Consider the following 240,023-nt stretch of genomic DNA (forward strand, 5'->3'; position numbering starts at 1 on the left):
GCGACTACGTCGCGAAAAAATCTTGTTTGAAAGAACTGTATAGAAGCACACCGAGTCCGATCGAGACGCACGTTTTGATGTATTTTGTGTCTGTGTGCGACGAACGGTATTTGAGTTGAAAGGTTTCGAAAATGCGTAGGAAAAAGTTTAATAATAATAATAATAATAATAATAATAAGAAGAAAAACGTAGTGAAGAACAATAGTTTGCAGTGCTTCGCACTGCAAACTATTGACCCCCATAGCTTTGCTATGAGGGGGGTCAATAGTTTGCATTGCGTAGCACTGCATCACTAATAATAAGAAGAAAAACGTAGTGAAGAACAATAGTTTGCAGTGCTTCGCACTGCAAACTATTGACTCCCATAGCTTTGCTATGAGGGTCAATAGTTTGCATTGCGTAGCACTGCATCACTAATAACTAGACAATTCCCCTGCGGGAAATCGCGAGAGTGATGCAGTGGCCGCAGCAGTCTGCGATACCATGCTATATTGCTGCGACAGTACGATGCTATGATGATGCTACTATGCCGAGATGCTACTACAATGCTATGATGCTAAGATACTAAGATGCTATGATACTAAGATGCTACAAAGCTAAGATACTATGTTGCATGTCTTTACTACCATGAGCAGCAGCTATAACAAAAAGCACAACTCAAATAGTCATTTAAGGCCTGGTTCCTTCTGACTGGATGGGTGTGAGTTTGATGTCATGCAGGGTACAACAAACCAAACAGGATGAGGAGGATGCAGTAGGCCTGGCTGAGAGAGAGAGACACTGAGAAGGGTCGTCCTTTACGCCCTTCTACAAACTGAAGGGCAGGTACAGGCAGCAGACCCCTCCCAGCTCCACCTGAAAGCCAGCATCAAATAAGGAAGAGAGTGGGACGGATCGTCACACCCCCACCAGGATTATATTATGACTATATGAACAGGTGAATTATTATGATTAACGATCAATTATTACAATTTGCTCGTTAATCATAATAATTTTAACAATAAAACTCATTACTCCTACCTGAGCAATAGTTTAACAGTTTACGGCACAGTCTTACAGTTAGAAAAACAATAATATTAAACTTAACACATCCAGGCTGTAACAAGGAATCAGCGATGAAGTGAAGACCTTCAAATTGTCCTGCAAGTCCAGCTCTTTGTCTCATGTTGGACGTCACTGCAGTCTGTCTGGATCAGCTGGAGGAAAACTATAGGCAGACAAATAGACATGTCAAATAATGTTATGTAACATACTTAATATAATTCTTATGAGTGTTCAACAGCTCATTATTTATTTAATTAAAAACATATTATATTAAATTACTCCAATTATATATATACTGTCATTAATGTTGTTGCAAGCCATAAATGTTTCCTACTTTATGTGGTGGAATAATATATTTTTCAGTTTGACACAGTTTAATTTAAAAATATCTTCCCTTTAAATTGTAAAACTTCAACATTATTACTGTGATAAGCACCCGCTAGCAAGGCGGCGAATTAGCCGGCGGCTAACCCCACTAGCCTCCGCGTTAGCTCACGGCTAACTGCCGCGGCTAATTCGTGTTTAACTCCCGCGGGTCCGCGGTTAAATCCAGGTTAGCTAGCGGTTAGCTAGCGGTTAGCTCGAGGCTAACTCCGCGGTTGAGTCCGCGGCGTTAAGGTAGCGGCTAGCTAGCTCCGTTAGCTCCGCTAGCTTGCTAACATACATGCGCTATGCTGGAAGGCTAGTCGTCGGCTAAATCACTGGGCGGCTAGTCGTTAGCGTCTGTTAGCAGTTAAGCTATTCACTGACCTAATAAGATGAAGGAAACGGGTCAGGGATGTTGTGTCAGGAGTTTCAGCAAAGCAGCCAGATATAATTTGTGTTTAAAATAAAGGAAAAGGTCAAACATGACTGAGAAATTGTCATTCAGTCAATGAGAAGAGCTATAGCTAAGAGGCCCAGCAGCTGTGTGAAAGCACCAAGGGAGACAGCGATGGTTTGGGGGGTTTTAATGTTTTGGCAGATCATGTTTTCCACTGAGAGCTCTTTTCCCGCCTCTCGTCCCCAGCAGCTGCGTGTGTGAACGTGTGTAAGCTGGTTGGGGTCTGGTTGTCATGGCTACCAGGGTCAACTGCTCCTGTTCGAATGTCAGTTGGAAGACGGGGAGAGAGAGAGAAAATGCTGAAAAATCGCCTCGAACAGGAAGGACTTGTGGCCAAACCGTATTTCCAATCATTGAACCGACTTAACTTTGGGCATCTTGAGGCTTTCCTGAACGTCTACATATGCAGTTTGTGGGTAAAATGAAGAAATGTGACCTATTAAAGCGATTCAAAGAAAGGTTACGTCTGCTTTCCTCCAGAAATTTCCCTGCCTTTTTAACATGGCAGTCTATGGAGCTGTGGGTGGGTGTTGCTGGCGCATCTTTGTGTCTGACGCCAAAACTATAAGACTTACAGCTTTAGCAGACGAATTTGAGTGAGAAGACACATTTTCCTACGTTTCTATGTATAAATTATGTCTGTCGTGTGAAATTTGTGGCCACGGGAGCAGTTTCTGTGCAGTTTTTTGACTAACTTTCTTCTCCCCTCCTCACTCTAGCTGATGATGTCATCCACTCTAGCACAAACATTCCGCGCAATACACACCCATTATAAACCCTGAAATTTGAGTAAAAACCTACACAACTCTGAGGCTTCATAGTTTAAAAACGGTAAAAGTTGTCGACAAGTGAAGTGAATCTCTGAAGAGAAGGCAAGAGTACCTACGTTTTAAAGTTTAAATGAAGTCTCTCGGTTAAAGTATGCCAGAGCAGTTCATTGTTGAAAATGTCTGTTGAATTTTTATTTTTTTCGGGCTTCTCCATTCATTTCAATTGGGAAATTTGTCGCAGTTTTTTCGCGACTACGTCGCGAAAAAATCTTGTTTGAAAGAACTGTATAGAAGCACACCGAGTCCGATCGAGACGCACGTTTTGATGTATTTTGACCTGTGTGCGACGAACGGTATTTGAGTTGAAAGGTTTCGAAAATGCGTAGGAAAAAGTTTAATAATAATAACTAGACAATTCCCCTGCGGGAAATCGCGAGAGTGATGCAGTGGCCGCAGCAGTCTGCGATACCATGCTATATTGCTGTGATAGTACGATGCTACGATGCTATGATGATGCTACTATGCCAAGATGCTACAATGCTATGATGCTAAGATACTAAGATGCTATGATACTAAGATGCTACAAAGCTAAGATGCTATGTTGCTACGATGCTAAGATGCTACAATGCAATTATACTAAGATGCTATGATGCTAAGATACTACAATGCATCATAGCATTGTAGCATCATTAAAGCATTATAGCATGGTAGCATCATTAAAGCATCTTAGCATCATAGCATTGTAGCATCTTAGCATCATAGCATTCAAATAGTCATTTAAGGCCTGGTTCCTACTGACTGGATGGGTGTGAGTTTGATGTCATGCAGGGTACAACAAACCAAACAGGATGAGGAGGATGCAGTAGGCCTGGCTGAGAGAGAGAGACACTGAGAAGGGTCGTCCTTTACGCCCTTCTACAAACTGAAGGGCAGGTACAGGCGGCAGACCCCTCCCAGCTCCACCTGAAAGCCAGCATCAAATAAGGAAGAGAGTGGGAGGGATCTCACTAGGATCCCCAGACAAAGAACGAGCAAATCGTAACAATTGATCGTTAATCATAATAATTTTAACAATAAAACTCATTACTCCTACCTGAGCAATAGTTTAACAGTTTACGGCACAGTCTTACAGTTAGATAAACAATAATATTAAACTTAACACATCCAGGCTGTAACAAGGAATCAGCGATGAAGTGAAGACCTTCAAATTGTCCTGCGAGTCCAGCTCTTTGTCTCATGTTGGACGTCACTGCAGTCTGTCTGGATCAGCTGGAGGAAAACTATAGGCAGACAAATAGACATGTCAAATAATGTTATGTAACATACTTAATATAACTCTTATGAGTGTTCAACAGCTCATTATTTATTTAATTAAAAACATCATATTATATTAAATTACTCCAATGATATAGATATACTGTCATTAATGTTGTTGCAAGCCATAAATGTTTCCTACTTTATGTGGTGGAATAATATATTTTTCAGTTTGACACAGTTTAATTTAAAAATATCTTCCCTTTAAATTGTAAAACTTCAACATTATTACTGTGATAAGCCCCCGGCTTGCAACGCGGCGAATTAGCCGGCGGCTAACCCCACTAGCCTCCGCGTTAGCTCACGGCTAACTGCCGCGGCTAATTCGTGTTTAACTCCCGCGGGTCCGCGGTTAAATCCCGGTTAGCTAGCGGTTAGCTAGCGGTTAGCTCGAGGCTAACTCCGCGGTTGAGTCCGCGGCGTTAAGGTAGCGGCTAGCTAGCTCCGTTAGCTCCGCTAGCTTGCTAACATACATGCGCTATGCTGGAAGGCTAGTCGTCGGCTAAATCACTGGGCGGCTAGTCGTTAGCGTCTGTTAGCAGTTGAGCTATTCACTGACCTAATAAGATGAAGGAAACGGGTCCGGGATGTTGTGTCAGGAGTTTCAGCAAAGCAGCCAGATATAATTTGTGTTTAAAATAAAGGAAAAGGTCATAATGTCAGGTTCTGGCCCCCTACAGTACTGCAGTAATGGTTTGGGGGTTTTTAATGTTTTGGCAGATCATGTTTTCCACTGAGAGCTCTTTTCCCGCCTCTCGTCCCCTGCAGCTGCGTGTGTGAACGTGTGTAAGCTGGTTGGGGTCTGGTTGTCATGGCTACCAGGGTCAACTGCTCCTGTTCGAATGTCAGTTGGAAGATGGGGAGAGAGAGAGAAAATGCTGAAAAATCGCCTCGAACAGGAAGGACTTGTGGCCAAACCGTATTTCCAATCATTGAACCGACTTAACTTTGGGCATCTTGAGGCTTTCCTGAACGTCTACATATGCAGTTTGTGGGTAAAATGAAGAAATGTGACCTATTAAAGCGATTCAAAGAAAGGTTACGTCTGCTTTCCTCCAGAAATTTCCCTGCCTTTTTAACATGGCAGTCTATGGAGCTGTGGGTGGGTGTTGCTGGCGCATCTTTGTGTCTGACGCCAAAACTATAAGACTTACAGCTTTAGCAGACGAATTTGAGTGAGAAGACACATTTTCCTACGTTTCTATGTATAAATTATGTCTGTCGTGTGAAATTTGTGGCCACGGGAGCAGTTTCTGTGCAGTTTTTTGACTAACTTTCTTCTCCCCTCCTCACTCTAGCTGATGATGTCATCCACTCTAGCACAAACATTCCGCGCAATACACACCCATTATAAACCCTGAAATTTGAGTAAAAACCTACACAACTCTGAGGCTTCATAGTTTAAAAACGGTAAAAGTTGTCGACAAGTGAAGTGAATCTCTGAAGAGAAGGCAAGAGTACCTACGTTTTAAAGTTTAAATGAAGTCTCTCGGTTAAAGTATGCCAGAGCAGTTCATTGTTGAAAATGTCTGTTGAAATATTTTTTTTTTCGGGCTTCTCCATTCATTTCAATTGGGAAATTTGTCGCAGTTTTTTCGCGACTACGTCGCGAAAAAATCTTGTTTGAAAGAACTGTATAGAAGCACACCGAGTCCGATCGAGACGCACGTTTTGACGTATTTTGTGTCTGTGTGCGACGAACGGTATTTGAGTTGAAAGGTTTCGAAAATCGGCCGTAGGAAAAAGTTTAATAATAATAACTAGACAATTCCCCTGCGGGAAATCGCGAGAGTGATGCAGTGGCCGCAGCAGTCTGCGATACCATGCTATATTGCTGCGACAGTACGATGCTACGATGCTATGATGATGCTACTATGCCAAGATGCTACTATGATGCTAAGATACTAAGATGCTATGATACTAAGATGCTACAAAGCTAAGATACTATGTTGCTACGATGCTAAGATGCTACAATGCAATTATACTAAGATGCTATGATGCTTTAATGATCACCTGTTCATATAGTCATAATATAATCCTGGTGAAAATATTTGCGACTTACGTTGCAAATAATTTCATGTTTGACTACAAAAAGTAATGGTCAGGTCAAGACAGGTATGAAAGTATTCGCGACTTACGTCGCGAATGTCTTTACTAAGTAGCATGTCTTTACTACCATGAGCAGCAGCTATAACAAAAAGCACAACTCAAATAGTCATTTAAGGCCTGGTTCCTTCTGACTGGATGGGTGTGAGTTTGATGTCATGCAGGGTACAACAAACCAAACAGGATGAGGAGGATGCAGTAGGCCTGGCTGAGAGAGAGAGACACTGAGAAGGGTCGTCCTTTATGCTTCGCCTTCTACAAACTGAAGGGCAGGTACAGGCAGCAGACCCCTCCCAGCTCCACCTGAAAGCCAGCATCAAATAAGGAAGAGAGTGGGAGGGATCTCACTAGGATCCCCAGACAAAGAACGAGCAAATCGTAACAATTGATCGTTAATCATAATAATTTTAACAATAAAACTCATTACTCCTACCTGAGCAATAGTTTAACAGTTTACGGCACAGTCTTACAGTTAGATAAACAATAATATTAAACTTAACACATCCAGGCTGTAACAAGGAATCAGCGATGAAGTGAAGACCTTCAAATTGTCCTGCGAGTCCAGCTCTTTGTCTCATGTTGGACGTCACTGCAGTCTGTCTGGATCAGCTGGAGGAAAACTATAGGCAGACAAATAGACATGTCAAATAATGTTATGTAACATACTTAATATAACTCTTATGAGTGTTCAACAGCTCATTATTTATTTAATTAAAAACATCATATTATATTAAATTACTCCAATTATATATATATACTGTCATTAATGTTGTTGCAAGCCATAAATGTTTCCTACTTTATGTGGTGGAATAATATATTTTTCAGTTTGACACAGTTTAATTTAAAAATATCTTCCCTTTAAATTGTAAAACTTCAACATTATTACTGTGATAAGCACCCGCTAGCAAGGCGGCGAATTAGCCGGCGGCTAACCCCACTAGCCTCCGCGTTAGCTCACGGCGAACTGCCGCGGCTAATTCGTGTTTAACTCCCGCGGATCCGCGGTTAAATCCCGGTTAGCTAGCGGTTAGTTAGCGGTTAGCTCGAGGCTAACTCCGCGGTTGAGTCCGCGGCGTTAAGCTAGCGGCTAGCTAGCTCCGTTAGCTCCGCTAGCTTGCTAACATACATGAGCTATGCTGGAAGGCTAGTCGTCGGCTAAATCACTGGGCGGCTAGTCGTTAGCGTCTGTTAGCAGTTTAGCTATTCACTGACCTAATAAGATGAAGGAAACGGGTCAGGGATGTTGTGTCAGGAGTTTCAGCAAAGCAGCCAGATATAATTTGTGTTTAAAATAAAGGAAAAGGTCATAATGTCAGGTTCTGGCCCCCTACAGTACTGCAGTAATGGTTTGGGGGGTTTTAATGTTTTGGCAGATCATGTTTTCCACTGAGAGCTCTTTTCCCGCCTCTCGTCCCCAGCAGCTGCGTGTGTGAACGTGTGTAAGCTGGTTGGGGTCTGGTTGTCATGGCTACCAGGGTCAACTGCTCCTGTTAGAATGTCAGTTGGAAGACGGGGAAAGAGAGAGAAAATGCTGAAAAATCGCCTCGAACAGGAAGGACTTGTGGCCAAACCGTATTTCCAATCATTGAACCGACTTAACTTTGGGCATCTTGAGGCTTTCCTGAACGTCTAGATGTGTAATTTGTGGGTAAAATGAAGAAATGTGACCTATTCTAAGCGATTCAAAGAAAGGTTACGTCTGCTTTCCTCCAGAAATTTCCCTGCCTTTTTAACATGGCAGTCTATGGAGCTGTGGGTGGGTGTTGCTGGCGCATCTTTGTGTCTGACGCCAAAACTATAAGACTTACAGCTTTAGCAGACGAATTTGAGTGAGAAGACACATTTTCCTACGTTTCTATGTATAAATTATGTCTGTCGTGTGAAATTTGTGGCCACGGGAGCAGTTTCTGTGCAGTTTTTTGACTAACTTTCTTCTCCCCTCCTCACTCTAGCTGATGATGTCATCCACTCTAGCACAAACATTCCGCGCAATACACACCCATTATAAACCCTGAAATTTGAGTAAAAACCTACACAACTCTGAGGCTTCATAGTTTAAAAACGGTAAAAGTTGTCGATAAGTGAAGTGAATCTCTGAAGAGAAGGCAAGAGTACCTACGTTTTAAAGTTTAAATGAAGTCTCTCGGTTAAAGTATGCCAGAGCAGTTCATTGTTGAAAATGTCTGTTGAATTTTTTTTTTTTTCGGGCTTCTCCATTCATTTCAATTGGGAAATTTGTCGCAGTTTTTTCGCGACTACGTCGCGAAAAAATCTTGTTTGAAAGAACTGTATAGAAGCACACCGAGTCCGATCGAGACGCACGTTTTGATGTATTTTGTGTCTGTGTGCGACGAACGGTATTTGAGTTGAAAGGTTTCGAAAATGCGTAGGAAAAAGTTTAATAATAATAATAACTAGACAATTCCCCTGCGGGAAATCGCGAGAGTGATGCAGTGGCCGCAGCAGTCTGCGATACCATGCTATATTGCTGTGATAGTACGATGCTACGATGATGCTACTATGCCAAGATGCTACTACAATGCTATGATGCTAAGATACTAAGATGCTATGATACTAAGATGCTACAAAGCTAAGATACTATGTTGCTACGATGCTAAGATGTTACAATGCAATTATACTAAGATGCTATGATGCTTTAATGATCACCTATTCATATAGTCATAATATAATCCTGGTGAAAATATTTGCGACTTACGTTGCAAATAATTTCATGTTTGACTACAAAAAGTAATGGTCAGGTCAAGACAGGTATGAAAGTATTCGTATACTTAAGTCGCGAATGTCTTTACTAAGTAGCATGTCTTTACTACCATGAGCAGCAGCTATAACAAAAAGTACAACTCAAATAGTCATTTAAGGCCTGGTTCCTTCTGACTGGATGGGTGTGAGTTTGATGTCATGCAGGGTACAACAAACCAAACAGGATGAGGAGGATGCAGTAGGCCTGGCTGAGAGAGAGAGACACTGAGAAGGGTCGTCCTTTACGCCCTTCTACAAACTGAAGGGCAGGTACAGGCAGCAGACCCCTCCCAGCTCCACCTGAAAGCCAGCATCAAATAAGGAAGAGAGTGGGAGGGATCTCACTAGGATCCCCAGACAAAGAACGAGCAAATCGTAACAATTGATCGTTAATCATAATAATTTTAACAATAAAACTCATTACTCCTACCTGAGCAATAGTTGAACAGTTGACGGCACAGTCTTACAGTTAGATAAACAATAATATTAAACTTAACACATCCAGGCTGTAACAAGGAATCAGCGATGAAGTGAAGACCTTCAAATTGTCCTGCGAGTCCAGCTCTTTGTCTCATGTTGGACGTCACTGCAGTCTGTCTGGATCAGCTGGAGGAAAACTATAGGCAGACAAATAGACATGTCAAATAATGTTATGTAACATACTGAATATAACTCTTATGAGTGTTCAACAGCTCATTATTTATTTAATTAAAAACATCATATTATATTAAATTACTCCAATTATATATATATACTGTCATTAATGTTGTTGCAAGCCATAAATGTTTCCTACTTTATGTGGTGGAATAATATATTTTTCAGTTTGACACAGTTTCATTTAAAAATATCTTCCCTTTAAATTGTAAAACTTCAACATTATTACTGTGATAAGCACCCGCTAGCAAGGCGGCGAATTAGCCGGCGGCTAACCCCACTAGCCTCCGCGTTAGCTCACGGCGAACTGCCGCGGCTAATTCGTGTTTAACTCCCGCGGGTCCGCGGTTAAATCCCGGTTAGCTAGCGGTTAGTTAGCGGTTAGCTCGAGGCTAACTCCGCGGTTGAGTCCGCGGCGTTAAGCTAGCGGCTAGCTAGCTCCGTTAGCTCCGCTAGCTTGCTAACATACATGAGCTATGCTGGAAGGCTAGTCGTCGGCTAAATCACTGGGCGGCTAGTCGTTAGCGTCTGTTAGCAGTTTAGCTATTCACTGACCTAATAAGATGAAGGAAACGGGTCAGGGATGTTGTGTCAGGAGTTTCAGCAAAGCAGCCAGATATAATTTGTGTTTAAAATAAAGGAAAAGGTCATAATGTCAGGTTCTGGCCCCCTACAGTACTGCAGTAATGGTTTGGGGGGTTTTAATGTTTTGGCAGATCATGTTTTCCACTGAGAGCTCTTTTCCCGCCTCTCGTCCCCAGCAGCTGCGTGTGTGAACGTGTGTAAGCTGGTTGGGGTCTGGTTGTCATGGCTACCAGGGTCAACTGCTCCTGTTAGAATGTCAGTTGGAAGACGGGGAAAGAGAGAGAAAATGCTGAAAAATCGCCTCGAACAGGAAGGACTTGTGGCCAAACCGTATTTCCAATCATTGAACCGACTTAACTTTGGGCATCTTGAGGCTTTCCTGAACGTCTAGATGTGTAATTTGTAGGTAAAATGAAGAAATGTGACCTATTCAAAGCGATTCAAAGAAAGGTTACGTCTGCTTTCCTCCAGAAATTTCCCTGCCTTTTTAACATGGCAGTCTATGGAGCTGTGGGTGGGTGTTGCTGGCGCATCTTTGTGTCTGACGCCAAAACTATAAGACTTACAGCTTTAGCAGACGAATTTGAGTGAGAAGACACATTTTCCTACGTTTCTATGTATAAATTATGTCTGTCGTGTGAAATTTGTGGCCACGGGAGCAGTTTCTGTGCAGTTTTTTGACTAACTTTCTTCTCCCCTCCTCACTCTAGCTGATGATGTCATCCACTCTAGCACAAACATTCCGCGCAATACACACCCATTATAAACCCTGAAATTTGAGTAAAAACCTACACAACTCTGAGGCTTCATAGTTTAAAAACGGTAAAAGTTGTCGCTAAGTGAAGTGAATCTCTGAAGAGAAGGCAAGAGTACCTACGTTTTAAAGTTTAAATGAAGTCTCTCGGTTAAAGTATGCCAGAGCAGTTCATTGTTGAAAATGTCTGTTGAATTTTATTTTTTTTCGGGCTTCTCCATTCATTTCAATAGGGAAATTTGTCGCAGTTTTTTCGCGACTACGTCGCGAAAAAATCTTGTTTGAAAGAACTGTATAGAAGCACACCGAGTCCGATCGAGACGCACGTTTTGATGTATTTTGTGTCTGTGTGCGACGAACGGTATTTGAGTTGAAAGGTTTCGAAAATGCGTAGGAAAAAGTTTAATAATAATAATAATAATAATAATAATAAGAAGAAAAACGTAGTGAAGAACAATAGTTTGCAGTGCTTCGCACTGCAAACTATTGACCCCCATAGCTTTGCTATGAGGGGGGTCAATAGTTTGCATTGCGTAGCACTGCATCACTAATAAGAAGAAAAACGTAGTGAAGAACAATAGTTTGCAGTGCTTCGCACTGCAAACTATTGACTCCCATAGCTTTGCTATGAGGGTCAATAGTTTGCATTGCGTAGCACTGCATCACTAATAATAAAAAGAAAAAACGTAGTGAAGAACAATAGTTTGCAGTGCTTCGCACTGCAAACTATTGGCCCCCATAGCTTTGCTATGAGGGGGTCAATAGTTTGCATTGCGTAGCACTGCATCACTAATAATAATAACTAGACAATTCCCCTGCGGGAAATCGCGAGAGTGATGCAGTGGCCGCAGCAGTCTGCGATACCATGCTATATTGCTGTGATAGTACGATGCTACGATGCTATGATGATGCTACTATGCCAAGATGCTACTACAATGCTATGATGCTAAGATACTAAGATGCTATGATACTAAGATGCTACAAAGCTAAGATACTATGTTGCTACGATGCTAAGATGCTACAATGCAATTATACTAAGATGCTATGATGCTTTAATGATCACCTGTTCATATAGTCATAATATAATCCTGGTGAAAATATTTGCGACTTACGTTGCAAATAATTTCATGTTTGACTACAAAAAGTAATGGTCAGGTCAAGACAGGTATGAAAGTATTCGCGACTTACGTCGCGAATGTCTTTACTAAGTAGCATGTCTTTACTACCATGAGCAGCAGCTATAACAAAAAGCACAACTCAAATAGTCATTTAAGGCCTGGTTCCTTCTGACTGGATGGGTGTGAGTTTGATGTCATGCAGGGTACAACAAACCAAACAGGATGAGGAGGATGCAGTAGGCCTGGCTGAGAGAGAGAGACACTGAGAAGGGTCGTCCTTTACGCCCTTCTACAAACTGAAGGGCAGGTACAGGCGGCAGACCCCTCCCAGCTCCACCTGAAAGCCAGCATCAAATAAGGAAGAGAGTGGGAGGGATCTCACTAGGATCCCCAGACAAAGAACGAGCAAATCGTAACAATTGATCGTTAATCATAATAATTTTAACAATAAAACTCATTACTCCTACCTGAGCAATAGTTTAACAGTTTACCGCACAGTTTTACAGTTAGAAAAACAATAATATTAAACTTAACACATCCAGGCTGTAACAAGGAATCAGCGATGAAGTGAAGACCTTCAAATTGTCCTGCGAGTCCAGCTCTTTGTCTCATGTTGGACGTCACTGCAGTCTGTCTGGATCAGCTGGAGGAAAACTATAGGCAGACAAATAGACATGTCAAATAATGTTATGTAACATACTTAATATAACTCTTATGAGTGTTCAACAGCTCATTATTTATTTAATTAAAAACATCATATTATATTAAATTACTCCAATTATATATATATATACTGTCATTAATGTTGTTGCAAGCCATAAATGTTTCCTACTTTATGTGGTGGAATAATATATTTTTCAGTTTGACACAGTTTAATTTAAAAATATCTTCCCTTTAAATTGTAAAACTTTAACATTATTACTGTGATAAGCTCCCGCTAGCAACGGGGCGAATTAGCCGGCGGCTAACCCCACTAGCCTCCGCGTTAGCTATCGGCTAACTGCCGCGGCTAATTCGTGTTTAACTCCCGCGGGTCCGCGGTTAAATCCCGGTTAGCTAGCGGTTAGCTCGAGGCTAACTCCGCGGTTGAGTCCGCGGCGTTAAGGTAGCGGCTAGCTAGCTCCGTTAGCTCCGCTAGCTTGCTAACATACATGAGCTATGCTGGAAGGCTAGTCGTCGGCTAAATCACTGGGCGGCTAGTCGTTAGCGTCTGTTAGCAGTTAAGCTATTCACTGACCTAATAAGATGAAGGAAACGGGTCAGGGATGTTGTGTCAGGAGTTTCAGCAAAGCAGCCAGATATAATTTGTGTTTAAAATAAAGGAAAAGGTCAAACATGAAGTTGTCATTCAGTCAATGACAAGAGCTATAGCTAAGAGGCCCAGCAGCTGTGTGAAAGCACCATGGCAGACAGGGATGGTTTGGGGGGTTTTAATGTTTTGGCAGATCATGTTTTCCACTGAGAGCTCTTTTCCCGCCTCTCGTCCCCTGCAGCTGCGTGTGAACGTGTGTAAGCTGGTTGGGGTCTGGTTGTCATGGCTACCAGGGTCAACTGCTCCTGTTCGAATGTCAGTTGGAAGACGGGGAGAGAGAGAGAAAATGCTGAAAAATCGCCTCGAACAGGAAGGACTTGTGGCCAAACCGTATTTCCAATCATTGAACCGACTTAACTTTGGGCATCTTGAGGCTTTCCTGAACGTCTACATATGCAGTTTGTGGGTAAAATGAAGAAATGTGACCTATTAAAGCGATTCAAAGAAAGGTTACGTCTGCTTTCCTCCAGAAATTTCCCTGCCTTTTTAACATGGCAGTCTATGGAGCTGTGGGTGGGTGTTGCTGGCGCATCTTTGTGTCTGACGCCAAAACTATAAGACTTACAGCTTTAGCAGACGAATTTGAGTGAGAAGACACATTTTCCTACGTTTCTATGTATAAATTATGTCTGTCGTGTGAAATTTGTGGCCACGAGAGCAGTTTCTGTGCAGTTTTTTGACTAACTTTCTTCTCCCCTCCTCACTCTAGCTGATGATGTCATCCACTCTAGCACAAACATTCCGCGCAATACACACCCATTATAAACCCTGAAATTTGAGTAAAAACCTACACAACTCTGAGGCTTCATAGTTTAAAAACGGTAAAAGTTGTCGACAAGTGAAGTGAATCTCTGAAGAGAAGGCAAGAGTACCTACGTTTTAAAGTTTAAATGAAGTCTCTCGGTTAAAGTATGCCAGAGCAGTTCATTGTTGAAAATGTCTGTTGAAATATTTTTTTTTTCGGGCTTCTCCATTCATTTCAATTGGGAAATTTGTCGCAGTTTTTTCGCGACTACGTCGCGAAAAAATCTTGTTTGAAAGAACTGTATAGAAGCACACCGAGTCCGATCGAGACGCACGTTTTGACGTATTTTGTGTCTGTGTGCGACAAACGGTATTTGAGTTGAAAGGTTTCGAAAATCGGCCGTAGGAAAAAGTTTAATAATAATAATAAGAAGAAAAACGTAGTGAAGAACAATAGTTTGCAGTGCTTCGCACTGCAAACTATTGACTCCCATAGCTTTGCTATGAGGGTCAATAGTTTGCATTGCGTAGCACTGCATCACTAATAAGAAGAAAAAACGTAGTGAAGAACAATAGTTTGCAGTGCTTCGCACTGCAAACTATTGACTCCCATAGCTTTGCTATGAGGGTCAATAGTTTGCATTGCGTAGCACTGCATCACTAACTAGACAATTCCCCTGCGGGAAATCGCGAGAGTGATGCAGTGGCCGCAGCAGTCTGCGATACCATGCTATATTGCTGCGACAGTACGATGCTACGATGCTACGATGATGCTACTATGCCGAGATGCTACTACAATGCTATGATGCTAAGATACTAAGATGCTATGATACTAAGATGCTACAAAGCTAAGATACTATGTTGCTACGATGCTAAGATGCTACAATGCAATTATACTAAGATGCTATGATGCTTTAATGATCACCTGTTCATATAGTCATAATATAATCCTGGTGAAAATATTTGCGACTTACGTTGCAAATAATTTCATGTTTGACTACAAAAAGTAATGGTCAGGTCAAGACAGGTATGAAAGTATTCGCGACTTACGTCGCGAATGTCTTTACTAAGTAGCATGTCTTTACTACCATGAGCAGCAGCTATAACAAAAAGCACAACTCAAATAGTCATTTAAGGCCTGGTTCCTTCTGACTGGATGGGTGTGAGTTTGATGTCATGCAGGGTACAACAAACCAAACAGGATGAGGAGGATGCAGTAGGCCTGGCTGAGAGAGAGAGACACTGAGAAGGGTCGTCCTTTATGCTTCGCCTTCTACAAACTGAAGGGCAGGTACAGGCAGCAGACCCCTCCCAGCTCCACCTGAAAGCCAGCATCAAATAAGGAAGAGAGTGGGAGGGATCTCACTAGGATCCCCAGACAAAGAACGAGCAAATCGTAACAATTGATCGTTAATCATAATAATTTTAACAATAAAACTCATCACTCCTACCTGAGCAATAGTTTAACAGTTTACGGCACAGTCTTACAGTTCAAAAACATCAATATTAAACTTAACACATCCAGGCTGTAACAAGGAATCAGCGATGAAGTGAAGACCTTCAAACTGTCCTGTTAGTCCAGCTCTTTGTCTCATGTTGGACGTCACTGCAGTCTGTCTGGATCAGCTGGAGGAAAACTATAGGCAGACAAATAGACATGTCAAATAATGTTATGTAACATACTGAATATAACTCTTATGAGTGTTCAACAGCTCATTATTTATTTAATTAAAAACATCATATTATATTAAATTACTCCAATTATATATATATACTGTCATTAATGTTGTTACAAGCCATAAACGTTTCCTACTTTATGTGATGGAATAATATATTTTTCAGTTTGACACAGTTTTAGTGGCTAACCCCACTAGCCTCCGCGTTAGCTCGCGGCTAACTCCCGCGGCTAACTCGCGGTTAAGTCCCGCGGGTCCGCAGTTAAATCCCGGTTAGCTCGCGGTTAAGTCCCGGTTAGCTCGTGGTTAAATCCCGGTTAGCTTGCGGTTAAATCCCGGTTAGCTTGCGGTTAGCTCGAGGCTAGCTCGCGGTTAGCTCGAGGCTAGCTCGCGGTTAGCTCGAGGCTAACTCCGCGATTTAGTCCGCGGCGGTTAGGTAGCTGCTAGCTCCGCTAGCTCGCTAACATACATGAGCTATGCTGGAAGGCTAGCCTAAGGCTAAAACATTGGGCGGCGAGTAGTTAACTTCTATTAACAGTTCAGCTATGTTGGGCACAAACACTTAACATATAAATAATTCTAGAAATTTACTTACCTAATAAAGTGATAGCACCAACAGAGGAGGGAGGGAGAGAGAGAGGGGGGGGGGGGGGTCATGGAGTGTTCTGTCTCCCCATTGTAACAGTCTGAGAGTCCCTAATGTTTTGTCAGTCTGTGTCTGTAATGGTATAGTGGGAGGGGAGGTGGGGGGGTTGGAGTGGGGGGGTCATAGTGTCAGGTTCTGGCTCCCTACTATAGTCCTGTAATGGGTTGAGGGGGTCATAATGTTTTGGCAGTCTGTGTCTGTAATGCTTAAATGGAGTGGAGGGGGGGGGTCATAGTGTCAGATTCTGGCTCCCTACTATAGTCCTGTAATGGGTTGAGGGGTCATTATGTTTTGGCAGTCTGTGTCTGTAATGCTATAGTGGGAGGGGGGTGGGGGGGTTGGAGTGGGGGGGTCATAATGTCAGGTTCTGGCCCCCTACAGTACTGCAGTAATGGTTTGGGGGGTTTTAATGTTTTGGCAGATACTGTTATCCACTGAGAACTGTTTTCCCGCCTCGGGTCTGGTTGTCATGGCTACCAGGGTCAACTGCTGCTCCTTCGCCTTCTCCCTCTCACCTCTGCCTGAGTCAGAGGGAAAGTGCAAACTAGGATTTGCCCTCCGAACAAATGCTCATAAATCAAAAACTACAAGTCCTATCGGGAAAACGAACACATCGTGAGCGTCAGCCGAGGGTTTTCTACAATTTAGTGTTGTTCCCACGCGCCTACTGCGAAAATTGTGGCCGTAGTCGTTTTAGGAAAAAAGTATGCGACGTGAAAAATCGTCGAAAAATCGCTCTCGCTTTCCACATACACACACATGGGGAAAAATTCGAAAACTGGTCGCCGCACTCCTCGCTCAGAGGAGCCTCCAGTCCAAACCGTACGTCCCACACAAATCAAACCAACACCATCTTAAAGCCAACAAAAATCCCTACGTTTTTATGTATTTTTTATCTCTGTACCTCAAAAACTGTGGCCACCACATGAGATTGAACCTTTTTTTTTCAGAATATCACCGAAACTCTGAAGTTAGAGTGAGGCTCAGAGGGAGGGATTTTTAATTTTTTTCCCCAAATTTCACCAAACGTAAACTGCGACCCTGACCAAACCGTAAAAGGTATCGAAACGCCGTTTTCAGGAAGAGAAAGCTACACTTCCCGTGCCTCGTACAAACTTCCAAGCAAGTTTCTACTACAAAGCATGGCCGAGTAATCGCTCGACAAAGCCAAGCTGTAAATTTTGGAATGTTGCCGCTTTTTTCGGGCTTCTCCATTCATTTCAATGGGAAATTGATCGCGATTTTTTCGCGACTATGTCGCGAAAAAATCTTGTTTGAAAGAACTGTATAGAAGCACACCGAGTCCGATCGAGACGCACGTTTTGATGTATTTTGTGTCTGTGTGCGACGAACGGTATTTGAGTTGAAAGGTTTCGAAAATCGGCCGTAGGAAAAAGTTTAATAATAATAAGAAGAAAAACGTAGTGAAGAACAATAGTTTGCAGTGCTTCGCACTGCAAACTATTGACTCCCATAGCTTTGCTATGAGGGTCAATAGTTTGCATTGCGTAGCACTGCATCACTAATAAGAAGAAAAACGTAGTGAAGAACAATAGTTTGCATTGCGTAGCACTGCATCACTAACTAGACAATTCCCCTGCGGGAAATCGCGAGAGTGATGCAGTGGCCGCAGCAGTCTGCGATACCATGCTATATTGCTGTGATAGTACGATGCTATGATGATGCTACTATGCCAAGATGCTACAATGCTATGATGCTAAGATACTAAGATGCTATGATACTAAGATGCTACAAAGCTAAGATACTATGTTGCTACGATGCTAAGATGCTACAATGCAATTATACTAAGATGCTATGATGCTTTAATGATCACCTGTTCATATAGTCATAATATAATCCTGGTGAAAATATTTGCGACTTACGTTGCAAATAATTTCATGTTTGACTACAAAAAGTAATGGTCAGGTCAAGACAGGTATGAAAGTATTCGCGACTTACGTCGCGAATGTCTTTACTAAGTAGCATGTCTTTACTACCATGAGCAGCAGCTATAACAAAAAGCACAACTCAAATAGTCATTTAAGGCCTGGTTCCTTCTGACTGGATGGGTGTGAGTTTGATGTCATGCAGGGTACAACAAACCAAACAGGATGAGGAGGATGCAGTAGGCCTGGCTGAGAGAGAGAGACACTGAGAAGGGTCGTCCTTTATGCTTCGCCTTCTACAAACTGAAGGGCAGGTACAGGCGGCAGACCCCTCCCAGCTCCACCTGAAAGCCAGCATCAAATAAGGAAGAGAGTGGGAGGGATCTCACTAGGATCCCCAGACAAAGAACGAGCAAATCGTAACAATTGATCGTTAATCATAATAATTTTAACAATAAAACTCATTACTCCTACCTGAGCAATAGTTTAACAGTTTACGGCACAGTCTTACAGTTAGATAAACAATAATATTAAACTTAACACATCCAGGCTGTAACAAGGAATCAGCGATGAAGTGAAGACCTTCAAATTGTCCTGCCATTCCAGCTCTTTGTCTCATGTTGGACGTCACTGCAGTCTGTCTGGATCAGCTGGAGGAAAACTATAGGCAGACAAATAGACATGTCAAATAATGTTATGTAACATACTTAATATAACTCTTATGAGTGTTCAACAGCTCATTATTTATTTAATTAAAAACATCATATTATATTAAATTACTCCAATTATATATATATACTGTCATTAATGTTGTTGCAAGCCATAAATGTTTCCTACTTTATGTGGTGGAATAATATATTTTTCAGTTTGACACAGTTTAATTTAAAAATATCTTCCCTTTAAATTGTAAAACTTCAACATTATTACTGTGATAAGCACCCGCTAGCAAGGCGGCGAATTAGCCGGCGGCTAACCCCACTAGCCTCCGCGTTAGCTCACGGCTAACTGCCGGGACTAATTCGTGTTTAACTCCCGCGGGTCCGCGGTTAAATCCCGGTTAGCTAGCGGTTAGCTAGCGGTTAGCTCGAGGCTAACTCCGCGGTTGAGTCCGCGGCGTTAAGGTAGCGGCTAGCTAGCTCCGTTAGCTCCGCTAGCTTGCTAACATACATGAGCTATGCTGGAAGGCTAGTCGTCGGCTAAATCACCGGGCGGCTAGTCGTTAGCGTCTGTTAGCAGTTAAGCTATTCACTGACCTAATAAGATGAAGGAAACGGGTCAGGGATGTTGTGTCAGGAGTTTCAGCAAAGCAGCCAGATATAATTTGTGTTTAAAATAAAGGAAAAGGTCATAATGTCAGGTTCTGGCCCCCTACAGTACTGCAGTAATGGTTTGGGGGGTTTTAATGTTTTGGCAGATACTGTTTTCCACTGAGAGCTCTTTTCCCGCCTCTGGTCCCCAACAGCTGCGTGTGTGAACGTGTGTAAGCTGGTTGGGGTCTGGTTGTCATGGCTACCAGGGTCAACTGCTCCTGTTAGAATGTCAGTTGGAAGACGGGGAAAGAGAGAGAAAATGCTGAAAAATCGCCTCGAACAGGAAGGACTTGTGGCCAAACCGTATTTCCAATCATTGAACCGACTTAACTTTGGGCATCTTGAGGCTTTCCTGAACGTCTAGATGTGTAATTTGTAGGTAAAATGAAGAAATGTGACCTATTCAAAGCGATTCAAAGAAAGGTTACGTCTGCTTTCCTCCAGAAATTTCCCTGCCTTTTTAACATGGCAGTCTATGGAGCTGTGGGTGGGTGTTGCTGGCGCATCTTTGTGTCTGACGCCAAAACTATAAGACTTACAGCTTTAGCAGACGAATTTGAGTGAGAAGACACATTTTCCTACGTTTCTATGTATAAATTATGTCTGTCGTGTGAAATTTGTGGCCACGGGAGCAGTTTCTGTGCAGTTTTTTGACTAACTTTCTTCTCCCCTCCTCACTCTAGCTGATGATGTCATCCACTCTAGCACAAACATTCCGCGCAATACACACCCATTATAAACCCTGAAATTTGAGTAAAAACCTACACAACTCTGAGGCTTCATAGTTTAAAAACGGTAAAAGTTGTCGCTAAGTGAAGTGAATCTCTGAAGAGAAGGCAAGAGTACCTACGTTTTAAAGTTTAAATGAAGTCTCTCGGTTAAAGTATGCCAGAGCAGTTCATTGTTGAAAATGTCTGTTGATTTATTTTTTTTTTCGGGCTTCTCCATTCATTTCAATAGGGAAATTTGTCGCAGTTTTTTCGCAACTACGTCGCGAAAAAATCTTGTTTGAAAGAACTGTATAGAAGCACACCGAGTCCGATCGAGACGCACGTTTTGATGTATTTTGTGTCTGTGTGCGACGAACGGTATTTGAGTTGAAAGGTTTCGAAAATGCGTAGGAAAAAGTTTAATAATAATAATAATAATAATAAGAAGAAAAACGTAGTGAAGAACAATAGTTTGCAGTGCTTCGCACTGCAAACTATTGACTCCCATAGCTTTGCTATGAGGGTCAATAGTTTGCATTGCGTAGCACTGCATCACTAACTAGACAATTCCCCTGCGGGAAATCGCGAGAGTGATGCAGTGGCCGCAGCAGTCTGCGATACCATGCTATATTGCTGTGATAGTACAATGCTACGATGCTACGATGATGCTGCTATGCCAAGATGCTACAATGCTGAATGAATGAATGAATTTATTGATCATTGAGAGATACTCACGAGCACGAACGGGGGGACGAGCTTGAGAGCAGGGTCAGTGGGAAGGCTCCTCTCCGGCCGGGGGGGACGTCTGATGAAACATTAAGACCAAACACATACAGAACTCAGCAGTTAAGGAGAAAACAATAGATTTCTAGAGCCATTTTCACGCAGACAGATGTCATTGTGGCACAGAAGCTTATCTACTGTGTAAATACCTCCAGGGGGGAAGGGGTGGACCTCAGCTCCTCCAGGTCGAGCCTCCTCCAGCGCTGCTTCACCGCCATGGAACGTCTGGACTTCCTAGGCATCCTGCTGACAAAAAATAGACAGAAAAAAAAAACAAGACAAAATACTTTTCAAAGCTTAACAGGCTATCAAACCTATCAAACTAACCTAAACCCTAACCTTTACCTAAACTCTAACTACCTAATGTAAAATAATCTAATCTAAGACAAATTAATGTAATATGTTATACTTAAATTAAATCTGTGTAGATGAAGGTGTGGTGAATGTATGTGTGTGGGTGAGGTGGCGATACTGCTCTGCGATGGATGAGGGCGATGAATCAACGATGATCACTCTCAGCTGTCGAAGCACAGGAACCCTTTAATCATATCAAAGACAATGCAAAAAAATTGAAATGTCTTTCAAATGTTATAAGTAAATGTAAGCAACAAGCTAATAACAAAGCAGACACATGTTAAACATCTGTAGTTGTCATAAAGTGTGTGTTTTCCTTATACTAAGATGCTATGATGCTAAGATACTACAATGCTAAGATGCTTTAATGATGCTACAATGCTATGATGCTAAGATGCTTTAATGATGCTACCATGCTATGATGCTTTAATGATCACCTGTTCATATAGTCATAATATAATCCTGGTGAAATTATTTGCGACTTACGTTGCAAATAATTTCATGTTTGACTACAAAAAGTAATGGTCAGGTCAAGACAGGTATGAAAGTATTCGCGACTTACGTCGCGAATGTCTTTACTAAGTAGCATGTCTTTACTACCATGAGCAGCAGCTATAACAAAAAGCACAACTCAAATAGTCATTTAAGGCCTGGTTCCTTCTGACTGGATGGGTGTGAGTTTGATGTCATGCAGGGTACAACAAACCAAACAGGATGAGGAGGATGCAGTAGGCCTGGCTGAGAGAGAGAGACACTGAGAAGGGTCGTCCTTTACGCCCTTCTACAAACTGAAGGGCAGGTACAGGCAGCAGACCCCTCCCAGCTCCACCTGAAAGCCAGCATCAAATAAGGAAGAGAGTGGGAGGGATCTCACTAGGATCCCCAGACAAAGAACGAGCAAATCGTAACAATTGATCGTTAATCATAATAATTTTAACAATAAAACTCATTACTCCTACCTGAGCAATAGTTTAACAGTTTACGGCACAGTCTTACAGTTAGAAAAACAATAATATTAAACTTAACACATCCAGGCTGTAACAAGGAATCAGCGATGAAGTGAAGACCTTCAAATTGTCCTGCGAGTCCAGCTCTTTGTCTCATGTTGGACGTCACTGCAGTCTGTCTGGATCAGCTGGAGGAAAACTATAGGCAGACAAATAGACATGTCAAATAATGTTATGTAACATACTTAATATAACTCTTATGAGTGTTCAACAGCTCATTATTTATTTAATTAAAAACATATTATATTAAATTACTCCAATTATATATATACTGTCATTAATGTTGTTGCAAGCCATAAATGTTTCCTACTTTATGTGGTGGAATAATATATTTTTCAGTTTGACACAGTTTAATTTAAAAATATCTTCCCTTTAAATTGTAAAACTTCAACATTATTACTGTGATAAGCACCCGCTAGCAAGGGGGCGAATTAGCCGGCGGCTAACCCCACTAGCCTCCGCGTTAGCTCACGGCTAACTGCCGCGGCTAATTCGTGTTTAACTCCCGCGGGTCCGCGGTTAAATCCCGGTTAGCTAGCGGTTAGCTAGCGGTTAGCTCGAGGCTAACTCCGCGGTTGAGTCCGCGGCGTTAAGGTAGCGGCTAGCTAGCTCCGTTAGCTCCGCTAGCTTGCTAACATACATGCGCTATGCTGGAAGGCTAGTCGTCGGCTAAATCACTGGGCGGCTAGTCGTTAGCGTCTGTTAGCAGTTAAGCTATTCACTGACCTTATAAGATGAAGGAAACGGGTCAGGGATGTTGTGTCAGGAGTTTCAGCAAAGCAGCCAGATATAATTTGTGTTTAAAATAAAGGAAAAGGTCAAACATGACTGAGAAATTGTCAGTCAGTCAATGAGAAGAGCTACAGCTAAGAGGCCCAGCAGCTGTGTGAAAGCACCAAGGGAGACAGGGGTGGTTTGGGGGGTTTTAATGTTTTGGCAGATCATGTTTTCCACTGAGAGCTCTTTTCCCGCCTCTCGTCCCCTCCTGCTGCGTGTGTAAGCTGGTTGGGGTCTGGTTGTCATGGCTACCAGGGTCAACTGACGCTGAAGTCTCCTTCTCTCTCTCACCTCTGCCTGAGTCAGAGGGAAAGTGCAAACTAGGATTTGCCCTCCGAACAAATGCTCATAAATCAAAAACTACAAGTCCTATCGGGAAAACGAACACATCGTGAGCGTCAGCCGAGGGTTTTCTACAATTTAGTGTTGTTCCCACGCGCCTACTGCGAAAATTGTGGCCGTAGTCGTTTTAGAAAAAAAGTATGCGACGTGAAAAATCGTCGAAAAATCGCTCTCGCTTTCCACATACACACACATGGGGAAAAATTCGAAAACTGGTCGGCGCACTCCTCGCTCGGAGGAGCCTGCAGCCCAAACCGTACGTCCAACACAAATAAAACCCACACCATCTGAAAGCCAACAAAAATCCCTACGTTTTTACGTATTTTTTATCTCTGTACCTCAAAATCTGTGGCCACCACGTGAGATTGAACCTTTTTTTTTCAGAATATCACCGAAACTCTGAAGTTAGAGTGTCGGTCAGAGTGGGCCCATAGAGCCCCATTATAAACGCTGATTTTTAATTTTTTTCCCCAAATTTCACCAAAACGTAAACTGCGACCCTGACCAAACCGTAAAAGGTATCGAAACGCCGTTTTCAGGAAGAGAAAGATACACTTCCCGTGCCTCGTACAAACTTCCAAGCAAGTTTCTACTACAAAGCATGGCCGAGTAATCACTCGACAAAGCCAAGCTGTAAATTTTGGAATGTTGCCGCTTTTTTCGGGCTTCTCCATTCATTTCAATGGGAAATTTATCGCGTTTTTTTCGCGACTACGTCGCGAAAAAATCTTGTTTGGAAGAACTGTATAGAAGCACACCGAGTCCGATCGAGACGCACGTTTTGATGTATTTTGTGTCTGTGTGCGACGAACGGTATTTGAGTTGAAAAGTTTCGAAAATCCGTAGGAAAAAGTTTAATAATAACTAGACAATTCCCCTGCGGGAAATCGCGAGAGTGATGCAGTGGCCGCAGCAGTCTGCGATACCACGCTATATTGCTGTGATAGTACGATGCTACGATGCTATGATGATGCTACTATGCCAAGATGCTCCAATGCTATGATGCTAAGATACTAAGATGCTATGATACTAAGATGCTACAAAGCTAAGATACTATGTTGCTACGATGCTAAGATGCTACAATGCAATTATACTAAGATGCTATGATGCTTTAATGATCACCTGTTCATATAGTCATAATATAATCCTGGTGAAAATATTTGCGACTTACGTTGCAAATAATTTCATGTTTGACTACAAAAAGTAATGGTCACGTCAAGACAGGTATGAAAGTATTCGTGACTTACGTCGCGAATGTCTTTACTAAGTAGCATGTCTTTACTACCATGAGCAGCAGCTATAACAAAAAGCACAACTCAAATAGTCATTTAAGGCCTGGTTCCTTCTGACTGGATGGGTGTGAGTTTGATGTCATGCAGGGTACAACAAACCAAACAGGATGAGGAGGATGCAGTAGGCCTGGCTGAGAGAGAGAGACACTGAGAAGGGTCGTCCTTTATGCTTCGCCTTCTACAAACTGAAGGGCAGGTACAGGCAGCAGACCCCTCCCAGCTCCACCTGAAAGCCAGCATCAAATAAGGAAGAGAGTGGGAGGGATCTCACTAGGATCCCCAGACAAAGAACGAGCAAATCGTAACAATTGATCGTTAATCATAGTAATTTTAACAATAAAACTCATTACTCCTACCTGAGCAATAGTTTAACAGTTTACGGCACAGTCTTACAGTTAGATAAACAATAATATTAAACTTAACACATCCAGGCTGTAACAAGGAATCAGCGATGAAGTGAAGACCTTCAAATTGTCCTGCGAGTCCAGCTCTTTGTCTCATGTTGGACGTCACTGCAGTCTGTCTGGATCAGCTGGAGGAAAACTATAGGCAGACAAACAGACATGTCAAATAATGTTATGTAACATACTTAATATAACTCTTATGAGTGTTCAACAGCTCATTATTTATTTAATTAAAAACATCATATTATATTAAATTACTCCAATTATATATATACTGTCATTAATGTTGTTGCAAGCCATAAATGTTTCCTACTTTATGTGGTGGAATAATATATTTTTCAGTTTGACACAGTTTCATTTAAAAATATCTTCCCTTTAAATTGTAAAACTTCAACATTATTACTGTGATAAGCACCCGCTAGCAAGGCGGCGAATTAGCCGGCGGCTAACCCCACTAGCCTCCGCGTTAGCTCACGGCGAACTGCCGCGGCTAATTCGTGTTTAACTCCCGCGGGTCCGCGGTTAAATCCCGGTTAGCTAGCGGTTAGTTAGCGGTTAGCTCGAGGCTAACTCCGCGGTTGAGTCCGCGGCGTTAAGGTAGCGGCTAGCTAGCTCCGTTAGCTCCGCTAGCTTGCTAACATACATGAGCTATGCTGGAAGGCTAGTCGTCGGCTAAATCACTGGGCGGCTAGTCGTTAGCGTCTGTTAGCAGTTTAGCTATTCACTGACCTAATAAGATGAAGGAAACGGGTCAGGGATGTTGTGTCAGGAGTTTCAGCAAAGCAGCCAGATATAATTTGTGTTTAAAATAAAGGAAAAGGTCATAATGTCAGGTTCTGGCCCCCTACAGTACTGCAGTAATGGTTTGGGGGGTTTTAATGTTTTGGCAGATCATGTTTTCCACTGAGAGCTCTTTTCCCGCCTCTCGTCCCCAGCAGCTGCGTGTGTGAACGTGTGTAAGCTGGTTGGGGTCTGGTTGTCATGGCTACCAGGGTCAACTGCTCCTGTTAGAATGTCAGTTGGAAGACGGGGAAAGAGAGAGAAAATGCTGAAAAATCGCCTCGAACAGGAAGGACTTGTGGCCAAACCGTATTTCCAATCATTGAACCGACTTAACTTTGGGCATCTTGAGGCTTTCCTGAACGTCTAGATGTGTAATTTGTAAGTAAAATGAAGAAATGTGACCTATTCAAAGCGATTCAAAGAAAGGTTACGTCTGCTTTCCTCCAGAAATTTCCCTGCCTTTTTAACATGGCAGTCTATGGAGCTGTGGGTGGGTGTTGCTGGCGCATCTTTGTGTCTGACGCCAAAACTATAAGACTTACAGCTTTAGCAGACGAATTTGAGTGAGAAGACACATTTTCCTACGTTTCTATGTATAAATTATGTCTGTCGTGTGAAATTTGTGGCCACGGGAGCAGTTTCTGTGCAGTTTTTTGACTAACTTTCTTCTCCCCTCCTCACTCTAGCTGATGATGTCATCCACTCTAGCACAAACATTCCGCGCAATACACACCCATTATAAACCCTGAAATTTGAGTAAAAACCTACACAACTCTGAGGCTTCATAGTTTAAAAACGGTAAAAGTTGTCGACAAGTGAAGTGAATCTCTGAAGAGAAGGCAAGAGTACCTACGTTTTAAAGTTTAAATGAAGTCTCTCGGTTAAAGTATGCCAGAGCAGTTCATTGTTGAAAATGTCTGTTGAATTTTTTTTTTTTTCGGGCTTCTCCATTCATTTCAATTGGGAAATTTGTCGCAGTTTTTTCGCGACTATGTCGCGAAAAAATCTTGTTTGAAAGAACTGTATAGAAGCACACCGAGTCCGATCGAGACGCACGTTTTGATGTATTTTGTGTCTGTGTTCGACGAACGGTATTTGAGTTGAAAGGTTTCGAAAATCGGCCGTAGGAAAAAGTTTAATAATAATAATAAGAAGAAAAACGTAGTGAAGAACAATAGTTTGCAGTGCTTCGCACTGCAAACTATTGACCCCCATAGCTTTGCTATGAGAGGGGTCAATAGTTTGCATTGCAGGCACTGCATCACTAACTAGACAATTCCCCTGCGGGAAATCGCGAGAGTGATGCAGTGGCCGCAGCAGTCTGCGATACCATGCTATATTGCTGTGATAGTACGATGCTACGATGCTATGATGATGCTACTATGCCAAGATGCTACAATGCTATGATGCTAAGATACTAAGATGCTATGATACTAAGATGCTACAAAGCTAAGATACTATGTTGCTACGATGCTAAGATGCTACAATGCAATTATACTAAGATGCTATGATGCTTTAATGATCACCTGTTCATATAGTCATAATATAATCCTGGTGAAAATATTTGCGACTTACGTTGCAAATAATTTCATGTTTGACTACAAAAAGTAATGGTCAGGTCAAGACAGGTATGAAAGTATTCGCGACTTACGTCGCGAATGTCTTTACTAAGTAGCATGTCTTTACTACCATGAGCAGCAGCTATAACAAAAAGCACAACTCAAATAGTCATTTAAGGCCTGGTTCCTTCTGACTGGATGGGTGTGAGTTTGATGTCATGCAGGGTACAACAAACCAAACAGGATGAGGAGGATGCAGTAGGCCTGGCTGAGAGAGAGAGACACTGAGAAGGGTCGTCCTTTACGCCCTTCTACAAACTGAAGGGCAGGTACAGGCAGCAGACCCCTCCCAGCTCCACCTGAAAGCCAGCATCAAATAAGGAAGAGAGTGGGAGGGATCTCACTAGGATCCCCAGTCAAAGAACGAGCAAATCGTAGCAATTGATCGTTAATCATAATAATTTTAACAATAAAACTCATTACTCCTACCTCAGCAATAGTTTAACAGTTCACGGCACAGTCTTACAGTTAGAAAAACAATAATATTAAACTTAACACATCCAGGCTGTAACAAGGAATCAGCGATGAAGTGAAGACCTTCAAATTGTCCTGTGAGTCCAGCTCTTTGTCTCATATTGGACGTCACTGCAGTCTGTCTGGATCAGCTGGAGGAAAACCATAGGCAGACAAATAGACATGTCAAATAATGTTATGTAACATACTTAATATAACTCTTATGAGTGTTCAACAGCTCATTATTTATTTAATTAAAAACATCATATATTAAATTACTCCAATTATATATATATACTGTCATTAATGTTGTTGCAAGCCATAAATGTTTCCCACTTTATGTGGTGGAATAATATATTTTTCAGTTTGACACAGTTTAATTTAAAAATATCTTCCCTTTAAATTGTAAAACTTCAACATTATTACTGTGATAAGCACCCGCTAGCAAGGCGGCGAATTAGCCGGCGGCTAACCCCACTAGCCCCCGCGTTAGCTCACGCCATCTGCCGCGGCTAATTCGTGTTTAACTCCCGCGGGTCCGCGGTTAAATCCCGGTTAGCTAGCGGTTAGCTCGCGGTTAGCTCGAGGCTAACTCCGCGGTTGAGTCCGCGGCGTTAAGGTAGCGGCTAGCTAGCTCCGTTAGCTCCGCTAGCTTGCTAACATACATGCGCTATGCTGGAAGGCTAGTCGTCGGCTAAATCACTGGGCGGCTAGTCGTTAGCGTCTGTTAGCAGTTAAGCTATTCACTGACCTAATGAGATGAAGGAAACGGGTCAGGGATGTTATGTCAGGAGTTTCAGCAAAGCAGCCAGATATAATTTGTGTTTAAAATAAAGGAAAAGGTCAAACATGAAGTTGTCATTCAGTCAACGAGAAGAGCTATAGCTAAGAGGCCCAGCAGCTGTGTGAAAGCACCATGGGAGACGGTTTGGGGGGTTTTAATGTTTTGGCAGATCATGTTTTCCACTGAGAGCTCTTTTCCCGCCTCTCGTCCCCAGCAGCTGCGTGTGTGAACGTGTGTAAGCTGGTTGGGGCCTGGTTGTCATGGCTACCAAGGTCAACTGCTCCTGTTTGAATGTCAGTTGGAAGACGGGGAGAGAGAGAGAAAATGCTGAAAAAACGCCTCGAACAGGAAGGACTTGTGGCCAAACCGTATTTCCAATCATTGAACCGACTTCACTTTGGGCATCTTGAGGCTTTCCTGAACGTCTACATATGCAATTTGTGGGTAAAATGAAGAAATGTGACCTATTTAGAGCGATTCAAAGAAAGGTTACGTCTGCTTTCCTCCAGAAATTTCCCTGCCTTTTTAACATGGCAGTCTATGAAGCTGTGGATGGGAGTTGCTGGCGCATCTTTGCGTCTCACGCCAAAACTATAAGACTTTACAGCTTTAGCAGACGAATTTGAGCGAGAAGACAAATTTTCCTACGTTTCTATGTATAAATTATATCTGAGGTGTGAAATTTGTGGCCACGGGAGCAGTTTCTGTTTTATTTTTTGCCTAATTTTCTTCTCTCCTCCTCACTCTAGCTGATGATGTCATCCACTCTGGCACAAACATTCCGCGCAATACACACCCATTATAAACCCTGAAATTTGAGTAAAAACCTACACAACTCTGAGGCTTCATAGTTTAAAAACGGTAAAAGGAGTCGATAAGTGAAGTGAATCGCTGAAGAGAAGGCAAGAGTACCTACGTTTTAAAATTTAAATGGAGTCTCTCGGTGAAAGTATGCCAGAGCAGTTGATTGTTGAAAATGTCTGTTGATTTTTTTTTTTTTTCGGGCTTCTCCATTCATTTCAATGGGAAATTTTCTGCGGTTTTTCGCGAATAAATTCGCGAAAAACTCGTCAATCCCTTATAAAAGTAATAGCACGGGATTCGGGATCAAAACACACGTTTTGATATATCATGTGTTGGGGTCCTCTCGCCGGTTCGGGCCGCATTAATCGGCGAAAAAGGGCGGAAAATGAATAATAAGTAAAAACTAGAAAATTCCCGCGGAAATTTTTGAAGTGCCGAGTGGGCTGTTGCCGGGGTTGTGTATTGAAAAAGCACACCTCAAATAGTAATTTTTAACATGTATATTTACACACATGAGCCACTAATTCTACCATTAGCCACAATTGTTAGCAATTAGCATGTCTTTACATGCAGTCAAGCATTAGCTGCTAATGTTAGCAATTAGCATGTCTTTACGACCATGAGCAGCTAGCACGCTGGCTGCTCTTGGTAGTAAAGCATTAGCCACTAATGTTAGCAATTAGCATGTCTTTACTAAGTAGCATGTCTTTACTACCATGAGCAGCAGCTATAACAAAAAGCACAACTCAAATAGTCATTTAAGGCCTGGTTCCTACTGACAGGATGGGTGTGAGTTTGATGTCATGCAGGGTACAACAAACCAAACAGGATGAGGAGGATGCAGTAGGTCTGGCTGAGAGACAGAGAGACACTGATAAGGGTCGTCCTTTATGCTTCGCCTTCTACAAACTGAAGGGCAGGTACGGGCAGCAGACCCCTCCCAGCTCCACCTGAAAGCCAGCATCAAATAAGGAAGAGAGTGGGAGGGATCGTCACACCCCCACCTTTAAGAGGGCTGTCCTCACTAGGATCCCCAGACAAAGAACGAGCAAATCGTAATAATTGATCGTTAATCATAATAATTTTAACAATAAAACTCATTACTCCTACCTGAGCAATAGTTTAACAGTTTACGGCACAGTCTTACAGTTAGAAAAATGTCAATATTAAACTTAACACATCCAGGCTGTAATAAGGAATCAGCGATGAAGTGAAGACCTTCAAACTGTCCTGTTAGTCCAGCTCTTTGTCTCATGATGGACGTCACCGCAGTCTGTCTGGATCAGCTGGAGGAAAACTATACGCAGACAAATAGACATGTCAAATAATGTTATGTAACATACTGAATATAACTCTTATGAGTGTTCAACATCTCATTATTTATTTAATTAAAAATATCATATAATATTAAATTACTCCAATTATTTATATATACTGTCATTAATGTTGTTACAAGCCATAAACGTTTCCTACTTTATGTGGTGGAATAATATATTTTTCAGTTTGACACAGTTTTAGTGGCTAACCCCACTAGCCTCCGCGTTAGCTCGCGGCTAACTCCCGCGGCTAACTCGCGGTTAAGTCCCGCGGGTCCGCGGTTAAATCCCGGTTAGCTCGCGGTTAAGTCCCGGTTAGCTCGCGGTTAAATCCCGGTTAGCTTGCGGTTAGCTCGAGGCTAGCTCGCGGTTAGCTCGAGGCTAACTCCGCGGTTTAGTCCGCGGCGGTCAGCTAGCTGCTAGCTCCGCTAGCTCGCTAACATAAATGAGCTATGCTGGAAGGCTAGCCTAAGGCTAAAACATTGGGCGGCTAGTAGTTAACTTCTATTAACAGTTCAGCTATGTTGGGCACAAACACTTAACATATAAATAATTCTAGAAACTCACTTACCTAATAAAGTGATAGCACCAACAGAGGAGGGAGGGAGAGAGAGAGGGAAGGAGGGAGAGGGAGAGAGAGAGCGAGGGGGGGGGGGGGGGTCATGGAGTGTTCTGTCTCCCCATTGTAACAGTCTGAGAGTCCCTAATGTTTTGTCAGTCTGTGTCTGTAATGCTATAGTGGGAGGGGAGGTGGGGGGGTTGGAGTGGGGGGGTCATAGTGTCAGGTTCTGGCTCCCTACTATAGTCCTGTAATGGGTTTAGGGGGTCATAATGTTTTGGCAGTCTATTACTGTAATGCTTAAATGGAGTGGAGGGAGGGGGGTCATAGTGTCAGATTCTGGCTCCCAACTATAGTCCTGTAATGGGTTAAGTGGTCATAATGTTTTGGCAGTCTGTGTCTGTAATGCTATAGTGGGAGGGGAGGTGGGGGGGTTGGAGTGGGGGGGTCTTAGTGTCAGGTTCTGGCTCCTTACTATAGTCCTGTAATGGGTTTAGGGGGTCATAATGTTTTGGCAGTCTGTGTCTGTAATGCTTAAATGGAGTGGGGGGGGGGGGGGGTCATAGTGTCAGATTCTGGCTCCCTACTATAGTCCTGTAATGGGTTGAGGGGTCTTAATGTTTTGGCAGTCTGTGTCTGTAATGCTATAGTGGGAGGGGGGGTGGAGTGGGGGGGTCATAATGTCAGGTTCTGGCCCCTACAGTACTGCAGTAATGGTTTGAGGGGGCTTTAATGTTTTGGCAGACCCTGTTATCCACTGAGAACTCTTTTCCCGCCACTCGGGTCTGGTTGTCATGGCTACCAGGGTCAACTGCTTCTCCTTCTCCTTTTCCCTCTCACCTCTGCCTGAGTCAGAGGGAAAGTGCAGACTAGGATTTGCCCTCCGAACAAATGCTTGTATCTCAAAAACTACAAGTGCTATCGAGAAAACAAACACATCGTGAGCGTCAGCCAAGGGTTTTCTACAATTTAGTGTTGTTGCCACGCGCGTACTGCCAAAATTGTGGCCGTAGTCGTTTTGGAAAGAAAGTATGCGACACGAAAAATCGTCGAGAAATCCCTCTCGATTTCCACATACACACACATGGGGAAAAATTCGAAAAGCTGTCGCCGCACTCCTCGCTCAGAGGAGCCTCCAGTCCAAACCGTACGTCCCACACATATTAAACCAACACCATCTTAAAGCCAACAAAAATCCCTACGTTTTTATGTATTTTTTATCTCTGTACCTCAAAAACTGTGGCCACCACGTGAGATTGAACCTTTTTTTTTCAGAATATCACCGAAACTCTGAAGCTAGAGTGACAGTTAGAGTGGGCCATAGAGCCCCATTATAAACGCTGATTTTTAATCTTTTTCCCCAAATTTCACCAAAACGTAAACTGCGACCCTGACCAAACCGTAAAAGGTATCGAAACGCCGTTTTCAGGAAGAGAAAGCTACACTTCCCGTGCCTCGTACAAACTTCCAAGCATTTTTCTACTACAAAGCATGGCCGAGTAATCGCTCGACAAAGCCAAGCTGGAAATTTTGGAATGTTGCCGCTTTTTTCGGGCTTCTCCATTCATTTCAATGGGAAATTTCTCGCGGTTTTTCGCGAATAAATTCGCGAAAAACTCACGAATCCCTTATAAAAGTAATAGCACGGGATTCGGGATCAAAACACACGTTTTGATATATCATGTGTTGGGGTCCTCTCGCTGGTTCGGGCCGCATTCTTCGGCGAAAAAGGGCGGAAAATGAATAATAACTAGAAAATTCCCGCGGAAATTTTTGAAGTGCCGAGTGGGCTGTTGCCGGGGTTGTGTATTGAAAAAGCACACCTCAAATAGTAATTTTTAACATGTATATTTACACACATGAGCCACTAATTCTACCATTAGCCACAATTGTTAGCAATTAGCATGTCTTTACATGCAGTCAAGCATTAGCTGCTAATGTTAGCAATTAGCATGTCTTTACGACCATGAGCAGCTGGCACGCTGGCTGCTCTTGGTAGTAAAGCATTAGCCACTAATGTTAGCAATTAGCATGTCTTTACTAAGTAGCATGTCTTTACTACCATGAGCAGCAGCTATAACAAAAAGCACAACTCAAATAGTCATTTAAGGCCTGGTTCCTACTGACAGGATGGGTGTGAGTTTGATGTCATGCAGGGTACAACAAACCAAACAGGATGAGGAGGATGCAGTAGGCCTGGCTGAGAGAGAGAGACACTGATAAGGGTCGTCCTTTATGCTTCGCCTTCTACAAACTGAAGGGCAGGTACAGGCAGCAGACCCCTCCCAGCTCCACCTGAAAGCCAGCATCAAATAAGTAAGAGAGCGAGACGGATCGTCACACCCCCACCTTTAAGAGGGCTGTCCTCACTAGGATCCCCAGACAAAGAACGAGCAAATCGTAATAATTGATCGTTAATCATAATAATTTTAACAATAAAACTCATTACTCCTGCCTGAGCAATAGTTGAACAGTTTACGGCACAGTCTTACAGTTAGAAAAACATCAATATTAAACTTAACACATCCAGGCTGTAACAAGGAATCAGCGATGAAGTGAAGACCTTCAAATTGTCCTGCGAGTCCAGCTCTTCGTCTCATGTTGGACGTCACTGCAGTCTGTCTGGATCAGCTGGAGGAATACTATAGGCAGACAAATAGACCTGTCAAATAATGTTATGTAACATACTTAATATAACTCTTATGAGTGTTCAACAGCTCATTATTTATTTAATTAAAAACATCATATTATATTAAATTACTCCAATTATATATATATACTGTCATTAATGTTGTTGCAAGCCATAAATGTTTCCTACTTTATGTGGTGGAATAATATATTTTTCAGTTTGACACAGTTTCATTTAAAAATATCTTCCCTTTAAATTGTAAAACTTCAACATTATTACTGTGATAAGCTCCCGCGAGCAACGCGGCGAATTAGCCGGCGGCTAACCCCACTAGCCTCCGCGTTAGCTCACGGCTAACTGCCGCGGCTAATTCGTGTTTAACTCCCGCGGGTACGCGGTTAAATCCCGGTTAGCTAGCGGTTAGCTCGAGGCTAACTCCGCGGTTGAGTCCGCGGCGTTAAGGTAGCGGCTAGCTAGCTCCGTTAGCTCCGCTAGCTCGCTAACATACATGCGCTATGCTGGACGGCTAGTCGTTAGCGTCTGTTAGCAGTTTAGCTATTCACTGACCTAATAAGATGAAGGAAACGGGTCAGGGATGTTGTGTCAGGAGTTTCAGCAAAGCAGCCAGATATAATTTGTGTTTAAAATAAAGGAAAAGGTCAAACATGAAGTTGTCATTCAGTCAATGAGAAGAGCTATAGCTAAGAGGCCCAGCAGATGTGTGACAGCACCAAGGGAGACAGGGATGGTTTGGGGGGTTTTAATGTTTTGGCAGATCCTGTTTTCCACTGGGAGCTTAAATAGTGGCTAGCTGCTCTGCTTTCTCTGTCTGTCATTTTACACACGCATGTTCAAATTAAGTGCTAAGAACTACTAAAATGGCTGCCTAATGTTAGCATTAGGTTAATGCATGTCTTTAAGTTTTAGTGGCAAGAAATTAGTGGCTAGCTATTCGCTAACATGCTAATGGTGCCACTAATGCTACCACCAATTTCTACCACTAAAAATTAGCATTAGCCGCTAATGGTAGCAATTAACATGACCCGCTAGCCACTAATTTTAACATTGGTTTAGTGTTAGCATGTCTTTTAAGCCACTAAAAATTAAATACATGCTAATTGCTAACATGCTAATTGCTAATATGCTATTCGCTAACATGCTAATGCTGCCACTAATGCTACCACCAATTTCTTGCCACTAAAAAGTAGCATTAGCCGCTAATGTTAGCAATTAACATGACGCGCTAGCCAATGACAGACAGACACCTGTCATTGTTCAACTTAGGTGCCAAAAGCCAAAATGGCTGCCCCACATACCAGTTACTTATGTCAGTTGGAAGTTTCCCGCCTCTTTCTGTGGAGACCCTCCTCTTCTGCTGCGTGTGAGCGTGTGTATGCCCGTTGGGGCCTTGTTGTCACGGTTACCAGTTTGAATTTCAGTTAGAAGATGGCTAGAGGGAGAGAAAATGCTGAAACGAACCTCCTCGAACAGGAAGGCCTTGTGGCCAAACCGTGTTTCCAATCATTGAACCGACTTCACTCTGGGCATCTTGAGTCTTTCCTGAACGTCTAGATATGCAGTTTTTGGGCAAAATGAAGAAATGTGAGCTATAAAGAGCGATTCAAAGAAAGGATTGCTTCTGCTTTGCTCCAGAAATTTAACATGGCAGTCTATGAAGCTGTGGATGGGAGTTGCTGGCGCATCTTTGCGTCTCACGCCAAAACTATAAGACTTTACAGCTTTAGCAGACGAATTTGAGCGAGAAGACAAATTTTCCTACGTTTCTATGTATAAATTATATCTGAGGTGTGAAATTTGTGGCCACGGGAGCAGTTTCTGTTTTATTTTTTGCCTAATTTTCTTCTCTCCTCCTCACTCTAGCTGATGATGTCATCCACTCTGGCACAAACATTCCGCGCAATACACACCCATTATAAACCCTGAAATTTGAGTAAAAACCTACACAACTCTGAGGCTTCATAGTTTAAAAACGGTAAAAGGAGTCGATAAGTGAAGTGAATCGCTGAAGAGAAGGCAAGAGTACCTACGTTTTAAAATTTAAATGGAGTCTCTCGGTGAAAGTATGCCAGAGCAGTTGATTGTTGAAAATGTCTGTTGATTTTTTTTTTTTTTCGGGCTTCTCCATTCATTTCAATGGGAAATTTTCTGCGGTTTTTCGCGAATAAATTCGCGAAAAACTCGTCAATCCCTTATAAAAGTAATAGCACGGGATTCGGGATCAAAACACACGTTTTGATATATCATGTGTTGGGGTCCTCTCGCCGGTTCGGGCCGCATTAATCGGCGAAAAAGGGCGGAAAATGAATAATAAGTAAAAAAAATAAAACTGCAAAGAAACACGCAGAAGATCAATAGTGGCCTCGTGCCTATGGCACGAGGCCACTCCTCCCATAGCTTGCTATGGGAGGAGTGGCCTCGTGTCATAGGCACTCGGCACTAATAAAACTGCAAAGAAACACGCAGAAGATCAATAGTGGCCTCGTGCCTATGGCACGAGGCCACTCCTCCCATAGCTTGCTATGGGAGGAGTGGCCTCGTGTCATAGGCACTCGGCACTAACTAGACAATTCCCCTGCGGGAAATCGCGAGAGTGATGCAGTGGCCGCAGCAGTCTGCGATACCATGCTATATTGCTGCGACAGTACGATGCTACGATGCTATGATGATGCTACTATGCCAAGATGCTACTACAATGCTATGATGCTAAGATACTAAGATGCTATGATACTAAGATGCTACAAAGCTAAGATACTATGTTGCTACGATGCTAAGATGCTACAATGCAATTATACTAAGATGCTATGATGCTTTAATGTAGGGCTGCAGCTATCGATTCTAGGGCTGAAACGATTCGTCGAGTTACTCGATTAACTCGATTACAAAAAAATGCTCGAGGCAAAAACTCTGCCTCGAAGCCTCGTTAAATTCCTATGACGCGCACTATACGCGCAAGGATCTGAGTTTTCCACACGGACCGTTGTTTTGGAAGCACGGAAGCATTTATGCGAGGCACACCACTACGTCTGGTTTTTGAGCTCGTTTCTGTCCCTTTTTTTATTAAATACCGGTCCATTTTGTGTTTTACGCTAGCGGAGCTTTCGTCGCCTGCCTGCAAACGTGCGCTGCGGTCAAGTTTTGTAAACAATGCCACATGGCCGCTTTCATTCGCGCTTTCCGTGATTCAGCTGCGTGAAATGTATTATAACTTATGAATGTAATGATCACAAACTTTAGACATTTTCTGCCGTTTATGGGCATCTTTACTCTCCGCCATCGTGCCAAATAAATTCAAAATATATCACGCGCTACTGGTGTGCCTCGCATAAATGCTTCCGTGCTTCCAAAACAACGGTCCGTGTGGAAAACTCAGATCCCTGCGCGTATAGTGCGCGTCATAGGAATTTAACGAGGCTTCAAGGCAGAGTTTTTGCCTCGAGCATTTTTTTGTAATCGAGTTAATCGAGTAACTCGACGAATCGTTTCAGCCCTAGAATCGATAGCTGCAGCCCTACTTTAATGATCACCTGTTCATATAGTCATAATATAATCCTGGTGAAAATATTTGCGACTTACGTTGCAAATAATTTCATGTTTGACTACAAAAAGTAATGGTCAGGTCAAGACAGGTATGAAAGTATTCGCGACTTACGTCGCGAATGTCTTTACTAAGTAGCATGTCTTTACTACCATGAGCAGCAGCTATAACAAAAAGCACAACTCAAATAGTCATTTAAGGCCTGGTTCCTTCTGACTGGATGGGTGTGAGTTTGATGTCATGCAGGGTACAACAAACCAAACAGGATGAGGAGGATGCAGTAGGCCTGGCTGAGAGAGCGAGACACTGAGAAGGGTCGTCCTTTATGCTTCGCCTTCTACAAACTGAAGGGCAGGTACAGGCAGCAGACCCCTCCCAGCTCCACCTGAAAGCCAGCATCAAATAAGGAAGAGAGTGGGAGGGATCGTCACACCCCCACCTTTAAGAGGGCTGTCCTCACTAGGATCCCCAGACAAAGAACGAGCAAATCGTAATAATTGATCGTTAATCATAATAATTTTAACAATAAAACTCATTACTCCTACCTGAGCAATAGTTTAACAGTTTACGGCACAGTCTTACAGTTAGAAAAACGTCAATATTAAACTTAACACATCCAGGCTGTAACAAGGAATCAGCGATGAAGTGAAGACCTTCAAACTGTCCTGTTAGTCCAGCTCTTTGTCTCATGTTGGACATCACTGCAGTCTGTCTGGATCAGCTGGAGGAAAACTATACGCAGACAAATAGACATGTCAAATAATGTTATGTAACATACTGAATATAACTCTTATGAGTGTTCAACAGCTCATTATTTATTTAATTAAAAATATCATATTGTATTAAATTACTCCAATTATTTATATATACTGTCATTAATGTTGTTACAAGCCATAAACGTTTCCTACTTTATGTGGTGGAATAATATATTTTTCAGTTTGACACAGTTTTAGTGGCTAACCCCACTAGCCTCCGCGTTAGCTCGCGGCTAACTCCCGCGGGTCCGCGGTTAAATCCCGGTTAGCTCGCGGTTAAGTCCCGGTTAGCTCGCGGTTAAATCCCGGTTAGCTTGCGGTTAGCTCGAGGCTAGCTCGCGGTTAGCTCGAGGCTAACTCCGCGGTTTAGTCCGCGGCGGTTAGCTAGCTGCTAGCTCCGCTAGCTCGCTAACATACATGAGCTATGCTGGAAGGCTAGCCTAAGGCTAAAACATTGGGCAGCTAGTAGTTAACTTCTATTAACAGTTCAGCTATGTTGGGCACAAACACTTAACATATAAATAATTCTAGAAACTCACTTACCTAATAAAGTGATAGCACCAACAGAGGAGGGAGGGAGAGAGAGAGGGAAGGAGGGAGAGGGAGAGAGAGAGCGAGAGGGAGAGAGGGGGGGGGGGGGGGTCATGGAGTGTTCTGTCTCCCCATTGTAACAGTGTGAGAGTCCCTAATGTTTTGTCAGTCTGTGTCTGTAATGCTATAGTGGGAGGGGAGGTGGGGGGGTTGGAGTGGGGGGGTCATAGTGTCAGGTTCTGGCTCCCTACTATAGTCCTGTAATGGGTTTAGGGGGTCATAATGTTTTGGCAGTCTGTGTCTGTAATGCTTAAATGGAGTGGAGGGGGGGGGGTCATAGTGTCAGATTCTGGCTCCCTACTATAGTCCTGTAATGGGTTGAGGGGTCATAATGTTTTGGCAGTCTGTGTCTGTAATGCTATAGTGGGAGGGGGGGTGGGGAGGGTTGGAGTGGGGGGGTCATAATGTCAGGTTCTGGCCCCCTACAGTACTGCAGTAATGGTTTGAGAGGGTTTTAATGTTTTGGCAGATCCTGTTATCCACTGAGAACTCTTTTCCCGCCACTCGGGTCTGGTTGTCATGGCTACCAGGGTCAACTGCTGCTCCTTCTCCTTCTCCCTCTCACCTCTGCCTGAGTCAGAGGGAAAGTGCAAACTAGGATTTGCCCTCCGAACAAATGCTTGTATCTCAAAAACTACAAGTGCTATCGAGAAAACAAACACATCGTGAGCGTCAGCCAAGGGTTTTCTACAATTTAGTGTTGTCGCCACGCGCGTACTGCCAAAATTGTGGCCGTAGTCGTTTTGGAAAGAAAGTATGCGACACGAAAAATCGTCGAGAAATCCCTCTCGATTTCCACATACACACACATGGGGAAAAATTCGAAAAGCTGTCGCCGCACTCCTCTCTCAGAGGAGCCTCCAGTCCAAACCGTACGTCCCACACATATCAAACCAACACCATCTTAAAGCCAACAAAAATCCCTACGTTTTTATGTATTTTTTATCTCTGTACCTCAAAAACTGTGACCACCACGTGAGATTGAACCTTTTTTTTTCAGAATATCACCGAAACTCTGAAGTTAGAGTGAGGCTCAGAGGGAGGGATTTTTAATTTTTTTCCCCAAATTTCACCAAACGTAAACTGCGACCCTGACCAAACCGTAAAAGGTATCGAAACGCCGTTTTCAGGAAGAGAAAGCTACACTTCCCGTGCCTCGTACAAACTTCCAAGCAAGTTTCTACTACAAAGCATGGCCGAGTAATCGCTGGACAAAGCCAAGCTGTAAATTTTGGAATGTTGCCGCTTTTTTCGGGCTTCTCCATTCATTTCAATGGGAAATTGATCGCGTTTTTTTCGCGACTATGTCGCGAAAAAATCTTGTTTGGAAGAACTGTATAGAAGCACACCGAGTCCGATCGAGACGCACGTTTTGATGTATTTTGTGTCTGTGTGCGACGAACGGTATTTGAGTTGAAAGGTTTCGAAAATCGGCCGTAGGAAAAAGTTTAATAATAATAAGAAGAAAAACGTAGTGAAGAACAATAGTTTGCAGTGCTTCGCACTGCAAACTATTGACTCCCATAGCTTTGCTATGAGGGTCAATAGTTTGCATTGCGTAGCACTGCATCACTAACTAGACAATTCCCCTGCGGGAAATCGCGAGAGTGATGCAGTGGCCGCAGCAGTCTGCGATACCATGCTATATTGCTGCGACAGTACGATGCTACGATGATGCTACTTTGCCAAGATGCTACTACAATGCTATGATGCTAAGATACTAAGATGCTATGATACTAAGATGCTACAAAGCTAAGATACTATGTTGCTACGATGCTAAGATGCTACAATGCAATTATACTAAGATGCTATGATGCTTTAATGATCACCTGTTCATATAGTCATAATATAATCCTGGTGAAAATATTTGCGACTTACGTTGCAAATAATTTCATGTTTGACTACAAAAAGTAATGGTCAGGTCAAGACAGGTATGAAAGTATTCGCGACTTACGTCGCGAATGTCTTTACTAAGTAGCATGTCTTTACTACCATGAGCAGCAGCTATAACAAAAAGCACAACTCAAATAGTCATTTAAGGCCTGGTTCCTTCTGACTGGATGGGTGTGAGTTTGATGTCATGCAGGGTACAACAAACCAAACAGGATGAGGAGGATGCAGTAGGCCTGGCTGAGAGAGAGAGAGACACTGAGAAGGGTCGTCCTTTATGCTTCGCCTTCTACAAACTGAAGGGCAGGTACAGGCAGCAGACCCCTCCCAGCTCCACCTGAAAGCCAGCATCAAATAAGGAAGAGAGTGGGAGGGATCTCACTAGGATCCCCAGACAAAGAACGAGCAAATCGTAACAATTGATCGTTAATCATAATAATTTTAACAATAAAACTCATTACTCCTACCTGAGCAATAGTTTAACAGTTTACGGCACAGTCTTACAGTTAGATAAACAATAATATTAAACTTAACACATCCAGGCTGTAACAAGGAATCAGCGATGAAGTGAAGACCTTCAAATTGTCCTGCGAGTCCAGCTCTTTGTCTCATGTTGGACGTCACTGCAGTCTGTCTGGATCAGCTGGAGGAAAACTATAGGCAGACAAACAGACATGTCAAATAATGTTATGTAACATACTTAATATAACTCTTATGAGTGTTCAACAGCTCATTATTTATTTAATTAAAAACATCATATTATATTAAATTACTCCAATTATATATATACTGTCATTAATGTTGTTGCAAGCCATAAATGTTTCCTACTTTATGTGGTGGAATAATATATTTTTCAGTTTGACACAGTTTAATTTAAAAATATCTTCCCTTTAAATTGTAAAACTTCAACATTATTACTGTGATAAGCTCCCGCTAGCAACGGGGCGAATTAGCCGGCGGCTAACCCCACTAGCCTCCGCGTTAGCTCCCGGCTAACTGCCGCGGCTAATTCGTGTTTAACTCCCGCGAGTCCGCGGTTAAATCCCGGTTAGCTAGCGGTTAGCTAGCGGTTAGCTAGCGGTTAGCTCGAGGCTAACTCCGCGGTTGAGTCCTCGGCGTTAAGGTAGCGGCTAGCTAGCTCCGTTAGCTCCGCTAGCTTGCTACAATACATGCGCTATGCTGGAAGGCTAGTCGTCGGCTAAATCACTGGGCGGCTAGTCGTTAGCGTCTGTTAGCAGTTAAGCTATTCACTGACCTAATAAGATGAAGGAAACGGGTCAGGGATGTTGTGTCAGGAGTTTCAGCAAAGCAGCCAGATATAATTTGTGTTTAAAATAAAGGAAAAGGTCATAATGTCAGGTTCTGGCCCCCTACAGTACTGCAGTAATGGTTTGGGGGGTTTTAATGTTTTGGCAGATCATGTTTTCCACTGAGAGCTCTTTTCCCGCCTCTCGTCCCCAGCAGCTGCGTGTGTGAACGTGTGTAAGCTGGTTGGGGTCTGGTTGTCATGGCTACCAGGGTCAACTGCTCCTGTTAGAATGTCAGTTGGAAGACGGGGAGAGAGAGAGAAAATGCTGAAAAATCGCCTCGAACAGGAAGGACTTGTGGCCAAACCGTATTTCCAATCATTGAACCGACTTAACTTTGGGCATCTTGAGGCTTTCCTGAACGTCTAGATGTGTAATTTGTGGGTAAAATGAAGAAATGTGACCTATTCTAAGCGATTCAAAGAAAGGTTACGTCTGCTTTCCTCCAGAAATTTCCCTGCCTTTTTAACATGGCAGTCTATGGAGCTCTGGGTGGGTGTTGCTGGCGCATCTTTGTGTCTGACGCCAAAACTATAAGACTTACAGCTTTAGCAGACGAATTTGAGTGAGAAGACACATTTTCCTACGTTTCTATGTATAAATTATGTCTGTCGTGTGAAATTTGTGGCCACGGGAGCAGTTTCTGTGCAGTTTTTTGACTAACTTTCTTCTCCCCTCCTCACTCTAGCTGATGATGTCATCCACTCTAGCACAAACATTCCGCGCAATACACACCCATTATAAACCCTGAAATTTGAGTAAAAACCTACACAACTCTGAGGCTTCATAGTTTAAAAACGGTAAAAGTTGTCGACAAGTGAAGTGAATCTCTGAAGAGAAGGCAAGAGTACCTACGTTTTAAAGTTTAAATGAAGTCTCTCGGTTAAAGTATGCCAGAGCAGTTCATTGTTGAAAATGTCTGTTGAATTTTTTTTTTTTTCGGGCTTCTCCATTCATTTCAATTGGGAAATTTGTCGCAGTTTTTTCGCGACTACGTCGCGAAAAAATCGTGTTTGAAAGAACTGTATAGAAGCACACCGAGTCCGATCGAGACGCACGTTTTGATGTATTTTGACCTGTGTGCGACGAACGGTATTTGAGTTGAAAAGTTTCGAAAATGCGTAGGAAAAAGTTTAATAATAACTAGACAATTCCCCTGCGGGAAATCGCGAGAGTGATGCAGTGGCCGCAGCAGTCTGCGATACCATGCTATATTGCTGTGATAGTACGATGCTACGATGCTACGATGATGCTACTATGCCAAGATGCTACAATGCTGAATGAATGAATTAATTTATTGATCATTGAGAGATACTCACGAGCACGAACGGGGGGACGAGCTTGAGAGCAGGGTCGGTGGGAAGGCTCCTCTCCGGCCGGGGGGGACGTCTGATGAAACATTAAGACCAAACACATACAGAACTCAGCAGTTAAGGAGAAAACATTAGATGTAACATTTCTAGAGCCATTTTCACGCAGACAGATGTCATTGTGGCACAGAAGCTTATCTACTGTGTAAATACCTCCAGGGGGGAAGGGGTGGACCTCAGCTCCTCCAGGTCGAGCCTCCTCCAGCGCTGCTTCACCGCCATGGAACGTCTGGACTTCCTAGGCATCCTGCTGACAAAAAATAGACAGAAAAAAAAAACAAGACAAAATACTTTTCAAAGCTTAACAGGCTATCAAACCTATCAAACTAACCTAAACCCTAACCTTTACCTAAACTCTAACTACCTAATGTAAAATAATCTAATCTAAGACAAATTAATGTAATATGTTATACTTAAATTAAATCTGTGTAGATGAAGGTGTGGTGAATGTATGTGTGTGGGTGAGGTGACGATACTGCTCTGCGATGGTTGAGGGCGATGAATCAACGATGATCACTCTCAGCTGTCGAAGCACAGGAACCCTTTAATCCTATCAAAGACAATGCAAAAAAATTGAAATGTCTTTCAAATGTTATAAGTAAATGTAAGCAACAAGCTAATAACAAAGCAGACACATGTTAAACATCTGTAGTTGTCATAAAGTGTGTGTTTTCCTTATACTAAGATGCTATGATGCTAAGATACTACAATGCTAAGATGCTTTAATGATGCTACAATGCTATGATGCTAAGATGCTTTAATGATGCTACCATGCTATGATGCTTTAATGATCACCTGTTCATTTAGTCATAATATAATCCTGGTGAAATTATTTGCGATTTACGTCGCAAATAATTTCATGTTTGACTACAAAAAGTAATGGTCACGTCAAGACAGGTATGAAAGTATTCGCGACTTACGTCGCGAATGTCTTTACTAAGTAGCATGTCTTTACTACCATGAGCAGCAGCTATAACAAAAAGCACAACTCAAATAGTCATTTAAGGCCTGGTTCCTTCTGACTGGATGGGTGTGAGTTTGATGTCATGCAGGGTACAACAAACCAAACAGGATGAGGAGGATGCAGTAGGCCTGGCTGAGAGAGAGAGACACTGAGAAGGGTCGTCCTTTACGCCCTTCTACAAACTGCAGGGCAGGTACAGGCAGCAGACCCCTCCCAGCTCCACCTGAAAGCCAGCATCAAATAAGGAAGAGAGTGGGACGGATCGTCACACCCCCACCAGGATTATATTATGACTATATGAACAGGTGAATTATTATGATTAACGATCAATTATTACAATTTGCTCGTTAATCATAATAATTTTAACAATAAAACTCATTACTCCTACCTGAGCAATAGTTTAACAGTTTACGGCACAGTCTTACAGTTAGAAAAACAATAATATTAAACTTAACACATCCAGGCTGTAACAAGGAATCAGCGATGAAGTGAAGACCTTCAAATTGTCCTGCGAGTCCAGCTCTTTGTCTCATGTTGGACGTCACTGCAGTCTGTCTGGATCAGCTGGAGGAAAACTATAGGCAGACAAATAGACATGTCAAATAATGTTATGTAACATACTTAATATAACTCTTATGAGTGTTCAACAGCTCATTATTTATTTAATTAAAAACATATTATATTAAATTACTCCAATTATATATATACTGTCATTAATGTTGTTGCAAGCCATAAATGTTTCCTACTTTATGTGGTGGAATAATATATTTTTCAGTTTGACACAGTTTAATTTAAAAATATCTTCCCTTTAAATTGTAAAACTTCAACATTATTACTGTGATAAGCCCCCGGCTTGCAACGCAGCGAATTAGCCGGCGGCTAACCCCACTAGCCTCCGCGTTAGCTCACGGCTAACTGCCGCGGCTAATTCGTGTTTAACTCCCGCGGGTCCGCGGTTAAATCCCGGTTAGCTAGCGGTTAGCTAGCGGTTAGCTCGAGGCTAACTCCGCGGTTGAGTCCGCGGCGTTAAGGTAGCGGCTAGCTAGCTCCGTTAGCTCCGCTAGCTTGCTAACATACATGCGCTATGCTGGAAGGCTAGTCGTCGGCTAAATCACTGGGCGGCTAGTCGTTAGCGTCTGTTAGCAGTTAAGCTATTCACTGACCTAATAAGATGAAGGAAACGGGTCAGGGATGTTGTGTCAGGAGTTTCAGCAAAGCAGCCAGATATAATTTGTGTTTAAAATAAAGGAAAAGGTCAAACATGACTGAGAAATTGTCATTCAGTCAATGAGAAGAGCTATAGCTAAGAGGCCCAGCAGCTGTGTGAAAGCACCAAGGGAGACAGCGATGGTTTGGGGGGTTTTAATGTTTTGGCAGATCATGTTTTCCACTGAGAGCTCTTTTCCCGCCTCTCGTCCCCTCCTGCTGCGTGTGTAAGCTGGTTGGGGTCTGGTTGTCATGGCTACCAGGGTCAACTGACGCTGAAGTCTCCTTCTCTCTCTCACCTCTGCCTGAGTCAGAGGGAAAGTGCAAACTAGGATTTGCCCTCCGAACAAATGCTCATAAATCAAAAACTACAAGTCCTATCGGGAAAACGAACACATCGTGAGCGTCAGCCGAGGGTTTTCTACAATTTAGTGTTGTTCCCACGCGCCTACTGCGAAAATTGTGGCTGTAGTCGTTTTAGAAAAAAAATATGCGACGTGAAAAATCGTCGAAAAATCGCTCTCGCTTTCCACATACACACACATGGGGAAAAATTCGAAAACTGGTCGGCGCACTCCTCGCTCGGAGGAGCCTGCAGCCCAAACCGTACGTCTCACACAAATAAAACCCACACCATCTGAAAGCCAACAAAAATCCCTACGTTTTTACGTATTTTTTATCTCTGTACCTCAAAATCTGTGGCCACCACGTGAGATTGAACCTTTTTTTTTCAGAATATCACCGAAACTCTGAAGTTAGAGTGTCGGTCAGAGTGGGCCCATAGAGCCCCATTATAAACGCTGATTTTTAATTTTTTTCCCCAAGTTTCACCAAAACGTAAACTGCGACCCTGACCAAACCGTAAAAGGTATCGAAACGCCGTTTTCAGGAAGAGAAAGCTACACTTCCCGTGCCTCGTACAAACTTCCAAGCAAGTTTCTACTACAAAGCATGGCCGAGTAATCACTCGACAAAGCCAAGCTGTAAATTTTGGAATGTTGCCGCTTTTTTCGGGCTTCTCCATTCATTTCAATGGGAAATTTATCGCGTTTTTTTCGCGACTATGTCGCGAAAAAATCTTGTTTGAAAGAACTGTATAGAAGCACACCGAGTCCGATCGAGACGCACGTTTTGATGTATTTTGTGTCTGTGTGCGACGAACGGTATTTGAGTTGAAAAGTTTCGAAAAATCGGGTGTGGAAAAAGTTTAATAATAAGAAGAAAAAACGTAGTGAAGAACAATAGTTTGCAGTGCTTCGCACTGCAAACTATTGACTCCCATAGCTTTGCTATGAGGGTCAATAGTTTGCATTGCGTAGCACTGCATCACTAATAAGAAGAAAAAACGTAGTGAAGAACAATAGTTTGCAGTGCTTCGCACTGCAAACTATTGACTCCCATAGCTTTGCTATGAGGGTCAATAGTTTGCATTGCGTAGCACTGCATCACTAATAATAAGAAGAAAAACGTAGTGAAGAACAATAGTTTGCAGTGCTTCGCACTGCAAACTATTGACTCCCATAGCTTTGCTATGAGGGTCAATAGTTTGCATTGCGTAGCACTGCATCACTAATTATTTCTCATCTTGGACTGATTTGAGGAAATCTGTTGCTTGGATCTTGAGATTTAAAAGGTGGCTCTTGGCTCGTTACCAGAAGAGGAGAAAGTTAAGGATGGATTTGACACAGTCTGGTCTGCAGGAAAGATGTTCATTGGAGAAGGATATGGACACTCTTAAAGGAAAGACAGATTCAAGTTGTCTGTCAGTGGAGGAGCTGGAGAAGGCTGAGCTGGAAATAGTCAGGTTCTGTCAAAGAAAGAGGTTTCCAGAGGAGCTCTCCAGGCTACAAAGTGGCAAATCTGTGAAAGGTTGCAGCCACATCTATAAACTCTGCCCACTGGTGGAAGACGGTGTTCTGAGAGTTGGTGGTCGACTGAGCAGGTCAGCTATGCCGATGGAGGCTAAACATCCCTTAATACTGGCAAATGATTTCCATATCTCAGACATTCTTTTAAGGCACATTCATCGTGAAGTGGGGCACGGTGGTCGTAACCACATGTTATCCAAACTGAGGGAGAGGTACTGGATCATTGGTGCCAGCACAGCCATAAGGAGAGTTTTGTCCAAGTGTGTTGTCTGTCGAAGACTGAATGCTCGGCCGGTGTACCAGCAGATGGCAGACTTGCCTGTTGAAAGAGTTACTCCTGATGAACCCCCATTTACTCGAGTAGGAGTGGATTACTTTGGACCATTTGAAGTCAAGAGCAGAAGGAGTGTAGTGAAGAGGTATGGTGTAATTTTTACCTGCCTGGCCATACGTGCAATTCACATCGAGGTGGCACCTTCACTGGACACTGACTCTTTCATAAATGCGCTCAGACGCTTTATAGCAAGAAGCGGTCAAGTCCTGGAACTGCGCTCTGATAATGGGACAAACTTTGTAGGAGCGGAGCGTGAGTTGAGAACAGCCATTGAGCAGTGGAATCAGTCACAGATAAATGATGTACTTCGTCAAAAGGGAATCAAATGGATTTTCAACCCTCCAGCTGGCTCACATCATGGAGGACCTTGGGAGAGATTAATCAGATCTGTGCGGAAAGTCTTGAATTCCACTTTGAATGTTCAAAATCTGGATGAAGAGGGTCTTCATACTGTTCTTTGTGAAGTGGAATCCATCATCAACAGCCGGCCAATTACTAAAGCTTCCACAGATATTAATGACCTAGAAGCACTAACGCCAAACCACCTCCTGCTGTTGAAAACTGTGCCATCTTTACCACCAGGAGACTGTCAGAAGGCTGATGTGTATGCTCGACGACGATGGAAGCAGGTACAATACATGTCAGAGTTATTCTGGAAAAGATGGGTTAAGGAATACTTGCCTCAGCTGCAGGAACGTCAGCGATGGTCTGGAGTGAAGCGGAATATTATCCCAGGGGATATTGTGCTTGTAATGGACAACACAGCACCTCGGAATTCCTGGATCATGGGGAGAGTTCTACAAACATTTCCAGACAGAAGAGGATTTGTGCGTCAGGTGCAGATTAAAACAAAGAGCACCTGCATCAACCGACCAATAACAAAGATCTGCCTACTGCAGGAAGCTGAAGCTGGAGGAGCAGCGGCTGTTACACACTGACAGTTTTGATTTTTTTTGTTTGACTGACATACATGCCACAGAATGACGACTAAAAGGGACTCTGACTGTCAAAGACATTTGGGTTTATCAGCTCATGAAGAAAGAAGACAAATTATGGACTTTGAATGGATTTGAAACTATTAGTGGATCATGTCTCCTACTAATATGAATGTGTGTAATTATTATGTGTGATGACCTAATAATTAGGGGCTGGTATGTAGGAGCCATAAATGCATTTTATATGTCTATTAGCAGTAAGATTAAGGGATATTGTTTGGGTTTTGTGTTTATTAGGATATCGTTTATGTCACTATATTTGTTGGGGAAATAGCGAGTCACATGTTTATGGGCGGGTATATTAGTTGATATTCACCTGTTGATTTTTGGTTAGAGAGAGAGAGAGAGCGGGTGGGTCGCCGTATTTTTGTTGACCGCTATTTTCTTTGATCACTGTGACTATTTTTTGGATATATTTTAGAGCACGTTATCATGAGTTGATTATCTTTTTTTTGTTAATAAATGGTTAAACGTAGTTTCGACGTCTCAGTGGATTTTTTGTAGCGCGTCAGACAATAGGGCCCATCTTCTGTCTCTCAGCGACTATTTGGATTTGCGAAGTCGCTACAGTATTAAATTAGGGATGTGTGTATAGCAGCAGTTAGAATGTCTCTTTCTAGGGAGCAGAGAGACCTGGTTATCTTCATATCCAGCTATGCTGCCCTGGAGAGCTCAGCCTCCCATACATTAACTAAACCACTGTGGCCCCATAGGTCCCTACTGGTTACCAGGAAATACATGATCACTAAGGTACTAATAGAAGCACACAGAACATTGATTTGTGACCAGCTGTTGAATTTAATATCAAAAGAAGAAGATGTATTTTGAATAGATTCTTAGTTCATTAGTGTATGGTACCAAACCATTGGAGCATGTTGGAGCCCATTTGGATCCAGTTGTCAGTGTCTTAACAGTACTCACAGTTCCTGGGATGCAGAGTGCTGTTAGATATAGTTTGGTAAACCCTCCTTCAGCAGTGTCCCGTCACTGTGGTGTAGAAACACGTCCTCAGGCTCCGTCCACGTTCAGAAGCATCCAGTAGGTTCTCAGCAGCTTGGTGTGAGCAGTGCGTGATTGCGCAAGCGCGCAGCTTCGAGGGAACATGCTGGCATGGTGTCTGATTTACAAACACAGTTCTACTCCTCATCGTGTTTTTATTTGGAGTAACAGATATACATTGAATAAAAACAAATCCATTTTCTCCAGCATTGTGTTGACAACAATATTCTGTCACTAAGTCAACGATTCAACCATCATGGTCAGCTGTTCTAACTCTGATGAATTCCTTCAACATTACACCGATAGATTCCTCTGTTATCTTTGATGCTGTCCCCACATTAATTATTCCACTTCTAAAAGACTACAGAGGAAACACTGATCACGCTGCACTGTTGGACGGATCTAAAACAGAAACAAAATCATCTGACAACTATTTCAACAAGACATGATGAGTTCACCTTCTGCTTCATCGTACTGGTCTACCTTTGTTGGGAACGTTTGTTGGAATAAATTTGGACTTTTAAAACATTAGTTTAGTTTAACCAATAAGATCAAAATGATCCACAGATTTTACACGACTAATATTAATATACAAAGGCTGAAAAGAGACATGGATGTAAACTGGACATTTTGTGGAGATCTCAGGGAAACACTGACTCACTGATCTTGGTCATGTGAGCTTCCAACATTTCTCTGCAGCAGACTGTCACATTACATTATTGATTGGTTATATTCTGGTTTAGTTTTATGTTGGAGAAATGTACTACTTGGATTTATAGACTTTAACAAAAATCTCTCCTCACAATTCTATGTGATCAGTTTGCTTGTTATTTTAACCAAACTTTATATTCATCGAGCCAAAGTTTTAAAAAAGAAACCAACAATCCTTGAACTAACAGCAAATGTCAAACTATACAACTCTTCAATATCTGACAACACTAACCAAAAGGCAACTTATGATTTATTTAAACTTTACAATATTTACATGGAGTTATTTATTTCTCTACTGCACTCTGTTGTTATAATACCACATACGTTATCCTCCATTGTGATACTGTTGTACACACAGAACAATTGTCTCATTGTTGTCTAGATGTACTTGTTTGAATAAAGCTTTAAAAAAATAAATAAGAATTCTAAACACAGAAGTAAACCAAGTCAACTTTAAAAAAAAACTTGCTAGGACTGATGGCAGGCAAATTTATATATTTAAATAAAAAACTACCTGATGGAAGCCTTGATAAGAGTTTTGTGTAAAAACAAACAAACAAAAAGAGTTAGCATAGCACCACATCGTACCACTTTAACCCTACGGTGCCGTCTAAATGCAGCATGTTGCAGTGAGCACAGAAAACGTCTTTTTCTACTGTTTTAAACTGAAATGCAATTAAATGCATTTTTTCAGACATTAAAAGAGTTTGAGTTCACAATATTCATGTCTGTGTCTATTATTTGATTCAGTGGTCCACTAAAGTTCATTTAAATTGAACACTGTTGCTTTTTGGGGCAAATATTGTTACGAGATTAAAATGTGATTAATTCTGATTAATCAATTACAAAGCCTCGAATTAGATTATTTTAATGCAGTCCCACCTCTAATATATATGATCATCTACAGTGATGTATTTGTGGATGTAACTGAAGAAGACTCATTCCAGCTCCAGCATGGATCTGATGGAGTCTCTGGTCTGACTGTGAGCTTTACAGTCGACAGCTTCATGTTTTATCTTCAGCTGCTTTTAAATCATCTTTTAGTCTCTAAACTCACCTGTTCCTACAGTTCACCACCAGTTCTACAAACAGGAAACACTCACCAACCAGTAACCAATGACAGATAAAGCAGCTGCTGCTCGCTCCAACACAATAAATATGTGGATGAAACAGGAGTAAAAACATCTGGAATCTACTGTTTCTACAGAGACAAGAGAAGACATGGAACAAACATCTACACAACAACAGGAAGGACTGTTGATGATGGCAGGCTGACGTGTCTGAATCATTCATGAGGGACTGGACTTGATTTGTTGGAGCTCTGTGAAGAGTTGAAGTGCAGCTCTGTTGATGGTCTTAAATGGAGACCATGTGGATGAAGCTCTCCTCTCCACCTCCCAGTAACATGGTCCAGTCAGAGTCTGCTTCAACCTCTGGATCATCAGGACACAGCTCATCCTCTCACAACACACACCATCCTGTTTACCGGTATATGTTCTCCCACCTGTAGAGAGGAGGAGAAAGAAGAGAGGAGGATAAAGAAGAGGGGAGGTAAAGGAGTGTTTCCAGAGTCTCCCTTCATCATCACATCCAGTAGAAAGAGCAGCAGGGACTTCAGTCCTGTTCAGAGCAGCAGTGGAGCAGCTGTGGAGCTCAGCCAGCTTCCTTTCAGCTTCATGTTGACGTGTTGGAGTGAACACACACAGACCTGCAGAGACTTTTAGCATCAAGTCTGTTTCCTCTGCAGATTTGACTAATAAACTGCTGAGAGTCCTGAACGCTTCATTACTGCACCAACACTTTAGTGATGGATTTACTGCTGCTCCATTTAAACAAAGATCAGCTGACTAATAAACATGGAGGCTGTCATTGAAGAGATCTGATCAAACTAATGACACATGTGATGACTCTGCTCATGGTTACTAAATGTAATGCTGGTTCTGTGATGTGCAGGCTTCAGTCAGACTGATCTCAGAGCTGTGATCAGTTGTTGATCAGATTTGATGAATGACCACCACTGTCTCTATACATCTTGGAAGGCTGTCAGCCGGAATCCAGCTTTATTTCCTGGACACATCAACACAACAACAACAGTCGTCTTCACATCAACTCAAACACATGATCACAACAAGCTTCTGGCTCATCTGATTGGCTGACTGCTCATCTCTCTGCCTTTCTGTCCAATCCTGAAGCCTGTCTCCATTCTCCTCTCACAGCTTCACTGAGAAGCTGCAGGTTTACAGGAAACACTGGATCTTTGATACTAACTGTGTTTAGGACAATACTGATGAAAACAGCATGGACTGACTGGAACCCTCTACTCACCTCAGAGTCTCCAGTTTATAGTCTGGACTCTTCACAAGATCAAGAAGCTGCTTCACATCTGAATCCTTCAGGTTGTTGTCTCTCAGGTCCAGATGTTTCAGATGGGAGGGGTTGGACTTCAGAGCTGAGACCAGAGAATCACAGCTGATCTCTGACAAACTGCAGCTCCACAATCTGAATAAAGAATAAAAGATGAAATGATTGATGATCAATCAGATGTGTTGAGGTTTTAAATGTGTCCTCATCAATGTGTGTGTTGACCAGGAATGAAGCTCAACATTATACAGTTATTTAAATGAGTTTGTATTTGTCTTCATTTTGAGGAACAATAAAGTTTTACATAAAATACATTAAATTCAGTTGGTGATGAAACATATCAGATAGGGCTGGGCGATATATCACATTAAAACATATATGGATATATGTTTTAATGTGATACGGTATTTAAACTATATCTCGTATATGGATATAGTTCAAATTAGCGCTGTGATCCTTGCTCCATCAAGCTGCTGACCCGGAGCTCTCTGCACTGCTCCCCCCGTCCCTCCTCTTTCATGCACAGAGGAGGAGCAACAACGTCTGCAGAGTGTGTGGAGGAGAAATTGGTTAGTAAAAGAAAAAGCAGTGGCTCAGTAATTTGGAGATGGTTCAGATTCAAAGTATCAGATGAGCAACAAAATGACGTTATATGCAGAGGTTGAGCTAGACTTTTTAGTTGTCTCTCATTTTGACTGACAGGGTCATAAAAATCCCGTCATAATCTATTTTTACCCGTCACTTTCATTTATTAAAATGATAATAATGTAATTCAATAGCATTTAATTTTCATTCAAATGTCATTAACTTTAAGTACTTTTTCAGTATTGACAGTATTGACTTTAAATGGTAGAAAAAACAAAGTTTGTGCTGCCGACACGTCTTGTCCGTACTGGGACCGGGACTGCTAGCGCTAACAGCTCTTAGACGGTACCGTAGGGTTGAAGTGCTTCGGTCAAGGACCACATTTTGATTTCAGAGGGGGGGGGGGGGGGGACACAAGTATTTTTAATAAAACTCTAATCTTTCAGTTGACTGTGTTTTCTAGTAGTTCTTCTAGTTTTCAATATTGCTACTTTTAAGTTTAATGTTCCCTTTTTTGGTTTGACTGGTTGTAAAGCATGTAGCAAAACATTATCACCCAATTCTGTGTTTCACCTTGTTAGTCAACTTCACTCCAACTCAGTACCACCAATTTTACACTTATTTATGGAATCTATGGTAAACAGAGCTCATTTACAAAGCACCACCCAGTGGTGGGCAGGACAAACTGGCATCACAGGTGGAGAGAAACTGAATCAAATGTCCATTATTCAGTGGAAGTAGTCAAGTATTACATTTGATTTGAAATGAGTGTAAGAGAGAAGTTTTATTTATCAGCACTTTCAATCAAACTAATAGACTTTAGAAGATTATTGAGAGCTTTGTAAATGATGAGGAGGATCTTGAAGTGGATCTGCTGCTTTATTGGAGCCAGTGAAGGTGTTGCAGGATGGCTGCAACGCATTTCTTTGAGGAACTTCCACTTTGACTTGTAAAGAAGTCCCTTATGTCCACTTTTCTTTTTGTAGACATCCTGGCTGCGTCTAATTACCAAACACACATACACACATGGACACCGATTGAAAGGTTAATGTAAATGAAAGCTCTGATATTCCAATCCTTCTAGCTGACGTGACCCAGGCAGAACAAAGGAACAATTTACAGTAGCAGATTAACAAGGACTCCTGACCGCAGACTAGCAGACCGGTGTGACAGCAAGGTGGAGTGACAGCGGGCACGGCCAATCACACAAGAGACGGCAGAGCCAATGGAGGAGCTTGTGGGCGGGGCTAAACTAAGGAAAACAGGCTTCAGCTTGAGCGGCCGTGCAAAAAAACTGCAGTTCATCGAGTGACCGCTTGAGGCTGGCTCCAAAAGGGAGCAGATTTTCTGTTTCAATCTTACGGGGTGGCCACAGTTTTTGAGGTACACTGATATAAAATATATAAAAACGTAGGGATTTTTGTTGGCTTTCAGATGGTGTTGGTTTGATTTGTGTGGGACGTACGGTTTGGACTGTAGCTTCCTCCGAGTGAGGAGTGCGCCGACCGGTTTTGTAGTTTTCCCCATGTATGTGTATGTGGAATTTAAGACCAGTTTTTCACCTTTCTGAATCGACTGAGGCCACAATTTTCACAGTACGTGCGTGGAAATACACAGAATCGTAGAGGACAAGTGGCTGATGCTCTCGATGTGTTGGTTTTCCCGATAGGACTTGTAGTTTTTGATTTATGAGCATTAGTTGGGACCCCTAATCCTAGGGTCCAGTTGTTTTGGACCTCCCTCTCACTCAGGCAGAGGTGAGAGGCAGAAGGAGACTTCAGCAGCAGCTGGCCCTGGTAGCCATGACAACCGGACCCTAACGAGCTTACACACACTTACACACGCAGCAGAAGAGGAGCACATTCACACAGACACAGAGTGTAATGACACAACATTATGACCCCTCAACCCATTACAGGACTACAGTAGGGAGGCGGGGCTAGTCGCGGCAGACTAAACCGCGGAGCTAAGCGTGGAGCTAACCGTGAGGTAGCCCGTGCAGCTCACTGTGAGCTAACCGTGGAGATAACCGTGGAGGTAACCGTGGAGCTAACCGTGAGCTAACCCGTGGATCTCGAAGGAAGGAGGCCCTTCTCAGTGTCTCTCTCTCAGCCAGGCCTACTTCATCCTCGTCATCCTGGTCCTTTGGTTTGTTGTACCCTCCAACATGCATGACATCAAACTCACACCCATCCAGTCACGGCACCAGCAGCATTTGGCACAGTCAAAATTTCCACAGGCATTTTCTAGTTTAAAGGTTTTTCTTTATTTTCATGATTATTTACGTTGTAGATTCTCACTGAAGACATCAACACTATGAATGAACACATGGAATTATGTAGTAAACAACAATGTGTGAAATAACTAAATATGATTCATATCTTAGAGTCCTCAGAGTAGACACCCTTTGCTCTGATTACTGCTTTACACACTCTTGACGTTCTCTGGATGAGCTTCATGAGGTCGTCACCTGAAATGGTTTACCAACAGTCTTGAAGGAGTTCCCAGAGATGCTGAGCACTTGTTGGTCCTTTTGCCTTCTCTCTGTGGTCCATCTCATCCCTGAACCATCTGACTGGGTTTAGGTCAGGTGACTGTGGAGGCCAGGTCATCTGGTGCAGCTCCATCACTCTCCTTCTTGGTCAAATAGCCCTTACACAGCCTGGAGGTGTGTTTGGAGTCATTGTCCTGTGTCCTGGTTCAGTGTGCCTTCAGTTTGGAATAAATCCCCAACAGTGTCACCATCAAAGCCCCCCCCACACCATCACACCTCCTCCTCCATGCTTCACGGTTGGAACCATTCATGTAGAGACCATCTGTTCACCTTTTCTGAGTCGCACAAAGACACAGCAGCTGGAACCAAAGATCTCAAATCTGGACTCATCAGACCAAAGCACAGATTTCCACTGGTCTAATGTCCATTCTTTGTGTTTCTTGGCCCAAACAAATCTCTTCTGCTTGTTGTTTTTCCTTAGTGGTGGTTTTCTAGCAGCTATTTGACCATAAAGGCCTGATTGGTGCAGTCTCCTCTGAACAGTTGATGTAGAGATGTGTCTGCTACTAGAACTCTGTGTGCCATTGATCTGGGCTCTAATCTGAGGTGATGTTAACTTGTGATTTCTGAGGCTGGTGACTGGATGAATTTATCCTCAGCAGCAGAGGTGACTCTTGGTCTTCCTATCCTGGGGTGGTTTTTGTAAAGTTTTTGTAATTTTCTGGACTAACTGACCTTCAGTTCTTAAAGTTCTTAAAGTAAAAAGGAGCAGGAAGAAGAAAACTTATGATACCGGCCCCTTTGTATAGTTTTAATTACATTTAATTGACTAATTGACATTTAATTGATTACAAAAATAATGGTTTGTTGCAGCCCTATATTAAAAGCAATGAAAATGATCATTAAAACTACCAGAACATCAACATATACCTTCCAAAGGATGGTATGATGACACTAATACCAAGGCTTGGTGATGAGGGACTTTTAAGACTTTGGCTGGGCTCTACGTCTGCTTTAAGGTAAACAAGATTGTGTCCCACAAACTCTTTTAATAAAACGTGTCCAGCCTTATAACTGTGCAGGTACTGATGCGTCTCAGGGCTTTTTAGATTCTTCATTGCCTCCCCGATGCGGCAGAGTTAAGTAGCTAACTATGCCACTGTATGTTATTTTAGGCCACTTCATGTCATCCTCCCACCCCTCTATATTATTAGGCAGCGGGACTGTAATGTCGCCTTGTTTGAGCTGTGACAGCTGGTGTTCCCACATGGTTTACGTCTCGTAGTAGTCGGAGAAAGTGGATTAGCGCTGACAGGTAGCATGTAAAAATGCCGCTTCCGGTTCGTACTGGAAGTCTCATCCATAATTCACGCAAGGGCTCATGGAATAAGGTGGATAGCGTAACATTGTTTTTGGACGGTAAAAAGTGCAGGGGACCAAAACGGCCTTTGGAAAAAGTGCAGGGGACATGTCCCCTGTGTCCCCTGAGGCTCCCCTGTGGCTTCGGTGGTATGCTAACTCTTTTATTTTGCACAATTTGCACAAAAACTCATCAGTCCTAGCAACGTGCTTTCATCTGATTCCTCCATTCTGGTAGCCGTTAGCCACATAGACACAGACATATATACATATATATTGTATACATGTCTATGGTTAGCAGAGCTCTGACGTGTGCATCAGTATAATCGGTGGACCAGGAAATCGTGCCCTGATAAAAGTTCCACGATGTTTGAAATGAAAACTGTGATTAGAGATAAGAGACGATTAATAACGTCACTCGCCACCAAGTGGTCAGGGGTGTGAACTGCAATTTGTCAAAATGACAGATGACCTTCAGATTTTTCCATCACAGTTTTAAAAAAACGGTCAATGCTGGAAAATATTCAGCTAACGCGACCCCTGGTTATATGTAGATAGTGCCATGAACAAGATACAGCCAAGGGTGGAAGCACTACAAATCTTTTTCACCACCTAAAACAGTGGCACAAACTACAGTACGAAGAGTGTGTGAAACTACACGCTGCAGAAGCCCCAGTCGTAAGCCATCCACAACCTGAAAAAGCTCCATATCAGGATATATATCGTATATCGATATTCAGCCTAAATATATCAGGATATGACTTTTGGTCCACATCACCCAGCCCTAATATCAGATCTACAACAGTAACAGACAGTGAACTCACATCAGAGTCTCCAGTCTACAGTCTGGACTCTCCAGAAAACCACACAGCTGCTTCACTCCTGAATCCTTCAGGTTGTTGTTAGTCAGGTTCAGAAGTTTCAGATGGGAGGGGTTGGACTTCAGAGCTGGTCCCAGAGAATCACAGCTGATCTCTGACAACCTGCAGCTCCACAATCTGAATAAAGAATAAAAGATGAAATGATTGATGATCAATCAGATGTGTTGAGGTTTTAAATGTGTCCTCATCAATGTGTGTGTTGACCAGGAATGAATATGGAGTGAAATTAGTCTCCAAATGGTCACAAATGCATGTTCCATGATCCACACGTGAAACATGACATTCACAAATGTGTACCTAGCTATCTGAACGTGTGTGATTGTTTTGCAAATTCACAAATCAGATGGTTCAACTTCACAAAGCTCATCCTTTTCGTTTTCAAAAGACTTCCTGGCTTACGAGTGTCTAAGCCTACGCATACGGATCAGCAGATACGGACAGATCAGGTATATAAATATAACGACTATCAATGCTAACGCAAATTATGTTATGTCACAGTTAATATAGAGCTACTATGTAGGTCTGTAAGAACATGTTAAGTACATCCCTTTGTCTAGGGTTTTGGCTCTGACCAAACTTTCTCTTCCGTTGTGTCCATATTTGTCCCTCTTCAGAGTAAAATAAATAAAAATAGTATCAGCAAAATATTTACAGAATTAATATATGAACAAATGTACAAAAACTAGTGATGGAAGAATATATATTATATACATAGGAATGATAATAAGGTGATTATACAATATATATCGTTCTTTGGAACAAAAGGATTCATATTGATATCAGTTGTCGTTACATTTACCCATGAATGGAATCAGCAGCGCATTAGATACCGCCATCTATCCAAAACATTATCACAGAGTTTATAACAAAGTATTAGTTTGTATTATTTACATTTATATTTGATTTATAAACTCACTTCAGACCAACTAGTCGGGGGTCCCGGTACTGTCTGCGGTTGTGCACTAACCGCTATTGGCCTGTACCAAAGACTTATTGGACCAAAGATGTTTAAACGTTTAAAATAATCTTAAATTAAAAACATATATTAATATCTACGTGGTCCTCTGTTGAGTTCAGTGTTGTAACTAAACCAGAAGTGAGTTATATCAGTAAAGATTAATTTTCCCAAAAGGAAAAATATAGCTCACTTGGCCCAAAGGCCAGATTTCCCATTTTCCTGGTGACACTTGAAGGCACCATACATTTGTGGATCTGCGGATCTGAGCAGCGTGAAAATAGTCTCAAAACTCCGTGTGCGTGCGCAGCCTGATCTGTCCGTATCTGCCGATCCGTATGCGTAGGCTTAGACACTCGGAAGCCAGGAAGTCTTTTGAAAACGAAAAGGATGAGCTTTGTGAAGTTGAACCATCTGATTTGTGAATTTGCAAAACAATCACACACGTTCAGATAGCCAGGTACGCATTTGTGAATGTCATGTTTCATGTGTGGATCATGGAACATGCATTTCTGACCATTTTGAGACTAATTTCACTCCATAAATGAAGCTCAACATTATACAGTTATTTAAATTAGTTTGTATTTGTCTTCATTTTGAGGAACAATAAAGTTTTATTTAAAACAAATTAGATTCAGTTGGTGATTAAACATAACAGATCTACAACAGTAACAGACAGTGAACTCACCTCAGAGTCTCCAGTCTACAGTCTGGACTCTCCAGAAAACCACACAGCTGCTTCACTCCTGAATCCTTCAGGTTGTTGTCACTCAGGTCCAGATGTTTCAGATGGGAGGGGTTGGACTTTAGAGCTGGTCCCAGAGAATCACAGCTGATCTCTGACAAACTGCAGCTCCACAATCTGAATAAAGAATAAAAGATGAAATGATTGATGATCAATCAGATGTGTTGAGGTCTGAAATGTGTCCTGATCAATGAGCTGTTCTCTAAAATGAGTAGAGTGACTTTGTCCTTGTGTTATTGTGGATCTTCATCATGTCAGCCTTCTGCAGACATCATCCAAACGTCAGCACAACATTCAGACAACTATTCATGTCAACACAGATCAATAAGATGCTGCTGACCTCATTACAGAATCAATATCTCCTCCTCACACATGTTGGACTACAAACTGTTGATTAGTTCTTTGATTCCAGGACCTTCTTCTTCCTGGATTTGGTGTCTCAGGAGGTTTGTGTCATTCAAATGTTAAAGGACAAGTTGACATGTTCAAGTGTGTCTTCCAACAACAGTCACATGTCATATGGACATTACAGAGTTCTTCAGATTCCTGCTGTCCACACTGACTGTGAAGTGGTCTCTTCCTGACACAACTTCACTGTTCAGAAACTGACAATGAACATATGATATAAAATTATAGCAAAAGAAATGGCCCGTTCATTGGAATTAAACTATAAGTGTCATTTGTTTCCTCACAGTTCATACATAAATAAAATAAAAATATCTAAAAATTAAACATTTGTTAATAAATAACAAATTAAAACAATGAAAGTCTAAATAATGAAATAAAAAGGGGCCTGTTGTCTCGTCAGTTTAGAAACAACTACAAAATGTATTTAAGCTAGTAGTTGAACTAGCCTACATGTAGTTGACGACTCCCCAACAATGTATATACTATATCACATCACATCCAGTGGAGCAGATTCATTGCTTTATTCTGTCATGGGATTGGGACGGGACCAAGTGAAAATCCACTACCGTGTCTCCCGGTAGCTCCATGGGGTTTTGTGCCCCAAACGCAGACTTCAAGGCAGCACTGCATGGAAGGCACTAAATCTTTTAAAAGATTTAATGAGCAGGCATTTTTACATGATCTACATGCTAGTGACCTTACTTCTTTAAGTCTTATTCAAGATGTTGAACTTGCATGGCAATATTTCCAGACTGTTTTTAATACCCTAGCAGATAAACATGCCCCTTTTAAGAGATTTAGGATAAAAAATAGATGTAACCCTTGGTTTAGTCATGATTGAGGTGAGATTATTACTCAAAGAAACAAAGCTTGGGCATTGGCAAGATCCACTGGTAGTGATGGAGATTGGCAAACTTTCAGACATCTTAGAAATACATGCACTTACTTGGTGAAAAGGGCTAAATCTACCTATTATTTGAACAATCTGTCTGACTGTGGTAGCAATCCAGCGAAATTCTGGAAAGTGATTAAGTCACTTAAAGGTGTTTCTTCAACCACTCTTCCTCAACAAATTATATTGGATTCTAAAGTAGTAAATGAGAAAATGAAGATTTGTAATGCTTTTAATAATCACTTTATCAAATGTGGTACTCTATTTGATCAACTGAATAGTGTGGATATGGCACTAGAGACACAAGTCCATTTCAGTGTCACTAGTCTTGAAGAAGAGAGGATTTTATTTTCAAGTAGGCCTAATAACCCTTCCTTCTCATTCAAACCAGTAAGCCAATCTGAGGTTCTCTTTGGATTGTGTAATTCCAAGTGTATGAAAAGCTCTCTGGGTGCAGATCAGTTAGACCCACATCTCTTTAAGATTGCAGCCCCTGTCATTGCTGAACCTTTGACTCACATTTTTAATTTAACATTCTGCTCTGGTTCTATTCCAGAAGTCTGGAAATCAGCCCAAGTGACCCCTTTACATAAAGGAGGGGACCCAAGTGATTTGAATAACTATGGGCCAATCTCCAAGCTCCCATGTTTAGCTAAGATGTTAGAATCCTTTGAAAATGAACAGTTTCGTTCCTTCTTGTCATCATATTCTATATTACATCCTTATCAGTCTGGGTTCAGAGCTGGCCACAGCACAATTACAGCAGCAACTGCTGTAGTAAATGATATAGCTACTGCTGTTGACAGTAAGACACATTGTGCAGCTTTGTTTATTGATTTGTCAAAGGCTTTTGACACTGTTAATCACAGGTTACTTCTTGAAAAACTGTACTCTTTTGGTCTCGATGAAGTTTCCTTTAAATGGTTTCAAGACTACCTCTCTAATAGAACTCAGTGGGTAGATGTGACAGGATCAACCACAGAGCCATTGAGACTAAATAATGGTGTTCCACAGGGCTCAATTTTGGGGCCACTGTTGTTTACGTTGTATATCAATGACATCTGTGCTTCAATAGAAAATTGTAAAGTACATTTCTATGCAGATGACACAATCCTTTATGCCTATGCACCATCTGTAGAGCAAGCAGTGTCATATCTTCAATGTGCATTTGATTGTGTGCAGAAATCTTTGAAAGATCTTAAACTGGTTCTGAATGAAGCTAAAACTAAGTGTATGATCTTTACTAGATCAAGAAAGTCTGACCTTGATGCCTATAACATCTGTTCCTTAAATGGGACACAAATTGAGCAAGTTTCTCAATACAAATATCTGGGTATTTGGCTAGATAACAAACTATCATTTAGAACACGTGCTTGATCTCACAAAAAAGGTAAAAATTAAATTAGGTGCACTTTACAGGATTAGATCTTGCTTCTCTTTAGAAAACAGAATGACCATTATTCAAGCAACTATAATGTCAGTCCTAGACTATGGTGACATTGTGTATATGCATGCAGCTCCTTCCACTCTGAAATCACTGGATGCAGTTTACCACAGTTCACTACGTTTTATAACTGGAGATGGTTTTAGAACTCATCACTGTAATCTATACCAAAATGTTGGATGGTCTTCCCTCTATGATAGAAGGGAAAGGCACTGCCTCCTTTTTGTTTATAAGGCATTAATGGGAAAGTTACCTTTTTACCTAACTTCTCTTCTTAACATAAAATCAATCTGCCACAATACTCGTTCACAGGGATTTATATCTCTTCAAACTCCTCAAATTAAATCTGATATTTGGTAAATTAGCTTTCACATTTTTTGCATCTAATAAATGGAACAAATTGCAAGAATTATTAAAATTAGATAGGTTTGTGTCTCTTGACCAATTCAAGGGTATGATTGATGATATGGCTGTTGTACAATGTTCTTGTTTTGACTAATATTTAGACCTTTTTTATATCATTATTATTATTATTATTTATACATAAATATTCTTCTTTTCTTTCTGTTTATTATAATTATAATTATTTCATTTTAAATTATTTTATTACTTTATGCTTTTACCATTATTATTATTATTATTATTATTTTGCCCTTTTTATCTTTTATTGTTCTTGTTTTGTTATTTTGATTATTGTTGTTGTATGTTTTTGTAACTCAGGGCATTGCTGTAAAAGAGCTTGATGCTCAGTCAATTTCTCCCTGAATAAAAAAACAGTTGATGATGATGATTGATGATGAATTTTACAAAATGAAAAAGGTTCTATCAGAATAATCTAGACTGACCTGACCAGAGGTCCTGCATGAGCATCTGGATCATTTTTTAAACTTTTTTAACAAAAAATAGAAAAGAAAAATCTACATCCAAAATGGGTTTACAGCATGTGACTTTGTTAAATGAAATAATTGTTTTAATGAAAATAAAGACAGAGGCTATATGAAGATATGTACAATAGCAAAAGTAGTTCATTGCCTTCCGTCTCCTCTGGCACTGTCAGTGGTACGGATAAAGAACACAACTGTTCATTTAGGTCTCATCAAGTAAGGCCAAAATAGCTTCCATGCTTTCTCATAAAAAGTTGCTGCACTCCATCTGCTAAGGTGAATCTGTTCCATCCTAGAAACAAAAAACATTTCATGGAGCCACCTCTTAAAGCAAGGCGCTGATGGAGACTTCCAATGAAGTAAAATCAGTTCTTTGGCTGCTACCGTGCCCGTTTTGAGAACCTGCTCACAGTGGGAAGGGAGGGTTGATATCCTTCCAGAAGAACCAAAGATAGCCAGGTTACAGTCTGGTTGAATATTTATTTTATATTGCCTTGAGAACCAGTTAAATATGTCGCTCCAAAGGTTGTCCAGTGCTGGGCAGTACCAGAACAAATGTGAGAGTGAACCTTCAGCTCTGTTACATCTATGACACATGGAAAACACTGATCCACATATTCTATTAAGTTTAGTTTTGGAATAATGCAGCCTATGTATGACTTTAAACTGAATGGACTGATATCTGGAGTTTATAGAACACTTCTGTACATTGGATTAGTTGTTTTAAAAAAAATGTAATGGCAAATAAACAGGGAGGTTTTGAAAGAGATACAAGAACCTTGGGAGTGCAACCATTTTAATGGCATTAATGCAGCCAATCATTGAGAGAGGGAGCAACTTCCAGTTTCTAATACTGGCTTTAAGTTTATCCACCATGTCCAAAGAATTCAATTTCAGTAAAAGTTTGGGGTTTCTGGAGATCTTAAGGCCAAGATAATTAATATGAGTAGTAGCTCATTTAAATGGCAAAGATTTCAAGAAAGTAGGACACATGTTAGTCAATGGCATGAACTCACACTTGTCCCAGTTAACTGTGTCCCAGACAATCTACTAAATGATTTTCTATAATCCAGGAGGTTGGGAACTGACACCATTGGGTCTGATAAACAAATCAATAAATCATCAGCATACAGATTAACAAGGCTTTCAGCATCACCAAACTTTACACCATGAATACCTGGGTGACCTCTTATACCTATAGCAAGTGGTTCCAAGGTGATATCAGAAAGAAGAGGAGAAAGAGGGTCGTCCTGCCTCACACCCCGCTGTAACTCAAAGGGCTGAGATGTGTCTGAATTAGTGAGAATAGAAGATACTGGCTTAGGTTAAATTATTTTCACCCATTCAATCAAATTTTCTCCAAATCCAAATTGCTTCAGTGTCTTCAGCACGTACGGCCATTCGATCTGATCAAATGCCTTCTGGGCGTCAAGAGATAAAACAGCAGCCTGTGTACTTTTCACTACCACTGAGTATATCGTATTTAAAAGCAGACAGACATTACTAAAAGAAAACCAACCTGGGATAAATCCAGTCTGATTAGTTTGTACAATGGTGGAAATATGCCTTCCTAATGTCATAGCCAAGACTTTAGTTATTATTTTCAGATCACAATTTAAGAGAGCAACCGGTCTGTAACTTGCAGGGTCCAACGCTTCCCTTCCCCCTTTCAAAAGCAAGCAGATATGTGCCTCATATAATCAACTGGGGAGGGTCTTACTTCTCATAGAATCGTTTACCATCCTCAGCATCAGTGGAACTATTTTGTCATGAAATGATTTATAAAATTCACAACCAAAGCCATCTGGGCCGGATGTTTTTCCAGAGGGGAAGGCTCCAATAGCATTCAAGAGGTCAGTGTCAGAAACTGGGGCATCTAAGTCATCTCTGGGTGCAAAATAGAATCAGAGACTTCCCCATTATCATTGGTCTATGCGTGCAGTCATATGCTCAATAAAAGACTGATCCTCCAGAAGAAGAGGGTTGAAGCGCCAGCTATATTTTAGACAAGACACGATATTTCTGAAGTTGAGAGAAACTGGACTGTGATCAGATATTAGAATATTATGAGAAGTAGAATCAGTAACACTGGGCAATAATTCAGCACCTATCAGAAAGTTATCAATCCTGGTGGAATACTTATGGACATGAGAATAAAAAGAAAACTCCTCATCTGTAGGATGCTGCAGTCGCCATATATCAACCATATTCCTTGTTTTCATTAAATCATTCAGAATTCCTACTGAAGATATAGCAGGGGGTGGTTTTGTAGAAAGTCTATCTGGGACCGGGTCAAGATGACAATTAAAATCACCCCCAATAATGACATTCAGGGTAGAGTCCAGTATCAAATCAAATGCCTTTCAGAAGAAATCAGGATTATCAATATTTGGGTCGTAGATATTAAGCATCGTTATCAGAAGGGAGTTTATGTTCCCAGATATCATCAGATACCTTCCATATGGGTCTGCTGTCATACAATCAAGGTGAAATGGTAGATTTTTTCAGAAAAGAATAGCAACCCCCCTAGATTTGAGGGTAAAAGGTGCTTGATAAACTTAGGAAATCCAACTTGCTCTCAACCTGCGCTGCTCATTTACACCAATGTTTCCTGAAGAAAAATTACGTCTGGTTTTATGACTTGAGATGCGAGAAGACGCGACCCCTTTTAATGACATGACCCAACCCCTTAACATTCAATGAGACCAATGTAAATTTATCGTTTATACTGCCATGTGTTATGTTATCAGATACTGACATTATCTCTGTAATAAAAGCTGGTATCCTCTCAAACGTGCACAAAATCTAATAAAACAAGACACATTAAGAACATACATTGTAACCTGAGGTAACACACTCAAACAAACCCATGAACCTGAACATGTCCCCAACCCGCCCACAAGTACTTCCCCAAACGAAGCCCGGACATCCCCTCATGCTCAGGACCGCTACACGCACGGCCTGAGACCAGCCTTCAAACCTGTAGCTCACTATTAAAGTCCTAATAATTAACTTAGCCCAGTTCTGCTGCCAGACATAATTGACCTAAGTCAGAAAAAACAAACTGACAGTCTCTCAACTTATTAAACATAGTTATCTGGGAAATGTAGCATAGTCTTATCGGCCCTCTGTATAAGTGTATACGCCAAGGAACCTCAGCAATCTGAAGATAAGTTCTTTAAGACAGTGTTAATAAAAGCCATAGCCTCACTCTGTGTTTTATCTGAAGCCTCGCTGGGAAAAGTAGGCTGTGCTCCACCTTCAGCTCCCGCAGCATCCCCAGGGCCTCGGTGTATCCACGCCACTGCCGCATCACCTCGGGCGTGTAGTCCGGGAAAATAAGCACCTTGTTGCCTTTGTACTCCAGTTGTCGTTCCCTCCGGAGGCCAAGTATGAGCTCCTTCTCCCGATAGAAGTGGACCCTGGCGATGATGGCTTAGCGAGGCTCAGCTTCAGCTGTGGGCGGTGGCCGCAGGGTCCGGTGCGCCCGGTCGATAACCACCGGTGACCCAAAGTTGTCTTCTCTGAAAAGCTTCGTAATCAGTGCCTCGATGAATTCTGTTAGTTTACCCCCTCTTCATGCTCAGGAATGCTGATAATCTTAACCCATTAAGACCGGATCACGCATCTATGCGTAGTTAGGCCGGCAAACGCGTCTGTGTCATTTTGAGCGTTGTCGTCTTTTTCGCAGACTGTCCTCCTCTACAGAACGACCACAGTTGTCGTTTTTCATGCACCCAAATTACGACCCAGTGTTACGTTTGGGGGTGACTAGCCGCGCTGGTGCCCTCTAGCGGCATCGTAATAGGCAGGCTAAAAGCTGTTTTAATTCCCGCTCTATAGCTGTTAATACGTCACTTTATTAAGTTTTAATTTTTTCATGCTAGAAAGTAACGGTGCAGATCCCCAATATGTGATCAGTTTATCCAAATAATGCCTGGTTGGAAGTTTGCGCCGATGTTTTCCGAGAAGTGAAGCGCCACCTGTGGCACCAGGAGCAGCGAGTCATCTCAGAGACGAACGGCCGGCCTCCTGAGGTGATCCGCCGGTCAACCTCCGTCGTCATCCCGGGGTAGAAAACGAGCCTATTAGTGTAAAAATACTACCCACACCCTCAAAGTGAATGCTAGTAATGCCGTATTACTCAATGCATTCGTTAAACCTGGTGCATTTTGAACAGTATTATTAAAAGAAGGCTTATGAGATCAGCACAAAGCCTAGTGACATAGATGGACTCATTCCAATCCTGTCAGTTTTTGCCGCTCAACCAAGCTACAGCAAAGCTTCATAATATTTTCAAATAAACGACTCAAATGCAGTGTTGTGTGTCATTTCTTAACTTAAAGCAACTAAAATCACTGCCGTTACAAGGTCGGCTGTGGTAAATATTTCATGTGTTCAGCAGATAAACCAATCCAAACCCTGCCTACTGTAAGCCTACTGAAGCGGGAGAACCAAACTGCATTGCTGTTTGGCGTAAATCTATATTGCGCGGTTCTGAACACATCCTAAATAAACTCTCTTTACTTTTTCTTAACATATATCGACTTAAAGCAATGTCATCGCTAGTTCGGCAATACTAGATATTCGATGTAATCAGTATATATATCTTTTACAACCCTATTTTAACATATGTTTGAAAACTGAAAAAACTACAAATATCACGTGACTTGGTATCAAGCTACATGTCGCAGCTCAAGGGATTTGTAGTTTCTACCACGATTAGTAATTTCCTCGAAAAGGAGGATATAAATAATAAAATGAATACATAGCCGGGGGTTTAAGGGTGTGGGAAACACATTTCTTACCAGAATTTAAGCATATAATTGTCAAGTGGGTGAAAAGATACCATTTTGGACAGCACTCCCACTTTCTGTCTATATCCACTAGGTATAGTCACACAGGCACAAAAGGCAGAGTTCATAAGCTTTCTACAGCACTTTGTCCCATGTCTATAGCCCCTTTTGATGCAGAATTACTTTAGCCTTAAGCCTTGAAAAAATTCTCAGAAGTCAGGGTTCAAAGGTCAATAGTTCAAAGAAGGAGTCAGTTACAACCCCTAAACTAACATATGCTATTCCCCAGGTTGAGACCTTTCCAACAATATCTTTATTATAGTCCTACAACAAAGTATGGATTTTCACATTTCATGAACACGGCTGTGCACAGGCTTAGATTCAGAGAGCCTTTTGAGGGCTCTGCCCATGATATTTATTTTTTTTTAACAATGAGAAAAAATCATGTAAGGTAATCATATCTGACAGATTTACAACTGAATTAGTAATTTATATTGTATCTGCTCATTTGTTTTTGCCAATTAATTCCACCAGACATCTTGAACCTGTGTGTAAACTAACATCACAACAGCTATTTGTCAAGGGACTTTGAGTAAATCAGTTACACATACCGTTGTTATGATGTCCAATAGGTCATTTCTGACATCTGTGTGTTTCAATGAAAAAACAGCATCTCAACAAAACACTACTGAGGATATGCGACAGGGGCATTCCTTGATTTCAGAATATTGTAACTTCTATCCTCACCTATAATGGAACTACAGATTCACGGCTTATGCCTTTAACCTCAGGTTTTGAGAGGGGGTTTACAGAAGAGTATTTAGGCCTAAATGGGTTAATATTGTTGTGACGGGACCGGCCTTCAAGGTCATCCATTTTGAACTTGAGCGCGTTGTTCTCGTCCTTCAGGCCAGAGACCGTCTTCTCCAAGCAGGTTATGTGGTTCTCATGATCCAGAACTCGCTCTTCCACCGTTTCAACCTTCTCCAGTAGTCCTCTTTGAGAGCTCTGCACCACCTCTAGTGTTTGCTCTAATTTATCAAACCTGGCGTTGATATGTTCAAGGATCTTGTCAGAAACTTTCTCCCAGATTAAAGACAAATGTTCAGTGTCGCTGTCGCCTGAATCATGACCTGGCCGGCTGCCGCTCGCACTGTTAGCATTAGCGTTAGCAGAAGCTGAGGAAGGTCCAGGCAACTCGACGTTTTTGGGCGACTTCTTCGGCATGTCGTTGCATAAACATAACTGGTTAAGGCCCCAGTGTTCACAGTTTTTCCAGAGGCTGATGAAATTATGTATAAGACTGTCAAAATAATAATTTCACCACTGGCACGGAAGAGCCCCTGAAAGCACATCTACTCCATGAGCTTCTCACCAGCGCCCCCGGTTTTTAAACCGAGAGCTAGCTAGCGTTAGCTATAAACTATCAAAACGGTGTGTTCCCATAGCATTGCTAACGTTGTAAACTGGGGGGGTCAGTATTAGTGTCTTTATTGATGCTTGAAGGATACACAAGCCTCCAGTCACTAGTGGTGAGCGGATCGATCCAAATATCGATAATATCGATACCAACGTTGGTATCGAGATTGATCGATACCAATGTAATGAGATCGGTACTTAAGTTTCAGTTTCTCTCGTTTCATTAAAGAGGCGACCTGACTCTGTCTAAATGCCGCTGCTGTCACAGAGCAGATCAGGCTCATTGTGCTCCTCCTCCCCCTCCTGTGTTTCTTGTACAGTCACGTGACTCCGCGGCGCCAGGTGACCTAACACCGCCCACCGCTACCAGGCGGGCCCGACCAGCAGCAACGATTACACACAACGAGAGAAAGAGTAGGGCTGTTTGGTTATACTTTCGGGCCGAAAATTAAACGATAGCAAGTTGTGCTATTTGTAAAAAGTCTGTAAGATACAGTGGTAATACAACAAACTTGTATAAGCATATGGACATTTTTAAAATCCCCCGCCCACCTAGCCCCTACAGACCCCTGAAAAGAAGAAAAAAAAGTGCACTAAAGGGGAGAAATGTTGTCTTAATTTTTGTATTGTGTTGCCTAAACACTTCCTTACATTATTTATAGTATTTGTTGTGGAGTGATAATTTTGTACACTTTGTTTATTTAAGAAAAAAAAATCCAGAAAGAAGTGCAATAAATGAAGAGATTTAGTTTTTATTGTAGTTTCTGAACACTCTGCCTGAAAAATAATTTGTTTTTATTTGTCCTCAAGTGATCATTTTGTGTTGTTTCTGAACAAAAACTTTTATTGTGATAAAGTATTTTGTATTTACTTATAAACTTTGCCCAAATTCTGTACCGCATTTTAACTGATTAATAATCCAAAAGGGAAATCACAAAAACACTTAAAATGTCATTAAAATTCATTCAGATTTAGATTGATGGTGCGTCCACCTTAATTATTAAAAAGTATCGGTATCGGCGATACTGGCCCTGTATTTACTTGGTATCGGATCGATACCAAATCTAGCGGTATCGCACACCTCTACCACTCACTAGGTGGCAGCAGAGCTCAAACTGATCAACAGCTGTGTTGCCAGATCTCGCGAGACAAATAAGCAACCAGGCCTGTGATAACAAGCCCACGGTACACAGTTTATTTATGTTTTTCTCTCCCCTGAGCTTCAGGAACTTTATATTTCTCCCAGTCTTTGATATATTTCTTCCCGTATTTCAACCACTTTGTCCCGGGCATTTGTTCCTCAAAACTCTCCTAAAGCCCACCATCATCCACGCATATTTTTAATTAAACATCCTAACTAGAAACAAACAGATTGCCCTGTACTATTTACCATCTGGGTCAGAGCCAATTAGAAGCAGAATGGAAGTGGAGACAGGCAAGACCAACTCCTACGTTTAAATAACATAATGAAAATATCTGCTTGACAACTTATTATGGATCTGGGAACAAGCCCAAATAAGCAACTACACTTTAGAAACGAGACCCAAAAAAACGCCACCCGTGACTACCAATATTTGTAAGAGACTTTACAGGAAAACAAGCCCAAAGTCACTTATAATAAGCTGACTTGGCAACGCTGTCAACAGGCTGCCTGTTCAACCCAGTAGAAGAAGAACACAGGAACACAGGTGTAGAGCTGATGGAGGGTATCAGAGGGTATTTATCTTTAGAACTGTGTTCATGTGCATAGATCACCTTTTTACTAAATATGAAGCGACTGGTCTAATTTTAGGCTCAGTTTGTCAGTCCCCTGTGAATTTCCATGGATTGATAACAGGCGCAGGTATCACCAACAGGCCGCTCATTTTATGAGCACATCATTGACTTTCCTTCTCTAGTCCGATGCTCTAGTCATGTCCCATCATGTCACGTCTTTTACGTCTTGTCATCCGTGGAGGTTAAAAAAGTAACAAGCCTGTTTTTACAATGTAAGGAGTAGAAAGTACAGATATTTGTGTACAAATGTAGTAAAAGTAAAAAGTTGTCAGAAAAAGAAATACTCAAGTAAAGTACAGATACCTGTCAAATCTACTTAAGTACAGTAACAAAGTATTTGTACTTCGTTACTTCCCACCTCTGGTGATCACGTTATCACTTCCTGTTCAACCACAGGAACAAGCTGTTACAGCTGATGAATGAATGAATGAACACTTCTACTTTACCAGTTATGGGCTCATTGTATTGATGTAGACACAACAGCAAAAAACAAAAAGGCACTCTCTCCAGAGGGGCAGCTCAGCTACTAAGGGCAAACGGGCTGTTTCCTGAGCAACAATAGCCCGTACCTGTGCACGTCTGATGACTGAGGAGATACCTGCTGATGTTCAGGAACATGATTCTCCTTCATTTAAACTCTTTGAGCTCCTTTTCTATCTGACAGTCCTGACAAGAGAACTCATCTAAACTGGATCTCCATTCTTCAGAAGCCTGAGAAGAAAATAAATGAAAACTGACCTCAGAGTCTCCAGTTTACAGTTTGGACTCTCCAGTCCAGCAGACAGATGCTTCACTCCTGAATCCTTCAGGTTGATGTTTCTACTCAGGTCCAGATATTTCAGATGGGAGGGGTTGGACTTCAGAGCTGAGGCCACGACTTCACAGTGACTCTCTGAGAGTCCACAGTTAGAAAGTCTGTCATGAGACAAATAAATAAAATCTGTTATAATGGAAGAAGGCATTTCTATGAACATGATGGGTTTGATGAGTGGACAGTTGGACACATCCTGTTGGACATTTTGTCTCCACATCAGTGGTTCAGCTCATCTTCTCTGACTGTGTTTGACAGGAAACAATCATTCTCATCATCTCTCTCAGACCTTTGTTTAGTTGAATGAGCAGATGAACAGAATAAAACAGAAACCTGTCCTGCTTAACTTAAAACTGCATAAATTAATATGAAACAATAGAAAGCAGAACATTCCTCTTGTAAAAGTGCAATAAGAAAAGTGCAAACAGAAAGTGTGAGGAAAAGTTGTTGCTTTGTTGTCTTCTGGTATCTTCTTCACAAGCAACAGTACCTCGACCAATGAGATGAGAGGGATTCCTGCTGTCAGCTCATTGGTCACAGAGCAGGAGACGGCCTGGGAATAAGTTTACCGTAAATGTTCATATAAAGCATCCTGTTATTCATTCATTCCATTGACATTTTACACACTATTTTGGATTCTCACGGTAATACGGGACAAAGTGGGTCCTGTTTCAGCTCAATACGGGACGCGTACTTTTGATTCTAAATACGGGACGATTCCGTTTTTCAAGGGACGGTTGGCAACCCTAATCTGATCCCATCATGAGGACATCTGGATGAGACAAACATCTGGACTGTCTTCACTGTTTAATGGACTCTGGATCTTTTGACTGAGTTCAGCTCAGTGAACAGTTCCAGTTGGAAAGATGATCTCTGCTGTCGACCTGCTGCCGTCAGCTTCAGTCCACAAGTGGAACATTTAGTCTTTAGTCCAACACAAATGAAAGCCATCACTTGACAACCTCAGACCTGGACATCATTCAGTATGAACATGGTGAAATATTTCCATGTGGAGGACACAGGACTGGCTCAACTTTAGTTGTTCAGCACAAACACAATGAACAAACAATCAGGTTGAATTCTTTTCACCATCAAGTCATCACAAAGATGTTCTCAGGGTTTTATCTGTCAAACTAAACTCTGACCTTTGTGTGTTTCAGATCTCTTTAACAAGTCAGACTTCTACCGTTCTGCTCTTATATATTCAGACCTCTGAGCATTTCCTGCTTCAACTCTTCTCTACAGCAACAAGACAGGAAACAAATAGAAAGAAAGATGTAAAAACAAGACCATGTGACTCAACTTCTCTCCTTAAAATGAAACGTTGAACTCAGTCAATAAAATGCTCCATTGATGGGTCAGTCTCTGTGTGGGATGATCAGTAGTTTACGCTGGCTCATGTTGATCTTAACAAGCTTTAGACAGATGTTGATGTGGAGCCACTTCACTGACTTCAGGATTATTCTGTACTCTAGAAACAGCCTTCAATATCCTCTCATCATTGTAACGTGAGGCCTCAGAGGCTGCTTCAGCTAAACTAACTTACTGATGGAGAGAATAATAAGACAGAGAAATAGAAAGAAAAGAGTCAATAACTAGAAGAACAGCTTTAACCAGCTGGAGAACATCTGGGACTAAATACAACTGACTGTGATGTTTGCAGTGAACAAGTGGAACACTGTTTGAAGAAGAATGAGAACGTCTGAAGAACTAAACTACTAATCTCTACTGACTGATTCTGTTAATGATCACATCAGGACTCACTCAGCCTTTCTGCAGTTCCTCACAACTGGGATCAGTCTCCGTCGTCCCTCCTTTGATGTTCTGTACTGATTCAGGTTCAACTCCTCCAGAACCTCCTCTGACATCTGCAGCATGTAGGCCAGAGCTGAGCAGTGGATCTCAGAGAGTTCCTTCTCTGATCTGTTCTCTGACTTCAGGAACTCTTGGATCTCCTGATGAACTGAGAGGTCGTTCATCTCCATCAGACAGTGGAAGATGTTGATGCTTCTGTCAGGAGAGATTTCATCAGCGTTCATCTTCTTCAGGTTGTTGATGGTTCTCTGGATGATTTCTGGACTGTTCTCTGTCTGACCCAGCAGATCTCCTAAGAGTCTCTGGTTGGACTCCAGAGAGAGGCCATGAAGGAAGCGAACTAACAGGTCCAGGTGACCATTTTTACTCTCCAGGGATTTAATCATGACTCTGTTCAGAAATTCATCCAGAGGTGAGTTATTGTAGTTTCTTCCCAGGAAGTCCTTCAGCACCTCAGTCTTCCTGTTGGTGTAACAGTGGATCATGTAGACTGCAGCCAGAAACTCCTGAACGCTCAGATGGACGAAGCAGAACACCTTGTCCTGGTACAGTCCTCTCTCCTCTTTAAAGATCTGTGTGAACACTCCTGAGTACACTGAGGCTGCTCTGATATCGATGCCACACTCTGTCAGGTCTGATTCATAGAAGATCAGGTTTCCTTTCAGCAGCTGATCAAAAGCCAGTTTTCCCAGAGACTCAATCATCTTCCTGCTCTCTGGACTCCAGTGTGGATCTGTCTCAGCTCCTCCATCATACTTGACCTTCTTCACTTTGGTCTGAACCACCAGGAAGTGGATGTACATCTCAGTCAGGGTCTTGGGCAGCTCTCCTCCCTCTCTGGTTTCCAACACATCCTCCAGAACTGTAGCAGTGATCCAGCAGAAGACTGGGATGTGACACATGATGTGGAGGCTTCGTGATGTCTTGATGTGGGAGATGATCCTGTTGGCCTGCTCCTCATCTCTGAATCTCTTCCTGAAGTACTCCTCCTTCTGGGGGTCAGTGAACCCTCTGACCTCTGTCACCATGTCAACACACTCAGGAGGGATCTGATTGGCTGCTGCAGGTCGTGTGGTTATCCAGAGGCGAGCAGAGGGAAGCAGTTTCCCCCTGATGAGGTTTGTCAGCAGCACATCCACTGAGGTGGACTCTGTAACATCAGTCAGGATCTCAGTGTTGTGGAAGTCCAGAGGAAGTCGACACTCATCCAGACCGTCAAAGATGAACACAACCTGGAACTCTTCAAAGCTGCAGATTCCTGCTTCTTTGGTTTCAGTAAAGAAGTAATGAACAAGTTCCACCAAGCTGAACTTTCTCTCTTTCAACACATTCAGCTCTCTGAAAGTCAATGGAAATATGAAGAGGATGTCCTGGTTGGCTTTGTCTTCAGCCCAGTCCAGAGTGAACTTCTGTGTTAAGACTGTTTTCCCAATGCCAGCCACTCCCTTTGTCATCACTCTTCTGATTGGTCCATGTCTTCCAGGTGGGGCTTTAAAGAGGTCTTCTTGTCTGATGGTTGTTTCTGGTCTGTGTGGTTTCCTGGATGCTGTTTCAATCTGTCTGACCTCATGTTCATCATTGACCTCTGCAGTCCCTCCCTCTGTGATGTAGAGCTCTGTGTAGATCTCATTCAGAAGGGTTGAGTTTCCTGCTTTAGCAATCCCCTCAAACACACACTGGAACTTCTCCTTCAGAGTAGATTTAACTTTACGTCCACAAACTGCAGCTTCAAGTCCTGAATGAAGAAACAAGAAATAAGATGAATGAATAAACTCTCCAGTAAATATTCCAACATGTCATTGCTCTAAAGAATGAGTGTGTGAATATATCTTGGTTCATCTCTGGAGACATTAGTAAATGTCCCATTTCTCCAGCAGCTTCAATGTTTAGAGAAATCCTCTTACTGCTCTGCAGACAGTCAGCCAGCTCCTCCTGCTTCATTCTCCTCAGGAAGTTCACTGTGATCTTCACAAATAAATCTCTGCTGCTCCTCCTCTGCTCTTCATCCTCACCCTCCAACACCTCCTCACCCTCCCTCTGACTCTCTGAGCATTCTGGGTAAGCTGGACTCAGAACCTTCTGGATCTTCTTCAGCTGGTTCTTCACATAAGTGATGATGTTGTCCTCCAGCAGCTGGAACAGAATACCATATGAATGACACAAGCAGACTGAAATCATGGAGACAAACATCAGATCCATGTTGGACACACTGACAATCCACTGGTTTACAAAGTGCAGCATGGAGATGATGGAAAGTAGTTGTTGTACATGTACAGACCAGAAAGATGGAGTCCAGCTGTGTCTGATGCTGCTGGGCAGACTGACCACTGAGAACCTCTGAGCTCTGCTGGTGGACTCTGTGGACCAATCATCAACAATTAGCTCTCACCATGTCTGTCCACACAGACACAAACACAAGGTAAATGTCCCTGGAGTGATATGTGGATGTGAAGAGTGAATCAGATGAGTCTCTGTAGTGGTAAAGGTTTACTAGTCCTGCTGATCCCACTGACCATCAACAGCTCAGTCTGCAGCTGTTTCATAAAGCTTTGCCTCCCTGATGAATCAGCTGGAGAAGGAACCCAGAGCCAGAGACTGAAGACTGTAAAACGTCCACCAGTCCACAGTGAGTGACTGACAGGCCATTATCAGCCACACAGAAAACAAAGCAGACAGAAACATTAAGAAACCTCAGACTCTCTGACTGATCATGTTAGAGATAATAATCCTAGCGAGGCACATGTTCTTCACCTCAGAGCCATCAGCTGTTTCTTTGTCTCCTCAAACATATTTGACTATTTTAACTTTGGACACTTAGAAACAAAGTGTCTACACAAAATAGCCTGGATGTCCTTCCCCCCAACTCATCCTGAGTTTATCTTCTCTACGACTCAAACAAGGTCTTCAGGTCAGGACTCAGCTGTCCACCTACACCTGAAGGACAAGGGACAACAATGTCCACATGTTCTGAACATCTGAGGAGTCTCTGGACATTAATGGATCATCAGAGAACCACCAGGTTCATCAGAACAGGTTCCTCCAGGTCCAGGTCCAGGTGAGTATCAGGTCATTAACAGACTCTAGTCATGTGACCTTCAGGTGATGAAATCCTAAACTCCCCACCAGTCATTTAGAGCTGAACACTTGGAGGAAACGTCTTCCAGTCCAGACGTCTTTGTCTCAGTTTAGTTTCTGGACATAACAATGTTCACTCTTCCAGGAATAAACCAAAGGTCACGAGTGTCCATGAAGACTAGAACGTAGATGAAGCAGGAGTTTTTATTCTCCAGCTCCACTTCCTCTGCAGCGTTACAGCTGATGAGTTTCATCTGAGTCTCTACCATGAAGAAGACCTGCAGGCCGAGGCCTCAGACATGGAGCTGCTGACTCTCTTCCTCAATGTTTCATACTAATGTGCAGACTGTGTCTATATGAACTCTGGTTAGCTTAGCATTAGTTTAGCTCCTCCTCTCCTCAGACAGATCTCATCTTCTCTCTCTCTGGTCCACAGTCCAACACAATGAAGACTTGTCTCCATGGAAACAGACTGAACAGCTGATTAAAGACTGAAGACACTACTCTGCTTCAAAGATCAGTCTCTTATCTGTCTCCTCCTCTAAGGCCTGACACTTACTGTGTCGGTCATTTTAGAAGGTCTTTGTGAAATAAGCAAGAATTCAGCAAGTTACTCAAACCATGTGACTTGTATAAAGTTAGTGATTGTTCTACTGTATATCTATATGTTGTCTATCTTCTTCTTCCAGTGTGTCTGTGTTGTTTTAGATCAACATCTGTTTATCTTCTGAGGAAACATCTACAACATCTAAGCAGCAGAGATGAAACAGACATGAGCAAGTCAACGTTTATTTATCCTCAGCTCCTCAAGTCAGACAGATTTACTGACACTTTACCTCTCTGGACAACAACCACGTCTTCCTTTAAAATCTGCCATAATGTCTTTGGACCGGTCGCTCTTCAAGGACACACAGCTGGCTCCAGGTCCAGGTCCAGGTCCCTGCAGTCTGTCCTCTCTCTGGTCCATGCTGCTGAAACACTAATCATTCATGTTGTAAACAGATCAGCTGATCCTCCACTGATTGGCTCTTATTCATCAGCTGCTGCACTTCTACTATCCGTCCACTAGATGGAGCCATGGAGGACACACATGATGCGTTCACTGACACTGAGACTTTCAACAAACTCAGGTCCATCATGATCAACGTATATATTTTATACTATCTTCCAGTTCATAGACTTTCTATATTTTATACAGACATTAAATATCTTGTATATATTTTTAGACACATTCTTCATATACTAGTAAACCTTCTGTTCATTTATTCCTTTCGTATTCTGTCTTGTAACATGTTGTGGTGTCTTGTCAGCAGATATGTAGCACAGTGGGACCAGGAGAAACACAATCTCAAACTAATATGTTTTCATTCATATACTGAGGTGACAAGAAACACCACTTGAGTCTTTAATAGATTTACCTTCTAGATAGAAAACTCTAGATATCAGACATAGATTTACATATGAACACAACATATCTCATGTCCATTCCATGTTTTAAACTCTTCTATATTCTAGATAGAAATGTGTATATCATGTAGAAAGCGTCTCTATGTTGAACTGGAGTAAAAGTACTTAGTTACTTTCAGCGCTTCCCGTTAGAAAAGCAGATCAAACTTCTAGAGACAGATTTCAAATCAAAGACTGTGTCATGGATGGAAATAATCAAATAAGTTGAAATCATATTTAGGAAGCAGGTCTGGCGCTGATCACGCAGAGACTAGAAATGGCGGATCAGTTTCATACTAGTCCTCCTCCAGACTCTGGACTTTCAGCTCTGACTCAGATTAACGTGAATTTATGGAGCTGCAGATTTCTGCTGCTTCTGTTGGAGCTGAGCTGCTGACATCTGATGTTAACCAAGAAAACATTCAAAACTGCTTCATTACCTTTAGACGGAGTTTGGCACGGAGAGAAAAATATCTGCGACACGATCCTGGAGAAAGAGAAACTAAACTGAAACCAGGAAACAGCCTGGGAGGATGCGTTAACACAAATGCTTCCTGTTTCTTGTGTCATGTGTGTGTTTATGTGTCTTATTATATTTAGGATAAACCTGTATGGTGAAGAACCTGCCAAAGCTGCTTTTCCAGTCACTACTGCTCCAAAAGACGGTCTGGTCCTGGATTTGAACCTGGGACCTCTCGCACCAGAAGAGAAACCCTAAACTCCCACCAGTCATTTAGAGTTGAAGACTTGAAGGAAACGTCTTCTAGTCCACATTAGGGGTTGTACCGACTAGTGGACTTTACTGCTGTACCATGACTCTTTAAGCATCATGTGGACTAGTCACTGATCACGTGACAATAACAACATGGACGCCTCCTAGGAGACAGGTGAGGAGCCCAGTGGGTCATTGGTTCATCAAGAGTGTGGAAATACTTCACTAAAGATGAAGCCCATACTACCGTGACATGTCAGTCTTGAAATACAACTAAAGTACTACTGTAAAAAAAGACATGCTAAGGCTAACCAGTGTTAATTTCGTTGACGAAAAATTTTCGTCATAGTTTTAGTCAACAACCTTTTTTTTCTCTGACAAAAACGAGACGATAACTAAATAAAAAATATGCTCAAAGACTAAAACTATGACGAAAATTATTGACATTTTCGTCAACGAATAAAAACGAGACTAAAATATTTCACAAGGATGAAATCCTTTAGATGGTGAAGCTGGACGACTTGGAAAGACAACCAATCAGAACAAACTCCGGAGAGCGGTAAGACGCTCATTGATGGTCGGTAGACTGCTACAAGGGTCATCATATGCATGCACTCGCAGTTTTTTATTAACACTGCGATATGTCACAGCTGGGGAGAAAACTGAGGCAAGATATATGGACTCATTTCCAGTTTACCATTACTGAAAACAAGACGCATTGCAAACCGTGTGGAGCTACTATCGCCGGTAAAAACACAACGAACTTGAAACGACACTTGCAAGCGAGTTATCCTGAAATCCATACGAAGGTATGCTAGTTAGCTCGTTAGCTCCAAAATGCATGTCATGGCTTTCTACGGTATCTACTACTGTGTGCTGTTCAGTGTTTCAAGTTTGTTCAGAGTTGCTACCCTCGCTAGTTTTGGTTTATCAAGTGTAACTACAACCCAAATCGGCCCAAATCGAATTTGGTCAGGTGCAATAATTAGCAACTCTGGTTACGTTAACCATAGACATACACATACATACATAGACGCCTCATTGAGCGCTGGACCATACGTCAGTACTATAAGCATTTACACATCCACACACGAACATATACATTCAGAAAATCCCTTAGGAACCAAAAACAACGTCTGTAACATTCTGAGTAGTTAATGTTACAGACGTTGTTTTTGGTTCCTATTGGTTCCCTGAATATGTACGTTCGTGTGTGAATATGTAAATGAGAGGCATTAACTTACAGCACTTTGTAGAAGACGCTTAATAAAGTTCACTCCATTGACTCGTATTGGTTCGCGGGACAGAGCTGCCTCCTCCAATATGGCGGCGACGTTGACGTATTGCAACAACGGGCCGACTCGCTCAATGAGGCGTCTATGTTGTCTATGACGTTAACGAGCTGCAGCTCAGCATGTTAGCATGTTAGCCATAGCAGTTTGTTCAAATAGAATGAGTGAAATCTATGCCAATAAGCATTGCACATTTAAACGTTAATACCATTCCATAACAGATGTTTTTTATTTTATCTTCAGAAATACAAGTTAATCTAAAAAACATGGATTACTGTTTAACACTTTATATTTTAACCGACTAAAATTACTATATATTTAGTCGACTAAAACTAGACTAAAACTAAAATGATTTAGATGACTAAATTATGACCAAAACTAAAATTATATTTTCGTCAAAAGACTATGACTAAAACTAAATCAAAATTTGCTGTCAAAATTAACACTGAGGCTAACGCTAGCAGAGGAACGGTCCAAATCCTCTGGACAGCAGTCAGTTAACAACTTGACCAAACGTCCTGTGGTAACAGAGAGAAGGAGGCTGCACATCAACTATCTGTTAAAGTTATTAGACCTTTAGCTGCTACACTATCCCATCTAACAACACGCTGTGGAGGACTATTAAATGCTACTGATGGTGCTGAGGTGCTGCCTGTTTTTATACAGGCTATACATATCTGTAGAGCACAGTATTGATAAGCTCATGTGTTTATGTTCAGTTCTGTTGTGTTCTATTAGTTGACATTGTTGCTGTGTTTATGGTGTTGACGTGGTCGACAGTAGCTTGTGCTCAGCCAATATTTTCCACCCTACATGTTTTCGCTGCAGTGGAGGAAACCCTGTAAAACATGCTGCACTTTTGAGCTCACTCTTAGGGGCTGTTCACACGGAAACGCTTTTTGGTGTAAACGCAGATGTTTTGCATCGTTTTGGCCAATCGTCCACACGAATCCTGTAAATGCATTGCCCTAAAACACACTTTTTTGAAACCTGGTGCCAGGGTGGAAAAATTCGAAAACGCAGCTCTTGCGTTTTTGTGTGGACGGGGAAAACGCATATGAGCGTTTCGATGATGTCATCGCCACCATCGCCACAGCCCTCGAGCCTTCCACCTCTTATATCCCGCAAGACGTCTCATAACAGCATCAACAACAATGGCGGACTACATGCTCGTGTTCCTGCTGGAGAAGATATTGAGTCTATTAGGGTTACTAGGACAAAATATCATTTCTCCTTGAGTTTGGTTTCTTCTAAAGCCGATTTGTAAACAGCGCTCAAGCTTTATACGCATGCTCCGCCTCTTCCTCTCAGTTTTTGGTGAATTTCTGAAACTGAAACAGCGCCACCTATACACACACGTCAAAGACAGACAAGGTACCAGAAGGAAACAGGAAGCAGATGTAGCTGCAAAAGCATTGCTTTAACAATCTTACAGGACCACATGCACCACAAGCAGAGACTAATCCAACAATCATCCATCAACAGAAGCATTTTAATCCAATTTCAGTCACAACACACACATTCTCACATTTGTCATGAAGAACAAAATTAAACCTGAACTGAATCTTTTTAAATTAGCACAAAATCTTCAACATGCAAATGATTCATTGAAGCAATGACATCCAGCTCAGAGTCTGATAGAAGGCTGCTGTGTTTTTTTTTTTTATTTAGATTTTCCTGTTGGCGTGAACACAATGTTCCACTCAATCTCAGTTGGTCACAAATACACATAAACACCAATGACCTGCACACACAGTGGGATTATTGTGAAGTGTGTCCATGCTCATGTGTCTCAGGATTTATATTCTCAGCTGTTCTCTGTGTTCAGTTCATGTCATTGTTCTGTACCTTGTTTCCATAAGAACAGGTGACGGCATTGTCTGTGGCACCTATAGGACGTGTGTGTCAGTGTGTGTGTCAGTGTGTTGGTCCAGTAGGATTTTGAAGCTTTGCCGTGGAGCCTGAGAGGAATGCTGACCAGCCCAGTGTGTGTGTAGCATGTGTTAGACATGTTGTGAGGTCATAGACTGTGTGTGTGTGTGTGTGTGTGTGTGTGTGTGTGTGTTACAGTGTCAGTAAAGTCCACATATTGTCCTCTGAAATAATGGAAACACCGCGTGAGTGGAGCAGAGACCTCGGTTTCCAGGTCAAGGTCATTCCTAGAAGGTCTCAGGTATTTTTACGGGGGGCTCTGATCCTGTCTCCTGATTGGATCGATACCCTCCAGCTGGTCACCGTCGGGCTGCAGCTCACCGAGCGTCAGAAAATAACAGGGAGGACTGAGCCGCCGAAATATTCTTAGACCAGACTCGAGTGCAGAGACAATGCTGGACAAATGGGACGTCCAGTCAGTTGTCATGTTTCTGTTCATCTGGAGCAGTTGTAGCATGCTAGCAGGGTTAGCGTTAGAAGCTGCTCACTCCCCCCGACACAGTAACCATAAAACAATTGGCTGTGATGTCACCTCATGTCATGGACCATGAACTACAGCCAACAGCTAGCTAGCACTTAGCGACTGGGTTCTAATGTTTTTAAGTTAGAGAAGGACCCATCATGACCCCTCTGATCAGATCCAACCAACTGTCCTCCTGATGACATCATCAACATGGACGTGTTATTTTCTGACATAAACATCAAAGACAAAACAGCCTGAGCTGAATTGGAGAATCTCTGACATCCATCTGTATTGATCCAAACTATCAGTTAGAAAATCATGGAGATGGAGAAGCAGCTGGAAATGCTAAAGAGGAAACACACAACTACCAAGTGGACCAATCACAGCTCAGGCTATGGCGTTAGGGTCTGCGCTGTCGCCATGACTACGGAGTCGACTTAATGCAGAAGCCTAAAGCACCTTTAATGAATTATGCTCAGCTCTGTTGTTCTTGTCTCTGAACGTTTAGTGTCGTCAGAGACACAGAGCTCTGGAATATGAGACGGATATAAGTCTGAGCGGTGAAAACAAACACTACAATCCTGTCTTTAAATCTGTGTGTGTGTGTGTGTAGCATTATTGTCATTCTGAGCGACAGCAGGAGGATTGAGGGACTAGTCAGGACGTCCCATGGCGTCTCTGTTGTTAAAATAAGTTTACAGCACCGACACACACACTGTGTGTTACTGTGTGTGTGTGATATGTGTGTGTTGTGTGACATGCGTGTGTCTCCTGGGGGTTTATCTGGGATCATGTGTCTATTAACACCGTTCTCCAGCGTTGTGTTTCAGTGTGAGTCGTTGTGCGTCTGTGTTGTGTTTACTGTCAGACAGGAAGTGACGTGTGTGTGTGTTGCTAGAGTCTGTTAACATGTTGAAGTCATGAATGAATTAACTGGTGGAAAGAAGAACATTAGAATAACTAGAAAATTCCCGCAGGAAATTTTGAGAGTGCCGAGTGGGCTGTTGCCGGGGTTGTGTATTGAAAAAGCACACCTCAAATAGTAATTTTTAACATGTATATTTACACACATGAGCCACTAATTCTAGCATTAGCCACAAATGTTAGCACGCTAGCTACTCATGGCAGTAAAGCATTAACCACAAACGTTAGCAATTAGCATGATGAGCTAGCCACTAATTTTAGCATTGGCTTAGTGTGGTATAGCTTCACAATACCCTCAAATAGTAATTTTTAACATGTATATTTACACACATGAGTCACTAATTCTAGCATAAGCTGCTAATGTTAGCAATTAGCATGATGCGCTAGCCACTAATTTTAGCATTGGCTTAGTGTGGTATAGCTTCACAATACCCTCAAATAGTAATTTTTAACATGTATATTTACACACATGAGCCACTAATTCTAGCATAAGCTGCTAATGTTAGCAATTAGCATGATGCGCTAGCCACTAATTTTAGCATTGGCTTAGTGTGGTATAGCTTCACAATACCCTCAAATAGTAATTTTTAACATGTATATTTACACACGAGCCACTAATTCTAGCATTAGCCATAAATGTTAGCAATTAGCATGTCTTTACTACCACGAGCGGCTCGCACGCTAGCTACTCATGGCAGTAAAGCATTAACCACAAATGTTAGCAATTAGCATGTCTTTACTACCACGAGCGGCTGGCACGCTAGCTACTCATGGCAGTAAAGCATTAACCACAAATGTTAGCAATTAGCATGATTCGCTAGCCACTAATTTTAGCATTGGCTTCGTGTGGTATAGCTTCACAATACCCTCAAATAGTAATTTTTAACATGTATATTTACACACATGAGCCACTAATTCTAGCATTAGCCACAAATGTTAGCAAATAGCATGTCTTTACATGCAGTCAAGCATTAGCCGCAAATGTTAGCAATTAGCATGTCTTTACTACCACGAGCGGCTAGCACGCTAGCTACTCATGGCAGTAAAGCGTTAACCACAAATGTTAGCAATTAGCATGTCTTTACTACCATGAGCAGCTAGCACGCTGGCTGCTCTTGGTAGTAAAGCATTAGCCACTAATGTTAGCAATTAGCATGTCTTTACTCCCATGAGCAGCAGCTATAACAAAAAGCACAACTCAAATAGTCATTTAAGGCCTGGTTCCTTCTGACTGGATGGGTGTGAGTTTGATGTCATGCAGGGTACAACAAACCAAACAGGATGAGGAGGATGCAGTAGGCCTGGCTGAGAGAGCGAGACACTGAGAAGGGTCGTCCTTTATGCCCTTCTACAAACTGAAGGGCAGGTACAGGCAGCAGAGCCCTCCCAGCTCCACCTGAAAGCCAGCATCAAATAAGGAAGAGAGTGGGAGGGATCGTCACACCCCCACCTTTAAGAGGGGCATCCTCACTAGGATCCCCAGACAAAGAACGAGCAAATCGTAACAATTGATCGTTAATCATAATAATTTCAACAATAAAACTCATTACTCCTACCTGAGCAATAGTTTAACAGTTTACGGCACAGTCTTACAGTTAGAAAAACATCAATATTAAACTTAACACATCCAGGCTGTAACAAGGAATCAGCGATGAAGTGAAGACCTTCAAATTGTCCTGTTAGTCCAGCTCTTTGTCTCATGTTGGACGTCACTGCAGTCTGTCTGGATCAGCTGGAGGAAAACTATATGCAGACAAATAGACATGTCAAATAATGTTATGTAACATACTGAATATAACTCTTATGAGTGTTCAACAGCTCATTATTTATTTCATTAAAAACATCATATTATATTAAATTACTCCAATTATATATATATACTATCATTAATGTTGTTACAAGCCATAAACGTTTCGTACTTTATGTGATGGAATAATATATTTTTCAGTTTGACACAGTTTTAGTGGCTAACCCCACTAGCCTCCACGTTAGCTCGCAGCAAACTCCCGCGGGTCTGCGGTTAAATCCCGGTTAGCTCGCGGTTAAGTCCCGGTTAGCTCGCGGTTAAATCCCGGTTAGCTTGCCGTTAGCTCGAGGCTAGCTCGCGGTTAGCTCGAGGCTAACTCCGCGGTTTAGTCTCCCCATTGTAACAGTCTGAGAGTCCCTAATGTTTTGTCAGTCTGTGTCTGTAATGCTATAGTGGGAGGGGAGGTGGGGGGGTTGGAGTGGGGGGGTCATAGTGTCAGGTTCTGGCTCCCTACTATAGTCCTGTAATGGGTTTAGGGGGTCATAATGTTTTGGCAGTCTATTACTGTAATGCTTAAATGGAGTGGAGGGGGGTCATAGTGTCAGATTCTGCAGCCCAACTATAGTCCTGTAATGGCTTAAGTGGTCATAATGTTTTGGCAGTCTGTGTCTGTAATGCTATAGTGGGAGGGGGGGTGGGGGGGTTGGAGTGGGGGGGTCATAATGTCAGGTTCTGGCCCCCTACAGTACTGCAGTAATGGTTTGGGGGGGTTTTAATGTTTTGGCAGATCATGTTTTCCAGCAGCTGCGTGTGTGAACGTGTGTAAGCTGGTTGGGGTCTGGTTGTCATGGCTACCAGGGTCAACTGCTCCTGTCAGAATGTCAGTTGGAAGACGGGGAGAGAGAGAGAAAATGCTGAAAAAACGCCTCGAACAGGAAGGACTTGTGGCCAAACCGTATTTCCAATCATTGAACCGACTTAACTTTGGGCATCTTGAGGCTTTCCTGAACGTCTACATATGCAATTTGTGGGTAAAATGAAGAAATGTGACCTATTTAAAGCGATTCAAAAAAGGTTACTTCTGCTTTCCTCCAGAAATTTCCCTGCCTTTTTAACATGGCAGTCTATGGAGCTGTGGATGGGTGTTGCTGGCGCATCTTTGTGTCTGACGCCAAAACTATAAGACTTACAGCTTTAGCAGACGGATATGAGTGAGAAGACAAATTTTCCTACGTTTCTATGTATAAATTATGTCTGTCGTGTGAAATTTGTGGCCATGGGAGCAGTTTCTGTACAGTTTTTTGACTAATTTTCTTCTCTCCTCCTCACTCTAGCTGATGATGTCATCCACTCTAGCACAAACATTCCGCGCAATACACACCCATTATAAACCCTGAAATTTGAGTAAAAACCTACACAACTCTGAGGCTTCATAGTTTAAAAACGGTAAAAGTTGTCGATAAGTGAAGTGAATCTCTGAAGAGAAGGCAAGAGTACCTACGTTTTAAAGTTCAAATGAAGTCTCTCGGTTAAAGTATGCCAGAGCAGTTCATTGTTGAAAATGTCTGTTGATTTATTTATTTTTTCGGGCTTCTCCATTCATTTCAATGGGAAATTTATCGCGGTTTTTCGCGAATAAATTCGCGAAAAACTCACGAATCCCTTATAAAAGTAATAGCACGGGATTCGGGATCAAAACACACGTTTTGATATATCATGTGTTGGGGTCCTCTCGCCGGTTCGGGCCGCATTAATCGGCGAAAAAGGGCGGAAAATGAATAATAAGTAAAAACTAGAAAATTCCCGCAGGAAATTTTGAGAGTGACTCGAGGGCTGCTGCCGGGGTTATTAAAAAAAGAAAAGGAAAAAGATGTTAGCATTACCAATACTAATGTTGGCATTAACATTTGCCACGCTAACGCGCGGCGCTGACGCACTAAACTACACAGTAAATTTTGCAGTGTTAAAGTAACACTTAAAGAGTTAAATTTAACACCATTTCCGAGTGTATTTGGTCCAACTCGGAATTAGTGTTAAATTAACTCTTACCATAGTGTTTAGAATTTAGAGTTAAATTAACTCTAAATAGAGTAAAAATTTAACACTCGCTTACACTGAATAGTGTTATTGAAATTTTACACCAAAGGTTAAATAACACTGAAGAGTGTAAATATTATTCTTGGTAGAGTTGATAATTCACTCTTCTATGGTGTCAAATCAATTCTGATTGAGTTCCATTCCAGTACAGATTAACACTCTAATAAGTGTTGATATTACACACTACTGTGTTGATAATTTACTCTCTTGCAGTGAAAAACAAGCTCTTATAGAGTAAAATTCTAACTGTATAGTGTGAATGAAATTTGACACCATTTCTGAAAATAAATCTTAGCAGTGTTAATTTTACACTTTTGTAGTGTCAACTTACATGCAACCACATTAAGTGAGTAAAAATCACAAGTTTCCACAAAATAATGCATTTAAGAACTTTATTAGCAGCTCTCAACTATGTCAGGCTGAAATATCATCTCATCAAAACATCTCATGTAGAATACAAATCTACATTTAAAACATTGACCTTAAGTCTGCATAAAATGACAATATGGAACAACATAGAAAGAAGAATCTGTCGTTCCATACTTCAATTGTACATCAAATGGTCTGAAGTAACGCAGCTCATTTATGTTCAACATCTTTAGAACCCTGTCAGGATGCAGCCCGACCTCTGTTTCCTGTGGAGATAAGCACTGTAAAGCTGCATCTTTAGCTTGACTATGAATCTCAGAACACACTTCTTCCATAGAGGAAACAAAACTATTTACAGCAGATTGACTTAATCCGGCTGCCTTGAGTTGTGCAACAGCAGAAGCACACATATCTAGAGTGCTCCTATTGGAGTTTCTCAACAGTTCAGATGTTGTGGTTACCTCATCTTTGTTACCCGTCAGCGATGTTGTGGCTGTCTCATCTACATTAGCTGTCACCACCTCTCCTGTGCTCAAATTAACATCAGTGTCAACCTCCTGGTCAATATACTCAGTGTGTTTGGTGTTTAAATGTTTCCTAAAACCAGAAAATGTACCAAACACACATCCACATCCAGTCTGGGCACATTTAAGCCTGAGATTTTTTCCAGGTAAGTAACCATGAACTAATCGTAAATGCCTAACAAGCATATTTGAACTTGTTAACTCAGCCTGACAAACAAAACACTGCATGATAGAGGAGAAACTTCAAGCACTAATGAAGCAACCTCGCCCTAACTTCAGAGACACGAGGACTTTCCTTGACCTTGCCGACATCAATGTTGTACACTGTGGTTTGGATAAAAGTGTACATGTTGTGGAGCATGCTGTTGTATGATGTGCCAAACACAAAATGAGCCTTAAACAGTTCATCAAAGGCACCAAGAGAAGAGGTTGACCTGCAAGGTATGGCATTCTTGTCAAGAATGATGAAGAACTGATGGATTGCATTCTTCTTAACTCCAACAGCCAGGAGATAGGGTTGAGCTCTGGTGGTGATGGCATCGAGATGCTCTTGAATGTTTGTTCCACTCTGCGAAGACAAACACATGAAGATATGATTACAATTGGACAATTGTAATACATAAAACCAAAACAAAAAGAACAGAAAAACTAAATAATAATACTTTAAGTGAGACATATTCACCACCAACTAGTTGCTTATTAGAATACACGTTAGCATCATATTGGCTGTCAGTACTCATTACAAAGCACTTTATTAATGCCTTATTGTGCATGACCATATTCTACAACTATTAGGCAATTATATAAGATTTGTCCCTCAATAACCTCCAAAAACACAAACCTTCTTGAAGACCACAAGATGCTTCTCTGCTTGGGATGCCGAAACCTTTCCTGGTCTCTTCCGAACCTGAGCAGAGGGTGGAATCAGGTGTAGCAGCAATAAAACCGACGAAAGGTCACTGTCCCAACCTGTAACAACAATCGTGTGTTCAATCTCAACACACTTCAGTTATGCGGGCTGTCAACAAAATTCAGTGGCTCTGCAATGGCAGTAGCATTTAAATAAAAATAAAAAAAAACAATAACGGAAAGATAGCAGTTTTATATCATCACAAGAAGTTATCCAAATCAAACCATGGGACAAACACTTCAGTGCTTTTGAAGTTTTGTTCAATATACTGCGTACATAATGTCCTCTTACATTTATCACACATCCAGATATGTAAATGTTTAGATATGATAATTATATATTCCAAGTATATGAGAGCAGCAGAAGAAGAACAAGAACAATTATCTTACCAAAGTCAACATCAACTTCAGTGCCATCCTCAGGAGGATCAGCTGCCAGCAAGAGTTCTTCAAGCTCACTTGTGGATAGAAGCTTTCTGCATTGTTGGATGATCTTTTTCTTGAACATGACCGGCCACCTCTCCAGAAGCTTGCTTGAGGTATCCTCTCCAAACATCAGAATGAAATCCTGTTCAACCTGGGGTGGGGTGGTGATGGGTGACAATTTCAATTATCCGACAGGCAACCAAAGTTAACGGGTGATAGTTATTGGGGTATTACTACAACGCCTGTCTACCGTCTTATAAAAACTATTCAACTGTCATAATGTTTTCAAAATAATGATAGATAATTACCAAGCCTTTGACGTCTTTAAAACGTGGAAAGTCAGACAGTATGTTGCTCGACTGCTGGGGGTCAAGGACCATGTTGCGGCGATACACAAACGTCAGTTTCATTTTCTTGTTGACAGTGTCCTCATCAGCTGAATGTTTCATCAATGAGATTGCTTCGTTGCACTCATCTTCAGTCAGGGCAGTCTCTGGATCGAACTCGGACTCTCGTCTGACAGTTGGTCCTCCAGACATGGCTTCACCAGATGATCCTTTGGCTGATTCTACATAACATGGGAAAATACAGTATTATAAATACTGATATCAAAAACAGTTTTAGAAACCTGGCAAACTTTTAAAGAGGTACTCTTTACTCTTTATACCAAAAGTATAAACTTAATTACTGACTGTACTGTGATGAAACATATCAGTGCTGGTGTTAATATTGACATTTTTTTCTTCACAACTTATGATTATTACTATTATTTTGTGCATTGAAAGTGGCTCAAAATGTCTACTGTTTTGAATCAAAGTCAGAGGAATTGAAGGGTGTAGTTAGACTTCAAGAAAAATATTGTATTATTTTAAACATTATGTGCAACAAATGCAATAACTGATCTTGCGACTGTTTTGTTCCATACATTTTTCCAGTATTACCTCCAAACGACGATCGCCTGTCTTTAGCTGTGCCTCTCTGAATAGTTTTAATCCTCCAGGCCAAGTACCCAGTTCCACTCTCACCATCATAATAGTGCTCCTTGGAGGATGAAAGGATAACAAAAAAAAAAGACATTCATTAATAACATTTAAAAGTGAAAACAACAGGCTCCGATAGGATTCAAAATTTTTCAATACAGCATTTAACATTACTACAACCATTACTGTGTGCAACTCACATAGCCACTCTTAGAGAATGGGTCACTGAGGTAGGGGAATAAGGTCACTATTCCTCTGGCGTACATTTCTTTCACTTGTCTGGGTGGGGATGTACTGCAAGGGGAAAGGGGTTTGCGGTTATATTCACTGGATTTAATTTCGATTTCAAATTAATCTCTAAGCAGAACACAAGGACTGTTAACAAATTACCCATTCTTTTCTGTCATGTCAGCTGCTAGTATGTTGACCATTTTTCGTCTGGTTTCATCAGTCAAGGATTTGGTTCGCCTGTATTCATTTATTACACGTTCCCCACCAGGTTTGTTGGTAAGAACGGATTCCACCAACTTGAAACACAATACAAAACAATTCAGCACATTAGGACTACATCCACTGACAATCAGAGTTCACTTAAATGCTGGAAATAAATTCATATCATGGCTAAAGATGTCCCGATTCAATCTCAAAGATATCGGCGGAACAATCAGCAGACTACAGACAGTTTATTAATTCAGGTAAAGGCTGCACCGAAGTAACAAACACTGAAGAGCTCCATCCAGACAGTGACAAGGTTATAAGGATTACAGAGAGGATTTGTTAATTTATATTTTATTGTTAAAGATAATAATAATAATAAAAACAAGCATATAAATTTAATTGATTTTAATAACTTTGATGTACTTGAAGTGTACACTTTATTATAATAAAATAAAAAACTTTCAGGAGCTAAAAAACAAAAAACTTCAAGACATAATGAGATCAACAATGTCTTCCAACCACGTAAATGTCATAAGAACTTATTTCTAAGAACTTACTTGCTCAGCTTCTGCGTCCAACCTCTGGCGTTTTCTGGAGGGACTATCGGAAATGATGTCTGTGTCCTCAGAGTCCAAGGAATTGAGGGATGATGGTTGGGATTGCTCAGGAGAGGCTACCGTGGAAACAGATTCTAATCATGAATTGAGAAATCGAAATAAGAACACATTATATAGAGTTTGCTGATAACCCTAACCTGTCACTTCTAATAAACATCATAACATAATAGAAATTTAACAGAAACAAACCTGAGTCATATTTGATGGTTAACACCCCAGTGGAGGGATCCGTTACTACATCCTGAAAAACATCTTCATCCAACTCAGTCCCTGAACTGTCGACAACTTTCACACCTTCTGTTACAGCTGGGACACCAAACTTTGCAAATGCTAGGACACAGGAACAAAAGCTTGTGTAAACAAGAAAACCATTGCTTATCTAATGATAACATTTCACTACTCACTTAATATTCACTGAATCTGGATTACCTTTTACAGTAGGGCTCAAACAAACACTTAATGTGAATTAAAATTATTTTTTATGTTTTTGTACCAACTATACTTTAAGCAATGCATCCAACGTTAAGGGTGTGGTTAGAAAGGGTAACACAAAACACATATAGACGTTTGTAAGATATTGATTCATTCCAAAATCCAAGAACTTAAAATTTTCCATCATTTTATATTAATATTCCAGTATATCAATTTTAAACAGCTACTATTACTATTAGCATTTAAAGCTCCTTGTGCAAATCTTAATTCCCTGCAGAGAGTATCAGCACAGTTCATGGTTAAAGTTCATGTGCTCATTATTACAATAAACAAAAACTATATGCACTGTATTCCCTCAAATTTGAGAATATACATAACATACATAAGAATATCATGCATTTCAACTGAACAGTCCAGAAGCGAGGCCACCTTTTGAGGTGAATCACGTTCACTTTGAATATAATAAAGTTTGTTTCAAGCCACCAAACTGCTGGGAAATAATCAGCTATTTTGCAGAAATGACCAGTAAGATTTAATTTAACTTAATCATGTCATCTTCCTGAAGGTGCCCAACTGTCATACGGATTTACTTTACATTGCTGTAGTAACGTTACTTAATCCTACCGTTACAATACAAAAACCACCGGGCGCGTCCGCATTACATGTGCTATTCAATGTTTCAAAACCCACCGGCAGCCGTGGTACGGGAAGCGTCACCAAAGCGGGCCTCCGCTGATCTATTTTTGACGGACACCGCGGGCAGCCCGCTTCAACACAGAGCACCTCGAGCGGGCAGAAGCCGGACACAGAAAAAGCAGAGAGGATCCGGTCGATTTTCAAAATAAAACACACCGCGCAAACTACCGGTAGTAAAAACAGACAAAAGAGAAACTAATTAACTACGTAGCATATTTACACACGGAGAAGCAGATCTAGAAGCACATAAACGAAAGAAAATGACAAAAATCTGAGCAAGTAAACAAAGCCTGGTGGGCTAATCGCTTCTGAAACGCTCCCGCTAGGGTTTGAAGTCGCGTGCAGGACCGACCAAAACAGCGTCACGTGACAGAGACGTGCGGGTTCCGGGGTTAAATTTAATGTCTCCAACACATTAAAAACGACAATGTCTGTCAGTAACACCTGCAGTAACTTTAAAATACAAAAGACAACGCTTACTCAGTACCCAGAGTTAATGTCTACCCGCTCATGCAAAGGCAACGGATAGTCCAGCTAACATGAACTTTAGCTAGTTTAGCCAACTCCCCACACTAGCAATCTTCGCTATTCCACTATAATATTTGAACGTCACAAAGAACTACACAATCACACATCCACACTGTATTAACAAAGTTAACATAACTCTTGATAATTTGAGTGTTTGCTAGTTAATGTTAATTAGCTAACGTTAGCTACCTTAATGCTGCTCGCACATGGACTTGACATTCACTCGGCCACTACACATTAGCCGTCTGAAATTCGGCATTTGAAGACATAAAACGAGTTAAAGTTCACAGTTAACAGTGATATAAAGTCATTCTAAAATGCTGCTTCTGTTGAAAGGACAAATAATGCGTTTAATAGTCAATTAGGAGACACTTACCGCAGTCCTTCGGCACGAAGAAAATGGCGGCCTGAAATTTCCGTTAGACGAGGGGGGTGGGCGGAGCTTTCCAGAGTACGTTTGACACTCCGTAGTTTAACGACGTATATTTTCACCAACACTGGGCGGTATCTTACTCCAGCTGTTGTTGTAATAACTCTGAAGGAGTCAATGTACTTTGACACTGCATATTTAACACTGTAGAATTTACTTTGAGCTAAGGGTAGAGATTAGCACAGTCACGCACACACACAATAGAAAACATTCAGCTCAGATGTACACACAGAGCAAGCAGAGTGACAGTCACCTCAAAAAATGTCTTGCTTTACCTCTCTGTTACTGCCTGTCTGTCTTTTACCCTCTCTCTGTCTCTTTCTTTGTTATTTACTTAAATAAACTGAAATTAACTGCCAAGGACTACAAAAATGGCTGCAGCTGTGGCCCTGGCCTGAGGCTGCCATGGTGACTCTGCTGGTTGCCATGACTACTCACAGACACAGGAGAGGAGAAGGAAGAAATTTTGATTTTTTGCCCTCTGACAGTCCTCGCATTTGGGCTCACTGAGGCAAAACCAAAGCTCACATCAGAAAAAAAAAACAGACAGTGATTGGCAGGAGAAGTTCCCGAACACACTGATGTAATTTTGGTGTCTCTGGAGTAAATATTGTGGAAACTGTGGCGAGTATAAGAAGAGGGTGGATTCAGCTTTCCTCGAAAATCAGCTTCATATTTTGAATGGGAGTTTATTGGCAGTTGGAGCGGGACACTCCTCACTCTGGGGCACGCCATTCAAATTCAGAAAATGTCTCGTCTTAGGCGAGCACATTGTATGAATCAGGACAAGTTCCTCTACAAAAGTGGAAAAAATCTAATGTCTACGATGTAAGATGTGCCCAGGAGCAGCGTGGAAAGAGAAAAATTTCAGTGAATTTCAGACAGCCTCTACCACTCTAGCCTCTGAGGTCTCCCACTCTACGCCGAACATTCCACGCAATACACACCCATTATAAACTCAGAAATTTCACATGATTGATCACGATGATTGACGAGTGATTGATCGAAAAGTATAAAAGATATCAAAAATCTGAATAGAACTTTTATAGAGGACAAATTTACCTACATTTTAAAGTTTAAATGAAGTCTCTAGGTGAAATTTTGCGGGAGGAGTTAGCTTTTGAAAATGCCCCTCAAAAGTGTCAGTTTTTTCGTTTTTTCGCAGTTTCCCATTCATTTCAATGGGACGATTTTCGCAGTTTTTCGCGAATAAATTCGCGAAAAAAAAAAAAGTAATAGCACACCATTCCCGATAAAGGCGCACGTTTTGATGTAATTTTTGTCGGTGTCGCCCCAAAATTGCGGGGCGAGTTAGAGACCGAAAAAAGGTAATAGCACACCATTCCCGATAAAGGCGCACGTTTTGATGTAATTTTTGTCGGTGTCGCCCCAAAATTGCGGGGCGAGTTAGAGACCGAAAAAAGGTACGGAAGATGAATAATAATATAGAAGAAACACGCAGAAGAACAATAGTGTCTCGTGGCTTCGCCACGAGACACGACTCCCCATATAGCTTAGAGCTATATGGGGAGTCGTGTCTCGTGCGTAGCCTCGAGTCACTAACTAGAAAATTCCCGCAGGAAATTTTGAGAGTGCCGAGTGGGCTGTTGCCGGGGTTCTGTATTGAAAAAGCACACCTCAAATAGTATTTTTTAACATGTATATTTACACACATGAGCCACTAATTCTAGCATTAGCCACAAATGTTAGCACGCTAGCTACTCATGGCAGTAAAGCATTAACCACAAACGTTAGCAATTAGCATGATGAGCTAGCCACTAATTTTAGCATTGGCTTAGTGTGGTATAGCTTCACAATACCCTCAAATAGTAATTTTTAACATGTATATTTACACACATGAGTCACTAATTCTAGCATAAGCTGCTAATGTTAGCAATTAGCATGATGCGCTAGCCACTAATTTTAGCATTGGCTTAGTGTGGTATAGCTTCACAATACCCTCAAATAGTAATTTTTAACATGTATATTTACACACATGAGCCACTAATTCTAGCATTAGCCATAAATGTTAGCAATTAGCATGTCTTTACTACCACGAGCGGCTCGCACGCTAGCTACTCATGGCAGTAAAGCATTAACCACAAATGTTAGCAATTAGCATGTCTTTACTACCACGAGCGGCTGGCACGCTAGCTACTCATGGCAGTAAAGCATTAACCACAAATGTTAGCAATTAGCATGATTCGCTAGCCACTAATTTTAGCATTGGCTTCGTGTGGTATAGCTTCACAATACCCTCAAATAGTAATTTTTAACATGTATATTTACACACATGAGCCACTAATTCTAGCATTAGCCACAAATGTTAGCAAATAGCATGTCTTTACATGCAGTCAAGCATTAGCCGCAAATGTTAGCAATTAGCATGTCTTTACTACCACGAGCGGCTAGCACGCTAGCTACTCATGGCAGTAAAGCGTTAACCACAAATGTTAGCAATTAGCATGTCTTTACTACCATGAGCAGCTAGCACGCTGGCTGCTCTTGGTAGTAAAGCATTAGCCACTAATGTTAGCAATTAGCATGTCTTTACTCCCATGAGCAGCAGCTATAACAAAAAGCACAACTCAAATAGTCATTTAAGGCCTGGTTCCTTCTGACTGGATGGGTGTGAGTTTGATGTCATGCAGGGTACAACAAACCAAACAGGATGAGGAGGATGCAGTAGGCCTGGCTGAGAGAGCGAGACACTGAGAAGGGTCGTCCTTTATGCCCTTCTACAAACTGAAGGGCAGGTACAGGCAGCAGAGCCCTCCCAGCTCCACCTGAAAGCCAGCATCAAATAAGGAAGAGAGTGGGAGGGATCGTCACACCCCCACCTTTAAGAGGGGCATCCTCACTAGGATCCCCAGACAAAGAACGAGCAAATCGTAACAATTGATCGTTAATCATAATAATTTCAACAATAAAACTCATTACTCCTACCTGAGCAATAGTTTAACAGTTTACGGCACAGTCTTACAGTTAGAAAAACATCAATATTAAACTTAACACATCCAGGCTGTAACAAGGAATCAGCGATGAAGTGAAGACCTTCAAATTGTCCTGTTAGTCCAGCTCTTTGTCTCATGTTGGACGTCACTGCAGTCTGTCTGGATCAGCTGGAGGAAAACTATATGCAGACAAATAGACATGTCAAATAATGTTATGTAACATACTGAATATAACTCTTATGAGTGTTCAACAGCTCATTATTTATTTCATTAAAAACATCATATTATATTAAATTACTCCAATTATATATATATACTATCATTAATGTTGTTACAAGCCATAAACGTTTCGTACTTTATGTGATGGAATAATATATTTTTCAGTTTGACACAGTTTTAGTGGCTAACCCCACTAGCCTCCACGTTAGCTCGCGGCAAACTCCCGCGGGTCTGCGGTTAAATCCCGGTTAGCTCGCGGTTAAGTCCCGGTTAGCTCGCGGTTAAATCCCGGTTAGCTTGCCGTTAGCTCGAGGCTAGCTCGCGGTTAGCTCGAGGCTAACTCCGCGGTTTAGTCTCCCCATTGTAACAGTCTGAGAGTCCCTAATGTTTTGTCAGTCTGTGTCTGTAATGCTATAGTGGGAGGGGAGGTGGGGGGGTTGGAGTGGGGGGGTCATAGTGTCAGGTTCTGGCTCCCTACTATAGTCCTGTAATGGGTTTAGGGGGTCATAATGTTTTGGCAGTCTATTACTGTAATGCTTAAATGGAGTGGAGGGGGGTCATAGTGTCAGATTCTGCAGCCCAACTATAGTACTGTAATGGCTTAAGTGGTCATAATGTTTTGGCAGTCTGTGTCTGTAATGCTATAGTGGGAGGGGGGTGGGGGGGGTTGGAGTGGGGGGGTCATAATGTCAGGTTCTGGCCCCCTACAGTACTGCAGTAATGGTTTGAGGGGGTTTTAATGTTTTGGCAGATCATGTTTTCCAGCAGCTGCGTGTGTGAACGTGTGTAAGCTGGTTGGGGTCTGGTTGTCATGGCTACCAGGGTCAACTGCTCCTGTCAGAATGTCAGTTGGAAGACGGGGAGAGAGAGAGAAAATGCTGAAAAAACGCCTCGAACAGGAAGGACTTGTGGCCAAACCGTATTTCCAATCATTGAACCGACTTAACTTTGGGCATCTTGAGGCTTTCCTGAACGTCTACATATGCAATTTGTGGGTAAAATGAAGAAATGTGACCTATTTAAAGCGATTCAAAAAAGGTTACTTCTGCTTTCCTCCAGAAATTTCCCTGCCTTTTTAACATGGCAGTCTATGGAGCTGTGGATGGGTGTTGCTGGCGCATCTTTGTGTCTGACGCCAAAACTATAAGACTTACAGCTTTAGCAGACGGATATGAGTGAGAAGACAAATTTTCCTACGTTTCTATGTATAAATTATGTCTGTCGTGTGAAATTTGTGGCCATGGGAGCAGTTTCTGTACAGTTTTTTGACTAATTTTCTTCTCTCCTCCTCACTCTAGCTGATGATGTCATCCACTCTAGCACAAACATTCCGCGCAATACACACCCATTATAAACCCTGAAATTTGAGTAAAAACCTACACAACTCTGAGGCTTCATAGTTTAAAAACGGTAAAAGTTGTCGACAAGTGAAGTGAATCTCTGAAGAGAAGGCAAGAGTACCTACGTTTTAAAGTTCAAATGAAGTCTCTCGGTTAAAGTATGCCAGAGCAGTTCATTGTTGAAAATGTCTGTTGATTTATTTATTTTTTCGGGCTTCTCCATTCATTTCAATGGGAAATTTATCGCGGTTTTTCGCGAATAAATTCGCGAAAAACTCACGAATCCCTTATAAAAGTAATAGCACGGGATTCGGGATCAAAACACACGTTTTGATATATCATGTGTTGGGGTCCTCTCGCCGGTTCGGGCCGCATTAATCGGCGAAAAAGGGCGGAAAATGAATAATAAGTAAAAAAAATAAAACTGCAAAGAAACACGCAGAAGATCAATAGTGGCCTCGTGCCTATGGCACGAGGCCACTCCTCCCATAGCTTGCTATGGGAGGAGTGGCCTCGTGTCATAGGCACTCGGCACTAATAAAACTGCAAAGAAACACGCAGAAGATCAATAGTGGCCTCGTGCCTATGGCACGAGGCCACTCCTCCCATAGCTTGCTATGGGAGGAGTGGCCTCGTGTCATAGGCACTCGGCACTAATAAAACTGCAAAGAAACACGCAGAAGATCAATAGTGGCCTCGTGCCATAGGCACGAGGCCACTCCTCCCATAGCTTGCTATGGGAGGAGTGGCCTCGTGTCATAGGCACTCGGCACTAATTATAGACACGACTTCACCTTAAAGGTTTACACCCTTTAGGACCTACGACTTAGAAATGACTCAGAACATCAGCTGATCTTCACACAGGTCCTAGAGGTACACAGAGAGAACCCAATCACACTACTTGTGTATTTGTTTATCATCATAACACCAAAATGGCTACCACATCATTCTGCAGCGCCATGTAATACCCTCTGATATGAGCCTAGTTGGTCAGAGGTTCATCCTACAGCAAGATAATGACCCAAAACACAAGTCCAAGCTATGCCAGAACTACCTCAGGAGAAAAGAACAAGATGGTCAGCTTGAAAACATGGAGTGGCCAGCACAGTCTCCAGACTTAAACCCCATGGAGCTGGTTTGGGATGAACTGGACAGAAGAGTGAAAGCCAAGCAACCTACAAGAGCCACACATTTATGGGAACTTCTGCAACAGACGTGGGAAGAACTTTCTGGAGAATATTTGATTTCTGTTGTAGAAAGAACGCCACGAGTGTGTTCAGCTGTTATATCTGCCAGAGGTGGCTATGAGTCAAAGGTTTAGAAAACATTTTGGTCTATAAATTGATTCCATGATTTCTTTTTCAACTCAAATTGTATATTTGTTCCGTGCTTTCATTTCAGAGTGTAATGAGACACTGAACTGAATAATTTTCAGTAAAAAACTGGAAAAAGTGTGGTGTTCTAAAACTTTTGACCAGTAGTGCGTGTATGTATCTCAAATAAAATATTTTTCTTTTAAAAAACGTTTTATCCTCATATACTTTGTTTCCCACCTCTGAAAATATAAAAAAAAAAAAAAAAGAAAAATGGACACCATGACAGCTTCTCTACAATGAAGCCAAAGCATGTGGAGCTCCCCCCTCACACCTTAGATAGATAGACTGGATAATCACTCCAACCTCTGTCGGACGCAAAGAGACATTTTAGGGACACGTTTGTTCTCACTGATGGATCCAGGAGCCTCATCACCAGAGGTCCTGCAGTAACATGAGTCCACAGAATGACTAGAAACAGAGAGGAGGAGGACTAGTTGTTCAGTCCGTGGGTAAAAATAGAATCATATCAAAGCTGGAGGCTGCTGGTTTAATCCCACCACAGAGCTACCGTTACACGTTAACAATACACCGCCCCCTCCCCAACATCTACAGGGTCAGAACCTGTTCAGACCTGGTTTAAAGGTCACAGTTAGGTTATTGTTATGGAATGCATTACGTCACAGATAGAGTTGTCTCATTCATGACCGTCAGTCACTGGTGGGCGTGTTCACTGAGGGATGATGGGAGATGATTGTGTGAGTTTCTCCATCGTTTATATCCTCCTGACGACCAGTAGATCAAATGTAAACCTGAATATCTTCCACCATACACTGCTTTCTACTGAATTAACTCCTGTTGCTATCTACAGAGGACATCTAAGGCTTTTCAATGATGCTGAATGTAAAGGGGCGGGGCTTTGGTACCTTTCTCTTTCTCATTAAGGAACATGTCGTCCATCAGTTATGAAATCTGAAAAATAAAAACTTTTTGATTGGGAAATATTGTTCCTCCTAGTCAGGAGGATATTATTATTATTATTATTATTATTATTATTATTATTATATCGTCTCTAGTCTGGAGTCTCTCCATTGAGAACTGGTTCTGCTCCAGCATAGATCTACTGGGCCAATCAGATCATGTAGGGGCGGGGCTTAGTGTGGTGATTGACAGGAGAGTAAAATGTCATCTGAGCAATAAAACGACTCATCAAAGGGTCTGTGCATTTTTCTTTTGGTATTTCATGTTTGCTTTTAAACCAGAAATGAAATGTGGAAGAACTGTAATCTGATTTTTATTTTTAAATCAAAAACTAAAAACAAAATAACAAAAAGAAAGAAAAGAAACCTTTCCTTTATTCTGTCTGGACTAAAGGTAAATTTATTTGTTTTGGATTTTTAGTTTTTGCTTTTTTAAGTTGAAAATCAAATAAACTCTTTTTATTTTAGAGTCTAAAGGCACATTTATTATTATTATTATTTAGATTTAAACAGACCAACAGAGTTTTGTTTTGCTGCGACACATTTTTAGTTAAATCTAATAATATAATATAAATAAATTTATTGTATAATAACAAGAAAAAGAAAAGTCACATGGACGTGTGCTGAAGGCCTCTGGAATAAAATAAAAGGACAAAATGCAAATTTACTTGTTTAGATTTTTTTTTTTTTAGTTTTGCTTTTTAAACTTTTTCTTTTAGAGTCTAAAACCAGAAAACCAGACGGAGCGTCTACAGTTCCTGCAGCGACAGAGTGATGAGGATAAAGGTCTACAGATACAGACAGCCTGGTGGATGGAAGAGACAAAGACAGACAGATGGACAGAGACAGGAGAGGACAGAGGAGGATGTGGATGCTCAGTTTCCAAACATAGACCTGGAGGCAGCGAGAGAAGAGAGGGATGAGGCTTTAGTTCTGCTTCATTTTGGTATTCCACCCTGACCACAGCAGGCCTTTTATGAACGTCCAGAGGCGCTGGGACGTCCAATCAGCTGTGGCCAAGGAGGTCACATGCTGCGGTGGGAGGTTATAAAGTGAGGCCATGCTCTGCTCGTTGACTTATTCTGTTCTCGTGGACATCCTCTCAAACTACGACGCAGATAAAACCTCAGAGAGCTTCAGAGCAGAGCCGCCCAGCACGGTGAGTACTCAGCCCGTCTTCACAGTGAGGCCTGAGCTTATGTGGCTATAATACTACAGTACCCATGAGCCTCAGCGGCTGTAGTTGGCGTATTAACACTTTAAACTCTTGCTGAACTCACGGCTTTCATTCTGTGTGATGAACGTTTAAATTTTTGGTTTCATGAAAGTTGAAGTTAATTTCCTAACTGTGTGCTACCAGGTTGGATGATTAAGTTGCCTTTGATTTGAGAAGCTTCCTGCTGAAGTTTGGAACAAAAAATAATAAATGATTAAATGGTTGAAAGTTTCTTAATTCATCTCCCAAATTTATCAATCAATAATTTCACCAAGGCTGGAACCAGATGAAGAGGAACCAACCTCCTGATCTCAGTGATGAAGCTAAGAACCAGTTCATTGATTAACTGCCTGATGCTGATTCAGTCCTCATACAACCTATAAATATAAATGTGACATTCTTTCACATCTACAATAATAATCATCCCGTGCAGACGTCTGTCAGGGTCGGGATCATAAATCTGATAACTGTTTGCAGCGTCCCAAAAAGCTATTTGAAAAAAAGAACCAACTGGACTTGTAGAGTTTCTAGAAGGTGTTTCATCCAGGTCTTCAGTTCTAAAGGCCTGATGGAGGGGGGAGGGGTTAAACTACTTACCTGAAGTTAAGAAAACATGATCAAACCGTTTCCTCCAACTCCAAATAAATAGCTGGTGGTTAACAGACCCTAGTTGTGCTAGTCTCAGATGGACACCACCAATGTTTTAGAACTGAAGACCTGGATGAAACGTCTTCTAGAAACTCCAGTCGTCTTTTGTTTCAGCTTAGATTTTTAGATGAATCATGACCTGGACTTGTTTTGTATAATTTTTTAAAAGACAAAACACGTATCAGTGAATCATTTACAGTAAGAACTATTAATAACTACCATCAAACTCATTAAGTGAATAACTCAATAAAAGTAAAGTTATGAGAAAGTCTAATTAACTAACCTGTTTCCTGTTAAATGATAACACTGATTAATCAAAAGTCTACAGGTGATTTTTAAGGTACAACAATGCTGCTTATTCAGATTAATTCAATTCAATGTCAGTTCAGTTATTTGTATAGCAAATAGTAGTTTCTATAGCACATTAATTATGATTTATTAATTTAAGTGTTAACTTAGCTCAAGAAATGTGAAGTGGGACAGCTAGCAACAAACTGGGAGGAAGGAGTAAGGCCACCACGTTAGCCGGCTGCTAGCACCTTAGATAGCACTTAGCCTTGCTTGGTAGCGTTACTTAACACAGTAGAGCAGATTTAGGTGGGCATGTTTCAACAACGAGGCTTTACTCGGTCCACACCAACACAACCTGGGGCTTTTTAAGATTGAATTATTTGTACATATTGTACTTTATATTCCAGATAATTAGGCTGCTGGATTGTTGTAACTTTCATCTCATTAGGATGAATGTTTCAGTCAGAAAGATGATGGAAGGGTTGTATTTATGGACCAGGATCGGTCCAGGCAGCATCAGCTCAGAAGTGGGGGGACAGTAATAAAGAGGGAGAGGCCTGAGCATTGTTGAAGGATGCCACTGAGCTAATGCAACAGCTGTTTGGTCTTTTCTCAAAGCCCAGAGTAATGCACAGAGGTAGCCTGGACCTACCGGCTTTACTTGAAGCTAAATAAAGACTTACAGAGCAGTAAAAGGGATGCACGATTGTTATGGATTAGGATTTGTGCATTTTTAATTATTCCTTTGATTAACACTTTACTACCGGTCACACTGGGCGACATGTTCCTTCATCACCATGAACACAAGCCACACATTCTCACCGGAGCTTCGTGTGGATTAATCCATCACTGAAAAACCAGCGCTCCACGGCCTCACTACAAACTTCTTATTTAAAGTCTTTTCCATAATCTCCACGTATCAAAAATTGACCCACATGCAAATAAACTTTTCTACAATATGTTGAGGACATTTCTTATCAACCTTTTAGTCGTGTTAATAGATCTTTTCCTAGCAGAAAGCTTTTACCGTCTGCTTTTCTAACCCTTCCTCATGTTCATGTGCTCAGATGTCTCGGTTCATGGACATGACAGAGTTTGGAGAATCCGGTCAGTACCTTCGCCTCACCAACTTGGAGCAGCTGGCTGCCAAGGCCCAGGCTTTTGATGGTAAACACTTCCACCCACACTCTCGACCTGTACGGGGCCTATGAGCCATATTAAATCTATGTCACAGATACGAGTATTAAATCTAAAGGCGTGTCGTCTGACTGCTCCAGGTACGAAGCGTGTCTGGATGCCTGACGAAGCTGAAGCGTACATCGAGGTGGAGATCAGAGAGCTGAACGGAGACAAGAGCACGGTGGAGACCAAGGACGGACGGGTGAGTCGGCTGAAGGCTTCCACCGAACCCTAAACCGGACAGATTAAACATAAAAATCTGGGTCTCTGGCTCGTTTTCTTATTTCATGTGTTCACTGTTTGTTAATCCCAACAAAAATAAACTGACACAAGGCAAGTGGACGACTTGAAGACATTATTAGCTTCTTTAGTTTTATGACTGGTGGGGAGTTGGATGAGTGAATCAAGTCGTCTTTGCTTCAGCTTTATTTTTTGGATTAACCAAGACCTGGATGACGGAGAATTACCGTCACAGTTTTCCTGTAGATGTATTTATACCACAGCCTGGTAAGAGTTAATTTAACCAACACTGATAATTAGAGATGTAAATAAATACATTCATTGAATTTGGAACAATTTAAACATTTCTGTTGATTTAGTTTTTCCCAAAAGGATCCTTCTTATGACATTTTTACTTTTACTTTTTGGTAGAAAACACAAACAAACAAAGATGGACTGAAAAACTAACGTCTGTGTCTCTGAACAGGTAAATATATATTTTATAGGTTATGACAGTTATTTAATTGTATCAGTGAAAACTGAGGACGACAAAAGACAATAATTAACAAGTGAACCTCTGCAACATTGGTTTGAATAGAAAAATAGAAAATATCTAAAAATTCCACTAATATGGAATAAATCATTTAGGCTTTAAGATGACATTTTAAGATTTTCAATAATTAGTTTAATTAAATGAGAAAAATTTGCAAAAATAAAAAGGTACAACAGATAGCATCATGCAATGTGTTAACGATTGAAGTAAATGAACCATATACATCTAAAGTGTTCCAACATGACTTTACTAATCTAAGATAATGTATAAAGTATGACGTAATTACAGGTTGCTCATAACATACATATTCCTACAAATATCAGTAACAAAATAAATGATATTCTCAATGTAACCTTTTCAAAAAAGATTTCCATGAAAAAAAAAAATAAAGTCCATTAAAGTGGCCATTATGGAAATGGCTGCCAAAAGCTACTGACTGCAGAGCCTGGATACATCCACCAGGGGGCGGAGGACAAGTCTCTAATAGTTTTTTTTTATTATTATTATTATGTGGGTGGGACAGAGGACTCAGAGACTCATGTATCAGATATATTTGGTGTTAACTGATGTGACTAGAACATTAAATCTGTGACAATCAAACACCGGTCACTGATTGGTCGAGTCAGTTTCTTTAGTCAACCGTAAGTCTGATTCAAACTGTTTTCCGTTTTAGTTTCTGATCGTGAAAGAAGATGACCTCCAGCCAATGAACCCTCCTAAGTTTGACATGATGGAGGACATGGCCATGTTGACTCATCTCAACGAAGCCTCTGTTCTCTTCAACCTGAGGAGGAGATACAGCATGTGGATGATCTACGTGAGTATCCACTCTAATGCACATTTATCTTTCCTCATTTCTTTTATTCTTTGTCAACTCTGTGTCAACTCTGTGTCAACTCTGTGTCCGGCTCAGACCTACTCTGGTCTGTTCTGTGTGACGGTCAACCCGTACAAATGGCTGCCGGTCTACTCTCCTGAGGTGGTGACTGCCTACAAGGGGCGGCGTCGTGCAGACACACCGCCACACATCTACGCCATCGCTGACAACGCCTACTCCGACCTGCTTCAGAGTGAGTCACCTTTGACCTCTGACCTCCATCAGTAAGTCAACCTCAGCTAGACAAACAGGTGAGCTACAGCTAGCTACGCAGATGAAGACATACCCGACCAATCAGGAAGAACCAGAGAATGTCAAAGTACATCAGAGAAGTTGGACTGATGATTATCTCATGTAGTTCCTCAGCTGTTGTAGTTTTCCAGGACACATGTCTATCACGCGGAGTTGGATTTCCTCTTTGACTTTTGGTTTAATTTTCCTCAACAGATCGTGAGAACCAGTCAATGCTCATCACGTAAGTCACAACATTTTTCACTGTAAATGTCTAATTTCTGCAATGACATCAGAAACACTAATGGAAATATGAATTGAATTAGGCATAAAACAACAAGCACCATGAACTAACAATAAAAAAACATGCAATTATTCTGGGGACGTCCTCTCAGAGTAGAGTTTCACACCTTGTGTAGTGATAGCCTGGAGGCAAGACCAACTTCCCCGGCCACAATGTTTTGTTGCAGAAACTTAGTCTGGAATATTTCAACTGGGATAGACAAAGTAGTTCATATCAGGACAAAATATGAGCTGTGGGCTCCTTTAACCCTGGATCCACAAAAATTAGTCAACTTGGTCGGTTGATGTGTCAAGGGCTGGATTTCATCATCATTCCATCTGTTATTCTTCAATAGCTTCATAAACTTCATACAAAGCATTCTTGACCAGACTGACTTCCCATGCCCAAGGTTTTTTTTTTTTTTTTTTAGTAGTAAAGTTTATCTGGAGTCTCTCTATTGGGAACTGATTCTGCTCCAGTAAAGATCTGCTTTGCCAAGCAGATTATTTGGGGGCGTGGCTTAATGTGGGGTGGTGGACAGAAGAGTAACAGTAGTCATAGACGTCATCACTGAATTAGGTTACAACTAAACGTCTGCTGGTGGAGAAGCCAGTTGAACCATCTCTTACTTTACATTATGCTGCTATGAGTCTAGGCTGCTGTGGGACTTCCCAGGATGCACAGAGCACCCATCCTCTACTTTCTTCTCCAGTATCTTATTCGCTAATATGGTACAGCATGTTACTAGCTACGCTTCACCTCTATGGTAGGACTATCCAGTCATGGATGATGGAGAGATGGAGAGTTACTAGACTCTGATTTTAATAAGAACGGAGTCTGACAGTGCCAGGCTATGAGAATGAAGTATCCTACATTTAAAGACCAGCTAGCATTTCCCACAGGTTCCCTGCTCAGCCAATAGATGTGACAAAGATAAAAACTAATTTTTCTAGACACCGGGGAGGTTTTTACAAATATAGATATTAACCTTTATGGACTAAAAACATCCATAGCTGCAGTATCAGCTCCACTAATACATGCGTCACCATGCCTTGTATGTAGGGCTGCAACTAACGATTATTTTAATAATCGATTAATCTGTCGATTATTTTTTCAATTAATCGATGAATCGGACAAAAAAAAGCATTAATTTCCAACCCTTTATTCAAAAACAGAGCTGACAGAGAAGAAAGTGCTAAACAGGTTGCTCCTTGAACATCTCTGAGCTGTTAAAGTAATCATTTAAAAAACAAAAACAAATGGACTAACACAAAGAACATACATGTCACTTTATGATGATGAAGCAGCAGAATCGGTAGTCTGCAGTTCGCCTCATAAGGATTGTTCGGCACGTTTCAGCTAATCAACGAAATCACTTCATTCAAGCTGTAACAGCCAGAGTATTACACGGAGCAGTACCAGTTTACGCCACACGGCGGCGCCTTTGTTTTCATCGCTTAGTTCAGCAGGTGTCGCTCTTGTTGCATCTGTCTCTCTTTTTGACTTCCTCCATCTCCGTAATGTGGACGCTGGTAAAGACTACAATCCACCAACGTTTTATTATCTGTTATTATAGTGTTCTGTAATGAGCTGTGAGACCTGCTTCATATGGTTCTGTTTAATAAATGTATTGAGCTGAAATCCCTCCACTTCGTCTCCTGCCTGCTACTTCATGTTGAAGCATACTACTAGCAAACGTGGCTAAGCTTCTCTCCAACTCCACCTTACAAAGCCAGCAATCATTAAACTTACATTTTGCCAATTTCCCAAGTTGACAACGAGGTTCGTGTGACAGGAGAAGTCTCGAATCCAAAAGGCATAAATACATATCGCTAACCAACATTACGTGATAAATAAAATCTCCCCGCTGCGCCTGCGCTGTACGACCGTACCATACCCGGTGCAGCAACACATTACAAACCAGGCTGAACACTGGATTCCACTTCCAGGTCTCATTTGTAATTTAAATTTCGGCGTACTGCACCTTGGATGACTTAGGTTGTACTGATTTCTCCGCCATGTTTTAGAACAACGTTAGGGTCTCTCCGATGGTCTTTCCTCTACGTCCGCTCCGCGCTCAACTCAACTTTTTTTTTCGTTTTATACTCAAACATCTCCGTGGCATAATAATCGTCGGACACAACGAATCGATAATGAAATTCGTTGCCAACTCTTTTATTAATCGAATTTTATCGATTTTATCGATTCATTGTTGCAGCCCTACTTGTATGCACACACATATACAAGAAACAAAGCTAAAACATTGCTGGCCACTTCATTAGGTACACTAGTGAACGCATTCTGATCCAATTCCTCCTTCATGACTGATCTAATGTTGAGCTGATGTTGAACCAGCATCAGAAAGGTGGTGATTCACCTGGATGATCATTGTGGAGGATGGAGTATGTGGTGCTGTTCAACTGAACTAAATTAAACACTAAAGAGTTTCTCTTATTTAGCTCTTTTGTACTTTGGTGTTTTTCTTTTTCTCCTAACATCTCAGTTTTGTCTTTGCCAGAGGTGAGTCCGGTGCAGGGAAAACCGTCAACACCAAGAGGGTGATACAGTACTTTGCCATCATCGCTGCACTGGGGGAAACCGTGAAAAAAGGAGTAAGCCTCATCAACAGCGCGTAGAAAGATAAAATAAGTAGTGATGTTAACGTCTATAACGTCTCCTCTCTCTCTCCGTGTCTTCAGGGCTCCCTAGAAGACCAGATCATTGAAGCCAATCCGGCCATGGAGGCCTTCGGCAACGCTAAAACCATCCGCAATGACAACTCCTCTCGCTTTGTGAGTTCAGTAAAGTTATTTTATTTGATGGCCAGTGGAGAAGGACGGAGGAGGACGGAGGAGGACGGAGGAGGACGGAGGAGGACGGAGGAGGACGTTTAGTGTAAAGTTTATGTGTTGACAGGTTCTTTCTTTGTTTCAGGGAAAATTCATCAGAATTCATTTTGGGACAACTGGGCGGCTAGCATCAGCCGACATCGAAATCTGTGAGTTTCACCATAAATGTTCTAATAGAGAATCAAGAGTAAAGTTGATTATCTCATGAAAAAGATGGACGTAAAGGTCTGGAATGGGTTGGGTCGGAGCTGGTTCTCGCCGTCAGAGTCTACCGTGAGAGGTTTGGAGAGGGTTGATGTGAGATGCATGAGGACAACAAGGGCTAGAAGGAGTACCGGGGCAAAGATCATCAAAGATTTAATCCATGCCAACCCCCCGTGGACGGTTGCCTCGTCCAATTAGTCATGTTACTTTTTTACAAAACATGTTAAGCTGCCACATGTCTTAGCTTGGCAAATTGTAGCACCAGAATGCATGATGGTAAGAACAGCAGCTGGTGGAGAGAGTGTGGCATTCTGGGAAAACCCCTCCAGAGGATTCAGGGTCTACATGAAGGTGCCTGGAGATGGATTTACCCCAAACCTAGTCTGAAAGCATGGAGGCTTTCATAGTGGGGCGTTAAACGCTGTTAAAATAGTCACAGCCAAGCAGAGTCAGCTCTATCAGAATCTGGGAACGTGACGTTTGGATTTCATTATGAGGCGTGTTTCAACCAATCAGAGACAAAAAATACCTTGGCATCAACTGGACAGTCCTCCAACCAATCAGAGATATTTAGTTGTAAACTAATCCAACTCCCCGTCTCTCAAATGACATGTATGATTACTGTTACCCTTCTGTCCATCACCACATTAAGCCCCGGCCCCAAACAATCTGATTGGCCGGGCAGATCTTTGCAGGAGCAGAATCAGTTCCAACAGAGAGGCTCCAGATAAACTTTGCTCCACAGAAAAATTGTGGACGGGGGAAGTTGGTCTGGTTGAATTATCATTTTACACTGCTGTATGCAGGTGGGTGTAATAAAATAAACGAGTTTTTCAACACATCATCTGACTAATGTTATTGGGGCGGCCGGGGAAAAAGAGGTAAACCTAGGCAGACGGAACCTCGAGCTTCTTTGAAAGTTCCTCTGCAATTATTCCAAGAACTAAAAGTTCTGACATGAACCACTTTCAATGTTTGCTTCGACAGATCTTCTGGAGAAGTCCAGAGTTGTGTTCCAGCAGCCGGGGGAGAGAAGCTACCACATCTACTACCAGATCCTGTCCAGTCACAAGCCAGAGCTACAAGGTAGCCCCGCCCACCACTGTGACTTGTCCAATCACAAGCCTGGATCAAACAACCACTGATGTTACAATAGTCTTCTATCTTCAGTCTCCAAGATGTCTACATCAAACATGTTAACGTCAATTAAACTTTTTTTTCCGTCATACGTGCAGCAACCTAAAATGTTTTCTATATTCTGGTTTAAAACACAGAACAATAAGAATCCTGGTTACTTATTCAAGTTACTGATTATTTTCCATTAAACAATCATATGATCAAATGCACAGCCTATGAGCCAAAACTCAAAACAGCTTAGAGCAGCAGACAGACAGACAGGTAGATCAGGCGTGTCTAACTCACCTTATTTGATGCTGAAGCTCTTTTATTTCTTCCTTTCTTGGAGGTGAACTGATTCATATCCATTCATGTAAGGTCCCTGTGAAGGTGATGCTAATTAGTTAGCTAACATTAGCTAAAGACAAGAAAACAAACAAAAACACTAAAGAGGCTTGAGTCTGACTTTCTCCAGAGTTTCATCTCCGTGTCTTCTGGTGAACGCACGTGACTGTTTCATTTAATTAATTGTCACCTGGCTTCACCTGGTTTACGGTCTACGGCTCCGCCCTAGAAGAACGTCCGTAGGGTTGACGTCATGACGCTGCGTTCAAGACAACTGGGAAATCCCTGCCTTCAACATTACAACGTTAGATAAAAGTCACAATAATAATAATAATAATAATAATAATAATAAACGTTATTTGTGATACATTTCAGTACACACTAATCAGCCACAACATTATGACCACTGACACGAGAAGTTAATAACATTTAAACCATCCTGTGACAGTTCAGTATTTTGCTGGGAAACTTCTGGACCTGGCATTCATTGGTGTGGATGTTACTTAGACATGTAGCACCCACCTAGACCAGACCAGGCACCCCCACCCCACCTAGACCAGACCAGGCACCCCCACCCCATAGCAATGACACTCCTTGATGGCAGCAGCCATCCCCAGCAGAATGCAGCCTGACACAGACACATACACAAACACACTTTAGGAACAACTGAAAAAAAAAACATGAAGAGCAGCACAAGGTGTTGACCTGGCCTCCAAATTCACTAGATCCCAAACTGATCAAGTATCTGTGGGATGATCCACAGAGGCCCCTCCCCTCAAAGCCCCCCATGTCCATTCTCTGATGAGTCACCACAAGGGAGACCTGCACAATATTCATAATGGTCAAAATATTAATCCTGATCGGTGTATAATATAATATAATATATTTGTGTTGCAGACATGCTGCTGGTGACCACCAACCCCTACGACTACCACTTCTGCTCTCAGGGTGTGACCACGGTGGAGGGCATCAACGACGGAGACGAGCTGAAACTCACGGATGTAAGATACACATCTTCAAGGCTGCACCACCCTCTGCTCCCTGATACAAACCCTGAACTGTGTGTTTGATGTGCAGCACGCCATGGACACTCTGGGCTTCACTCCAGAGGAGAAGTACAGCTGCTATAAGATTGTCGGAGCCATCATGCACTTCGGCAACATGAAGTTCAAGAAGAAACAGAGGGAGGAGCAGGCTGAGGCCGACGGCACAGAGAGTACGATGGGTTTGGACACCATATGATCGAAAACACATTTTATTTTGTGTCACGATAGAAAGAAAGAGAAAGACATAACTGATTACCAGATTACAAAATAGTGCCTTATTTGAATGAAAGCTGCTGAGCTGAGATGATTCTCTTGATTTCCCCAGTGTTCACTCATGGTATTGCAACTAAAAAGGCCTGTGTAGATCACTGTGGTACCAGTCAGAGCCCCTCCAGCTGTTAACAAGATCAGTGTTTTTCTTAGTTGCATTCCCCTCGATACACCTATGGGACCTCTGCAGAGGAGCAGGACTTGTGGTTAAAGATAGCGTATCCTCTATATTGTCATTTAGTTCCAATCATGCAATGGAGGTTGAGATGTTTTTTTTTTTGACAGACCTCTGAGATAAAGAGATGTATGTGTTGTGTGTGTTGAGGTGTGGATAAGGCAGCATACCTGATGGGCATCAGCTCCGCCGACCTGCTGAAAGGCCTTCTGAACCCCAGAGTCAAAGTCGGAAATGAGTTTATAGTTAAAGGACAGACTGTTGAACAGGTAATCAATCGATCAACCAATCGTTTCATAACAGTCTTCTGTGTTGACTACATCCTTGCAGCCAGTATCAGGTCCTTTTTTATTTGTGCAGGTCAACTACTCAGTGGCGGCTCTGGCCAAAGCCACATACGACCGTATGTTTAGGTGGCTGGTGAGTCGGATCAACGTGTCTTTGTACACCGCTTTGCCTCGTCAGTACTTCATTGGAGTCCTCGACATTGCCGGCTTCGAGATCTTTGAGGTAAACAGGAGATGAAATAGTCTGGAGCACCCAGACTCAGTTCATGTCAAAATCAGAGTACGGGAATTAACACCAGCCTGGATCAGTTTTATGATAGGACAGGAATTAATAGCGACTTCAGTTACCAGATGAGCATCAGAAATGAATGAACACTAGCTTGAAGTATTTGCTTTTGGAGTCTTCCAGGAAAGTGCACTAACATGACCTCGTTAGGAATAAACCTGGATGAGCTATTAGCTTAGGAGTTAACATTAGTTAAAAACCTGATGAGCAGTTATCACAGAGCAGAGCATGCCTGTGAATGTTGAACTTTGAAGTAAATGAACAGGAGCCTGGATCAGCTTTATAAATTAGACTGGAATATTTGAACTTACGGCAATAATTTTGACCTTGTTATATTGGACAGAAGTTCTTATTTGTCAAACCAAAGACAAATGAATGTAATAATTTACCAATGACTGCAGTCCTGTTTACAAAAAGCTGTTTGTCTTCTCTCTGCAGTTCAATAACTTTGAGCAGCTGTGCATCAACTTCACCAACGAGAAGCTGCAGCAGTATTTCAACCACCACATGTTCATCCTGGAGCAGGAGGAGTACAAGACCGAAGGGATAGAGTGGACCTTCATAGACTTCGGCCTGGACTTGCAGGCCTGCATCGACCTCATAGAGAAGGTGTGTTAGTAGTTGTAGGACAACCTCAAAGATTCAGATGAATTCAGTGTAAATACAACAACTTAACCAACGCCTCTGTGTCCAGCCGATGGGTATTCTGTCCATCATGGAGGAGGAGTGCATGTTCCCCAAGGCCACGGACCACAGCTTTAAAACCAAACTCTACGACAACCATCTGGGGAAGTCACCCAACTTCCAGCGGCCACGGCTCGACAAGAAGCGAAAATACGAGACGCACTTCGAGGTGGTTCACTACGCTGGAGTGGTGGGTATCAATTCATGTTGTTCCTCTGCTGCTCATGTTTGAGTTGGGACTGTCCAATACGTATACACATGATGTGAATGTTAATTCCAAGATATGGGTTGGTTCACTTTATTAAGTAAAGGTAATTATCCTAACGATATAAACATGGACATTATTTTCTTCTGTATTATGTCTTTAAGTCATATTTGTAAAATTTTATAAAAATCCACATGGGACCATGATCCTATTCTTCTGGTTCACTGAAAAAAAAATAAAGGAAGCCCGAGAATGGAGCATTGGGGAACGCCACATCATTTCTGTGCGCTGATTGACATCAAGCAGGATTTATCTTGTAAAATAAGAGTTAAATATAAAAGGTTTCTCTGTTTAGAGCCCAATCTATCCAGATGTTTGAGTCGTATCATAATCATAGTTCTGTTATTTGCTGTAGGTGCCGTACAACATCATCGGCTGGCTGGACAAGAACAGAGATCCTCTGAATGAGACGGTGGTGGTCCTCTTCCAGAAATCCTCCAACAAACTGATCTCTGGACTTTTTGAGAACTACATCAGCTCTGAGATGGGTAATTTAAAAAATAAATAAAAAAACTCATTGATGTTACTTTATCGGCTCAACTTTTACATTTTCAACTTTCTGTTTGCGATGTCATTTTAGCAAGTGATCCGAAGGCTGAGACCAAACACAGGAAGAGGAAAGCTGCTTCTTTCCAGACAGTGTCGCAGTTGCACAAGGTGATTTAGATTCTGCAGCACAAAAAGGATCAGTAAAACTCTTCATACATGTGTAGTGATGGCTGGATGAACTCGGAGAAGAAAAGCGGAGGAAGAGAGTCTGAGTTATTTTGACATGTTGGTCAGATGCTGATGTTTGGGCTCATTAGTTTAAATTACTCAATAGATTAAAATATTTAGGGTTCTTCTTCTTCTTCTCTTTTGACACTACAGTGTATATTACTGCCCTCTGCAGGCTAAAATTATTTACTACAACTACACTTTAGATTCTGCTTGCTTTCCACATTTGATCACTTACTCATTCATCAAACTACAATTTGTGCTGAGGTCATAATAACTTAATAAAAAATAAAAAATAAATTGATGCATTAACTTTGACAGCCCTCTTTAAATGTACTAAAAAACTCAACGCTGCCCTCTACTGGAGGTTATATTCACTTTAGACTCTCTGTTAACTCTTTGTTTGATTACAGGAAAATCTTAATAAGCTGATGGCGAACCTGCGCAGCACTCAGCCTCACTTTGTTCGGTGCATAATCCCTAACGAGACCAAGAACCCAGGTATGAACGAGGCCTGAAAGAGAATGAGAAAGAAAAGAAAGAAATAAAAGAAGGACTGCAGACGTGAAATGTCTCAGGTTTTTTTTTTTTTTTTTTTTTTTTTTTTCAGGTGTGATGGATCCCTTCCTGGTCCTCCACCAGCTCAGGTGTAATGGAGTCCTGGAGGGGATCAGGATTTGCAGGAAGGGCTTTCCAAACCGCATCCTGTACGCTGAGTTCAAACAGCGGTGAGTCCTAAACCTGTAGACCGAATAAAGTCAGGGTCAGCTTCCAGGTCCCTGCTCTTCAGTAATCAGTGTTTCTTTCTCAGTTATCGCATCTTGAATCCTTCTGCGATCCCAGAGGACTCGTTTGTGGACAGCAGGAAGGCCGTGGAGAAGCTGCTGGGCTCTCTCGACATCGACCACACCCAGTACAAGTTTGGACAGACCAAAGTACGACAGACTCCCGTTAAATCTGCCGCTGACACCACTTCCTCCTGATGACTAACACGACCCTCTCCTTTTCTTCTTCTTCAGGTGTTTTTTAAGGCTGGTCTGCTGGGACAGCTGGAGGACATGAGGGACAGCCGTCTGTCCCAGATCCTCACCACCGTTCAGGCCATGTCCAGAGGGAAGCTGATGAGGATGGAACGACAAAAGATGATGCAGCACAGGTCAGAACAACAACAGATGAATAATTATGAACCATGAGGAGAGACTTCCTGTTATCATCCCCTTTATCCGCACTAACTCAACTCTTCATTATTATATTATTATACTCTTTCCCACATTATTTCTAACTAAAACTAAAAACTGAAATGGCTGAGAGTTGGTTGATCAATTTAAGGGCCGTTGGTTTAATGACTGTTTTTAGGACATAAAAGTTGGTCGAAGAAGAATAAAGACGACAAACATGTTGGAATGGGAATTTAGAACAAACTACAAAATATTCTCAACATAGTAATAACTGCAGTGCTCTGGAGGAGTAGTTTGGGGGTTTGGAGTTTGCTCATGACACCTCAGCCATGGACATGGGAGGAGGAGAGGACGCAAATCTGTGTCCTTGTGTTCCCAAAGCTGCAACTCCATGCCTCCCTCCAACCAAAGAATAAATGAAAGAGGGATTTGGACCTGAGGATGATTGGAATGATGTTCAGGAAGGTCAGGAGAAAACAACCAAATTATGATCCTGCAGAAATCTGGTGCTGGAGGAATTTAGTTAATTTCTGTCTGTACAACAAATGACAGGATGGATATGGGATCAGTGATCACTTGGACAAACTCACATTTTGGTATAAAAATCCCATGTTGCTACTGAATGACTACATGCTCTATGAGGGTACGTCTTCTTCTGCGCTCAACATCAACAAACCAACTTCTATAATCAGCAGACAGAAACGATTCATGACTAAAAACATAAAAACATTTGGACATAAACACAACTAATGTCAACAACAGTCTTTTAAAATGTCCAGTCTTTTCCAGATCTGATACTTCCCTACAGTTAGGCCTGAGTATGGACTGACCGGTATCTAGTATCTCTTCATTAAAGGCATTAGGTTAGGAGAAGCTTTCCACTTAAATAATGATAATTAATAAATTACATGTTTGGAAGGAGGGAGATCTGAAGAGGAGTCCGCTGGATGGTAAAGGTTTTTCTGGGCCTTAAAGACACCGGTGTGGTTTTAAATTCTTCTTCTTCCAGAGACGCTGTGACCGTGATCCAGTTCAACCTCAGGGCCTTCTTCTCGGTGAGGACTTGGCCGTGGATGATGTTGTTCTACAAGCTCCGCCCACTGCTGCGAAGCGCCCAGGTGGAGAAAGAACTGGCCGTCCTGAACGAAGACTTCAGCAAACTGAAAGAGGCCTACGACAGGTGTCCTCACCGTCTGTGTTTCATTCAGGGTCTCACTTTAAAGACATTCAGGTGTTAAGTTTGATCTCCTGCTGTGATGTGGGGTTTTATTTTTTTCTCTGTCAGGTCGGAGGGGAAGAGGAAGGAAGCGGAGGAGCGGCAGGTGGTTCTGGTTCAGGAGAAAAATGACCTGGCTCTGCAGCTCCAAGCAGTAAGTCACCCCGAGATCCAGAGGAACCAGAGTCGGAGTTAGATTTTACTCTGACATAAAAAAAAATATATTTGAGATGAAGGATCATTTCTGAAGATACCTAAACTGGTAAACTAGACTTGTTTTATTCTGGATCTTAACATCTGGAGGTAACTTGTATGCACTTGTTGCAGCCAGGTATCTCAGAATGCATTTCAACTGCTGCTGTCCTTTGTCTTCTCGTCTTCCAGAGTCTATACTTCAGAATCAGACGTGTCAAATTAGATTTACTCCAAAGTTTGTGTACTTGATGTTAGAGTCATTTTATCAGGTGGCCTATAGGTGGTGCTATTGTGCAAGTATTTGATGCATTCATCCATGACATTTTGAACTGTCTTCCCACAGTCTAAGGGTTAAAGTCAGTAACGTACATTGTGCTTCGTCCATCTTGATTATCAGGAGCAGGACAACCTGACGGACGCAGAGGACCGCTGCAACCAGCTGATTCAGTCCAAAATCTCCCTGGAGTCGAAGCTGAAGGAGACGCACGAGCGTCTGGAGGACGAGGAGGAGGTGAGCGCCACGCTGACGTCCAAGAAGAGGCAGCTGGAGGACGAGGTGGTGTCCCTGAAGAGAGACGTGGACGACCTGGAAATGACTCTGGCTAAAGTGGAGAAGGACCGACACGGGGTCGAGAACAAGGTGAGCAAGACTAATATTAGCTCAAGACTCTTTCTCCTTTTAGACTTTTTTGTTTTTGGTTCATTTCTTGGTTTAAAAGGAAACTTGATACACAAAAGAAGGCACAGACCCTCACGGCCGGTTTCCTTCACAGACACAATAATCTCTCGTCTTTCTTTGCGTCCAGGTGAAGAATTTGTCCCACGAGATGTGTGTTTTGGATGAATCCATCTCGTCTCTGACCCGAGAGAAAGCCGCCCTGCAGGAAGCTCACCAGCAGGTGCTCAACGACCTCCGGACACAGGAGGACAAGGTCAACATGTTGGCGAAGGCAAAAGCTCGACTGGAGCAGCAAGTGGACAACGTAAGGAAAGATCTGCTTCAGCTGTAGTCACAGACTGAGAAGACGGTCCCCTGTAATCTTTCTACCTTCATGGAGTCACGCTAGCACATCTAACTGATCTAAACAGCAACCTGACAAACACCAGAACCTCCTCAATGAACACAGAACATCACTGCAACAAGTGAAAGAACTCGTACATCTTCATTTGTGGTTTCGATTAAGGCTTAAGGTTTCTGTCCTCCAGTGTCAGGCACCTAGACCTTCAATGACCTCCAGCCTCATTAAAACACGTCTTAATACGGTCGTTATGACTCCACTGCTATAGAAACCATCAACATCATACGGATACACAATAAAACAGGACGTAGCATGGTAGACAGGTATCTCATATAGAGAGATGTCATTACTAAAGAAAGAAACTCACCACAGATGAGAGACAGACATATTAAAATGTAAGTCAGTGGTTTTGATAAAGTTTAGTCCAGCAGAGAAGGATTTACTGGACCTGATGACCCACTACGGATGTCCTCCCTGTAGGTGGAAGGTTCCCTGGAGCAGGAGAAGAAGGTGCGAATCGATCTGGAGCGAACCAAGAGGAAGCTGGAGGGTGATCTGAAGCTGTCCATGGACTCAGTGAGGGACCTGGAGAACCAGAAGGAGGAGCTGGAGGAGAGACTGAAAAAGTAGGGAAATATATATCCAGAGCTTTCATTTGACTTTTAAGCTCAAATCAGGAACAAAAACAACAAACACTTAATGTCTCTCTCCAAAGAAAAGACTTTGAGCTCAATCAGCTTCAATCCAAGATGGAGGATGAGCAGAATGTGGTCGGTCAGCTGCAGAAGAAGATCAAAGAGCTTCAGGTTGGTCCATGACGGAACACGATGGTTCAGCTTCCTCCTCTTCGTCCTCATTGCTGCCGCTGCTCTGAAACTCGTTGTACTTGGTCTCTCAGACTCGTATCGAGGAGCTAGAGGAGGCTCTGGATGCGGAGCGAGTGTGGCGCTCCAAGGCCGAGCGTCAGAGGAACGACATCGCCAGGGAGCTGGAGGAGCTGGGGGAGAAGCTGGAGGAGGCCGGCGGAGCCTCGGCGGCTCAGATCGCTCTCAACAGGTTAGTGACCTTATTAATAATATTAATAATAATCTGTGTTAATGATGGATCAGCTGTGAAAGAGTTAGAAGTGGAGGAATCATTCATGTTCATGTGGGTTGTGCTAGTATGGAACAAAGTAGTTCCAGGGAAATAAGAAACTCCTGGAAGCTTCTCCAGAACCACAACACTAATCATTTGAAATGTTTCCATCTATGATACAGACCTTTCATCAGCATCCATCCTGATCTGGTCTCTAGTGTCCAGGTTAAACAGGTCCAGGTGTGAACACTGATCTGGTCTCTAGAGTCCGGGTGTGAACACTGATCTGGTCTCTAGAGTCCAGGTTAGACAGGTCCAGGTGTGAACACTGATCTGGTCTCTAGTGTCCAGGTTAAACAGGTCCAGGTGTGAACACTGATCTGGTGTCAGTCCACATGTGGAGGTGGTCTGGGACACATGTGACCTCCTTCCTTTGTTAGTGTGAACACACAATGAGTCCTGGGTCACATTAAAGACCAGCTACTCAACAGGGCTGATCTGAGGAAGAGGAGTTTAACTCATTCATTCAACCACTAGTAGAAATGATCACATGACTCAGTGATGTCTGTTCATTAGTAATCAGATCTCGTATCAACCTTCATCTTTAACAGGAAGCGTGAGGCGGACTTCCTGAAGATGCGACGTGAGCTGGAGGAGGCGGGGCTTCACCACGAGGCGACGGCCGCCACTCTGAGGAAGAAGCACCTGGACACGGTGACGGAGCTGAGCGAGCAGATCGACGCTCTGCAGAGAGCCAAGCAGAAACTAGAGAAGGAGAAGGCCGAGTTCAGGCTGGAGGCCGACGACCTGGCCGCCAACGTGGAGCAGCTTTCAAGAGCCAAGGTAAGGACCAATCGGAGACTGTGTGGGTGGAGCCTGCAGCCTGGGCCTGTTTAACCTGGACTCTAGAGACCAGATCAGTGTTCACACCTGGACCTGTTTAACCTGGACTCTAGAGACCAGATAGGTTAGGATGGATGTCAGTGTGAGGTCTGAACGGGGTCTGTGATCAGATCTGAACAGGTGTGAATCTAATCTGTACAAGTCAACCATTACAGGTGCTTGTGTGTGTTTGTAGGGATCTGTGGAAAAGATGTGCAGGGCTTATGAGGACCAGCTGAATGAGAGCAGGAGCAGAGCTGATGAGCTGCAGAGACAACTGACCGAAGTATCTGCTCAGAAAGCACGAGCCGTCACCGAGACCGGTACAACACAAACAACACAAACACACACTCTAACCATTATCAAACCAAATCTACAAAATACAATGAATGTTTAATGAATCTATAATGTCTAAGACACAGGAAGCTTTTCTCACCCGACTCTTCTTCTGCTCTTTCAGCCGAGTACAGTCGTCGTCTGGAGGAACGGGACGCTATGATTGGTCAGCTGCAGCGCTCCAAGGCCGGGGTTTGCCAAAGCTCTGAGGATCTGAAGAGGCAGCTGGAGGAGGAGAGCAAAGTAACACAAGCCTCCTACTTTAACGTCCCACAGCATAGACACACACATTAGCTGGGAGGCTAGGAAGAGCTTCAAACATGTGCACTACACAGCCCTGCCTGATTCTCTGACTGATTTCTAACCTTTAGTTATTTTTTTTAGCATTGGTGTTTCTGACTATTGTCCAGGAAGTAAAGACGTCTTGTGTTTCAGGCTCGCGTAGCGCTGGCTCACACGGTGCAGGCGTCCCGTCACGACTGCAGCCTTCTCAGAGAGCAGCTGGAGGAGGAGCAGGAGGCCAAGGCTGAACTGCAGAGGGCGCTGTCCAAAGCCAACAGTCAGCTGGTCCAGTGGAGAGCCAAGTACGAGACTGAGGCCGTGCTGAGAATAGAGGAGCTGGAAGATGCAAAGTAAGACTCCACGGCTACTGGTGCTGAGAAACACTGTGACTGTAATGAACACGTTAATAACACGTTAACGCCACTAACCTTTGTTGTTGTTAGTATGACCGTCATTAGTTTGGGAAATCAGGAAGTTGTTCAAGCAGCTATAATGCTGAGGAAAGCAAGAAGAATCTGAAGTGTGTAGCAGCAGATTTTTAAGAACTTTGAACTTATCAACAGCGGCTACAGACAGATGACGGCTTTCTGGACAAAAATATAACATACACAAAATCCAACAACAAGAACTGTGCAGATAAAACTAAGTGTAGGTCACTGATTCACCTCATAGGAATCTAAAACCGTCCTTTTAGAAGCAGCTGCTACAAACATAAACTGATCTGAAGCGTCTTTTCATTTTGTTGTTTTTTAGGAAGAAGTTGGTCGTTAAACTGCAGACTGCTGAAGAAGCTGCGGAGGCAGCTCAGGCCAAATCCTCCTCCCTGGAGAAAACCAAACAGCGTCTGCAGACAGAGATCGAGGACCTGGTGGTGGAGCTAGAGCGGTCCAACGCCGCCGTTATAGCTCTGGACAAGAAGCAACGCAACTTTGACAAGGTCAGCAGCGTAGGACACACTGTAGGCTTCAACACTCACCCCCGGTTAAAGCTCACACACCGGTTTGTGTGTCGGTTTGATTCAGCTGCTGAGCGACTGGAAGCTGAAGTTCGAGGAGAGTCAGACGGACCTGGAGGCGTCGCAGAAAGAGTCTCGCAGTCTGAGCACGGAGCTCTTCAAGCTGAAGAACTCCTACGAAGAAGCTCTGGACCATCTGGAGACGGTTAAACGAGAAAACAAGAACCTGCAAGGTACAACAAGTTGGGATAGCCGATTAAGAGTTAGACTTTTTTGCAGTGTAATTTACAAGTTTAATGAAATAATCTGTGATCTAAGCAGGCTCCTTTAACTGTATGTCATCAGTTGTTTGTCCACTGTCCACTCTCTTACGGACACATTGATTGTGTTTGACTCCAGAGGAGATCCTGGACCTGACAGATCAGCTCAGTCAGGAAGGGAAGACCATCCACGAGCTGGAGAGGATGAAGAAGATCCTCCACGTGGAGAAGAGCGACATCAGAGCCACTCTGGAGGAAGTAGAAGTGAGTAGATACCCGCCGTAGATCAGCTGACGTCTGAACTGAACCGCTGTAACCACTAACTCTCCACCCAACAGGGCACCTTGGAGCACGAGGAGGGTAAGACCTTGAGATTTCAGATGGAGCTGCAGCAGATTAGGACCGAGATCGACCGCAAGATTGCAGAGAAAGACGAAGAGCTCGACAACCTCAGGTGAGCCAGTGAGAGGAAAGAATGAATAAAAACAAGTAAATCCAAAGTTTAGATTCAGATTCAGTTGTAATTACGGCGGCGTCCACTAGGCGGAACAACCAGCGCTCCCTGGAGACGATGCAGGCCAGTCTGGAGGCGGAGGTCCGTGGTCGCAGCGAGGCAGTTCGTCAGAGGAAGAAGATGGAGTCCGACCTGAACGAGATGGAGGTTCAGCTGGGTCATGCCAAGAAGCAGGCGGCCGAGAGCCAGAGGAGCATCAGACTCCTCCAGATACAGGTATTCCCACCTGGTCTAGATTCTCTCTAGAAAAACCTGCAAAAGAAAAAGATGCAACTGAGTGCGTTTCAGTCCTTTACCGTTATGTGAATGTTAGCTGGTCTAGTCGGTGACATTAAACCTCTGTAGAAGAAGTTAACACCAGTGAAGATGCATGATGGACCAAGGTGTGAACTAAAGAGGATCTGAGAGAAGTTCCTGGGAAGCTCAACTAAAACTTCTACATTAATGTGAATTCAGCCTCAAGATGCCAGAAACCTTGGAAGATGTTCTTGTTAGCACGTTAGCATAAAACACTTTGATAAGTCCGTTGGTTTTGGAGGTTTTTCTGCCCCCTAGTGGACCATGGACCATGGATCAGAGGCTGACTCCTCCTACAAACAGCTAGCAACCTGGGAGGACACCCACCTGTCAATCAAAACAGCCACGCCCCTTAATTCTTCAGGACTTTAAACCTTTTTATCAGTCAAACAAGTGGCCCCATTACATAATACACATAATAAACATAAACATAATTATTAATTTTTCCCCATTTTACACTTTTTAATCCTTATTATGTAAGACAATTATAGTTTTACACAATATTGCAGAAATAAATAAATAAACTCTGCACTTGAGTAACATTGCACCACATTTCAAAGTTCATCTGTTGTTTTTAACATTAGCCTCAGGATCTAGCTTAGCGGCTGAAGATGTGTTGGTTTTGCCTCAGATTTTTTCACTGGGAAACTATAGGCTAATAGAGTTAGCACTTGTGGAACTTTTTATTTTCAACAATAAAAGTTCCAGCTCTTTCACCACTCAGCAGTTTGGATTTATTAACAAACAAAGTCTCTGAACCACAGGAGTTGTAAAATGTGCTCACACTGTCTCAAAAAATGGTTGTAAAAATGTATTTGGTTGCATCTGGAACCCTGTATAGATACCAGAACTGTTTAAACTTGTTTTAACATGGAGGTCTATGGTGACTCACTGGAGCCTCTAGTGGACGTTGGAGGAACTGTAGCCTCAGACGGTGCCTCTTGGTTTCAGCTCTTGGTTTCTCTCTGCTTCCTCTCAGGTTAAAGAGCAGCAGGTGGAGCTGGAGGACAAGGTCCATCTGACCAATCAGCTCAAAGAACAGATGGTCCTGTTGGAGCGGCGCTGCTCACTGCTGACCGCCGAGGAGGAGGAGCTACGAGGGGCGCTGGAACAGACCGACCGCGTCCGCAAGATGGCCGAACACGAGCTGGTGGAGGTGGCAGAGAGAGTTAACCTGCTCACGACGCAGGTACGAGAACAAACAGAGATCAGGAAATAAATAAAGATACACATTCATTTCAGAGAGAGAAACTTTACAGCTTGTTCTAAAGTCTGGATCATGACACAAACAACTCCATCCATCCATCCATCCATCCATCCATCCATCCATCCATCCATCCATCCATCCATCCACCCATCCCCGCTACCTTCCTTCCTTCCCTATTGATGATTTGATCAGTTAACTGGCTGATTGATTTAGAGTGGTTGACATTAATGGATTGACTCACAGATTGTACCTGATGTACTCCCTGAGTGACTGGTAAACACCACATTGATTGACTGATTAATGGATTAATTAAGTGATAACCGACCATCGTCTGTTCTCTGTGTTTCAGAACTCGGGTCTGGTGAACCAGAAGAGGAAGCTGGAGACTGATCTGTGTCTGCTGACGGGGGAGGTGGACGAAGTGATGCTGGAGAGCCAGAGCACTGGGGAGAAAGCCAGGAAGGCCTTCACCGACGTCAGTACCAAGCTAACTGCTAGTGTTGGATTAGCATTGTTTGATTTCTGGTATTATGGGTATTTTAAAACCTTTACGATGAGATGAATGATGGGGGTGTGGCAGCCTGATGTTCAGGTGTGTCATCAGAATCAGAGTCTGGTAACATCTGGATTAAACTATGAGGCGTCAACTGGATCATCCTCCAACCAATCAGAGACATTTAGTCTAAACAAATCTAACTCCACGTCTCTCTGATGACATGTATGATTACCGTTGCTCTTCTGTCAGTCACCACGTTAAGCTCCTCCTCCAAATGATCTGATTGGCCCGGCAGATCTTTGCAGGAGCAGAATCAGTTCCTAACAGAGAGACTCCAGAACACAAATAAATTTGTGGGTGGGGAAAAGTTCCACAAGTGTCCAGGTTCAACAGGTCCAGGTGTGAACACTGATCTGGTCTCTAGTGTTCACACCTGGACACTGATCTGGTGTCAGTCCACATGTGGAGGTGGTCTGGGACACATGTGACCTCCTTCCTTTGGTAGTGTGAAGACACAACGAGTCCTGGGTCACATTAAAGACCACCTACTCAACAAACAGCTGTTCTTGGTTCTGAAACAGCAGTATGAATCGTTTGAATCTAATAACCTTTGGGGTAAGATAAGACAGCGTTTACATCAGAGCAGTCTGAAACTTTCCCTGAATGTGTTTGTCCAGGCGGCAGTGATGGCGGAGGAGCTGAAGAAGGAGCAGGACAGCAGCAGCATGATGGAGAGGATGAAGAAGAACATGGAGAGTACAGTGAGAGGTACTGACTCTTTCTACTGTGGTGGTTTATGGGTCTTCCTTCATGTTGTTATCCCAGAACCAGCTTAGACAAATAAATGTAGTAGATGAATAAATGACTCTAAGAGATTAAACACATGATTCAGACATTTGATCAGCTCCTACAGCCCAGCACCCCTCAAAAAACAAAAGCTTTCTTTTATTGTTTCGTCTAAAGTTGATTTCAGTCCTAATATTGTTTCTCCTGAGGTGATGTTCTCGTCCTTGACTGAAGCAGGAAGTAGTCTCCATGGCGACAACTGGTCCAGGTCTCTCTGGTCCAGGAAGTAGTCTCCATGGCGACCTCTGGTCCAGGTCTCTCTGGTCCAGGAAGTAGTCTCCATGGCGACCACTGGTCCAGGTCTCTCTGGTCCAGGAAGTAGTCTCCATGGCGACCTCTGGTCCAGGTCTCTCTGGTCCAGGAAGTAGTCTCCATGGCGACCACTGGTCCAGGTCTCTCTGGTCCAGGAAGTAGTCTCCTGGCGACCACTGGTCCAGGTCTCTCTGGTCCAGGAAGTAGTCTCCATGGCGACCATTGGTCCAGGTCTCTCTGGTCCATGGATCACTGTGTTCAGTTCTAAATAAACCTGCTTCTTCTCCAGATTCAACGTTCAGAGAGAAATCCAGATGACCAGATACCTTGTCTAAAATTACACCTGAATATTGTTTCAGAGACGTGTACGAAAAGATTTGAAATCATTGACTGATGGAAACTACTTCTTCTTCTTCTCTATGACTCTAATAACCACTGGTTTCTCCTTTACTTCTCTTTCTGGTTTCATAGATTAAAGGACCAAATTTACTTGTTTACTTGAAAATCAAATGAACTCTTTTTTCTTTTTCTTCTTCTTTTTTTTCTAAAAGCAAACTTGAAACACCAGAAAGTACACAGACCAATTAATAAACTTCTAATTTCACATGTTTGTCACTGAAGTTGTTACATCTTAAAGCTGCATTAGCTTGATACAGTCTTTAGTTTTCCGTTAATGAGCGACTTGTTTTCCCTCCAGATGTTACAGATGTTCACGCTGTGGTTGTGTTTGTGACAGAGCTGCAGATCAAACTGGACGAGACGGAGCAGATGGCGCTGAAGGGAGGGAAGAAGCAGCTCCATAAACTAGAGACCAGAGTGAGTGGAAGCAGTCTGGATTTAAAGAGGCTTAGATCTGTGTTCGTTGATTAGCAACAGGTTGTAGACGGAGAGGAGGCAACGGGTTGAAGCTGATGAAACAGCCGCTGTGTCTGCAGGTGAGGGAGCTGCAGACGGAGCTGATGCTGGAGCAGAAGAAGAGCGAGGAGTATCAGAAAGGAGTCCGCCGCTACGAGAGGAGAGTCAAGGAGCTGACGTACCAGGTCTGATCCAGATGCCTCCTCCTCCTCCTCCTCCTCCCCTTCCTCCTCCTCCTCCTCCTCCTCCTCCTCCTCCATCCACAGTGTACAGATGTTGTTGTGTGTTGTTCACCTGGTGTCTCTGTCATCCTGCAGACGGAGGAGGACCGTAAGACTCTGCTGAGGATGCAGGAGCTCATCGATAAGCTTCAGACCAAAGTCAAGAGCTACAAGAGACAAGCGGAGAACGCTGTGAGTCTTTGACACGACGCAAAACTAAACCTCTAACTTTAATCTGAGACATCCACAGGTAGAAACATGTGAGTGAAACTAACAGGTTTCCCTTTAGAGCCTCATGAAAATGTTCACATTTAATTAACTATACTTTTACAAAACATTTTATAAACAACCTGCAGTGTATTAAGAAAAACAAGAGCAATGCCTCTTACTAAAACAGTCTGACACCTAGTGGAAAGATTAGGAATAGCGGTTGCAGTTCAGTTCTTTGCAAATTCATGCTGTAGGTCAGATTGAACTCTCTGTCGGGCCGCTTTTGGCCCCGAAGCCGTATGTTTAACACCCCTACTTTAAAGCTTTGTTAGGACTAGGCTAACATTTTGGATGGAGGCCGGGAATAAAAGATTTTGCAGCTGCAGGATCTGGTCTGTATGAGAATGACCACACTCAGCCACTGATAGTTTAGTCTCCTTGTAGCTGAACAGTCAGGGAGGTTTCTAAAGATCCAGATCCAGCCTGATTCATCTCCAGACCCAGTAAGACCTCTACCCGTAGCAGGCCTTCTGTTGAATGCACCGTGAACTTGAGTCAGATCTCAGCTGCTGTGCTGTCCTTGATCATGTAGAAGGTTGGATCAGACGTTACAGAGAAAAGAGGAAGGGTTCATTCCAGGAACTACATTTAGGGACAGTCTGAGCTAAATGCTAAATGCTAATCTATTATCCACTGTTTAAATGTGTCAGTAAAAGTCAGAAAGCAATAACGTCATGTAGTGGAAAACAGCAACTAGTAAAGTACTTAGATGAGACAACTATACCTTCTGGTTGTCTTAGTGATGGAGGCTGTGAGGCTATTCTTCTGCTCATTAGTAGCCAAGAGATCATGTATTCCTAATATCCCATATTCAAATAACATTCTAGTCTCGTTAGTGAAACTGAACACTGATTGGACGTTAACGTGGAGCCGTCATTCCTCTGTTCGTCCTCCAGGAGGAGCAGGTGAGCTGTAATTCCGTACGCTTCCGGAAAGTCCAACACGAGCTGGACGACGCCGAGGAGAGGGCCGACATCGCAGAGACGACCGTCAACAAGCTACAGATTCGGACTCGCGAACAGATCAGTAAGGTCGTCATGGTGAGTGTCCGTGGACTCCAGGAGCAGAGGCTGTGGTGGTGGTAACCATGGTAACCTTTACAAATAGACATCAGGTGAGGAGTTTCCAGGAGGGACAGAAACGTGGAGGTAGAAAGACAACCAGCTGTTGAAACAAGTCTACTGGACACTCAGGACATGGAGGAGGACATGGAGGAGGAGATACTACTTCTACTCGTCTCCTTCTTCTTGTGCTCATTTTTTTCTTCTTCTTCTTCTGTTCCAACCCCTTCTCCTCCACCTACTTCCATCTTCTTCTACTGCTTCTACTCCTTCTATTACTCTTTGTCCTCTTTTCTTCTCCTCCCTCTTCTTCTTCTCCTCCTCTCCAGTAGATATGACGCTCCTCTTCATCAGTAAACTTCTACACTGACTTATGTCTTGATGTAATCACACGTACCTATCAGTCTCCATGGTAACGGTTCATGATCATTGGTCTAAACACTGAACTTCTGTCACGTTTGTGTTTCCACAGATCACTGAGTGAAGCGCCGCCTCCTCTTCCACCACCATCGCTGGGTCTTTGTGTTTTATTTGTGTCTGCTGTGGGTTTATCTTTTCAATATTTTAAGTCATAAATTAAAACTAAAAAACGATAAAGTAAATGTGTTTAGGGAGGATCTTTAAACTTTAAAAAAACTATTTATGGCCTTTTTTCTTTCATTATTATTATTCAGAAAAAACATCTATTTATCTCTGTTCTGATATGTGAGATGGAGGATGTGTTCGCTCCTGAGATCTTTCATCTGGTTGTTGTTGCTGAAAATATCTTGTATACGACACAGACTCTCACCACGGTCCACAGAAACCTGCCTGGGTGGAGATGGAAGGTGGAGGAGACCAAAGACGGAGCTCAAAGAAGATTGGAACATGTTTGCTAACATGCTAGCTGTAGCTTCTTTATTGCGCTGTATGTGTGCCCCCTAGTGGTCAAACTGTCCCATCACAGAAAGGATGTGGCCGTATGCATGAGCAGGAAGTTGATTTATTGTGGTGGAGTAAATAAAGAAATGAATAAATACCTGTTGGTGTTTGACTCAGTGTTGGTCAACGATTGCTTCAGGTTCATCCTCTGGGGACGAGCACACACAGGAGGAACGGGATTGTTTGGAAGGCTGGGAGTTGACAGGAAGACTGAACAGCAACTGAACAACTACAGCGACAACTCAACGACAATATAGCAACTACAGCAACAACACAGAAACTACTGCAAATGTAGCAAAAATAACACAGCAACAAGACAATGACAATACGGCAACTACATTAACAACACAACAATACTGCGACAACATGGACAACATGAACAATGCCAACAACACAACAAAACTGCAACTAAACCAATAACCCAACAACATGAAGAATACAGCAACAACACCACCAACAACACAAAACTACTGTAACTGTAACGACAATACGGCAACAACGACAACACTGCAACTACACAAACAAGAACACAACAACACAATGACAGTACTGCAACATCATCAACAACACAACAATACTGCAACTACAATATGAGTGACACAACAACATCAACATGAGCAACAACAGCAACACAGAATACCGCAACATCAAAAAACAACAACACAGCAACAACAATTACAACCCAACACCATCAACATTAAAACAAAAACACAGCAACACCAGCAACTGTCTACTGTGGGTCAGTACCTGTGAAGACTCATTGTCTCTCAGCTGATCCATGAGTGTGGAGTTGTTGTTGTTGTTGTTTTATTAAAGTTGTCATTTCCAGCCTCGTTTTCCGACTCACAAACACACTCTGAACAGACTCGACAACATTTTGGCATTCAACACTTTATTCACAAACTAGAACCAATCAGTGGGTGACTGTACAGGTGTGTTAGATCAGTATCAACATGGCCCCTCCATCGGCCTCTCCATCCTCCATCCTCCATCCTCCAGTCAAAGTGCTCTGCAGTTTGTCCTTCAGTGTGTGTGTGTGTGTGTGTGTGTGTGTGTGTGTGCGTGTGTGTCCGTCTTTAGAAAACACACCTAAACATTTACAAATACATTCAAACACAACCAGGAGGTTTTTGTTTCCTAGATAGTTGTTGTTAGACAGCGAGTAGCACCGCAGAGCAAATACAGTGTGGGTTAAAAAACTTTAAAAAAGAAAGAAGAAGAAGAAATAACTCTACAGACGGCAGACATGTTGGCTGCACTCACACAGGAAGGAAGAGACACTGAGAAAAAGAAAAACAAGTGATGAAGGTTTTACCGTCTTCACAGTTTACAGGAAGTCAGATTAGCAACATGTTAGCCTAGCGTAGCCAAACTCAGCTCATGACGTGGATGTCTTTATGGGGCATCAATTATATGAACCTCCAACCAATCAGAGCCATGAATGATGTGTCATTTCCTGTCAATATCTTTTACAACATCTGACGGCGGCCATCTTTACTGGAGCAGAATCGGTTCCCAACAGAGAGCGTCCAGACCAAACCCAGTCTCCCAGGATAAAACCCTACATGCACGTGATCAGTTTGACCTGGAGAAGTCATTTAGAAATGATCCCATACGTCCATGCTGTTCTGTGGACTCTGGGATTTACTGAGGCCATCCAGATAAGACGTCAAAGCTGTGCTACTGCTAACTGCTAGCTTCCTACTGCTAGCCTGAACTTCCTCCGCCTGCAAATTACTGACGGCAGAACGTTGATCTGGAGTCTCTCCGTTGGGAACTGAATCTGCTCCTGCAAAGATCAGCTGGACCAATCAGAACTCTTCTGTCCATCACCACTTAAAGCCCCACCCCCAAAAGATTTGATTGCTGAACAACTTGATAACACAAAGAATCTGTAGGAGGACGTCTGGTCTGACTTCTGAGACGTCGCTCTGAACATGATTTAAATCAGGTTTTTGTATCAAAAGTATTAAATTCACACACAACAATAATATTTTTACAAACTTACAAACCCAAATACGCCTACAATGAATGAACATGGTGGTTTCATCAGTACCTCCACAGAGAACACATCGATTCACTTTCATTCATCACTTTAAAAGGTTTGCACGGTCGACTTTTAGGACGGTGTCTTTGTTCTTCAGTTCCCACAGTAAAGTTGAAAAAGTTGTATAAAAGTCACACTTTCTTTTTTTGAAGTCAAAGAAAGAAACAAGAAGAAGAAACAAGAACCTGGGTCAGACTGAGTGATCAGTTGTTTGACAGATTATCAACTACAAAACACACAAACCTGAAGCTTCTCAAACACACGTCTGGATCGGTCGGTCTAAAGGTTCTCCTGCAGAACCTGTTCTCTTCAAAGAGTCTGGAATTTAATTTCATTTGTGAATCTTTTTTTTAAATACTGGAGGTGATCATCTTGTAAAGTGATGATTTGATCAAACATATAGATTAATTCCTTACGTCACTATTAATTATATCTGGGTTATAAACTGTGACATTAATACTGTTTTAAAGTCTTACATTTAATCTGCTCAACACTGAACACACCTGCTCTTGTAGCCAGCTGAAAGGCATTCTGGGAACTGTAGGAAACAACGATTGACCTGAAACAGCGGAGCCGTGTTTGACGTTTGAACGCTGAAGGTAATCTGTGTAAATCTGTTAATAACTCACAGAGGAATGATTAGAGTCTAAGATCCCAGCGTCCAGATCTCCAATGAGTCTGGACCATGAGGAGTACAATCATCCCAAAAATAAAACCATAACAGCCTTCCTGTGTGGATGCAGTGGTGTTATATTTTACATGCTGGGTGGTTTGGTCTGAAGAGAGAAAGAAAAATACAAAAAATAATAAAAATCTGAACATAAACAATGAGGAGGATGATGATTGGACGGTGAGGAGTTTAAAAAATAAAAACAGATCTCTGCAACTTTTTTTTTTCCAAACCACAAAACAACAACAGGTCCTGTCCTCTTTTTATTGGCTCACCAGACGTCTTTTCTACTTCCTGTTTGATCTTTTACTCCCGCCTCCTCCTCCTCTCCGAGGGCCGCTGCAATGCATTGTGGGTACTGTAGTCAGTTGCTGGGTTAGTACAGCTGTAGCTCTGTCGGTGGAGTTAGTGGAGGAGGAGAACGTCCTCGCTGGCGTCTGAGAGTTCGACGTTTGGGACGTTTCTCCGTCTCAGTCTGAGTTTAGTAACGACACCGACAGGAAGAAGAGGTCCTTTAATGTCCTGACGCACCGCGAGGCTAAATATGGACACGGAAAAACAAATATGGCCGCTGGGAGGTCACCTGAGGAGGAGGAGGAGGAGGAGGAGGAGGAGGCTGACATGAGGCAGGAGGAAGGATGAGATTTTACTGAAAAGTTTAACAGAGATTTAGATTTTCAGTGAGAAAAGAACTTTAACGACCAAATTATGACTGAAATTAAAAAGAAAAATAGAGAAAACTTATATATTATATATTTAACTTTATATACAACTGTATATATTTACGGAAACCTTATGGATAGTAATGTTTAAAAGTTCAAAAGTGTCACTTTATAGCAGGAAGTCTGAAACTAGAACGTCATGAGAAACAAATTTAAATCAGTTTTAATGTTTTTTTATTCAAGAACTTCTAACAAATCTGCAAAACTGTCAGAGAGAATGATTTTATAAGATGAGAGTTTTGATCTTGTTGATCGCCTGACAGTCCAAACCCAGGACAAACTAGTCTTAATACCCTCCTCCTCCTCCTCTTCATCTCCATCCTTCTCCTCACCCTCCTCCACCCGGAGCTCCTCTCCCTACAGGGGGAGGAGCAGCTGATGGATGGAGAGGTGCGTTGGGTGTTTCTTCCCAGCGTCTCCCTGAGCAGCTCGGGGTGGGCGGGTCTAACGATGTCACAGAGGTTTGCAGAAGCTGATTGGCTGACCGACCAGGTGGGGGCGTGGTGGTCGGCTGGTGGCGTCACCTCGACGACCACGCCCCGCTCCTCCGGGCTGCTGTGGGTGGGGCCAGGAGTACCTGCTCCAGCCAATCAGGGGGCTTAGCCCTTCCAGCCGTCCCAGATTGGACCACTGAGTGGAGACAGAGAGAGGGGGTCAAGAGAGACAGAGACAGAGAGAGACAGGAATTCAGACATTCAGCTGCATGCAGGTCAGGCAAAGAGGAGGAGGAGGAGGAGGAGGAGCAGGAGGAGGAGGAGGAGGAGGAGGAGGACTCACAGGGTTCTAGACGATGAAGGTTTCTTGACTCTGGGCCACTTCCTCCTCTCAAACAGCCTGAAGCAACAAACACACAGAGGGTTAACATTCTCTCTCTCTCTCTCTCTCTCAGCAGGAAACCATGAACCATGCAGCGTTCAGGAACACATCAGTCCATCAGTGTTTACCTGTAGTCATCGAAGCTGCCGTGTGCCCGCCCTCCTGCTGAAAGACACAATCTGATTGGTTAGTGAGCAGACGACTATTATCCAATCACATCTCCACATAGAAACACATGGTGTTAAAAGATGCTGGTCTCAACTCAAACACTGAGGTACATCACTCCCCAGTCTTGTGCAGTGGTGTGCAGACAATAATCTAATCCTCAATATAACCAAAACCAAAGAACTCATAGTTGACTTCAGGAAAAAGGCAGACCAGCACCTTCCCATCTCCATCAATGGCCAGATAGTGGAGTGGGTCCCCTCCTTCCGTTTCTTAGGCACCACTATCCATCAGTCCCTATCATGGAACCTGAACATCAGTTTCATTATTTCCAAAGCCCACCAGAGGTTACACTTTCTCCGTCAGCTGAGGAAATTTGGGGTCAGTAAAGCAGGCATGATCCATTTCTATCGGGCTACCATTGAAAGTGTACTCACTTTCTCCATCTTGGTCTGGTATGGTAGTGCCACCAGCCAGGACAAACAACGGCTTGAGAGGGTAGTGCGCAGAGCCTCAAAAATCATTGGCTGCAGTCTGCCTACCATAGCCTCACATTTCATCACCAGAATTTCAAGGAAAGCCAAAAACATCATTTCTGACATCTCCCATCCAGCACACCATCTATTCACACCATTACCATCAGGGAGAAGGTTCAGGAGCATAACATGTAAAACATCACGTTTTAGGGATAGTACCTATCCACAAGCTATTCGCCACCTGAACATGCACTAAGCACTAAGCACTTTATGAGTTAACTCCATAACCTGGTTTACCTCCAACCTTACTGCTGCTTCTGTACACCATGCACTTTTTGTGTGTTAAGTGTTGTTACCTCTGCTATTTATGTGCCTATTCTTTTTTGGCTTTAGTACTGTGATGCTGTGTTGTCATTATGTGTGTTACATGTGAGAATACCAAAACACATTCCTATCAACTGTATTGTTATATTGTTGAAATGGCTATAATAAACTTGAACTTGAACTTGAACTTGAGAGACAGTGGAAGATGATGTCATAGTCATATAAGAGCCAATCACTGTTGACGACTGCTTGAACCACAAATTGAATGAGGAACTAATCAGACTATCTAGTTACAGACTGGTGTCATATCATGACCAGGGGCCTCATGTACGAAGGTTGCGTGAGTACAAAAACGTTACGTACGTACTCGCTCACAGAAAAGTTCAGATGTGTCAAGAGTGAAATGTCCGGGAACTTGTACGTGCCTCACTCCAATGTCTGGCGTACGCTGGCTTCTACAGCTGTTGATCCTTTGGCGACACTTAGAGGTGATGCTGGGAAACTGTCATCAATGTGAAAACTATTAGTCTGACCGATCGGGACTGTGCCGGTCGACCCTGAGCAGAGCCATGTCAGCCGTGTGGGACAGAGTTATCCGCATGTCAGCCAGGTATATCAAATACCCACAGTGCATCTGAACAGGTCAACATTAAAGAGCAATTTGCAGCTAGAACCGGTTTTCTGAATGTAATCGGCGCCACATTTTAGAAGGAAATCCACGTAAGTCTTGATACATGAGGCCCCTGGTCTGGGATCTAGAGGAACTTCACGCCTGCAATTATTTTTCAGTGGAACGTTGTCAGTTTCATACATGGCCCATTGCCTCCATCTAGTGGGCTAATGGTGGTACTACAGTGAGGCTGTTTAGTATTCTTTAAGACCTTTACAACACAATACAACATGCCTTGGTGACTGGTTTCCCTGGGGGGTTACATGCGTGCACAACAGCCACATGGACTTGAGCCACAAGGTGGTCACAGTAGCTCAGCTGCACATAAGAAACACTTGAGAGCCACAAGTAAAAAGAAAAAATAAGTAAAAATCTAGTGAAATAAAACAATATAAGCACAAAATGTACATAATTTGCATATAAACAGAGGTGTCAAAAGTATTCACATTCTGTACTTAAGTAAAAGTATGGATACTTGTGTAAATAAATACTCTGGTAAAAGTAAAAGTACTGATTCAACTCCTTTACTCAAGTAAAAGTAAGAAAGTACAGGCTCTGAAATGTACTTAAGTAAAAAGTAAAAATGATTTTGCCATTAATGAAACAATTCATCTGTTAATTTTGCAAAATGAAAAAGTTCTAGCAGAATAATCTAGACTGAATTGACCAGATGTCCTGCATGAACATCTGAATAATTTTTAATAATAAATTGAGGGTTATTGGGTTGTTGTTTTTAAACCGCTAGCTAGTGTTAGCTATAAACGATCAAAAGGTGTGTTTCCATAGCATTGCTAATGTTGTAAACTAGCTTCCAAAAAATCCTCAAAAAGCTAATGATAGCAACAGAAACCACACCATACCTGAATTTGTTTGTTTCACATTAGACCAGTACTTCTCAAATAGTGGGGTCAGGTGGACTTTCAGTATTAGTGTCTTTATTGATGCTTGAACGATAAACACGCCTCCAGTCACTAGGTGGCAGCAGAGCTCAAACTAACCAACAGGCTGCCTGTTCAAAACAGTAGAAGAAGAACACAGGCAGCGCATCGTCGACTTTCCTTCTCTAGTCCGATGCTCTAGTCATGTCCGATCATGTCACGTCTTTTACGTGGAGGTTAAAAAAGTAACGAGCTTGTTTTTCAAACATAAGGAGTAGAAAGTACAGATATTTGTGTAGAAATGTAGGGTGTAAAAGTAAAAAGTCGTCAGAAAAAGAAATAGTCAAGTAAAGTACAGATACCTGAAAAATCTACTTAAGTACAGTAACGAAGTATTTGTACTTCGTTACTTGACACCTCTGCATATAAACAAATGTACAAGAAACACAGACAGAAGTAAATATATATATTAAAAATGTGCAAAATGTGCATTAACACGAATAACCTGAAGTTATGGAGTTGATAAGGACTGGAGGAAATATCAATATTTTTATGGATTCTATAACGTGCACAATGTTGGAATTTGATGATATACAGGCTGAATAAGAAGGGCTGAATTATGTGTGTGGAGTCAGGAGCATTACCAGATTATCTTTCAACTAATTGGCCAAATTACAAATCATATCCAGACCTAATCCAGGTGTTACCAGACTCTGACTGAAGTCTGGGTACAACAGGCTAATGGAGACCAGGACACATCTACTGCTAGCAGCCTTAGCTAAGGTCAGGGTCAGGGTGGTTGGGAGGAGCCAGATGATTTTCTTCCTGCTGTAATGTTGAGGCGTTTGAAGGTGTGTGAGTCGTACCCGTCTCCACTGAGCGCGTGCGAGGGTTACACTGCTTGTGGCCCCTGCAGCCTCTGAGCTCCATCAGCTGGACGTGGAGCTGATTGAGAACGGTCCGGTCCAAAGAGCTGACGGCGTTTATCAGCTGGAGACAAAGACAGAGTGAAGCTTTCACATCAGTTATCTCCAACACAACACAAGACGGAGAGATGAGCATTAAAGCTCAACATGTATTTCTATTTTTGCTGTTGTAGCAGGGTTTATTTGCAGATCTGTGCATGCAGGGAGAGCTGTTAAACTGAGTGAGGTGTGATTTGTTCCGATAAAACAACAGACTCACAGTCGTCTCTGCTGCAGAAATAAAATGTTCAGAGACTGTTCAGCTCTTAAACCTGAATCCTTTCTTCTTGTTCTTTCATACTGCATGTGAGTGGTCTTGTTTTTGTTAAGCTAAATCAACTTATTGAGGCTTAAAACTGTTAAGACGTGGTTTAAGGGTAAAGGTTACGATAAGGTTCAGGTCAGGGCTTAGAAACACAAATGTGTAGTTGTGTGTATGTGTGCGAGTACCTGGTACGGGTCTGTGTTGAGGTCAAAGTACTCCAGGAAGCCGGTGGCGAACTCACAGAACAGGAAGTTGTGGGTTTCGTTGATCGTCCTCAGACACCAGTAGGTGTTGTTGTTGGCGCTGGTGCAGGCGCAGAACGGACCCACTGCAACACACACACATAAACAACAACAGATCACACACATGCACCACATGGTGACTTGACTGATAGAATCTGAGCCATGTGCTTCAATTTCATACATGGTCCATTGCTTCCATCTAGTGGTCTAATGGTGGTACTACTAATAATAACCATGATACAGCCATCTTGTAGTGAAAGTTAGCTTAGCACTGATATGTAGCATGCCTTGGTGACTGGTTTCCCTGGAGAGTTACATGTGTACACAACAGAAATCTCAACATTCTTCTGGATTGTATAATGTGCACAATGGTAGAATGTGATGATGTCCAGGCTAAATAAAATGTCCAAAGGTTGAATTGTGTGTACATTGTCTCCTGTAGTGGAATCAGTAGGATTTTGTAGCCAGATTCACTTTCAAGGGGTAAAAATCCAATTTAATATTCTTTGGGTAGCCTACGTATTATTTGTCTTGTCATGACACATCTGAGTTTAAGCAGCGCTGTTGCAGAACGATGTGATACACCAGCACACAGCTATAAATGTTGGCGTATAAACTAAGCTTTATATGTTGGTGAGGACGGGCTGTTTTAGGGGGAGGGGGGTGTTCAGGTTCACGGTTACTGGTTCCACCAAGATCATAACTGGCTCACAAGTACTACGATGTATACACCACAAGTCCAAACATGTGTGTCGTACATGACCAGAAGGGCGGAGTGTGCCAGTGCTGGTTGTCGTGGGTGAAGCAGGTGAGTCCGGGCATCGAGCACGTGTCGTTGTTTCGGATCCTCTTGATTATCTTCCTCATCTTCTTCCTCCTCTTCTGCTCCTTCAGAAGCCACGCCTTCTTGTCCCGAGTCCCGCCCTTCCTGCTGACACACACACACACAGGTAACAGCGTCAGTGTTTGTTGTGTTTGTGTGTTTGTTCAGAGCAGCAGAACGTTGAGTCTCACCTGAACGGGTGGAGGCCGCCTCCTCTGAACCTCAGCTTGTTCTTCAGTTTGGATTTGAACCTGAACGACACACAGACATCAGGTCAGGGCTCAGCCTGTGGCGTCACGCCGTGGTGTTTGAATTCCTCATGTACTTACAGGTATTTATTGCAGTCACAGTCCTGGGGGCGGGCCTTCTTCAAGTGACCTCTGACCTCTCTCAGGTTCTTTATCTTCGTCTGCAGAGTCTCAATCTGACAGAAAGAGGAAAGATGCAGCTGCTGAGTGACCCAATGAACCTTCATCAATACACTGCTGAAACTAAAATGAGGATGAAATGTTAATATTTTATGGATTATTTTATAATGAGCACAATGGTAGAATTATGTCCAGGTTAAATAAAACGTCTAAAGGTGGTTTCAGATTTTACTGGAGCTGCAGTCGTCACCTCAGTTAAATCAGATCAGAAAGAATCTTTCAAACCTTTGATAATATATAATATATCGTATTATCTCCACTCACCTCATGGTCAATGTGCAGCTTGTGGTCCTTCCAGGCCTGCAGAGACTGATAAACCCCAGTGTCACACTTGACTGTGGCATTAGCCAGGATGGAACATCTGCAGTCAAACCACACAGTAAACACACTCATTCAGTTTCAACCTCCTGTAGTTGAATCACTGGTATTTTGAAGCCAAGAGCTAAAAACGAAACGTGGAACATTCTGGGGATCCATTCTCTGAAGTCTGACCTATCCATAGAGACCAGGGTCAGGAACATGGACCTGGTGGTTCTGGAGATAGTCCTGATTTATTTTGGGTCTGTCCTTCTAGGGCAGATTAACCTCCCTGTACGCTGGGACTTAAAAGATTAATTAAAGAGAAACATTAAATATTCAATACCTCTGAAGAGAAACCTGCGTTCCTTACAGTGATGAAAGGCTTTGAAACATTTAGACTACATTAACCTTCGTCTACAACCACTTTTATCCTGCAGAGGGTTTGGGGAGACTATGTGGAGGAGAGACATGATGCCATGAGGCTGAGACATAGAGATAAACAAGCATAGTACACATGCAGAACCAGTTAACTCAACATGGAGGTCAATGGACTGTGGGAGGAAGTTTGAAAACCCATGTAAATGAAGTGAAAATGTATTTAGAAAGCTTCCTGGTATGACTGCAGTGGTTTACCCACTACCTCTAAGTATTGTTGTATTTATCGGAGAGCATAAGTGGAGATACAAATCTAATAAATATAAATAAGATAAGATGTCAGGTTATTTTGAACAAAAACAAGTCTAATGAAACACTCAGACACTGCTGACCTGTGTGTGACTTTGATGGAGCTGGGCGGGACAGCGACGCCAGGAACTCCTCCCATCCCGCTGAACTCGTCCTCAGACTCGTCTCCCGTTGGCTGACCCCAGCTGGCCCCGCCCACCAGGCTGTCGTTGCCGGGGTAACTGTTGGTCATGGATGTCAGCGAGCGGCTGTAACGGTTCCTGGAGTAACTCTTCAGTGCTTTGAACTCTGACACACAAACAACAGCAACAACACTTTGAGACTCATTCAGATAACAAGGTCTGTGATGCTCACTAGAGGTCAGCATCACACCGTGAAACCAGAGCTGCAGACTAAGACCGCTCCACTAGGAAAAACTAAAGAACCAGGTATACTCACCTGGAGGACAGAACCTGAAACACCTAAACACAACTTCACACAGAACAGATGAAGAAGAACCCTCATCTGTGACCTGTGGAGCTGCCTCCTGTCGGCCTGAAGCATCAACACTCACTTTTCTTGGAGAGGGTCATGGAGGGTCGCAGGTTGAAGGGTCGGAGGTCACAGTCACAGGCGTCTGAGTCCGGTAGGTAGAGCTGGGACTTCATGCTGATTGGACGCTGCCGGCCAAACATGCCCCTCTGGAAGTTCTTAGCCCCTCCCTTTTCGGTTTTACATTTGAAGAGCCGTAGCTTCCCTGTGGCGTCCTCCACACACTGCCACTTCTACACAAACACACAAAGATCACCAACATCAATGAGTCCAGGTTTTTATGACAGGAATGTGTGAAAGCTTGATGTTAATATGTAAAACAGATCATGACAGTGACAGGCTGGCTGACCACATGATGGCGCTGCTGATTTACAGACACACAAACTGAGATCAGATCTCAAGTGCTGGCTGGGGACGCATGTGGAGACACATTTAAGACCAGGTGGATGGACAGGTGAGATCAGGTGTTGATCTGAACGAGGCCTGAGGTGAACAGAACCACATCGCCTATGGGTTCCTCCTCCTCCTTCTACTTCTTCTTTGTCTGTTTCTGTTCCTCCTCCATCTGAGCTGTTGATCTTTGAGCACTTTTCATTTTCATTCATTTCCTTGTAGCGTCGTCACTCTGCAGCCGTTCATAGCTGAATGAAGGCGGTCACAGTTAATGAAGAACGCCTCACTCGTTAATTACAAGCAGTTTTTCCTTCGGGCTGTTTATCGGCGCCGTTTGTTGCTAAGAGACTAAATCATCTGGCTGAAAGGGTTTTATTTTGACGAGTTTAAGTAAAGCTGCAGCGACTGAATCTGATGAGCTCAGTTCACATCTGGACTTTTATCGTTCTCACGTGAGTCTGTTCTGTCTGTTCACATCAGCAGGAGTCATTTATTAATAAAATAAAGGGTCCACATGTCCTCAGACTCTAGCTGTTCCTCTACTGACGGATAGGAGTCTGGATGGACTCTGGTGGTGGTAACCATGGTAACCTTTACTAATTATCATCAGGTGAGGGACAGAAACATGGAGGTAGAAAGACAAGATGAACCAAGATGGAATCTATGTGGACAGAGACGATGGAGACGTGGAGACATCTTGGTCATCTTCTAAGACTCTTGACATTCAGGACTGGAGGAGGACATGGAGGAGGACATGGAGGAAGAGACTCTACTCCGACTCTCTTCTTCCTCCTCCTCCAACTTAGGCATCTCTTCCTCCTTCTCTTTATTTTTTCCCCAAATCTCCTCTTCCTCCTTCTCCTTCTTCTTCTCTTCTGTCTCCAGTAGATGTGATGCTCCTCTTCACCAGTAAACTTCTACACTGATTGACGTTCTGATGTGAACACATGTATTTATTCAGTCTCCATGGTAACGGTTCATTGGTTGGTCTCATATAGATCCATCTAATCGTAGCCAGCGTGGCTGTGAATGAAGAAACTGTGGGACTGGTGAAGTTTCTGGACCAAAGGTGACCCAGCAGAGGGTATTAAGGGTCTTAATTTGACAACCCTGATTTAAAGGAATCATCAGGACAGAGGAAGGAGCTGTACCTGTCCCGTCTGCTGACAGGGAGTCTGGTACTCCGCTCTCTGACAGAGGTCTTTAACTCGTTGGTGTTTGGGCAGGAAGTTCTCCTCCTGGGATACCTCCTTCCCCTCGACGCGTTGGTGGAGCAGCTTCCTGGAAAAAACACCAGAGTCATTTACCACCTTAGGTCACGTTCAGTCTCTTCATTATGATTAAAGCTGTGACGTATTTACCCTCGCTCCACCAGAAACGAGTCTCTCCACACCTTCGTCTTCTTGTTCACCACGAACCTGAGGAAGGAGCACAACAGTGAGAGTTTAGTCACGACTCCTGCAGGAGTTCAGCTGCTATTAATAAACCTCCTCCACCATCGCTGCTATCACCTCCACCCTCCGCTCGTCCTCCTGCAGCGTCAGGTCTGAGCAGCCGCTTCATTTCAATCCACATCTACACATTTCTATCAACTCCACAGCTCAGCCATCTGGTTTGTGTTCGGGACGTTTGAGACTTTAACTTTCATGGTAATATTTAGATTAAAGGGGAACCATGGGAACGACTGCAGGACTTTTTCCACTCGTTCCACTTCTGTCTTGATCGATTCAGAGAATAAACACAAACAGAAGGATTCAGTCTCCTGAGGGGAAAACGTTCTTTAATACGACGTCAAATCTTTTCCAGACACCAGAGACCCAATCCAGAGGCTGAAACTTTCTACTTCTTTAACAAACTGATTTTATTTTTATCATTAACCTGCAGGACAATGAATGTTTTTACATTTACGGATTGTAAAACAAAAACCTTCAACTAATCTTAATCTGATGCCTTTTTAATCAGATTAAATTTCAGTTTGCTGTGAAGATATTTTAAAATGAAACATGAATTAATATCAGTGGCTGTCAGTGTGAATGATACTTTATTAAACCACCAGGATTGCATCTGATCTTATATTTCCGTCTCCAAACTGGAGGAAAAGCTTCTAACAGTTGGGATTTACAGAAGTTCATAGTTTTCCCAGTCACAACCGGAGTGTTCCTCTGTGCTGCTGAAAGTCTGAATTCCTTCTGAAAAACAAAGAATGTCTAATCCAGACCACTAGCTGCTGCAGGACAGCATGAACCTGATCTGATCCTTGTAGCAAACTGTCCTGGCTCTTCACAACAGGAGGATCTGCTCTGAATTACATTTATTTATTTTTTTTGTCTTCGCTAGTTCTTGTTTTTCAGACTTTGCCAGAGAGGAATCTGTCTTCCAGCTACCGTCTGAGGCTGAGGCCGACTCCTCTGGACTGCAGACAGAATAGAAAAAGGAACAGATGCTGCAGTCCTCCCAACGTATAGAGTCCATTCAAACACCTGACAAAGCTGAGGGGACGTCACTGAAAACACAGTGTTTGGGTTTAAAGACGCAGATCTGATATAAAGATGAAAACTTGAAGGAGACGTCTGCACCACAAACACAAGAAGATAAAGAAGCTGGAACAGAACAACTGATTCTTGTTCATATTCTGCTTCAGCGTCCTGAAAACCAAAGTCCATCGAGTCCAGTGATCTTCACTGATCTGAGACCTGCTGCTCTTCACCTTTGAGTCTTTTCTGACGCTCTGATCCTTATAAATATGAATAATATATTATTTATATTTATTTATAGAATGACTCTTATAGATGACTCTGTGTTGGTGTTTAAATAAAGTCGTTCCGGCTCAGAGATGTTCTGCTGCTTCACCAGGAAGAAGGTTTCTACGTTTCTACGCTGATGATGCTGAACTTTTCTTGTCTGCAGAAAAACCTGAATGAGAACTGGCTTAACTCTGAGAAACTTGACATTTGAAAAATAGTTAACAACTTTTATGGTACCATGATATGGTCACCATGATAATATATTAAGTTGCTTCAGTAAACTAAATATTCATATTGAGATATCAGCAACAACATAAATGATATTCTTAATGTAACCTTTTCAAAATTGGCAAATACTAAGAAGTCCATGAAGGCGGCCATTTTAGAAACGGCTGCCAAAAGCTACTGACTGCAGAGCCTGGAGGAATCCACCAGGGGGCAGATGACAGGAAGCTAATTGCACATAAATGACAAGAAGATAGACAACAACTGTAAGAAGTTCAGCAACTGTTTGCTGAATGTTCTACTCTCTCTCTTATTGAAGTCGTCAACTCCACATGACAATATATAAAATACATTTGTGATTTCTCCATTTACAGATTTTCACCACTCGGTTTCTCAACATTTGATTGTAAATGACAGAATCATATGAGCACCTGTTGGCAGCTTTGTCGGTGTCCAGCAGAGACAGTATCGACTTTCCGTCCATGTCTGGAGGCGTGTCAAGGCCAGCGATGTCCAGGATGGTGGGAGCCAGGTCGATGTTCAGGACCATGTGAGGGTTACTGATGCACACACAAACACACACAAACACACACACATTTACAGGAGCACTTAAAAATGAACGTGTCATTCAGAAATATTCTACATTTCAACATAAAAATGACTCAAAGCATCCAGAAAGTCGACAAAGAGAAGGCAGTGAACACATAGAACAGAACCATAACACTAAAGTGAGCCAATATTACATATCATGTCCTCCTTGTGTCCAGTATCTGCTGTGACCTCCTTGTAACTAAATGTTTCTGGTAACTGCTGATCAGTGGTCTACAGCAGCTTGGAGGAATTTTAGCCCATTCCTCAGAACAGAACCACTTCAGTTCTGAGATGTTGGTGGGTTTCCTCACATCAACTGCTTGCTTCAGGTCCTTCCACAACATTTCTATTGGATTAAGGTCAGGACTTTGACTTGGCCGTTCCTAAACATTAAAGACGAACCTGTCATTCAAAGGTCTCGTTTCTTTTTCCATTTCTGCTTTCTCATTCTGCTTCAGGTTTTTGTCGTTTTTGACCCAACTAGTCCAACTGAAAGCTCTCTAATTTTCCTGGGTCAAAGACTGAACCGGAATTCTTTGCTTCATCTTCAGTACTTAAAGGATCCGTTTCTTTATCAATTTTCCACAAGCTGATTTTGTTTTGTGGGTTTGTCGTCACTTCTGACCCTACAGGGCGTATCACTGCCCCCTGCAGGGTAAACAAACTATAAGCACACTTAGATTCTGCTTGCTTTCCACAGCGTTTCTGCTGCGTCGATCACTTCCTGGTTTCCCAGATTTTTGAACCAAAGTCATAATAACAGAATAAATAGTTAAAAGGAATTTACTTTAACTTTGACAGACCTAATAAATACATGTGTCATCTTATGGACTCGACTAAACAAATGAATGAACGAACGAATATAAGGAAGGGTCTTCTGTGATGTGATTCATGTGTTTCTTGGCTTACATGCTGCCTTGCTCCACGTTTGGTCCTCTGATGTAGAACGGGACTCGGATGTCAAACTCGTACGGCATTGATTTACCTGAAAGAAAAAATAATAATAAAGAAAAACAACAACACAGTATTAACAGTGACGTGTTTGTAGCTGAGTTAAAGAAGGACGAGGAGTGATGGAGAGTTTTTAGACTCTCAGATGCTTAAGAGTGATTCCTAGTGATCAGTAGAAGTAAAGGGGAGAATGCTTTCAGGAAGGTGTAGAAATAAATTACATTCATCCTGAACAGATACTAATAAGATAAGGTCTTGTTTCAAGTATTATAATAGTCATTGAAATTTAAAATCATGCAATTTCTCCTTGAACTACAGGAGTGAGGTGACAGAAAAAGAGTAGAAAGACAGAGTGATAAAACATTTCCTTCCTGGTTTTAATCTGTATCATTAAAGACTGTTCCACATCTCCTGCTGCTTTAATATCAGATCTGGTTGACGGCCTTTTTTTTTCGTTCTCTTCTTAGTCACAAAGATAATCATCTATTTTCCTCTTGTTTCTCGTTTGTGTTGTTTCACTGTTTGTCTTTTAAATTACAGCTCATTAACAGAGTGAGGGCCACAGTTCATTAAACTCTACACTGCACTGTAAAAAAAAAAAAAAAAAAAAAAGAACCCAAAGAAATCATTTTTAAATCCTTCACCCAGAGTTTCCAGAGTATCTCAACTTCAAAGTGAGTTTCCTCAAACACATTCACACAGTTCAAGTGATGTTCCAGAAAACATCACCTTTATTTTTATTGACATTTACCATCAGATCAAACTCCACTAACTGGCTGAAAGTTTGGGGAGCTGATTCTGCTTCAGCATAGATCTGCTGGGCCAATCAGATCATTTGGGGGCGGAGCCTAACGTAGCAACAGTAGTCAGAGTTTAATTAGTTTGAAAACTAAACAAGATGTTTATATTCCACTGAACTCAACTTTAAATGACAAACAGTTGACAGTAATTGGTTGGACGACTATCCAACAAATGCAACCTAATGAAATCCAGATGTTTCCAGACTCATGATCTTCTAAGCTACACTGATGTTTTGGAGTAAGTTGCGCCACCTGCTGGCAGCTGAAAGAAGGTGTTGAGATGAATATCCTGGATGGATTGATGCTTTTTGTTCTTCTACAGTTTATTTATCATTTAATAATTTAAATGCTGCTCAACAATGTCAAGTCCCATGAAAGCATCTAAACTATGAAACAAGAACACATAGAACAAGTAGAACAGAGTAAAAACGTTCCTGGAAATTCATGTGTTGATAATAAAACTCGTGAAGGAAGGACGTCACAGAAAAGCAGCAGCAGCTCTTTAGTCTCGTCTCTTACCTTTAACGAGGCCGAACTGTCCGATGTGGTAGCCGTGGTCAGACGTGTAGATGATGTAGGTGTTCTCCAGCTCCCCCGTCTCCACCAGCATGTTGTACAGCTGACACAAACACAAACGTCATGTTACCCGTTGACTATCCGGTGACTTTTTGCTCTGGCTGGACCTGAGGAGGCGTCTGGGTTTACCTTCTCCACGCTGTCGTCCACAGACAGGAGTGTCTGCAGCCGCTTCCTCTGCAGGACGTTGGTGAACTCCATGTGGATGGGCCTCATGGGCCCCGTGTAGCGCATGATCCAGTGCTTGTCTGGGTTTGGAGCGTAGTTATAACTAGGAGTACTAGAGAGGATGGAGGTGGTGGTGGTGGTGGAGGACGAAGACAGAAGAACAACACAATGTTTTACATAACATTTTATAACCCTCATGTTGATTTACATGGATCAGTATCAGTTCAACCAATGCCTGTGATCAGAGATGAACCGTTACCATGGAGACTGAATAAATACATGTGTTTACATCACAACATCAATCAGTGCAGAAGTTTACTGATGAAGAGGAGCATCAGTGTAGGTGGTGGAGGAGGAAGAGGTGGGGCTGAGTGTCGGAGGTGGAGGAGGACATGGGGAGAAGGAGATGGGTCAGATGGGGCTGAGAGCTGGAGGAGGAGGTGGAGGAGGAAGTGGAGGAGGAGGTGGGGCTGTGATGACAGCTGATGCTCCTGTTCATTAATAACTCTCTTTCTACTCCTCCTGAAGCTGTGAGGAGGTTAGAGGTTAGATAATGAATGACTCCTATCAGCAGACTCATTTACTCCTCTCTACTCCTCCTCCTCCTCCTCCATACTCATCAGCTACATAATTTAATTTCTGTGTTGGGACAGAAATAACCTGCAGCGTTGCCTCGTCCTGAGTGGACAGCAGGGACTGGTCTGCTGGAATCAGATTCATAATGTTTCTGGTTTTAACTGTTTAAACGTGGTTTTAATTAAACTGGTTTACACGTAGGTTCATCTTCAAACCAGATTCATCTTCTTGGACTGAGACCGAGGCCGTTTCACGTCTCTTCATGGAGTCACTGATGTCCTCAAAGCTACGCTCATGCTAACTGTTTTGTGACTGATGCTAAAGGCTAAAGCAGAACGGTGTGAACCCAACGTCCCCTCCAGAGCTCAGAGCTCCACCGTCTCTAGACCATGGGACGGAGCTAAGTCTTTATAAGACGTTAAAGGGATCAGTGAAGGAGCACAGACAGAGCTGGACTGGTTGGCCCTGACGCTCCATATTTCATACAGACTATATCTTATACATCACCTCATCCAGTATTTATAGATCATATACGTACAGCTGTATATCTTTTAGATCTCCACCTCTACACTTTTTATCTTTTACTGCTGCTGATGCCTCCTGCCTCAGTGTCTCTGATGATGTGGTGAGGACATTAATGTGAATGGATGTAACGTAGCGAGGGGGGCCTACATGTGCTGGGAGGCGTTAGGGAAGGCGGTGCTGTACTGGGGGGCCGAGTCCTCGGGGCCGTGGGGGGCCGCGTGGCTCAGGACCATCAGGACCGGCCTATGAGGATAGACCCGCTTAGAGGAGCGGAAGTACCGGATGGACTCGGCCGTGATCAGGTCGGTCAGGTAGTCCTGGAGACAGAGACACAGAGACATGGTCACCATGGTGATACGACCCTACGACCTTTATCTGGTCAACGTCTAATTAACCTGATATTCACTTTGTGTTGTTGTGTGTGTTTGTAAGTTGTTTGTTGTTTATGTGTGTTGTGTTGTGTTGCATGTTGTTTGTGTGCATTGTGTAGTGTTGTTGTGTGTTTGTGTGTCCTCACCTGTGGATACTGGGCTCCATGTTTCTCTCTGACTCCATTGCGGCTCAGTGTGTAGTTGTAGAAGCGACTGTTCTTCACCAAACCCAACCACTCCCTCCAACCAGGGGGGACGTACGAGCCGTTGTACTCGTTCAGATACTTCCCGAAGAAGGCTGCACAACAAGGACGCACACAGACACACAAAAACACACACACACAGTCAGCACGCTGACAGTAGTTTCAATAAAGTCTCAGTAAAGTCTCAGTAAAGCCCAGAGCTGCTCTACCTGTCCTGTATCCAGTGTTGTTGAGATAAACCCCAAAGCTCCGAGGCTCGTGCTGGCGTTGCCATGACGGCGAGGAGCAGTTCTCGTTGTTGGTGTAGGTGTTGTGGTTGTGGACGTACCTAAAAGACGTTGAGGTGAATGAAATGAAATACAAACTTTGACAAACGAGGTTTCTAAAGCTTTCAGATGAGCTGTTTGGACAGATGTCTGAAGGAAACCCAGCTCTATCTGGGTCTGGTCTCAGAACTCAAACCAAACTCTTTGGGACTGACGCTAGAGTTACGTACAAACCAGAAAGTTGGTCTGGAGTCTCTCTGTTGGGAACTGATTCTGCTCCAACAAAGATCTGCTGGGCCAATCAGATTGTTTGGGGCGGGGCTTAATGTGGTGATGGACAGACGAGAGGCGTTCATTGTGTTACACTCTGGTTCATACGTCAGAAATCCGTTTATTGGTCAAGTTGTCTGACGAGTACTTTGGATAGAGTACGCTGGCCCTTTAAGGGTGAGGAGGTTGGGGTGGTGGATGGGTGTGTAGGGATCTTAAGTTGTGACTTTGTGTCTGGTGTGTTGTGGAGACGTACTTCCCAGTGAGCATGCTCGAGCGTGACGGACAGCACATGGGCGTGGTCACAAAGGCGTTGGAGAAAGACGTCCCGCCCTCCTCCATGATGCGGCGAGTCTTGTTCATGGCCTGCATTGATCCTGCACAGAGACAAACGTTAGCCAACGGTGGCGCTAACATCATCAACCAATCAGACGGCTGCAGTCACCCAGCTCCATGTCCTGGTCGTCTGTCAGGATCAGGATGACGTTGGGTCGGATGTTTCTTCTGTCTCTCTGGAGGCGGGGCTTCAGCCGCTGTCCGGACGGGAAGTAAGCGTGGACCAGCGACACCGACATGAACAGGAGGAGGAGGAGTCGGCCCGCCATGGCCCCCGAGCCCCGGTCAAACGATCAGCCGCCTCCCCAACAAGAGTCTCAGCTTCTGGAAGACACAAAGGAAGAGATATAGAACCTGTGAGGATAAAATCTGTAGTCCATGATTTGACTTCCTGTTTGGAATAAAAACTACATTTCGGAGAAACATGGAAATCTGCAGCTAACGTCTCAGGAACCTTTTAAATAAACTGAAACACATTGAGAAGCTGGAACATTTTAAAGAAAGAAAGAAGAGGAGAGGAAACTGTTTCACTCAGATAAATAAATAAAATAAGTATTATTAAATTATTAAGTATTATATATATACACAATTAATTAATTAAGTAAATAAAACAAATAAATAGAAATGCAAGATTGTTGTGTTGAGTTAGCATATTTGTGTGTAATATGTGTTTTGTGTTTGTGTATATTTATGTGTTGTGTGTTTGTGTGTTGTGATTTTTGGTTCAAATAATTACAGTACGACGTGACTGGAGTTTCACAACACAGACACAACCACACACACACACACACACACACACACACACAGAGAGTATAATGGGTGGTCTTTTGTTTGTCTACAGTGATACCAGTCACACCGACACACAGCTCAGCAGGGAGGTGTGAGTGTTAGCTCACAGCGAGGAGCTTCATGCTAATTAGCCACTAATCAAAACAGAGGAGGCTCAGCACTAATTCTGAACACACTCTCTCACACACAGGGAGTTGTGTGTGTGTGTGTGTGTGTGTGTGTGTGTGTGTGTGTGTGTGTGTGTGTGTGCACCGCTGCAATGCGGTGAGTGCGCCCAACTTTAGACAACAACATAGGGAGCTGGACGGGATTTGGGAGTCTCTCTCGTGATTTTGCGGGACAGGATTTTTGTTGGGGGGCAGTCACGTGATCGGGATATGACGGGAGTATTTTTGTAGGATGGGATGGGAGCGACAATTGATTCCCGTGTCACTGGTGCAAAATCTGATTTGGTGCCAAAACATAAATCATCTTCCATTATTTGGAGGTATTTTGGATTTAAAAACCATGATGTAAACCAGAGCGAGGTGTTGTGCTGGTCGCTTGGCAAAAATTGCGACGAAGCAAGATAGCACAAGAAACATGTTTCACCACATGAAACAACACCATCACCTGCTGCACGAAGAGTGTATTGCAAGAAACACCGGAGACTTCTCAGTCATCCCAAAAGAAGCCCAATCAAAGTTTGATTGCTGATGCGTTCAGTAGTGTTACACCATATGAGTCGACGTCCACCAGACATAGGCCTAAACACATTACAGACGCTAACATACCACATTGCAAAAGACATGGTACCCGTGTACACAGTCTCGAAAGAGGGCTTTAAAAAAATGGTATCGATATCGAGATATCTGGCATTATTATCGAGATATGAAATTTTGTCCATATCGTTCAGCCCTAATTATTATTATTATTATTTCCTCAGTCTGGAAGCAGGACGTCAGTTCAAGTTATTAGCAGCACAATACGACTAATGACTCACTAAGCACTAAACAGACTGACCTTTCATACTCAGAAATTACCAGCGGAGCTCATGTGATTCAGGAATTTATCCCCGTCACCGTTTTCACACATGAAAGAAACTCTTACTGCTACTAATTATTTGCACTAGAGATTTATGATTTCACACCCACAATACTAAAAGAGCAATCAACTGAATATTTGGAGCAGAGTTAATTCTTCTGTTTCCTACGTGGTGAAACTGACAGATGACATGACATTTGTGGTGTTTAATTCCAGAAAAACCCAAAGTGAAGACCCATGTACACCACTTTACCAGCAGGCAGGTTTGAGGGCTGGCATGGAGCCTCAGACCAGACTATTCTCAACATTTTGTCGGCCTAGAACCAAGGAATGATTATTGCAATCAACTTACACTTTGAGAGGCAATTTAATCCAAAGAAGAAAAGACGAAGTAGAATCTAAAAAGAACAAAAGGCCAAGACACAACCAGAGGACATCAGCAGAGGACAATGACACGTGCAGAACTAATGTGGAAACAAGACACAGGTGAGACTGATGAAGGGAGGGGCATGTAGACAAGAGACAGGAAGTAAAATAGGTCAAATCCAGAGAGATTACCAATTACATAATAAAACAGGAAATACCAGGAAACCAAACTAGACAACCAACGGTGGGCCAGTAAGTGGAAACTCCTGCAGTAGGAGACTAAGTAGACCAACTAAAACTCAACTACTGGACCAAATTTCAGTTATTTCAGTGGTTTTAGTCATCGTTGTGTCCTCATCATCACTAGCGGTGATACTAATGGCAACACCAGTGGTGATGCTTTAATGGCAACATTAATGGCAATGCTAGTGGAGATGCAAATGGTGACACTCGTGCTGATACTAATGGGATGCTAATGGTGATGCTAGTGGGGATAGTGATGGCGACGCTAATGGCAAAGCTAATTGCAAAGCTAATTGCGAAGCTTGTGGTGATGCCAATGGCTACGCTAATGGCGACACTAGTGGAGATGCTAATGGCGAAGCTTGTGGTGATGCTACTCCATGAATGTGAGCTTTTTGTTGAGTGGTATCATTTGTGTTTTTCATTCACAGATATCATGTTCAGATTTGTCGTCATTAGGTTTTAATTGTTGGGAAAAGTTGGGTTATATTTTAGTAGTTAACTAAAAGATTAATCACCTACTCAGAAAAGAGTCGATACTCTAATCAAAACATTAATAGATGATCACTTTAACACTTTAATTGTATTTTTATTTCACAGTTTGGACGCCTTTGGTCTGTACTCTAAACCTCTGACTGGTCTCATTTTAACGTTGCCTCTAAATTGATCTGAACTTTGTTCTCAGTCAAATTGTATCTGGTGAAACAGATGTAGTTAAGGTGGTGTTTCCTGCTCACAGCTGGTCGTTATATCCTGACAGGCTCATAGAGTTAAAGAGTTAAACACTGTATAGGAGCCTAAATGCTATTGTTGTTTATTAGTGTTTGAATAATAATTTAAGTTGATATGTGGAAAAAGGTTGTGATAAAAATTGTGATAAAAAAAAGAGGTTTTTACATTATTTACAAGCGAAAGGTTCATGTTAATAAGTTAATATTTCATTTATTTCACTTAAAAATGTGTGGATGTTCTTAGGTTTAAAAATCGTGCATGTAAGCTTTAATGGGGAGTATACGTGTGTGCGCGGTTGACGTAAAGCAGTTGACGTAAAGCAGTTGGTCAGGTGCAGTCATCATGGAGTGGAGCCATACAGTTTTTTGACCTCTTCTCTTCTCTTCTTTTTGCTCTTTACTTTACCGTTAGACTCCGCATTCTCGCTATATTTAGCTCTTGCCTTTTTTATTTTTCATAATGCTGGATTATTGTATTTTGCCCAATTTTCGGAGTAAACAATGAAAAGAAGCGAAGGAATCTGTGGAGTTTTTTTTTGTCGTAAAAGTGGATAACGAGGGAGGAGAGCGTCAAGCTCATGGCTTCGGTGTTTAGGAATTTACATTAGTCAAAAAACTTGCTCTTCGTGGGTTAATGAAGCGTGGAACTACCTGACAAACACGACGGAGATTTTTGGAAAAGAAAAAGTCTTAAGCTGCAAGAGGGAGCTCGCCTGACTGGCGTCGGATCGTTAATTGATGTGAGTCTACTCGCGGACGCATGTGAGTAAAAAAAAAAAAAAAAAAAAAATAGGATCGTTGTTCGGCTGAATAGCGAAGTGAGACTCTGTGGTGCTTCGGCTTCTTTACTGATTAAAAGTGGAAACAATAGCTTGTTATGGATGAACCAGAGAGTGGAAAACGTACGGTAAAGATGACTGAGAAGGCCATAGAAGAACACACATCCAGACAGATCCAGGCACGCAGGTCAAAGCTCTCCCAGATAACTAGCTTGAAAAATCACATCGAACAATTAATGGAAGATGATGCAAATGTTGACACTGTAAAAAATAAGCTCCGTGTTGACTTCAGTGGCCTGCATCAGGAATTTTTGGAGCTTAATTCTGGCCTTCAGAAATTAATGAATGAAGAGGAATTTGCAGGCGATCAAAGGAACTGGTTTGATCCAAAGAATGAATCAATGGATGAATTTTTCTGGAAATGTGAGGATTGGATGAAAGACGTTTTGAGGCGTGTTGAGCAGGCTGAAGAGTGTGACAGGCAGGTAACACCTGCAGACAGTAGGTCTACATCAACAAAAGTGTCCGCTAGTGGTCGAAGTAAAGCTACATCACGGAGTGGAAGCTCACGCTCATCAACGTCTTCAGTCAGATTAAAGGCAGAAATGGAGCAAGCATTATTAAGAGCAAAAGCTGCAGCTTTACGGGAGAAACTGGCCATAGAACAGGAAGAAGCAGATTGGTATGCAGAGACAAGATGCAGGGAGGTTCAACTTCAAGCTGAAGAAAAGCAGCGAAAAGCAGAGTTTGAAGCCCAACAAAGAAGGATTGAAGCTTCAATAAAGGCTAGAAAAGAAATGCATGCAATGCAAACTGCACTGGCTGAGTCTGACGCTAAAATGGAGGTCTTACAAAAATATGAGAACACACAAGAAGATGGTAGCACAGTTAAAGCTGATGATAACAGTCAAACAGACACAAAACCCACCCCTCAACCACCATCAAGACCCACCTTACCAGCGGCCAAGGTTAGACAAAATACTCCAGCAGCAACTGATCAGTTGGCTACGTCTGTACCAAGGACTGAAATTAAAGAGCCACAGGGACCAGTGCTTGATGAGCTTTGCCAAGCCATCTCTCAGCAAGCCAACGTGACAGAGTATCTTGTGAGGAGTCACAAAGCTTCACTACTTCCTGATCTCACCATCCCAACATTTAAAGGAGACCCACTGGAATACAAATCCTTTATTAGAGCCATTGAACATGGGATTGAGGGCCGCACCAGTGACAATCGTGATCGTCTTCAATTTTTGCTACAGTACACAAGTGGACAACCACACGAGTTGGTTAAGAGTTGCATCCACATGGAGTCTTCAGCAGGATATGCTAAAGCAAAACAAATGTTAAAGGAGTTCTTTGGTGACGACTTCAAGATAGCCGAAGCGTACATAAAGGAGGCTTTGGACTGGCCCACGATCAAGCCAGAAGATGGTGCATCTCTTCAATCCTTCGCACTATTCCTAACGGGCTGCTCTAACACAATGACAGATATTAGCTACATGGAAGACTTGGACAACACAGCTAATATAAAGGCACTGACAAATAAACTTCCATACAAGCTCAAGGAATCCTGGAGGAAGCTGGCTTGTGACCTGCAAGAAAGAACAAAAAAAAGAGTCAAGTTCAAGGACTTTGTTGACTTTGTGAATAAGCAAGTTATGTATCTCCTGCATCCACTCTACGGAAACATAAAAGAAAACACAATAAACACGAAAGAGTCAGTGAAACAGAAACCAAAACCACAATACGCAGAGACACTCAAATCAAGAAAAGTGTTCACAACAGTTGTTATGCCCCCCAAGACAGAAAATGCAACACAGACAGCAGCAAAAACTCAACCTGTCTCATTGGATGGTTTCAGTAAACCTTGTGTTTGTTGTAATGGAGAGCAACACAGTCTCACAGTTTGCAAGAAATTCAAGAGCAAGCAACATAAAGACAAGATTGGTTTCTTGAGGAGCAAAGGTCTGTGTTTCGCATGTTTAAAGCACGGTCATATGAGTAGCAGCTGCAAACAGAAGCTTCAATGTGAAGAATGCTCCAGACCGCATCCCACATCATTGCACATTGCCAACAAAGACACAAGAGAAGACACAGGAAAGGACTGTTGTGATCAGCAATCTGTTTCAAGTGCCCTTGTACAAACGGCTGAAACTTTTGGAGTCACAGGGGCCGGTAAAGAGGACTGCGTTCTTTCGATCGTTCCAGTGTGTGTCAAAGCACAAAAAGGAACCAAGACAGTGATAACCTACGCGTTTTTGGATCCCGGTAGCTCGGCTACTTTCGCTACAGAGTCACTGATAAATAAACTGAACATGAACGGACGCAATGTAAGCATCTCATTGCGAACTATGGGACATGAATCAGTCGTGAACACACGCATTGTGGCTGGTCTGGAGATCAGCAGTTTGGACAGCAACCAGTTTGTTGAACTTTCGGAGGTGTATTCACAGAAGGTCATTCCTGTAGCTAAGGACAATGTTCCCCGCCAAGAGGATATTGATAGTTGGCCCCACCTAAAGGAGGTGAAAATTCCCACTATCCAAGCAGAAGTTGGATTGCTCATCGGAGCAAATGTTCCCAAGGCTATGGAACCGCTTCAAGTGGTCAACAGTGTGGACAATGGACCATACGCCGTGAGGACAATATTAGGCTGGACAGTGAACGGACCACTCAGAGGTGGAAGTGACACAGTGGAGGCAAACACACTGAGAGGAATTACTGCAAACAGAATCTCAGTAGCCAAGCTTGAAGAACTTTGGCAGCTACAATTCAAGCAGGACTTTCCTGATGCTGGACAAGACGAAGACACCGAGATGTCTAAGGAGGACCATCAGTTTATCAGCATGGTGTCACAGTCTGCTGTACTTAAAGACGGTCATTACAATGTTTGTCTTCCAGTGAAGAAAAAATGTTTGTGTATGCCGAACAACAGAGCAGTCGCGGAGCAACGTGCACTGAACTTACGGAAGAGATTCTCAAAGGACAGCAAGTTCTATGGAGAATATGTGGCGTTCATGGACGACATGCTCAAGAAAGGTTACGCCGTGAAGCTTGAAGGTGAGGAGTGTGAACCTAATGAGGGGCGTACGTGGTATCTGCCTCACCATGGGGTCAGACATCCAACAAAGCAGAAGTTGCGCGTCGTGTTTGACTGCGGCGCAAGCTTCCGAGGAATATCATTAAACCAGCAGCTCCTACAGGGTCCGGACCTTACAAGCTCGCTGGTGGGGGTCCTCATGAGGTTCCGCCAGGAGGCTGTGGCGGTCATGGCTGACGTGGAGGCCATGTTCCACCAAGTCAGAGTGAGTAATGAAGACACGGATCTACTGAGATTTCTATGGTGGCCTGACGGCAACTATGAGCAGGATCTCGTCGAACATAAGATGCTGGTGCATATCTTCGGCGCAACATCATCGCCAAGTGTCGCCACCTTTGCGCTCCAGAAATGCGCAACAGACTTTGCAGAGGAGTTTGGACAGGAGACGGCTAAAACAGTCAGGAAAAACTTTTACGTGGACGACTGTCTTAAGTCGGCTTCTGATGAAGATACAGCCATCACACTGTGTTCTGAGTTGAGAAACATGTTGGTAAAAGGAGGATTCCGGCTGACAAAGTGGTCAAGCAACAGCAGGAAGTTGCTTAACTCAACCCCAGAAGAGGAAAAAGCTCAAGGGTTCCAAGATCTGGACTTAGACGAGGACAAGTTGCCCATGGAGAGAGCATTAGGTATCCAGTGGTGTGCCGAATCAGATCGGTTCAGATTCAAGATCAACCTCAAAGATCGACCACTCACTAGGAGAGGCCTGCTTTCCTTGGTCAGCTCAATTTTTGATCCGCTGGGCTTTCTCGCTCCCGTAATATTGCCCGCCAAAAGAATCCTGCAGGATTTATGTCGGCAGAAGTACAGCTGGGATGAAGACCTACCCGACACTGTGGTTAAAGGTTGGAACAGGTGGATCTCAAGTTTGCCACAGCTTGAGACATTTGGAGTCGACAGATATGTCAAATCGAAGCAGTTTGGTGCTCCAGTCTTTGCACAGCTTCATCACTTTGCTGACGCGAGTGAAGACGCCTACGGAACTACGAGCTACTTACTGCTGCGCTTTTCAACGGGTGAAGCTCAATCCACCTTGATCCTGGCAAAGACAAGGGTCGCTCCCTTAAAGTCACCAACTATTCCCAGAATGGAACTGACTGCAGCCACACTCGCAGTAAAAATGGACAATCTTCTGAGGAAAGAGCTTGAGTTGGAGCTTCACAAATCCACCTTTTGGACCGATAGCACGGCTGTGCTAAAGTACTTGAACAGTGAGAGCACCAGATTCAAGACGTTCGTTGCCAACAGGGTTTCAGCAATCCTGAATCACTCTCAAACATCTCAGTGGAGATACATCAATACCACACTGAATGCTGCTGACGTTGTCTCAAGAGGACAGACTGTGGAAGCATTTTTGAAAAATGAGAGCTGGCTTTCAGGACCAAGTTTCTTGCTCAGCTCACAAGACCAGTGGCCTAAAAATCCAGATCCGGGCATGCTGGATATTGACGACCCAGAGGTCAAAAGAGTGACTCAAGTGCACGTCATTCAGGCACAGGAGCCTAAGGATTTCATGGATCAGTGGATGAACCACTACTCTTCATGGACAGCGTTGAAGCGCGCTGTAGGCTGGTTTCTGAAACTTAAGGATTTGCTGAAAGAGCTAAAGGAAAAGAGAAAGGAGCTACGAACAGTAGATGGAGAAAGCCAGATGACGGAGTTCAAGAAAGCCATTAAAGGAAAGTATCTGACTTTTGATGACTTGACTGAAGCAGAAATAGAAATTGTGAAATGCTGTCAGAAACAGAGCTTCAAAGAAGACTTAACTACGCTAAAGGAGCAGCAAAGAGTGAAGAAAAGTAGCTTGCTCTTTAAGTTAAATCCAGTGCTCCAAGACGGAGTTATGAGAGTTGGCGGAAGGTTGAGTCGCGCTGCGATGCCTGATAACTCCAAGCAGCAAGCCATCTTGCCTAAGGATTCACACGTCACAAGGCTTGTGTTAAGGCACGTTCATGACATTACAGCTCACGCCGGAAGGAATCACATGTTGGCTCAGCTACGGCAACGATTTTGGATCCCTGGAGCCAGTGGAGCTATCAGAAGGTTCCTGTCCAAGTGTGTCATCTGTAAAAGACTACATGGAGCTGCAGGCAAGCAGCTCATGGCAGATCTACCAACATGCAGGGTCCTGCCAGATGACCCTCCTTTTACGAGAGTCGGTGTCGATTACTTCGGTCCGTTCCTAGTGAAAAGAGGAAGAGTCCAAGTAAAGAGATACGGCGTTATCTTCACGTGTCTTGCTATACGTGCAGTGCATCTGGAAGTTGCATCTTCTCTCGACACTGATGCCTGTCTCAATGCAATCAGAAGATTTCTGGCAAGAAGAGGACAAGTCAGAGAGATGTACTCAGATAATGGAACCAACTTTCGGTCAGCTGACAGCGAAATGAGGAAATCAATCAAGGAATGGAACACCTACAAGATTGAGAAACACTTGCAACAGAGAGGTGTTCAGTGGCATTTCAATCCGCCAGCAGGTTCACACCACGGAGGCAGCTGGGAGCGGTTAATCCGTTCAGTGAGAAAGATCCTGAACGTCACAGTCAAGGAGCAACTGCTGGATGAAGAAGGTCTCCACACCCTACTTTGTGAAGCTGAGGCGGTCATAAACAGCAGGCCCATCACAAAGGTGTCATCAGACCTCAATGATTTAGAGGCCCTGACGCCCAACCACTTGTTGTTGCTCAAAGTCAAGCCCGAGTTACCACCAGGGGTATTTCATGAAGACGATCAGTATGTCAACCGCAGGTGGAGACAGGTTCAATACCTCGCGAATGTCTTCTGGAAACGCTGGTGTAAAGAGTATCTAACACAGCTCCAAGAACGTCAGCGATGGTCTTCGCCTGGAAGAAACTTCTGTGTCGGCGACGTGGTGCTGATCGTGGACGATACATCACCCAGAAACTCCTGGCCACTTGGAAGAATAGTGGAGACTTTTCCTGATAGAAATGGTTTCGTCCGTCAGGTTAAAGTGAAGACCAAGACCAACGAGCTTTGTCGCCCTATAACAAAGATATGTCTTCTTCAAGAATCAGAGGATAACTGATGGACTGTTATGAAGATCTCATCTTGAATGGGACTACGAGCACCAAGCTTCTTTCACTGAATGATAGTAATGTTATTCAGGCTCCTTTGATTTAAGTTGACACTTTTGGAGTAATTGTTTCAAGGACATTGAGAACAATTAGGGGCCGGTAATATAGGAGCCTAAATGCTATTGTTGTTTATTAGTGTTTGAATAATAATTTAAGTTGATATGTGGAAAAAGGTTGTGATAAAAATTGTGATAAAAAAAAGAGGTTTTTACATTATTTACAAGCGAAAGGTTCATGTTAATAAGTTAATATTTCATTTATTTCACTTAAAAATGTGTGGATGTTCTTAGGTTTAAAAATCGTGCATGTAAGCTTTAATGGGGAGTATACGTGTGTGCGCGGTTGACGTAAAGCAGTTGACGTAAAGCAGTTGGTCAGGTGCAGTCATCATGGAGTGGAGCCATACAGTTTTTTGACCTCTTCTCTTCTCTTCTTTTTGCTCTTTACTTTACCGTTAGACTCCGCATTCTCGCTATATTTAGCTCTTGCCTTTTTTATTTTTCATAATGCTGGATTATTGTATTTTGCCCAATTTTCGGAGTAAACAATGAAAAGAAGCGAAGGAATCTGTGGAGTTTTTTTTTGTCGTAAAAGTGGATAACGAGGGAGGAGAGCGTCAAGCTCATGGCTTCGGTGTTTAGGAATTTACACACTGACTCACTGTGATTAATTACATACATTAGCGTTTAGCCAGAGGTGTTAAAGTCAGGGCTTCACACTCGTCACACAGTTCTTAAAACACTTTTTAATCATCTCAGGAGCGTTTCAGACTATTTCTGAGGTTAATTACAGAGCTGCTCTGGAGCTGGATCAGGACTGAACAGGTTCTGGTTCGCTGCTTGGGCCTGAAAGACTCTCAGCACTGACCTCAGGCTCAGCTGTTTTGAATCCTGATACTTTCTTTCATTTGATATTCATAGAGTCACGGAGCCTGAAAACGAAGCTGCTGCTGCTGATTCCTGATATAAATATATATATATTTATATTTATTAGATATTCTTAGATATGATTCTTCTGAGAGCAGTGTAACATAATATCCTCACCTCGGCCTCCAGCGTCTGCAGTAAACACACAGAAACAGAAACATGACGTTGTTTGATGGGTTTTAGAACATAGAACGTAGAACCAACAACAATAATAAAACCACTGTTGCTGCTAAGAAAAATCCACTATGTATTCAGATTATTGAAAATATTATAATGTTTGTGATGCCATAATGGTGACTGGCATATAATACTGAAATGAATTAATTATTTGGTATTTGTGATTAAAGCTGATTAAAAGAGTTATGGAAAGAAAAGAAGAAAAATGATATGAACATGTTGCTTGATGACGTTTTTGAAGAAGACATGAGGGTTAAAATGGAGACATGGAAAAACCAGACTAATCTGATTCAGCTGCTGAGTTTGACCAGACTCTACTGATGGACTGTAGGTGGTGGAGATGGTAACCATGGTAACCTTCACTAATCATCATCAGGTGAGGAGAGACAGAAACATGGAATCAGTGTGGACAGAGACCATGGAGACGTGGAGACATCTTGGTCGTCTTCTAAGACTCTAGACATTCAGGACTGGAGGAGGACATGGAGGAGGACATGGAGGAGACCACTACTACTTTGTCTCTTGTTTCCTCATGCCCCTCCCCTTTCTTCTTATATCTCCTTCATCTTCTTTTTATCTTTCTGCTTCTTCGTCCTCCTCCTCTTCTTCTTCTTCTTCCGTTTGTTCCTCTTCTTTTACTCTTTTTGCTTCTTCTTTTCCGTCCTCCTCTTCCTCTTACTTCTTTCTGTTCTTCTGCTTCTTATCTTTTTTCCCTTCCTCTCCTCCTCCTCCTCATTTCTTCTTTTCCCTATTTTTCTCTTCTTTGTCCTCCCCGTTTTCTTCTTCTTCCTTTTTTCCTTCTTTTTATATTTCTCATCCTCCTCTATTCTTCTCCTTTTCTCTTCTTCTTGTTCTGTCTCCAGTAGATGTGATGCTCCTCTTCATCACAGTCATTGATCACTGGTTGGACTCATATAGATCCATCTAATCCCCTGCAGCAGGCTTGGTGCTGATCCAGAGGGAAGGAGGCGTCCACATACTTTTGGCTGTGTGCAGTGTGACTCTCCATTATCAGTCACGCTCTCCTGAACCGCGAACAAGATCTCCAGACGCCTCTGGGACCATAAATCCTGTCGTCTGTCATCCTGATGTGGCCTCTCTCTCTCTCTCTCTCTCTCTCCTTGATCACATCCATCCGCTCATTAATATTCATGAGCCGTGGGCGGGCCTCGCAGCCGATACAGCTAGCTCGCCAAGTGTCTCCAATGTGGTTCATGTCAATAAAGAGACTCACCGACTGGTCATTCATATTCATGAGTGGTTTACATGCACAGACAGCAGCAGCAGCAGCAGTGGGTGGGTGGGGGTGGTTAACATGCCCCAGCGCTGGGGTTAAAGGTCACAGGGTGCAGGTGAAAGGTCAGAGGTCAGCTCATGGCGTCCAGACACAGCTCTGAGAAGCAGCCAGTCTTTATTACAGTGGCCTTACAGTACGTGATGGATCTGATCAATACGTCAGCTGATATTTCCTGACTTCTACCAGTAAACATGTCAGCACTTATTCAGAGTGGGATTTACATCCAGTCTCATCCTTTCATTCTTTCACTCTGTCAGCGTCAAACGACTCTCACAGCTGACGTCCACTGGTCCGGTTTAACATCTGGATTTCATTCTGATCCACAGAATAAAACATCTGCATCCAGTGGACAGTCCTCCAACCAATCAGAGACATTTAGTTAGTGGTAAACTAACTCAGCTGACGTCTATGACTACTGTTACTCTTTTGGGCCGGCAGAAATCTGTTGGAGCAGAATCAGTTCCCAACAGAGAGACTCCAGAAACCCTTTCTGGCTTCAAGGTTACACCAGTGTCATAATCCATCCACCACCTCAACCTCCACACCCTTAAAGGGCCAGCGGACTCTGTGTTCACTGGACAGCTTCAGAAACCTCTTCCTTTAACAGATTATAGACATATGAACAAGAGCAGAACACTATGAACCCAAACAAGTGTTTAAATAAAGATGAATGAAGCTGGAAACATGGAAGCATCTTGGTTACCTACTGCAGAAACAGGTCACTTTTGTATTTCTGGCAGATTTGAAGCTTTTTTGCAGCTTCTTGTTACTGAACTGTTGTAAAAATCACTTATGTGCTGTCAAAAAAACAAGGGCAACTACTGAGCTGATGTTCCTGAAGTCTGTTGGGTAGTTTAGGTTTTTATCAGGAGCATCAGCCACTCCACAAGTCTCCACAAGAACTGAATATCTGGTCTTCCAGAACTTCTCAAACCTCTTATTTCAGCTTTGTTGTTCAGATAGTGGAGCGTAGCGTTAGGTCCAGCTCATTGGCTGATAGTTAATCAATAACCCAGCCCATACCACATGATCTTAACTCTCATCGTAGGCGTTGGTTTAAGTTGCTTTTTCCAGCCTTCCCTTGTTGTTTCTCTGCACCCACCTCCGCCCCAGCTCCTCCTTTCATGCTGTGCCTGTCTCTGTTCTGTACCGGGGTCTTTGCTGCCTTAGGCTTCCCATGTAGGCTGGTGATAGAGCAGCCAGGTCCCAGAACAGAGCTACGTACGCCTCCAGAAATAAGTTGACCTAAGGGTTTTGCAGGCAGCGCCGTGGCTGAGATGTCTGCAGCCGCTCAGAGAAACTTTCCTTCCACGACGAGACATGAACTCAATTAAAAGTAACTTTGGGAACAAACGTGGAAATAAAAGAAACATGTTCAAGATGTACGAAAGTAAAAAATGAGCTAATTACCGTTTTAAGGAAAGTCTAATTAGTGTGAACAAAGGCTGATTTATCTGTTCAATGACTGGTAATAAAAACAATTAAAACTCTTTGAAGAAACTGATTCATGGATTAAATGAATATAAAATGAAATGAGGATGAGACAATAGAAACAACTAAACTGAACAAAGAGGGCTATTAATAATTACCGCTTCATTCTTCTGAGATAACCTGCCCACAGTCAACACCATTCATCTCTATACTACTACATGTCAACATTAGCTCTGCTGCAGCGCCACCATCAGTCCCATCAGACACAAACATCAACATGTTTTACTGCATTTAAAGACGTTTCTGCTCCAGAGGATCATTTCTATGTGCAGTGGATTCTCCTGGACAGCCCCGTCCTTCTGTTCCCAGTCTCTGATGAACCTGATATCCCTCTGAAGGCCGAGAACAGAAACATCTCCCAGAGACGTGGCTCTGTTGACTTCACTGTTTTCTGTACATAAAGTTTTTGTCCCGCGGTCATATCGTGTTACTGCGTGATTTAGAGAAGTAGAAAAAGGAAACTGAACACTGTCTTCTGGCAAAGCAGGCCTACAGGACTTTCTGAGGACACATTCTGATCCTGAACATCTTTAGAAAGATCTCACAGTGAATCTGCCGCTGGACACAAACAGAAGGACATGGTGGATTTGTTGTCAGTCTGTCGGGTCGGCTGGTTTTCCTTGAGAAATTAAGATCCCTACACACCCATCCACCAACCCCAACCTCCACACCCTTAAAGGACCATCTAGATAGACATCTTCTAAGACGCTACACATTCAGGACTGGACACTGACATGGAGGAGGAACTTCTTCCTGAGTTATATTTACAACACATTTAAAGTTCTTCTGCGTCTACACATTAAGCCTCGCCCAGACGATCTGATTGGCCCGGTAGATCAGAGCTGGAGAATAATCATTTCCCAGCAGAGAGACTCTAGACCAACTTCCACAAAAGCTGACTCACTGTCTACCAGAGAGTTTGGTTTTAGATCTGAGACAAGACACAAGCGCACGGTTTCCCTTTAGAAATGAAGATTCCTGCACACCCATCCACCAACCCCAACCTCCACACCCTTAAAGGGCCAGCGTACTCGTTCTCAGTGCTCGTCAAACAGCTTTAGAAACCTCGTCCCCCACACGGATTTCTAACTAATGAACGAGACCGCAACACTGTGAACCTGTCCTTGTTCGTTTCCAGGCTGGCCTTTGACACCATCAGTCATGAAATCTTTTAAACTGGATCTCCTCCTGCCCCAACAACACGTCGTTCAAATAAGTGTTTGAATGGATGAACTGGACAGCAGAGATGTGAAGACATTTTGGTCTTAAAGATAAAGATGGAGGAGAAGACTGTCATATTTCTGTCAGATTTGAAGCTTCTTTTTTTTTTCACACATTCTTCTTACTGAAACATTGCCCATCCACCGCCCCAACCTCCACACCCTTAAAGGGCCAGTGTACTCTAGCTAAAGCTCTTGTTGGACAGCTTTGGAAGTCTTGAATCCCAACAGATTTCTGACAAATTAACGAGACTACCACACTATGAAGGTCTCCCTGTAAATGAGGACTTTGCTTTTGAAGACTTTAGTTTGAGTTCAGAGACGAGACAGTGATCTCGTACAGTGATTTCATATTACTGTATGATTTGAGGAAGTAGAAACAGGAAACTGAACACCGTCTTCTGCAAAACAAGACATATAGTACTCTGTTCTTTTGAAGACTTTTTCTTTTACTGTCGACAAATCACACGTAATGGACCAAAACCAACACGTTTTAAATCCCAAACTACCGCCTCCTACTGAGGATGTGAATCCTGAGAATGACCTCAGAAATATAAAGTTTTATTTCAGTTAAAAGGAGACACTTCACATCTGCTGCTAGACGCGTAAAGAGGGAAATGGTTGCATTGATGGTTTGATTTCACTTGACAAATTAACTATAATATCACCTACATCCACACCATCATCATATACTATTATTAAACACAAACATCGTACACATCTGCTGGATTATGTTTGGTGTATGTGTACTTTGTTTTCTACTTTATTTCCTTTCACACACTTTCTGCAAAGCAAAGAAGAAAATCTATAAAATAAATCTCACAGATATGAGTCACAGTCTTACGAGAGAGCAAAATAAATATTTGTTGTTGTTTTTTTTAACATTTACATCAGGAGCAGATGGGACTGGAGACAGAAACCATCTGACGTGAAGAGAAGCACAGAACAAGAACAGACCGCTTCCTAAAGTCATCTAGACATGAACTATTTTAAAAGACCTGAACTACAAAAGGCTTGAAACTAAATGAAGGAGGTAGAAGAACTTACTGCAGCCGAGAACTCAACATGAAGTCCAACAGACAGAACTCAGGAGGAGAGGATAGAAACCCGTCACTTCTAGTTCTCTGTTCCTCTTCCTCCTGGTTTCACTTCTCTCTCCGATGACGTTTAATCTCTAATCTCTCTCAGCTTCTATTTTTCTTTTTCCCTCCATCCTTTGTCTTCTCCTTCATTGACGTCTCCTTTCACTCCTGCTCCCCTCCCCTCCTCTACCTTGTCCTCATGCTTTCATCCCCCCCCACCTCCTCGCACTGCCTTGCTCGTAGGGGCCGGCACAGAACCGACAACCTCCCAGGTCCTCCTCTGGGCTCAGGTGCTGTTGGCCGTTGCCGTGGTGGCAGACATGGCAATAATCCCCGTGGCAACAGCTCTCTCCCCTCGACGACCGCACGCTGAAACAGCAGCTCTCCTCCTCCGTCTCTTTATCACTTTCTCTCTCTCTCTGTCGATCTTTTTATACCTCCTATTCTCTGGCTCTCACTATCACTCCCTCCCTCCCTCCCTCCCTCCCTCCCTCCCCTCTCCTCCCCTCCCCTCTCCATTGTCTCCCTATCGCCTCATCACTTTCTCATCTCTCTCTGCCCGTTCCATCTGAATATATCTAGTTAGAGATCAGAGATGTTTTTATTTTGCGCTCACGGCTACAGGACCGACTCATTTCCTGTTTACATATGTGAGAAGAAGAAGAAGAAGAAGAAGAAGAAGAAGAAGAAGTCGTCTAGGATTAAAAAGCACATTAATCTAAATGTTTGTAGCCCAGAGAACTTGGTTAGTGACACATATCACTACGCTCTCTCTGGCTGAGAAATTCAGACTCCTAATCGCCCATCTACCACCCCAACCTCCTCACTCTTAAAGGGCCGGCGCGCTCTATCCAGAGTGCTCGTCGTCAGACAGCTTTGGAAACCTCGTCTCCCAACAGATTTCTGACAAGAGTCCAGCGCCATGAACACATCCAGGTTTTGAAGCTCTTCATGGCGTCTGCTTACACATTTTAACTTGGACGTCTCTTCAGAGCCAGTGGTTGCTCCTTCATCTGTCCAGCCTCTGATTTGTTTATTTCTGACTTGACATTATCTTTTTTTTTTTTAAGCCAAAAGAAAGATTCACTGTTTGTCAACTGTGGCACCACCATCAGAACTAATATTACAACAAGGTCAAGATCTGATTTTTAGCTTTTCAGGATGTTTCCTCTTCACGTTCCTGCTCCACAGAGGATGAACCTTTTAGACTCCTTTTAGAACGATGCATCTTTATATCCAGTATGTTCACATTGCAGCTGTAACACACACTGCAGCCTGTAGGGGTCACTAATCACTGTTTTGTGCAATTGTTCTTCTTTGGTTAGCAAATTCAGACGTAGCCTGGTTCCAACTAGACGCAGCTCTTCTCAGAAGTAGAGTCTGGATTTCATTATGATTCAGAGGCAGAAAATCCCTCTGCATCAACTGGATAGTCCTACAACCAATCATACCCATGACTACCGTTGCTCCTCTGTCCATCACCACATTAAGCCCTGCCCCCAAACGATCTGATTGGCCCGGCAGAATCAGTTCCCAACGGAGAGACTGCAGAACAACTTTATGTAGCATTAACATTTTGTGGGTTAGCAGCATCAGTCTGGCTAAAAGGTTAATCTGGTGCCAAAGTCTTATAGTTCTAGGATGCCCCCCCCCCCCCATTCTGAGAGGAGACACAATCGCTCATCCACCAACCCCAGCGTGTTTGTTGCACAGCTTTGAAAACCTCCTCCCTCCACAGATTCTGATGTATGAACAAGAGCACGACTGTTTTAAATCGATGCAGCCTCTTTACTAGAAATTTAACTATAAAATAAATATGGATGGACCCTCCCTTTTATTATGGGGGGGGGGGGGGGGGGGGTATCCCTTATAATACCAAGGGAGCAGAATCTGTTCCACATGTGTGGACTGGGGAAGTTTGCGTTAGCTTCCAGGCTAAATCCAGCGTTCTGATAAATAACAGACTGAGAGACTGACGACTCTGACAGTGACGGACCGTTTTCACTTTCGTCTCCCTTTTCTCAAATCAATGCATCGACGTCGACTCCCGGCTGCGACCGTTCAAACAGCAGAGACCAGGTTCAGAGGTTAATGTGATGTGGAGAACGAGTCGCTCGGCGTCCTGGTCTGAATGATTCATCGGCGGCGAGGATGTGAAGGAGCAGCAGAGTGATGCCTCTCGTCTCTTCAACGCTCTTCGGCTGCTGCTTTATTGATGAGGAGGACGTCTGTGGAGCAGCATCCACCAGCTCTCATAGAGCGTCTTTAAATATGTTTGAACAACCTACTGAGAACATCTGAATACTGATTTTGGAGTTTGAAAAAAAAAGACCTCTGTTCACAGTCTGTCAGAAGTGGAGGTCAGGGTGGATGGACAGCTCAACAAAACATCTAGTTTCAAACCAGAACATGTAAATACTGTTCTGATTTCAAACTGGACCAGGACTTCATCAGAGGATGGAAGACACGTGTTTGTAGCTGCAGATTCTTTTTACAAATGTTGATTGTAAAACTCAGATGAACGTCCCTGTCCTCCCAGAGAGTAAAACCCACAGAGGAGAAACATTCAGGAGCTAAAATAATCTGCCAACGAGCTTCGTTTGGCTGCTGGACGTTAAGGAGGACGACTAACGAGCACTCGTCTCATTATTCCTCCTCCTTCAGGACGGGATGTCTCTTTGACAGATGCACCGGCTGTCCGCTCTATGCTAACACGCTAACACACTAACATGAATAGAACATGAAGACAGAAGCATCACCCTCATTTACACATCTCTCTCTCTCTCTCTCTCTCATCCATCCATCTTCCATATTGACTCCACAGCTCAGGCTCCTCCCTCCACCTCATTTAGTCCTCTGCTCATTTCTTTAATGCTTCCTCCATCTGGCACCGCCCACTTTCTCTGGCTCGCCCTCCACCTCATTTACACATTTACACACATCACTCATCTTTACATTTACAAAATATGTAGAACATATATATGGAGAGAGAGAGTACATGCAGACATGAACCAAAGAGACAGTTAACAACACAACATGACGGCGTCTGTTCACTGTTTCCCTTCTTGTCTCTACAGTCTTTATTCATTCCACCAGATATTCTACCTCTAGTGTCTCATCTTTCATGTGTCTTTGCTTTGGTCCAGCTCTTCTCTGTCCTCAGACTTTTTAAACCCTGATCAAACTCTGACAGAAGAGACGACAATCAGCCATCGGGGATTTGTGAAGAAACAATGAATGAAACCTAAAGGCAACTTTTCGCCGTGTACCCGATGTCTGTGAGAGATTTATTTGCATCGATAAATCCACAGGAAATATGAAGTCCAAACTCTTTATAAAAATAATCTCATCAGATGAAACGTAAGAGTCTGAGTCACAACCCCGTCTACGAACGCAGAGAGAGAGAGAGAGAGAGATGAGTTATCTGACTAATGAAGTCTGGGCGTCTCGTAGCTCTGAATGACGAGCGCTGCAGATAATATTTATTCTTATTCTTATTGAGACGGTATTGATCCAACGACAACACAACAAGAAAAACACAAAAACGCCTGAAGAACAAAGTGACAACAATCTGAGTTCCTCCAGAGTCACAAACACAAACATTCATATGAAATAAAGGACGTCTCCAACAGATGAACATGGACACGTCTGAATTCAGTTTGATGTGACGGGAAGAAAAAAGCTGCTTTAAAACTGACAAAAGTGTGTTAGTGTGTGTGTGTGTGTGTGTGTGTGTGTGTGTGATAGTATACGTGTGTGTGTGTGTGTGATAGTATATGTGTGTGTGTGTGTGTGTCCTCAGGTGAGTTGTGTTTGCCGGCTGCCAGGAGGTAATTACTGCCTCCATTAGAAAGCTGTGATCATGTTAAATACTCACCTCTGACTCTACACACTCACAGACACACACCACCAGGCCTGAGTGTGTTACTGTGTGTTACTCTGTGTGTGTTACTGTGTGTGTGTTACTCTGTGTGTGTGTTACTGTGTGTGTGTTACTCTGTGTGTGTCTAAAAGCTGTTAAAAGCAGAGGAACTAAAAGCTGTGATTTTGTGTCATTACAGTGAATCACGGCGACACATCAGAGTCGACCTTGAACAGCGACTCCTGACTCAGACTCTCTCCTCCGACTTTAGAAACACAGAAATAATAAATCAAAGTGAAAGTGAAGCAAATGATCCCAGTGACACGTTGAGATGAAGACGATAAACACAAAGACCTTTCATCAACCACTTCCATCTTAGTTCATCTTGTTTCTCTACCTCCATGTTTCTGTTCCTCCAATAAACTCCTCACCTGATGATGATTAGGAAAGGTTACTGTGGTTACCACCTCAACCTCTACCCTCATCCATCAGCGTGATTATTATTATTATTCCTATAATAACTTCCTGGTGTGTCTTAAAGGGCCGGTACATATGAATGAGTCAGATATGAGCGTGTGAACGTGTGTCGTCTAATTCATTCATTAAAGATCAGCCTGGAGACTGAGCTGCTGTCTAGTTCATAACAGCTGCTGCTGATTAACAGCAGTTATCTGACTGATCCAATCACAGGTCAGTCATGTGTCTGCAGTCTGACAAAGATAGTTTACGAGGTGAAAGACGCATCACTCTGCTTCACATTGTTCCAGGCCAACCTACATTAATATCACATGGTACAACAACAAGATGCACACGGACACAAAGCATCACAGTAACATGACTACTGAGAATGTCCTGCTAGGAGACGGAAACTGAAGAAGAAGAAGAAGCAGGACAAGGAGAAGAAGAAGAAAAAGAAGAAGCAGAAGGACGAGGAGGAGGAGGAGAAGAAGCAGAAGAAGAAGTAGTAGTAGTATTAGTAGTAGTAGTAGTAGAAGTAGAAGAAAGGGAGTGTTTCCAGGTTTCCCGTGTAGCAGTGACTGAAACCCGTTTGTGTGTTTGCCTCCCACAGTCAGCCTGGCGGCTAGCAGCAGGCCGGGCTAATCAATTAGCGGGTTAGCTGCAGCGCCGCTCGACCCCGTGGCCTCTGGCTGCTCCAACACATTGAACACACACATTAAAACACAATAAACACACAACACGACACTAGACACCAGCTGTGTGAAACTCTGACCGTTACCGTGGAGACAGGGGAGAAACAACACAGCCCAGTGATGGACGCAGAAACTAACCTGTCGTAGCAGCGTGACTGCAGGACGCAACAAACGCCAGAACTCATCACACCCACACTCTAATTACTGACTGCTCCAGTGTGTGTATATAGTGTATATATATATATATATATACACAGTATATACGTATATATAATATATATATATATGGGAATAACCCTTCAGTGGTGATGGTTTGTGTCGGGGGTGTAGTGGATGTTACCTTGTTCAGATGCTCTAGAGAGAGTCTGACAGTCTTCAGTTCAGAACCTGAAACAAACACACATAGTCAATTAATCCTTAACTGATAAATAATAAATAAACATTTAAACATATCTTAACATGAAATCTAAATAAAGAAGCCACTAATGATTCTATTCAGCTGAGGTTCAGATTCATTCAGTTTAATTAGCAGACACACAGAGAACATGGAAACTCTGCAGCTTAGAACCAACAACCTTCAGGCTGTGATGCTAACCACTGCTAAAGGATGCTAACACCCACTTAGAGCAGAACGTTACTGGAAATCTACCGGGTTTAGTTTTAGAGGAAACTAACAAACTGATGGAAAGCAGCACTGATGTGCTAGCTGTTAGCATCACCATTAGCTTCACCACCAGTGTCTTCATTTGCAACTCCATGAATATCACCTCTAGCATCTCTCCATTAGTCCACTTGGATCGCCACCGGTGTAGCAGTTAGCATCTCCATTAGTGTTACCATAAGCATCACCATTAATACCGTAGTTGGTGTCGACATGACCATTGCCATTAGCATCACCACTAACATTGCGCTAGTGCAGCAATTAGCATCTCCGTTACCGTTGCCATTAGCATCATCAGAAGGATCACCACTAGCGTTCCCACTAGTGTCGCCATTAGCGTTTCCATTAGCACCACCACTCAGATCGCCACTAGTGTAGCAAGTAGCATCTCCATTACCGTTGCTATTAGCATCTCCATTAGCAACACCACTAGTTTCTCTAGTCTTGACAACTGTGCTGGAAGCATTCTTCTCACCTGTTTAAATTAAAACAAGTTCTGCAGAATTAAGGGGCGTGGCTGCTTTGAGTGACAGGTGGGCGTCCTCACAGGACAGAAACCTTCAGAATTAGCTGGGAGTAGGATGGAGACGGCCGGAGACGCCACTCTGAGCTTCACGACCTCTCCTCAGAATCAAGGAGGCTTGATCCGTCTGTACATTTAAGAAAACACTTCCTGCATCATTAAGTGTCCAACATCTTGACATAAATCTCAGACTGTCTGAATTTTTAAACACAGAGTGAGTCAGGTCATAGATAAATGAATAAATCTTCTTCCTCTCTGTCTGAGAACAGTCAGCGTCTCGATTCTCCCTCCATGAGCCTTCAGCCGGTTTGTCTGCAGAGAATCGTTGCTCTGTTTCATCCAGTTTCAGTTGGTAGACGTGGAAATCTCCGCTGACAGAAAACACTTGTCGTCTCAAACCTGTGAACTGATGAGCCCGAGGCGTCCAGAGGTTCATTAGAGCTCAGCGCCGAACTTCCACTGAGAGCTTTAAACTTTGGATCTTTTCTTAGATGAAAAGTTTTACGTCAGTGGAAATAAAAAGAGAAGTGAAAGGAGCTCCAGGAGACGTGGCTCAGAAATAAAAACCTCTTCCCTCCGTCTTACAGGAACCCGAACGTTCAGCGGATGACGATGTGATGAAAGCAGCCGTGGTTGTGTTTCATGGTGAACAGGTTTTAGACAGACTCACCGCTACGAGGCTGTGATTCAGTCTCTAGTTCAACGCTTGGACTCAACCAGGGCTGAGTTAGAAAATAATCAAATGAGCTTCAGATTCAAGGAATTTTTCCCGCACTGATCATTAAAATCCTCAGACTGATTTCTCTGAGTAGAAATGATTTCACTCGACCCAGAACATGAGACACTGGAGGTGAGTGACCATAGACTGTATATAAATATGGACACCACATCTCCTCCTCCTCTCATTGGTCAAACTGACTCTATTTTCCCGGGGATACGGGCGGCGCCATCTTGTGAGTTTGGATCCAGAGTCTGATCAGTACGGTCTGAGGGCGGAGCCACGTGGAGTCGTGATATTGATGCCCCGCCCACACTTCCTCCAGACTCAGGGTGCATCCGAATACCCATACTAACGTACTGTTCAGTAGGCGAGACGCAGTACGCCACAGTAGTAGTACGTCCGAATTCTTAGTAGACATCGACTAGTAGGCGAAAAATACCCGGATGGCCTACTACCTCCACAGTATACAACGGTAGCTCACTACGCTATCCCACAATTCAGCGGGAGCCCGCTAAGCGTAGAAGAAGACGAGCCGCCGGGAAAATCAAATCAGACAAAATGGCTGGGACCGTTGTGACAGCTACAGCTACGACAACCGAAGTTTATAAATGTCAGTATATTAGGATAAATGTTGAGTTTAAAATGTTGGTTGTTTCGAAAATACTTCTCCGAGGCGGCTTTAAAATTTCGCGGCACCCGCCGGTGTGCGTCATATGTGTCGGCGTCACGTGTAAACATCCGGGGTCTAAGGACAGGCAAGATGGCTGCCCAGTACGTCCGAATTGTATGCCTACTACTCGCTCGCATACATAAATAACGTACTAAATTTACGGTTGAGTAGTACGTTCTAACCGACTTTAATATGGACTGACTATTCAGATGCACCCTCACTCATGTTTTAGTTTAACTAATATACGCTCTGCTCTACCTCCACCTGTTACAAGGAGACGATGGATTATACACTGGACTTATTTATCTGATTTATTTTTACTACTTTCACGGTCCTATGGGACTGCTTTAAGGAGCGGTTGGCATGGCAACTGGTGGTCGCCATTATGTCACATCCTGTTTCTAAAGCGTCAAATAACTAAAACTAAACTTATCTAAAAAACTGACACTTAAACATTCATCAACATTATATTAACTACCTAAAATGACTGAAACCATCCTTGAAAAAATGTATTTGACGTGTATGTTAGTGTTTTAGTTTGTCCCAAGTCCCGCCCACTATCATGGAGGGGGTGGAGCTTATGACCTATACTGCAGCCAGACACCAGGGGGAGCTCTACTTGCTTTGGCTTCACTTTAAAGGAGCAGTTCCTCTGTCCATCTTTATACTGTCTATGTGAGGGACACACTGAGCATCCTGGGAAATGTAGTTTAAGAGCTGTTATGAACCGACAGGAGGAGGTCCAGACGATGGACGGTTGCTGATGTTTCTGTCTCAGTTTATAAATGTTCTGTGTTCAGATGAATAATTAAATAAATGATGGTTAAGCTCCAGGAACTGAATCCAAACTGACCAACATCAGGGTGACCCTCCTGATTGTTGGTCGGTTGGCACGGTGACAGTGACGCCATGGTAACGACGGCTCATCCTCCACCTGAGACTCTGAGTGTGTGTGTGTGTGTCAGATTCAGTTTAAGCCTCAGCTGTTTGTGTGTTTCCCTAAAGGCCTCCATGTCTGCTAGAGAGGTAACACACACACACACACACACACACACACACACACGCACACACACATTTGTACAGCCATCCTAGTGAGGACATTTACTGACATAGTTCATTCCCTAACCTTTACCCCAGAACTAAGTCTTAACCCTCAAACAGCCTGAAGAAGTGAGGACCGGACAAAACGTCCTCACTTTGAACAACTCAAACTGGTCCTCAGAAAGATAGCTGAACAAGTGCGCACACACACACACACACACACACACACACACACACACACACACACACACATTAGAGAGAGGGAGAGTAAATGAACATGATGAGAGGAAGTGGACCAGGCTGATGCTGACTCTACTCCCATCCCCTCATCCTCTCTGTTCCTCTGAGTACTGGTTGTCATAAATCTGTGGGACGGTTTTAATCTCATCCAGCGTAGCGTCCTCTCTCTCGTCTCACTGTAAATCTAACGTCCTGTCTCAGGCCTGTCCCTGTCCCTGTCCCTGTCTCTACCTTCCTCTACAAACACAGATCTCTGCACGGCCGCCTCCCTCTCTGCTGGGACCGTCCTGCAGCCCTGCTCTCCTCCTCTCTGGGTTTAGAGTTTCTGAAACGCCGTGGGGAAGATTTAGTTTGTCCTCCCCAAACGAGGAGACATTTGTCTTCTTTATTTATTTATTTATCCTCCTCCTCCTCCTCCTCCTCCTCCTCCTCACAAACAGCTGAAGGCCGGAGGAAGCGGCGGTCATCAGTTAGAGGCAGCAGCTTCCTGTCGCCGTCCTCCACCTCCACCTGGTCACCTGCTGCCCCGCCAGCACACAGGATGGTGTTTGTGTGTGTTTTTAGTTCTTACTGAGCTGTGAGGTCCAAACTCTAGTGGAATACTAACCCTGTGGGGACATGTTGTTCTTTCTGAAGGTTCAGACCTGGTGGTAGAGATCTAAATGATCTTACTCAGCTGTTCTAACTAGGGGCTGTAGAAGACAGGTGAGGAGCCCAGTGTGTGGAAATACTTCACTAAAGATGAAGCCCATACTACCGTCACATGTCAGTCCTGAAATACAACTCCTCCTGAAGTACGACTGCAAAAAAGACATGCTAACGCTAACGCTAGCAGAGAAACGGTTCAAATCCTCTGCTTAAAATGAGACCTAAATCACAAGTGCAACAACTACTGTTAATATTCTTTTAATTCATTGTTTTATTATCAGTCCTGACTCTAAAGTCTCAACTACTCACTGAACTGTTCTGTTCATATTTTTTCTTGGATCAACACAAATCTATTAGTTTTTAGTCTAAAACACTAGTTTGGAGAAATCTGGGGCTTCCTTCAGGTCGTATCAAGTCATTTGGTTCATGTAAAGTAATATATCCTTATTTTTAACTTGTTTTTCTTGTTTATTTTTATTAACTTGGATCCTTCTCTGCTCTGAGGCCTCGGCTGCTGGACCTACACCTCTCTGTGGGCGGATGGTGGGAACAAGGTGGAGGCTGAAGCTGAAGCACTGAGTTATACAACGAGATCCAACCTGAAGAAGGAATCTGACTCCTCAGCTTGACCCTGTTTAACTATTTAATAAACAAGAAATTTGTTTTCTCGCATCATCCAAACTTCTCTCATCAGGAGAGAGGAGGTTGCGGTGATGGTAACCACGGTAACCTTTACTAATCATCATCAGGTGAGGAGTTACCAGGAGGAACAGAAACATGGAGGTAGAAAAACAAGATGAACCAAGATGGAATCAATGTGGACAGAGACGATGGAGACGTGGAGACATCTTGATTGTCTTCTAAGACTCCACCCATTCAGGACATGGAGGAGGACATGGAGGAGGACATGGAGGAGAAGACACTACTGCTCCTTTTTCCTCTCCTTCTTCCTCTAAGGTACCTCCTGATGCATCCTGGGTAAATCAGACAGGTCAAGAACACATCCAGGTATCTGGACTCGATCGGAGTCTGATGAGGTTTCACAACAACAGACGAGATCACATGTTGACAGACGTCCAACGAAACACAACCAGGAAGTTGTTCTTATTTCTTTAAACCAGCTCAGTGGGACGGTTACAAACCGTTTCACCACAGGACGTCCCAGGGTCCAGGATCCATTCCTGTCCCTCCCTCCAGTTAATTCATTACAAGCTGTAAACGAGGCGGCATCGACACAAAGAGTCCATCTCTACAGGAGAGGAGGAAAATGCATCAAGTCCACTCCTCCGTTCATCCTCCATTCATCCTCCGTTCATCCTCCGTTCATCCCCCTCTCCTTCCCTGAGGGCGGTTCATCCATCCTGCCCACTCAGAGACAGAAATAGACTGATGGAGAGCAGGAGAGCTCTGCTGGGAGATGACCACTGGACACACACACACACACACACACACACACACACACACATACACACACATATATGTATCTCTCTCTATATATTCCTATATCTATATCCAGTACACGGTGCAGGGTCAGCTCAGAGCTGCAGCAGCGTTTGTTCTACGACTCCATTCAGTTTCATATTTATCAGCCTCGCTCCACAACATGATGGATTTATTAGAGAAACACACGAGATGGTGGAGCGTGAAGGTCACATGAGTCTACATCTAAAGGGTCATGTGTTATCACGCTCAATATCGCATTAAAGAAAAATATAAATAAAATATATTCACTGCCTGGCCATTTCATTAGGTACATTTTTAGGTACAGTTGTGCACTAAATCGTGTCACCAGATCTCAGACGAGCAGAGAAACCGTTGATGTGGTGCAACGGTTGATTCTCATCATGGATGTGATGACATCAACAACAGCTAACAAATGTTTCCAGCAACTTCTGGAATCTGTGACATGAAGCTGATACTAGAAACAGTGGTCATACAGACTAGTGCACTAGTTGGTTTGTCGGCCATGACGCTTTCAGCATCATGTGGACTAGTCTCTGACCACGTGACAACAACAACATGGACGCCTCCTAGGAGACAGGTGAGGAGCCCAGTGGGTCATTGGTTCATCAAGTGTGTGGAAATACTTCACTAAAGATGAAGCCCATACTACCGTGACATGTCAGTCCTGAAATACAACTAAAGTACTACTGTAAAAAAAGACATGCTAACGCTAACGCTAGCAGAGGAACGGTCCAAATCCTCTGGACAGCAGTCAGTTAACAACTTCACCAAACGTCCTGTGGTAACAGAGAGAAGGAGGCTGCACATCAGCTATCTGATAAAGTTATTAGACCTTTAGCTGCTACACTATCCCATCTAACAACACGCTGTGGAGTACTGTTAAATGCTACTGATGGTGCTGAGGTGCTGCCTGTTTTTATACAGGCTATACATATCTGCAGAGCACAGTATGTAGCTGCAGTCTGTTCTTAGCAGATGGATTCAGGTCAACAATATAGATTTATTATTTTCTACTGGGTTTTTATTAGTGACGTCATCAGAGACTAGTCGGTGTCAACTTTAAAACATCTTAAGGTATCCTTCACCTCTAATATGGTGGCCAGTGAGTGACGTAACTGTAGATGCTGAACACCAGGGGGCGCTGCAGAGAGGAGCTAATCAATCAGATGTTGGTCTGATCTAACGGACCAATCAATCATTCTACTGATTATGAAAATCAAACAAGTCGTCATGATGATGTGTTTACGTCACTGACCAGAAACACACGTAAAAACAAACCATCTATCTTTGTGAGGACTTTGCGTTGACATTGTTAGCATTATGTAGTTCATTTACATCAAACTGTAGCCCTGAGGCTTTTACAGAAAGTGTCTGGGCCCCCACACTGTCAGTATCCTGCAGGAGTCCAGCCCCCACATCGTAATAAAAACATGACCACACACTCACACACTAACAGACTCTGAGGAATGTGGAGGAGTGGAGGTCATCTGGAGCTGAACCTGAAATCAGCTGCAGGGAAATAACCTGAAACACAAACCGTTCAACGTCTCCATCGTCCTCACACAGAAACTAAACCCTGGAGTTTAATCTGAAAACAGTCTTCATCCTGCTGTGGTTTAATCACGTTCGTAGCCCAGAATCAGTTTGTTTGGTTTGTTGTAGAATCTTTCTCTACATACAGAGTTCAGCTAAACTTAACACAGAGGGTAAAGCTGCTGTTCTACTGATCTGCAGCTGGATCTCCATTTGTTCTGACAACTGGAGAATCGTCTTCCCATCGAACATGAGACTTTAGTCCTCTGTGTTGTGCAGGTCTCCCTTGTGGTGACTCATCAGAGAATGGACATGGGCCTTCTGAGGGTGTCCTGTTGTTAGTGGGGGGGGGGGGGGGTTGGCCTTTGAGGGGAGGGGCCTCTGTGGATCATCCCACAGATACTTGATCAGTTTGGGTTTGCTGCCATCAAGGAGTGTCATTGCTATGGGGTGGGGGTGCCTGGTCTGGTCTAGGTGGGTGCTACATGTCTCAGTAACATCCACACCAATGAATGCCAGGTCCAGAAGTTTCCCAGCAGAACATTGAACTGTCACAAGATCACCTCAGTGGTCATAATGTTGTGGCTGATTGGTGTATAACACACAGTGACCTTTAAGATAGCAGAAGTTACTTTAGTATTACCAACAAATCTTTACATGATAAGGGAACTAGAATATACAGGAGATTAAGAATATATCAGGGGCACCACAGAAGAAGAAATCTCTGAGAGGTTTAACAGATTTCTTTTTTCCACACAGGCTTCGTGACCAGGATGAGAACTCTGAAGCTCTGAGGTGACATCTACTACAACCGATCCTGGAAGCCTGGATGACATTTCCTTGACGGGCGCTGCATCAGCAACGTGATCGATACCTGGACCATGACTCAGTGTGACTCGTATGAAACTGGACGCCTGTGATACAGAGGTCAGGACTCAGAGGCATAAACACAGTGAAAGGCTTTAGAAGTCAGCTGGTTAAGGAGCTGAACAACCAGGATCCGACTGGTTAGACTGGGTTAGGGAGTTCATGGCAGCGTTGGATGACCAGAACATTTCTGGAGTAGAGAACACAAGGTACCAGCTACCCTCTCCACACTACATTAACTTTGACTGAAAGATTTATTGGACTGAATCCAGTCCACTCTAGGAGAAGACAAGGAAGACAAGGACAGACTTTAGGAAGCTACAGGAGACCAACTCTAGGAGAAGACAAGGAAGACAAGGACAGACTTTAGGAAGCTACAGGAGACCAACTCTAGGACATTTAGGATCAGATCAGGATCAGGACGTCCCATAACTGAACTCAGAGACCAGCCGTCAGCTATGAAGAAAAGGACGTTGAGGGGAATCACTTCCAGAGCGTCTTTGAACGCACCACGTCCATCCTTCCTGTTTTCACGTGATGCCTTCATGTGTGTGTGTCTTTGTGCGTTTTCATTGTTTGGGTCCGACCTGCATCATTAATCAGGAATGTGAGAACGTGAGGCTCCTGTTACTGGGTCACAAAGAGGGAACTGTAACAGCGCCGGCCTCCAGCGCTCGGCCTCGGCTCCTCTCTGCGTCCACACCTGCTTCATTTTGATTTATTTCTTTTAACAGCTCAATAAACAGCTTCTTGTTATCTCCAGCTCCTCTCCAGATTAGAAGCCCTCATCCGTTTGTCGGTGTTTATTTTTATCTCGTCACGTCACGGTAATAAAGTCATGGTTTTTGCTGAGATCTCGTTAAGACAAAGAGAAAGAGAGCAGCGCATCAGATCTGAAACCATGAAATGAAACAGGAGCCTGATAAAACCATCACAGCTGTTCCTGTCTGTCAGCCAGGTGTCTCCTCGTTAACCAATTAACTGGGATTAATTAGTGATGGAGTGAAGCGTTACCTGCAGAGACAGAGAGAGAGAGTCCGTCTGTGCGTCGTCTTCTCTTGTGTCCAGATCTGCAGAGACAAACAGAGACAGAAGAGACAGGTTGGTATCACTTCAGATTGTTTGTCGACAGTTTTCAGTCCGTTGGTTTAACGTCATACAGGCGTCAAGATGAACGTTGAAGGAGCTTCCTGGAAACGGTTCATCATTTTATTCCTGGAGATTATTTATCAATGTGTCTCCACCTGGTCTCACCTGTCCATCCACCTGGTCTTAATCTAAATGTGTCTCCACATGCGTCCCCAGCCAGCACTTGAGATCTGATCTCAGTTTGTGTGTCTGTAAATCAGCAGCGCCATCATGTGGTCAGTAGAATATTGTAGCAGCTGCTGTCTCTAATGGATCTCTACCTACCGCTGGATCAGAACCATCAACAGCTGCTGGTTGACTTGGAGACATGATCCAGATGTTGGAACAAGAAGGAAAACCTGCCACCATTCAAACTACAGTTGAGCTCAAACACTCAACGACCTGGTCAGAGATTCTCCTCACGTCCACCTTAAATCCCTCGAGTGAGAAGCAGCGAGGAGACGATGAAGAGGAGGAGGAGGAGGAGGAGGAGGCGGAGGATGAGGAGGAGAGGAGGAGAGCGAAGGCACATTTACCATCTGTAATCAAAAGAACTCCATGTTGGACTGTCAACCCCCCCCCCCCCCCCCCCCTCATTTTCTCCCCCTCTCTTCAATTTCCTCCCCTCTTGGGTGAAGCATGAGCAGCATACTGATGGTGGGATTACACACAAACACACAAACACACAATCACACAATCTAGAGAAGTAATGACTTTCTGCTTCTCTCTCAGTTCGCTCCGAGCTGCCAATTCCCACTGGATCACTGTGTGTGTTTCTATGTGTGTGTGTGTGTGTGTGTGTGTGTGTTTGTGTGTGTGTGCGTGTGTGCGTGTGCGTGTGTGTGTTTGTGTCTATGTGTGAGGTGGTACAACATGTCCAATTAGCTGGGCTGGTGGTCTGTGTGTGTGTGTGTCTGTGTGTGTGTGTATGTGGATAATAAGACCACACTGTGGCTTTCGAGGGCCAGGACCTGGACCTGGACCTGGACCTGATTTCTGGTCCACCATGTCTCCATTTAAAGACTTCGTATGTCTTTCACACCTGAGTCTCAGACTGGAACCACTGGGGTTTAAATAAGAACTTTATCTCATCTCATTTAATCTTATCTTGTTACATCTTGTCCCATCTCGTCTCGTCTAATTTTATCTTGTTTCATCTCATCTCATCTCATCTCCTCTTATCTCGTCTCATCTCATCTAGTCTTTTGAAGTCTTCATATCTTTTAAAGCGGTTGAACAGAATCAAGGAGAGATACCAGGTTTGAGTTACAGGTTGATCTCTACAGCTCTGGGATGTTTAGATGGAGCCTTTAATAAAACAATCTTTTAATGTTGTGGACATGTCTGTAGCCTGGGAGGGAAATAAAACACTTGGTCTATTCATCACCTGAGCGTCTGTCAGTAATAAAGTAGATATATTAACATGAAACCAGTTTCAGTGAGTCCAACCTGAGACTGAATCCACAGGAACATTAATAAAGACTTTAATGGATCAGGAGCATTTCTACCGACACGGAACGTTTGAGTGAACACATTTAGATTTGAAAAGGAGAAGAGGAAAGGAAACAAGATGAGGAGAGGAGAGGAAGGAGAGAGGGAGGAGGTGAGGATGAGGAGGAGTGACGACGGTTGAGAAGGTTTTCACTGAAGCATGAAATGAGAATTGGATTCTTTAGACACACTGGTGTTTCTATCTTTGTGAGGACCCAGTGCGTTCCTTAACCCCGACACTAAAACCAGGTCTCAGCAGATTTTAACCCTGAAAACTGTTGTGGAGCTCGACAACTGTTTAGTGGTTTGATTCACATTCAGTCATCTGCCTCCTCACAGTCTGGTTAGGCTTCATATCAGCGTTCAGTCTACAGTGGTTCAGACAGAAAGTCATGGTCAACACAGATCCAACATTTACAACCACATCTTGACCTTAATCAAACACTGAGCTACTGAAGCTTCATATTCTGATTCTCTGATCCATTTCTACCAGACTGTGTTCTACCAGATGTCCTCCATTATTCATCACTTCCTGTTTTGACTGCTAGTTCAGTTGAGAGATTTTCTTTTTAAGCTTAGATATAATCTCGTATTATTATCAGTCGCTCTGACAAAAAATAGAAATAAATGCAGGCAGCCTCTTGGCCTGACTCAGCGTAGATGAAGAACAGCAGAACAAACAGGAAGCTGTGCCTCACTAGCGCCCTCTTCCCTGAGGCAGAAGAACTGGCTGCATCACCTCCAGCTGTTCTAGTGTGAATTAATGTCAGATCAACTGTTTATTAACTTTATTCCGCCTTTATTCAACCAGGTTTGACTCATCCTTTTTTAAATGAAACCTGCTCTAGAGAATTAACATAAACCAGAGAGCTGCACCACACAAAACATAAATAGTTCTGAAGTTTGAGATCAGACTGTAGGTTGTCCCACGCAGCGAGAATAAACATGTTCCACTCATACATGAGACACATTAACTAGACCATGGAAGGTTAGGACATGTGATAACCTGTGACGGACGGAGAGACAAACCACAGGACGGTGTCGATAGAAAGAGAGATGAGGCTCAGCACATCTCTGGACTGGAAAAATGCAAAGTCAACGATTCTGACGCTAAAACTGATCCAGAAAGGAATTACACGACCCCATCACCTCCTCATCCTCCCCACCCCCTACCAAAACCTCTCCCCCGTCCCGTCACCCTGTGGCGCCTCAGTGTGTGTGTGTGTGTGTGTGTGTGTGTGTGTGTGTGTGTGTGTGTGTGCAGGCGTCAGTGCAGCATCCATCAATATACGAAACAGAAGCAGAATCTGGAAACAGGAGATTCTCTCAGTCGACCATGTCTCTCTCTCTACCCCTCCCTCTCCATCCACAGCAGATTCAGACCCACGCCTCCACACTGGGACCAAATGATTAATATTCTGATTAAAGAGAAAATGTTTATTACATTTTTTTGAGGATGAAAAACGAGTAGGTAGAAAGTCCACCAGCGTCATTAAATACAATAAAAACCGTGCATATCTTGAATTCATAAAGGTTGTGTAAAGAAAACTTACTGCACAAATATTAAGGATATTACGGTTTTGTGGTTCTTGTACAACGACCTTAAAATACCTTCTCTATTTATAACCAAATTGTTTCTCAGTAACTTAGTTAAAATTGGGAAACAGTGAATATTTGTGTTGCACTTTCAGCAGAGGCCACATTTACTAAAAGAAGTTAGTCTGGAGCCCTGACATTAACAAACTAACTTCTTCCTCATTGTTTCCGTGCTTTCTTCTGAATTAATTAAATCTACTGAAAACATCCATTGTTACACTGGATAACTTATAGTTCAAGGTTTGTTTGAAGGCTCCTGTGACAGAAACGTCCAGTTTATGACTAATAGAGAAGATTTCATGTTTTACATCAGTGATAAGAACACATGTCACTGAGTTAATGAGATATCAGGAAAACTTTATCATCCAGATGGATGTTAAATTGTTCCCTGGCCTGAAAGATGCTCTAAAACAAATGCTGGAAATGAGTGGTAGTCTTATATGTACGGGGCTGCCTAAAGGTTTTTGTTTCTACATAAAAATGACTGAAATTAAGTCCAGAAAGTAGAGAAAGAGAACCCAGTCAAACACATGAAACCAAAATATGAGGCTTATATAAAAGTAAACGAACCCTTGTGTCCAGTATCTGCTGTGACCTCCTTGTCACTAAATGTTTCTGGTAACTGCTGATCAGTGGTCTACAGCAGCTTGGAGGAATTTTAGCCCATTCCTCAGAACAGAACCACTTCAGTTCTGAGATGTTGGTGGGTTTCCTCACATCAACTGCTTGCTTCAGGTCCTTCCACAACATTTCTATTGGATTAAGGTCAGGACTTTGACTTGGCCGTTCCTAAACATTCATCTTGTTCTTCTTTAACCGTTCTTTTGTAGAACCACTTGTGTTCTTGGTTCTCGTTGTCTTGCTGCATGACCCAGTTTCTCTTCACATTCAGCTCATGGACAGATGTCCTGACATTTTCTTTTAGAGTTCACTGGTAGAATTCAGAATTCATTGGTCCATCAATGAGGACAGGACGTCCTGGTTCAGATGCAGCAGAACAGGCCCAAACCAGGACATTAGCACCCCCATGTTTGATGGAGGGATGAGGTTCTGATGCTGGAATGATGCAGTGTTGTTTCATCTCATTTAAACCAAACTATTCTACTTTGGTCTCATCTGTCCACTAAACATTGTCCCAACAGTCTTCTGTCTTGTCCACATGATGTTTAGAAATGTTCTTCTTGGAGAGCAGTGTCTTTGTCCATCACACCATGGTTGTTCAGTGGATTCATCAACATTAACATCAGCCAATGAGAGAGAGGCCTTTAGCTGCTTAGAAGTTCCCCTGGGTTCCTCTGGGACCTCTCAGACTATTATGGAGTGATCTTTGTTGGTGGACCACTCCTGTGGAGGGGAACAGTCGTCTTCAATCTGTCTGACTGTGGATTATTTGTGGGTTCCAAACTCTTTAGAGATGGTTCTGGAACCTTTTCCAGCCTGATGAGCAACAACAACTCTTTCTCTGAGCTCCTCAGAAAGCTCCTTTGTCCACAAACATGTGTTGTGAAGATCAGACTGAGACAAATCCCTGATTTATTGAAACTAAACCAGGAACTGAACCACACCTGAGTCTCATTACATTGATGGAAACACTTCTGAACACATGGACTCTGGTTTAATCCTGGAGGAGCACCTCTCTGATATGTAATATTGACAAAAACACAAGTATAATATACCGTTTCATGTGTTTGACCAGGTTCTTTTTGTTTACTTAATAATTTGCTGATGTATTGAGTCATTTTTATGTAGAAATTGTGAAGGATGTAAAAACTTCTCAGCTTCACTGTGACTCAGTAGAGAACTGGATACAGCAGTATGTTGTAGATGTACTCTACTAGTATTCAGTCATCAGGTACATATCTGCTCTGGGAGGTGAAGCAGTGACAGTAGGCAGAGTATTTTGGGATGGTGATGGACTCTGTGACCGCGGTAACCGTCATCTCAACCACCAACGGGTTTCCCCCTGGGACGGTAAAATCATCTGTGACCTTCAGGTGGAACTCTCTTCCATTCCTGCTGCCGTCTGTCTTCACCCGGTTCTGTCAGTCTGAATCACTCTGCTCCGTTTCTACTCAGCATGTCGCCGCTAATGGAGCCCTGCAGACACCGACCCGATCACCAGCACTCCTGCAGAGCTTCATTCTCTCGTTTAGTGTGTTTCCATCCAGCAGAGATTAAGTGAGCTCACGTCTGGCCGCTGCAGACGTCTGCTGCAAAACTACACAACACAACTGAAGTTTCTGAGATTGCTGAAGATCCCCCGACTATTTACACCCACATGCAAAGATTAGTTGGTAACACTAACATTAACTACACACTATGAAGGATTAATATCAGTGGTGGGTCATCAACTGACTTCTATTTTAATATTTCCATTAATCTTATTAAATTATTCCAATAGTTTATTCTTTTCATGTCATGTCTTGTCTGTCTCTCAGCTGTGGTGCTTCTGTCAGTGTAGCTTAGCATTAGAGCTTTTATCCAATCATATTTCATCATCATGTTGCTGGGCCTTCACAATTAAACCTGAAACACATTGTAATGACGCTGTTCCTTTAACCAATCACATTTCTAGTTGGTATTCTTAGTCCTTCTCTGTGGCCTACGGTAGCGTTAGCGTTTTATCGTCCTCTGATTGGACGGTCAGAGAGCCGCTCTGTTTAAGCTAAGCTAGCGGTTCATGTTCATCTGTTGCTAGCTACACAACGTTAACGTTTTGATGTTGTTGCTATTTGTTGAAGCCACCATGGAGGAAGGAGGAGAGGCTATCCATTTGGTTGCAGATCTTCTTAGAAAGACATTTTCACGGCGGACTTTGAAGGAAAAGCTGGATATTGTGAGGAAAGGCCGCCCAACCCTGGAGCTAGCTAGCCTGACCCAGCCGGGGAAACTTTGAGGTCAGAACTATGAGCGCTACCCTTGGTTGACAGGCTCTGAGGAGAACTCTAAATAGTTTCTAAAGTTCTGGTGATTAAATGAATTATATTTACATCTGTTATGTATATTTCTGTCATTTTATTGGGTCGACATTGATGCTTCTGCTGGATTTGACGTATGTGGCGCTGGTGGCTGCAGAGAGTGAGAGGAGACTTTATGAATTGTTCTAAGTGAGTTTCTTTCTTTAGTAATGACATTCATCTCTCTATATGAGATACCTGTCTACCATGCTACATCCTGTTTTATTGTTTATCTGGATGATGTTAATGGTTTTTATAGCAGTGGAGTCATAATGATCATATTAAGACGTGTTTTAATGAGGCTGGAGGTCATTGAAGGTCTGTGGTGGTAAATACACGGCCCTCCACTGAGTAAATACATAAATCATTTATAAAGGATCACTCTCATATTAATAGAAATTAGGAAGCAGTTTATAAATGTAGTTATAAATTCTTGTAAGTAAATGAATAAACTATTTAAATAAACAATAATATCCACATCTTATTATTTACACATGTACTAATAGTTACTGAGTTAAATGGTTTATAATGACGTATTCCAACTACATTTATAAACTGCTCTTCTAATGTCTACTGATGTATGAGTGAGGCTTTATAAATGATGAATGAAGTATTTACTATAGTGTGTAGTACAAATATTGTTAGCATGTGCACGGAGTGAGGTCTTTTTCTATTTGAAAAGAAAACAGAGCCAGTGACGCCAACGCTGCTCCATCTGTATCATCTGGTGGTAGGAACCAAAGTGGTGGACGACGTGTTTATTTCAGATAAACTTCACGTCTCCATTAACCTCCATCGTCTCTTCCTGCTCAGTGTTAATTGTCAGATTCAGGACAGAACTAACAGATTCTCTCAGGGAATAAACAACACTTCAGATATGACCTTTGACAGGATTAAAAAAATAAAAGATAATTTACCACAATCAGAAATGTGGATGTGTTGTTAACCTTTAAGCAGCAGCAGCAGCAGCATGGGTTGCTTCATTAGGCTCCACTGCTGCTGCTGCAGAGAGCATCACGGTTTAAAACTCCTCTATGAAGAATTTACATTCATTAAAAACTAAAACCTCCCCCACGCTCCCTCTCTCCTCCCCGAGTCCCTGTGAAGGTCAGCCGCTCCGAAGCAGCGGCCTACAACGATCACCGATTTCATCAATTCTGCTACAGCGAGGGGGAGGGACGGACTTCATCAGAGAGCGGTGCGAGGAGGGGCCAACACCAATCAGAATAAATAAAAAATAAATCCAGCTAAGCGACCTTCCATCCAACCGAAACAAAGTGAGAAGGACAATTAAGGAGCGGGAGATTTATGAGGTGATTTATGGGACGCTGATGGAAAGTCACACTGCAAACAACCCTGGAGGAAACTGGAAACACAAGCGGGGCTCTGAAGAGCTGTTAGCGGCTCCTGGAGGCAACACCCTGATAGCAATGATATCATTCTGAACTCTTTCAGCAACCCCTTGACTAGAACTGGACCAAGAGTTTAGAGAAATACCACAAAGGTTCTAGTAACAAGAGAATTAGGTCCACTCTCCATTTGGACATGTGGAGAACCAAAGAACCCAAAGTGTTCCACATTGGGTTCTTACCTCTTGAAAGTGAATCTGGCTACAAAATCCTACTGATTCCACTACAGGAGGCAATGTACACACAATTCAACCTTTGGACATTTTATTTAGCCTGGACATCATCACATTCTACCATTGTGATCATTATACAATCCAGAAGAAGATTGAGATTTCCTCCATGTTGTTCACACATGGAACTCCCCAGAGAAACCAGTCACCAAGGACATTGTGCACATTATAGAATCCATAAAACTTCTTCCCTGACATGAAATATTGAGGACAAAGAGCTCAACGCTGTTAGAAACTGTTGAGATATTTCTGAATTAATCTACACCCTTATTCACTTTCTTAGACTAGACTAGAATAGAATGTATTTATCGTCATTGTACAAGTACAAGGAAATTAAGGAGTCTTGTTTCAAGTCTAATCCCTCAGATACAAGTTGGCATGAGTGGTCAGAGATGGAAGTCGAGTTATTCTTCTAAACATCAGACAAACTGTCAGTTTCGTGGCCTCGTTTTGATTCAGACGCCTGGTGTTACTTTGTCTTGAAGCAGCGTTTATCCTCTGCTTCAGGTCTATGTGAGCATTGGGTGTTTCCTGTTTGCTAACCCACACACAGGATATCCTGTACGCGGGTTAATAACACGACAGCTCTTAGATGTAATGCTGTTTTTTCACATTTAGTGTTTCAAGATGATTTATTTTTTCACTCGTCTGATTCTCAGTGAACTGCTCCAACAAGAGAAGATCTGAGCTGACAGAAATGAGGTTACAGCTTTCTGACCTGGGTTTTGCCTCTCAGGCTACAGATCAGTTGCCCTAACTTGTTGGTGGGGATGGAATACCTTCCACCAGTCAGGGCAGCAACAACTCCCTGCGCTTCCTCTGCAGGCTTTTAGGACGTGATCTGTTTTTATTCACAGCTAAACAAGGCCTGAATGAAACATGAAAAATGAGGCAGCACAGGACTTTTCATCATCATTATGCAAGCGTTCCCTCGGCTGCTCTCCAGAACTTCACAGGGTTTTCTGTCTGAATACACATTTAGTGAATTCTAACATCTCATCAGCCGACGTGAGACGCGCCGCCGTGTGACTGTGGACAAGTTTTTACTTTCAGCGCGAGAGCAGAAGAAATTAAAAAATAAAGCTGAGTGGAATCTAATCGACAGAGAGAGAGCTGAACATGAACACACACTGCTTCACATGAACACACACTGCTTCACATGAACACACACTCATAGAGCACACTGCTGAACATGAACACACACTGCTTCACTGTGGCCCTGCTGGTCTCAACGTTTCTACATGTGACCCCACTGACCCGACACTAGCACACAAAAACTAGTGTTTCTATCTCTGAGGGGACTTTCCATTGACATAATGCATTCCTAAACCCTGACCCCAACTCTAACTCCACATCTGAACAGGTTTTAACCATCAGAAGGTTGTGGGGACCAGAAAACGTCCCCACAATCCAGCAAAACAATCTTTACTAGAAAGAGCCGACACTGATTCATAAAATCCTCTGAGATACATGTCCTGCATCCTCTAGTCCAAAATCTCAGTGTGGTCTAACAAGACCAGTGGTTCAAATAGTTTTATGAGACTTTTGGAAAACAGCGGGGCCTGGTCTGAACCCTGAAACCAGCCGAGCCGTTAAACTCTCTCCAACAGAAGCAGAGAGAAATGAACCAAACCTAGGAGAGGTAAGCCTGCGTCTCTTGTTGGCTTCAGACTGTAACGAGTTCAAAGTTCCCCTGGCTGCGTTGCCGTGGTTTGGACCTTGGACCGAGCAGAATCAGCTGACGTTCTGAAATGATGTCATTGTGTTTGTGGGACTCAAATATGAACCATTAACTAGGTTCACCTTCTTCATGGATGCACCTACGAAACATCTCTGCAGGACTCAGGTAAACATTTACAATGAGACACTTAAAGCCTGCAGGTCAATCCTTCATGTCATGGTTCTGCTAAAAGTCAGAGGAAACTCTGGTTGTCGCTTCACTGACTCAACAAACACAACTTCTGTGCTGTGGTTGAACTCGACCAGCTGTCTAGTCACTAGATGCTTGTTTCAAAGTGTCTTGGCTTCTGGAAAATGAACTGCAATGAATTATGGGATTCTGAGGAGATGATACGGACACTCCAGCTCAGGATTTAGACTCTTAAATGACACCGTGCAGTAAAGACACTGAATCTGAGGTTTCCACTTTAGTGACGGTCCAACAGAAGATAGAAGCATTTGGAACTATGGACTTTACTGAACCCTGGAACCAGGTGTGGAATCAGGAACCAGGTGTGAACCCTGAAACCAGAATTCTGAGACCAGGTCTGAATTCAGCCGTCTTTCCTGCAGCTGCTCTAGTTTCAAAATTTTCAATATATCTGAAGACATATTCTCAAACCTGCACGAGCAACACAATCAATAGGAATCCGTCAACAAGCAGCGAAACATACCAGAACCTCCCACCGTTCATCTGAACAGCCGCATCACTCCGACCCCACGGCAGCAGATTTTATCCTCTGTGAAAGAAAATCTGGATTCAGCTGCTCATAAATCCATCAGCAGGTTGCTAAAGCTAGGGAGTTACACAACGGCTTCGCCACAGCGTCGGCGCCGTTAAAGCCTTTAGAAATGTGTAAATCTGTTTCTGCTGCTCAGAGGGAAACACATTACCGCTTTATTCTGTCGTGGTTCTGGTCCAGTAAACCCGAGATAAACACATCTGTGTGAATAGATGCACAATAAGAGTGAAAAAGGTTTTGTTGTAAATAAATTCATCCAAATGGTGTAAAGCTAATAATTACTTTCACTATGAAATAATCAATTAGTCAATATTTGGTTTAGAAACTGAAACAAATGTCTTTCCTCTAAAGGCAGCTGAAGAATGCTTCCAAAGGTCATGACCGTTCACTTCATATTAGGGTTAGATTTGATCAGTACCAATGGTTGGCTCCCTGACCGATCACTGACCAGAAAAAATGGTCCGACACAGTTTTATTATCTGTCAGAACAAGATTAGTGAACCTTGACTGTGTTGAACAATAAATTAGTTGTAGAACAAGGAAAAATAAATCTTCACTGAGATCAACGGTAGCGTTGTAGCTTGGGCGCTAGCAGCACTCGTACACAGCCACAAACATGACGTTCCCGTAACTGAAATCTCAGCCTTGCACTGACTGCACACAGCTTCGTTTTCATCTGGTTCAGTGAAAGTCAGCCAAGCTTCTCTTCTTCCTCTCTAGGATCCCTTGTTGACGTCATGTTCTGTGACTAGTTCCAAGTTGGAACTGGTTTAACAATAGTGACACTGAATATCTTCACAACAGCGAAGCTGGAGCCAATTAATGTTTTCCTAGAAAAGTGTTTACGCCCTTCAGAGCTTTTGATAGTTCTGCAATAACATGTCTCAAAACATCAACAGAAGAGAACCCAACTGAACTAATGAAACAGCAATATTAGACTCGTCTCTTTGTTTATTCAGGAAAATGAATCATCTGTTCATATCATGTCCTCCTTGTGTCCAGTATCTGCTGTGACCTCCTTGTAACTAAATGTTTCTGGTAACTGCTGATCAGTGGTCTACAGCAGCTTGGAGGAATTTTAGCCCATTCCTCAGAACAGAACCACTTCAGTTCTGAGATGTTGGTGGGTTTCCTCACATCAACTTCTGAATCTGGCTTTGAAATCATCTTGTAATCCCAGAGGTTCACTTACTTTTGCAATGCCCGGATATGTAATATTGGCTTATTTTCCTGCCCAAAGCAATACACAAGTATAACAGTATATGCAGTATTTACATATACAGCTGTGCAGCTAATAAACTAAATGATGGTCATGTTTCTGTGCCTGTAATGACCACTGCAGCCTCTAGGGGCGCTGCTGTTGTGGTTTAAGCTTTTCATCATCACCTCTTGTTTACTTAATTCCTACCAATTTTATGATTTCTTGGCAAAAAATAAATAAATAAATAAATAAATAAAGTGAATCTGCTTCTTATGAATATATATTTTGGACATTAATAGTTTATCTTCATTAGAGTTAAATGTCTCCACCTGACAACCAGCTGTGAGAGTGTGTCTGTGTGTTAATATTTACATTCCAGTGGTGGTGAAGTGGCCGTCGGCCTCATTTAATCAGCTGAGTGTGTTTGTTATTGATGGTGGGAACCCAGAGACCAAACCGTAGTAGCTGTCAACAGAGTTTCCGCCAACACCAACCACTGCAGCTCACCCACACACAGACCCGTGTGTCTACCTTTGTGAGGACCTGCCATTAACATGAGGCCTTCCCCAGTCAGACCTCGCATTAACATGAGATCTGGGCAATCTGATCACAACTGGTCGTAATTCAAATGTGTCTCTGCATGCGTCCCCAGCCGGCACTTGAGATCTGATCTCAGTAGAATATAAACTAAGCTAATAGCTTTACTGTGACTGTGAGTTTGGAAACAGTGGAGGTCATCCTCATCTTATATTTGAGGATTGCTCGAGCAGAATTCCAGATCATGTGATGAATCTGAACGGAGAGAACAGTAGTGTCGACAGGTCTCCTACAGAGAGTGTACATGTTAACGTTACTATACAAGTGTTTCCACTTAGTAAAGAGTCTTTCACAGCTAGTTTGATATGCAGGAGTTTCTGAAGTTTCAGTGTTTGATGTTTATGACGTCCAGACGTAGCCGAGACGTCAGATAAACTCCCCATGTCTGGAAGGTTTGGTTGGTCTGGAGTCTCCCAGCTTTGACCTGATTCTTCTCCAGCAAAGATTCCAACTTTAGTTTTAACAACAATTAAGTTTTTACTATTAATATAATTTTTCATACTTTGTACTTTAAACTTCTCTTGGGCGTAACAGTCACGATGACAGGAGCAGAGAAAGAAGCCAGGTGGCATATTGTAGGTGGTGTAGGGAGGATGTTGGGGTGGATTGATAGGTTGACAAAACGTTGGAGCAGGTTGGACCAAGATTTGCAAATCTGCAAATGTCCTTTTTAACCTAAAACTATAATATTTCACCAATATCAACAAACCTTTAAGAAAGCAATGCGGTCGGATTTATGGTTCTGGGTCAGATCATTAGTTTCCTTTAAAGCCTCACAGAGTCTAGTTTTCTCCAACTTTCACCTCTTTCACTCTTGTTTTATGGCTTTACTTCCCTAACCGTTTGGTTTGTCTTGGCTCTTTTGTACATTTTTATATTCCCACTGAACCAGTTTGTCACTTTAAGTTGGTTAACAAATAATATTAAAAAACAAAGAACTTCCCTTCTTGACAACTAGTGGTATCTGGGTAGTGTAGAGGTAGACTGTTTTGAGAAAGCAGCTGTTTGGACGTTTGGCCGTCGCTATCAAGATCTTCAGGTCTGACTCTTTGTCTCTAAAATAAATCAGATCTTAACATGTGAGAGTCTTTCCATCTGGTTCCAACATCTGGATCATGTCTCCAAGTCAACCAGCAGCTGTTGATGGTTCTGATCCAGCGGTAGGTAGAGATCCATTAGAGACAGCAGCTGCTACAATATTCTACTGACCACATGATGGCGCTGCTGATTTACAGACACACAAACTGAGACCAGATCTCAAGTGCTGGCTGGGGACACATGTGGAGACACCTTTATATTAAGACCAGGTGGATGGACAGGTGAGGTCTGAATGAGGCTCAGACTTCCTCTGCTACACCAGAGGTTAACCAGAGAGGTGGTGGTACTGTGTGTAGCAGGCGTAGTACTTCACATCAGCATCACCAGCCCACGCTCTGTTCACACTCGGCCAACTTAAAACTTAAAACCTGCCGATCTGAGGACATGGTGGACGTGAAGGGAACTGGATGTTGTTTTCACCTCTTATCTGTTGTTTTTATGACTTCTACTTCCCTAACAGCTTCATTTATTGCCTCTTCTACATGTTTTATATTCACACTGAAGCCGTTTGTCACTTGAAGTTGGGGAACGTTAAAAAAATATCATTTTAATAAAAACAGAGCAGGGTGGAACAGCTTTCCTCCCTTCCTTCCTTCCTTCCTTCTCTTTTTCCCTCTTCCCCTCCCTCCATTCATCTCCACTTCTTTCCTTCTTTCCTCCCTCCCTTCCTTCCTCCACCAACTGACCTCAGTGTTGCGCAGCTCAGACAAACTCCCACGTGTTCTGCAATCAGGAAGCAATAAACACACACACACACACACATATGTATATAAACAGAGAGGCTTTAAAAAGCAGGTGAATCTCTGCTGCTGCTGCTGCAGACCACTGTGACAAGTGTAAGTACAACATGGCCTCAAAACTAATGCGAGCAGCACATCAGCAAAGTGGAACAACACACACACACACACACACACACACACACACACACACACATGAACAAAGCTGCTCTGAGCTCAGAAAGTGACACACACAGTGAAGTAGAGCAGAACTGAGGAGCTCTGCACACACACTCTCTGCAAATCAGTCCAGAAACGAGGAGCTGCAGCTCAGACCTGGAAACTAAAAGAAGCAGAGAGAAGAAACAGTCGTGTACCTCCTTCAGGAGCTCCTCGCTGTCAGCAGGTGTTCTCCTCTCTGACCCCGGGACGAGGAGGAGGAGGAGGAGGAGGAGGAGCAGGAGGACGAAGGCTCAGACCACACATAAAACTGTCGCTGCTTTTGGAAAATCCACAAAAACTTCTGCCATGTCTCCCTGTGTGTCTGGAGAGGAAGCCCAGGAGTGTCTGCAGACGAAGGGGAGGTAAAAAGGAAGATGTCTCACTCTGCCTCTTATTTTTTTTTTATCTTGAAGTGTTCTGCAGCTGTGACTTCCTCCCTGCCTTCCTCCACCTCTCAGTCTAACGGCGTCCCAGAGTTCCTCGGTGCAGCAGCCGCCGAGCCGCCGCTGGTAAAAGCCATCTGTTGCAACACGTCTGCCTGCCTGCCTCTCCACTTTCACTCTCCCTCCTTCTCCCAGAGAAAGAGAGAGAGAGGGAGGGAGACAGAGAGAGAGAGGAGGGGGGGAGGGCGGAGCTTTGTCCTCTCTGTGAGCCAATCAGGAAGCAAAGAAATCCTTCCCCCCTGACTGGGAGGGGAGGACCGGCAGAAAGGACAGAATGAAATAAATACAAGAGGAAAATGTGCACACACAAGGAGAGAGAGAGAGAGAGAGAGAGAGAGAGAGAGAGACACATGCAGCATGTGTCCAGAAATATGTGGACGCTGGTTTCATGTCCTCTGAGGCCAGAAACTATAATCTCACTAAATCATAAAACATGCACGATGTCTTTGTAAAGTCTGAGATAAATAAATAACATGAGCTCAGCTCTGAGACGGTGAAGATAACGGACGGACGGACGGACGGACGGCCTGCAGAGCTGCAGATGAAGAATTAAAGCAACGTCAGACATTAGTTGATGGTTTCCAGCCCAGAAAAAATATTAGATTTATATTTTGTTTAGTGATTTAACCAGCAGTGTGGAATATTAGAAAAAACACAGAACTCATACGACAACAAACCTCCACGACACTGAGCTACTATAAGGACATTAAATGACACGGTCCACTTGGTTTTAATTATTATTTTAAGATGTTTTAAATTTCTACATCTGATTTACTCGTGAATGTTTGAAATGGAGTTACAAAATAAAGCACGTCCCTACTTGTGCCTCATGGGTAATGTAGTTTCCCATTTTAGGCCCCGTTCAGACCTTCACATTAACCATCCTGATCTGGTCTCTAGAGTCCAGGTTAAACAGGTCCAGATGTGAACACTGATCTGGTCTATAGTGTCCAGGTTAAACAGGTCCAGGTGTGAACACTGATCTGGTCTCTAGAGTCCAGGTTAAACAGGTCCAGGTGTGAACACTGATCTGGTGTCAGTCCACATGTGGAGGTGGTCTGGGACACATGTGACCTCCTTCCTTTGGTAGTGTGAACACACAATGAGTCCTGGGTCACATTAAAGACCACCTACTCAACAGGGCTGATCTGAGGAAGAGGAGTTTAACTCCTTCATTCAACCACTAGTAGAAATGATCACATGAATCAGTGATGTCTGTTCATTAGTGATGAGAGCCTTTTAAAAGATTCTGTCCTTGGAGCTGAGAACCAAACTAAACTAGAAACTGATCTGAACTAGAATCAGCTCAGGAGATAAATCAATATGAGGAGGATGTCAGGGCAGAGATCAATCAATGTTCCACAATTTGCATCATGTCTCATGTCAGGGCGCACACACAACAAATAGCACATGTTCATGGCTCTGAAACAACAGTAGGTAGAGATAGATTGTTTTGAAAAAGCAGCTGTTTGGATGTTTGGCCGTCGCTATCAAGATCTTAACATGTGAGAGTCTTTCCATCTTGTTCCAACATCTGGATCATGTCTCCAAGTCAACAAGCAGCTGTTGATGGTTCTGATCCAGCGGTAGGTAGAGATCCATTAGAGACAGCAGCTGGTACAATATTCTACTGACCACATGATGGCGCTGCTGATTTACAGACACACACACTGAGATCAGATCTCAAGTGCTGGCTGGGGACGCATGTGGAGACACATTTAGATTAAGACCAGGTGGAGACACAGGGACCTAGAGATGGACAGGTGAGACCAGAACGGCAGGAGAGGATCCAGCCTCTATAAACCATGCCGACTATGAGCCAGGCCTCTACAGGAGGACTGGACTTAATAAACGCTCTCGTGTCTGGAGCTGTGTTCAACATTAATGACGGCGGTGTTGCATTCACATGTTACCGTCACATGCAGCTGTCCACATACTTTTGGCCATGTGTAAGGTTGAGAAAGATTTGGAGTGAGAGATGAAAAAAAAGCAGGAGGGAAATGGTGAAGAGATGGAGGGAGGAGGGGGGAGGGAGGGAGCGAGGGAGTGATGGGAGGTGGAGGGCAGATTGTAATGGAGCTGTTGGCAGAGCTCCTGGCTGTTCATGGGTATTCATGTAGCTGGTGGCTTCAGTTAAATGGAGCGAACAGTGAGAGAGGGAGAAGGGGGGAGGGAGAGGGGGGAGGGAGAGGGGGGGAGGCGGGTGCTGAGTTTCAGCTGAACAAGAAGTCTACTTATGGCCTTTCCAATGAGCACCGTGCAAACACAGACATGTTAAACGGTGAATTTGAATCCATTAAATTAAATTAGAGTCTAAACGTGTTTCTAGACGGATCCACGCGTCCAACAGGTTTATGAGTTCAGTCAGAATCAACCTGCAGACAACAGGAAGTTTACTGAGGCCACTCTAGAAATAATAATAATAATAAAAAAAAAAACATTTAAAAAAACAGGATCAGATTTCAGTTCCTGCGTTCACACCTGGTATTAAAACGTGTCTCCACATGCGTCCCCAGTCACCACTTGAGATCTGAAATTATATTTTTTTAACGGCCCCCAACTTTAACGGCTTCAGTGTGAATATAAAACATGTAGAAGAGGCAATAAATGAAGCTGTTAGGGAAGTAGAAGTCATAAAAACAACAGATAAGAGGTGAAAACAACATCCAGTTCCCTTCACGTCCACCATGTCCTCAGATCGGCAGGTTTTAAGTTTTAAGTTGGCCGAGTGTGAACAGAGCGTGGGCTGGTGATGCTGATGTGAAGTACTACGCCTGCTACTAGGGGTGCACCGATCCGATATTGGGATCGGATATCGGCTCCGATATTGACAAAATAGCTGGATCGGGGATCGGAAAAATTAACAGATCCACGGGCCGATCCAGTTTTTTTTTTTTTTTTTTCCTCCGTCGCAGCAGATCCTACGTCATTCGTTAGCAGCACGTGTGTCGCATGCTGGAACGAGTTGGAGATCCTGTGTAGTAGTCCAGTAGGTGGCGGTATCGTGAAGATATGATCCGCCATTAAACAGAAGAAGAAGAAGAAGAAGAACGAGTTGGAGCATTTAAGCAACATGGAGCGAGCCAAAGAGTCGGCTGTGTGGAGATATTTCACACTTGCCACGCCAACTAGTTCGACGGCTGTTTGCAATGTCTGCAAAGTAAATGTTTATTTATTTAAATTTATTTTAAGAAGTTTGATTACATTTTATTTTCGATTTGGATGCACAATTGTTCTTTAAATAACGAATAAATAAGTATTCAATACATTACATCTATGTTATTTTGTCTTAGTTAGGAAAGTAATGTTTAGTTAGGAAAGTCTGGTGCCTTTAGTTTCTTCTACATGGTGGAAGGAAGGTATAAGGTGGAAGGTATGCAGTTTATTATTAATTCAACAATGGTATCGGATCGGTATCGGGTATCGACAGATATACAAAGCCCAGGCATCGGTATCGGTATCGGGACTGAAAAAGTCGGATCGGTGCATCCCTACCTGCTACACACCTGGTCTTAATCTAAATGTGTCTCCACATGCGTCCCCAGCCAGCACTTGAGATCTGATCTCAGTTTGTGTGTCTGTAAATCAGCAGCGCCATCATGTGGTCAGTAGAATATTGTACCAGCTGCTGTCTCTAATGGATCTCTACCTACCGCTGGATCAGAACCATCAACAGCTGCTTGTTGACTTGGAGACATGATCCAGATGTTGGAACCAGATGGAAAGACTCTCACATGTTAAGATCTGATTTATTTTAGAGACAAAGAGTCAGACCTGAACCCTGGAAGCTTCCATCAGAGGAGTGACGTGGTGTTTTTCACCTCCTCACCGACCCAAGCACACATCCTTCTCCTCCTCTGCATCAGCTGGATCGTCCACCAACCAATCAAAGCAACTAATGGTGATTCTCATCACCGTCAGTGTTTGTCCTTTAAAGTTATTTCCCATCAACATTTTTCATAACAGACTCTAAACATCTCACTTCTGCAGCAGCTGCTGCTACATCTCTCAGATGACTACTGTTACTTTCCTGTCCATCACCATATTAAGCCCCGCCTCCAAACAATCTGATTGGCCCAGCAGATCTTTGCAGGAGCAGAATCAGTTCCCAAACGGAAACTCATCATCCTGGACAGGATCCTGGATCAGCCTTCAAACGACTGACTGTGGTATCACAAAGCAAATGACTGATTACTGGATGTTTTCTGGTTCCTCATGGAACCAGGACTAAGAATGAAGGAGACTCCAGAAGATGCTCAGAGTGATTCTGCAGGACGTCAGCTGACAGAGCTCAGCCGACGCTCCTGCAGAATCCACCTCCTCCTCCTCAGTAAATGAGCTGCTGTTTCATGTCCCTGACAGAACCGAGAGCCTGGAGTGTTTTTCACAGCTCTGAGCGCCTTCACTTCAAAATATTTCAACTTTCAGCATCACGCTCAGACTGGATCTAATAGTTCACAGAGGAGCAGAGGAAAACAACTTTTAAGAAGCTGAAATGATTTAATGCTCACGTGTTCAGGTGTTCTTGGTGTTTCACCTCATTTTGAACTAAGAAATAAATACACGCTGAGCTTAAAGGCGTCAAGACGAGTCTGACATATGATTCTGTTTTGTGACTTTGGCTAAAAACACAATTTGGGAATTATATTCATTTTCTCTCTGGCAGTTAGATGAGAACAGGTTGCTAGGTCTATGGCTTATAGAGGCCGTATCCCATAATATGTACACACATTCACTGCAAAACGTCATTAAGACAATGAAGCAAGGAAGGTAGGACCATCAGGAGAGGAAGCATCAACAAGTCAAAGTTAATCTAATGATTACGTCCAGAAGGAGAGGAGGTCAGCCAACAAGAGACGTGAAGCAGGTAAGTCAACAGACGACTGGACAAGGATTTATAGACCAACACAACAGCTGATGAGTTAACAGGACACAGGTGGAACTAATGAGGGGCGGAGCATGAAGACACAAGGACAGACAGGAAGTAGAGGTAACCTGTGTTTTTGTTTTTTTCACGTTTGCTTTTAAAACCAGAAATGAAAACTAGAAAAAAAAACATCTTCTATTTTAATTTTAAATTTTAAACCCAAAACACCCCAAAACAGATTTATTAAAAAAGAAACCTGTCTTTTATTGTGTTTTCTAAACTGAAACACAGAAAGTTTAATATTAGACTTCATGTTCTTTCTGCTAAGGTGACAGGTGTATACATATATAACACTGGTCCAGGTCTCTCTGGTCCAGGAAGTAGTCTCCATGTTGATCACTGGTCCAGGTCTCTCTGGCACGGGAAGTAGTCTCCACAGTGATCACTGGTCCAGGTCTCTCTGGTCCAGGAAGTAGTCTCCACAGTGATCACTGGTCCAGGTCTCTCTGGTCCACGGATCATTGTGTTCAGCTCTAAATAAACCTGGTTCTTCTCCAGATTCACTTTTAACTGAATGAGGAAACTTCAACATGTGTTTCAGCGTCACTTATTATCTTATATAAACATGTGTATATGTTTTATATTCTAATTGTTTTTCAGATTCCTTCACACATCCTCATAAAGGCCTCAACTCTACGTCCTCAGCAACATAAAACTTCATCTGAATTATCTGAGCACAGCTGATGTCAGTGTTTTTCTTGGATGAATTCTTTGGTTTGTGTTGATCTGCTGGTACCGTCCCGTTAGCGTCCCGTTAGCGTCCCGTTAGCGTCCCATTAGTGTCCCGTTAGTGTCCCGAAAGCGCCCAGTTAGCGTCCTGTTAGCGTCCTGTTAGTGTGCTCCAGCAGAGTCAGACAGACTGACTGTAGAGAAAACAGACCACTGAGCAAATAACCAGCGTTAATTTAATGTGCTGCTCTTTCTTTTCTTTTTTTCTTTTTTTTCCGTAAACGCCTCGAGGCAGCAGCAGCTGGACAACTGTTTTCCCAGGATGCTTTACTGCTCACAGGCCCAGGAGGACTGTGTGTGTTCAGTCACTCGGGCATATTTCCAGTTGTGTCGTGCTGGTTTGAACTCACACTGCTCTGTGTTGAACACTCGACTTGTTTCCACTAAACCTTCCCTGGCTCTCACCTAAACTCAGAAACCAAAGATCAGTCTGGATTATTTCAGCCTCCACCTCTGATGGACAGATTCACATGATTACCACAGTTAAGACAATTATAGTAAATTAATCATTTAAAAAAAAAAAAAAATCTGTTTTAAACGTATTTGGAAATGATTTTTGTTTTTACATAATCTACTACAACCATACTTTAGACTCTGCTTGCTTTCCACAGCATAGCTACTTTAATCACTTCCTGATCAGGTCTAGGTCGTAGTAACATTAATCGAGTGTTAAAATAATTATCGGCTTTAAAAAGAATTATGTGTCAGAGGGACAACACACTTGTAATGTCTGACTACTGTAGCATGCTAGCTAACGTGAGCCTAGAGGGTAGAACGTTTACTGTTGTGTCATCGTGGACTCGTTTCTCATTGGTTACTGTGAAAGTAATCATCCAGGCTTTAATTCGTTATTAATCAGTCAGCTGCTCCTCATACACCAGAGTTCATCAGGACCATTGATCAGAAAGAGATGTTAAAGATGAATGTTTGATTATGTTTCTAGAGATTATTAGAAGTTAGGATTAGTAGCTTCCTTTTGTCTTTGCTTTCTTCTTCTTCTTCTTCCTGTCCTCCCTTTCTTCCTCCTTTACTTCTTCTTCCTCTTCTTCTTCCTCTTGTCCTCTGTTTCTTTCTCATCTTCTTACTCATCCTCTTCTTCTTGTCCTCCCTTTCTTCTTCTTCTTCTTCTTCTTCTATTTCCAGTAGATGTGATGCTCCTCTTCATCAGTAAACTTCTACACTGATTGATGTTCTGATGTATTTATTCAGTCTCCATGGTAACGGTCCATCTCTGATCAGTCATTGATCACTGGCTGGACTCATATCGTCCTTCTTTTTAACTCCTGAATTTCTGGATCTCTGAGCGTGACCTGAGTCGAGGTCAACTGAAGATGTTCAAACTCAGTTGTGCTTCATTATAAACCGATGGTTTGTTTTAAGGACGGTGATGTCAGTGGACGTCTTGGTTCAGAGCACGACATCTAAATAACTGCAGGGCAGGACTGTAATAACGTTTCCTGGACTAAATCAGAAAATGTCATCTCTCATTAGGTTCAGAAAAAAAACGCCTGCAGCACACCAGAGTCTCCTGATCTGATCAGCTGCTCCCAAAAAATAAAAAATAAACTCGCTCTGAGCAGTGAGGCTGCCTTTAAGAACACTGACCATACTCCAATTATCACTAAGTAGAAAGAGGCAGTAAGTGATTATGGATCCTCAGAAAGAAGTTAAAGAGAATAAATCACAGACCGGGTCAGGATTCGATACTTCAGCTTTTTAGTTTAGTTAGAAAACAATTTGGACATAAATCCTGTTTACTGTGGAGTGTTGATTTTCTCTTTAGGCTCCCAGCAGGGCCCCAAACTGTCAATAGCATCGACGGGGAGATGAATGGCCCCGCGCTCCAACAGCACTGCAGGGTCTGTTAAAATACCAGCTGTCTGCTTCAGTCCTCAGAGCTCCTGAATCAGGTCTATCAGCTCAGGCACAGATGGATAAGAGCGCTGAGGACAAATTAATCTGCAGAGGAGAGCTGTAAATAAAGATCTGGACGTTTTCTATGTTTTATTACAGTTACAGCAGCTCAATATTCAAGTTCTTCTTCAAGAGCACATCAAAAAAACAGTATTAACGTCTTAAGCTCTAAGCTGCAGGTAAATGAAGTCGCTTAAAAACACCAGAAATAAATCAAGAGTATCTCCAGAACCATCAGGTCCGTGTTCCTCATACTGGTCTCTATGGATCCTGGTCTCTATGGACCCTGGTCTCTATGGATAGGTCAGACTTCAGTGTCAGTAACATTGTGTCTGATTAATTAGTGATAAACTAAAACATCTTCTAGATTAGATAGTAGAAAACACCCTGATAGCAATGATATCATTCTGAACTCATTCAGCAACCCCTTGACTAGAACTGGACCAAGAGTTTAGAGAAATACCACAAAGGTTCTAGTAACAATAGAACCAGGCCCAGTCTCCATTTGGACATGTGGAGAACGAAAGAACCCAAAGTGTTCCACGTTGGGTTTTTACCTCTTGAAATGGAATCTGGCTACAAAATCCTACTGATTTCACTACAGGAGACAATGTACACACGATTCAACCTTTGGACATTTTATTTCTCCTGGACATCATCACATTCTACCATTGTGCACATTATACAATCCAGAAGAAGATTGAGATTTCCTCCACGTTGTTCACACATGGAACTCCCCAGGGAAACCAGTCACCAAGGCATGCTACATATCAATGCTAAGCTAACTTTTACTACAAGGTGGCCGTATTGTGTTTGTTTGTATCTGAAACACAACGGAGGCAGAGGGATCAGATTCTGTCAGGTAAGTCACCATGTGGTGCATAGTTGATGGAGAATCATGTGGATAGACTCTAGAGCAGTGATCCCCAACCCCCGGGCCACGGACTGGTACCGGTCCGTGGGTCATTTGGTACCGGGCCGCACAGAAATAATAAATAACTTCCATTATTTCCGTTTGATTTATTATATGAGTCTGAATGATGTTTTATTTTGAAAAATGACCGGATTCTCTCCATTACATCCGTCTATGACTCACTCGACGCATGTCAAGGCCTCGAGACCATAGATCACGTGATACGTCCCGAGATCGCAAATGACGGGGGCCTTAAACGTCTGTTCGAGACAACAAGTCTGCCGGTGTTCTGGATTAAAGTCATGGCAAAATACCCCGAGATCGCCACAACAGCATTGAAAACGCTGTTGCCATTTCCAACATCTTGTCTGTGTGAAGCAGGGTTTTCAGTGACAGCAACCAAAACAAAATTACGAAGCAGACTGGACATAAGCAACAACCTTCGGGTTTCATTGTCTCCCATTACCCCAAGATGGGACCGTCTTGTTGCACCAAAACAAACGCAGGGCTCCCACTAATTCAGTGCTATTGTGAGTAGCTAGTATTTTCATGCACTTTTTGTTTTTGTGGTGTGTCTTATTCTGAAGGCATGTTTTAACGTTACCATAGCGACCAGAGAGCGTTGGGGCAGAGACGATGTTACTCATGTCGTGTTCGGTTGTTGGTGTGACGTTATGAGGACACTGCTAATAAAGTTGCACATGAATACAGTGGATTTACGTTTATTATTATTATTTTATAAAGAAAGTACTACAGTTTTTATGCCGGTCTTATCATTTTATTTCGTTTTTATCTGCTACACCTTCCGGTCCGTGAAAATACTATCTGACATTAAACCGGTCCGTGGTGCAAAAAAGGTTGGGGGCCACTGCTCTAGAGGACCAGAGAAGGTCATAAAAATAATATCAAATTGGGACACACAGCAGTTAACACACTGTACAGAAGTACCACAGAATTGCACAACTAATAATAGAGAAGAAATTAGAGGACAGGAGCTCAGTGCCAGAGAGACGAGAGTAGAGGACATATCCTCAGTGCATCGTCCCCCAGCAGCCTAGGCCTATAGCAGCATAACTAAGAGATGGTTCAGTCCAGCTCTAACTATAAGCTTGATCAAAAAGGAAAGTCTTAGTCCTGACCTTAAAAGTAGAGAGGGTGTCTGCCTCCAGAGCCTGATAGCTGAAGGCTTCCCTTTTCTCTGTTAGCTGAGCCTAGTATGAAGTAGCACCTTTTCCAGTTTCTTCAGTTAATCTGACCTTCTTCTGGCCAGCTGCTATTTTATTGTTCAACTGTGTCGACATGATGGACGCAGCGATAGATATATGAAGTTTTTTTTTATTGGATGTTACAATAATACATTCATGGTTGACTTCTTTCTTAGTTCAGGCTCAGTTTCTAGTCTAATTTGCAAAAGTATAATGAAAACTAAATAATCTAAATGCATGGTCTGATAACCTTAAAAACTCAAGTATAGGGTTTCATACGTTCCCTGCAGACGCCTGTTTGTGTCTCAGGAGGTAAAATACACTCTTCATTTTCTTTTCACGGCCTCACATCCATAAAAACTGAAGGGTCACAGAGAGAAAGATGGATTCGTCCAGAGAGTGCTAAGTTCTCAGAGGCTTCTTACTGCAGAGCTGCTGCAACACAATGACAGGAAAATACTGCAGATACACATCAGTGTGTGTGTGTGTGTGTGTGTGTGTGTGTGTGTGTGTGTGTGTGTGTGTGTGTGTGTGTGTGTGTGTGATGGTGATGAATGAGTGTGCTGCCCGCCCTGCAGGGTAATTCATTTCTCAACCTGAACAACACTTAATGTCAGAGTGAACAGGATTAATGGAGGACTGCAGCTAACACACACACACACACACACACTATGCAAAAAGAATACATGGACTGTGGCGACTGCAGCATCTTACAGGAAGTGATGTCATCATCATGACATCATCACTGGATGATGATTTTAATTCGTCAAGATGCAGAGGAAACAACAATTTAAATAATCTGTTAAAGTGATCGTCATCAGCCGTGGACGTATTAACCCAAAGACCTTCCAGTGAAATGGAGCTAAATGGATTTTTCAATTTCAGCATTCAAAATGTAAAAGATGAATAAGTGTGTTCAAAAAACAAACAGAAAATATCTAACGATATAAACATTTGGACGTACAAACTGAATCTGAACTCAGACAACAGGACTGAGGAGTCAGGCTGCATCACGAACTAAAAGAGAAACACGCTAGCAGAGGAACGGTCCAAATCCTCTGGACAGCAGTCAGTTAACAACTTGACCAAACGTCCTGTGGTAACAGAGAGAAGGAGGCTGCACATCAACTATTTGATAAAGTTATTAGACCTTTAGCTGCTACACTATCCCATCTAACAACACATTGTTGAGTACTATTAAATGCTACTGATGGTGCTGATTTATACAGGCTATGCATTGATAAGCATATGTTGTGTTCTATTAGTCGACATTAGTTGTTGTATTGGTTGTAGAGTGTGTATTTTCTCCTTGATGTCAGTGAATGCACCATGCGAGAGTTACGGTAGAGCTGAGAGTTTGCAGAGCGAGAGCCTTATATTAGAAGTGTCAGGCTGACGGTGTTTATGGTGTTGACGTGGTCTACAGTCGACAGTAGCTTCAATAAACTCTCAGAAAATCTTCCGTAGCTTTTTTAGTGTGAGACGCTACGATATGTATTCAGGTCAAGAACATAGATTTCATTACTTTCTACTGTGTTTTTATGCGTGATATCATCGACTTGTTGACGTCGACTCGACTACCACCACATATTTAGTTGGCTTTAAAAGGTCGTTCAACCCCAAGTCTGTATAACCACTGAGGCCAGGTATCCCAGAATGCACTTCAAGAACAAGAGTTCCAGTTAAACCAATGACCGTCCTCTGGTCCTTCAGAGTCCAACTTGTCAAGTCCGATGCAAGTCAAGTTTGTGTACTTGATACCAAGAAACTTACTAAAAATTATATAAAAATAAAAACCTTTTGTCATAGTTTTGGAAATAAATATAAACAACTGATCCAGGCTACATTCAAAATCCAGCTGGAAGCATCAGAGAGAAGACTACACCCTGAGGATCTTCACATGAACAGAAACATGTGGTCTGGGTTAACTCATAAGAATCTAAAGTTAAAAACTGGAACATATTTTTCCAAACTGTTCGAGAGAAGAGATATCTCCTCAGTGTTTCTTCTTCCTGGAGCAGATCAAAGAGTTTCATCCATCTTAAACTCCTGAGAAACACCTCGTGGTGAGTCATCCTGGTGAATCACACCTCTCTCTTTGTGTCTTTCTCATGGGTCCGTATGCATTTATTCTATTCCTGGTCTGAAATGAGTCATTAAGAAGGAACAACTATCTGAGTGCTGCTGAATTTAAAGCTTCTCTGGTTTGTTTGGAGACGACACATTAAACCGGCGCTGAGCTTCAGGACACACGTGTTCCTGAGAGCTCTGATAATATCCGACATGTCGTGCTACAATTCGGAGGAGCCTGCTACAGTGAATCAATATCTCGGCTCATTCGGGATAATCGAAGCCGACGTGTCAGGCACATTTCCAGCTCTGATTTATTATTCCTCTGGCAGATTGTTGCATGATTTATCTTGAGACCGTCCCTTCGTGCAGATCGTCGGCTGGAACAGGACAGATCAGATCTGAAGCATGGAGCCGCTCACTGAACAACCAAACCTTATGTTCCAGTCACATGATCGTTAGCTTCATGTCGCTACAGGAACCTAGACTTTAATTAATATCTGGTTCTCAGGGCTCCTGTCAGCGGTTGACGAAGGATTTTAGAGAGAACAGAAAAATAAACAGTGGTGTAAAGACGACCGGGTCAGAACATCTCCAGTGTATACAGCCGTTGTTGGGAGCTCTGGTCTGAAGTGATCAGTACCAGAACCAGTGGAGACTGGGTCATGGACCGAGGACCAATGAGGAAGAGGAGGAGGAAGAAGAAGAAAAGAAGGAAGGAAATGCAGAGGAGGAGGAGGATGAAGAGAAGGAAGGGAAAAAAAGTAGAGGAAGAAGAGGAGGATGAGGATGAAGAAGGAAGTGGAGGGAGAAGAAGTGAAGGAAGTGGAAGAAGAGAAGGAAAAGAGAGTTGAGGAAGAGCAGGAGAAGGAAGGAAGTAAGAACCAGAGGAAGGTTCCTGGACCAAGGATCACTGGTTCTGACCCGTGTGGTTCTGGTTCTGATAGAAAGGAGTCTGAACACTCAGTGGATCTCAGAGCAGTCAGGGTGTCCATGCTGACCTCTGACCTCTGATGAAAGCTCAGAACTGGACCACGGAGACCTGGAGGAGGACGGGTTCTGGTCATCACATGACACCAGATGCATTATGGGTAGAAGACACTGGTGAAAGTAAAGAATGACGACAGCAGCTGAACAAACAGTGAACGTCCTCCTCAGGGTTCCTGCTGCTGTCTGGATGATGTTTTTATTTTCTGTCTGTGTGACGTGCTCAGTCTGATCTTATCTCAGTCCCAACGGTTTATCAGTGTCTTCTTCAGACCTGCACGATGAAAGGAAAGGAGGCGGTGAAGCAGAATTAATGAGCCTCAGTGAACGGATGCATCTCTGTCTGGGTTCAGTAAAGACGATGCAGAGCTTCACCTCACATCTACCGTCTGGACCGTCCTTCATTAAAACTCAGACATGGTCTAAAGCCTCCCCAGGAAGAACTGGACTGAAGGAGTCCAGATAGAGGACACACTGAACGTCTCTATGATGAAACCTTCCCTCCAGAAAAGGTTCCATTAAAAGTATTATACTAAGATATATGAACTACAATACTCGATACCTGAAATGACACAATACGATAAGATAAAATATACGATAAAACAAGATAAACCAAATGATACATGATATGATAAGATATAAGATACGATATATGCTGTACGATCCTGCACGATAGGATATGAGATGATAAAGTAAGTTATGATATATGATAAGACTTTTCCGATGGGAAATGTAGGAGTTACAGCAGGTTAAGACAATCAAACTATAAACAAAAATATAGAAGTTTCTTTAAAAGTTGAAATATAAGGTACAAAAAAACTGTACAAACAAATAAACCCAACCAAAGATGGGCAATGCTGAAGTTTTGGAGGTTGTTTAAATCTGTCTGAGACGATTGTTTTTCTTTTTTTAAGTTGAAAACAAACAAGTTTTTTCCACTCCAACATAATGAAGAGCTACTGTTAGCTGGGAGGATAGGAAGCTAGGAAGAGCTACTATTAGCTGGATGGCTGGAAGCTAGGAAGAAGTACTATTAGCATGGAGGCTAGGACGCTATGAAGAGCTACTATTAGCTGGGAGGATAGGAAGCTAGAAAGAAGTACTATCAGTTTTTTCCACTCCAACATAATGACGGTATTGTCTCGACTACCTGCCACGTGGTGCATCAATCAAACGGATCGATTTCTAATCAGATTAACAGAACGAAGTCAAAACTAAAAGAAAGAGAAATAAATTGGTGATTTTCATTCTTCCCCCACGGATCAAACTAAACCTGCTCCAGGCTTCAAGTGAGTCGACTCAGCCGCTGCTTCTATATTATTTAAGTATTTTGACGCAGACATAAAAGAGTCTCTATGAATCTGCATCAGTGTGGAAGAAGCTGCAAAGTCTGTGGACAGCTGCTGTCAGACTTTCAGACTCTTTCTTCCACACAGCAACTCACCCGCTGACGACCCCCCAACCCATCCGTCACAGGAAGCTTGTTTCTATTCAATGAGCTGCAAATTAGGCCGACCCTTTCCTACGGCACCCCCACCACCCCCACCCTCCAAACACACTCTGTGTCCGTCTTGGCCGGCTCGCTGGCTTTCTTTTCACTTTGCCTCCCGTCTTTGGAGGCCCCGTCATGCCCTGACATACAGACCAGCCATCAGTCAGACCACACACACCAGCAGCAGACAGACATGGGAAACGAGGGGGAGAGGGTCATTAGGTCCACAAAAGAGGCATCAGAACAGCTCAACCAGCAGCTGATGGATGGAGGGACGGACAGATGGGTGAAGACGGAGGGTGTGAAGACACGGAGGATACGACGACCGGATCGATGGACGAGCGGATGGATAAGAGTTTAGGTGGAGGAGTGGAAGAGTGAGCGGATAACATGTATGGACGTCTACATGGACACGAACAGACACAGAGTCTCCATGCTGTTTTAAAACTATGTTTGCATTTTGTGTCAGTTACTCAGGAGAAAAGAGAGAGAGGGAGAGAAAAACCCCAAACCATGAATCCATTGATGTATTATTCAGAAGCTGTGAAGGCTGCAGCACCTGTTGTTCCAAGACTCACAACATTTTGTAAATCTGATTTTATTTCCAAACCAGAACAGAACCCTCAGCTGTGGGATCGTTTTTTTTATTTATTTTTTCATCAGGTAAAGAAACACATCAACTATTGATCTAATACGATCCATCTTTCAGCATCAGAGCAGGTTTCTGAATAAACTGAAGAGATGGGACATTTTAAAACAATCTATTAAATACTTGATGATCATCTCATTAACATTTAGACTTTCACACTTCACACAGTTTTGACTCTGAAGTTGCAGGACAGTCACTCTGGAACAGCAGTGTGCCAAATGACCCGGTGAAATGCATTCTGGGATACAGTACTTGGTTCAGATGGTATTTGTTTCCATGTCGACACCATTAAAGGCTGTTAGCTAACACTTAGGAAGTTGTTTTCTCGCCTGATTTATCTATTTATTCTTATCTCACTCTCCTACGGGACCGCTTCACGGAGCGGTTGTCAATGGCAACCGTCAATCATCACGTTGTCACGTCTTGTTTTTATAGCATCAAATAATTAAAAAGAAACTTGGACATACATCAGCATTATATTAACTATCTAAAAATGTATTTGACGTGTACTTTGTTGTTTTAGTTTAGTCTAAGTCCCTCCCACTAACATGGAGGGGGCGGAGCTAGTACCAATACTGCAGCCAGCCCCCAGGGGGAGCTCTGGCGTCCACTTTTTTTACAGTCTATGAGGGTCTTCTTTGAGGGACGACCGGCTTCGATAAGTTGATGCTTGACAGCGTACATAGCATGTAAGGAGCGCAATGGGGGTACTTCCTCTGGGAGCCCCTGGGGGCCACTACACTCTGGCCATACATCTGAAGTTAGAGACAAAAAATCTTCTTGTGATTCTTGTGTGCCATCTGATTGGCACTCATAGACGTGGTTGACAGCAGACTCCACAAAGTTGGGTCACTGCAGCATAAAAACAGACAAATTTAATTTCCATCATCTCTTCTCCAAAGTTGCCGACATTGACTTTAACTTGGAAAAAAAAAAACAATAGGAGCAACGCTGCCGACGTCAGCTGGCTCCAAATCAGCTGTTACTAAGCAACAGCCAGCGGGCCCCGGACTGTAGAGCTACTGTAGCTATAACAGGAAACTATGTGTGTGTGTGTGTGTGTGTGTGTGTGTGTGTGTGTGTGTGGTCAGAGACGCCCGTCCTCTCGGGGGTACGACAACACGACGATGCGAGGAGGACGGACGGATGAAGCCCGGCGGGTTGTGCATTGGTAACCGTGGCAACAGAGAGGTCCAATTTGTGCTTAAATGAATTGGTGGCGAGCGAGGGGTTAATTAGCGGCCGAGCTCTTCACGCCAGGAGAGAGGCTGCTCTCACACACTGTTAAACAGCGACACACAAACACACACTCAGAGCTGAGGAGTGGAGCCACGAGGTCTAGAGACGCTCGTCCTCCACTCCTCTGTCCACCTGCATGTCCTCTCTACTCACTTCATTCTTCTCTGTTCCCACCCTGATCTCTTCACCTCCTCACACCATAATGTGGATCTGATTAACCTCATGAAGCCTGGAATATACTCAGGAAATAAACCCTCTGCTACAAAGCTTAGTCAGGTTCAGACGACGCACTGGTTCAGACTGTTCAGACCTGCCATTAACATCCGTAAAGAGCTACTGTTAGCTAGAAGGCTGGAAGCTCGGAAAAAGTACTGTTAGCTTGGAGGCTAGGTCACTAGGATGAGCTACTTTTAGCTGGGAGGCTAGCAAACTATATGAGCTACTGTTAGCTGGGAGGATAGGAAGCTAGGAAGAGCTACCGTTAGTTGGGAGGCTAGGAAGCTAGGAAGAGCTACTGTTAGCTCGGAGGATAAGAAGCTAGGAAGAAGTACTATTAGCTTGGAGGCTAGGAAGCTATGAATAGCTACTGTTAGCTGGGAGGATAGGAAGCAGGGAAGAAGTACTATTAGCTTGGAGGCTAGGAGGCTATGCAAAACTACTGTTAGCAGGGAGGATAGGAAGCTAGGAAGAGCTACTTTCCGCTGGGAGGATATGAAGCTATGAGGAGCTAGTATTAGCTGGGAGGCTAGGAAGAGCCTCTGCATGAAGTGGATGTCCTCCAACCAATCAGAGCCATTTAGTTGTAAACTAATTTAACTCCATGACTGTCAGGTGACTGTATGATTACACTAAGTTGATCTGGCTTCCAGGTCAGGGAGAGATTGTACCATGGTGTTATATAAATAAAACTGAACTGTTGGCAGCGACTGAAAACAACAAGTTAAAACGTGAAAATATGAATCTCTGGATGTAGAAGACATAATATTTACTTTTTATTCAGGACATAATACTTTAGAGCAGGATGTTAACTGATATCTTTTCCTCTCTTCTTTTTCCATTTCTATCTCCTACATCTGTCTCCTGCATCATCTTCTTTCTGCTCTCTCCTCATTATCCGACTGTTTCATCTTCACCTCCTTCTCCTAGAATCGACTCCTTTCATCCTCTTCCTCTCATCCCTCCAGTCAAACTCATCGTGGTCTCTGTACTTTCTCTTGTTTAGTCTCATGTTTTGTTCCAGTACTTGTCCTTATTGACGTTGTAGTGAATCCACATACGAACCTCCTCCTCCTCCTCCTCCTCCTCCTCCTCATGGGCAGAGGTCAGAAGGTTGACAGGAAGCATCCATCACTCTGCGCCTGCATTCACTCGCCTCTCCTCTTCATCACCTCCAACAGCAGGGTGTGACAACAGTAGCGCCTCCTAGCTTCCTAGCCTCCCAGCTAACGGTACTTCCTCTTAGCATGCTAGCCTGCAAGCTAACAGTTATTCTACTTAGTTTCTTAACTGTGCTAATAGCACCTCTTCCTAGCCTCCTAGCCTTCCTCGTCCCTCTTGTCGTACTCAACGTGGTACTTTCTCTTCCTTAACCTCATGTTTTATCAACACTTGTTTTTTCTTCCTGTACTACTTCTTGACATTGCAGTGAATCCACACGTGAACCTCCTCCTCCTCCTCCTCCTCCTCCTCCTCCTTCTCCTCCTCCTCCTCCTCGCCCTGCTCCTCAGCAGAAGGTCAGAAGGTTGACAGGAAGCATCCATCACTCTCTCTGCCCTCCTCTTCATCACCTCCTCAGACGGCAGGGTGTGTTGTCAAAGGGACATTGTTGAGTGACAGCTTGTATCTATAGCTGATGGACACGCTGACCGTTATCACTCTCACACTCTTTTCTTTGCGTCCTTGTCTCGACAGCCAGCGTGGATTCTCTTTAACTTTTACACATCGAAACAAAACAGACGCGATCGGTCTTTAAAAAGTAAAAGGACAAATCTATGATGGGCTAAGATAAGAGGGACGGGAGATAAATGAAGCTGCTCCCGTGTCAACACTTCCAGGCTCTGCAGGATTTATACGACCGACACAGAACAACAACATAAAAAGACTCTGGCGAACATTTAAGAAGTTAAAGTAGTCGTCCAGTCACATGACTCGTTAGTGTATCATCTAAAACACACATCAACCGAGTCGATCATTTCTGCCTTCAGGACGGATGATTACTGGCAAACTGAACTCATTCAGGATGGATCGTTTCACTAATAGAGATTAAATTATACTGTTTGAAAACCATGGACACGGATTTGGGGAAAAAAATAATCTGCCTGCAGAGAAACAATGAGATGTTTATGATACAGGTTAAAGGATCTTCAGTGTTAGTTTAGAGTGCCAGCTTAAGCTCATCCAATAGTAGATCTTCCTAGCTTACTAGCCTCACAGCTAATAGTAGCTCTTCCTAGCCCTCCAGCTAATAGTAGCTCTTCCTAGCCCTCCAGCTAATAGTAGCTCTTCCTAGCTTCCTAGCCTCCAAGCTAATAGTAGCTCATCCTAGCCTCCAAGCTAATAGTAGCTCTTCCTAGCCCTCCAGCTAATAGTAGCTCTTCCTAGCTTCCTAGCCTCCAAGCTAATAGTAGCTCATCCTAGCCTTCCAGCTAATAGTAGATCTTCCTAGCTTGCTAGCCTCACAGCTAATAGTAGCTCTTCCTAGCTTCCTGGCTTCCTAACCTCCTCGCTAACAGCAGCTTTTCCTAGCTTCCTGGCCTCCCAGTAGCTCTTCCTGTTTCCCCTTTTAAATGATGATGTCAGAATACTGTCACCTGCTGGCTATCTATAATGTTGTAGCCTTTGTGGTGCGTTCAAGTGCAACTTTTAAGGTCAGATACAGGAGATGTCACTGTTGGTTTCAGGTTATGAGATGTTAGCTTGTTGCGCCAGGAGCTTAAGCTCAGAGTTAATGAGTTCATCATTTTCTGCCTTCAGGATGGACGGTTACCGGCAAACGAAACAGATTCAGGTCGGATCGTTTCACTAATAAAGATTTAATGGTACTGTTTGAAAAAGACGGTTCCTGCATGGACTTTGGGGAAAATTGCCCCCCTGCAGAGAAACAATAATACAGCCCCAACACGTACTTTTACTCCGAAGGATGCTGTTGGAAATATTTGTCTTAATTATAATAATAATAACATTTTATTTATAGGCATTTTATTTATAGGCACCTTTCACGACACTCAAAATTGTTAAAATAAAACACAGTTAAAGTACACACAAGCATATATATAGAACATACAGTTACATACAAATGACAGATAGAAGTGAGACTATGGAATAGAGTAGGCCTGTATGAATAAATAAGTTTTGAGTTGAGATTTGAAGGTGATGACTGAGTCTGAATTTTTTAAGTGTTCCGGGAGTAATTCTTACTCATATTATGTTTACTGGAACAGCTGACTGTTAGACCCTTAAACAAACAGTTTACCAGAACTCACATCTCGGAAGTACACCAAGATGTGGAGCTAATCAGTGAAGTCTGTGGGTTATCAGCGGTGGTATTCATGACGTACGTGGAAAAGCACCGGGGCACATCAAGCCAACGATCGACCACTCTAATTGGCTGATCAGCTCAGGGAACCAGAGCCCACAAGAACCCACGAGAAGAGAAGCAGGAAGTGATGAAATTAGGCAAAAAGACAAAGTTCAAAAGGTCACACAGACAATTTCTCATCTTCATCTCATCGGGATATTCAAATATTTCCACAACAGCATGATGATCTACGATTAGTAAAGTGTAGACCAACTGATCAGCTGATTCAGGAGAGGACAGCTCTGTACAAAGGCTTGGTTCTCTTCCTAACTTACTCGCCTCCTAGCTGATGGTAGCTTTACCTAGCCTCTCAGCTAATAGCAGCTTCTCCTAGCCTCCTATCTTTCCAGCTAACAGTAGCTCTACCTAGCTTCCAAGCCTCGCAGCTAACAGTAGTTATTCCTGGCTTCATGTCCTTCCAGCTAATAGTAGCAGTTCCTAACCTCCCAGCTAACAGAAGCTCCTTCTAGTATTCTAGCCTTCAAGCTAACAGTAGCGCATCCTAGCTTCCTAGCTAGGTCTTCGTGGTGAATTCAGGTGCAACTTTTTGGTCCAGACATGTAACAGTGCAAATCTTTGTGTGTCTTATTTGTGTGTCTGTACGCAATAATAAGTAAATAAATAAATAAAAATAAAAACAAACCTCTGTTAATTGACATATAAAATGAATGACTCCTGATGGTCTAACTGCCTGTAGAAGGAAATACAAAGCAGCGGCAGTCAGAAAAGAAACAAGCAGGACGTTAACTGCATCTGTCAAACGTGTGACCACAGATCAATTCTGGTTAATTGACTGCAGACACAAACACACACAGCTCAACCACAGATCCATTCTGTGTCTTATTTCACTTTGCCACTGTTGGTCATATATGTGTCAACTACTCTACATCATAACCTGCTGAACGTCAGCTCTTACCTAAACACACCGAGGCCAAGCCACAAGCCACGGGTTTGTTGTGATCCAGCTGTCACGTGGATGATTACAGAGGGAGTAATTAGCAGCAGCGTGGTTCTGTCAGAAACGAACTGCTGGAAAACATCATCAGCGTTAATGAGGAGAGCGAGAGCAGAGTCTCCAGCAGCGCCACACATCAAACGTCAGCAGCAGCAGCAGCAGCAGTCATTAACTGACCGGCTCAAAGCTTCCAAACCTCACGCAGCATCAAATGAACGCCCTGATAGAGGGAGATCAATGAGCTGTCAGTTCAGGATGGAGCTAATTAGCATTTACAAATGTACACACAGCCGACCCAGAGTGGGGAGCTCCATTTGTTGCCTAAATACTGACAACGACAACCTGGACCGTACTGACAACAGCAGCAGCAGCAGCAGCAGCGTTGTAGTCGTGTTAACGTGAGAAGGCTACGATCAGTCACGACTAAAAACAAGAAGTTAGACCAGAGAGTCTGCAGACGTGCTAACAGCTCAAACTCACTCCACAACTATCTCTACATTTTATTAGTTGTACTGATCTTTTTATTTTTTTCCTTCTTGAAAACTGAAGATTCTCAGAAACACAATGCAGAATCTGATTGTTGTTGCTATGGAAACACGGAGGGAAGTAAAAGCGTTCCTTTCAGATAGCAAACAAGAAAACAGAGTTAAAAAAGAAACATGACCTCATACCCTCACATCATCACCTGGTCTCACCTGTCCATCTATCTGGTCTTAATCTAAATGTGTCTCCACATGCGTCCCCAGCCAGCACTTGAGATCTGATCTCAGTTTGTGTGTCTGTAAATCAGCAGCGCCATCATGTGGTCAGTAGAATATTGTAGCAGCTGCTGTCTCTAATGGATCTCTACCTACCGCTGGATCAGAACCATCAACAGCTGCTTGTTGACTTGGAGACATGATCCAGATGTTGGAACAAGATGGAAAGACTCTCACATGTTAAGATCTGATTTATTTTAGAGACAAAGACTCAGATTAGACCTGAACCCTGGAAGCTTCATCCTCAGAGGAACCAGGTCTCTGGTGAGGGAGGGAAGGGAAGGGAAGGAAGGAAGGAAGGAAGGAAGAAAGGAAGGAACGAAGGAAGGAAGGAAGAAAGGAAGGAAAGAAGGAAGCGGAAGTAAGCTAGAGGTACACAGAGAATGAAGGAAGGAAGGAAGGAAGGAAGGAAAGAGGGAGAAAATGAAGAAAGGGAAGTTTAGAGATTGATATATTACTTTATTTTTCTTGAACAGGCTCAATGCTGATTCTTAAATCATCTCAGGAGGTAAGCTATGTGGTCACGACAGAGTTTATTTCATTTTCTTTTTAAAAAGCAAAAAGGTGACAGGTGAGACATTTAGCCACGCCTCCTCAGGTGTAATTAAACCCAAGAACCACCCAAAGACACCTGAGCTGCCCCTGCAAGGCCAGACCCTGCAGGAATGTGGTCTCTGGTTCTCACCATCAGTTATAATATAAAATAATACGTTGTCCTCCTTCTCCTCCTTCTCTTCCTTCTCCTCCTCTTCAGGTCTGAAACATTTCCTGCTGTGCTCCTCCACCAGAGCTGCTGGAGGTGGTCAGGGTTTGAACAGACGCCTCCAGCCCTTCATTAACACACAGAGCTGCTCCTCCAGACGTCCTCCTATCAGATCTCTATCAGGTTATTGACGACCGGGACGTCCTGATCGATACACAGAGGTCATCTCTCTCCTCCCTCACTGATCTGTTTTCTGTCCTCCGTCTCTTTCTGTTTCCAGACTGGACGCTTATTATTTTCTTCCAGTCATGTGTCTTCTATAAGTGGACACAGTCAGCGCAGACAGTGCTTCAGTGTTTGTCTCCTATTAAGCAGATTCCAGTCTGATTACATGTTGGAAGACAGACAATAAAACTCTTCACTGCCTCGTCTCTCCTCCTTCTCCTCCTTCTCCTCCTTCTCCTTCTGTTCTGTTTTTCATCACAGCTGCAGGATGACTCAGTCTCTAACACCGTCCACCAAAGTTTAAGTTTGGGCTGAAGCAGGAGGTTGAATGTGTCTGTGATCACAGACCAGACGCCACCAACTAATCCTACATGAAATGATAAAGTTTTAAGAGTCAACTGATCTGAATGATCTTAATTATCATGTTGATCTATAAATGATCTTCATCATCACAGATGTTTGTTTCTCAGCAATGACTCTGAGGATGGAAGCTTCCAGAGTTCAGTTCTAATCACTGGTTCCTTCCTTCCTTCTCTAAAATAACTACCGTCATAAATAAATCAGATCTTAACATGTGAGAGTCTTTCCATCTTGTTCCAACATCTGGATCATGTCTCCAAGTCAACAAGCAGCTGTTGATGGTTCTGATCCAGCGGTAGGTAGAGATCCATTAGAGACAGCAGCTGCTACAATATTCTACTGACCACATGATGGCGCTGCTGATTTACAGACACACAAGCTGAGATCAGATCTCAAGTGCTGGCTGGGGACACATGTGGAGATACATTTATATTAAGACCAGGTGGATGGACAGGTGAGACCAGGTGATGATGTGAGGTCTGAACTAGTCTTGAGAGTCAGAGTCTCTCCAGTCCTTCATAACATCCTCCACCTCATCTTTCACTGCATTCAGAGTGTGTTACTCTGCATCTGTTTCAGTTTGTGATATAAATAGTCTCTGATGTTTTCAGACATAATCTGACTGCTTTTAATCCCCGGACACTCTCTTATCAGACAGCAAGTCATGAAACATCTGCTGTCCTGGAAACGAATCTGAACGCTCCCCTCCATCAGACTAGTGGTTTGGTTTCTGATCACCTGTACGTCCCACGGAGGCAGCGAGCTCCTTCAGGATGTAAAATAATCTGCATTTAAACTGACTTTCTGTCCTGGACGTCACGTTTGTTCACTATTAAAGTCATGAATCTACATTACGACCCATCCACAAACACATGGCTTAACACAGGAGAGACAGGACTCAACTAACCCCAAAGGACAAAGGACGCTCCTTTAAAGGACAACACTGTCCACATCTGTTGTCAGTCTACAAGTTTCACCCCCGTTCACACCTTGAGTCTGGAGCCTCTGACTGATGACAATAGAGAATCATTCATTGGTGGAAGAGGACAGGGACAAATAGTCTCCTCCAGTGACAGGTGAGTATCTGGTTGATATGTTCCTATTTAAATCTCACGCCTCCACCAGTCTGTTAGAGCTGAAGACCTGGACGAAACGTCATCAAGAAACTCTACAAGTCCAGCTGTTCCTTGTTTTCAGTGTTTTCATGGATATCAGCAGCTCTACTTTTCAGTCCCAGGGTTTTCCTATTCATGTTGTCATCTGACTCAGTTCATGAGGTCCGCATGTCTGCCCTTAATTTGACTCCATACTTCTTCAGTGATTGGCGTCTTCCATGTGACTGCTGATATTCTTGAGATATGAATATCTCCACCTTCATCTGAAGAAGGATCAGGGTTTTAGAGCTGATCTTTTAGGTCCTGGACCTCTCATGGGACTCAAACAGAGATGAACTTATTGAGTCTGAGACAGGAGGAGACTATTATTCTTCATTCTGTTTCCTTCCTTCCTCCCTTCCTTCCCAGTGTGGTGTCTCCGCCCGTCTCCTTCTTGTTTGACTCCACTCATCGACCAGCCACTGTGAGAACAGTCAGAGAGGTTTTAAAGGCTTTAAAGCTGCTTTCATATTTTGTTCCAACTCAGGGAATCAATACAACATTTATTATTTAAATCTGGTTTTGTTTGTGCTCACAGGAAAGTTAAGACGAAGTTCAGACTTGCCTTCATCACTTCAGGATTTCAGGAATTTAGGAAATAATCAAATCCAAAGAACCGCTACCTTAACGTGGTGGTGATGAGCTGACCTCAGGGGAGGAGCCAGTCAGAGCGCATAGACCACGATGAGACGGCACAAATCGAGTTGCAGCCCCTCGCCTGGAAAGGGAAGGAAACCGGGGCACCCACCTGGAGCCTGACCTGGGAGGGGAGCTTGCCAGTGAGTGTCTGGTGGCCAGGTCTTTCTTCATGGAGATACCTCCCTGTGGACCAACCACCTGCAGGAGAAGGCATCGGGGTCGGGTGCGATGTGAGCTGGGCGGCAGGCGAAGGCGTGGACCTGGGTGTGCTGATCCCTCTAGACACAGTCTGGTTCTAGGCGTGGAAAGTCACTATGCTGGTGGGGAAGGAGCCCGAGCTGGTGCAGGAGGTGGAGCGATACCAGCTGGATTTAGTTGGGCTCACCTCCAGGCATAGTGTGGGCTCTGGAACCAAACTCCTAGAGAGGGGCTGGACTCTACTTTCCTGGAGTTGTCCAGGGTGAGAGGTGCTGGGTGGGTGTTGGGATATTCATAAGTCCCCGGCTGGAAATCTCTGCGATGCAAAAGGGGGTTGGCTCCATACAAATCGCTGGGGGGAAGGCTCTGACCGTTTGTGCATATGCACCGAACAGCAGTGCGGAGTGTCTGGGCTTCTTGGAGGCCCTGGGGGAGTCCTGGAAGGAGCTCCATTTGGGGACTCCATAATTCTTCTGGGAGACTTCAACACCGATGTGGGCAACAATGGGGTAACTTGAAGTTACTTGGGAGTGATTGGTAGGAACGGCCTGCCTGATCTTAACCAGAGTGGTGTTTTGTTGTTGGACTTCTGTGCTGGTGATGGATTGTCTATAACAAACACCATGTTGGAGCATGAGGTGGATCATTAGTGTACTTGGTACCAGAGCACCTTAGGCCAAAGGTCAATGATAGACTTCATCGTGTCATCAGAGCTGTGGCCGTATGTCTTGGACACTTGGGTGAAGAGACTACAAGCAGAAAACCACCTTTATGTACACAGATCAGCCACAACATTATGACCACTGACAGGAGAAGTAAATAACATCGACCATCTTGTGACAATTCAATGTTCTGCTGGGAAACTTCTGGACCTGGCATTCACTGGTGTGGATGTTACTTAGACATGTAGCACCCACCTAGACCAGACCAGGCACCCCCACCCCATGGCAATGACACTCCTTGATGGCAGCAGCCATCCCCAGCAGGATGCAGCCTGACACAGACACACACACAAAAACACTTTAGGAACAACTAAAAAAAAAAACATGAAGAACAGCACAAGGTGTTGACCTGGCCTCCAGATTCACTAGATCCCAAACTGATCAAGTGTCTGTGGGATGATCCACAGAGGCCCCTCCCCTCAAAGCCCCCCCCCCACTAACAACAGGACACTCTCAGAAGGCCCATGTCCATTCTCTGATGAGTCACAACTGTGGGTTTTAAGATGGAGGTCTATGGCGATTGATTCACTGCTGGAGCCTCTAGTGGACATTAGAGGAACTGCAGTTTTCAAGCTGTGTTTATACTCCAGTAACTACTCCACATTGAGCCTGTGTCATAGGGGGCTACACCTTGTCAGTTCTGTAGGTACACCACAAAAACACTAGGTGGTGACTAGTCAGCCAAGTTGAGTTTCACTCTCTACACTGTAAAAACAAACGATGCAAAAAAAAGAAAAGTTCTCAAATGAGAAATATATTACAAACAATTAAGCCAAATGATCTGATAATAAAACAGGAACATTATTTTTGTTTTTTTAAATCAAGTAAATCTATGTATCCTCAAAGAAACCACAAATATCTCCAAAATATTTTTGTCATCTATGACAGACAATAAAACAATGAATTTGGTCATTATCTGTTTTTAATATGTTCAGATAACTTTGACAAAGTAGTTGTTGAACTTGTCCGTGTTCATCTCAAACCTCTAGAGTTGAGCTGGTTCTCATTTTAATCATCAACGAGTTGTAATAGTTTAGATATATCGCCTTGAATTGAAGAGATTTCATCTTTGTGGAACCGAGCCGCTCATGTTGGAGTTAATAAACGAGGATCAACAGTTACTTTAATTAAAATCACTGCAGCTCAGAACACAGAGAAGACGTCTGATGGTTTGTTGGAGGTTGAACAAAGGAGAAGTTTCTGAGCTTTTGTATAATTATTATTCAGTAAATGAAGCTTTAGGCGCTCAACGCACAGAGAAACAGATGTGATTCTGATTCACACTCAGATGAAGTGAATTATATCACATGGATACAAACAGGTCCGTCCCTGAACCTGGTTTTCTTTTCTTTTAATTGTTTTGCTGCAGTAGATTCAGAGCAGCTCTGAATCCACCGGCTGTAAACTGAACAACAGGCTCTGTGTTTCATAAGAGAGCAGCTCTGGGGCTGGGAGGAGGTGATGGAGAGATGAGTGTTACGTGGGCGGGTGATAATGTGGCGGAGGGGCTGTAACACGGTGGAGATAACACCACCTGTCACTTTTAAGAGCTGTTTGCGTGGATGTGTTCAGAGATGTAGAGGAGAGGAGAGGCCTGCAGACTCCTGACCCTGGAACCATGACCCGGGTCATCCAGGAGAGCTTTAAACCCAACAGCAGCCTCATGCATTCAGGATTAAGGATTATCCATCTGCCAGAGAGGCTGATGGGATGTTCAGCAACGGACCGACGGACAAGGTGTCCCCGCTGACCCCGACAGGAGACGAGTTTAAAACTGGAAGCCACGAGACAAACGAGGTCTCATCACCTCTTTAAGGTTTTTATCGTGTCACAACGGTCAAACGTCAAGTAAATAAAATATTAACTCGTCTGTGAGCTGAACTGAGAAGCTGAGAGGCAGTTTGCTTTTTATATTTGGGCAAATACACCGAGCTTGATTTGGTCTTTGTTCTGAATGAAGCTAAGCTAAGCTAGCCCTCTGGGTCTTTAATATTTAACGGGAACGTTAAGAGAACAAAACTAATTATAATCAGTCTCATGTACTGGCTGCTATGATTAAACAGCCGTTTCCATGGAGACCAAATTAATACATATGATTACATTCAAATTTCAGTCAGTGTAGAACTTCAGTGATGAAGAGGAGCATCCCATCTACTGGAAGAAGAAGAAGAAGAAAAAGAAGAAGGAGGAGACACAGAAGGAGTAGATGAGGAAGATGGGGAAAGAAAAAGGAGGAGAAAAAATGGAGGAAGATGAGAAGAAGGAAAAGGAGAAGAACAGAAAATGAAGGACAAAGAGAAGGACGAAGAAGATGAAGAAGCGTATTATGCTTTCACTTATCACAGTTTTGTTACAGGTGACTGTAGAATGACAATAAAGGCTCCTCATCATTATCTCATCTCATCTGGTATAGCCTCACGTCTCAAGGAATCCCTCTGGAGAACATGAACGCCTGAAACAAGTAGATATGTTGCTGGTGTTTAAAGAAAAGTCAGGAGAAGGATTCATGCATGAAAGTTTGAAACATGGGGGTGCTAATGTCCTGGTTTGGGCCTGTTCTGCTGCATCTGGACCAGGACGGCTTGTCCTCATTGATGGACCAATGAATTCTGAATTCTACCAGTGAACTCTAAAAGAAAATGTCAGGACATCTGTCCATGAGCTGAATGTGAAGAGAGACTGGGTCATGCAGCAAGACAACGAGAACCAAGAACACAAGTGGTTCTACAAAAGAACGGTTAAAGAAGAACAAGATGAATGTTTAGGAACGGCCAAGTCAAAGTCCTGACCTTAATCCAATAGAAATGTTGTGGAAGGACCTGAAGCAAGCAGTTGATGTGAGGAAACCCACCAACATCTCAGAACTGAAGTGGTTCTGTTCTGAGGAATGGGCTAAAATTCCTCCAAGCTGCTGTAGACCACTGATCAGCAGTTACCAGAAACCGGGAAGGATTCACTGACTTTAAAACCTCACTGATATGTAATATTGGCTCATGTTCCTGATTAAACAAATATGCTAGTCTGATATTTCAGTTCCATGTGTTTGTTTGGGTTCTCTTTATCTACTTTCAGTCAGTCTGATGTAGAAATGTAGAAAACTCTGACTCTGACTAAGAACATTTCTTAAGACACTGAACTCGTCTTCACAGAGTAAAGCAAACTATGACAGAGGACGGAGTGTGTCCACATCTGAAGTGCAGTAAATGTGTGTTTTTTTGATCTGATCTACATCCTGTGGGTCAGCGGTTCCAGCTCCCTCAGTCTGGTGCAGTAAGACTTCACCAACCCACTGCGCAAAGACACGTTCAAATAACGTCTTTTCAACGTCGTTTTTGCACGTCGAAGTTTGGTCCTCTGAAGGTGCAGACTGTTACAACAGACGACGTCTTTTCCCGACGTCGAGTGAACGTCCGTTACCGACGTCCACAGGACCTCTGTATAGGAGCCAGTTGTAGTCCGAATGTGGTCTTCTAGACGTCGTTTCTACGTTAAACTTAAACTCATTTTAGACTACAGTCTGGTCTACAATAAATCACAATCCAATCCCGACAGTTTTTTCCCCAATCTTTATTGCAAACGTCAGTCTTAGGCAGCATAAAATGCAGTACAATTTGTGAAAAAGTGGTAAAATACAATAAATAAAATTACCTTCGGTCTGTGAATAAAAATGTAACAATAGCCTACAAATATAATACAAATAGAACAATAACATAATAATAAAAATAAAAGTAAAAAAAAAAGCCCTTATGAAGTCCTCAGTTGCCCGATTATCAAACAGGATGACTCCATCTGCACAAGTAGAAAAAGACAAATGATTAGCGATCGAAACGGCAGTTAACACCGCCAGCTTTTTTAGAATGCGTCTGTATTGCCGAAAAAAACAACAACAAGAGCAGTTATCCCAACAATGGCGGCCAGCCAAAGTCTCATACAGGAATAACTACTATCGCTCTCATAATGATAGCGACCGAACAACTGTTGTTTGCAGTGTTCCCTGCAAACATTTCGACGTCTAATAAACGCTTTAATGTGTACAATTGTTCACGTTAAAGCGTCTGTAAACGTTAGCATGGTGGTTGTGTTCAAAGGCTAACGAGCTGATGGGAAAAGATGCAATGCTAACTGTAGCAACAACTGCTTAGATTAATACGACAAAGCTAAAACAGCAAACACTATAAATGAACATAAAGTTAACTAGGCAGAGACCGAACCTACCTGCAATTTAGTGAACGATGATTTAGACCAGCTGTAGCCTACGGTGCAGACTCGGCCATTGCTTCCACAGAAGAGGAACACCTGGGCCAATCGGAGTGGCTCTTACGGTGTATGTGATGACACAATGCCTCAGCCAGTTAGAGTCGCGAATTCGCACACATTTCACCCGATATGACTGTGGCGCAGAACTCAGTTAAATTTAGCCAGACCGGATTAGTTGCACAAACTACGGTCCCCTTAAATAAACCAGTAGGAAAAATACGAAAATGTAAAATAACAAAATATTATGTATACAATAAATAAATAATAAATATTTTTTAATCGCAAATCAACAATCAACAATGAATATGAATATAAATTATTAATCATTCATATTGATTAATCATGTTGATAACAAGAAGTTTGATATTTATCTTAAATAAAAAAAAATACATTCGTCAATTTCCTGCACCTGTCTTAGACGTCCATATGACCTCCAGAAAAGTTATCACGTCTGACGATCAAATGTTGAACGGCATATTGAGGTCTAAATGGGGTCATGGTTAGACGTCGAAATAGCGGACCTAGTTTGCACGTCGTGTAGACGTTCAGAATTGGTCATGGACGGACGGACGCAATATAGACCTGATCTGCACGTCAATCAGACGTCTAATGTTTAGTGGGAAAGTGTCCAACTGTCCAACATGTGACCTTCTTATCCGAGGATCAGAGTGTGTTTGTGTAATGAGGCTTTGGGAAACTGTGTGACTCAGTCTGAACATTAGAGCGTCTCTAATGGACCAGTTTAGACACGCATGGAGGAGCATGGCTCTATGTCACAATCTCAGGCAAGAGTTCACACATTTATTACACTACTGTTACAGACAGAGAAGATCTGGCTTTAACAAACCAGCGTTAGCTTTAAAATACGGCTGTTAAAGTTAATGTAAGTTCCTTTTAACACGGATTAGTATTGTTCTGTTTTTATGGTCCTGGCCAAAAAGTAGTTCGGTAAAATCAGTGATCAAAGGGTCAGCAACGCTATGGAAAGCAGAATCTGAAGTTCTGAATCTAAATACTGTTACCCTGCAGAGGGCAGTAATTCATTGAAGAGAGCATAAAGGAAACAAACAGAAAGAAAGATGAAGAAAAAATTGTTTTAGTTGATAAAAGTTGAGTTTGTAAAACAGGTTAATAAGCCACTTCCTGTTTGGACCTACAGCCTCAGTCTGAAGCTGGTCTCTGGCTGTGGTCATTAGACAGACAGTTAACTCAAAACTGGACCTGAACCCTACAAGAAACATTCAGAGAACGAGCTGGGACATGGGTAGACTAGGAGGCTCTGAGAGAACCCAAATAAACCCCCAGTCACCCGTAACGAGTACGGCTTCTTGAACAACCGCTCCAGATGTCTTTGTTTCAGCTCTGTATCTCTGGACGACTGAGAACCTTCAGAGACATGAGGCGTGGAGAGTCGTGGGTTCAACGAGCGCAGACACTAACGACATAATGAGCAACACATGGAGCAGCAGACAGATGGACAGATAGACCAGAGGCCAGACTAGTCCACACAAACAGTCATTACAAGGTTTCAGCTCTTATCAGAGAAACACTTCATTATTATTATTATTATTATTATTATTAGTAGTAGTAGTATTAGTATATCGGAATGTCATGGTCCAACACAAATGTTGAGTTTTAATTAATAGTTTATTTATTTAACGTTGAAATTAAACTGATAGCAGAGCTCCATAAATGTTCCAGAGAACGCGTCTAACGGGCTAAATGTTAGTTAAAGTACCATCCTCAGGTTTAATGTCAGAATAGAATAGAATATTTAAAATAAATAGAATACAATACAATACAGTCAGATAGACTAGAATATAAAAAATATAATATTAAAAAAACAGAAAAATAAATTGAATTATAGAATTGTAAAGAATATTGTAAATATAATAAATAAATATAAATACAAATATAATAAAATATTAAAAACTATAATGTTGAAGAATATTTAAAATAAACAGAATGGAAGACAACATAATAGAATAAAATAGAACACAATATTAAATAATTGAATATTAAATACTGTAATAGAATAAAATATAATCTGACAGTATGAATATAAAAGTAGGGTTGTTACTGCAAGAATAAAACTAATTAAACTGTATTCCATGAATTATTCATTAAACCTGATGAATATGTTTATAACTATCAGGTATACAAAATAATTTAACACTATAAGCAACTTATAAATTATATAAATATAAATTATTAATTAAATAAATTACAATGTCTTTAAATGGTAGAAGTGTAAAGTCAGATAACAACACTGATCATTGACTGTGACCTGTACAGGGGTCACATGACTTCCTGGATATGTAATGTCATCAGATATGTGTACTTTTAAGATAAAAGACAATTTTTACAATTAAACAATAGATACTTCATTTATCCCTCAGGGTATCTATCTATCTATCTTTTTTTTTTAATTAGATAAAGTAATTATTGCACGGATCTGTAGATGATTAACAGACTCTGGGAGGAGCTTCCTGCATCCAGGTGAACAGAGTTAGCATCATCAGAGTACGTCCAGTCTCAAACTCCAACACTTTAAAGGTCATTCTGGAGAATATAAACTAGAAAATTATTATTGAAGGTACATTTAGATTACATTAGATTTAGAAAATTTTAGAAAACACAGACAAACACTTGGCAGCAGAGCCAGTGCTCCACATCAGTATCATCAGAGAGGTGAAGCGTTTGTCAGCGTGAAGCCGTCGGGGAGCTTTACATATCTGGATTCATCCGACTGTTAGAAACAGGTCTGAACAGGAAGCAGGGAGGCTCCAGTGAGGGTGGCGGCGGTTGAGTCTGGGTTTACGACGCTCCCTGAAGCACAGATCAGTTTCTGCTGACTCACCTGACGCCCACGCACAAGCCCCGCCCAGCGACGCCCGTCTGAGAGCGCACCTGTGGAGACCCACGCGGTTACACCTGAGGCTACGTGAGAACGATGCTTCACACAGAGACTCAACGCGTCAGCGGGTCGGCTCAGGTCACATGTGTGATCACTGATGTGGAATATAAAGGACGGCAACTATAGGACGGACAGTAGGGCTATGTTAGCTTGATGCTATGTTGCTCACTAGACTCCGGCCCTCCTGACTCCACCTCCACAGCTGATTCAAAGGTTCTGTTTTCCGTTCTCTGAATGCTTATCAATCCGCCCGTTAACGTCCAGAGACTCCAGACCATCTCACCGTCTTCTGTTCAGAGGCAGGAAACTGATCTCATTCAGCTCTGCAGCCACCAGCTGTCCTGTCGGCTGGATTCATCTCATCCCTCAGTCAGCTGCATCGTCTTTTATTCTTGAGTCCTATTTGCCCAGGACTAGTTTTACCTGAGACCTCTGTAATAATGTCAGAGGTCGTCTTGATCCCATGTGAATCGTCCATGACTGTAATCTGTAAAGTAAAAATGAAATGACCTCCCTATTCCTCCTAACACAGAGGTCCTGTGATAAAATTAATCCAGTGAGAATCAGCATCTCTGTGATTTGAGGGGGTGGGTTTTTACGTTTTCAAGACTTTTGTTTGATGCTCGTCTTTTATCTGCCTCTCATCACTTAAGAATCAAAAGTAATCCCATGTGAATAGGGCTCTTGATTCACAGCACATCCTTCATAATTCTTAAGTGACGAGAGGGAGAAAAAAGCTCTTGAAAAAGCAAAAACACATCGTAAAATCTGGTGTCATTTTTACTTTACAAGTTACGGATGTGGCCGATTCACACGGGATTAAGATCACAGACGACCTCAGCTATTATTACAAATTACTGGAGGTCCCAGGTAGAACTAGTCCCATGTGAATAGGACTAAAGTCTGGACAGATGTTAGGCTGCAGAGTGGACATGTCTCTGACCCAGTCATCCATTCAGACAGATGAAATCACCAAATCAAGCATTAATGTGTTCATCTGCAAAGGTGGGACTGATGTAAATACTGACAGGTCGTTGGTCATTTCTTCAGTCAGTAGTCTCATCAGGTTTTATTTTTAAATCAGTAACTAAAGCTGTCAGGAAGAGTAAACTGTCCTCTGACATGCAGCAGAGACAGAACTATGGACAGGAAATTAGAGTAAAACACAGAGTTTGGTGATCCCGTGTGAATGCACCATTCTACACACACATCTATATCAAACCTAGATTTGTGTGGAGGTTTGAGGCTGGAGTCGTCAGTGTTTCTGGTCCAGACTGAGCTTTAACTTCAAACCGTTCAGCCTCAAAGGCCTCCATTAGAAGTCAGCTTCAAATATTAATAACTACAGGCAGGCAGGCAGGCAGGCAGGCAGGCAGGCAGGCAGGCAGGCAGCCGGCTCTCCGATCAATAACTGAGCTTCACAGCAACAACAACACACATACAGCCCTCAGTCTGGATCTTCATCAGCATCTTTCTGATCTGAGAATAAAAACCTGAATAAAAGTGTCAGGATCCAGCAGCGTCTCTTTGTTTCTTAATGTTAATGTTCAGGTTGGTTCGTTACACATGTCTGTACGATGTCTACTGTTACTCCTCTGTCCATCACCACATTAAGCCCCGCCCCCACAAACGATCTGATTGGCCAGGCAGATCTTTGCTGGAGCAGAATCAGTTCCCATAACACATTAGCCGTTTGATTAGTCTAATGAATAATAACATGCTAAATGCTAGTAGTTATCTTGGCACGAATAATCTGACAATAACCTAAACAACGAACTATGTTGGACACGATCATGTTCATTAGCCTAAACATCCTCCTCCTCCTTTCTCGTCGTTCTTCTCCTCCTTCTCCTTCTTCTTCCCCCACACCTATTTTTATTCGTCTTATTTCTTCCTTTTCTTCTTCTTCTCCTTTCTCCAGTAGATGTGATGCTCTTCTTCATCAGTTAACTTCTACAGTGGTTCATGTTCGGATGTAAACACATGTATTTTTTTCAGTCTCCATGGAAACGGTTCATCTCTGATCAGATCTGAAACATCAGTGACCAGGTCCAGGTCCAGGTCCAGGTCCATAAAGGACTGACTGTGTTTAGTTCAGCACCAGTGGGAATGAACTCATGAAGCATTTCTCTTATTTAAGTTTCTATTAAAGAATCAGATTATTTTAGAGAACACACCGTTAAATATGAATCCATCACGTTCAGCCTCACAGGACGGGGGACGCAGACAGGTGTGACGTTATGGACGTTAGAGCTGAATTAATGGGTCCTATCGGTGGGATATCAGAGGCTCTGGGTCTGCCCTCCTCAGAGAGACAGGGACAGGGTTTCCATGAATCTTAATGAGCCTTGCATTGAGCCCGTCTCGGTCCTGTAGCGGTGGATCTGTGGGCGTCAATGAGATCCAGGATCCAGCGCCTGCTCTCGCTTCACCACGAGGACGCGAGAAGTTCAGGGAAACTCTGCAGAGGAAACGACGACTTCAACGGAAGAGAGACTCTGCACCGACACGACATGTGTTCTAGTGGCTGATACAACCTGTAAACTAGAGTAGGAGACCTCCCTGAGGGGCCCCCACCTGATATGAACTTTAAACTACAATGGAGCCCAGTACAAAACAAAACGAAGTGAGACAGAAAAAAGAAAGAAAGAAAGAAAGATGGAAATGTTTCCCTGGAGCCCCAGCAGACTCCAGACTCGTCTTTCTTTCTCCAGAGGAGATGGAGGGAGTTTTTATTTTACCTGCTCAGGTCAGTTATTCCATCCGAATCTACCTCCATTAGTTTTTCAGCACCGCTCATCTCGTAATTTAAACCTGAATCTTAAAAGTGTTTTTTCCTCTCTCACTGTAAAACCTGGGCTTGAGTGTGAAAAGAAAGGAGGCAGTGAAGCTGCAGAACAAACAACGGGTAGAACATTCATGAAAACCCAAACAGAACCGACCGATAGAGTAATAACTGAGAGGAACCAACATTCAGTATCATTACAAGAAGCCAGACAATAAATATACAAATAGTTTTACATGCACTTCCTGGATCCAGTGAGATCATTTAAACCTTTATGTCAGAGGATAATCTGAACAGATTGAAATCACAGTAAAAGGAGGCAGACAGCAGATGCTGAATATGATTAACAGCAAGTTATTAGAACCAATATTGTTGTGTTATAGTGACTGTTTATATTCTGATTGGAGCTGAGCTCAGATGGGTGTCGTCTAGAGGAAATGCTCTGCAGTTTTAAATCTTGAAATAATAAATGTTAGAGTAACCTCACATCCTGTCTGAATGAGGCTTTATAATGAATATAGGTCTTCATATGAAATTAGATTAAACACAATCTACTATTAACTATGGCAAAAATAAGATGAAGAAATAAGGTTCCAATATATAAATATTTAAAAAATAATAAAAATACATAAAAATAAAAAACTAAATCTCTTTATGTGAATATGAACAGATTCTAAATGTCAGACTTCCATACTCACAAACTAATAATCAGATTGATTTGCTCCGAGTTTGATTCAGATCCACATTGCAGCATTTTCTTTAGTGTTTTGCATTTTGCGCTGAAGACAAGTCTGAGAACTATTTATCATTATCACGTCAGACTCTGACTCATCTCACTGATATGCGTCAGGATCCTAAAAGATAAAACATCAACTCACCACCTACGGTAAAAACACAGCTACAATACTTCACCAGCAGCCGCCTTCAACTGATTCATCAGAAAAGATAAAAGCTAAATAAACCTCCTCGGGTTAAATTCATAGAGATTAAATAAAGTTTTGGGACTCACTCAGAGCTGATGTTCTCCTTTTAGTCCAAAAAATATCCCATGGAAATAAAGTACAAGAATAAATAAATGAATAAATGTCTTTCTTTGTATATGTATCCAGACTAATCCGACTGTCAGCATGTCAAACACTGACGTGGATGTACTGCACGTGCCTGTAAACTGTAAACATGAGATTAATACACAGGAAGCTACGAGTAACAGCTTAATCTACTGTAAACACACACACACACACACACACACACACTATATGACCAATTATATCTGTATTGAACAGGGGACAGGAGGCTTTTTACGCATGAGAAGCTCTCAGGAGAAAAATCAATATCCCTACAAAGCCGTCTGTTGTGTTTCGTGCAGGGAGAACATCGGCGGCTGCAGAGTTTGACCCTGAACGCATCACGCTGTTGAAGCACTGCAGATGGACAAAATCAATGTGGATAATAGACCAAGCCGTGGGGAACAAATCTGTTAAAAACTGACCGGCCTTCTGCTGGTGCACGTCATGTTTCTGGACGTCCTACACGGCATTAACGGCTTTTTGTTTTTAAACATCCAGAACGAGATCAGGAACTCTTCATCAAAATCTCAATAAATGACAGTAATTACATCTGAGAAAAGCACAAGAATATCTGCTGTCAGTCAAGTAACTGATCCAGAGCAAGGGCCAACCTGCATGGAGGCGGTGTGGTTGTTAAACAGACGTCAGCTGATCTTTACTGAGACGTTAGCAAACGTTAAATAGGCCTCGTCTTACAGTCAGAGATGAGTTAAAGTGTTTTTGAAGCTGTTAGATGACATTTCTGATTGGAATTCAATGAAAACTGCACCTTTAATAACAAAACTGATTCTTTATGAGGACTAGGGCTGAAACGATTCGTCGAGTTACTCGATTAACTCGATTACAAAAATTGGTCGAGGCAAAAACTCTGCCTCGAAGCCTCGTTAAATTCCTATGACGCGCACTATACGCGCAGGGATCTGATTGTTCCACACGGACCGTTGTTTTGGAAGCACCTATGCAAGCACACCACTAGCGCGAGATACATTTTGAATTTAGTTGGCGCGATGGCGGAGAGTAAAGATGCCCATAAACGGCAAAAAATGTCTAAAGTTTGGGATCATTACATTCTAAAAAAGGAAGAGAACAAAGTGCAGTGTATATACTGCAAAGTAGACCTGGCGTACCACAGCAGTACAAGCTCAAATGATCCAGCATCTGAACAGAAAACATCCACATGCTGTTTCACCAAGCGTCGCTGAAACAAGGTAACGTAACCTAAACCTATACATTAATGTTCGCTGATTTTAATCGCATACTGTATGTAGCGATGTCATGATGCGGTTTGACTAGATATGATGTTTAGCTTCAGGGGCGGAGTGGCAATCGGGACGACCGGGCCGGCCGAAGGATTTACGCAGCGCGTCACAAATTGAGCGGCCGCGAGGCGAACGCGACCGGCCTGAGCTTATTAGAATCATTGACTTTACTAAATTCTCCGCGAATAGCGGCCAGATACTCCCATATACTCCCCTATTATCATAAATTGAGCGGCCGCGAGGCGAACGCGACCGGCCTGAGCTTATCAGAATCATTGACGTTACTAAATTCTCTGCACCCTCATCTCTCTCACTCTTCCTCACGCACAGCACGCGTTCACAAACAAACACACAGGTTGCTAGGTTACCATAGCAAATAGGCTCACCCCAGAAATTATGTATTATTTGTTAGTAGCCTAATGGTAAATGCTGCAGGTGTAGAAATCTACATAAAACGGATATTTACTTTGATGTCAGGGCTAGATTACAGCATGAAACTTGTTGTGCATATTAATAAATTAAATTGCTTTTTGTTTTACAGTAAGTTTGCTTAACTGTATTGTTATGTAATTGTTGGCACTGGCACTTTTAATGGGTAAATTGCAATACATGGGCTTAGTTTTGGAGCCAAATGTTGGAGTTGCAGTTCTCTGTTTTTTTGAGAAATAAAAGGCAAATGCTTGATCATTTTACAGCCACATAATTTTCGTTATGCATCATTTGTTTTGGTTGTTTAAAAACGTAAAAAAAATATCCGATTAATCGATTAATCGATCGATAAAGTGCTAGATTAATCGATTACAAAAAGAATCGATAGCTGCAGCCCTAATGAGGACGACACTGATTATTAATATTTTCCACAAAAAGAAAACAGTTCAGTTTGACGCTAAAATCCTGTTTTAACTTAAAAAACTTAAGACTTACTGAAGACTTCATATTCCAGTCAGGACGTCACGGGGCATCAGCAGCTCGGTTCACGAGGGGGAAGAAGGGAGACGGCCTGACCTTTGACCTCAGATCCAGGAAGAAGATCTTCATTGGTTTTCTTTTTGTAAAGAAACAAACAAAAAAAATAAAAAAACAGCAAAGGACACAAAATAAGTGAGGATTAGCTCACGGTATAATCACAGAGAAGAAATGACAAAACTGAAAAGGCAAATGAAGAGAAGTCCTTTTCACAGGATTAGCGTAGCTTAGCACGAAGACTGGAACCAAGAGGAAACAGTCTGTTAACCTTTCAAAGGAACAAAACCCACAACTTTTAGTTTGATCTATATGTTTAAGAGTTTTTATTTTGTTTGTTTTCCGTTTCCTTGTGTCCAGATCCTGAAACATTTATTTTATTGCTCTGTAAACCGCCTATTGATGCTATCGAAATAAAATGTAATAAAATAGGATTATATTAGAACAGTGCAGAACAGAAAACCAAGGCTGAAACTAAGGCAATGGTCGAGTTTCTCTGGGACGTTACACTATAAATATTAATGCTCCACAATAACATGAACAGACTAATAATACTCCATGTGAAGGCCTCAGACTTTTTCCTTCTATTTATAAAGAAAGCAGTGTTTTCATTTCATTCATTCTCTGATCAAATAACAACTCCACGTGCTTCTCCAGTGACTGTGATTTAATAATTCCTTCGCTCCTTCTCAGAGGGTCGTCGGGTGGAACCAGAAGCCTTTTATTACGGCTTTTATTGACTCTCTTGTTTCGCCAGCAACGTCGGCTAATAACCATGTCCTGAAAACACGCTGAGATAAATGTGAGAAGGAGTGTTCTCTGTGGGAGCTGATGTCCATGAGAAGCAGAAACAGATTAACATGTTCTCGTCCCGGTCACGAGTCAAAAGGGTTTGAGAACAAAACACTGAATGTATAAAACTACACAATACCACACACACACACACACACACACACACACACACACCTCCCCCTCAGAAAAATACATCATCCCCCGCTCTGACAACCTGTTGCCACGAGTTACCACATCACATCCCGTCAATCACTGCAGGGGGAAAACAAAGCTGCGATTGGTGGGCTGACAGACGGGGTCACCATGACAACACAAAGACCCGCTGATGACTCAATGGAGGGCGAGACGGAGCGAGAGAGCGACAGGGGTCTGGTCTCCCCGAGGCGGGCCGCCATCGAGCCCTCGCCGCTCTTTATGCTCCAGAGTTTAGTTTTAAGAGGATTATCGTCTCCTTTCAGCAGCTGCTAATGAGACCAGATGAACCGACTGTTTGACAGAAGACGAGAGAAGAGGAGGAAGATGACTTTAGAAACTTTTAGGCCTCAGATATTAAATTAATATACGACCTGGACAAACCTGTCCATCTCTAAGTCCCTGTGTCTCCACATGCGTCCCCAGCCAGCACTTGAGATCTGGTCTCAGTCTGTGTGTCTGTAAATCAGCAGCGCCATCATGTGGTCAGTAGAATATTGTAGCAGCTGCTGTCTCTAATGGATCTCTACCTACCGCTGGATCAGAACCATCAACAGCTGCTGGTTGTTCATGGTTCAGTTTCAAGTTTGATTGGTCACCGTGGAGACTACTTCCTGGACCAGAGAGACCTGGACCAGTGGTCACCATGGAAACTACTTCCTGGACCAGAGAGACCCGGACCAGTGGTCAACATGGAGACTACTTCCTGGACCAGACAGACCCGGACCAGTGGTCACCATGGAGACTACTTCCTGGACCAGACAGACCCGTACCAGTGGTCACCATGGAGACGACTTTCTGGACCAGAGAGACCTGGACCAGTGATCACCATGGAGACGACTTTCTGGACCAGAGAGACCTGGACCAGTGGTCACCATGGAGACTACTTCCGGGACCAGCGAGACTACTTCCTGGACCAGAGAGACCCGCACCAGTGGTCACCATGGAGACTACTTTCTGGACCAGACAGACCAGGACCAGTGGTCACCATGGAGACTACCTCCTGGACCAGAGAGACCAGGACCAGTGGTCACCACGGAGACTACTTCCTGCTTCACTCTCGGACAAGAATCTGAGCAACTAACAAGTTCATGGTTCATGGCCGTTTTTAGTCTCTGACGTGGTGTCAGATGGAATCTGTTGAGTCGGGGCTGAGGGAAAACAACTCATCTGTAAACTCAATTAGAACCCAAACTAATCAGAGTTCAGGAAATCCAATTTACTGTGAAGTGACTCAGAGTCTCAGACGAAGCTGGGGGGGGGGGGGACTTCATAGGAGAGAACAAAGACACGACTGACAGACAAGAAGAATCTGTTTCTGTTTGATTTCTTTTTGAATCCAGCTTCCTGAGCGACCTTTCCACGTGATCAATAAGTCATGAAGCAGCTGGATCTGTTTGTTCAGAGGAACCGATCTGACAAGAACAGAGCGACCAACACGCCACGAGGAGGAGGAGGAGGAGGAGGAGGAGGAAGGTTAGTGAAAAGAGAGAGGATCTGAATAATGAATGGGTTGTTTACCGTCTAAAAGCTCTGGACCAATACGATCTCTGTGAGGACGTTCTAAGGGTCCGATCTGATCTCTGACCTTTACCCTGCAGGTTTAACCAGAGCTGTCAATAGATAGTAATATTTAAATCAGGATTAATCTCATTTCATAACTGATGCACGTTAGCTTACGGTCAGATTAAACCTGACGAACTTTGAACAAACAGAGCGCAGAAGAAGAAGAAGAAGAAGAAGAAAGACTGAGTCCTCATCATTATACGGAGGATTGTTTGAGGGGATTAAAGACATATTTTTATGTCTCTAAATGGATTCATTTACATAAAGAGTCATGATTTAACTGCAAACAACTTTTCTGATTAGTTGGAGCTCATAGATTTTAATGATTCAAACATTTAATCACAACAACGGTAAATGTAGAAACAGCTGTCAGGACTTTACAAACTACCTTGTTGTTCAAAAGACTTCTTCATCCTCTTCTTCCTCCTCTTCTTTTACTTCTTTCTAGTCCTCTTTTTTATTTTATTTACTACGACCACACTTTACATTCTTCTTGCTTTCCACAGCTGATTTGATCACTTCCTGGTCATAAGAACAGAACCTTATTGATAAATAATAAGAATAACTAGAAAATTCCTGCGGAAATTTTGACTGTGCCGATGATGCTGCCGTCCACTTTCAAGTGTGCGTGGTCTAAAGGCCTGGCTGCTAGGCTCAAAGTGACTGGATGGGTGTGAGTTTGATGTCATGCAGGGTACAACAAACCAAAGGACCAGGATGAGGAGGATGCAGTAGGCCTGGCTGAGAGAGAGAGACACTGAGAAGGGTCGTCCTTTATGCTTCGCCTTCTACAAACTGAAGGGCAGGTACAGGCAGCAGACCCCTCCCAGCTCCACCTGAAAGCCAGCATCAAATAAGGAAGAGAGTGGGAGGGATCGTCACACCCCCACCTTTAAGAGGGCTGTCCTCACTAGGATCCCCAGACTTCAAACAACACAGTACAGCTACTAGATAGCTTCACAATACCCACAAATGTTAGGTAACATACTTAATATAACTCTTATGAGTGTTCAACAGCTCATTATTTATTTAATTAAAAACATCATATTATATTAAATTACTCCAATCATATATATACTGTCATTAATGTTGTTACAAGCCATAAATGTTTCCTACTTTATGTGGTGGAATAATATTTTTTTCAGTTTGACACAGTTTTATTTAAAAATATCTTCCCTTTAAAATGTAAAACTTCAACATTATGTTTTAACTTCAGTGCCGGTTTGATGATAAGCTCCCGCTAGCAACGCTGCGAATTAGCCGGAGGCTAGCCCCACTAGCCTCCGCGTTAGCTCGCGGCTAACTCCCGCGGCTAACTCGCGGTTAAGTCCCGCGGGTCCGCGGTTAAATCCCGGTTAGCTCGCGGTTAAATCCCGGTTAGCTCGCGCTTAACTCGAGGCTAGCTCGCGGTTAGCTCGAGGCTAACTCCGCGATTGAGTCCGCCGCGGTTAGCTAGCGGCTAGCTCCGCTAGCTCGCTAACATACATGAGCTATGCTGGAAGGCTAGCCTAAGGCTAAAACATTGGGCAGCTAGTAGTTAACTTCTATTAACAGTTCAGCTATGTTGGGCACAAACACTTAACATATAAATAATTCCAGAAACTCACTTACCTAATAAAGTGATAGCACCAACAGAGGAGGGGGGGAGAGAAGGGGGGGGGGGGGGGGGTCATGGGGTGTTCTGCCTCCCTACTGTAGTGAATGTAATGCTGTGAGAGTCCCTAATGTTTTGTCAGTCTGTGTCTGTAATGCTATTGAGAGTGAGGAGTCACGTGCCGATTTGGGTTGATTTGGGCGGGGTCTGAGCCGGTCGGCCATGATGGTAGGAGACGCTATCGGTTGCCAGGGGCAACGCCTTCAGAACTTAACGGAGGCGCTACTAAACATTCCAGAGCTCTTTAATATTTGCGTGTTTATTATTTCGGCGGGACAGAGTAAGAAAGTAAAGCAATGGAGAAAGATAAGGCGAAAGAAAATGGACCTTACAGGGACAAACTTACACCTACCACAAAACCCTGGGGCAGCCGTGGCCTACTGGTTAGCGCTTTGGGCTTGTGACCGGAGGGTTGCCGGTTCGAACCCCCGACCGGTAGAAAGCGGCTGAAGTGCCCTTGAGCAAGGCACCTAACCCCTCACTGCTCCCCGAGTGCCGCTGTAGCATGGCAGCTCACTGCTCCGGGTTAGTGTGTGCTTCACCTCACTGTGTGCTTTGTGTGTTCACTAATTCACGGATGGGATAAATGCAGAGACCAAATTCCTTGTATACACAAGTATACTTGGCCCACAGACCTTAATCTTAATCTTAAAACAGCGGTATTTGGTTACGAGGCTTTCTGCTGTGGCTGGGTGCAGGACTTGGCCATCTACAAGCCTCCAGGTGGTGAAAACAGCGTTGTACTGGCAAAGGTAAGTTTTCTTAACATGCGTTTTAGTGTATCGTAATTACATTGCATTTAGCAGACACTTCTTGACCAAAATGACAAAGTAATTAACTGCGACTGCTTCGTAAACACTAGATTGTGACGGCATCCGGCGTCTCCTCGTCAGGTCAGAGACTTGCTCTCCCTGGTGCTGTGTCCATTTCGGTAACCTAAAAAACTGTATTCCATTGTTCCTACGTTTTCCATATGTATTGTGTGAGGTACTGGTGCAGTTTTTAACGCAGCAGTGAGTTCCAGGCATGGTATTACAGTGCGGAATTGCGAGAACCTCCTCTACTACCGAGTTAATAACACACGTAAACAATCTTGTTTTGCTGCTCGAATCCTGCCAACATGGCGGAGAGGGGAGGGGCTCTGTACCATGACGACAACTCCTCACTCTCAATAGTGGGAGGGGAGGTGGGAGGTTGGAGTGGGGGGGGTCATAATGTCAGGTTCTGGCTCCCTACAGTAGTGGAAGGGGTAGTTCTAATGTTTTGGCACATCCTATTATCCACTGAGAACCCTTTTCCCTCCACTTTCTGTGTGCACCTGTGCTGAGCCTGCTCGTCAGGGCCGTTGCCACGACTACACGCCGCACGCCGCACATATACTCCTCCTGCACCCTAGGATTTGCCCTCCGAACAAATGCTTATATCTCAAAAACTACAAGTCCTATCGAAAAAACGAGCACATTGTGAGCGTCAGCCGAGGGTTTTCTACAATTTAGTGTTGTTCCCACGCGCGTACTGCGAAAATTGTGTCCGTAGTCGTTTTAGAAAAAAAGCATGCGGCGAGAAAAATCGTCGAAAAATCGCTCTCGATTTCCACATACACACACATGGGGAAAAATTTGAAAACTGATCGGCGCACTCCTCGCTCAGAGGAGCCTCCACCCCAAACCGTACGTCCCACACAAATAAAACCCACACCATCTGAAAGCCAACAAAAATCCCACTAGCTCTCATTGCAATGCATTGCAATGGGAGCTAGTGCATCGGCACAGATAATTATCATCATTAACAGCATTAAACAGCTCAGGTTTTAAACCCTCAGGAAGTAATGAGGGCCCCAGAGCATTAGTATTCCACCAGAGTTTGGTCCCTATAACTTAATAACCCCCTCCACACACACACAGGGGCCGGGCTGTGTGTTTGCCCTGACACCAGTAGTCCTCATTCAGGTGGAGTTTGTTTCGTCTACCAGTGGAGGAGACAAAAAGATGGAGGAGACAAAAAGATGGAGGCCTGGTGCGTCTTAAAGGGGAACTCCGGCGCAAAATGAACCAGGGGTTAATAACACATGTGTACCGAGTTCGACCGTTCTCTGGTATTTGTTTTCATGCATTTGTTTTGTTAGTCAAATGTGACCAGTTTTCTTGCAAACCGCTATTTAGCGTATAACGCTAGCCTTCGGGGCACACCGACACATAAAAAGAAATCGCTATTTCTATACCACTAACAAGGCTCACAATATCACCACACTTACACGGTAGCATAACTAGGGTCTCTACATGTAAACCGAAGCATTGAGAACTTTGCAAGTATACAGGCAGTTTATTAAAAAAGGAACACAGTACCGTTCGCGTCTTGCTCGCATATCTAGGCGGGCGCCATCTTGGGGAAACTGAACTCTCTTCGTTCAGTGCTTCTCTATGCTCTCAGTGCTTTCTTCCTGCAACAGACAGTTCAGTTTCCCCAAGATTCCCCAAGGAGGCCCAGGTTCATTTTGCGCCGGAGTTCCCCTTTAATTCACATGAATGAAATCAACAGGATGTGATGTCAGAGGTCAGAGGTCAGATGAAACAGGTTTATATGATCAGTTTAGAACCCGTACAGTACAGAGACCTGAGTCCTTCTTCTTCCTCTTCTTCTTCTTCCTCCTCTCTCCTCTTCTTCCTCCCCCTCCTCCCTTGTTCCTCCACC

At 42.9% G+C, this 240,023-nt stretch overlaps 5 protein-coding genes across 12 annotated transcripts; 2 read left to right on the forward strand and 3 right to left on the reverse strand.

The window, feature by feature from the left end:
* Positions 1 to 50,093: 50,093 nt before the first annotated feature.
* Positions 50,094 to 79,747, reverse strand: LOC311494579 (NLR family CARD domain-containing protein 3-like). The gene is made up of 9 exons (XM_084553678.1): positions 79,251 to 79,747; positions 78,201 to 78,343; positions 76,568 to 76,646; positions 76,194 to 76,422; positions 74,239 to 76,024; positions 72,402 to 72,578; positions 59,988 to 60,161; positions 52,990 to 53,163; positions 50,094 to 52,168 (listed from the first exon to the last, which is right to left on the reverse strand). The coding sequence occupies exons 2-9, from the start codon at positions 78,329 to 78,331 to the stop codon at positions 52,147 to 52,149; spliced, it is 2,772 nt and encodes a 923-aa protein (XP_084409804.1). The 5' UTR covers positions 78,332 to 78,343; positions 79,251 to 79,747; the 3' UTR covers positions 50,094 to 52,146.
* Positions 79,748 to 88,324: 8,577 nt separating this feature from the next.
* Positions 88,325 to 91,479, reverse strand: LOC311494584 (uncharacterized protein). Its single transcript, XM_084553692.1, has 3 exons — positions 90,514 to 91,479; positions 90,170 to 90,356; positions 88,325 to 89,839 (listed from the first exon to the last, which is right to left on the reverse strand). The coding sequence occupies exons 1-3, from the start codon at positions 90,742 to 90,744 to the stop codon at positions 89,688 to 89,690; spliced, it is 570 nt and encodes a 189-aa protein (XP_084409818.1). The 5' UTR covers positions 90,745 to 91,479; the 3' UTR covers positions 88,325 to 89,687.
* Positions 91,480 to 103,691: 12,212 nt separating this feature from the next.
* On the forward strand, positions 103,692 to 123,486 carry LOC311494575 (myosin-7B-like). The gene is made up of 37 exons (XM_084553673.1): positions 103,692 to 104,454; positions 104,565 to 104,668; positions 105,912 to 106,055; positions 106,152 to 106,308; positions 106,563 to 106,590; positions 109,148 to 109,241; positions 109,329 to 109,421; positions 109,564 to 109,627; positions 110,670 to 110,768; positions 112,041 to 112,144; positions 112,221 to 112,359; positions 112,785 to 112,903; positions 112,995 to 113,144; positions 113,646 to 113,816; positions 113,902 to 114,081; positions 114,512 to 114,644; positions 114,737 to 114,813; positions 115,287 to 115,374; positions 115,484 to 115,601; positions 115,685 to 115,808; positions 115,893 to 116,029; positions 117,061 to 117,231; positions 117,337 to 117,421; positions 117,860 to 118,102; positions 118,269 to 118,445; positions 118,962 to 119,107; positions 119,197 to 119,287; positions 119,380 to 119,537; positions 120,170 to 120,401; positions 120,637 to 120,763; positions 120,901 to 121,019; positions 121,212 to 121,408; positions 121,812 to 121,995; positions 122,081 to 122,246; positions 122,413 to 122,537; positions 122,612 to 122,727; positions 122,817 to 123,486. Exons 1-37 carry the CDS (start codon positions 104,355 to 104,357, stop codon positions 123,031 to 123,033), a joined length of 4,977 nt encoding a protein of 1,658 aa, XP_084409799.1. The 5' UTR covers positions 103,692 to 104,354; the 3' UTR covers positions 123,034 to 123,486.
* Positions 123,487 to 123,954: 468 nt separating this feature from the next.
* LOC311495001 (uncharacterized protein) lies at positions 123,955 to 132,572 on the forward strand (the record flags this gene model as incomplete). The annotated part of the gene is made up of 9 exons (XM_084554283.1): positions 123,955 to 123,960; positions 124,064 to 124,273; positions 124,641 to 124,766; positions 125,285 to 125,555; positions 126,622 to 126,701; positions 126,821 to 126,925; positions 127,058 to 127,153; positions 128,128 to 128,271; positions 132,405 to 132,572. The coding sequence occupies 9 exons, from the start codon at positions 123,955 to 123,957 to the stop codon at positions 132,570 to 132,572; spliced, it is 1,206 nt and encodes a 401-aa protein (XP_084410409.1).
* Positions 128,984 to 194,567, reverse strand: sulf2b (sulfatase 2b; the record flags this gene model as incomplete). Of its 8 annotated transcripts, XM_084553680.1 has the most annotated exons (25): positions 194,177 to 194,567; positions 179,929 to 179,984; positions 170,887 to 170,933; positions 149,324 to 149,538; positions 149,135 to 149,255; positions 148,552 to 148,670; positions 148,286 to 148,437; positions 147,916 to 148,085; positions 146,629 to 146,779; positions 146,443 to 146,542; positions 145,082 to 145,157; positions 144,013 to 144,141; positions 141,974 to 142,030; positions 141,764 to 141,893; positions 140,242 to 140,452; positions 139,772 to 139,976; positions 138,969 to 139,065; positions 138,606 to 138,700; positions 138,468 to 138,527; positions 138,212 to 138,381; positions 137,397 to 137,539; positions 136,848 to 136,971; positions 133,597 to 133,633; positions 133,430 to 133,486; positions 128,984 to 133,282 (listed from the first exon to the last, which is right to left on the reverse strand). In XM_084553680.1, the coding sequence occupies exons 4-25, from the start codon at positions 149,481 to 149,483 to the stop codon at positions 133,252 to 133,254; spliced, it is 2,595 nt and encodes an 864-aa protein (XP_084409806.1). In that variant the 5' UTR covers positions 149,484 to 149,538; positions 170,887 to 170,933; positions 179,929 to 179,984; positions 194,177 to 194,567. The 8 variants fall into 8 exon arrangements, with proteins under 8 accessions (XP_084409806.1, XP_084409809.1, XP_084409805.1 ...); XM_084553683.1 differs by lacking the exon at positions 179,929 to 179,984 and having other exon boundaries at positions 133,597 to 133,630; XM_084553679.1 differs by lacking the exon at positions 179,929 to 179,984.
* Positions 194,568 to 240,023: the final 45,456 nt, after the last annotated feature.

Source organism: Chelon labrosus, assembly GCF_963514085.1.
Source record: "Chelon labrosus genome assembly, chromosome: 10".
NCBI lineage: Eukaryota > Metazoa > Chordata > Actinopteri > Mugiliformes > Mugilidae > Chelon > Chelon labrosus.

What these genes read in the sequence shown, in the direction of transcription:
- LOC311494579 (XM_084553678.1), bottom strand. Translation starts at nt 78,331, where the DNA reads ATGGACCAGAGAGAGGACAGACTGCAGGGACCTGGACCTGGACCTGGA. An exon ending in AGGAACTGCAGAAAGGCTGA is followed by an intron (nt 72,579 to 74,238) that starts GTGAGTCCTGAT and finishes GTCTCATGACAG; the next exon opens with ACTTTCTAACTGTGGACTCT. An exon ending in TATAAACTGGAGACTCTGAG is followed by an intron (nt 52,169 to 52,989) that starts GTGAGTAGAGGG and finishes TCCTCTCTACAG; the next exon opens with GTGGGAGAACATATACCGGT.
- LOC311494584 (XM_084553692.1), bottom strand. Translation starts at nt 90,744, where the DNA reads ATGTCTGGAGGACCAACTGTCAGACGAGAGTCCGAGTTCGATCCAGAG. An exon ending in TTAAAGACGTCAAAGGCTTG is followed by an intron (nt 90,357 to 90,513) that starts GTAATTATCTAT and finishes ACCCCACCCCAG; the next exon opens with GTTGAACAGGATTTCATTCT. An exon ending in TGAAGTTGATGTTGACTTTG is followed by an intron (nt 89,840 to 90,169) that starts GTAAGATAATTG and finishes TTGTTGTTACAG; the next exon opens with GTTGGGACAGTGACCTTTCG.
- LOC311494575 (XM_084553673.1), top strand. Translation starts at nt 104,355, where the DNA reads ATGTCTCGGTTCATGGACATGACAGAGTTTGGAGAATCCGGTCAGTAC. An exon ending in CCGGCTTCGAGATCTTTGAG is followed by an intron (nt 113,145 to 113,645) that starts GTAAACAGGAGA and finishes TTCTCTCTGCAG; the next exon opens with TTCAATAACTTTGAGCAGCT. An exon ending in ACAAGTTTGGACAGACCAAA is followed by an intron (nt 115,809 to 115,892) that starts GTACGACAGACT and finishes CTTCTTCTTCAG; the next exon opens with GTGTTTTTTAAGGCTGGTCT.